Source organism: Podarcis bocagei (assembly GCF_964188305.1).
Source record: "Podarcis bocagei genome assembly, chromosome: 7".
NCBI lineage: Eukaryota > Metazoa > Chordata > Lepidosauria > Squamata > Lacertidae > Podarcis > Podarcis bocagei.
Window position 1 is genome coordinate 3,454,999 of NC_138132.1, and position 250,506 is coordinate 3,705,504.

At 48.9% G+C, this 250,506-nt stretch overlaps 9 protein-coding genes across 20 annotated transcripts; 4 read left to right on the forward strand and 5 right to left on the reverse strand.

Annotated features, from left to right (window-relative positions):
* The first annotated feature begins 21,307 nt into the window (after positions 1 to 21,307).
* SYCN (syncollin) lies at positions 21,308 to 23,635 on the forward strand. Its single transcript, XM_081202236.1, has one exon. It carries the CDS (start codon positions 21,849 to 21,851, stop codon positions 22,245 to 22,247), a length of 399 nt encoding a protein of 132 aa, XP_081058362.1. The 5' UTR covers positions 21,308 to 21,848; the 3' UTR covers positions 22,248 to 23,635.
* Positions 23,636 to 26,342: 2,707 nt separating this feature from the next.
* On the reverse strand, positions 26,343 to 42,068 carry NCCRP1 (NCCRP1, F-box associated domain containing). Its single transcript, XM_081200687.1, has 6 exons — positions 41,821 to 42,068; positions 34,910 to 34,981; positions 32,436 to 32,523; positions 31,460 to 31,555; positions 29,096 to 29,240; positions 26,343 to 27,047 (listed from the first exon to the last, which is right to left on the reverse strand). The coding sequence occupies exons 1-6, from the start codon at positions 41,948 to 41,950 to the stop codon at positions 26,907 to 26,909; spliced, it is 672 nt and encodes a 223-aa protein (XP_081056813.1). The 5' UTR covers positions 41,951 to 42,068; the 3' UTR covers positions 26,343 to 26,906.
* A 7,109-nt stretch (positions 42,069 to 49,177) lies between these two features.
* Positions 49,178 to 73,749, reverse strand: LOC308590517 (sushi domain-containing protein 4-like). Its single transcript, XM_081200636.1, has 5 exons — positions 73,554 to 73,749; positions 69,582 to 69,728; positions 56,717 to 56,932; positions 52,138 to 52,276; positions 49,178 to 50,012 (listed from the first exon to the last, which is right to left on the reverse strand). The coding sequence occupies exons 2-5, from the start codon at positions 69,682 to 69,684 to the stop codon at positions 49,673 to 49,675; spliced, it is 798 nt and encodes a 265-aa protein (XP_081056762.1). The 5' UTR covers positions 69,685 to 69,728; positions 73,554 to 73,749; the 3' UTR covers positions 49,178 to 49,672.
* A 6,796-nt stretch (positions 73,750 to 80,545) lies between these two features.
* Positions 80,546 to 159,417, reverse strand: PAK4 (p21 (RAC1) activated kinase 4). 6 transcript variants are annotated; one of them, XM_081200336.1, is made up of 10 exons: positions 154,486 to 154,678; positions 153,035 to 153,103; positions 106,091 to 106,314; positions 96,730 to 97,434; positions 94,473 to 94,970; positions 92,751 to 92,884; positions 90,492 to 90,618; positions 87,500 to 87,625; positions 86,923 to 87,057; positions 80,546 to 84,744 (listed from the first exon to the last, which is right to left on the reverse strand). In XM_081200336.1, exons 3-10 carry the CDS (start codon positions 106,292 to 106,294, stop codon positions 84,589 to 84,591), a joined length of 2,085 nt encoding a protein of 694 aa, XP_081056462.1. In that variant the 5' UTR covers positions 106,295 to 106,314; positions 153,035 to 153,103; positions 154,486 to 154,678; the 3' UTR covers positions 80,546 to 84,588. The 6 variants fall into 6 exon arrangements, with proteins under 6 accessions (XP_081056462.1, XP_081056460.1, XP_081056464.1 ...); XM_081200334.1 differs by lacking the exons at positions 153,035 to 153,103; positions 154,486 to 154,678 and adding an exon at positions 159,325 to 159,417; XM_081200338.1 differs by lacking the exons at positions 153,035 to 153,103; positions 154,486 to 154,678 and adding an exon at positions 158,393 to 158,414.
* Positions 159,418 to 165,153: 5,736 nt separating this feature from the next.
* On the reverse strand, positions 165,154 to 198,602 carry ACP7 (acid phosphatase 7, tartrate resistant (putative)). 2 transcript variants are annotated; one of them, XM_081200493.1, is made up of 14 exons: positions 198,482 to 198,602; positions 195,148 to 195,426; positions 190,988 to 191,188; positions 187,660 to 187,842; positions 186,574 to 186,599; positions 185,692 to 185,789; positions 183,009 to 183,071; positions 180,621 to 180,735; positions 180,385 to 180,498; positions 176,999 to 177,056; positions 175,104 to 175,171; positions 173,738 to 173,809; positions 169,784 to 169,921; positions 165,154 to 167,147 (listed from the first exon to the last, which is right to left on the reverse strand). In XM_081200493.1, exons 2-14 carry the CDS (start codon positions 195,254 to 195,256, stop codon positions 167,082 to 167,084), a joined length of 1,311 nt encoding a protein of 436 aa, XP_081056619.1. In that variant the 5' UTR covers positions 195,257 to 195,426; positions 198,482 to 198,602; the 3' UTR covers positions 165,154 to 167,081. The 2 variants fall into 2 exon arrangements, with proteins under 2 accessions (XP_081056619.1, XP_081056620.1); XM_081200494.1 differs by having other exon boundaries at positions 198,402 to 198,515.
* LOC308590500 (F-box only protein 17-like) lies at positions 196,878 to 216,470 on the forward strand. Of its 4 annotated transcripts, none has more exons than XM_081200603.1 (6): positions 196,878 to 196,922; positions 211,776 to 212,216; positions 213,771 to 213,882; positions 214,135 to 214,230; positions 214,713 to 214,848; positions 216,096 to 216,470. In XM_081200603.1, exons 2-6 carry the CDS (start codon positions 211,892 to 211,894, stop codon positions 216,330 to 216,332), a joined length of 906 nt encoding a protein of 301 aa, XP_081056729.1. In that variant the 5' UTR covers positions 196,878 to 196,922; positions 211,776 to 211,891; the 3' UTR covers positions 216,333 to 216,470. The 4 variants fall into 4 exon arrangements, with proteins under 4 accessions (XP_081056729.1, XP_081056728.1, XP_081056727.1 ...); XM_081200602.1 differs by lacking the exon at positions 196,878 to 196,922 and adding an exon at positions 196,959 to 196,999; XM_081200601.1 differs by lacking the exon at positions 196,878 to 196,922 and adding an exon at positions 211,458 to 211,620.
* A 12,055-nt stretch (positions 216,471 to 228,525) lies between these two features.
* On the forward strand, positions 228,526 to 234,077 carry LOC308590499 (F-box only protein 17-like). Of its 2 annotated transcripts, XM_081200599.1 has the most exons (6): positions 228,526 to 228,966; positions 229,121 to 229,558; positions 230,882 to 230,993; positions 231,259 to 231,354; positions 231,799 to 231,934; positions 233,508 to 234,077. In XM_081200599.1, exons 2-6 carry the CDS (start codon positions 229,234 to 229,236, stop codon positions 233,742 to 233,744), a joined length of 906 nt encoding a protein of 301 aa, XP_081056725.1. In that variant the 5' UTR covers positions 228,526 to 228,966; positions 229,121 to 229,233; the 3' UTR covers positions 233,745 to 234,077. The 2 variants fall into 2 exon arrangements, with proteins under 2 accessions (XP_081056725.1, XP_081056724.1); XM_081200598.1 differs by having other exon boundaries at positions 228,526 to 229,558.
* A 2,776-nt stretch (positions 234,078 to 236,853) lies between these two features.
* LOC308590821 (mitochondrial ornithine transporter 1-like) lies at positions 236,854 to 238,060 on the reverse strand. Its single transcript, XM_081201069.1, has one exon. The coding sequence runs from the start codon at positions 237,842 to 237,844 to the stop codon at positions 236,942 to 236,944; it is 903 nt and encodes a 300-aa protein (XP_081057195.1). The 5' UTR covers positions 237,845 to 238,060; the 3' UTR covers positions 236,854 to 236,941.
* Positions 238,061 to 239,618: 1,558 nt separating this feature from the next.
* On the forward strand, positions 239,619 to 246,721 carry LOC308590364 (kelch-like protein 6). Of its 2 annotated transcripts, XM_081200363.1 has the most exons (4): positions 239,619 to 239,845; positions 242,777 to 242,855; positions 244,739 to 244,966; positions 245,092 to 246,721. In XM_081200363.1, the coding sequence occupies exons 1-4, from the start codon at positions 239,758 to 239,760 to the stop codon at positions 246,629 to 246,631; spliced, it is 1,935 nt and encodes a 644-aa protein (XP_081056489.1). In that variant the 5' UTR covers positions 239,619 to 239,757; the 3' UTR covers positions 246,632 to 246,721. The 2 variants fall into 2 exon arrangements, with proteins under 2 accessions (XP_081056489.1, XP_081056490.1); XM_081200364.1 differs by lacking the exon at positions 242,777 to 242,855 and having other exon boundaries at positions 239,689 to 239,845.
* Positions 246,722 to 250,506: the final 3,785 nt, after the last annotated feature.

The window sequence follows — 250,506 nt, forward strand, 5'->3', positions numbered from 1 at the left end:
TCCCCGCCCCCTCCCGGGGAAAGGTGGGAGAAATGAATGAAAGGCGCGACAGCGGGTAAGAGGACAGCCAATCATTAAAGGACATGAGGAGGGGGCGGGGACTTGGGAGTATTCCTCCGCCCCATTGCGTCACAGATGTTGCTTTTTTTTCTGTTTAGGAAGGGATTAAAAAGGAAATATGCAATAATGTGGATTTCTTGCAACCGTTGCAATACTTTGCAAACAAGAGCGGATGCAGCGCTCGGCAGCGGAACAGAGGAAGGTCCTTGCACCGAGTTGGACCCATTGGTCCATTTAATTTAGTATTCCCTGCACTGACTGGCAACAGCTCCCCAGGTTCACAGGCATGGATCCAAGCCTACGTTGAGATGCTGCCAGGCTTTTTGCATGCAGCGGCAACACCGGAAAAAATAATAATAAGGGGGGCTTGGAAGTGGCAAGGGTTAAACCACAGAGCCTAGGACTTGCCGATCAGGAGGTCGGCGGTTCGAATCCACATGACGGGGTGAGCTCCCGTTGCTCGGTCCCTGCTCCTGCCAACCTAGCAGTTTGAAAGCACGTCAAAATGCGAGTAGATAAATAGGTACCACTCCGGCGGGAAGGTAAACGGCGTTTCCGTGCGCTGCTCTGGTTCACCAGAAGCGGCTTAGTCATGCTGGCCACATGACCTGGAAGCTGTACACCGGCTCCCTTGGCCAATAAAGTGAGATGAGCGCCGCAACCCCAGAGTCAACAATCCAACCCCTGTGTTGCAAAAGATGAGTCAGCAATATCAAAAGCAACACGATGGCCAGAAACAATAACAATGTGAAAAACTTTGTGGAATAATTCAAAACGTCAAAACCAACAAACTGAAGTCTCTGAAAGTCCTTAAGTGAATCACGGTGCAAGACTTTACCCAGCAGAGAGCAAGCTGTGAAGCTTTGTATAATCAGCAAATGTCCAGTTCTGATGTCCAACTCTAAACTCTGTTGAACAGTGTTTCCGGATAACCACTACTGTTTCATTGAATTCTCCATCAGCCAATTAATTCAACACTTGTAGGTAGAAAGATATGTAATTTCTTCATTAACTGAAAATAAAATATTCAAACGATGACCTGCACATGCATAACAACAACTTCAAATAGCATAGAAATTATATACTGTAATATAAAAAAGTTACATAGCCAATCTTTTTTTGAATAGATATAATGAAAAATACTCAGTTAATCAAGAAATTACATATCTTTCGACTTACAAGTGTTGAACTAATTTGCCGATTATACAAAGCTTCACAGCTTACTCTCTGCTGGGTAAAGTCTGGCACTGTGATTCATTTAAGGACTTTCAGAGACTTCAGTTTGTTATTTTTGACGTTTTGAATTATTCCATAAAGTTTTTCTCATTGTTATTGTTTCTGGACATCGTGTTGCTTTTGATATGCAACCCCAGAGTTATCCGCGACTGCACCTAACGGTCAGGGGTCCCTTTACCTGGAAGTGGCAAAGTATATTTCCAGTTGTGTCACTGTCCCCCAGAAAGAAAGAGAAATAACCGGATATTTGATGCTACAAATGCCATTCTAAACATCCCCCCCCCAAATAAATACGTCATATATTGATTAATTTAGATAATAATATTTTTCATATAGCATACATTGACCAAATCCAAATTGCAGAAAGAGAACAGGGCTTTCAAACAAGGCAGAGTTACTCCACAAGCATTTACAGTACTTAAATTTTACACTTGTAAGAAGTGCACAGTGGTGTACAGTTGGCTGAGAGATGGTGACTGGCGCCCAATGAGCTCCATGGCTGACTGGGGATTCGAACCCAGGTCTATCCCAGATCCTAGTCCTAAAACTCGTAACCATCACACCACACAAGGTTTCACCGACGTACAAATCACCTACCTCTACCTCTCTTTCAAATCAGAACCAGTGAACGCGGTGAAGGTCCTGTGTGAGTGTCTGGAGGCGGTTGGAAGATGGATGGCGGCTAATGGATTGAAGTTGAATCCTGACAAGACAGAAGTACTGCTTTTGGAGGACGGGGCAGGCAGGTGTGGAGGATTCCCTGGTCCTGAATGGGGCAACTGTGCCCCTGAAGGACCAGGTGCGCAGCCTGGGAGTCATTTTGGACTCATAGCGGTCCATGGAGGCGCAGGTCAATTCTGTGTCCAGGGCAGCTCCATCTGGTACGCAGGATGAGACCCTACCTGCCCGCAGACTGTCTGGCCAGAGTGGTGCATGCTCTAGTTATCTCCCACTTGGACTACTGCAATGCGCTCTACGTGGGGCTTCCTTAGAAGGTGACCCGGAAACTACAACTAATCCAGAATGCAGCAGCTAGACTGGTGACTGGGAGCGGCCACTGAGACCATATAACACTGGTCTTGAAAGACCTACATTGGCTCCCAGGACGTTTCCGAGCACAATTCAAAGTGTTGGTGCTGACCTTGAAAGCCCTAAACGGCCTCGGTCCTGTATACCTGAAGGAGCATCTCCACCCCCATCGTTCTGCCTGGACACTGAGGTCCAGCTCCGAGGGCCTTCTGGCGGTTCCCTCCCTGCGTGAAGCCAAGTTACAGGGAACCAGGCAGAGGGCCTTCTCGGTGGTGGCGCCCTCCCTGTGGAACGCCCTCCCACCAGATGTCAAAGAGAACAACAACTACCAAACTTTTAGAAGACATCTGAAGGCAGCCCTGTTTAGGGAAGCTTTTAATGTTTGATGTATTACAGTATTTTAATATTTTTTGGGAAGCCGCCCAGAGTGGCTGGGGAAGCCCAGCCAGATGGGCGGGGTATAAATAAATTATTATTATTATTATTATTATTATTATTATTATTATTATTATTATTATTAGACACACAACAGGCTCCCTGTATTCTTTTTGAACCAGTGCAGGCAGAACCAGGAATTCAGACTCCCGGCAAGAGCCAACTAAGACATCTGGATACACCTAAAGTTTTGCATCAGTTGTGGCTGATTAGATTGTCAATCACCGAGAGGCAATGGAAGAGGATGTAGATCCAGGGGGGAGAAGCTGAACACACCGATTCTCTTGCACTTCTGCAAAATGATTGACAACAGCTTCAAGGTCGAGGGCTTTTGATAATTTCTTTTCAATTGCCAATCCAACAGCAATGTTACTTAGTGATTCATCACCCATTCTGCTCCTCAAGTAGGTCTTAATTTGCCGCAGTCACGAAAACCGCACCCAGCCTTCCAAAGAGGTATTATTGTGGCGGCTGTGATCACTTAATGAACAAACAGTCATAAGCTTGCACTGCAGAGAGCTCAGACTTCCGCACGACGCTCCTCCAAGGTAGACTATCCAGGAAGAGTTGGCGGCTGCGTCACCCCGATGTGCCCTCGGATCTCCTTGGGCGAAGTCCAATGCCATCTAACCACTAGGCCACATTGCCCTTTTTTAATATGGGAACAAAAGTATTGCTCCATTTGCCAAAGATATTTTGAGAAGCTATTAACCAGCCCACCCAGAGAAATAGCTGCACTTAACATTTTGCACCAATATTTCGTGTATATGTTTCCGTTCGAGACACACGAGTGACCTCAACACTTTCAGTCAACATGTAATCAGAGTATTTTTTAAAAAGTTAATGTCTTTTGCTTATAGGTACAATTAGGCTATGTCTTCCTCCAGACCTGGGGGGGGGGGGTTTATGGGAGAAATTTCCTTGTTTGGGAGGGGCTTGCCTCTCTGCCCACCACTACCACCATAGCACCCCATTCCATGTCTCTGAGCTCTTATTTTTTTCCTCACTGGGCAAACATGTCCCCCCCCCAAAAAAAAATCTCGCTTTACTGGCCGAGGGAGCCGGCGTACAGCTTCCGGGTCATGTGGCCAGCAGGACTAAGCCGCTTCTGGCGAACCAGAGCAGCGCACGGAAATGCCGTTTACCTTCCCGCCGGAGCAGTACCTATTTATCTACTTGCACTTTGATGTGCTTTTGAACTGTTAGGTTGGCAGGAGCAGGGACCGAGCAACGGGAGCTCACCCCGTCGAACTGCTGACCTTCTGATTGGCAAGCCCTAGGCTCTGTGGTTTAACCCACAGCACCACCCGCGTCCCAACAAAGGCCAACATCGGCCTGAAATAAAAAAAATTAAGTATATATATATATATATATATATATATATATATATATATATAATAAATGTTCATAAATGTACCAACCAAGCGCATACATAGCTGTGTGGACCACATGTCTGGTGCAGCACAGAAGGACCGCCTTGAAACCATTTTGACTCCCCAACTGACCAAACGTTTTCTTTGCAAGGAGGGAGGAGGTGGGGGAGCCTCCCCAATGTCTTTTCCTTCACAAATCCTGTCTTAAGGATGTGTATGAATAGGGTGAGCCTGTGAACTAACTCAGGAACTAAGTATTTATCATTACAAAAGACTGCCCAGGCTCCCCAGGGTATCCAATCAAGTGAGCATTAACAGGTGACCTGCCAGACAGGAGATAAACAACACACTCAGATTTCTGCTGCAGACCGCCTATTCTGTGATGTAGGTATGATGTTTCTGGGAGTGGTCTTGGACTCCAAAGCGGGCAATTTATAATGTCTATATAAGGGTGGGCACACCTAAGTTCTGGGTTCCTCCTCCTTTCCTGCGTGTGGGGGGAGCAACAGATCAATAAAGATCAGGCTTACTAGATGCTTAGCTTCTCAATATTCTCCGGCTGGCCTCTGTTCTTTCCTCCGACCGATGGAGAGCCTACAAAGGACTCTATAAGGGCTCTTGTGTCCCCCATAAGGGAATAAGGGCAGATTTTCGTTTATTACACGCCTTAAGTATTGAGCTCAGGACTCAAAATTTACGTTTCTGCCCTACTGGGTTAATTTCTTGGCAGCCCCTTTGGCATGAGATGCAGAGCTACTGACACCCCCCCCCCTTTTTATAACCAGGATTGGGGAGCAATTTGTGGGCAGGAACAAAGACTTCATGTTGCAACCATTCTTCCTATAAACTGGCTTCAGGAGGGTAAGACTGTAATTTCGGCTGGTGCCTTCATTATACACCTGGAGGCACCAGGCGAAAACGTTCCTCTTTGACCAGGCCTTGGGCAGATCGGCATCCGATACCCTTTTAAATGTGTTTCTGGAAGGGGGGGTTATTGTTTTGTGCTTATTTGTTGTAATAATAATAGTAATAATAGTCAAAATAAAAAAAAAACTTTCTTCCAGTAGCACCTTAAAGACCAACTAAGTTAGTTCTTGGTATGAGCTTTCGTGTGCATGCACACTTCTTCAGATACACTGCTACATACACTTCTTCAGATACACACACAAAAGCTCATACCAAGAACTAACTTAGTTGGTCTATAAGGTGCTACTGGAAGAAAGTTTTTTATTTTTAGTAATAATAGTGATGATGATGATGATGGTGATGATCATAGAATCATAGAATCATAGAATCATAGAGTTGGAAGAGACCACAAGGGCCATCGAGTCCAACCCCCTGCCAAGCAGGAAACACCATCAGAGCACTCCTGACATATGGTTGTCAAGCCTCTGCTTAAAGACCTCCAAAGGAGGAGACTCCACCACACTCCTTGGCAGCAAATTCCACTGTCGAACAGCTCTTACTGTCAGGAAGTTCTTCCTAATGTTTAGGTGGAATCTTCTTTCTTGTAGTTTGGATCCATTGCTCCGTGTCCGCTTCTCTGGAGCAGCAGAAAACAACCTTTCTCCCTCCTCTATGTGACATCCTTTTATATATTTGAACATGGCTATCATATCACCCCTTAACCTCCTCTTCTCCAGGCTAAACATGCCCAGCTCCCTTAGCCGTTCCTCATAAGGCATCGTTTCCAGGCCTTTGACCATTTTGGTTGCCCTCCTCTGGACACGTTCCAGTTTGTCAGTGTCCTTCTTGAACTGTGGTGCCCAGAACTGGACACAGTACTCCAGGTGAGGTCTGACCAGAGCAGAATACAGTGGCACTATTACTTCCCTTGATCTAGATGCTATACTCCTATTGATGAGGCCCAGAATTGCATTGGCTTTTTTAGCTGCCGCGTCACACTGTTGGCTCATGTCAAGTTTGTGGTCAACCAAGACTCCTAGATCCTTTTCACATGTACTGCTCTCAAGCCAGGTGTCCCCCATCTTGTATTTGTGCCTCTCATTTTTTCCCCCCAAGTGCAATACTTTACATTTCTCCCTGTTAAAATTCATCTTGTTGGTTTTTGCCCAGTTCTCTAATTTGTCAAGGTCGTTTTGAAGTGTGATCCTGTCCTCTGGGGTGTTAGCCACCCCTCCCAGTTTGGTGTCATCTGCAAATTTGATCAGGATGCCCTTGAGTCCATCATCCAAGTCGTTGATAAAGATGTTGAATAAGACCGGGCCCAAGACAGAACCCTGTGGCACCCCACTAGTCACTCTTCTCCAGGATGAAGAGGAACCATTGATGAGCACCCTTTGGGTTCGGTCAGTCAGTATGATGATGATAATAATACTGTTACTGTTATAAGAATGCCAAGGTCTCAAATATAGAACAAATATTCATAAATGCACACATATCTAAATATATGACCCATGCTTCTGAAATACAAGAGAGCAATCCTAAAGCCATTTTGACACTCCCAATGACCTCAAATATTCCTCTGCAGTAAAGGGAGGCAAATGGGGAAAGCCTTCCCATTGTCTTTTTGCTTGCAAATCATGTCTTAAGGGCATATTTGTGTAGGAATAGGGTGAGCCTGTGACCTGCATTCAGGAACTAAAAGTATTTACCATCACAAAAGAATGGCCAGGCTGCCCAGGTAAAGCAATCAGTGACCATTATCAGGTATCCTGGCAAAGCAGGATTTCTGCTGTAGATCGCCTCCTTTTGTGATGTATGTATGATGTTTTTTTTTGGGGGGGGGGGGTCTTGGGCTACAGGGTGGGCAATTTCAAGAGCCTATATAAGGGCTTGCGCACCATGGTTCCAAGTTCTCCTCCCGCCTGCATGTGATGAGTGGGGACCCTGTTGCAACAGTTTAATAAAGATCAGGCTTACTAGCCGCTTTGCTTCTCAATATTCTCTGTTTGGCCTCTGTTATTTTCTCCTACCGATAGGTAACACACTTAAAGACTCCATACAGGCTCCAGAATACCCCATAAGGGAAAGGGAGAAGTTTTTCTTATAACAGTACTCTTGTTTCTATTAAGTATTTTGTGTTTTTATCTCATCATGCCTACGTTGTCAACTGCCCTGAGCATAGCTGTTAATTTACAGATTTGAAAATAAGGGACCAGCAGCCTTGAAAATAAGGAATCAGCAGCCAAAATAAGGGATTTTCCAAGGGGCACAGGTAGGTTCGACTTCTGAGCCCCTCCGAGCCAAAGGCAGAAAGCCCAGCCAGCAGCCAAACGAAGCCTCAAGCGGTGGTTCCCACAGCGCAGCAACCCGGCAAAGGGGATGCAGCAAGGAAAACCACTGTCACCTCTCCGCTGGGAAGCGCTGAGCAAAGGCGAGTCCCCAGGCAACGCAGCCGGTTTGATCGGCACAAGGCATGCAAGCTCCACCCCCCAGTTGTTCTTAGACTCCTTATTGGGTGAGCAACGCAGCCAAGCAACACAGTTGGAGCCTCCCTCCTCCCTGGCCGGCAGGGAGGGAGGGAGAGGAGCTGCTTCCTTTGAAACCTGGGAAATTTAAGGGACATCATCAATAAGGGACAGCAGCAGGACACAGCGCTGGGATAAGGGAGTTTCCCGCCAAATAAGGGACGGTTGACAGCTATGGCCCTGAGTGCTGCAGATGACGGGCGATATACGAATTTAATAAATAATAATAATTTGGGGAAGGGTGGTAGCTCAGGAGTAGAAGGACCCGGGCTCAATCTCTGGTTGCCTCTTCAGGTAGAACTGGAAATGTCCCCTGCCTGAAACCCCAGAGAGATGCTGCCAGTCCGTGCTTACAATACTGAACTAGAAGGACCAAGGAACCAATATAAGGCCACTTCTCCCGTTCCCATTTAAAATCAGTGTTGAAAGTCCGGAGGACTCGAATCCTTATTTTCAGGCTCACAGGTCAGCGGCAACCAGAGCATGTGACTCGCTCAGGGTGCTGGGTTCAAATCCCGAGCAAAACTTCTGCTGCAGAAAAGACTTCCTGCTCAAAACGCCAGAGAGCTGCGGCCGGTCAGTGTATTTTTTTCCCCAATTTTTTTTATTGGTTTTCACAATATTATAAACAAACAATCAAACAAACACACAAGACAAACAAACAAAACAAACATAAATCATAGCCTTATTAAAAATTACAGTTACTAACTTTGTTAAGTGACTTCCTCGCTTCCCCTTGGTTTAATTTCATTGCATGTCCTTTTAACGGTTTTCCAAATCCCAATTTTTATGAAATTTAACTTAAAACATTAACATCCTTAAATCTTCACCTTATAGGATTAAACATTATTACTTCATCACTTAACATAAATAAAATCCTAAGCCCATTAAGTATCTGCAAGCTATTTCCAGTTAGTTTAACTTAGCAAATTTAACTAAATAATCATTAAATTTTTCCCATTCTTCCTGATACTCCTCCTCCTTCTGGTTGCGGACTCTTCCGGTTAGGTCGGCTAGCTCCGAAAAATCCATCATCTTCACCTGCCATTCTTCTATTGTTGGTAATTCTTGGGTTTTCCACTTTTTAGCTAACAAAATATGAGCAGCAGTTGTGGCATACAAAAATAATTTAACATCTTCCTTGGGCAATTCCAAACCTGTTATTCCAAGAAGAAAGGCCTCTGGTTTCTTTATAAATGTATATTTCAACATTTTTTTCAATTCATTATAAATCTTTTCCCAGAAGTCTTTCACCCTGGGACAGGTCCACCACATATGATAAAAGGTTCCTTCCTTTTCTTTACATTTCCAACATATATTGTCGCAATTATGATATATCTTTGCAAATTTCACAGGAGTCAAATACCATCTATACATCATTTTCATTATATTTTCCTTTAGCAAAGTACATGCGGTGAACTTGACCCCTTTCTTCCACAATCTTTCCCAATCCTCAAACATTATTTTATATATTTTTTTATAAAAAATTTATTGGATTTTCACAATTTATATAAACACACACAATACACAGTACAAACATACAAACACAAAAACACAAAAATAAACATGTATAATTTCAAATCCTTTTTTTCTTAAAACTTATTTCACCGACCTCCTCATACCTCCCCTTTCTGCATTCCAATTTCAAAATTTATTTCAGCAAATCCTCCCCCTTAATTTTATCTAATTGTTTCCTTTTCTTTTCCTCTACTTAATCTTTACAGCTGTAATCCACTTACTTTCTATAACCACAACATTTTAGCACTCATTAATTTTACAATATTTCTTAAGATAAATTTTAAATTTCTTCCAATCTTCTTCCGCCGTCTCTTTCCCCTGGTCCCTCAAACATTATTTTATGTCCTACATCTCTTGCCCAATCTATCATCACAGAACTAACTTAGTTGGTCTTTAAGGTGCTACTGGAAGGAATTTTTTTAGATTTAACTTGTTCATCTTGCCGGTCAGTGTAGGCGACATGGAGAGAAATGAAGGCAGGCTCTGACTCTGAAGCTGCCTTGACCTCTCCACTCCCACCTTGCTCTCAAGATGAAAAGGCGGCTGGAATAAGAGCACCAGGACTTGGCAGCTCCAGCTCATCCATCAGGGTGACCTTGAGGGTGACGCAGGTGGGTGGGTGCTGAGACAAGGGAGGCGGGGTGCCCCCACCCAGGGGAAGCCTGCACCTGAGTCTTGGGAGAGGCAGCAGGTGGAGGGCGGAGGAAAACAAAAATAGAAATGTTCCAATGTGGAAAGATTAGATAGACAATAGTCTCTGCAGGTGTTCTTTCTGGGAAAGGTGGTGTTCCTGCTGTTTACCTGATGGAAGTTGGGGAGGGGGGAGAAAGGAAGGGGAAAGAAATGTCTCCACATTGTGGCCAAGTTAGGACCCCCATTTGGGTCAGTGTTATAACAACAACAACAACAACAACAACAACAACAACAACAACAACAACAACAACAACAACAATTTATTATTTATACCCCGCCCATCTGGCTGAGTTTCCCCAGCCACTTAAAAACAATACAGAAGTTATTAAAAACTTCCCTGAACAGGGCTGCCTTCAGATGTCTTTTGAAGATAGGATAGCTGCTTATTTCCTTCACATCTGAAGGGAGGGTGTTCCACAGGGTGGGTGCCACCACCGAGAAGGCCCTCTGCCTGGTTAGAGCTGGGAGGTACCCCCTTCACCAGGGTCCTCTAGTCCAGTGTTTCCCAACCACTGATCCGCGGCACACTAGTGTGCCGCGAGATGTTGCCTGGTGTGCCGCGAGATGTTGCCTGCAGGGAGGCGGGCGAGTCGGGCGGCGAGAGGCAGGGCGGCGGCGGCGAGGAGAGGCCGCCCAGCGTGGGGCTCTCTCCGTCTGCCTGGCTGGCTGCCTGCGAGCTCGGCGGGCAGCGCCTCCGTCCGCAGCGCCCGCCTCGCGGCTCTCATTCCCTGCCCCTGCCAAAGCTCACCCAGCCAAGCCGCGCTCTCCTTCCTGCCTCGCTTTGCTGCCTCCTCCCCCCCACCCCCAAAGCTTGGAGGTTCCCCGGCAAGGGGGAGGGGAAAAAATTGAAACTTACACTTTCGTGCCTCCCTCCCGGCGTGACGCTGCGCGCTGACGTCATGGGGCTGTAATGGTGGTGTGCCTCGAGATTTTTTTCATCAAACATGTGTGCCGTTGCCCAAAAAAAGTTGGGAAACACTGCTCTAGTCCAAGCTCACCCATTAAGGTAAAGGGACCCCTGACCATTAGGTCCAGTCGTGGCCGACTCTGGGGTTGCGGCACTCATCTCGCTTTACTGGCCGAGGGAGCCGCCGTACAGCTTCCGGGTCATGTGGCCAGCATGACTAAGCCACTTCTGGCGAACCAGAGCAGCGCACAGAAACACCGTTTACGTTCCCGCCAGAGCGGTACCTATTTATCTACTTGCACTTTGAGGTGCTTTGAAACTGCTAGGTTGGCAGGAGCAGGGACCGAGCAACGGGAGCTCAGCCCGTCGCGGGGATTCGAACCGCCAACTTTCTGATCGGCAAGTCCTAGGCTCTGTGGTTTAACCCACAGCGCCACCCGCGTCCCATTAGCCTCACGGCTTTACAACATCCTGCACTTCCGAAGTTTGGGGAGAAAACATTTGGATTGTATAAACGTGACTGTGCTGGAAATGTTGAACTTTTCGGAGGAAAATATCTCCCGCCTCTCCTGGTATGCCCCGCGGAGGACCTTAAGGTCCACAAATGACAACATTTTGGAGGTCCCAGGTCACAAGATGGTTAGATTGATCTCAACTAGGGCCAGGGCGTTTTCAGTACTGGCCCCGACTTGGTGGAATGCTCTGTCACAAGAGACCAGGGCCCTGTGGGACTTGACATCCTTCCGCAGGGCCTGCAAGACAGAGCTGTTCCACCAGGCCTTTGGCTTGGACTCAGTCTGACCCTTCTGTTTCCCTCCCCTTATGGTTTTGAGCTATGAGCTACTTTTAAAACGAGGCTGCATTTTAAATTGCATTTTAACCTGTATTTTAAATTGGGTTTTTTCTTTTCCTATTATGTTTTTACTGTAATTTTACTGGTGTTAGCCGCCCTGAGCCCAACTCTGGCCGGGAAGGGCAGGGTATAAGTAAAATTTATTATTATATTATTATTATTTTGAATTACATACCCACTGGATGAAATTTGACGACCTAAATGCATTTTCCATGCCTTTATCATGGCAAAAAGACTTGGTATTGATGCATTGGAAAAATGAACCTATTCCTCACTTTAGTCAATGAAGATTTGGCAAGACTCACAACTTATGAATGGATTGCGTACAGATGTGGACTTTGAATGGAGAAGCATAATGGTATTGGGAACCCATTTATGATGGAATGTAGTGGGTTATAAATAACCATATATGTATTTGGATAATAATAGCAACACTTATATACCTAGGCCCCATGAGGGTCTTTCTTGTGTGCCTCCGCCATGAGGGATCCAGGAGGTGGCAACACGAGAACGGGGCCTTTTCTGCGGTGGCTCCCTGCATGTGGAATGCTCTCCCCAGAGCGGCTCGCCTGATACCTTTCTTTATCACCACCAGGCCTTTGGCCCCTTAACTATCTGTGACCTCAATCTTTAGGTCCAGTGTATCATTGCTGAATTAACCAATTCATCTTTCGTTTCCCATTCCGATAACATTATATATATTTTTGGGATCAGTTTTATAATTTTTATTTATTTATTTATTTATTTATATATACATACATACATACATACATACCCCGCTCATCTGGCTGGGTTTCCCCAGCCACTCTGGGTGGCTCCCAATAGAATATTGAAAACATGATATAAAACATCTGTCAGAGCTGCTCGAAGATCCTAGCTCACAGAGGATCACGCTAGCCAGCGATCATTAAGTAAAAGTCTTTATTGAGTTACAGTTTCCATTTTCAAGCTGCTGCGTGCAACTCTACGTCTAGTAGCTAGATCGGCGAAGCTCCGTCTGAGTCTCCGCCCCTTGTGCACCAACTTAATATCCTAGCCCTGCTCCACCTTTTCCGCCTGACTGTTCTCCTCTGGGTCCCTCTGCCCCCCGGGGTTTCTTCCTTCCGGGATTCTTCTGACGCTGACCCGGACCCTCCTGCCTCCTTGCGCCGGGCTTTAGGACCTGGCTCCCTTTCCAGGCTGCTTACTGCGCCGCCTTCCTCTGCATTTGAACTTGGCGCGCGCGCCCAACCTTCCACTTTCCGCTTAACCGTTTCTTCGCTCCCCGATGGAGGTGTGGCCACTCCTGACTCATGCCCTCCCTCCTGTGGTGAGCTGCCAGCGCTTGCCCCCTGGCTCCCTTCCTCCTCCCTGCTCCCTAGCGGTGACGCTGGTCCCGATTTCCAACTGCTCTCCTCTGAGTCCCCTCTGGCTCGATCTTCCTGGGGTGCCCCCCTAAACTCCCCCCTTGCCCTGGCCACTGGTGCTCCTTTCTGTGAATCCTCTGATTCACTGGAAAGACTCGGAGATCTCGGGTCGTCGTCATCACTCATCTTTTCTTCTGCCTCCTCCCCTTCGCTCTCTGTTTCCTCCCTTGCCCTTGCCTCTGCTCCTAAACCCCTGACATCCATCCCCCCCTCGAAGCCCCCCATTCCCCCCTCCCCTCCTTCCGGTGCTGGAGCTGGGTGCTGCTGTTGCAAAGAGACGAATGTCGGATATCGTTCGCTTCCCGTGGCGGGCCTCCATCTGAAGGCTCCCGGGTCTTCCTCCCTGCTCCCGTCGACGACGGTCACCTCCGCTTCCATCTCTGTGCCGCCATGCTCGAAACCAGGGTCGTCCCCGAAAACGTCCATGTCCGTCTCTCCCTCACTTCCTCCTGGCTGCGTTGCTCGTCCTGGGCATTCCAGCCACCTTCTGCGGAACTGCTCCTCTGGTCGATCGTCCCACCAATACGAGGGTTCTGATGCAGATCCCGAGGGTGACCCCTCCGGGGAACGTACGTCTTGTGTCGGGTCCTCGTCCGAGTCGAACCCCCGGAAAGTGCTGGCCGAAAGCGTGGGCGTGAAAAGCCAGTCGTCGAAAAAGTCTGCTGGCATTGGTCTATGTGGGAAGAGGGCGTGAAACTCGTCTTTGAGTAGAGGTTCGTCCAAAGCGTAGCCCGGCACCCAGCTGTTCGCACTGGCCGGGGTGCCCTCCTTGGCGAGAAAGTATTCTACCCCCTCCTCCCCCCATCTGGAGTCCAAAATCTCCGTGACTTCGTTGATGCGCTCCTTCTGTGCCACTCCCGCGTGCCCTGTTCTGTCTCTGACCGGACTCGGCGCCGTTCCGGGTTCTTGGAACCTGTGCGGTGCCTTGTAGGGAGTGAGCACCGATCTGTGGAACACCGGATGCATTCTGGAACCCTCCGGAAGTGCCAGTCTGAAAGCTACCGGGTTGACCTGCTCTTCGACTTGGTAGGGCCCCAGTTGTTTATGCCCTAGTTTCTTCTTGGCCAACGACCTGGCCGGCACTGCGTGGGCTGCTAACCAGACCCAGTCTCCCACGTGGAGCTCTTCGCCAACCCTTCTGTGCTTGTCCGCTTGTACCTTGTATGCGTGTTTGGCCAGCTCCAGGTGGCGCCTCAGCTGATCGTGGACTTCCTGCAGCTCCGACGCGAACGCATCTGCTGTCTGCGGCTCCCCCTCCCCCATTCTTTCCAGTCCCGGGAAGGTTCTGGGGTGCCTCCCATTGTTGGCGAAGAACGGCGTGACCCCCGTGGACACGTGCTTCGTGTTGTTGTAGGCGAACTCGGCAAGCGGCAGGTAATCCACCCACGTCGCAGGCTGTTGATTTGCATAACATCTCAGGTACTGCTGCATGATGGCATTGACCCGCTCCGCTTGCCCGTTGGTCTGCGGGTGTCTCGCCGACGCCAGGTTGATCTTGACGTTCAGGAAGCCCATCAGCTTCTGCCAGAAATTCGAGATGAACTGCCGCCCCCGGTCGGACAGAATAGACCGTGGCAGACCGTGAACCTTGAACACGTGGTCTATGAACAGTTTGGCGGTTTGCTCCGCCGTGGCCACCTTCGCACACGGAATGAAATGTGCCATCTTGGAAAACAGGTCCACCACCACCAGCACTGCCGTCTTGCCTCTCGAGCTGGGCAGATCTGTGACAAAGTCCAGAGCCACCCTCTCCCAAGGTTCGACCGGAGTTTGCAGCGGTTCCAACAGTCCGGCCGGCGGTCTGTGCACTGGCTTGGCCCTCTGGCAGGTGTCGCACCTCGCCACGTAGTCTGCGACCTCCCCTCTCATTCCAGGCCACCAGAAATCCCTGGCTACTAATTCCACCGTCTTCTCCTTGCCAAAGTGCCCGGCCGTGGGCGCGTCGTGCAGCTGCTGCAGCACCTTGGCGCGAAGGTCGTCTCCCGGCACGTAGATGGCCCCTTTACGGATGAGCAATCCATCTCGTAGCTGGAAACCGTCAGCCGCAGCCTTGCCCCTTTGCACCTCTGCCATCTTTGTTTGCGCGAAGGAGTCATCCTGCAACGCTCGTCGCACCGCCTCCAGGTCCACGGTGGCCGCGGCGCACGCCCACACTGTTGGTGCGAAGATGTGCATGGCGGCCGCTGGCGTTGCGTCCTCCAGATACTGTGGCTTACGGGAGAGGGCGTCCGCCATGATGTTAGTGTCCCCCGGGACATACTCTATGCGGAAGTCGAAGTTCGCAAAGAACTCAGCCCAACGTATCTGCCTCTGGTTTAGGAACTGTGCCGTGCGCCAGTGCTCCAGATTCTTGTGGTCCGTGCAAACCTGCACCGTGTGCTTGGCGCCGATCAGGAAGTGCCTCCACGCTTTGAACGCTGCATGAATGGCCAGCAACTCCCTGTCCCAGATGGTGTAGTTCTGCTCGGACTTGCTGAGCTTCCTGGAGTAAAACGCTCCCGGTCGCCACACCCCCTGCTGGTCCTTCTGCAGCAGGACCGCCCCCACGGCTCTGTCCGAGGCGTCTGTCTCCACCCTCATCGGCCTGCTGGGGTTGACATGAAGCAGCTGCTCTTCCGACGCGAAGAGACGCTTGAGCGCCTGAAAGGACTGCTCCGCCTGCTCTGTCCAAACGAACTTCTTTTTCTTGGAGCTAAGCGTGTCAGTGATGGCCGCTGTCTGCATAGCGAAGCCTTTGATAAACTTGCGATAGAAGTTCGCGAAGCCGACAAACCGTTGGACCTCCTTCCGGTTGCGTGGACTCTTCCAATCCAACACCGCTCGAACCTTGGCGCTGTCCATGGCGAGCCCCTTGTCAGACAGCTTGTAGCCCAGAAAGTCCACCTCCGTCACGTCAAATTGGCACTTCTCCAGCTTGGCGTAGAGCCTATGTTGCTTTAGCCTGCTCAGCACTTCCTTGACGTGCCCGTCATGCTCCTGCTGCGATTCCGAAAAGATCAGGATGTCATCTAAGAAACAGACGCACGTCTTGTAGAGAAGTCCCGCCAACACGTGATGCATGAAAGCTTGAAAAACGTGGGAGCCATTTTGCAATCCAAAAGGCATAACTCTGTATTCGTAGGTCCCCAGTGGCGTGAACATGGCCGTCTTCCACTCATCTCCTTCCCGCATGCGAATGAGGTTGTACGCCCCTCGCAGGTCCAACTTGGTGAACACTTTTCCCTTCCGCACCTTCGCTAGGAGGTCGTCGATTCGGGGCATGGGGAAGTCCGATGGCTTGGTCCCACTGTTCAAAATGCGATAGTCCACGACCAGTCTTTTTTGGGGCGTGTCTCGCTTTTTAACAAAGAATACAGGACTGCCCCCCGCTGCCTTGGACTCTCGGATGAAACCGCGCTCCAAATTATGATCTATGAACTCCTTGAGTTCTTGCAGTTCGTCCTCTGACATGGAATACAGTTTCCCTTTAGGCAGCGCCGCCCCCGGCAGCAGGTCAATTTTGCAGTCATATGGTCTGTGAGGGGGTAGTCTGTCCGCCTCCTTTTCGCAGAAAACTTCCAAAAATTCTGCGTACTTGTGGGGAATCGCTTGCAGCGTGCCTAGCAGCAGCTGTGACTCCTCTTCCTCTCCTTCCTGCCGGGGCACGATGCAGTGTTCAGCACAAAAGGAAGAGCCGAAGATCAGCTGCCTCTGGTACCAAGCCAGCGTTGGGCTGTGCTTGTCCAGCCAACTCATTCCCAATACAATGGGCGTATCCGATAGTTGAGTGACATTGAAGCTGATGACTTCTCTGTGATTCCCAAGTCGCATCACCATCGGTGGCGTCTGCTTCACCACTTGCCCCCCTAGCAGCTCCCTGCCATCCACCGTGACAACCTGCAGGGGCAGTGTGGCCGGCAGCAACTGTATAGCGTGTTTGTTGACAAAGTCCTGCCCTATAAAGTCCGCGTTGCTGCCCGAGTCCACGGTGATTGGCACGTCCATGGTGATGCCATTGGGCAGCTGGAGAGATGCGGTGAGCCTCACTACTGGTTTGGGCGGGAGGGGGTTCACGGGCTGTAAAATCTCTGGGGACTGCGTCACTAACACGTCTGGCTGGGCCCCAGTGCCTCTTCCTCCAGCCAGACTGCGTCGTTTCCCTGCTGTGGTCCACCTTGCTGCGTCGCTGCAGTCACCATTGCTGAGGCTGCAGTGAGCTTGTGGGGCCTCTGGGGACACTCTTTCGCCATGTGCCCAGGCTCCTCACAGACGTAACACTTCCTGTTCCCTCTAGGAGGCTTCGCTTTCACTGTTGTCGGTGCTAGGGCTCTGGTTGCTGACTGAGCCCTTGCACCTCCAACCTCCATAGGTTCCGCTCCTCCTCCTGGTGGAGGCGTGGATTGCGCCCGCGCTGCGTCTCTGGGAAGGAAGGAGGGGCCCCTGGCTGGTTCGCGCCCTCCACGCCCTTCGTCCCTGCTCCACGGACGTTCTTCCAGCCGCACCCCCACTGCCAGTGCCCTCTGAACGACCTCCTGGGTGGTCCGGGGTCGCTCCCCCCTCGCGATCTCATCTTTAATCGAGCTGTGCAGCCCCTCCCAAAAGAGGTCTCTCACAGTGGCCGAATCTCTGTCCCATTCCAGGGCACTGACCAAAGCGAAAAAGCGGGCATGATATTGCCTTACGCTGGCCCTCCCTTGCCTTAGTCCATGCACCTCCTTCCGGGCAAGATCCACATCAATGCTTGATAAAAAACACCCATCCATCGCTTTAATAAAGGCATCCGCATCTTGGAGCGCCGGATCCTTATCTCTCCATAGATTGCGCAGCCATGCTTTAGCATCCCCATGCAAATGGGACATGATGAATCCCACCTTCTCTTGCTCATCTCTAAAGTCTTTATTCAGCAGTTGCAGTGCGCACAGTACATCTGCTCTAAAGTTGGGATACTGTTGCAGGTTCCCATCGAAGTGAGAGACCAGACCGCCTGTACGTCTCGCCAACCCAATTCCCTCCTGTCTGGGTGTCTGCTTTGTAAGCACGTCTAACCTGACTTGGAGATCCCTGCAGGCGGCAGCTGCCTCCTCCTCTCTCTTCCGGGATGCGAGAGCCTCTGCATTCAGTTGTGACACTGCTTTTCTGAGTTCCTCTATCTGCTGCTCAGCCGTCATGTCGGCTGCCGTTCGTGAGCTCGCTGGTAGGCACCTGCTTCTCTCCCCTCCTCGAGGCTGTAGATGCCCACACTTGTGAGACGGAGCTTACTGTCAGAGCTGCTCGAAGATCCTAGCTCACAGAGGATCACGCTAGCCAGCGATCATTAAGTAAAAGTCTTTATTGAATTACACTTTCCATTTTCAAGCTGCTGCGTGCAACTCTACGTCTAGTAGCTAGATCGGCGAAGCTCCGTCTGATTCTCCGCCCCTTGTGCACCAACTTAATATCCTAGCCCTGCTCCACCTTTTCCGCCTGACTGTTCTCCTCTGGGTCCCTCTGCCCCCCGGGGTTTCTTCCTTCCGGGATTCTTCTGACGCTGACCCGGACCCTCCTGCCTCCTTGCGCCGGGCTTTAGGACCTGGCTCCCTTTCCAGGCTGCTTACTGCGCCGCCTTCCTCTGCATTTGAACTTGGCGCGCGCGCCCAACCTTCCACTTTCCGCTTAACCGTTTCTTCGCTCCCCGATGGAGGTGTGGCCACTCCTGACTCATGCCCTCCCTCCTGTGGTGAGCTGCCAGCGCTTGCCCCCTGGCTCCCTTCCTCCTCTCTGCTCCCTAGCGGTGACGCTGGTCCCGATTTCCAACTGCTCTCCTCTGAGTCCCCTCTGGCTCGATCTTCCTGGGGTGCCCCCCTAAACTCCCCCCTTGCCCTGGCCACTGGTGCTCCTTTCTGTGAATCCTCTGATTCACTGGAAAGACTCGGAGATCTCGGGTCGTCGTCATCACTCATCTTTTCTTCTGCCTCCTCCCCTTCGCTCTCTGTTTCCTCCCTTGCCCTTGCCTCTGCTCCTAAACCCCTGACAACATCAAACATTAAAAACTTCCCTAAACAGGGCAGCCTTCAGTTTTACTTTACCATCTAGCGATTTACTTTCAAAATCAGACCCTTGTGGTGGAGTCTCCTTCTTTGGAGGTCTTTAAGCAGAGGCTTGACAACCATATGTCAGGAGTGCTCTGATGGTGTTTCCTGCTTGGCAGGGGGTTGGACTCGATGGCCCTTGTGGTCTCTTCCAACTCTAGGATTCTATGATTCTATGATCTCTGGGAGGAATCTGTCTGTTGTTGTCTCTCTCTCTCTCTCTCTCTCTCTCTCTCTCTCTCTCTCTCTCTCCCCTAACATCAATCTACAAATGGCTGGCATTGAATCTGCTCCCCCGAGGAATAGTCCCATTGATCCTCTGTGACCAGTTCCAGTCAGGCTGGCAGACCGAAGTCCTGAACACCCTTCAGAAACTGGGTTTTGCCCCTCAAGCCTTTCTAAGTCTGGGGTTGGGCCAGGCAAAAGCTACGGTCAGGCAAAGAATCATAGACACCGAGAGACAACAGGGCTGCTCAAGGTGCCCCGACTATAAAATTGGAGAAATCAAGAGATATATAGCTGCACCAGCAGCATATCTCTTCTTTCTCGTATCCAAAAATGCTAGAAGGTCGTTTACACTCGCCAGGAGCTTGGCTCTGCCCTCGCCGGTCCTGGATGGAGCCTTTTAAAAAGTCCCATATGCCCAGAGACTTTGCGCCTGTTCATTGGGGGATATAGGAAGCCCAGAGCACTTGTTCTTTAGATGTCCCTTTTATGAAGAGGCACGCAGTAAGACCACCTTGATCAAATTTGCAGATGACACCAAACTGGGAGGGGTGGCTAACACCCCAGAGGACAGGATCACACTTCAAAACAACCTTGACAGATTAGAGAACTGGGCCAAAACAAACAAGATGAATTTTAATAGGGAGAAATGTAAAGTATTGCACTTGGGCAAAAAAAATGAGAGGCACAAATACAAGATGGGGGACACCTGGCTTGAGAGCAGCACATGTGAAAAGGATCTAGGAGTCTTGGTTGACCACAAACTTGACATGAGCCAACAGTGTGACGCGGCAGCTAAAAAAGCCAATGCAATTCTGGGCTGCATCAATAGGAGTATAGCATCTAGATCAAGGGAAGTAATAGTGCCACTGTATTCTGCTCTGGTCAGACCTCACCTGGAGTACTGTGTCCAGTTCTGGGCACCACAGTTCAAGAAGGACACTGACAAACTGGAACGTGTCCAGAGGAGGGCAACCAAAATGGTCCAAGGCCTGGAAACGATGCCTTATGAGGAACGGCTAAGGGAGCTGGGCATGTTTAGCCTGGAGAAGAGGAGGTTAAGGGGTGATATGATAGCCATGTTCAAATATATAAAAGGATGTCACATAGAGGAGGGAGAAAGGTTGTTTTCTGCTGCTCCAGAGAAGCGGACACGGAGCAATGGATCCAAACTACAAGAAAGAAGATTCCACCTAAACATTAGGAAGAACTTCCTGACAGTAAGAGCTGTTTGACAGTGGAATTTGCTGCCAAGGAGTGTGGTGGAGTCTCCTCTTTTGGAGGTCTTTAAGCAGAGGCTTGACAACCATATGTCAGGAGTGCTCTGATGGTGTTTCCTGCTTGGCAGGGGGTTGGACTCGATGGCCCTTGTGGTCTCTTCCAACTCTAGGATTCTATGATTCTATGATTCTATTCTATGACCATTGATCCCCTGCTGGTGAGGCTCGCTGACCTCCTGGAAAAGCAAAAAGTTGACCTTTTCCTGTTAGGCAAAGATCAGAAGACGACCCGGATGGTCGCCAGATTCTGTGTACCGATCTGTAGGCGCAGACCATCCCTCGACTCAAACTAGTTCGTTATCCCCAAACTCGGTTCCATAGGTGACTCTGAATTAACTCCCTGTGGTAGTTTATTGTTGGACATTGTTTTTAAATTTATTGTTGTACATTGTTTTAATTGTTTGTTTTTCTTCTGTGACTGTATCCCCAAGTGTGTTTTATAAGCTGGTCTCTGACCGTAATAAATTATCTATCTATCTATCTATCTATCTATCTATCTATCTATCTATCTATCATTTACCTGACGATACTGGATCTCTTCTTGTTTACAGTGGTACCACGGGTTACATATGCTTCAGGTTACACACTCTGCGAACCCAGAAATAGTGCTTCAGGTTAAGAACTTTGCTTCAGGATAAGAACAGAAATTGGGCTCCGGCGGCACAGCGGCAGCGGGAGGCCCCATTAGCTAAAGTGGTGCTTCAGGTTAAGAACAGTTTCAGGTTAAGTACAGACCTCTGGAACGAATTAAGTACTTAACGCGAGGTACCACTGTATTAAGTTTACAAGCACTTTCAGAAAAGCTGAATACAGTGTTACCTCTAGATACGAACGGGATCCGTTCCAGTGCCCCGTTCGCATCTAGAGGTAAACGTAACTAGCGATGGCACGTCTGCGCATGCGCGCATCGCTTTTCACTGCTTCTGCGCATGCGTGTGATGTCATTTTGAGCGTCTGCGCATGTGCAAGCAGCGAAACCCGGAAGTAACGCGCTCTGTTGCTTCCAAATTGCCGCGGAGCGCAACTTGAACGCACTCAACTCGAAGCGTATTCAACCCGAGGTATGACTGTATATCGCTGTACGTTCCCCAGTTCCTCTTAATATTTATTTTCTTCTGTGCACACAACGGTGTTTTTCTGCCCAGAATGTCCACCCCAAAAAAACAGGCGGTTGTGGGTGGGCGCCTTGATTTGCCAACCACCTGGGTTGGCACAGGGCAGCCCAGCTTGCCACCTTCCCACCCATATCTCCCTCCTGCTATCTCTGTGCCCGCCTCGGCCCTGGGTGGCGCTCTATAAAAGCGAGCCTCTTCGCCGCAGGCTGCAACCTTCCTTCTCCCTCAACCGCTGCAACGATGAAGACCTCGCCAACCTTCCTCCTCTTCCCGCTGCTCTTCGCCATGGCCTGGGCCCAGTGCCCGGTGCCAGCCGATCTGAAGACTGCCAACGGCACCAAGATCTGCGCCCAGCTCTACACCAAGAACAGCCCCTACTACGACCAGTGCTGCGCTGGCAGCGTCCTGGTGGTGCCGCCGGATGAGGACCAGCCTTACATGCCATCTGCCTTCAACAACAAGGTGACCTCGCTGGTGGTGGGGCAGAGATGTGAGCTGACCGTCTGGTCCAGCAAGGGCAAAGGGGGCAAGACCCGCAAGTTCAAAGCCGGCGCCTTCCCGCGTCTCCAGGAAGTCCGGAAGGGCCTCTTCGGCGACTGGGCCAATGCCATCTCTGCCTACTATTGCAAGTGCAATTGAGGAGACCACGCCAGAGCCGTGCGAAATAGGACCCCGTGGCCACGAGCAGCTGTTGCCAGCCTGACCCCGCAGCACCCCAAGCGATGTTCCCACAGGTCTTGCACCGCAATGCGCCACTCTGTTGCCACTAAGGATTCTGGGATAGCTCCCTCCCAGAATCCCCTGCTCTTGCCATGGCAAACACTCTTGCCAACTGGAAGATCTTCTTCCCAGAATCCTCTGCGTTGCCCATGGCAAAATCTCTAGCCAACTGGGAGAAGTCTCTCCCAGAATCCTCTGCTCTCGTCACGTCTCCAAGGCAAATTCTCTGGTCAACTGGAAGATCTCTCTCCCAGAATCCTCTGCGCTGCCCATGGGAAAATCTCCAGCCAACTGGGAGAAGTCTCTCCCAGAATCCTCTGCTCTCGTCACATCTCCAGGGCAAATTCTCTGGTCAACTGGAAGATCCCCCTCCCAGAATCCTCTGCGCTGCCCATGAGAAAATCTCCAGCCAACTGGGAGATGTCTCTCCCAGAATCCTCCGCTCTCGTCACATCTCCAGGGCAAATTCTCTGGTCAACTGGAAGATCTCCCTCCCAGAATCCTCTGCGCTGCCCATGGGAAAATCTCCAGCCAACTGGGAGAAGTCTCTCCCAGAATCCTCTGCTCTCGTCACATCTCCAGGGCAAATTCTCTGGTCAGCTGGAAGATCTCCCTCCCAGAATCCTCTGCTCCGGCTACGGCAAAAGGTCTGCCCAGCTGGGGGATCTCTGCACCAAAATGAAATGCAAACCCGTGGGGAAAAAAAATCATCGTCTGATAGCAAGCAATTCACCTACAGGGAGCAAGAAAGACGTCACAAAAAAAGCAGAAACCGGCAAATGAATTTATTTTTCACAACTGCAGCAGAGAAGGGGTTTCCTCCCTGAGCTTTGACGATCTCCAAGCTGGACACCTCGCTCGAAATATATGTCGCTTCTGGTGCTTTTAAGATCTTTCCTACATTCCCCACTTTGTTCTGGGTGTAGTGTTTTGGGGTTTTTTGGCTTTTTAAGACAGGCGTTCCATCTTCAAAGCCATTGTGTCTCTCTCTTTCTCTCTCTCTCCCCCCCCCCCTCACAACTGCTTCCCCAGAGACCCGCTTTGCTCCTTCTGCCTCGTCTAGGCCACTATTCCTCTGCGTCGCCACGATAAACATAATTAAAAGCGAAAGAACACGGCTTTTGGAACACGTTCCGTCTCTCTCTCTTTTTTGTAGCTCAAGGTCAGCAAATGATGGGTAGCTTCTACTCTTTTCTCGCCTCTTGTAAACATTTAATTGGAAAGAGCTTTCAGGGAGCCGAGAGCAGAATACAATAATCCCCACCAAATTGTTTTCAATTTAACTCCCTTCCTTCGAGGCAGCTCCAAACTGGGCACCTCCAAAGGAGGGTGGGGTGCGAGAGATGGAGTTTGATCCAGGGCTTGCCACTTTGCCAATTTCAATGCTTGAAGTTTGGGCAGGGGGAGGGTGCCTCTGAGCACAAGCAGAGTGCCACAGAACCGTATAGCTGGAAGGAGTCCCCAAGGTCAACAAATCTAAGCACCGCGATGCAGGAATCGCAGGATTTCTGACCGATGAAATCCCCCTACTTAGATGGAATAGCTGAGACTCTGAATCTCAGGGTTGCAGGTTTGAGCGCGACAAAAGATTCCTGTATCACAGGGGGGTTGGGCTAGATGACCCTCAGGGTCCCTTCAAACTCTATGATCCTATGAAAATGTCACAGAATCAGGCCAAAAGCCGCCTTAGCCTTGATCCAGGGGTGGGGAGCAGAGACCACATCCTCCACTGGTCTTATTTCATGCCCTAAGTTTTTTGTCCCCGCCTGGAACCAAAGGATCATAGAATTCTAGCGAGGTGTGGGGGACCCCCAAAGGTCATCCAGACCAACCCCCTGCAATGCAGGAATCGCAGATAAAGGATCGCTGGCAGGTGGCCACCCAAGCTCTGCTTAAAAAGGTCCAAGGAAGGAGAACCCACCACTGTCCACTGTTGAACGGCCTTTACCTTCAGAAAGGTTTACCGAATTTTTCATCAGAATCTCCTTTTGTTGGTACTTGAAACCAGTGGTTCTGTTCCTGCCCTCCGTAGCAGCAAAAAATAAATAAATGCAGGCATCGTCTTCCAGGGAGAGGAGAGTCCTTCAGGTATATTGGAAGATGGCTATGCAATCACCTCTTCCCTACTAAATGCATTTAGCGCTGCAACCTCAACACCCAGTTTCCCATCTGTGCCATGGCAGTAAATGTAGATTTTCAATTTCTTTAACATCAGCAATTACATCTAGATCAAAGGAGCGTTTCAGCCTCGTTCTTGAGTTTGTTTAAAATCTAAAACATCTTATCTCGTATTTCCTTGTAATTTTTTAAAAACCTTTTCGTAAAGGCAATACTAGAGTTTTCACAGCCGAGTCCTCAACTCCTTATTGCTACTGCTTGGCTCTCTTTAAATAGGGCTATGTCTAAAACTTGCCACTGAGGTTTTCAAACCTTTTTTGTAAACTCAGGGGAGCGTTCCAGCCCTGTTCTTGAGTTTGTTTAAAATCATTTAAGGTTTATGATTTCTCTGTTTCCTTCTGAGGAAACTGAATAGTCCAGTGAAACGAGGTTTGTAGCCGGCATCCCGCCAAAGCTTTGTTCAATTCTAGGTTTTTCTAATTTTTAAGGCTTTGTTCAATTCTAGGTTTTTCTAATTTTTTCCCTTAAACATTTTGATTTTTGCTATTTAGTTTAATTCTATAAGATAATACCTCTTGTTTCAGGGATTTTCACGGTATTTCATTGGTTTTGTGTAATGGCACTATCCTGATTAAATATACGGAAATTTTCTATGTTTCTGACTTCAAGGAGATGCACAGCGGCACTCCAGACTCTGAATATATTGGAGCTGGCTGTGGTTCCGTCATATCTTCTCCAGGCTAAATATTCCCAACTCCCTTGACAGTGGAACAGTCTCCCTCGCGAGACGATGCCTTATGAGGAACGGCTAAGGGAGCTGGGCATGTTTAGCCTGGAGAAGAGGAGGTTAAGGGGTGATATGATAGCCATGTTCAAATATACAGTGTGGTGTAGTGGTTAAGAGCGGTAGTCTCGTAATCTGGGGAACCGGGTTCGCGTCTCCGCTCCTCCACATGCAGCTGCTGGGTGACCTTGGGCTAGTCACACTTCTTTGAAGTCTCTCAGCCCCACTCACCTCACAGAGTGTTTGTTGTGGGGGAGGAAGGGAAAGGAGAATGTTAGCCGCTTTGAGACTCCTGAAGGGGAGTGAAAGGCGGGATATCAAATCCAAACTCTTCTTCTTCTTCTTATATATAAAAGGATGTCACATAGAGGAGGGAGAAAGGTTGTTTTCTGCTGCTCCAGAGAAGCGGACACGGAGCAATGGATCCAAACTACAAGAAAGAAGATTCCACCTAAACCTTAGGAAGAACTTCCTGACAGTAAGAGCTGTTTGAGAGTGGAATTTGCTGCCAAGGAGTGTGGTGGAGTCTCCTACTTTGGAGGTCTTTAAGCAGAGGCTTGACAACCATATGTCAGGAGTGCTCTGATGGTGTTTCCTGCTTGGCAGGGGGTTGGACTCGATGGCCCTTGTGGTCTCTTCCAACTCTTCTACGATTCTATGAGGTGGTGGACTCTTCTTCCTTGGAGCCATTTAAGCAGAGGTTGGGTGGCCATCTGTCATGGATGCTTCAGCTGAGATTCCTGCCTTGCAGCGGGTTAGACTAGATGTCCTTTGGGTGTCCCATTCCTACAATTCTGTGATTCTCTTCTCGGTTTCCAGGCCCTCTCTCTTCTTCCCTCTCTGCTACGGATCCCCAGCCAGCTCCAATATATCTGGAGTCTGGAGTGCCGCTGTGCTTCTTCTTGAAGACGGAAACATAGAAAATTTCCTTATATTGAATCAGGATAGTGGTCCATCTAGATCAGTATTGGAGACACTGACTGGCAGCTGCTCTGCAGGTAGGGTGTCTCCCAGCCATACCTGAAGATGCTGCCAGTCAAAGTTGGGACCTAAGCTATGGAGCACTGAACCCCATCTTCTCTCCCCAAACAACCACCCCTGCAAGGTAGGCCAGTGTTACAATAATCTTTATTGTCATTGTCCCGTACAGAACAACAAAACTGAAAATCTACATTTACTGCCATGGCACAGATGGGAAACTGGGCATTGAGGTTGCAGCGCTAAATTGCATTTTGTAGGGAAGAAGCCTCGCTGACTTGCTTCCGAGTAAGCCTGCGCAGGACTGCGTTATGAGGAGTGCAAAGGGTAGGCTTCAACCTGCTAGGAAGCCCCCAGTTTAGCTGGGGGGGTGTCAGGTCTACAGGGAGGGGTTGATCTGAGAAAACGAGGAACCAGGGATTAGCCCCCAAACCTTTTCCCAGCAAGCCATATCCCTGACCTGGAAGAAAATGGCGCCAGGAAGAACAACAGTGCCTCTGAACATGGGCAGAGTGTCTTCCTCTATATACTACAAAGATGCCGTTTGTAGTTTCACATCTGCTTTTAATCAAGATGCAAGAAAACATCATTCGCGGGTGGGTCTTCCTACAGGATCTGGGCGGCTCAGGGAACCCCCTGAACCCCCCCTTTGATGCCCCACACAATGCCTGACCACCCCACCGCTCCCCCAAACGCCATCAGTCCCGCAGCTGGGCAGAGACGCTGCTGTCCGTCACTCTCGTCCGGAGGAATCCAGCCGGCGTCTCGACCTCTTTGGCCTTGTGGAGGAAGTGGACATAGCGCAGTCCTGCTCCGTAGCACTGGAATACGTGGGAGACCTTGAAAGAGATCGGGGGGGGGGAACGGTCTCAGTTCACAAGGCTAAAACCGCAGGGGGGCTGGGCTGGAGACCCCAAAGTTCCTCCAGCGTAACCCACACATATGTACCCATTTCCCAGACAGGCAAACTGAGTCCTTAGGGGGTTTTTATGACAGCAGGCAGTGCGGCTCAGCCAACCCAGTAAGACCCAGAACAGTCAGCGTTTCGGGCTTTTTAGTTTAGAGAAAAAGCGAGGAAGTGGCGACATGGTGGAACTTTATAAAATTGCACGTGTCGTGGGGGAAGTGGGTAGAAAAAAGCTTTCTTCCATTGCTTGTGCATGTCCACGAGAACTTGTGGACATCCAGGAGTTTGCAAAACAAGATTGAGGAACTCCCCTATGAAGAACGGTTACAGTGTTTGGCATTTTAAAGTTTTGAATCATAGAGTTACAGAGCTGGAAAAGACCCAGAGGTCATCCAGTCCAACCCCCTGCAATGTAGGAATATGCAGCTTTCCCGTGGGGGGATCGAACCTGCAACCTTGGCCTTATCAGCACAGCACTCTAGCCAACTGAGGAGACACAGTGCTTTATATTACGAATGGCACAAAGGAAGCAGATAGAGAAAAGATTTCGCCTCTCTCGTAAAATGAAGTCCTTCTTTAAACAGCGCACAGTTAAACTGTGGAACTCCCTGCCACATGGCCCCCAACTGGGATGGCTTTAAAGGAGGATTAGAAAAATTCATGGGGGAGGACAAGGTTATCGATGGCTATGCTCTGCGCTCCACAGTCAGAGGCAGCAAAGCTCCTGAACACCAGTTGCTGGAAAATGTGGGAGTGGAGATAGCTCCTGTGTTCGAATCCTGCTTGCAAGTTTCCCACAGGCATCTGGTTGGCCACCGTGAGAACAGGATGCTGGACGAAAGAGTTCAGCCCCCGCCAGGCAGGACTCCCTGGTCCTGAATGGGGCAACTGTGCCCCTGAAGGACCAGGTGCGCAGCCTGGGAGTTCATTTTGGACTCACGGCTGTCCATGGAGGCGCAGGTCAGTTCTGTGTCCAGGGCAGCTGTCTACCAGCTCCACCTGATACACAGGATGAGACCCTCCCTGCCCGCAGACTGTCTCGCCAGAGTGGTGCATGCTCTAGTTACCTCCCGCTTGGACTACTGCAATGCGCTCTATGTGGGGCTTCCTTTGAAGGTGACCCAGAAACTACAACTAATCCAGAATGCAGAAGCTGGAGTGGTGACTGGGAGCGGCCGCCGGGACCACATAACACGTCTTGAACGACCTACATTGGCTCCCAGTACGTTTCCAAGCACAATTCAAAGTGTTGGTGCTGACCTTTAAAGCCCTAAACGGCCTTGGTCCTGTATACCTGAAGGAGCGTCTCCACCCCCATCATTCAGCCCGGAGACTGAGGTCCAGCTCCGAGGGCCTTTTAGCAGTTCCCTCCCTGCGAGAAGCCAAGTTACAGGGAACAAGGCAGAGGGCCTTCTTGGTGGTGGCACCCGCCCTGTGGAACGCCCTCCCACCAGATGTCAAAGAGAACAACAACTACCAGACTTTTAGAAGACACCTGAAGTTAGCCCTGTTTAGGGAAGCTTTCAATGTTTAATTGACTATTGTATCTTAATATTCTGTTGGAAGCCGCCCAGAGTGGCTGGGGAAACCCAGCCAGATGGGCGGGGTATAAATAATTATTATATCTGCTTATAATTATTATTATAAGCAGATAGAGAAAAGATTTCCCCTCTTTCGTAACACTAGAAGTTATGGGCATCCAAGAAACTGAACGCTGGAGGATTCAGGAAAGGGAAAATGAAGTCCTTCTTTAAACAGCATGTGGTTAAACTTTGGAACTCCCTGCCACATGCCCCCCAACTGGGATGGCTTTAAAGGAGGATTAGAAAAAATAATGGGGCAGGACCAGGTTATCGATGGCTATGCTCTGCCCTCCACAGTCAGAGGCAGTAATGCTCCTGAACACCAGTTGCTGTAAACTGTGGGAGTGGAGTGTGTCTTGTGTTCGAATTCTGCTTGCCCACCAAACCCGGCTCTTACGTGACGCCAGTTCTTGTTTTCCTGCCCGTCCTGCTCGCCCTCATGTGCCACGTGGTGAAATTCACCCAACACCGTGGCCCTGTCTGCTCCCAGGAGCCGGACGTGGAGTTCATAGACAGAGTCGGCCAATTTGCTGTTTTCGTACCTGCAGGAAGAAAGCAGTCCTGTTAGAGCTTATGGTTTTGTCCCCCCAAAACTGGCTTTATCACTGCAGAACGGCTGCCCTCTGGTGGTACAAAATAAAGCATGTGTGAACACACTTTTGCACCTGATTTACTAGCTATACCGTATTTTTTGCTCTATAGGACTCACTTTTTGCATCCTAAAAAGTAAGGGGAAATGTGTGTGCGTCTTATGGAGCGAATGCAGGCTCTGCAGCTGTCCCAGAAGCCAGAACAGCAAGAGGGATTGCTGCTTTCACTGCGCAGCGATCCCTCCTGCTGTTCTTGCTTCTGAGATTCGGAATATTTTTTTCTTGTTTTCCTCCTCCAAAAACTAGGTGCGTCTTACATGCATTTAACCTCTGCAATTTCAAACTTATGTGGCTGAAAGCAAGCTGAATGAAATTGTGCGAGATGTGCCCCTCCCATTCATCACGCCCCCACCCAAAAAAAAAACACACATTGTAGTGATGTATGGAAGTGAGAGCTGGACCATAAAGAAGGCTGATTGCCAAAGAATGGATGCTTTTGAATTATGGTGCTGGAGGAGACTCTTGAGAGTCCCCTGGACTGCAAGAAGATCAAACATCTCCATTCTGAAGGAAATCAGCCCTGAGTGCTCACTGGAAGGACGGATCCTGAAGCTGAGGCTCCAAGACTTTGGCCACCTCATGAGAAGAGAAGACTCCCTGGAAAAGACCCTGATGTTGGGAAAGATGGAGGGCACAAGGAGAAGGGGACGACAGAGGACGAGATGGTGGGACAGTGTTCTTCAAGCTACTAGCATGAGTTTGACCAAACTGCGGGAGGCAGTGGAAGACAGGAGTGCCTGGCGTGCTCTGGTCCAGGGGGTCACGAAGAGGCGGACACGACTAAACAACAACAACAACAATTTGAACCAGGGCTCTCCAAGGCTTAGCCTGGAATTTTGCTATCAGAATATATCAGAGATGTCCAACTCCCAATAGACTGCCATCTACTCACAATGTAAAAAAACTGGCAGTGATTTTAGGAAGCCAAAGTTGTGGAGATTTGGTGGTTTTTTCCTTTTCTGCTTTTCTGTAAGGAAATAGCTGAGGGGCCGGAGATCAACCAGGATCTACTAGGAACACCCCGCAATCTACCAGTAGATCGCCATCTACCAGTTGGACATGCCTGGAATATATTATAAGCAAGGGATGAATGCATCTGAGCATGTACAAAGTTTATTTCCCTCACTCCTGTGGAACTGCCAGCCTTGGGGATCTTGCCCCTAAAAATAGGCTACTCATCAGTCAGGGAGAATCTTTGACAGAGAGCCAGGGGTAAGGGATCAGGTTAGAGACCAGGACAGGGGAGGTAAAAGATCACCATCATCGTCATCAAAATATTAAAAATACAATAAAACACCAGACATTAAAAATTCCCTAAACTATGGGACTTATGGGAAGGGTTCTGCCACAGACCGTCTGCACGGCCCTTGTGCAAATCACTTATTTCACGAAGCAGAGCCCAAGTTGTTTTGGAGTTGAAGGACAGGCTTCCAGTTCAAACAGCATAACTTTCTAGGTAGTATCAAGCCCCAGCACTTATTTTTAGAGAGCCAGTGACTCTCTCAGTGTGCTTCTTGCCCATTGTGCCAAACAAGGCCAGGAAAGAGCCAGCGTCGTAGAATCATAAAACTGTAGACTTGCAAGGGACCCTCAAGGTGTTAGAATTCCTGCTCCGTGATTGCAGTCATGGGATTGTTGTCTATCACATGGCGGTGGATGTTTTGACTCCACGGAGTGGGAAGTGACAGAGACAGGATGTTTGTGTTCCTGTGTTCCGTGAAGTGGGACCATTGTCCTTTGTCCTTTTTGTCTTTGCTGTCTGATGCTGGAGAGAGAGAGGGAGCCGTGTTGCAGTGCTCCGTGTGTGTTTATATGTAAATAAAGTAGATTAGCCAAAATGCTGAGTTGCTGAGGTCTGTTGCGCAAGCTGTGCAAACTCTGCGAATCCCTAAGTGTGCCGGTGTCTGTTGGCATCGGTCACTGTGATGTTCAGGCAGAAGGAAGCTTTTGAAGCTCCCGAATGATCGACCAGGAGGGAGAGAACATGCCAGTCGGACATGTGTCTCTGCCAGGGTCCTACTCGAGTGTAGGACAAGCTCCTGATATCCAGGGTCATCCAGTCCAACCCCCTGCAATGCAGAAATGCAGGGGGAACTAACACACACACTTACCAGTCCATGACGGTGATGTTTGGCTGGTACGAATCCAGTAGCTCCTCCCAAAATCCTTCAGCCACCAAGTCTATGTGTTGCTGCTTTACGCACCAGCTAGAAAGGGCAAAAGGGAGAGAAGGAAGCAGGTGAGCTGTCCCAATGAGACTCAAAGAGACAAGAGCAGCTCACAGGGACTCCAGTGCCGGATTTGTGTATAAGCTAAACAAGATATAGCTAAGGGCCCCGCTCTCTTGGGGGGGCCAAAAAAATTTAAAGCAAAAAAACCTGGATGCACATTTCCAAAATATAAGATAAACAACAAATAAAATAAAGCTTATATACAGCAACAGTGTTTTGTGTTGTGTAGGCTCCTGTGATGTAAGTCATGGGCCCCACCTGCTAGCCTGCTCCCTAAAATATCACTGGTTTGCTCCTTTCTATATATAGGGTAGGGACATGGGTGGCACTGTGGGTTAAACCACAGAGCCTAGGGCTTGCTAAACAGAAGGTCGGCGGTTCGAATCCCCGCGACGGGGTGAGCTCCCGTTGCTCGGTCCCTGCTCCTGCCAACCTAGCAGTTCGAAAGCACGTCAAGTGCAAGTAGATAAATAGGTACCGCTCCGGCGGGAAGGTAAACGGCATTTCCGTGCACTGCTCTGGTTCGCCAGAAGCGGCTTAGTCATGCTGGCCACATGACCCGGAAGCTGTATGCCGGCTCCCACGGCCAATAAAGCGAGATGAGCGCCGTAACCCCAGAGTCGACCATGACTGGACTTTACCTTTTATATATAGGGTGCCTACATTCTGCATGGACTGATTGCACGGCAACATGTGCAAATGGCTTGAGATACCCATTAGGTCCATAAATTACCATATAGCATATATTCATCACAAAAAACAGCGGCCATTTGTTGTTGACAAAGGACAGCTGGACATAGAAAGGGCCCCATTACCTTCAATAGTTTAGGGCCCTGCCAATGAGTCCCCCACTCACCTATAGCGTGGCAAGATGGACTTTGGGGCGACCTCTGCCTTGTCTGCCTCCAAGGGCTCGATGCTGATTTGCCAGCCTTTGAAAATACCTGTGGGGAGAGACGGAAAGGGGACCCCCAAGAGGAAAGGGAAATGGTTTTAGTAGATTGCCATTTTCCTGTGTCCCTGCATTCTGGAATCTCGAGCCAGGTGCTCCTGAGCATACACAGAACGCTTTCCCCCCTCTAGATGGAACATGTGGGTCTCCCCCCCAAAAATAAACACAACAGCATGGTGTCCCCGAGCTTGTGCAGCTTCCGAATAAAAATATATGTATTTATTTCATAAAATGTATACACTGCTTGGTTGCAAAAGAAAAGAAAGCCTCAAAGTGGCTTACAAAACAATAAAAAGATCTATTTAAAACATTCAAAAGGTAAAACAGCGATAAAAACAAAACTCACATCAGCTTTCTAAATATATTGGAAGCCTTGTCTGAACTTTTAGCCTTGTCTGCCTTTAACATGTACAGAAAAAAGTACAGTGAAGGCAAAAGTACAGTCAAGTGGCAGGGAGTTCCAAAGATCAAGTTATTACAAATGCGGAATTGTGATTTTGAGGCACCTGCAACAGGGGAAAAAAGGAACGAATTCCTATGCCCCACAAATAACCCAGAGATGCATTTTAAATAAAAGGACACATTCTACTCATGTAAAAACACGCTGATTCCCGGACCGTTCATGGGCCGGATTGAGAAGGCGGTTGGGCCGGATCCGGCCCATGGGCCTTAGGTTGCCTACCCCTGTACTAACAGCAACACCTTGAACTTGGCCTGGTAGCAAATTGGCAACCAGGGAAGATCTCTGAGCACAGGCGCTATATGCTGACAAGGTCTCTCCGCTGTCAGCAATCGTGCTGCAGCATTTTGCGCCGACTGCATCTTCTGGGTCAAGGGAACAAGGGAAGCCCCACTGAGGGAATGATACAGAATTCACAACCTGGTCCACTGTCTCAACTATTTTGCATCAATGCAAACACAAGCTATGTTATGTACTGAAGTTCTCACCCTGGACCAGCAGGGGGATACTGTAGATAGTTTTCACTCAGGTCCACATATGCAAATAAGGGATTGAAAGTGACGTTCAGTGATTGGATAGTTACAGAAAGTGTTTCAGTTGCGTTGTAGTGGAGCTCTATATAAGCAGGCTGGCTGAACCCTTCAGTTCTGTCCTGGCCTGTGAATAAACAAGAGCTGTTTGAAGAATCGCTGTGTCGTCTGACATGTTCACCCACAACTTAACAAGCTACACCGTAGGTTCTTAAAAAAAACAAGACCAACCCACTTCCTATCAAGGAAACTGCTTTTTACGCACGCTTCTGGGGCTAGGTTTCTCAAAAGGCCTGGTGTAAAAACTGGGGTCACTTTTGCACCAATCCCTTGCTCAAAGGACTCGCAATTCCGTGCAGGTCTGCTTGTCGGTCAGAGGAAAGAACTGCAGACTGTAACCAGGCGTAAGGAAAAGCAAAGTTGGGAAGCAAAGTTTCTCCCCTCAAGACAGCAAAAGGAAGAAGCAGCCTTGATCTGGGTTTAGGGCATGGGTAGGCAAACTAAGGCCCGGGGGCCGGATCCAGCCCAATCGCCTTCTAAATCTGGCCCACGGACGGTCCGGGAATCAGCGTTTTTTTACATGAGTAGAATGTGTGCTTTTATTTAAAATGTATCTCTGGGTTATTTGTGGGGCGTAGGAATTCGTTCATATTCCCCCCCCCCAAAAAAAAATATATATATATAGTCTGGACCCCCGCAAGGCCTGAGGGACAGTGGACCGGCCCCCTGATGAAAATGTTTGCTGACTCCTGGTTTACAGCATATTTTAAAAGTTCCATTTCCCCCATCACAGAAACACCTCCTTGGAAACGCAACATTTATGTGCAACACAGAAACATCCCAGATATCAGTCAGAAATCTGAACCTGTGACTTGACACCTGTCCCTCAAGTCATTCTGTAAGTCTTTGTCTCCCACCTTGGGCAACTCATTTCCATTTCCTTTTGACATTCTGATCCGTTTAGTCTGTCTTGAGTCATCTGATCGCTTGTTCAAACATTTCTCTATGGATGGCTCGATTTATGCTCTTCCTCCCATTGTGAAATTATAATCCGTCCCCTTTGACGGATCCCTGACAGGTCCTGCTAAGTTGTCGTCACGCTTAAAGGATTATGACCATCAGTGACCTGGGTCAGAGTACTGCTGTTCCAAAGCTTCCCAGAATATGATTTTGTGGTTTCTGGTTTGAGTTTTATTATCAATAAACTGATTTTTACGCTCGCTGTGTGTTTTTATTCCTAAGGAGTGAGTTTTCGGCTTCTATCGATAACTTCCACTCAGGAGGAAATTAACAAGTTGCACATGCCAGCCAGATCTGGGCTTGCAAGGAGAAGCCCACATCCAGTTGCCACAGCCCCAATCGCCTCCCGCTGTCACGCATTACGTCACCTTTGGGGTCCAGGGGATTCCAAGCTGCCCTGGGAAGCGTCAGGGGTGGCGCTGGCTCCGAAATATTCACACCTGTAAAATAAATGGGGGAAGAGGAAAATGCATTGAACCGTGATAAATAATAATAATAATAATAATAATAATAATAATAATAATAATAAATTTTTATTTATATCCCGCCCTCCCCAGCCGAAGCCGGGCTCAGAGTGGCTAACAACAGTAAAATAATACAGCATTCTAAAATCAATTCATTATAAAATCAGTTCAAATCAAATTGATGGCAACCGTTGGGCTAGAATTCTGTGAAGAATTATCAAAGGAGGGGGTCAGGCTGTGCCTTGGCCAAAGGCCTGGTGGAACAGCTCCGTCTTGCAGGCCCTGCGGAAAGATGTCAAGTCCTGCAGGGCCCTAGTCTCTTGTGACAGAGTGTTCCACCAAACTGGGGCCAGTACTGAAAAGGCCCTGGCTCTGGTCGAGGCCAGGCTAACCTCCCTGTGGCCCGGGAACTCCAAGATGTTTTTGTTTGAAGACCGTAAGTTCCTCCGTGGGACATACCAGGAGAGGCAGCCCCATAGGTATGAGGGTCCTAGGCCGTATAGGGCTATAAAACCAGCACCTTAAACCTGATCCTGTACTCCACCGGGAGCCAGTGCAGATGGTATTGCACTGGGTGAATGTGATCCCGCAGCGAGGACCCCATAAGGATTGCTTTTAGCACCAAGCCCAGCCAGTGGCATAGCATGGGGGTGGGGACCCCAGGACAACTGCAAAAAAAAATAATATTATAGGTGTACCTCTGCAGCTGCCACCTTAACAGGAGATCTGCACCCATGTCTTGCGGCTGCTCTGCAGATCTGTCTGGCAGCAGCTGCAGCGCCGCATGGAGGTGCCGGTTACAGGGCAGAATACTTTCCTTGCCCTGGGAGCCAGCAATCCTCGCTACGCCACTGTCCTGCCCTGAACCTCTCTCACATACATAGGCGATTCCTGCATTGCAAGTGGATGAGCGGTTCCCTTCTAAGGGTGACAAGATGGGTGACACCTGGCTTGAGAGCAGTACATGTGAAAAGGATCTAGGAGTCTTGGTTAACCACAAACTTGACATGAGCCAACAGTGTGGCGCGGCAGCTAAAAAAGCCAATGCAATTCTGGGCTGCATCAATAGGAGTATAGCATCTAGATCAAGGGAAGTAATAGTGCCACTGTATTCTGCTCTGGTCAGACCTCACCTGGAGTACTGTGTCCAGTTCTGGGCACCACAGTTCAAGAAGGACACTGACAAACTGGAACGTGTCCAGAGGAGGGCAACCAAAATGGTCAAAGGCCTGGAAACGATGCCTTATGAGGAACGGGTAAGGGAGCTGGGCATGTTTAGCCTGGAGAAGAGGAGGTTAAGGGGTGATATGATAGCCATGTTCAAATATATAAAAGGATGTCACATAGAGGAGGGAGAAAGGTTGTTTTCTGCTGCTCCAGAGAAGCGGACACGGAGCAATGGATCCAAACTACAAGAAAGAAGATTCCACCTAAACATTAGGAAGAACTTCCTGACAGTAAGAGCTGTTTGACAGTGGAATTTGCTGCCAAGGAGTGTGGTGGAGTCTCCTACTTTGGAGGTCTTTAAGCAGAGGCTTGACAACCATATGTCAGGAGTGCTCTGATGGTGTTTCCTGCTTGGCAGGGGGTTGGACTCGATGGCCCTTGTGGTCTCTTCCAACTCTAGGATTCTATGATTCTAACTAAACAGTTCTTTATAGGTATCTCGTTTGCCTCGTAAAATCAGGGTGCTGGACTACATGAGTCCCTTTGGGCTTTATCCAGCAGACACTTACTGCGTTCTTAAGAAAGGGCTGTGTTAATTGGGAGTGACGAGAGGAGGCCTGGAAGCTACAAGGCCTCCTTGCAAGTGCGCAAGGATTATGACTGCCAATTAATTACGGTAATTGCGGAGATCTTCCTGCACCCCCAGGCAAGCAGCACCAGCAAGGCCAAAGACAGGCTGTTTCAGAGCTCTGGGAGTTAATCTCCTGCACCAGCAAGTTTTAACATGTTTGGGCATCCGCCCTGCCTTGCGGAGGCCTGGAACGCTGAGTAGCCAGAACAGTAAAAACTCTTCTTGGCTCAACATCAGAAAAAGCCGTTTGCTATTTTCAGGAAGGGAAACAGGCAAAGGACCTTTCATTAAAGGCTGACACTGTCAGATCTCGCAAGCGACCTCCTTGCTACAGGGAACCAGGCAGAGGGCCTTTTCGGTAGTGGCGCCCGCCCTGTGAAACGCCCTCCCATCAGATGTCAAAATGATAAACAACTACCTGACATTCAGAAGACATCTTAAGGCAGCCCTGTTCAGGGAAGTTTTTAATGTATAATATTTTAGTGTTTTTTGGTTTCTATGGAAGCCGCCCAGAGTGGCTGGGGAAACCCAGCCAGATGGGCGGGGTACAAATAATAAATTATTATTATATTATTATTATTGCTCTTCCCCACCACGTTCATTTGCATGCTTGCGGTCCGTTGGCTGGAAGGATTCTAGAGGCGGCCCCAGGGAGAATATCAACCCATTCATAAATACTGTGCAAATCTGCCAACCTTGATCACCAACCTTCCTGGCTGGGATGCAACAGAATGACTACGCACATTCCAACTTCTCAGAGGCAAACGGTCAAGAAGCGGCATTTAAGCAGCTGGGATAGAGGTTGCCAATGTGGCGATAACAAGGCTCTGAGCTCACCCACCTGCCCCACAGCCCCTTGGGCCAGCAGGTGGTGAGGGCAGTCCCCTGCTCCTCTCTTGAAAAGGACCTTTGGCTAAAGGAGAACGTTGGAAGAGTGAAAGTATTTCCCTCCTCTCTCTATGTGCTCCCTGCTCCTGAATGGGGCAACTGTGAAGGACCAGGTGCGCAGCCTGGGAGTCATTTTGGACTCACAGCTGTCCATGGAGACGCAGGTCAGTTCTGTGTCCAGGGCAGCTGTTTATCAGCTCCATCTGGTACGCAGGATGAGACCCTCTCTGCCCGTGGACTTTCTCACCAGAGTGGTGCATGCTCTGGTTATCTCCCACTTGGACTACTGCAATGCGCTCTACGTGGGGCTACCTTTGAAGGTGACCTGGAAACTACAACTAATCCAGAATGCGGCAGCTAGACTGGTGACTGGGAGCGGCCACCGAGACCATATAATACCAGTCCTGAAAGACCTACATTGGCTCCCAGTATGTTTCCGAGCACAATTAAGTGTTGGGGCTGACATTTAAAGCCCTAAACAGCCTCGGTCCCGTATACCTGAAGGAGCGTCTCCACCCCCATTGTTCAGCCCGGACACTGAGGTCCAGCTCCGAGGGCCTTCTGGCAGTTCCCTCCCTGCGAGAAGCCAAGTTACAGGGAACCAGGCAGAGGGCCTTCTCCACCCGCCCTGTGGAACGCCCTCCCACCAGATGTCAAAGAGAAAAACAACTACCAGACTTTTAGAAGACATCTGAAGGCAGCCCTGTTTAAGGGAGCTTTTAATATTAGATGAATTATTGCATTTTAATATTTTGCTGGAAACCACCCAGAGTGGCTGGGGAAACCCAGCCAGATGGGTGGGTGTATATATAATAAATTATTATTATTTCAGTCTCAGATTGATTCTGCCGGATCCGACTTTTGCCCTGAGCCCTTGGAAATGTAAACTGGGGTGTGTGTACCTTTCCTTCATATGTGTGCATTGGGGCGCGGTGGGGTGTGCTGATCCGGAGAAGGATGAAAAGAAGAGAGTAGAAGGAAGAGAATATTCCAGGGTGTTCTGTGACATCACAGCAGTTGCTGCCAATGGTATCAGCTGAGCTACTTGCAGGTAAGCCTGTAAGGGACAGGCAGCTGATTCCTAAACTCAGCTAAGACTCTTAGAACAAGCTCAAGTATTTGTGGCCTTGGTAATGTGGCTACCAGTTGGTAATGTAACCTTGCAGTTCGAAAGCATGTCAAAGTGCAAGTAGATAAATAGGTACCGCTCCAGTGGGAAGGTAAACGGCGTTTCCGTGCGCTGCTCTGGTTCGCCAGAAGCGGCTTAGTCATGCTGGCCACATGACCCGGAAGCTGTACGCCGGCTCCCTCGGTCAGTAAAGCAAGATGAGCGCCGCAACCCCAGAGTCGGCCACGACTGGACCTAACGATCAGGGGTCCCTTTACCTTTAAGGTGGCTGAAGGCGGAGACTTCTCTGCCTGCAAGAGATGAGCCTCTTCTATGTTCCGGAAGATGCTCTAACTCAAATATGGAAGTTATCGTAGACTCGCAACCCCAGCAGAATGCTAAGTCCTCTCAGTTGCTCATCACTCAGCTCTTGCAATTTCTACCCAACCTTCAGTGCGACAAGCACAGCTAATTCCTGCAAACATCCCTCCTAAATCCTGCATTCCATATCCCCATTATTTTTCCCTCGGCCTCCACATCCAGATACGTTTTGAATCGTCTAAAGATTTTCTCCCTGTGCCACTATAAGTATATATACTGTATTTTTCGCTCTATAAGATGCACCAGACCATAAGACGCACCTAGTTTTTGGAGGAGGAAAACAAGAAAAAAAATATTCTGAATCCCAGAAGCCAGAACAGCAAGAGGGATTGCTGTGCAGTGAAAGCAGCGATCCCTCTTGCTGTTCTGGCTTCTGGGATAGCTGTGCAGCCTGCATTCGCTACATAAGACACACACACATTTCCCCTTACTTTTTAGGAGGGAAAAAGTGAGTCTTAGAGAGCAAAAAACACGGTATATATTTATAACGGCTCAAAGAGCAACTTACAAAATCAGTAAGAAGAGCCTGTTTGCCTCCAGGCTTACAAATGAGAGACATGGCACAAGAGGAAAAGGGGAGGGGAGGGAGGAGGAAAACAAGCTAGCTCAGATGCTAACTCCTAGTAGCAAAATGCAAAATTGAATCGATGCAAAACTGTACATGCCTGTCACCCGATAAGCCAGCTGCTTAATGCTGTAGCTCTGAGTGAGGAGCTGGCTGGCTGGCTGGCAAGTCAAGCCGTCTTCCTATCTCAGACTCCTGCAAGGGCAAGTCTAGCAAATAGCCATTGAACAGTGATCCCTGCTGGGAGAAAATCCACTTCAGTTAGAGGTATCTTTTAATGGGCAAACGTGTCCCTGCTTTCTAGTCTCTGATAAAGCACCGTCTGGCGGAGGAATGCCTTATTAGAATTCCTCTCGCGCCTTTCTTGCCAGCATTGTCATTCTTCAGAGTTCAGTTCTCTTCTCGGGGTCTCAGGAAGCTAAATCTACGAAGGGATGCATCTTAGCTCCAGAACACACTCCGTGTAAACACAGAGGCGCGCCAGAAAGACACCACACAGAGCGCGGTCTGGCTCCATCTCCTCTGCAGAGCTCTTAAGGTGTGTGTTTGTTTTGGATTGCTAGTTTCTCCAAGTCTGTCAGTTTAAGATTAAGAGGCAAACCTGGCTTGGCTCTTCAGGCGCAGCAAGGGATGCTATTGCAAAGGAAACAGAAGTGGAACAGAGCAGCCTTCGCCCACCTCTCTTCTTCCAGGTGTTGCCAGACCACAACTCAATAGCACCCCAAACTGAGGCTGATGGGAGTTGTAGTTCGACAACATCAGGAGAAAGCCGGGTGGACGAAGGGTGGAATATAGCTTCAGTAACATGTAGAGCATGGGGACGCGGGTGGCGCTGTGGGTTAAACCACAGAGCCTAGGGCTTGCCAATCAGAAGGTCGGCGGTTCGAATCCCCACGAAGGGGTGAGCTCCCATTGCTCGGTCCCTGCTCCTGCCAACCCAGCAGTTCGAAAGCACAAAGTTCAAGTAGATAAATAGGTACTGCTCCGGCAGGAAGGTAAAGGGCGTTTCTGTGCGCTGCTCTGGTTCGCCAGAAGCGGCTTAGTCATGCTGGCCACATGACCCGGAAGCTGTACGCTGGCTCCCTCGGCCAATAAAGTGAGATGAGCACCGCAACCCCAGAGTCAGTCACAACTGGACCTAATGGTCAGGGGTCCCTTTACCTTTTTAACATGTAGAGCAGGGGTCAGCAAACTTATCGCGCCTCGGGCTGGTGTCTCCAGCGCCGATCGTGCAGCGGGCCAGGGGGCGGGGGAGCGCATGCACACACGCTATTTCCGGCGCACTTCCAAGTCGGAGGAGCACCGGAAATCGCTTGTGCGCATGTGCACGGGCCTCCTCTGACCCGGATGTGCACCACAAATAATGCTTGCGCATGTGCAAATAACTATTGCGCATGCGCACAAGCTATTTCTGGGGGGGGGGGGTTTAAATCATTTTTACTGATTTTCCAATAAAGAACATCCAATTAAATATCCAATCATAATACTTCAATTAAAAAACCAAAATAAAAAAGATCAAATTATAGTCCAAATTGTATTTATTAATTTCTTGGGGCTCCCCATGGTCTGGATCTCTGGAGCATATCTCCACATCTTAGTCCTGCTTCCGCACAAGCTAAGTGGGCAGCCGCGCAGCACAGCGCCTGTAAGAGCGGGCAGCGGGGGTCGCCGTAGGCCGGATAAAGGAGTCCCTTGGGCCTTTTCCGGCCCCCGGGCCTTAGTTTGGGGACCCCTGATGTAGGGGGTTGGGAGATAGAAATATCCTTGATATTTCATTGATTCCTAGAACCACAGGATTATAAAGTTGTACGGGACACCCAAAGGTCATCCAGCCCAACCCCGTTCGAGGCAGCAATCGCCGCTAAGAAGTGCCAAAGGGGTCTTGCCAAAAACGCTTTGCTGCGGGGCTGGGGGACCACTTCTTGCAATGTTGACCCTTAGAAAGGCCGTTGGGGGTGGAGGTGGTCAACCCCCCTCTTTTGCAAAGCAGGCACCCCTCTCCTCCATCGACCCCCCCCCAGGTCCCTTCGCAGGGGCTGAAGGAGAAGCGGGCGCCACGGGGAGCCGCGTGGTACCTTCGGGGTTGGGGTTCCGCAGCAGGTTCCTCTCGAAGGGCTTCAGCGCGGGGTCGGGGGCGACGGAGACCCCCGGAGGCGGCTGTTTCGGGGCTCGCTTCCTCTGTAGCTGCTGCTCCTCCGAAGCCATCGGGACAACGGCAGGAGCTGAAGGGCAAAAGCCAAGCGGGCGTCGTCGGAGGGGAAGTTTTGCAAAGTGCCGGCGGGCGGCTTGCGCAAGGCTGTCCTACCTTGGAAGCTGGAGGGAGGGGAGAGGCGGGCCGGCGGCCACAGAAACTCCCGGAGGGAGGGCGGAAAGCGATGCAAAACGGCCTTCTGGAGCCGAGGAGACCCGCCCAGCAACCTGCCTCACCTCCACCCGTCTATTTCTATCCTGTTTGTTATATATTTGACTTTTGTCTCCAAGGAGCGCAAGGTGGCGCGCATGACGGGTCTCCTTCCCCTGTGAGGGAGGTCAGGCTGAGAGGCGGTGACTAGTAGTCCCCAAGGCTAGAGTCAGCGATCTTGATTATGGACCAGTGGGGGTGGGATTTGAACTCAGGTCCACGTCCGACACACTAAGCACCACACCACGGTGGCTCTCTCATTCCAAAATCAAATATTGGGGCGCCCTCCTCCCCAACTCTAGATGCACACGGCATGCCCTGGAGACGAAGGGCTGACTAAACTTGCAGGGAGGTAAAAGCACTCTGCACATGCACAGCAGGCGACTCCAGCTGTGGCACAAGATGGTTTGGGGTTTAGAAAAAGACAAAGAAAATTGGCAGCGTCTTCCCGTCGTCCCTGGATTTCATCGTCCCAACAAACCCAGAAGGTGGGTTTCCCCTTCCCATTTTATAGAGAGGGAAAACTGAGACTTAGGAGGAAAATAGTCAATGTTCTTGAGGAGAGGCGTGGATACTGCTTCTGTTTGTGTGTGTGTGTTTGTTTGTTTGTTTGTGTGTGTGTGTGTGTATGAATTATTTTGATGTTATACTACATTGAAGTGTTTCTTTGTCCTTGAATCTTCTTGCTGCAGTTGCCATTCTCTCCTTTGAGAACCACTGACTTAAAATACCCATTGCTGCAAACCAGTGTTGTCGTCTTCTTTGGCGATCCCTCCTAGCCAAGTAAGATTGTCTTCCATAAACATGGTTTTAACATTGAGTCAGTAAGTGACTGTGGAGGCCAATTCTGAATCCACACGTCCTTCCACAGTGGGGACATTGGTTTCCGGGTGGGAGTTGATCCCAGTGTGGATTTGCCAAGCGTGCCTTCCTCTTGGCACGTTTCTCCCTTGCGTCCTGAGTTCGAGTGTCTTCAAAGCCCAGGACACCTTTGGTCAAGGCTGTTCTCCAACTGAAGCGCTCGCAGGCCAGTGTTTCCCAGTTGTCAGTATTTATACTACATTTTTTTAGATTTGCCTTGAGAGAGTCTTTAAATTTCTTTTGTTGACCACCAGCATTACACTTTCCATTTTTAAGTTGGGAATAGAGTAGTTGCTTTGGAAGACGATCATCAGGCATCCGCATGACATGACCCGTCCAACAAAGTAGATGTTGAAGAATCATTGCTTTGACACTGGTGATCTTTGCTTCTTCCGGTACACTGGCATTAGTTTGCAAACCAGTGTACAGTCGTACCTTAGGTTACAGACGTTTCAGGTTACAGACTCCACTAAACCAGAAATAGTACCTCGGGTTAAGAACTTTGCTTCAGGATGAGAACAGAAATCGTGCTCCAGCGGTGCAGCAGCAGTGGGAGGCCCCATTAGCTAAAGTGGTGCTTCAGGTTACGAACAATTTCAGGTTAAGAATGGACCTCCAGAACGAATTAAGTACATAATAATAATAATAATAATAATAATAATAATAATAATAATAATAATTTATTATTTATACCCCACCCATCTGGCTGGGCCTCCCCAGCCACTCTGGGCGGCTTCCATAAAAACCAAAAAAACAGTAAAAGTACTTAACCCGAGGTACCACTGTACGCAACACTGAACTAGGTGGACCAGCCGTCCGATGACCCTGTGTGAAGCAGACTTGATAGAATTTGCACCTGCCAAAATGCCCCCACTCTGAAAGCCTAGATGTCCCGGACGGTTGGTTTGTAACAAGAACCACTTGCAAGATCTCTCTGCACCCTCCATGCCACCGTTGTTGTCTTTTGCATTCCAGGGTAAAGCTGCATGAAGGAGACCTGCCTACGAAACAGGTTCAGCAAGCGGTTAGCTCATCCCACCCAGCGCAAAAGGAAGTGGATCCATACAGGTGCATCTGTCTAGGGGCGCGCCCAGAGCAGTGTTTACCTTCCCTGATCAATGGGAGAGCTTAGACTGTCAAGTCTCCCGCAGCGAGCAAACCCCACCTTGCATTGCTTTAGAACAACAGTCTTGTCTTGCAGAGCTCAGCAGTGAGCCAGCAGAGATGTATCCTCATGTATGTCAAAGGCAGGGCTCGGTCCGGCAAGCGAGAGATCCGCAAAGGAGCACACGTCTCTGCCAGTGCTGGATTTACCGTATTTTTCGCTCTATAGGACGCACTTTTTCCCCTTCAAAAATGAAGGGGAAATGTGTGTGCGTCCTATGGAGCGAAGACGCCATAGCCCCGCGACCCTCTCCCGGCTGGGGAGGTGACACGCGGCTATGGCAGGAGCCTCTCCGCTGCGCCTTTCCGCTGCTCCCTGACCTGCTCTTTGGGGCTGGTGGTGGGCTTCCCCCCCCCCCGCCAGCCCCAAAGAGCAGGTCGAAAGGAACCTGAAGCCTGGAGAGCAAGAGGGGTCAGTGCACACCGAGGTAGCCGCCTGAACGCACCTTAAACGGCACCTTGTTTTAGAGCGGGAAAACAAGAGGGGGGAAGTTCTCCCCCTCTCTGTGCAGCGCCTCTTGCCGCTTCACTGAAGGGGCGCTGGGCAGAGAGGGGGAGATTTTTTTTTCTTGTTCTCCCCCCTCTAAAACAAAGTGTGTCCTATTGTCCAGTGCGTCCTATGGTGCGAAAAATACGGTACATATAAGCTAAACAAGCTATAGCTTAGGGCCCCACTCCCCCCCCCCCAAATTTATACTGAAAGAAAGAAATACCGTCTTTTACACTCACACTTAAAGGGACGCGCATGGCGCTGTGGGTTAAACCACAGAGCCTAGGGCTTGCCGTTCAGAAGGTCGGCAGTTTGAATCCCCCCGAAGGGGTGAGCTCCCGTTGCTCGGTTCCTGCTCCTGCCAGCCTAGCAGTTCAAAAGCATGTCAAAGTGCAAGTAGATAAATAGGTACCGCTTTGGCGGGTAGGTGAACGGCGTTTCCGTGCGCTGCTCTGGTTCGCCAGAAGCGGCTTGGTCATGCTGGCCACATGACCCGGAAGCTGTACGCCGGCTCCCTCGGCCAGTAAAGCGAGATGAGCACCGCAACCCCAGAGTCAGCCACGACTGGACTTAACGGTCAGGGGTCCCTTTACCTTTCCACTCACACTTAGTACAGGGTACAAAGGTCTGCTGTTCCAATGAACAGTGTGGACTACTATGGTGATACTGATATTACACAAAAAATGCATTGTATTAACTACAATTGCATTGTACAGGTTATAATACTTACTTTCGTATTAATAAAACTATTTATCATTATTAGTAGTTTGCATCAAATATTTACACCTATTATTATTATTTCATGTTATAGCAAGTTTCTAAAGACTAGATTATGAGTCCTTGTAAACTGTGTTTCTAAGGGAACTTTTGTATTGCCAAATGCCAATGTGTTTGCATTATTTTGTTATGAATAAAAAATCATTTTAAATCAGAGCTTAATAATTATTTCACTATTAATATACTTCTTCTTAATTGTATTTCACTATTGATATGCTTCTTCTTAATTATATTTCAGGTCAATAATTACTTTGATAAAATACGTCTTTTGTGATGTGCAAATGGCTTTAGATACCCAATAGGCCCATAAATTACCATATGACATATATTCAACACAAAAAACAGTGACAATTTTGTTGTTGACAAAGGACAGCTGGACATAGAAAGGGCCCCATTACCTTCAGGAGCTGAGGGCCTCATCAAACTTAAATCCGGTCCTGGTCTCCGCAGAATCATTGCGGGGGGCGATTCGAGGGCCCAAAAGCAGCTTAGTAGAGTCATACCTCAGGTCACAGACGCTTCGGGTTGCGCAATTTCTGGAACGGGTTACTTCTGGGTTTTGGCGCTTGCACATTCACAGAAGCGCTAAATCGTGACCTACGCGTGTCCAGACGTGGCACTACAGGTTGTGAACGCTGCGGGTTGTGAACATGCTTCCCACACGGATCACGTTCGCAACCCGAGTGTCCACTGTACTGTTGTTGTTTAGTCGTTGAATCATGTCTGACTCTTCGTGACCCCCTGGACCAGAGGACGCCAGGCACTCCTGTCTTCCATTGCCTCCCACAGTTTGGTCAAACTCATGCTGGTAGCTTCGAGAACACTGTCCCACCATCTCATCCTCTGTTGTCCCCTTCTCCTTGTGCCCTCCATCTTTCCCAACATCAGGGTCTTTTCCAGGGAGTCTTCTCTTCTCCTGAGGTGGCCAAAGTCTTGGAGCCTCAGCTTCAGGATCTGTCCTTCCAGTGAGCACTCAGGGCTGATTTCCTGAAGAATGGAGAGGTTTGATCTTCTTGCAGTCCATGGGACTCTCAAGAGTCTCCTCCAGCACCAGAATTCAAAAGCATCCATTCTTCGGCGATCAGCTTTCTTTATGGTCCAGCTCTCACTTCCATACATCACTGCTGGGAAAACCAGAGCTTGAACTATACGGACCTTTGTCGGCAAGGTGATGTCTCTGCTTTTTAAGATGCTGTCTAGGTTTGTCATTGCTTTTCTTTCCACTGTACTGGGGTCATGCCATCTTCCCCCGATCAAGATGCTCAGGGAGACCTCAAGACGAGGAATGAACTCAAGGGAGCATCTAAAAGGAGAAACATTGCATTAACAGATGACTTCCACTGGCTACAACTGTGTCCCAGTCATACCAAAGTGGTGCAATTTCTAGACACCCTAAAATGACTGTGCACTAGAACAGTTGGTGCTGGAACCAACGAAAGGGCAAGAGGCGACCCTAGACTTGATCCTGAGTTTTGTCCAGGACCTGGTGCGAAACGCAAACGTTGTATCAGAGGATCACCGAAGCACATGCCATCAGGACGCAACATCAACAAAGCTAGAAGTCAGGTCACTCATTATTCAGATCTAGAAACCCCCCCACCTTAGTTTCTAAAATGTTTTAAATGGTTCTAATTTTGGTTCCCCTGTTTTGCTTTCGTCAGGTTGGTGTTCGTTAAATGTTCAGTTGGCGTTGGCGATTATTTCAATTTGGGTATAGCTGTAAACTGTTGATTATTGTTAGTGTTGTTATTGGTTTCTATTGATTTGTTGGTTGGTTTGTTGCTCGTATAGGATATTTTGTTCTTTAAATGTTTGATGCTTTGTTGTGTTTTTATGTATGTTGTAAGCTGCCCAGAGTGGCTGGGGAAACCCAGCAAGATGGGTGGGATATAAATAAAAAAAAATCGTTGTATTATTATTATTGAGCCCAATTGGCTCATGTAATTGTGGAGTTGGAAGGGGCCCTATGGGATCATCTAGTCTGACCCCCTGGAATGCAGGAATTTCAGCTAAATCATCTCTAAATCACCCAACCTCTGCTTAAAGGTAAAGGGACCCCTGACCATTAGGTCCAGTCGTGGCCGAGTCTGGGGTTGCGGCGCTCATCTTGCTTTACTGGCCGAGGGAGCCGGCGTACAGCTTCCGGGTCATGTGGCCAGCAGGACTAAGCCGCTTCTGGCGAACCAGAGCAGTGCACGGAAATGCCGTTTACCTTCCCTCCAGAGTGGTACCTATTTATCTACTTGCACTTTGAGGTGCTTTCGAACTGCTAGGTTGGCAGAAGCAGGGACTGAGCAACGGGAGCTCACCCTGTCTCGGGGATTCGAACCACCGACCTTCTGATCGGCAAGTCCTAGGCTCTGTGATTTAACCCACAGCGCCACCTCTGCTTAGAAACCTCCAAATAAGGAGAGTCCACAAGGGAATCTATTCCGCTGTCAAACAGCTCTTACCATTAGAAAGTTTTTCCTGATGGTAATAATTTTATATATACCCCTCCCATGTGGCTGAGTTAGGGTTAGGGTGTTGAGCCTCCCCCAAGAACCAGTATTGGGGCCTGTCCTTTGAAACTTGTTCATGGACGATTTGGAGTGGAGCAGTGTGAGGTGACCAGCTTTGCTGGCGGCACTAAATTATCAGAACCGAACGAGATTGCAAAGAGCTCCAAAAGGAGCTCTCCAAACCGAGCCAACAGGCAGCAAAATGGCAAAGGCAATTCAACGTAAGCGAGGGCAAAGTGATGCCCGTTGGAGCAAAAATATAATAATGTTAATTTGACATATACCCTTACGGAGTCTGAACTGGAAGTGGGGGGCCGAGAATGAGACCTTGGGGTCACAGCGGAGAGCTCAGTGAAGTCGCTAACTCTGCGTGCGGCGACTGTGAAAAAGGCAAATTCCATCATTAGGAAAGGAAAATAAAACTAAAGAAGTTACTTTTCATTTGTGTGTGTTATGAGAGGGAGAAAAGCTTCTCTCCGCTTTCTCCTTGCAATACAGAATTTTATAAACATTGCCTCTTCCTCGCCTTTTCTCTAAACTAGAAAGCCCGCAACACTGCAAAATTTTCTTCACAGGAGAGTCACTCCAGCCCCTTGATTGTTTTGGCTGCCTTTTCCCAAAAACGTTTCCAACTCTGCGATATCCCTTTTGAGTTGAGGCAACACAGTATTCCAAATGAGGCTGTGCCCTAGATTTGTACAATGGCATTATGACACCAGCAGTTTTATTTTCACTTCCTTTCCTAACGATCCCTCACATGGAATTTGCCTTTTTCCCGGCTACTGCACACGGGGTCGACATCTAGATAACCGGCCGTTCAGAAACAATTTGTAATCAGTACATTAGGGGGGACTTTCTACACCCCCAAAACTCATCCCGGTCCAGACTTTAACACTTTGCAGATTTATTTATTTTTCTAAAAAGTCCACACACTCAAGGCAGATGCAAAAAATAGTCCACAAGTGTAGAATGAACAAAGTTTTAATTGTTTTTTAAAAAATAAATCCCTGAAAATGACAAACAGCATTCAAAAGTATATCGGAGAGCGTACACTCAGACAACATGGGGCGATTAACCCAGAGTTCTGGCAAATGTCAATACTGCTTTCGGGCTGGCCTCTTCAGCAAAGTCACAAGTCTGCTCTTGCAGAACCAAATTCAGCGGAGGGAGTCAGTTCCCCCGAGCCATTTGGGCCAAGACTTCCATCCGTTACTGGGGCAAGGGACCAGTAACCTCCAAGCTGCGTGATTTCTGAGCTCAGCAGGCAAGGAAGGCTTTGGAGAGAAGGAATTATGAGTTTCCCCCATATCCACACACTCACGTTTTGCTTTGGGAAATAAAATGAATTAAGAAAAAGGCTTTAAAATAAAATTAAAACGTAAATTAAGAAAAACAACAACCAAACAAACAGAGAATTCTCAGGACAGAATTCCTAGTTGCGTCCTGGCACAGAAAACCAACCAGCCCATTGAATCTGCAATATGGCTCCACTGCCACGGGGCCATTGGCCGGGGTATTAAGTCAGTCCCTCATTGGCGGATGCATCGCTCCGCCCACCACAGCCCTCCAATAGCAGCGTTTGATCAGGGAGGGGCAGGGCTTCCTTAGGGCACCCCCGTAATTCCCGCTGCCCTCCAAGATTGTACAGGGAGCCACTTGGAAAAGGGTGGAGGGGAAAAGAAGGAAGGAAATCGTGGCTCCAAGGCGGATCAACGAAAGCGCTGCAAGCTTGGCTAAGGACCATCCTTCTTTCCAACACCCGGGGGCAAGAGCGATGTGGGGAGCTGGGAGGGCGACTCTCTTCCTGGGGCAGGTCCCGATTCGGCAGAAGCTGCCACCAAGGAGTCCTCGTAGGAAGGGGGCTCCTCTCCGAGGCCGCAGAGATCTGGGGGGGCCCAGGCTTCCTGGGAAAGGACCAGAGGGGTTGGGCCCTGCGCCCCCGGAGGCGAGGGGCACCCCGTGTGACCGTAGACGGCCTCTTCGTACGAGGGGAGGGGCCCTCCGCTGCAGTCCACTCCGGGCACGTCAAGCTCTTCCACTTGCTCCAACGGGTCGTCCAGGGGCTCGTAGGAACTGGGGTGGGGGGGGGAGAGAGAGATGGCAGTGTGAGGGTATTTGAAACCAAAGTTCTGTACAAGCCCGAGCAAAGTGTGACCCCCGCAGCTTGCAAAAGGGAGGAAGGGTGTGTAAGAAGGACCAATCTATTCGTTTTAAAAAATATCTATATACAGCTATCCATTTAAAAAAAAAAGTCTTGAGTATAAGATTTTTAAGGTGTCAAATATAGAATAAATACAGTGGTACCTCACGTTCATAGCTGTCAACTTACAGATTTGAAAATAAGGGACCAGCAGCCAAAATAAGGGACCTGCAGCCTCACCTGTTCCAGGCACTCCAGTCTTCCTGTCCTCCTGCAGTCTGGTCAAACTCATGCTGGTAGCTTCGAGAACACTGTCCAACCCACTTTGTAACCAGAGGTTCAACTGAATGGAATCTGAATCACATGCACCACAAGGCCTATGCAGCCTCAACTTAAGATGGCTCCCCGGCCTGGCTTTGCACTGCAAAGTTTGCAGCAGCACATGCAACAAGATGGCGTCCAGCATTCAAAAACCTCCTCAGCTTGCATTAACTAGCCACACACAAGGCATGCAAGCTCCACCCCCCAGTCGTTCTTAGACTTCTTATTGGGTGAGCAACACAGCCAAGCAACACAGTTGGAGCCTCCCTCCTCCCTGGCCGGCAGGGAAGGAGGGAGAGGAGCTGCTTCCTTTGAAATTTAAGGGACATTTAAGGGACATCCATCAATAAGGGACAGCAGCGGGACACGGCACTGGAATAAGGGACTGTCCCTTCAAATAAGGGACACTTGACAGCTATGCTCAGGTTAAGAACGTAATTTGTTCCGGAGGTCCGTTCTTAACCTGAAACTGTTCTTAACCTGAGGTACCACTTTAGCTAATGGGGCCTCCTGCTGCTGCTGCTGCGCAATTTCTGTTCTCATCCTGAAGCAAAGTTCTTAACCCGAGGTAATATTTCTGGGTTAGTGGAGTTTGTAACCTGAAGTATATGTAACCTGAAGCGTATGTAACCTGAGGTACCACTGTATTCATAAATGCACACATATCTAAATATATGAGCCATGTGTGTGAAATCATAGGGAAGAGTAATCCTGAAGCCATTCTGACTCTCCCAATGACCTCAAATATTCCTTTGCAAGGAGGGAGGCAAATGGGGTAAGTCTTCCCATTGTCTTTTTGCTTGCAAATCCTGCCTTAAGGGCATATTTGTGTATGAAAAGGGTGAGCCTGTGACCTGGATTCAGGAACGAAAGTATTTACCCTCACAAAAGAATGGCCAGGGTGCCCAGGTAATGCAATCAGTGACCATTGTCAGGTATCCTGGCAGACAGGATTTCTGCTGTAGACCACGCCCTTCTGGGATGTATGTATGATGTTTTGGGTGGTGGTCTTGGGCTACAGGGTGGGCAATTTCAAGAGTCTATATAAGGGCTTGCACACCATTGTTCTGGGTTCTTCCTCCTGCGTGTGGTGGGGGGGGGACCCTGTTGCAACAGTTTAATAAAGATCAGACTTACTAGCTGCTTTGCTTCTCAATATTCTCCGGTTGGCCTCTGTTATTTTCTCCTACCAATAGGGAACCCACTTAAGGACTCTATATGGGCCTTGGATACCCCATAAGAGAAAGGGAGCAGTTGCTGTTTTTTCTTATAACACGTAATACAGCAAACATAAATGTAAAGGGACCCCTGACCGTTAGGTCCAGTCGTGGCCGACTCTGGGGTTGCGGTGCTCATCTCGCTTTATTGGCCGAGGGAGCCGGCGTACAGCTTCCAGGTCATGTGGCCAGCATGACTAAGCCGCTTCTGGCGAACCAGAGCAGCGCACGGAAACGCCGTTTACCTTCCTGCCAGAGCGGTACCTATTTATTTACTTGCACTTTCACGTGCTTTCGAACTGCTAGGTTGGCAGGAGCAGGGATCGAGCAACGGGAGCTCACCCCATCGCGGGGATTCAAACCGCCGACCTTCTGATCGGCAAGTCCTAGGCTCTGTGGTTTAACCCACCGCACCACCCGCATCCCTAATACAGTAAACATACTGTATAATAAATACACTTCAGCAGTGGAAGGTAGCAGACTACAAACAGGATCCACTCTTGGAGTTTGCCAGGCTCACCTGAGGCAGCGGCAGAAGTGGAGTCTCGTCTTCAGGAGGACGCAAGCCACAACCGTCACCAGGATGGCGGAAAAGATCACGGCGGCAGCCAGCACCATGGGGACGGAGGCCGCGGAGAGGAAGGCGTCGGGACGTGGAGCTGCAAGGGTTGGGTGGGGAGGCAGGAGAGATTTAATGGACACCCTTAGGAAGGTGGGAAATTGTTGGTTAAGGACTGCGGGTATCAGTGCCCAAAAGTAAACAGGGAGGGCAGACCTACACAGATGGAAGAATAAGGCAAGCTGCTTCTTGGTCGGTCAAGGTTAGGGCAAGAGGTGTCAAAAATGTCTGTGGTGGCAGGAATGACCCGAACTGGTCCGTCCAGGCCAGCTGCCCATCCTAACAGGGGTGGTGTGTTTGAGAAGCCTGCAAGCATTCTGCCCCCTGAACACTGAGATCATTTCGCTGCTGGAATATCATCAAACTTATTTTTTTTTTTATTTTTTTTTTATAATGATTTTTTATTGCGTTTCTTTTCATAGGTTAACAAATTTGTTTACATGGCAACATGCAAGAAACATTTTATATATATATATATATGAAGAAAAATAAAAAAAGAAGAAATATTAAGAAACTTTCCTTAACGTCCTTCAACAGTTCACTTTTGGACCTCCTCACATCCTCTCAGCATTGCATTCATTGTTCTAGCCAGTTCAGCAATTTGTTATCTTGTTTCCCATCTTATTATACCTTTAAATATATTATGTTACCAATTTCAAAAATTTGTAATTTAGTTTTAACACTCTTAATAAACATAATATTTTGTTTCAAATATGTCTCGTTTTTTTTCCATCAATGCTTACTTTATCATTTGCTTAAAATAAATTGCAGAAGCATAACGTTTCTTAATCGTGCGCTATCTTAACATTCAAACAACTTATAATGTTTTTGCAAATAGTCCTTAAATTTTTTCCAGTCCTCCTCCATTGTTTCTTCACTCAGATCTCGGATTCTGCCAGTCATTTCTGCCAACTCCATGTAGTCCATCAACTGCGTCTGCCAGTCCTCCAGTGTGGGTAAATCTGGTGTTTTCCAGAACCAGCCTGGAATATCATCAAACTTAGACCATGAGTAGGTAAACTAAGGTCCGGGGGTCGGATCCGGCCCAATTACCTTCTAAATCCGGCCCGCAGACGGTCCGGGAATCAGCATGTTTTTACATGAGTAGAATGTGTGCTTTTATCTAAAATGAATCTCTGGGTTATTTGTGGGGCATAGGAATTCATTTTTTTCTTTCTTTTCAAAATATAGTCCGCGTCCGCCCCAAGGTCTGAGGGACAGTGGACTGGCCCCCTGCTGAAAGTTTTCTGATCCCTGTCTTAGACCACCCTGAGTGCCCTGGCAGGATGATAACACACAAGGTCAGCAGCAACAATAAACAGCAACCATCGCTATAGCAGCACAACAGTCACCCACTGCTGTCAATAGGCCAAGATCTCTGTTGGACTCAAAAGCTTGCATACTTGAAAGTTGGCTCGCTAAGGGCCCCAACCCAATCCTAAGCAACTTTGCGTAGCCGACAAGCCTCTCAAATAAACTGGACCCAAATAATTGCAAATCTGAATGAGTCTGAATTCATATCCCTGGGATTAAAATTTGAACACTCGCTTTTCAGTGGCTGTAGGAAAAGCCAATCTGGTGCCCTGCAAACGTTGCTGGACTGCAAGTCGCCTCATCATCCCTGAGCCCAACTGTTATGTACTGGGTTGAAGAGGATCCAGAATGCAGCAATCTGATTGGTCCTAGAACAATTGGATTCAGAATGCAGCAGTCTGATTGGTCCGCAGGAGCCATCCAATCCAGCTCCAGGTGGAAGTGAATCCACAACCTGATTGGCCTACAGGAGAATCATGGAATTAGCCAATCAGGTGTGGCCCAATGTGTAAATAATGTATATAAAGCAGATATTGTGGGGGAACTTCAATTCCTCCTCCTCACCACTATGAACTGAATAAAGAGCATGAAATCAACTCTCAACTCCAAGTATATTTCACCAACAATCCTCTGCAAAGTCAGATTCTTCTTCTCCTTCGCAGCTAATGGCAGCCGCCTGCAAAACGGCGGGTGACAGAGTGAACTGCTGTTGCGGTTCTGTCCACAAGGTGGCAACCAAACCGGTGGAGAGGCTTGAATTCTGAGCCCAGGGAATCCGAAATTTGCATCTTGCATGAATGGCACTCGGGACTGGGCCACGACACTCTGAATGTGGGACACAAGGAGAGCCCCCCTTGCAACATCGGAGGGTGTGGGGTGTAATGCTAGGTGTGCGAAAGACACCATGGATTGCATGCCACTTGAAATATTGCATGAGAACAGCCTGCTGGATCCATAGCTGTCAACTTACAGATTTGAAAATAAGGGACCAGCAGCCAAAATAAGGGATTTTCCGAGGGGCACAGGTAGGTTCAACGTCTGAGCCCCTCCAAGCCAAAGGCAGAAAGCCCAGCCAGCAGCCAAACGAAGCCTCAAGTGGTGGTTCCCACAGCGCAGCAACCCGGCAAAGGGGATGCAGCAAGGAAAACCACCGTCACCTCTCCGCTGGGAAGCGCTGAGCAAAGGCAAGTCCCCAGGCAATGCAGTCGATTTGATGGGCACAAGGCATGCAAGCTCCACCCCCCAGTCGTTCTTAGACTCCTTATTGGGTGAGCAACGCAGCCAAGCAACACAGTTGGAGCCTCCCTCCTCCCTGGCCGGCAGGGAGGGAGGGAGAGGAGCTGCTTCCTTTGAAACCCGGGAAATTTAAGGGACATCATCAAAAAGGGACAGCAGCGGGACGCTGCGCTGGGATAAGGGACTGTCCCGCCAAATAAGGGACAGTTGACAGCTATGGCTGGATCAAGCCAGCAGCCCACCAAGTCCAGCATTCTATTCTTGAAGTGGCCAAGGAGATGCCCAATTGGGGTGGACATGTGAGAAAATGAAACAGTTATGGGAACAGATTTATAACGAATTGAAAAATATATTTAAATACACTTTCCCGAAAAAGCCGGAAGCTTTCTTGCTAGGTCTGATGGGAAAGGAAATAGAAAAAGCTGATCAAATGTTATTTACGTATGCTACGACTGCTGCCAGAGCTTTGTTAGCCCAAAATTGGAAAGTACCAGAATTACTAACAATAGAGGAGTAGAGGCAGACGAAGATGGTGGATTATGCAGAACTAGCAAAACTGACCTGCAGGATCCGAAATCAGGAGAAAAGAAAATTCCAAAAAGATTGGAGCAAATTTATGGAGTACATAAATAATAACAGTAGAAATTTGAAGACTCTGGCAGGACTGAAATAAATCTTACGATGTAGATAGGATTGGATACAATAAGAAACTGTGGAAAAGTAACTGACATAAGAAAACCTATTGAAGGGAGGGAAGGAAGTCAATGCTCAGGAGAGTGTGGGGAAATAATGTGGGTAAATGACTGTTGGATTTTACTGTATTTTGTTTGTTTGTATTAAATGAAACACCAATAAAAAGCATTAAAAATAATAATAGGAGATGCCCCAGTGGGAAACACGAGCAAGAGTCCAGCACGAGAGCCCTCTACTCTCCTGGAGTTTCCAGCAATTGGGATGCAGAAGAACAGCCATCCTGGCTAAAGGTAAAGGTACCCCTGCCGGTACGGGCCAGTCTTGACAGACTCTAGGGTTGTGCGCCCATCTCACTCTAGAGGCCGGGAGCCAGCGCTGTCCGCAGACACTTCCAGGTCACATGGCCAGCGTGACAAGTTGCATCTGGCGAGCCAGCACCAGCGCAGCACACGGAAACGCCGTTTACCTTCTCGCTATAAAGCGATACCTATTTATCTACTTGCACTTAGGGGTGCTTTCGAACTGCTAGGTGGGCAGGAGATGGGGCCGAAAGACGGGAGCTCACCCCGCCGTGGGGATTCGAACCGCCGACCATGCGATCGGCAAGTCCTAGGCGCTGAGGTTTTACCCACAGCGCCACCCGCGTCCCTGGCTAGGAGCCATCAATAGCCCTCTCCTCCTCCATAAATCCTGCATCAGTGAGTTCCACAGTTTAACTGTTTGTTTGACAAAGGAAGACTTGCTTTTGTCTGCCCCAAATTTTCCAACGATCGACTTCACTGGGTGCCCACAAATTCTACGGTTACATGACAGGGAGAAAAGTCCCTGCATCGTTTTATAAACTCCCATCCTGTCCCCTCTTCCTTGCCTTTTCTCTAAACCAGGGTTTCCCAAACCTTGGGTCCCCAGCTGCTCTTTTTGGACTACAACTCCCATCATTCCTAGCTAACAGAACCAGTGATCAAGGATGATGGGAACCATAGTCCAAAAACAGCTGGGGACCCAAGGTTTGGGAAACTCTGGACTAAACTTTTTTTAAAAAGCACAAGATGCCACAAACTTCCTTTGCAGGGGAGTCAGTTGAAGCCTCAAGGGGCTGTTCACGCAGTTGGGTCATCTCTGATTTGGCAAACCGGATACACAAATTATTCTTCTCTTTGCATTTTTATTCTGGGTATGGGGCAGAGAGAGAGAGAGAGAGAGAGAGAGAGAGAGAGAGAGAGGTCACAACACTTACTTCCTGGGGGCATGCAAGCGAGGTCTCTCAGCATATTCCACTGCCCTCCTCGGCAGAAGGCGAGGGCTGGCAGGCTGGTCGTGAAGTATCCAGGTAGGCAGTAGAATTCCACCACCGTTTCAGGTCCGAACAGGTCCGAGTCCAGAAGAGGCTCCTGGCACAGGGGGGCCTGGCATCGGTAGGCACTGTGAGCAGGCGGTTCTGGTGGTCTACACCCTGGGGCCAGAGGGAAAAGCAGAGGGGAGGGATGTAAAGGAGCGCAAAGGAAATGGGCAAACCCAAAATCCCCAAGCGTGTTTGGTGGCCCAGTTCCTGAGCCATCAGAAACAGAAACCTTGCAACAGGCTCTAAAAGGATATTAAAGTACGTTTCTGAGCACAATTCAAAGTGTTGGTGCTGACCTTTAAAGCCCTAAACGGCCTCAGTCCAGGATACCTGAAGGAGCGTCTCCACCCCCATCGCCCAACCCGAACACGGAGGTCCAGCGCTGAGGGCCTTCTGGCGGTTCCCTCCCTGTGAGAAGCCAAGTTACAGGGAACCAGGCAGAGGGCCTTCTTGGTGGTGGCACCCGCCCTGTGGAATGCCCTCCCACCAGATGTCAAAGAGAAGAACAACTACCAGACTATTAGAAGACATCTGAAGGCAGCCCTGTTTAGGAAAGCTTTTAATGTTTAATAGACTATTGCATTTTAATATTCTGTTGAAAGCTGCCCAGAGTGGCTGGGTAAACCCAGCCAGATGGGCGGGGTATAAATAATGAATTATTATTATTATTAAAAATAGCTTGCTTAAGGCATCTAAGAAGTCGAGAGAATCATCCAGACAAGCTGGGACAACTCAGTCGGTAGAGCATGAGGCTCTTAATCTCAGAGTTGTGGGTTCAAGTCCAACGCTGGGGGGGGGGATTCCTGCTTTGAAGGGGGTTGGGCTAGATGACCCTTGGGGTCCCCTTTCAATGCTATGATTCTATAACTTCTGTGACAATTTCAAAGTGCTGGCTATGACCTATAAAGCCCTCGTCCAGCTTTTCCCAAACTTTTGGGGGCCACTGCCCCCATAAACTCATCCCCATACCCCTCACACTAAATCTACAAAAAGCATTATTCAGACTAGCAGATAGCAGAACACACTAAGGAATATAATCACGCAATAAAAGTCAAAACAGTACCAATTAGTTGCCCATTTTATGCAAAAAGTCAATCAAAACGACTTTGTTTAACGAATTCAACAAAAGAGATGAATTTGATCCAATGATAGGAGCTTTTCAAAGCCTGGAAGTTGTGTACCCCTCCAGGATCCCACCCCCACACCTCTCAGTGTCTCTCTAAGTAATCCTCTTGCCCCCCACCCCACTTTGGGAGCCACTGCCCCATATAGATTAGGTACAGGCCACTGGGATGATCATGCTGTTGTTGTTTAGTTATTTAGTCATGTCCGCCTCTTTGTGACCCCCTGGACCAGAGCACGCCAGGCACTCCTGTCTTCCACTGCCTCCCGCAGTTGGGTCAGACTCATGCTGGTAGCTTCGAGAACACTGTCCCACCATCTCATCCTCTGTCGTCCGCTTCTCCTTGGGCCCTCCATCTTTCCGAACATGAGGGTCTTTCTCCAGGGAGTCTTCTCTTCTCATGAGGTGGCCAAAGTCTTGGAGCCTCAGCTTCAGGATCTGTCCTTCCAGTGAGCACTCAGGGCTGATTTCCTTCAGAATGGAGAGGACCTTTGTTGGCAAGGTGATGTCTCTGCTTTCTAAGATGCTGGGAAGATCATATCTCCCTATAATTCAGGCTGAGAGGCAGTCCAAGGTGAGCTTTGTGGCTGAGGAAGGATTCAAACCCTGGTCTCTCCCAGGTCCAAGTCCAAGACTCTAACCTTTTTGGCCATGGCCCTGGCCTGGTGGAACGCTTTCCCACAAGAGACCAGGGCCCTGTGGGAATTTACATCTTTCCACAGGGCCTGCAAGATGGAGCTGTTCCGCCAGGCCTTTGGGCAGGATGCAGTTCGACTTACAGTCATACCTCATGTTACCTCCGCTTCATGTTACGTTCTTTCAGGTTACGTCCCGCGGGGACCCAGAAGTACCAGAAAGGGATACTTCCGGGTTTCGCCGCTCGCGCATGCACAGACACGCAAAATGACATCATGCTCATGCGCAGAAGCAGCGAATCACAACCCGCGCGTGGGCAGATGCGCCGCAGCGGGTTGTGCTTTTTTCATGTTGCAAATGGGCCTCTGGAACCAATCCCGTTCGCAACCAGAGATACCACTGTACTTACTTTCCTTTGTATAAAACAAGCCCAAAGGAGGCCCCCAACCCGCTCACAGGCCCTTGTTTGCTCAGTGAAAGCAGTTGATCCTGGCAAGTATTAACCACTCTCAACTCCAACCTGATTAATTGCCACCTGCCCAGATTTTAACTCGTCTGAATTAATTTAAAGATGTATTTTAACTAATTGATGTCTGTTCTTATGCATATTGTGTTGTTTTTATGATGTTAGCCACTCTTGGCCAGGGAGGGCGGGATACAAATAAATTTATTATTATTATTATTATTATTATTATTATTATTATTATTATTATCCACTGTGGAATTGTAGAGTTGGAAGGGACACCGAGGGTCATCCAGTCCAACCCCCTGCAATGCAGAAATCTTTCATCCAACGTGGGGTTCAAACCCACAGCTCTGAGATAAATGATCTCACGCTCTGCCAACCGAGCCAAAATATATCAAACACTCATCATTGCAAAGATCACAATTGGCAGAGGGTTATATATTATCTTGGCAGCTCAAGAGATAGTAATTGCTACTCGGTGGAAAACAGCCCAAAATCTTGCACCAGATGCTTGGGTATCACTCACTCTGGAATGTAGCAACGCTGGAGAAAATTAGCCATCATTTGAGATTTCAACAGGGACTAGAACCTCCAGACGCTTTTTAAATGACTTGGCAGCCCCTCCTTACATCTACAACGAAATCATCATTTTCAAAACTTCCCTTGTCACACGCCTGGCAAATCTGGAAGTAGACTTGATAATCAGATAATGATGATATTATTTACATGGGGTTTTTGTGTGTGTTATTTTAAGCCATGCCATGTGCAAGTGCTCTACTCATTCTACGTGCCTCATTCTATAGTCTTGTTTCTCAACTTTCCATTTTCCTCTGCTCCTGTAATTGTTCCCTGTTTTGTAAACATTTAACAATGTGTATTAAACAAGTTCAACCCCTGCAATGTTTCCAGTATTGTATTCAGAGCCAGGGTGGTGTAATGGTTATAGTGATGGACTGACTATGACCTGGGAGGACGCGGGTGGCGCTGTGGGTTAAACCACAGAGCCTAGGACTTGCCGATCAGAAGGTCGGCGGTTCGAATCCCCGCGATGGGGTGAGCTCCCGTTGCTCGGTCCCTGCTCCTGCCAACCTAGCAGTTTGAAAACACGTCACAGTGCAAGTAGATAAATAGGTACCACTCCGGCGGGAAGGTAAACGGCATTTCCGTGCTCTGCTCTGATTCACCAGAAGTGGCTTAGTCATGCTGGCCACATGACCCGGAAGCTGTATGCCGGCTTCCTCGGCCAATAAAGCAAGATGAGCACCGCAACCCAAGAGTCGGCCACAACTGGACGTAATGGTCAGGGGTCCCTTTACCTTTACCAATGAAATAAAAAAAAACCCTTACTGGGAGGGGGGGAAGGGGAGAGAAAGACAATTGTTTTTTTTTTTTATAAAGATTTTTTATTGCGTTTCTTTTCATAGGTTAACAAATTTGTTTACATGGCAACATACAAGAAACATTTTTTTATATATGTATATGAAGAAAAATAAACAAAGAAAAAATATTAAGAAACTTTCTTTAACGTCCTTCAACAGTTCACTTTTGGACCTCCTCACATCCTCTCAGCATTGCATTCATTGTTCTAGCCAGTTCAGCAATTTGTTATCTTGTTTCCCATCTTATTATACCTTTAAATATATTATGTTACCAATTTCAAAAGTTTGTAATTTAATTTTATGACTCTTAATAAACATAATATTTTGTTTCAAATATGTCTCGTTTTTTTCCATCAATGCTTACTTTATCATTTACTTAAAATAAATTGCAGAAGCATAATGTTTCTTAATCGTGCGCTATCTTAACATTCAAACAACTTATAATGTTTTTGCAAATAGTCCTTAAATTTTTTCCAGTCCTCCTCCATTGTTTCTTCGCTCAGATCTCGGATTCTGCCAGTCATTTCTGCCAACTCCATGTAGTCCATCAACTGCGTCTGCCAGTCCTCCAGTGTGGGTAAATCTGGTGTTTTCCAGAACTTAGCGATGAGAATCCTAGCTGCTGTGGTTGCGTACATAAACAAGGTTCTGTCCTTCTTTGGCACCTTCCGGTCCACCATGCCCAGGAGAAAGGCCTCTGGTTTCTTAGAAAAGGTATATCTAAATACCTTTTTCAGCTCATTATGTATCATTTCCCAAAAGGCCTTTACTTTCGGGCAGGTCCACCAGAGGTGAAAGAATGTCCCTTCTGCCTCCTTGCATTTCCAACACTTATTATCAGAAAGATGATATATTTTAGCCAACTTGACTGGGGTCATGTACCACCGGTAAACCATTTTCATAATGTTCTCTTTCAAGGCACTACATGCCGTGAATTTCATACCGCTGTTCCATAACCTTTCCCAGTCCTCAGACATAATGTTGTGTCCTACATCCTGTGCCCATTTAATCATAGCAGATTTAACTGTCTCATCCTGTGTGTTCCATTTAAGCAGCAAGTCATACATCCTCGAAAGTACCTTAGTCCTTGGTTCTAGTAACTCCGTCTCCAGTTTCGATTTCTCCAACTGGAAACCCACTTTTTTATCCATTTTGAATACCTCTTGAATTTGAGCATAATGTAACCAATCTCGCACCTTACCTTTTAGTTTGTCCTGGCTTTGGAGCTTCCAATTGTCTCCAACTCTTTCAATCAATTCCCAATATTTTGGCCAATAGGCCTCCATATTGGGCCTTTTTTTAGAAATCTTAGCTTCCACAGGTGATAACCACCTCGGGGTCTTACTTTCTAATAAATCCTTATACTTCATCCAGACGGCAAAAATTGATTTTCTGACAATATGGTTTTTAAACAGTTTGTGAATCTTCGCCTTGTCATACCACAAATATGCATGCCAACCATACACATTGTCAAACCCTTCCAGATCTAGGACATCGGTGTTTTCCAACAGAAACCAATCCTTCAACCAGCAGAAGGCTGCAGCTTCGTAGTACAACCTTAAATCCGGCAGGGCAAACCCCCCTCTATCTTTTGAGTCGGTTAGTATTTTAAATTTTATTCGGGGCTTTTTGCCCTGCCAGACAAACTTAGAGATATCCTTCTGCCATTTTCCAAAGCATTCCATTCTGTCCACGACCTGAAGGGTTTGAAATAAGAATAACATTTTTGGCAAAACACACATCTTTATAGCTGCGATTCGGCCTGACAAGGTAAGTTTCAATCTTGACCATATATCCAAGTCTTTTTTGATTTCCAACCAACATTTTTCATAGTTATCTTTGAAAAGATTTAAATTTTTAGTGGACAAGGATACTCCCAGGTATTTCACTTTTTTAACCACACTTAACTCTGTCTCTTTCTGATACCCCTCTATCTCTGTAGGTGTCAGATTTTTAACCAAAACCTTAGTTTTTTGTTTGTTTAACTTAAATCCCGCCACCCGACCAAACTCCAGGATAAGTTCCAAAACTCTTTTTGTGCTAGATTCTGGCTCCTGTAATGTCAAGACTAAGTCATCTGCGAAAGCTTTCAGTTTATATTGTTTCGCTCCGACCACTATACCTTGCACCAACTGGTCCTCCCTAATCATATTCAGCAATACCTCCAGTACAGAAATAAATAGCAGAGGGGATAGAGGGCACCCCTGTCGTGTCCCTTTTTCAATTCGAAGTTCCTCCGATACCACATTGTTCACTATCAATTTAGCTTTTTGTTCTGCATAAATTGCTTCTAATCCATTTTCAAACCCCCGTCCCACTCCCATCCCTTTCAAGTTCTTCTTCATAAACATCCAAGAAATGTTGTCAAATGCTTTCTCCGCATCAATAAAGATTAAGGCAGCCCTTGTGTTTCTAATTCTCAACAGCTCCAATATATCAATAATGTTCCTGGTATTGTCCGACATATGTCTACCAGGGAGAAAGCCTGCTTGGTCCTTGTGAATTACTTCATTTAATACATTTTTAAGTCTACTTGCTAAAATGTCTGCAAAAATTTTGTAATCCACATTCAGGAGTGAGATGGGACGGTAGTTCTTAAGCTGAGTCTTTTCCCTTTCTGACTTAGGAATCAATGTGATAAATGCTTCTTTCCACGTTTCCGGTGCCTTCCTCCCCTCCATGATCTGGTTACAAACCTCCAACAACGGTTGTATCAAGAAATCCTTCAAGGTTTTATAATATTTGGAGGTGAGCCCGTCCGGGCCTGGAGATTTGCCCAGCTGCATGTTTTGGATGGCACCTTCAATTTCCTGTTGAGTTATTTTGCTGTTAAGAATTGATCTTTTATCTTGACTTATTTTAGGTAGTCCATTTGTTTCCAGAAATTGGTCCATTTCCGATTCTTTCTGAGGCCCCTGTGCGTAGAGCTCTTTGAAATATCTGTGGAAACACTTTCTTATTTCTTCTGGTTTCTGAACTATTTTTCCTTGAATCTCCAAATTTGTAACCGTGTTTAACTTTTGTCTTTTTTTCAATTGCCAAGCCAGCAACTTTCCACATTTATTTGCTGATTCAAACGATCTCTGCTTCATTTGTTTGATTTTCCACTCAATCTCTCGATTGATCAGTTTCGAATATTGTGCTTGATGAAATTTGATCTCTCTTAGCACCTCTTTTGACTTTGGTTTAATTCTCAGCTTTTTCTCTCCTTCACTTATTTTCTCTAAAATTTTTTCTTTTTTTCCATTCCAATATTTTCTTTTTATCGAATTCTGTTGAATCAGAAACCCTCTCATTACAGCTTTACTTGCGTCCCAGATTGTTCTTTTCTCCACCGTAGTGTTCAAATTTATTTCAAAGTAGTCCTTTAGTGTTTTTTGGGCCTTCTTCACAATCTCTTGATCTCTTAACAAGGTGTCATTCATTCTCCATCTGAAGGATCCAGTTGGAAAAAGTCTCAGTTCCATTTTTAAGGCATTATGGTCGGAGCAGGTTTTTGGGCAGATTTCCACTTTTCTCGTTTTCGGAGCCAGCCCTCTAGATATCCAAATTTGGTCGATTCGTGTCCATGACAAGTGGGCCTCAGAATAGAAGGTTCCTTCTTTACCCAAGGGGTTCCTTGTCCTCCAGATGTCAATCAAGTCCATATTGTCTGTCATTTCAAAAAAGGTTTTAGGGAGTCTGCCGTCTGTTGTTAAGTTTTGATTTTGGGATTTATCCATATTTGTAGACACCACCCCATTCATATCTCCCATCACAATGATATTAGCATAGTCCAAATAGTCCAACATTGTCTCATGCAGCTTCTTGTAGAATTCTGATTTTCCATCATTTGGCGCATAAACTCCTAGTATCAAAATCTTTTCCCCTTGTGTTTGGATTTCAATTGCGAGGATTCTTCCATGATCATCTTTGAATAAAAATTTTGGCGACAGGTTCTCCTTTGCATAAATTACAACACCTCTTTTTTTAACTTTGTCTGATGAGATAAATTCTTGGCCAAGTCTTTTATTGATTAATACTTTCCTGTGGAGCCTAGTCACATGTGTTTCTTGGAGACATATTACATCCAATTGTTCTTTTTTTAGGATATGAAATATCCTTCTCCTTTTTTCCGGAGAATTCCCGCCATTTATGTTCCAACTAAGTAGCTGCAGAGACATCCTGTTCTATTTAAAATGTTCTTAAGATGGGGTGTCTTCCTTTTTCTCAGATCCCGAGGGTGTAGGCGTTGGCCCACTTCCGGGCAGTATTGGTGCTGGTAAACCTGGAAGCCAATCCGCTCCTTTTTGGAGATCTTCTCCGTGGTCGTGAAGGAACTTTTGGTTATCTTCAGGTGTTCTTATTTTAACCTTCCTTTCTTTGTAGGTGAAGGATAATCCCTGTGGAAACTCCCACCTATAGGGAATTGCGTTGTGTCTCAGCAATTTTGCTAATTCTGTGTAGGTGGCTCTAAGGTCCAGCAGTTGCCTCGGGATATCTCTGTAAATTTCCACCCTTTTGTCTTGTATTTCAATTGCTTTTTTGAAATGAAGGCCTAGGATCTTGTCTCTCTCTTCCTTTGTTCTTAAAATTATCAAACAGTCTCTGGATCTGTCTTTCCTTACCAGTCTTCCCAGTCTATATGCCGAGACTATCCTGAAATCTGTATCTTCCTTTAAACCCCAGAACTTCGAGAATTCCTGTGTTAAGTATCCAATCAAGTCTCCTTGCTCGAGTTCCGGGATGCCTCTCAATTTGATGTTGCTCTCGCGGTTTTTCAGTTCCACCATTGACAGATAGACTTGTTGTTCACCCACCTGTTTGTGCAGGGACCTAACTTCTCCTTTTATTTCTTCAACCTCTTTTTGTAAAACTCCCACTTTCTGGATTGCTTCTCCAGCTAATTCCCGATTTTCCGCTGTTGCTCCTTGCAATTTCTCTATGGCTTGCGTGTGCTGGGAAACTTGGTCAGTCAATTTTTGAATTGAGGAAGTTGCTTTATCTATCTTCACAGACTGGTCGTCCACCTTCTGGTTTAGACTTGATAATTGCTCCAATATTTGTTTTAATAGTGTATCTGACCCACCTGCTGCCATATCTTCCTCAGTGGACTTCTCAGTTGTTTCCCCTTGTTCTCTATGGGTCACCAGTACAGCTGGAACCGACGAACGGCGTCCTTGGGTCGACGTTGTTTGTACGAATTGTCTTCTTTCCTTTTCTTTTTCCTTAGCCTCTTTAGCTTCCTTTGCTTTAGATGCTCTTGTTCTCCCTGCACCACTCATTACACATCTGTCAATGTTCAAGGTCAAATTGTCTATTGTTCCATGGGAAAGGCAAATTCAGAAGTAAACAACCAGTGAGATGGAATTCAAAACAAAAGTCAGTTCCCAGGATTTTATAATCCGAAAGCCCTGTAGGGGGAGTACCACCAGGTTTCAAAGACAAAGAAGGAAGTAATCCGCCATTAAAGTTCCAAATTGTTTCAAAACAGTAGATTCATTAGTCCAAAAGTCCCTTCATAAACTCAAAGTTTCCCAAAGCACCTTTTATAGATCAACAAAGTTTCATGAAAGGTGCTTGTAACAGTATCCCATTCAGTCTTTTCTGCTCAAATATAACAGTTACGTTTCAGCAAAGTTTTGCAACTGTTTCCGCAGTTTGACACAGTCCCTCTCTCTGGCAGCCCGACAATCTGGCTCTTTAAAAAAACAGCCCAAAGGAGAAAAAAGATAGGAGGAAAGTCACCATTTACTACTTCTTTCAGTCACCATTTACTACTTCTTTCAGTCAATGTCCATTTCCACCTTCAGCTCAGTAAAATAAGCAGATCTTATAGCACGAAAAAGTTTAAGCTTCCCACAGTCCCGATTCAAACGCTTCCGTTTTTAGAAGCTTTGCTTTGATCTTGTCAGCAATGTCGGAAGACGGACTTCCCTTTTCTCGTCTCCCGCTTTCAGCCAAATTTACCGAATTTCTTCTGCCAAATTTTAAACCCCTTTACTCACGGGTATGTTGCTTGCAGTTTAGCGTTGATTTTAGGAAGAAGGATCAGCGCTCATCTGTAACAGCCGCGCGGCTTCGCTTCCGCGGAAAGAGCGATGAACTCACAGCACCGCTACCCCTCCTTCACTCCGGGTCTCCTTACGGGGTCCCTTCTGTGTTTTCGGAGCAGCTTCTGGTGCCCGCCGAGTCCCACGGCCACGGGCTCCCTCTACCCGTGGGAGAGAAAGACAATTGGCAGAGAGAGTGGGCAATGCCCAGCAGGTCTCGGAAGCTGGAGCACAGAGGGACAACATAAAGAATTACGTAGCACAACGATACGTCAGAGCTTGCTGCTCTTCCTCATTCCGCGTAACGGCTCGATGTGGAAACACGCAGACAGACACATTGCAAAACAGGGAATCCACGAATTTGGGATAAAAAAAGGTGGCGCCGCCTTCGCCGAACCTCTTCCCGGTTTTGCACTTCAGCCTCAGCGCTGTTGCTCACAGGAAGTCTATGATCCAACTCCTGTGACCAAAGCAGTCTCCAGATTTAGCTTGCAACACACCTGTTTTTCAAGAAACTTGCAACAACCCCATTTTGCGGTTTCTGGCAGCTGAAGTGCTGGCATGAGGCAAGGCCATGTAGTCCTGGGAATGCAGATGACGAACAGCCTCAGTTGACGGCTTCCAACTCCGCTCTGGACTTGCCGCTTGAGGTTTTGCGCTCCAAGACGTGCAACGAGGAAAGACCTCAGTTTCCACCAGAGTCCCGTTCCCAAGAGGGGAGAGGGGGCCAGGGGTCTCCCCAGGGAAGCCATCTGCAACAATGTTATCTAGTTATCTCCCGCTTGGACTACTGCAATGCGCTCTACGTGGGGCTACCTTTGAAGGTGACCCGGAAACTACAACTAATCCAGAATGCGGCAGCTAGACTGGTGACTGGGAGCGGCCACCGAGACCACATAACACCAGTCTTGAAAGACCTACATTGGCTCCCAGTACGTTTCCGAGCACAATTCAAAGTGTTGGTGCTGACCTTTAAAGCCCTAAATGTCCTAACCCCTTTTAAAAACTAGATTGGTGTTCATCACTGCCTCCTGTGGGTGAGAGTTCCATAGTTTTACAATGTGAAGAAGTACCGTATTTTTCGCTCCATAAGACACTTTTTTCTTCCTAAAAAGTGAGGGGAAATGTCTGTGCGTCTTATGGAGTGAATGCGTGGTCCCTGGAGCCAAATTGCCGAGGGGTGAAAAGCAGATCATGCTTTTTTTCTTTTTGAAAGAGGGAAGTGGGTGTTGAAACAAAGCCGCTGATCATTTGCCGATTGGGGAGAGAGATAAGGGATGCTACAGATAAAGGAGGCTTCCTGGGAAGGGGGAGGTAAAGACAGCAAACTTGCAAGGAGAGGAGACAGGAAGACTAAAGCAATGAGGAGAGAAATTAGAAGAAAAGGAGGAACAAAAAACTGCTCCAGCTAAGGAAAAGACACTACACTAAGGCAAACAAGAGGGAAGGGAGTGTTGAAAGGAAACAGCTGATCAGTGGGATCGGGAGGGAGATAAGGGACGCTAGGGATAAAGGAGGCTGCCTGGGATGGGAGAGGTAAAAGCCCATGGATCCTCAGTATTTTTGCATTGGGTCACCCCAAATTCAGCATCAGATCACATAGCATGTCCATGGCTACAGCCTGCACCAAAAAAATCACGTATCCACTGTTGCGTGGGGCCGCAATGGTGCAAAAACGTGGTTACAAAGCACGGATCCCCATGGATCCTAAGGATTTTTGCATTGGGTCACCCCAAATTTACCATCAGATTACATGTCTGAGGCCACAGCATGAACCACAAAAATCATACATCCACTGTTTCGTTCAGAATATATTTTTTTCTTGTTTTCCTCCTCTAAAAACTAGGTGTGTCTTATGGAGTGAAAAATACGGCACTTTATCTGCCCTAAATCTTCCAACATTCATTGGATGCCTAGGTCGCCTCTCCGTCTTCTCCAGGCTGAAATAGACCGGCTCCCTCAACCATTCCTCATCAGACTCTGTTTCCTTGATCATCTCAGTCGCCCTCCTCTGCACACAGAATTGTCGAACTGTGGGGTCGGAAGGGACCCCGAGGGTCATCCAGTCTAACCCCCAAGCAATGCAGGAACCTCAGCTAAAGCATACATGGCAGGCGGCCATCCATGCTTAGGGGCACGGGATAGTCGCCGCAGCCAGCATGCCCAATGGCTAGCGACAATGAGCGTTGCTAACGTCTTTAAATATTTACATTGTTCCTTAATGTACTCTATGAACTTATACCATTCTTCTTTAAATTTACTATCATCTCGCTGTCTGATCTTCCCAGTCATTTTCTCCATTTCTGCGTAGTCCATCATTTTCACTCTCCACTCTTCCTCGGCTGGCTTTTCCTCTTCCTTCCATCTCTGGCCAAAAAGCATTCTTGCCATTGTCATTGCCTACATAAACAGTCTTTTGGTATTTCTTCTCCTGCAATGTCTATTAAAAAGGCTTCTCGGTTGGTTTGTTTTACAAAAGTTATCTTAAACATTTTTTTTCCAGTTCATTATATATCATTTCCCCGAATGCTCCAGCCTTTTTGCATGTCAACCACTAATATTGTAGCTAAAAACACAACATACAGCAGAGAAAATTGCATGAAAAAAATATATATTTGCACATTTTTTACAGACAAAAAAGTAAAAGTTAAGGAAATTCGTAGCATAACATATTTATGTATAACTGCCTACCAGAAATGCACCAATCTTCACCTACCACAGCAACCCTTGAATCAATGTGCAATTAATTGCTACTGCTTTGTATTTTACCGTGTTATCTGCTTCCTTAGTGGGTTACGCAAACCGCTATTCGGAATAATGCTTTTTTTATAGGTAGGTTTATGAGGGTGAGTTTACGGAATGGGGATGGGGGATCTGAAAAAATCTGGAATCCCAATGTTTCCCAAACCTTGGGTCTGTCTGTTTTGGGACTACAACTCCCATCATCCCTGACCACTGGGTAACTAGGGATGATGGGAGTTGTAGTCCAAAAACAGCTGGGGACCCAAGCTGGGGAAACATTGCTCAGTCTAGACAAAGATCCCATCACAGCCATTGATGCCAGAGGATTAAAAACACACAGGAACCGCCAAGGATGCTCACCCAGCGAATGGTGGGTGCCTACCTTTTCTCCGGAAGGAAAGCCGGGTGTCGCCCAGTGTCACGAGAGCCAGGCAGACGAATAAGCTTCTCATGGTCTTCTCGTGAGAGCAGGACATCTTGAGCATCAGCTCTGGCAAGCAGGGGAAAGGACAAAGGTCACCCAAGGACCCTGTGGCAGAGGAAGAGAAGGAACGGATCAATATTTGCACGCCCGAAAAACACCTGGACTCAGCATTCAAGGGCAGGGCTACTCCACCCTGCGCCAGCTAAGGGACCGTCCATCCAAAACAGGCAGAGGGCACCCCACTGAGGAAGGCCAATGAAAACAGCCAGTGTGGCATGGAGGGTTTTAAGAGTGTTGGACCTGAGAGAGCAGGGTTCAAATCCCCACTCCCTGGGTGACCTTGGGCCAGTCACCTCCCTCACAGGGTTGTTGGGAGGGTGAAATGAGGAGGAGGAAAACCATATATATCTTGAGATCCTTGGAAGATAATGGTGGTATATAAAGGCAAGAAAGAAAGGAAGGAAGGAAGGAAGGAAGGAAGGAAGGAAGGAAGGAAGGAAGGAAGGAAAAGTTGGGCCCTGGGAGATGGGTTTCTGGACAGGAGTACCGCATTGATCCAATTAATCATTAGAGCCAGTGCCGGATGTGCGTCTAAGCTAAACAAGCTCTAGCTTGGGTCTCCACTCTCTTGGGGGGGGGGGGGAATTAAAGGGGAAAAAACTGGGTGCACATTTCCAAAATATAAGGTAAAAAACAAATAAGCAATACTTTCTCCCCTTCAGTAGCCCAGGGGTGGCATTCTGCACCAGCTGGAGCCTCCAGACCAGGCCTAAGGACAGCTCTGAAAAGAGCACGTTGCAATAATAAAGGCTGCCAAGTGCATGGATCAGCGTGAACAGACCATCCTTGGCCCAGAATACCTGAAGGAGCGTCTCCACGCCCACTGTCCAGCCTGGACACCGAGGTCCAGCTCCGAGGGCCTTCTGGCGGTTCCCTCCCTGAGAGAAGTGAGATTACAGGGAACCAGGCAGAGGGCCTTCTCGGTAGTGGCGCCCTCCCTATGGAACATTTTCCAGTCAGATGTCAAGGAAATAAACAACTACTATCTGACTTTTAGAAAACACCTGAAGGCAGCCCTGTTTAGGGAAGTTTTTTAATGTTTGATGTTTTATTGCATTTTAAATATTTTGTTGGAAGCCGCCCAGAGTGGCTGGAGAAACCCAGCCAGATGGGTGGGGTATAAATTATTATTACTACTACTACTACTACTACTACTAATTATGGTGCTGGAGGAGACTCTTGAGAGTCCCATGGACTGCAAGAAGATCAGACCTCTCCATTCTGAAGGAAATCAGCCCTGAGTGCTCACTGGAAGGACAGATCCTGAAGCTGAGGCTCCAAGACTTTGGCCACCTCAGGAGAAGAGAAGACTCCCTGGAAAAGACCCTGATGTTGGGAAAGATGGAGGGCACAAAGAGAAGGGCACGCCAGAGGACGAGATGGTGGGACAGAGTTCTTGAAGCTACTAGTATGAGTTTGACCAAACTGCAGGAGGCAGTGGAAGACAGGAGGGCCTGGCGTGCTCTGGTCCAGGGGGTCACGAAGAGGCGGACACAACTAAACAACTAAACAACAACAACACTACTACTCCAGAGGCCAAGACGGATCCACCCCCGCCCCCCAACTCTGAACCTTTCCAGAGGGAGCTCAACCCCACCCTGAACAGGCAACCAGCCCATCTCCTCCAGTCCACCACAGCATCCTGAACACCAGTTTCTGAAAACCACAGGAGGAGAGAATCACTGAAGTGCAGGGTTGGAAGGGACCTCCAAAGGTCATCCAGTCCAACCCCATGAAATGCAGGAATCTCAGATAAAGCATCCCTCACAGATGGCCACCCAACCTCTGCTTAAATGGCTCCAAGGAAGAAGAGTCCACCACCTCACGAGGGAGGCTGCTCCACTGTCGAACAGCTCTTACAGTCAGAAAGTGAACCTGTGTTCGGATCCTGCTCTCAGGCAGCCCTTTGGGGCATCTGAGTGGCTGCTGTGAGAACAGGATACTGGCCTAGATGGGCCACTGGCCTGATCCACGCTCTTCTGCCTCCACAGAACAGTCCAGACGAGGCACAATTTCTCCTGACTCCTGCCATTTTCCAGTGAAGAAGTTCTTGAACTTATGAACTTGCCCTGCCTCTTGGGCAAGTTTTAGCCACAGAGGAGTTCCCCGTTTCCTCCAGTTCTCAGAAGTCAGCCCCACTGACTAACCGCGTGGAATGGAAACTCAAGCGTCAGCAAGAAGGCAACAGGGAGCAGCAACATCTTGGGCTCCGAAAAAGGGCCGCTCTTAAACCCATTTTCCAGCTGGCAATCAAGGTGCAAGTCTCACTGCGCCGCAAGAACCACAATGCACACACCCCCAAGCTAAGCCAATCAATGGCTCAAAGATGGAGGAGGAGAGAGATGGACTCTGACCAGGGAAGAGTCACGGATTCAAATCCCCCACTAAGCCGTGAAGCTCCCTGGGTGAACTTTGCTCTCTCCCTGGGCTCCAAATCAAACCTTGGGGAGTAAATTCACTGCTTACTACCCAGATGCCGGGGGGGGGGGGGATCTGAAGAAGCAGGAGGATGTTTCCTATTACTACTACTACTACTAGTATTAGTAATACTACTAATAGTACCAATAATAGTACAGTGGTACCTTGGGTTACAGACGCTTCAGGTTACAGACTCCGCTAACCCTGAAAGATTACCTCAGGTTAAGAACTTTGCTTCAGGATGAGAACAGAAATCATGTGGCCCCATTAGCTAAAGTGGTGCTTCAGGTTAAGAACAGTTTCAGGTTAAGTACAGACCTCCGGAACGAATTAAGTACTTAACGCGAGGTACCACTGTATTAAGTTTACAAGCACTTTCAGAAAAGCTGAATACAGTGTCACCTCTAGATACGAACGTAAAAAGGTAAAGGAACCCCTGACCATTAGGTCCAGTCGTAACCAAGTTTGGGGTTGTGGCACTCATCTCGTACTAATACAGTGGTACCTTGGGTTAAGAACTTAATTCGTTCTGGAGGTCCGTTCATAACCTGAAACTGTTCTTAACCTGAAGCACCACTTTAACTAATGGGGCCTCCTGCTGCCGCCGGAGCACGATATCTGTTCTCATCCTGAAGCAAAGTTCTTAACCTGAAGCACTATTTCTGGGTTAGCGGAGTCTGTAACCTGAAGCGGATGTAACCCGAGGTACACTGTACTAATACTACTAGCAGTAGCATATCTCCCTTCATCTGAGGATCCCAGCGCGCTTCACAAGAGAGAAATACAAAACGAGCAAACAAAATACGCCATAAAACCAAACCACTACTGTATCTCCCTTCCCACAAACACATTTCCAGAGCCATCAAAAGTTTATCAACCAAACACCCGGTTGAAGAGAAATGTTTCTTCCGGCACCTAAACATATGCAGTGAAGACACTGACATACACTTAATGTACGGTATATAAGGAGGTGCCCATTTGCCTTTACAATGGAACAGATTTAGTAAGCTTCAGCAAGAGGAGCACATTTGGGCAATGGGCACAAGGTCGAGAGGGGTCTTGCTGGGGTGTCCTGGCAAAGAACGGGATATCTTGGCGATGAAAGGCGGCAGAGTTTGGGGAGCCGACCCCCCAGGACCTCTGCGAAAGATGACTGGATGGATCTACGCTAACAATCGGAGATGATTTTAAGACATACATAAAGTTAAAACAAGAAGAGAGAGAGAGGGAGATACGAGGAAACCACTCCTTAAGCCCCGGGGCGCTTCAAAGATTGCGCGCTGCGCGCCGACCGCGAGGCGCCCGCGGCTTCTGCGCGCCCCTTCCCCAGTCTCCGCGTAAAGTGCGCGTAAAGCGGCTCTACGGCCTCCCCTGAAGTTGGGAGGTGGGGGGTATGGGGGGGGACAGGAGCTTTGGGGGCAGGGGAAGGGAAAGGCAACAAGACGAACCCACTTCCAGCACCGGCGCGCAGATCTGCTCGGAGAAGGTATCCAAAAGCCGCGTGGGAGAGGGAGGTGGATTTAAGTAGGGAGGGGATCCTCCCTGTGTGGGAGGGGCCGTAGCCAAGCCCCGCCCCTTCTTTGTTTCTCGCGCAGGTAATCCGGATTAGCAGAATCGTCGATTTGGAAGGGAGCAATTTGAGGATCCTCTAGTCCCGTGGTTCCCAACGTGGGGCACGGGGGGGGGGGTTATTTGATTTTTATGGGGGGGCAATTCGAGAATGAGTTATTAACGGTTAATGTGCTTTTTAGGCTTCCTCCAGGTGAATAGGAGCTCATTTATTGAATAATAAGAATTATATGTGGGGGGGGCATCAGGATTTTAGAGGTGCTGGGGGGGCATGGGGGAAAAAAAGGTTGGTAACCATTTATCTAGTCCAATCCCTACAGTGCAGGAATATGCAGCTGTCCCATACGGGGATCGAACCTGCTATCTTGGCCTCGCCAGCACCAGGTTCGCCCCGCAAGAGCCAGCAACCGCCTCCGGCTCCTCTTGACCTTGGGCGCGTCGTTGGGCAACGAACAGACTCCGTAGCTGTGCCCGAGTCATTTATTTCTTTGTTGCATTGAAATTTCCCACCATTTCCCCCAAGTGGTCAAGTGGTCCTGCTAGCTAAGGATGATGGGAGTTGTAGTCCATCAACACCTGGGGACCCGGGGCTGAGAAAGGCTGCTCTGGCGAGGGAGGAGCGTGGCCCAGCCCAGGTGGTGCCGCCCAGATGTGTTGGACCACAACTCCCATCAGCGCAACTCCCAAGGTGGCGCACATCGTTCGAATCTCCCTGCATCTCAACAACAACCCTGCGGGGTAGGTTAGGGCTGAGAGGGGCAGAGTGACGGCCACCCCCCAGGATAACACCCAGGGTGAGCTTTTTGCACCCTGGTCTCTCCCAGCTCCCATTCCGGCACTCTAACCCAGCCTTTCCCGGACTTTGGGTCGCCATGTGTTGTTGGACTACAACTCCCATCATCCCTGGCCAAGCGGTCCTGCTAGCTAAGGATTATGGGAGTTGTAGTCCATCAACACCTGGGGACCCGAGGCTGCTCTGGCGGGAGGAGGGCGCCCCAGCCCACGTGGTGCCGCCCAGATGTGTTGGACTGACTCCCATCAGCCCCCAGCCCTCCTGCACCTGGTGCGTGTTCCTCTCTTAAATAAGAGCGCACAGGAGCGCGCCTGGGGATTGTGCAACTCTGGAGCACGTTGCATGCTTCGCTGAGCTTCCGGCTGCTTTTCCTGGAATTTGCCTTGATCTCCCATTATTCTGTTTTTTGTTGGGGGCCGGGAGGGCAGATTCCACCACCCCACCCCACCCCGTCGTCCTGTGCGGACCAAACGGCTGCTAAGCCAAAGGAGCTCCTGGGAAGCTGGAAGGGTTCGAGACCAGCTCTCCCTGCCAACATGGGCATGCGAGGCCATGATAGCCATGTTCAAATATATAAAAGGATGCCACATAGAGGGGGGAGAAAGGTTGTTTTCTGCTGCTCCAGAGAAGCGGACATGGAGCAATGGATCCAAAGTACAAGAAAGAAGATTCCACCTAAACATTAGGAAGAACTTCCTGACAGTAAGAGCTGTTCGACAGTGGAATTTGCTGCCAAGGAGTGTGGTGGAGTCTCCTACTTTGGAGGTCTTTAAGCAGAGGCTTGACAACCATATGTCAGGAGTGCTCTGATGGTGTTTCCTGCTTGGCAGGGGGTTGGACTCGATGGCCCTTGTGGTCTCTTCCAACTCTAGGATTCTATGAGGCAGTAGGGTGCAGTGGTTAGAGCGTTGGACTAGGACCTCAAAGATCAAAAACCCCACTCAGTCGTGAAGCTCATCTGACTCCTTGGAGGCCTCTTAACCTACCTTGCAGGGTCATTGTAGGGTTTAACTGAGGGATGGGGTGAACCATGTAATTCTTGGAGAAATGGGTGGGATATAAAACAAAAAAAAATGCTTTTCTGCTGAGCTGCTTGAGGAAGTTGGGAGGGGCCAGTCGGATGGAGAGGTCAGTCGCCCACCCAGGTATTTCCACGTGGTCGCAATTGGACCTACGCCAGTCGCAAAACACACACGGAGCCTGGCCGATTTCTTGACACTGGTTGGGATTCTGGCGAAAGAAGCCTTACAGCCGCTCCCAGGTGTTGCTTAGGTAGATTGGGGTGGGAGAAAGCAGGAACCCGGCAATGATGCACAGAAGGACCTCGATACCTGGAATTCCTGAACTTACCTGTTGGGCAAGCAGAGCATCACAGCCACTGCAGCAGGACTGGAACGCTTGGAGGTGGCTGGGTGCAAAGGAGGGAGAAACACTCCCCTTTTATATGGCAGCAAATCCAGAAGAAAACCTCCCCACATATCTGGGCTCAAAGTTTTTTTTAGTCCTGAGGTATGGGGGCAACCCCAGGGACGCGGGGGGCGCTGTGGGTTACACCACAGAGCCTAGGGCTCGCCGATCAGGTGGTCGGCGGTTCGAATCCCCGTGACGGGGTGAGCTCCTGTTGCTCGGTCCCTGCTCCTGCCAACCTAGCAGTTTGAAAGCACACCAAAAAGTGCAAGTAGATAAATAGGTACCACTCCGGCGGGAAGGTAAACGGCGTTTCCGTGCGCTGCCCTGGTTCACCAGAAGCGGCTTAGTCATGCTGGCCACAAGACCCGGAAGCCGGCTCCCTCGGCCAATAAAGCGAGATGAGCGCCGCAACCCCCGAGTCGGCCACGACTGGACCTAATGGTCAGGGGTCCCTTTACCTTATGGGGGCAACCCACCCACCCACCCACCAGACAGCCAGTTCCTTAGAAGGCAGTGGGTTCAAATTTCTGTAGACTCCTGCAACCGCCTTAGCCTATGATGTTTATGTGTCTGAAAGTAGGTCGGTGTCTATGGATGTGGGTGGGCACAAAGGCCACAGAGGGAAATTTCTTTACAACATGAGCAAACTCTTAGAGGAATCTCTCCCACAAGCCCACACAGCAGCACGTCCTAGACCTTGATCTTGCTGGGCACCCAAAGCAGGCAGTGAACTGTGTGGTGGTCTGGTTGTTAAGAGGACTGGACTACTAGGACCTGGGAGACCAGGGTTCAAATCACTGCTCGGCCATGAAGCTCGTTTGGTGACCAGTCACCGTCTCTCAGCCTGACCTACCTCACAGGGCTGTTGCCAGGATAAAATGGGGAACGGGAGAACTGTTCCTTGGAGGAAGGTGGGGTATAAATGTGATAAAAATGGCAGTGACTGGAGGTCAGGTGATGTTCTGAAACATGTGCATATTTACTTTTTATAGGTCAGCGTGCGGCGAATTACTCAAACTGCTTTAAGTCTCATAGGTAAAGGTAAAGGGACCCCTGACCATTAGGTCCAGTCGTGGCCGACTCTGGGGTTGTAGTGCTCATCTCACTCTATAGGCCAAGGGAGCCGGCATTTGTCCACAGACAGTTTCCAGGTCATGTGGCCAGCATGACTAAGCCGCTTCTGGCGAACCAGAGCAGCGCACGGAAACGCCGTTTACCTTCCCGCCGGAGCAGTACCTATTTATCGCCTTGCACTTTGACGTGCTTTCGAACTGCTAGGTTGGCAGGAGCAGGGACCGAGCAACGGGAGCTCACCCTGTCGTGGGGATTCGAACCGCCGACCTTCTGATCGGCAAGTCCTAGGCTCTGTGGTTTAACCCACAGCGCCACCCGTGTCCCTAATACAGTAAACATACTGTATAATAAATGTCGCTGCATTTGTCTCATAGCAGTCGACTGGTTTGCTAGAAAGCTTTGTTCATTTAACCTAAAATATATGTTTTTCTCCCCCAATGATGCATGTTCAGAACAGCTCTCAGTATATAGCCTGCCTTTCTGAATGGACCCAGCAACCAGCATCCATTGTCATTATAGACAAGAACTTTGCAAGAATCATTGCAGGAGCCCTCAGGCAATGGACTATCTCTTTAAAAATAAAATAAAATTCACCACTGTGTATTCTTAGTATTAATAGTGCTTCTCTCCCCTTCACCTGCCCAGACACTTTAAACTAATTTAGAATCTTTTTGCTGCGCTTTGGGGTTTCTTGATGCAACGGCTGCAGGCTATTAAAAGCAGCTCGAGGGAAGCAGGGGAAATTCCAAGCGTTGCTAGAAAAAGGGCTTTATAGTCGTTTGGTGCAACTTGTTTTGTTTGTTTCAAAACCCAACTGGGAAGTGTGTGTGTGCTCTGAAGGCGAGTGCACTGCTAGCTCATTCGACTCATTAATTTATACCCCGGGGAGGAGAGATCTCTTCTTAGCCATACTGAAAGCAACCGCTCCCAGCGGGGAACTGATCCATATTTACAGCACCTGGTGCCCGCAAAAGTGATCTCATACGGAGGACAAAATGGTTGCCCTGAATCCATCGCTGGTGGCAAACGCCCACCAATACCAGGAACATTTTGTGGCTGCACAAGTAGGAGCGTCTCATGGTTGCATCAATTTGGGTGCAGAGGCCAGGGAAACGCATTGGGATGCTAAACCATGGAAACAGCTTTTCACATCGAAAGTAGCACATCATAGAGGCTGCCCTTGAGACTGACCCAGAAACTCCAGCGGGTGCAGAATGCCGCGGCGAGACTCTCCTTACGGGGTCTTCGCTGCGAGACCACATTCACCCGGTGCTATACCAGCTGCACTGGCTCCCGGTGGAGTACAGGATCAGGTTTAAGATGCTGGTTTTGACCTTTAAAGCCCTATACGGCTTAGGACCCTCGTACCTACGGGACCGCCTCTCCTGGTATGTCCCACAGAGAAACTTACAGTCTTCAAATAAAAACATCTTGAAGGTCCCAGGCCACAGAGAGGTTAGGCTGGCCTCAACTAGAGCCAGAGCTTTCTCGGCTGCGCCTCCAATCTGGTGGAACGCGCTGTCACAAGAGACTAGGGCCCTGCGGGACCTGACATCTTTCTGCAGGGCCTGCAAGACAGAGCTGTTCCACCAGGCCTTTGGTCAGGGCGCAGCCTGACTCCTTCCTCTGGCAATCTGCACAGAATTTTGCTTAATGGTTGCCATCAATTTGATTTTCATTAATTTTTATAATGAAATGTTTTTAGAATGTTGGATTATTTGATTGCTGTTAGCCGCCCTGAGCCCGGCTTCGGCTGGGGAGGGCGGGATATAAATAAAATTTATTATTATTATTATTATTATTTCAGACCAGCTTACTGCCCCACGTGAAGGCAACAAGAGGGTTCAAAATACGGTGTCTTTTACAAGGATGTAAGAGCCTGCCGGATCAAGCCAGCATCCTGTTCTCAGAGTGGCCAGCCAGATTCCCAAAAGGGGAGCCCACAAGGAGGACCAGGATCCCTCTCTCCTCCCAAGGCTTCCAGAAAATGGTATTCAGAGACATCCTGATTCTCACAGTGGAGGCAGAACACAGCCATCAAGGCTAGAAGTAGCCACTGATAGCAATATCCTCCACAAACTCATCTAATCCTCTTTCAAGCCTTCCAAGTTGGTGTCCACCACTGCCTCCTGTGGGAGGGAGTTCCGCAGGTTAACTGCGCTGTGTGGAAGAGGACTTTATCTGCCCTTCATCCTCCCAATATTCAGCTTCATTGGAGGCCCACGAGTTCCATTGTTAGGAGGAGGGAAAGGAAGCCAGTGTGGTGTAGCGGTTAAGAGCGGTAGATTCGTAGTCTGGTGAACCGGGTTCGATTCCCCGCTCCTCCACATGCAGCTGCTGGGTGACCTTGGGCCAGTCACACTTCTCTGAAGTCTCTCAGCCCCACTCACCTCACAGAGCGTTTGTTGTGGGGGAGGAAGGAAAAGGAGAATGTTAGCCGCTTTGAGACTCCTTAGGGTAGGGATAAAAGCGGGATATCAAATCCAAACTTTTCTCCTCTTCTCTACCTACTTTCTTCATACCATGCATCATTTTAGACAGCCATACCTCATGTTACGTCCGCTTCATGTTACGTTCTTCCAGGATACGTCCCGTGGCAACCCGGAAGTACCGGAAAGGGTTACATCTGGGTTTTGCCACTCGCGTATGCACAGATGCACAAAATGACGTCACGCGCATGCGCAGAAGCGGCAAATCGCAACCCACGTGCGCGCAGATGCGCCGCTGCAGGTTGCACTCTTTTCATATTGCGAACAGGCCTCCGGAACAGATCCCATTCGCAACCAGAGGTACCACTGTACACTCCTATCAGATCAGCTCTTACCTTTCCCCTAAACTAAAAATAACCCAGATGCTCGTAGGGGGGATTTCTCCACCCACTCGATCATTCTGGTTGCCTGTACTGGATCTTCTTGGCAACTGGCCATTTAATTTAATAAAACTATGGCCATTGTTGTCAAGCAGTTCAGTAACATCTCGCAGCAGATGGGTGCCGCACGACTCCAGGACCACCGTCTCTCTGGTCAGCTCCTTGTACTCGGGAACAGTCATTTAGGGTATCTAGAAATTTTACCACTTTATCATGGCTGGAAGATACATAGCCGGCCAGCCTGTAGCTGAAGTCATCAATTGCAACATTTCCTTTTTATAATGCTTCCTTCATTCTTCTTCATAAGGGTCTCCCCCCCCCCAGAGCATTTTGATCAGGAGGACGAGAGCACGTTTTCAGTACCAAGTCGCTTAGCTGGGATCCTTGCAGTGCAGGGGGCTGAATTAGCCGACCCTCGAGAAGGGGCTCCCTTCTGATTCTACAATTCTGTCCTCTTGCATCTGTAAGGAAGAGGTGGGTTTCGTGATCCAAATCGCCGGACGGCTTCGCTCTTAATGCGCACCCCCGCCAACCCAGAAGACAGAACCTCCCAAGAAAGACCCGAGAGAGTTAAAAACAAAGGAAGGAGCACACCTCTGTAATTGTAAAACTAGAATTTTGACTATTTAAAACTTTTCACCCAAAATTCAAACACCACATTTGAAAAGGGGGGAGGAAGGGAGGGGGGAAAACAACAACCAAACCAAAGAAACCCACAGCCAAATCTCATCACATGAAGAATCCAGGTTCTTTATACAATACAACTCATGGCGAGAACGTCTTACTAGAATTTGTCACAGCAGTCTGTCTGAAACAACAGATCCAAAGGGGATGGGGGGGGGGGAATCATCCCAACGCAAAATACTGTTGTGTGTTTTTTAAAAAATGCAATATAAATAACTTCTCTTTTTAAAAAAGTAACAAAAACCCACAGAAATGAATCAGTAGTCATTCTCACGGGGAGGGGAGCAAGACCCCCATTCCTAAACCTCCAGTCATATAAAAATCTTCAAGCTACAAGGAGGCAGGATACGGGGGGGGGGGGGAGGAACGCGGGACCAGTTCTGTGGGACAGGGCGAGGCTTCTCTGCCAGGGCCTGTGGTTAAAATTCCAGTCCTGCATCTCAGGAAACTGGGAGAAAGATATAGTGTTATGCGGGATTTGGGAAGGCTGAGAGTTTATCGCCCTCCGCCTTGAAAGGATGAGATTTGAAGTCTTTTCCCCTGCAGGGAAAGTGTAGTGTTTGTGCATCTGTGTGTTAGTGCCATAAAAAAATAGTTTCCTTTTCCCCCTGTGTGCATGGGGGAAACCAGTTCCTAGAGCGGAGGCAGCAGGCGGCTGTGAGAAGAGGGGAAATGAGCACCCGGGAGCCAGAGATTCTAGGGCTGCCACCTCCTTCCATTTGTCAGCAAGCTACCAGGAGATGAACAGTCCGTGGGGTGGCTCAGATTTAAAGCTGCAGTATATAGAGTTACAAAAAGAATTGTTCCCGGAGGTGGGACAACCCAGCTTCTCAGAAAGGGGTTGGAGTGGTGATGCCAAGTCACGAGGGCTGGGGAGTTGGGTCCTGGCTGCAGGAAGCAGCTGAAGTGATTGCGAGGCCCTCGAAGACTAGCCTGTACTGAGGCTCAAAGCCGAGAAAGCCTTCGAGGAAAGCCCCTGGGGCTTTATTGCAGAACAGAGCGTATCCACAAATGCAGCGCTGGGTGAAGCCTTTGCCTGCAGGCAAACGCCAGGTGCGCTAAGAAAAAAAGTCCAGGTGAGCTCGGTAGCAAGCAAGGGTTCCTCTAGAGATTGGAAGAGATGAAACACTGTCCAGTTTTGAGAAGAAAAGCACCAGAGGCAGGAAGCAAACAGGGGAGGAGGATGTCTTGCAGAGTATCTGCATTGCAGGCCAACAGCGTCGGCAGAGAGGGGCTCAGTCCTGGACCCTTGCAGGAATTCTGCCCTGTGTGGACCAAGGCTGGCTCTTTCTCACCTGCAAATCCCTCCTAAAATACGCCAGTTTGCACCTGGCTAATGCCAATGGAGATGAGGAGCGGAACCCACAGGATCTTAAAAACCAATCACCTGGGTTTTCCGCCCCTTAGAGTGGTTGCAACTGACAGCAAATTTGCCAGGAGAGCGGCAAAAGCAGCAACAGGCAGATCCTGGTTTCGTGGAGGGGCACGTGAGAAATACTTGCCCTTTGAGCCCTAGGAGGGGCATCAGAAAGCGGGGTGCTTCCTTCCCGCCCCCAAAAAGCATTTCCACTGCAAATGGGATGCATAACCTATACCCGTAAGAACCTAAAACCAGGACGCAAGAAAGCCTCCCAAACTCTTGAAGAAGAAAACCCCGCAAAACCCTTCCCCTGTAACCCTGCATGCAGAAAAGCCCATCCTGTATGTACAAGCATGCAAGGAGGGGGTGCCTTGTGTGGCAAAGAGGGGGTGGAGACCTCTGGAGGCCAGCTCTGTTCCTCAAGGCAGCTGCACCTACTTTGCAAAGGGGAGGGACCTCTGCCTGCTCCCCTCCCCTCACACCAGGGGACTCCCGGTGTCTCCTGGGCCCCCGAGCAAGCCTCCTTTCCAGAAAGCGCAGCGAATGACAGACCCTTCCCCACTCTCCTGCTACGGGGGGCTCAAGCCCTCTCCAACCCAGAGGGAAGGACGGACCTGAGCTTCCGATCCAACCCAGGGCTAGCAAACCCGGCGGCCTACATCTCTCAAGCCGCTGTCCTGCCACTGACATTCCTGCCTTGCCCATGCCACAAGACGGCACACAGGGACATGTCGGGAGCCAAGGGGGTGGTCTCTGGCTTTTGCTGCTGCTTCCCAACAACTGGCAAAGCGGACCCCCCCCCCCAAAAAAGCCAACAATGAAACAGCTATGGGAAGTGCCACTTTGCAAGCTCGCACGGCCTCTATTTTAAAGACTAGGAAGGTAGGAGCAGTGATCTCCCTATCTCCTCGCCCCCCCCCCCAGCCTAGCAATAAGCTGGGGTGGGGTGCAATGACAGGAGAGGCGCTGTTGCTGGTATCCCACTGCTTGTTCAGCCGGAGGGGAGCAAAGCGACAGAGCATCACAACCACGGACGGGTTCAGTCTCACGGAGAAACGCCCAGGAAGCTCATTTGCTCTTCCTGCTCCCTTTTCGTCCTGCCTAACACTGCTTCCTAGGCTATGCTCAAGGTTTGCAGGTTTCCAGGTCTGGTGAGCAACACCAAGAGGCGCGTGGCTGCTTGACCCCAGGAGCCCCACGTCACACTTGTGACATTGCGAGCGGCAGACAAAGTCACCCTCCAAGCTGAGCGTCACCAGCCACAAAGGAGAAGTCTCCCCGCTGCGAGACAGGACAAAAAATAAAACCAGAGCAAGGCCTGTTCTTGGCACACCCTAGGCCAAGAGCAGAACAAAGACCACAAGGGGGACTTCCAAAAATCCAGCCTGCCCTCCAGGCCGAAGAAACTTGCTAGTCGCAATTTTGCCTGGGGTGGGGAGTACAAAGTTCAAGAGCAAGCAGAGGGGCAACGGCTGCCACTATCGAAGGCAGGAAGCAAGCTCAGCGCGGCAACGTCAGGCGGGGAGAAAGAGCAAAGGGGAAAGAAAAGACAAGGAGGAGAGAGGGGCCAGGGCAGCTCCATCCTGGCCAAGCGGCGACAAGAGGCGCAGAGACCAGGGACGAAGAGGCAGGCTTGCGATTAAAAGCAGCCTTCCCGGGTCTGGATCCCCCGTGACGACTGCAGTTCCTGCCTGAGCAGCGGGAGACGTGGGTTGGGGAAGGAGCTCAGGAAGGGCACAACCCCTGTGAACAGGGACCGTTTTAAAAACGAGAGAACCGGGCCTGAAACTCTTTAACTGGCAGTTAAGAGCACGGAGGAAATTATGGAGGGAGGTTTTCCTTTTCTAAAAAAAAAAAAAAAGGACTGCATTGCAGAGCTGAGAGTCTCGTTTGCCTGAGATGGGAGCCCCTGAGAAAACCCACCTCGCTTCCTTCCCTTCCTCTCCAATACCAAGGGACGCAGTGTTTCTCCCCAGTTTGAAAATCCGAGGCAGGTTTGGCTCTTGGGGGGCAGGGAGAGGATTCTTCAGGGAGGGGGAGAGGCAACCTTGGCTCAGCTGAAGTCCCCAGAAATCTGACCGGACTGTGGGGAGAGGGGCTTCCCTGCCCCCCCTCTCTGGGACACTCCTTGCCAATGGCCCCCACCACCTCTGTCCTTTGCTATCTGGGAGGAAAGACGTGCTACCAAGAAGAACGAGAGAGGGGTCTCGGAAACCACGGACTGGAGAGGGGTTGCGTTTCGAGCTCTCCCCTACCCACCCAAATCGCCGCTGCCCCAGACTTGTGTGATATGAACGGCTAAACAGCAATCGGGAATTGTTACAGCCTTTTGTTAAAAAAAACAACCCCCCCCCTCCCTCCAGGGCGCTAAACCCTGCTCTGAGCTCAGTAGTACAGAAGTGTGGCGCAGAGAGGGCGTCCTCCTTGCCGGAGGTGGGAGTTGTTCGTGGGACTTGTGTCTCCAGCATCAGTGGCGGACGTAGAGGAGTCCCTCAAGGGAGGGTTGGCCTGAGGGTGGAACGAGGAGGTGACACGTCTCCCTGGCCACGCCGCCCAGAGGGAGGAAGAGAAGCCCCCTCTTTCAGCAGGGAGATGCCACGGGGTGCCCGTTGTCCCTGGAGGGGTTCCAGCTGCCGTTGGGGTGGGGGGTTCGCCAGGGACGACGGAGGTGTCTTTCTCTCTCTCTCTCTCTCTCTTTGGTAAGATGGTCCAGTTTCTCTCTCCTCTTTCATCTCATCCGGTTCTGCCTCATCAGGGGTACGATGCAGGATGGGGGGCCGGCTTTCCCCAGGAAGGGGTGCTTCAAGAGTTCGTTGGCGGTGGCTCGCTGGGCTGGGTCCCTGACCAGCAGGCGGTCAAGGAAGCCCTTCAGGGAGGGAGAGACCTGCGGAGAAAGGAGGGGAAAGGAGGGGCATGAGCCGCATTTGGGGCAGAAGGGTAAGAAGGGCAGAAACAGGAAGGGGGAGCACCTGCAGTCGGAATTGCAGTAGTACCTCAGGTTACATACGCTTCAGGTTACACGCACTTCAGGAAATAGTGCTTCAGGTTAAGAACTTTGCTTCAGGTCGAGAACAGAAATTGTGCTCCGGCGGCACGGCAGCAGCAGGAGGCCCCATTAGCTGCTTCAGGTTAAGAACAGTTTCAGGTTAAGTACGGACCTCCGGAACGAATTCAGTACTTAACCCGAGGTACGACTGTATATGCTTCAATGGAGGCATGCTTTTCCTCTAAGAATATGGCTTATTTTCTATGCACCTGTAAAGTTAAGCTGGGGGGGGATGCCTCTATACAAGCCAAATAATAATAATAATAATAATAATAATAATAATAATAATAATAATAATTATTATTATTATTATTATTATTATTATTATTATTATTATTATTATTATTATTATTATTTATTATTATTTATACCCCACCCATCTGGTTGGGTTTCCCTAGCCACTCTGGGCGGCTTCCAACATAACACTAAAATACATTAACCTATTAAACATTAAAAGTTTCCCGAAACAGGGCTGCCTTCAGATGTCTTCTAAAAGTCTGGGAGTTGTTGTTCTCTTTGACATCTGGTGGGAGGGCGTTCCACAAGGCGGGTGCCACCACCAAGAAGGCCCTCTGCCTGGTTCCCTGTAACTTGGCTTCTCACAGGGAGGGAGCTGCCAGAAGGCCCTCGGCGCTGGACCTCAGTGTCCAGGCAGAACGATGGAGGTGGAGACGCTCCTTCAGGTCCTTATTTAAACCCCGCAACAACCCTGTGAGTTAGGTTAGGCTGAATGAGGCAGTGACTGGCTGAAGGTCACCCAGTGGTGATTCAAACGCTGGTCTCTCCCAGGTCCTAGCCCAGCTCTCTAACCACTCCCATTCCTTGTGGGGTGCAATTAGTGCCAGCACCTTCGTCAAGAGTTTGGGTGTAATCTTTGCTGCCTCCCTTTCTATGGAGGCGCAGGTTACAGCTACAACAAAGATGGCATTTTTTCATCTCCACCGAGCGAAGAAGTTGGTGCCTTATCTCTCTCGCCCTGACCTGGCCACTGTGATCCACGCGACGGTCACCTCCAGGCTTGATTATTGTAACTACGTGGGGCTGCCCTTGAAATTGACCCAGAAACTCCAGCGGGTACAGAATTCTGCGGCGAGACTCCTCATGGGGTCCTTGCCACAGGAGCGCACTCATCCAGTGCTGTACCAGCTGCACTGGCTCCCGGTGGAGTACAGGATCAGGTTTAAGGTGCTGGTTCTAACCTTTAAAGCCCAAACAGCCTAGGACCCTCATACCTATGGGACCGCCTCTCCTGGTATGCCCCACGGAGGACCTTAAGGTCTGCAAATAATAACACCCTGAAGATCCCAGGCCCCAGGGAGATTAGACTGGCCTCGACCAGAGCCAGGGCCTTTTCGGCCGTGGCCCTGGCCTTGTGGAACGCTCTCTCACAAGAGATCAGAGCACTGCAGGATTTGACATCTTTCCGCAGGGCCTGCAAGACGAAGCTGTTCTGCCAGGTCTTTGGTCGGGGTTCAGTCTGATTCTTTTCTTTCTGTATAAGAACAAGCATTAAAGAGGCCTCCTAGTCTGCTCACAGGTCCTTTATAAGACCAGTGGTAACAGTTGGCCCTAGAGAATATTAACCACTCTCAATTTTACCCATGGACGGCCATCTGTCCAGATTTTAACTTCCTCTGAACTAATTTTAAGATATATTTTAAGTAATTGATTGCCTGTTTTTATGTTCTTTGTATGCTGTGTTAGTTTTATGATGTTAGCAGCCGTGAGCCCAGCTCCGGCCGGGGAGGGCGGGGTATAATCATCATCATCACCACCACCACCACCACCACACTGGCTCTATAACCCCATCATCATCATCATCATCATCATCATCACCACCACACTGGCTCTCTAACCCAAATGGCTCAGCACTGCTTCTCATCGTATGACCTGACCCAGACCCTGTGATCCTCATCCTTAGAGGCCCAACATCAAATTTCGGTCCTGAATCTGATCCTTCTAAGGTGGGGAAGTCAAGCGAGGAAAAGTAAGAGAGAAGGAAAAGGAGTCTCTTACCTTGTGCACGTTTTTGAGTTTGGGGGGCAGGTTGTCCCGGATCATCTTCATGGCCTTCAAGGGGGGCTCGTTGAAATAAGGGGGCTCCCCATCCACCATCTCTATCACCATCACGCCGAGGGACCAGATGTCCACCTGAAACAGAAGGAGGGGGGAGGGGGAGGGGGGAGAGGGGAATTGAGAAAGGGGAACAAGAGCAAAAGGTGCCCCCGCCTCCCCCCCGTTTTGTAACTGGTTTGCAAAATGGGGGCCCTACTGGACTAGCAAATCTGCCCAGCAGCAGGCTTTCTGTTCCATTTGGATTTTACAGCTTCCCTTTCCCTGAAAGCTCAGGATGGATGACGGAGGCAAAAGATATATATATATATATCTGCTGATTAGAGAAAATGACAACTTCATCAAAACCACGTAAATGACCACTTGACTGCTTTGATCAGTGGAATGTGGCGGCGCATACCCTCTGGAACTCCCTGCCTCTTGATATCAAGCAAGCGCCTTCACTGCATTCTTTCGGCATGTGCTGAAAACATTTCTGTTTAGGCAAAGCCGGAGGTTTAGGAAGTTGAAGCCCTCTTACCTCCGGCCCATAGGGCAACCGGGAGATGAGCTCCGGTGCCATCCAGTAAGGGGTGCCAACCAGGGACTTGCGCCGCGGAACCTCCTTGTTCACTTGCGCACAGAACCCGAAGTCGGAGAGTTTGACCTGGAAGGGAGAGCCAAGCGAAGGAAGCATGTCAGTGGCTGGAGCAGGCTCAGGGTGAGTTTGCTCACGAGGTCTGCTGCGGGAAGCATCTTTCCAGCCTTCGCAGTGCAGATCAGCAATATTCCGTTTTTTAAAAGACGTGACGAGAGGCGGACAAACTCCCACAAATATATGGCTTTGCCTTTTCGCAATGCATCACCCCTCTGGTCAGCCTAGCCCAGTTCTCTCTATTTTGACAAGCGCCAAGCGGCCAATCCTGGCTACCAGATGTCCTTTGAAGCTGGAGATGGCAACGAGTGAACCAAGGACTTTTATTCCGTGTGCCAAGTTTGCGTTCTGCCATTGAGCGATTCCCCTGATTCCCCCACCCCATTAATGTGGGGCTCAATTCCATACTTAGTCTAAACCTCAGTTCAAGGGCCTAACATGCCCCACTCCTAAGCCAGTGGTTCCCAAACTTTTTGGGTCCACAGCCCCCACCTTGCTTATAATAACGATTATTTATTGTTTATACCCTGCCCATCTGGTTGGGTTTCCCCAGCCATAAACTCAACCCAGGTTCCTCCTCCCTTACCCTATAAAAAGCATTATTCAGAAGAGAAGTTTGCACGACCCACTAAGGAAGATAGTAACACAGTAAAAATCGAAACAGTAATTGAGCATTTATTCAAAACCCAATTAAATCTATTTTGTTTGATTAATTCAACAAAATGGATGAGCTTGGTTGATCCTAGGATAGCAGCTTTTCAAAATCTGATAGTCATTTACATTTTCAACGTCCCCATGCTGACCTCTTGCCTCTTAGCACCCCACCAGGGAATCCCACTTCCCCACCCCGGAGGGTACCACCTGCTTTGGGAAACACTGATCTAGACCCAAGCATGCTGTCATCCTGAAACTGTTTTGGGGCACTTCATTGCTCGACCCTAGAAACACTCTGGTTCAGAGACGTGTGGAACCCGTGGGTTAAAGAGAATTGGATTTCTTCACAACAGTGCAGCAGCCCATGAAAATTTGCTGCGTGTACAGGTACAATAAAAGGTAAAGGTAAAGGGACCCCTGACCATTAGGTCCAGTCGCAGACAACTCTGGGGTTGCGGTGCTCATCTCGCTTTACTGGCCGAGGGAGCCGGCGTACAGCTTCCGGGTCATGTGGCCAGCATGACTAAGCCGCTTCTGGCAAACCAGAGCAGCGCACGGAAACGCCGTTTACCTTCCCGCCGGAGCGGTACCTATTTATCTACTTGCACTTTGACGTGCTTTCGAACTGCTAGGTTGGCAGGAGCAGGGACCGAGCAACGGGAGCTCACCCCGTTGCGGGGATTCGAACCACCGACCTTCTGATCGGCAAGTCCTAGGCTCTGTGGTTTAACCCACAGCGCCACCCACGTCCCGCAAGTACAATACAATTTTTAAAAAAAAATATTGGCAGAAATTTCAAACCATAATTGAACATAATTGCTTTGGGACTTCCAGGGGAGAGAAGACAGAGGAAGCAACTGAGAATCCAGAGGGTGCTATAAAAAATTCTGCCTTCTCACAAGTCTGAATACGGTGAGAAGTGAGGTTACAGGGAACCAGGCAGAGAGCCTTCTCGGTGGTGGCACCCGCCCTGTGGAACACCCTTCCGTCAGATGTCAAGGAAATAAGCAGCTATCTTATTTTTAAAAGACATCTGAAGGCAGCCCTGTTTAGGGAAGTTTTTAATATTTAATGCTGTATTGTTTTTAACACTTGATTGGGAGCTGCCCAGAGTGGCTGGGGAAACTCAACCGGATGGGCGGGGTATAAATATATTATTATTATTATTATTATTATTATTATTATTATTAGGGTTTCAACTAAACATTAGGAAGAACTTTTTGACAGTGAGAGCTGGCTGACAGTGGAACGGACTCCCTCAGAAAGTGGTGGACTCTCTTTCGTTGGAGGTTGCATATGATTTAATGGAGATTCATGCAGTGCATTGAGGTTGGGCTAGATGGCCCCTGGGGTCCCCTCCAACTCTATGACTCTATATTTTTAAGTTCTCCTCAGAAGTCTTGGGGCCGCCTGACACCACTGAAGAGTCACCTCCAGGTGGCACTGCAGGACCAGGCAATTTCAGCAAGAGGTGAACAGGGGCAGGGACATTATTTTACTCCAGGGGTCAGCAACCTTTTTGAGCTCTGGGCCGGTCCACCGTCCCTCAGACCTTGTGGGGGGGCCGGAGTATATTTTGAAAAAAATAATGAACAAATTCCTATGCCCCAGAAATAACCCAGAGATGCATTTTAAATAAAAGCACACATTCAACTCATTCAATGTAATGTAAAAACACGCCGATTCCTGGACTGTCCGCAGGCTGGATTGAGAAGGTTGGGCTGCATCCAGCCCCTTAGGTTGCTTACACCTGTTTTACTCTGTTTAGGGAAGCTTTCAATGTTTGATGTATTACAGTATTTTAATTTTTTTTGGAAGCTGCCCAGAGTGGCTGGGGAAGCCCAGGCAGATGGGCGGGGTATAAATAGTTGTTGTTGTTGTTGTTGTTGTTGTTGTTGTTGTTGTTGTTGTTGTTGTTGTTGTTGTTCCTTTGTTTCTACCCCCACACCTATCAGCCAATCACCATTCCCACCACCCTTCTGGGTAATACCCCTCCCCACCCTCTCACTATATATCAGGGTCTGGCGACTTCTGTTTCAGTGTATCTGAAGAAGTGTGCATGCACACGAACGCTCATTTCAATAACAAACTTAGTCGGTCTCTAAGGTGCTACTGGAAGGAATTTTTTTATTTTGCCAGAAGGTTCTGCCTGATGTTTAGTTGGCATCTCCTCCTACGTTTTCCTTGAGCTTAAAATCAGCACCTGGGACCACGTGCAACTCACCCGGCCGTCGTGTGTGAGCAGAATGGAGTCACTCTTGATATCTCGGTGGATGACACCCTGGGCATGGAGGACGGAGAGCGCCTTTAGGACAGACAGACAGACGGCTGCAATCTGCTCCTCGTTCATCCTGGAAAGGGAGTAAGAACACAGCACCTGTTAAAAGAGCAGCCTGGCTGGTTCAGACCTTGGTGGGTCCACCTTGCCCACAGCTTCTAGAGGTCAACCGGATCCCCTTCTGGGAAGCCCACAATCAGGGCATCAAGGCGACAACCTTTCGCCCATCCTTGTTTCCCCAAGCGGCAAAAATTCTGAGTCAGGCGCCTCCTGGACATAAGAGTGCGTCCCATTTAGCTAAGATGGCAAATAGTCAGTGACAACCTTCTCCCTCCTGCTCCTTCACGGATTTATGAAGCTGCCTTTTAAAGTCACCTAAGCCAGGGATGTGGGTGGCGCTGTGGGTTAAACCACAGAGCCTAGGGCTTGCCGATCAGAAGGTCGGCAGTTCGAATCCCTGTAACAGTGTAGGCTCCGATTGCTCGGTCCCTGCTCCTGCCAACCTAGCAGTTTGAAAGCACGTCAAAGTGCAAGTAGATAAATAGGTACCACTCCGGCGGGAAGGTAAAGGGCAATTCCGTGCGCTGCTCTGGTTCGCCAGAAGCGGTTTAATCCTGCTGGCCACATGACCCGGAAGCTGTATGCCAGCTCCCTCGGCCAGTAAAGCGAGATGAGCACCGCAGCCCCAGAGTCGGCCATGACTGGACCTAATGGTCAGGGGTCCCTTTACCTTTACCTTTAAGCCAGCAGCCCTCATCACATTCCGTGGCAGAAAATTCCATGAATCTATTCTGTGCTGTGTGAGGGACTCTCTGTGGCCTTCCCAAACCAAAGTTCTGGCATTTGGAGAGAGTGAGAAAAGCCTCCCATTGCTTTCCTTTTAAAGAGGAGTTGGTGATGTGGAAAAAAAACTTTGGTTCGTCTTCCTGTCTCTCCAAGACATCCCTTTCTGTGGGAAACCTGTAGGCAGGATTCGACCAACAAGAGCCCTCTCCCCTCCTGGGGTTTCCAGAAACTGGGGTTTGGATACACTGCTGCCTCCGACTGTGAAGGCAGAACAAAGCCATCTTGGCTGGCAGCCATCAAGAGCCATCTCCTCCATGAATCTGTCTTATTCTCTTTTAAAGTTGCACTTTCTCAAATATTCACTCATCTGGTTTCTACCTTTGTTTTCCTAAGGTTCATCTTTGGGCAAAATTTGGCCAACACCTGAATCTACATGCTGCTCTCGGCATAGCTGCTCTTTTCGATAATCTGCTTCAATTATACCTTTTGACATTTCATACCGAGATAATTTTTCCTTTAAAAACATAACCATTAGGGGGGGAAGTTATGTATTTTAACAGTCATTCTGTGCAGGCTGAAATTCTATACGCAGTTAACTAGGAGAAAGATGTGGGAGTGAGTTCCACAGTTTAACTAGGGGCTGGGTGAATGAGGACTTCCTTTTATGTGTCCTGAATCTTCCACTATTCAGCTCCACTGCGTGTCCACAAGTTCTGGACATCCGGCAGGAGCCAGCCCTGACGTCGGAGAGAGAACCATCTTCTGAACCTCTGCTCCCAGCTGGAGTAGAAAAGGGACTTTCAGCTGCGTCCCAGTTCCAACTCAGCCACACGGGACTGCCTTTCAAGCAAAGAGAGAGCAAGGTCAGGCCATTGAGGAGCACTTAAAAACAAATACTTCTTTCCCTGCCCACGCTGCAAAGCTTCTTTTCCCCAAAGGCCTTTACATCAACACATGCACACTCCTGGCTTCTTTTAGCTGGTCACAAAAGTCAGTGTACGCCCAGCCGGCCACTGTTGGGAGAACAAGGCTCTCTGTACAGCAGGGCTGGGCAATATCTGGTTTTCAAAATTGTGATATATAACCAGATAAACATCGCGATATACCGATATATCACAATGTCTGAATTAAGGATGGTGCTGTGTAGAGACATTGGCTGGCTTCATGGTTTTCCCCGCATTGTGATTTTTGCATAGCGCACACAAACACACACATACCGTGATTTGCAGAATACACTACCAGGTCAAAAATTATGAAACCAATATCATGATATGGACTTCAAACCGGTTTGGGACGATATATAGATATATCGCCCAGCCCTACTGTCCAGGTGGACTCAAGAAAACTCTGTAAGGAAAATGGGTAAAACAGCAGCAGAGTCCCGGAAGAGAAGGGGCTCAAGAGTTCCGCTCCCCATACCTTGTGTGTGTGACAATGTCCGTCAAAGCGCCTCCTTCCAGGAACTCCATGACGACCCATAGCTCATCGCCCACCAGGTAGCTGTTGTACATCTCCACCACATTCTCATGCTGATAGTCTCTCATGATCACGACCTGGAAGGGGAGAAATGGACAGTGGCAGCTGGGAGGGAGGAAGAGCCGCTGGATAAGGACCCAAAAAGTGCCTGCTGGATGAGGCCATCTAGCCCAGCATCCAGTTTTCGCAGTGGCCAATCAGGTGTCCCAAAGAGAAACCCGGAAGCAAGAGCAGCTCTCCCCTCCTACGCCTAAAGTAACAAGTCAAAATAACAGCAAACTAAGAACAGATTTAGGGACGCGGGTGGCGCTGTGGTCTAAACCACTGAGCCTCTTGGGCTTGCTGATCAGAAGGTTGCGGTTCAAATCCCCGCGACGGGGTGAGCTCCCGTTGCTCGGTCCCTACTCCTGCCAACCTAGCAGTTCAAAAGCACGTCAAAGTGCAAGTAGATAAATAGCGGGAAGGTAAACGGCGTCTCCGTGCGCTGCTCTGGTTCGCCAGAAGTGGCTTAGTCATGCTGGCCACATGACATGGAAGCTGTCTGCGGACAAACGCCGGCTCCCTCGGCCAGTAAAGCGAGATGAGCTCCACAATCCCAGAGTCGTCCACGACCAGACCTAATGGTCAGGGGTCCCTTTACCTTTACCTTTAAGAACAGATTAACACTCACATCAACTTTTGAAATGTCTGGGCAGGCTTGTCAAAGCAAAAATGTTATTAATACGTGCCCAAAAAAGTACAGTGAAGGCGTCTGTCCGATCGCAAGAGGCAGGGAGTTCCAAAGTGTAAGTGCTGCCATGTCAAAATATGGAACGGGTGTTACATGGCACCAGTGCTTTTTTTTCTGGGGGGACGCAGGGGTATGCATACCCCTAAACATTTTGTGAATCTAAGTTTGGCTTCATTGAGGGGCAGTATTTCAATATGAGTAGGAAAATGAGAGTACCCCCTAAACATTTTTTTAAGGAAAAAAAGCACTGCACGGCACCTGGAAGAGTGCCAGTTCCGCAGAGCAGTTGAAGGGGGTGAGGTGATCTCGCAGGTGAACTGGTCCCAAATTGTGAAGACTTGGGTGCCTGGCTGTTGCTGGACTACAACTCCCATCATCCCTGACTGCTGGTCCTGCTAGCTAGGGATGATGGGAGCTGCAGTGCAACAACAGCCGGAGACCCAAGTTTGAGACAGGCTGTGTTAAGGGCTTTCGGTGGCGCTGTGGGTTAAACCACAGAGCCTAGGACTTGCCGATCAGAAGGTCGGCGGTTCGAATCCCCGCAACGGGGTAAGCTCCCATAGTTCCTGCCCACCTAGCAGTTCGAAAGCACATCAAAGTGCAAGTAGATAAATAGGTACCACTCCGACGGGAAGGTAAACGGCGTTTCCGTGCGCTGCTCTGGCTCGCCAGAAGCGGCTTAGTCATGCTGGACACATGACCCGGAAGCTGTACGCCAGCTCCCTCGGCCAGTAAAGGGAGATGAGCGCCACATCCCCAGAGTCAGTCACGACTGGACCCAATGGTACCCTTTTTATACTAGCCGCCTCTGCTGCCAGGACACCCCACACTATACCCTTTGGGGAACAGCATTCTCAACACACACAGGGGAAGAAGAACAGGAAGCGATGCTACACAGTGGGGACCTTTCTCCACCCCACCTCCCGGCCCCTCACCTCGTTGAAGAGCAGCTCCCGCCGCTGCTGTTTGCGCAGGTCCATCTTCTTGACGGCCACCAGCTTCCCGGAGCTCTTGATGGTGGCGATGCAGACGATGCCAGTGGACCCCTCCCCGATCTTGATGAAGTTGTCCAGGTAGGTCCTGGGGTCGCCCGGGTCCACCACCATCTGCAAGGCAGCCCGGAACTGTTCGTGGGAGACCCGCTGGGGCTCTCGCTGCGGGGAGCGGGGCTGCTGCGGGGCCGGGGGAGGGGGGCCCGGGGGCTGCGGGGGCGGGTGCTGGGGAGGGGGCTGCTGAGAGTAGGGCGGCTGGTGGGCGGGCGGCGGGACGTGCGTCAAGTGGGGGTCCGAGGCGTGCTGGGAAAGTCCTGGGTGGGGCGGCTCTGGGTTCCGGGATCTCGTTGGGCCCGATGGTGGGGGCCTGGAGGAGCTGCTGTTGCCACTTATGGGGCCGTTGGAGGCTGTTTCTTGGGGTTTCCCGGGCCTGTGCTCTGCCTAAAAGAAGCAGGGGTGGGTGGGGTGAAATGGTTACATCAGTAACTGGGAAGGACGGAAAAGATCAGAGAACCATACAACTGTAGACTTATAAGAGACCAGGAGGGTCATCTAGTCCAACCCCCAGCAGTGTGTGTGGAAGGGCTGACGATCCCCTCAGGCTACTCACTACAAAGGGAAGGGGGCAGAGAAGGTCACACTCCAGCTGCCCGGTTGCCAAGGGACCCTCAACCGGAGCACTGAGTGCCAGAAACCAATACGGTGATGTTGGTGCCTTAGGACTTGAGATTCACCACCGCCAGTTCCGATAATATGTGAAGTATGGGTCTCGCCAAAACAGGTCATGTGTTCTGAAACCCCCACCCGCCCCAGAATGAGCAGCGCCCTCCAACCTTGGGTCCCCAGATGTTGCCGGACTACAACTCCCATCATCCCTGACCATTAAGCTAAACTGGGGGGGGTGATAGGTTTTGTAGTCCAACAATACCTGGGCACCCAACCGTTGAAGAGCACTGATGGAGAGAGATTTGTGGGTAGCTCTTGCGGACTAATATGGAGTAAGAGACTGCTGATCCGTTCAGCCCAGGGCCGTCTTCTCTGCCCAACAGCAGAATCGTAGAATTGGAAGGGACCCATAGAGTCATTTAGCCCAGCCCCCTGCAATTCAGCAACGCCTCAAGAGACCCAGACACACAGAGGTGTCTCCCAGCCCTTTTAACCTATGCCATAAGAAAGTAAAAGCAGCCTGCTTGATCAGACTAGAGTTACACCTAGCCCTGCATTTTCCTCCCCCCAGTGTCGAAACAGATGCCCTCTAGAAAGCCCACGAACCAGGTTCTCTTTTAACTGGAGATGGCAGAGCTCCATCTGTCCTCTGTAGCTCATCTCTCCTGTTGCCCGTGGCAGAGTTATGCCCAGAACACAAACACACACATATGCACACAGCAGGAAAGCGGCAGGACCCCCTGCTAGATTAGGACAAAGGACAGGAACCGAGGCGGAGGTGATAGTGGTTAGCTAGACGCAAAAGAAAGTTGAAGCTAAGGATGGCGGTGCCCTTGGAGGAAGAGGAAGAGGAGGAAGAAGAGCGGCAGAGGTGCAAGAAAAAAGGGTTCCAGACACCTGACAGTTCCACGGTAGATTCCCTCGCGATGGAGGCTTGCGGCACCCACAGCGCAGTATTGCTGCAGCGTTTCTACAGAGAGAGAGACAGAGTCACTGTGCAGGAGGCCGCGGGGCTGCGGAGGGTGGTTAGAGAAAGGCACGCGGAGGGAAAAGAGCAGAGAGAGGAGCGTTTCCTTCAGAAGGTGGACAGCACCAGAGTAGCTCAGGTTAGTGGGAGCAAGGGCTGTGACAGCAGAGGAGAGGAAAGGCAGTACGGACACCCAGACGTTGCAGGAAGACAGCAGGTTGCAAAGCGAGGGAGCGCTGCTCCGAGGAGGAAGGAAGGCCCGAGAAAGAGGAGACACAGCAACATGGCAGGGAGCAGAGCAAAGAGCCAGCCTCTGGAGGTCTCTACAGGGTGGGGCTTCTGCAGAAGAGCTTGGCTTCGCGGCTCAGAAGGTGCCCACTGCCCACCACACCATCAGCCACTCAGGGATGCTGGCAGTAAGACGCAAATCCCTTTTAAAAGCAGGAGGCATCTTCACTTGCTGATGAGCTTGTGCTCCAGGGAAAAGGCACTTGCGGAGGGTCAGTCTTGGCTGGCCAGGGCTAGAGAGCCACAACCTACAAGGCGGGGGGTATGGGGAAACATTACCTGAGCACCCCGGACGGGATCTGTGTCCGCTCGCGGGTACGTGTTAAAAGGCCGCCCGGTCTGCTGTGCCGTTTTCATGACCCCCTCAGAGATGGGGATATTTGGGGTCCGGATATTGGGTCCCGAAAGAGGCCTCTTTTCCCGGGGGGACTGCGGGCTGGTCTCCCCGGTGTAGGTCGATTTAGGTCTTTTGTCAGGGCCATCTGCACGCTCCCTTCTGACCACGCGCTCCGATGGCTCCTTCTCAGTGGCCGTCTCCCTCCTCCCGTCTCGCTCGTGCGGCCTGTGCCTGTGGTCCGAGAAGGGCTTGTGGTAGTCTGGAGGGGGCGGCCGGTGGTGAGGTTTGCCCGTGGGCTCCTGCCCCCGGGGGTGCTGTGCGGCTGTCCTGTCTTCCCGGCTCCTCTCCCGGTTCTGGTCCAGCTCGTTCCGGGAGCCATGGCGGTTCCGCTCCTTCAGCTCCTTGCCCCTGCTGCCCCCAGAGTCTTCCTCGGCGACGGCAGCATGGTAGTGGTGGTGGTGGTGGCGGGAGGGCCTGGCCAGGGCCTCGCTCAGGCCGTTCTCCTGGTAGAGCTGGTCATGCCGAGGCGGGAAGGGGGGGCTGTCCCTGCGCAGGGAGTTGGAGCGCGACACGGACATGTTCTCAAACTCATCCAGCAGCCAGGCCAGGGAGCCGTCCTTGGCCGCCTTGTTCCCCCGCACGATGGTCTTTATGCGCGGGGCATGGAAAACGGAAGCGGCAGGGAGGGGAGGGAGAAAAAAGACAAACACAAACACAAAAGAAAATAAGGTGAGCAACACAAAAACAAAACAAAAAAAGAAATTAAGGGGTCTGGTGGATGCCTCGCAGCAGGTCAGTTTTGGCACACACGCACACACAAAATGAAGCGCACAGAAGCATGCGGGCGTCGGGAGGGGGCGCTGTTGCTCACACACTGGAGAAGCAAGGCCTTTAAGGAAGCTGCTCTGAATTCTGAAGTAATTTCCCCACATACACCCATTCCATCCGTGCATTGAACCTTCCATGAAAACCACAAATGCAGGCGATAACAACGCTTGACTCAAAAAGAAATGGCTTGAAGGAAACGGTAAAGCCTCTAGATTTGTTATCCGAAGGCACAAACCAAGATGCTATCTACGTAAAATGCATTGCCGTCATTTATGCTGCATCAGTCTGCAAAGCTGATTTCAGAGCCTTCCAATCACAGCATGGCCACCGTCTCTTCCTCTTGCCAGAAAAAGGGGGGGGGGATTTGCAAGACTCCACACTCATGTGGCCTTCCACTGGTGGCCCAGGAAAAGGCTTACTCCTCCCTCACATATCATGTGCACATCCTCTGGGGTCAATGCAAGAACCTTTCCCTCCCTTCCCCTCTGCACCTGCCAAGCACTTCAAACGCAAAGCAACTTTCACATCCCACCTTTTCTACTGGCTTCCGAAGCAGAGATGTGTTGCTTTGCTTCCCCCTCCTTTCCTCAAGGCCTGATCCCATACTTTTGCTCCGGCTCTTATCACACTCTGCACAACACACAGATCAGTTGCATGCTGCAAGCAAGTGAGAGGACACAACAGCCAGGCCAGGCCAGGCATGCAGATTATTATTTTTTTCCCTTTCAAAACCAGACCCACACATCTGCTAGAATACTCTGAAGGACACCCTGCCAGACTGAAAACAGATTGCGGTGTCTGGAACTGAGACACCCAACCCCAACCACACCACAAGAAACTCCTGCAAGAGCACTGCAGTATTTGGGAGGCAAGGCCTGTGTGAGGCCTGCAGTATAGATATGTGGGTGTTAGCAGGAGAGCTTCCAAAGATCGCTCCTTTCACTCACAAGGGCCCTTTCTGCCATGCTGATTTATTTAGAGCATTTGTACCTGGCTCTTCGGGTACAAGAGCGGCTTACATCACATCAAAACAGAACAGTCCCTGCCCCACAGATTACAATCTCAAAGAAAAGACACTCAAGGGGAAGGGAACAAGGAGGGAAGAAGAAAAATCAAAACTCAGGCACCCATTTCTAAACAGCTGTTTCTACACTGACCAGCAGGCACAATTCAGGGGCAGGAAGTGCCTGATGGAGCTGGCCTTTCAGTAAAGCTGACCAAGTGGGAGCCCTGCTTCTTATCTCTCCTGCTGACGCAGTCTGGTGGAATGGCTGCCCCAAATGACAGTTGCAGGAGAGGAGGCCTGATGGAGCTACTTTTACACCGGAGGACTTTAAGGAAAAATTTCCAGCACCAACGTAACAGCCTTTGGTTCACACAGCATTTGAAATTTGCCAGGCGCATTTTGCACCTGGCTATCAGTCACTTGCAACCAAGGGAAGATACCCGGGCGCCAGGACGGTGCCTGACGTCTCCACCGTCTGGATGTGCATGCCTGGGGGTCCTGGGGTCTTGCCTGTTTTTCGCACACTAACAACACACCCTTTAGAATTCTATCAGTGATATTCTCTCTGCCAAATCAGAACAAATTTCAGGATCAAAAAGTCACATTGAAAAATACAACTTGCAAGTCGGCTGGCCCCCAAATGGCAAACTAGGCATTCCGTGTTGGCGACTGTAACCCTGGTTTAAGGAGTCGTTTGGCACCCAGCTTATATATCTGAGTTTCTAACACTGGTTTCAGATAGATGCAAATGGTGCAAGTCAACATTCAGTTATCTGTGACCTACTAGAACTAAGAACTTTCCTTTTATTTGCGGCCTGCATGCAACACTTTATTCCCAGAACAAGCAGTGCTAAGGCTCCAGGAGCCTGATAGGAAGTCTCACACTCTGCCTTCAGAACAGCTCCTAAGCTCAGAGAGGCTGGTTGGTGAAGGAGAGGAGGAGACTAGACGAGTGGGCACACAAACTTCTGTTATTCCGCCTCTGCCAAAACAGGACTCGTAAGCCAGACGCTTCGCTTGGTGACACCCGACTGCTGCCATGAATGTTCCTCCGGCCCAAATCCAAAGCAAGTGAGATGCTGCCATCTTCACTCTACCCTGGGAGGAAATGCGCAGATTCCTCAGACCAGGAGCTTAAAAAACACTCTCTGCCAACAGCCTCACATGTGGGCCAAAGCAGCAACACAAATAAGCACCCACACCCACAGAGAAAAGTACAGCTTTCGGGTAATTGGCTCGGTGACTGTACAGTTATACAGGGGATGATAGCGGCGAGGACGCATTTATAAATAAATATTCCAGAAAGGCACTCTCGCTCCTTGCTCCCTTGGAGATGAAAACCTGACCTCAGCGCTTGCAGCCCTCCCAAGGATCCCTGATCTTTCTGCAAAGAGCGATTCTGTCCCAGTTTACACAGTCAGCTGGCTTTTTTCGTGGACTGTAACACTTCAGGCTATGGTGGTGGGGGGTGGGGAGAGAGAGAGTTGAATGCTTCCCCCTGGAAATAATTGCCTCCACACAGGAAGTTGGGAATATGGACCCTGTATATTTGAAGGAGCGTCTCCACCCCCATCGTTCAGCCAGGACACTGAGGTCCAGCTCCGAGGGTCTTCTGGCGGTTCCTTCACTGCGAGAAGCAAAGTTACGGGGAACTAGGCAGAAGGCTTGGTTCAGTAGTGGCACCCACCTTGTGGAATGCCCTCCCATCAGATGTCAAGGAAATAAACAACTATTTGACTTTTAGAAGACATCTGAAGGCAGCCCCGTGTAGGGAAGTTTTTAATGGTTGGCGCTTTATTGTGCTTTTAATATTTTCTTGGGAGCCGCCCAGTGTGGCTGGGGCATATAAATAATAAAATTATGATTATTAGGAAGGCAGGGAGAAGAGCTTGCAGCCTAGCCTCCCCAACCTGCTACCCTTCTACAGTGGTACCTCGGGTTAAGAACTTAATTAGTTCTGGAAGTCCATTCTTAACCTGTAACTGTTCTTAACTTGAAGCACCACTTTAGCTAGTGGGGCCTCCTGCTGCCGCCACTGTGCGATTTCTGTTCTCATCCTGAAGCAAAGTTCTTAAGCCGAGGTACTATTTCTGGGTTAGCGGAATCTGTAACCTGAAGCGTCTGTAACCCAAGGTACCACTGTACAGTGGTGCCCCGCAAGACGAATGCCTCGCAAGACGGAAAACCCGCTAGACGAAAGAGTTTTCCGTTTTGGAGGTGCTTCGCAAAACGAATTTCCTATGGGCTTGCTTCGCAAGACGACAATGTCTTGCGAGTTCCTGCTGGTTCCCCCCCCTTTTTCTAAGCCACTAAGCCGCTTATCAGCTGATCCGATCAGCAGATAAGCCGCTAAAAGCGTTAATCCTTCAATGGGCTTGCTTCGCAAGACGAAAAAACCGCTAGACGAAGAGAACCACAGAACGGATTCTTTTCGTCTTGCGAGGCACCACTGTATATGTAACAATGTTGTCTATGTGCAAAACTTCAGTAGGCCCCTGCACCATTTTAGTCCATAATCCTGCAGACTGTATAAAAAGGGGCCGCGCAGCATCACTGGAGGTGAGGACCTAAGAAGACCCTAAGAGTGCCAAGGGGGGGCCACCTAGCCCAGAATCTTGTTCTCACAGTGGCCAAATGCAACGCCACTCTCCTCATTTGCAGTTGCCAGAATTTAAGGCGCATGCTGCCTCTGATTCTGGGGGCAGGACACAGAGCCAGCATGACTAGGAGCCATTCAGGGCCTTACCCCCCCCCCCCACAAAAGGGAAGTGGCTGACGGAGATGGGAAAGAGAGGAGGGCCACATCTATAGTGCACCAGCGCACAAAATCCATGCACGCGCCCTTCTCCCCCGCTGAAGCCCCTTCAGTTGACGTGGGCCGCCCTCAATGAATGTGTTTAGTATGCCAAGAGCGGCTGCCTTTTGCCCCCAGCCTACACAATGCATAGCTCCACACTGTGGAACCTCTTTCATTGGAGAGCTGTGCCAGCGCATAAAGATTTCCTTATCAGAGCGCGCACAGGCTCATCTAGCCAGCTGGAAACGTCAAGAGGCAAAGATTCCCAAGAGGCAGGCTTGCCGGAGGGCGTGGGGTGGGGGGAAGAGAGGGAATGTGCTCATGGAAGAGAGAGATCTGAGCCGCAGGATCAACACAGAATCACAGAGCTGCAGAGTCGAAAGGGAGCCCCAGGGGCCATCTAGTCCAACCCCCTGCAATGCAGGGGTCTCAACTGAATCAGACACAACAGGAGGCCACCCAACCTCTGCTTGAAAACCTCCAAGGAAGGAGTCTCCATCCTGAAGGTCCAGATTCCGGGCCAAGAACACTCCTAACCGCTATAACGTACCATTACACAAGCACACTTGGCACAAACTGGCTCTAGTCCAACGTGGTGCCCAAAGGGGCAGAAACAGAAGGTTTCTTCCGTGTGGGCATGTGGCAGCAGGAGGAGATCTATGAGGCAACAGGGAGTAGGGGAAGGCTGAGTGAAAGGGGGTCCCGGGGAAAGCGCAGGCTACAGACTAAGTGATGCAAGCTTCGCTCCCCGCGAGAGAAGCAGATGGTGCATGTGGCTGGACTTGCTCTGGAGTTTCGTCTGACAAAACCACACTGACATTCACACAAGCCGTGCAGGAGCTGTGCCTGGGGTCAGAGAAATGCCCAAGTGCAGTGCGCTAACTGCTCCCACGTGCATGGAAGCTGCTCTCTCTACAATGGCAGGTGTTTTGTTGGATAAAGGAAAAAGGGAGATTCTAGTATCTAAAATCACATGGAAGAGGGGAGCAAGCCTGTTTTCTGCTGCTCCGGAGGGGACGGCCCAAACCAATGTGGTCAAACGACACTAAGCATCAGGAAGAACTTCCTGGTGATAAGAGCTATTCGACAGTGGAACGGACTCTCCTTCGTTGGAGGTTTTTAAAGAGAAGCCGGGTGGCCATCTGCCAGAGATCCTTTAGCTGCAATTCTTGCATTGCAGGGGGTTGGACTAGATGACCCTTGGGGGTCTCTTCCAGCTCTACAGTTCTGCGTTTCTCAGAGCTGAACCTTCCACAGCAGGTTCTGTGCCTAAGAGGGAGAGGGATGGGCTTCTTAGCTCCAAATGCCGTTCCTGGACTCGCCAGGAAACAGCCTGAAGCAGCAATGCACAGCGTGTTGCCTTGAATGAGTTTCTGAAGTGTCCTCCTGGGTAAACAAGAGGCAATTTGCAGAGGCCTGCAGAAACGTTAAGATCCCACCCTGCAGCTGCAGGACACGGAATGGGAGCCCGGCTCGTCGGAGGCGGAAACAGGGGCCCCTCCCCACAGCAGCTCCCAGAGCACCCCTAGGACAAGGTGCCTCGCCCTCCCCAGAAATGCAGCGCTGCGCCTCCAAGGGAAACAAGCAATCCCTGCAAAACTGCTGTGGCGTTTATTGGGAAGGCAGGGAGGGGTTGTTTAGTTCCCTAAACAAGGCACGTCCCAAATTCTGGGGAAATTAGGGAGCTGGGGGCAGGATGACACCAGAAGCAGGGAAAGGTGTGGGTGAGTGGTCAAAGGGAAAGAACGGAAGAAGCTTGGAAGAACAGCCAAGAAAAGGAACAGCCAGCAAGATGGCTCTACTGGAATATTGCAGCTAGGGCATGGGGCAGGGGGAGATTTGAGCTGGCACTTCCTATATACAGTGGTACCTCGGGTTACATACGCTTCGGGTTACATACACTTCAGGTTACAGACTCCGCTAACCCAGAAATAGTGCTTCAGGTTATGAACTTTGCTTCAGGATGAGAACAGAAATCGGGCTCCGGCGGCACGGCAGCAGCAGGAGGCCCCATTAGCTGAAGTGGTGCTTCAGGTTAAGAACAGTTTCAGGTTAAGAACGGACCTCCGGAACAAATTAAGTACTTAACCCCAGGTACCACTGTATATATCTGTTTTTTAACATATCATTTCAACAGTAATTAAACATACTTTTACATCTTATTCAATTTTTTTTACTTCCATCAGTCCTGTCTGAAAATTTTCCAATCTAATCTCTTAGTATGAATTTCTTATTTTCCCTATGACATTTCAATCTCATAATCAATATCTCTATCTTTTTCTACTTTGTAACACTTCGTATATTTCTGCTTCTTGTAGTCCTACTAGCGTAATTTGTTGATTACAGTTGCTCTTCAAATAATTCATATACTTCTTCCAATCTTCTGTAAATCTCTGGTAAATCGCTGGCACTTCCAACAAGGTGGGGCTCTGGCTAAGAGGCAAATTCTCCTGCCAACAGCGCCTCCCGGACCCAAGCAGACCAGTCTCATCAAGCCCCACACCAGGCCGCGGCAGGACTGGAACAACAGGTCTTGGGCTTTTATTCAGACCCAAGCCTTTCCCTCGCTTCTCTCCAGGAAGGCAACACGGGCTGAGTCACCCTCTGCTGAAATTACACGGAGCAGCAGCCTCTGCCGTGCCCTGAAAGTCACAAGCCACTTCCTCTGTGGTCAGGGATGCGACAGGACTTCCGCCCCTACCTTGTACTTGGGGACAAGCAGGTGGCGCCTGGACGTGCCAGCCAGCCGGCTTATTTAAAAGGACAACATCCACTTTGGGCTTACAAAAATAAATGCAAAAAAACCCCACCACGCACACGCCATTTTAAAATGCAATATTGTTAGCAGAGCGACCAGGAGATAAACCGCATACAAAATACCTGGACACGCAAAAAGGCATTCCGATCGATTTTGGTATGAACGCTGAAGCCTCATGGCCAGGTTCAATGCCATGCAAGCATTCAGACCTAACCAAGCGTCATAGAATTGTAGAGTTGGAAGGAACCCCAGGGGTCATCTAGTCCAACCCCCAAGCACAGATGAAGAACCCCTGACAGGTGGCCCTCCAACCTCTGCTTAAAAACCTCCCGTGAAGGAGAGCCCACTACTTCCGCCTGCCCTCTACCTGGCAGTACAATGATTTAACTCTTTCCAATACACTTTGCTGTCCTTGAATCCTGCTAGCCCATAGAAAGCCAGGCACTGATATCCTAATGCCTAAATAGCCTTCTCCATCAGCTAACCCTGACAGGGTTGCCTGTCACTATCTGCTCCTGGCTTGAACTAAAAGCTGAAGCAGGGCTCCCCTTGCTGCCTCCTCGGCTAAGTAAATAGACAAACACAGGCATTCTCCTTACCGCTAAGGATGTTCACACTGGTAAGCTGTCGAGGGTGGGCTGGGTATCAGGATGAGCCCCAAACCAGCACCCCATAGTACAGGAAGTGCGATAAATCTCTTCCAGGAAAACCAGCCAGCAAACCCCTTCCCCCATCGGACACAAACCTTTAAAAGCCTGCCGGTTTCCAGATCTGGGTGAATCACTGTTGACTTGAGGACACAAACCACGTTGTTTTCAGGATCAAGTTCCTGGCTTGCTAACACGCAGCGCTGTAGCAACCCCCCTGCGCCCTCCAGCAGAAGGCATTTCGGCTCCTCCGCCTCAAGCCGAACCTCGTGATGCTTCTGAAAGAGCCCGGCGCTTCTGCCCCCAGAGGCCAACTCAGAGCTGCCTCACACACGCTGCATTTGACCCCTTGCCTGCTGCGCTGGGACTCCACTCCCACGTCCAGATTCTGGCTCTGGCGTTCAGGCCTGGGTGTCCCGCAGCTCCGAAATGTGTCAGGCGTGCGATCCGCTCTCTCTCCCACCCACCTCACCCTGGGGGGAAAATTAGCTGAGCTGCGAACTCATTACATGCAGGACACATACATCGCCCCATTCCACAAATGGAAGGGGTCGTTCCAGGATCTATGCCTGAACCAAGCAGTCGTTCAGAGACGACATCTCATTTTGCATGCTCGGCAAGGGGAGCCTCTTACGCTACACCCCAGAGATGGGGGTCCAAAACTCCAGTCACTCCTATATCCAAGCGCAGCACAAACGACAGACAGGAGACCCGGTGGGTGAGGGTAGCAAACTTCTGACATGGACAGAACTCGAGTCCTACAGAATCCGCTCATTACTTCGTCAGAAAAAAATTCAGGAAGCTGTTCTGATGTTACGTTTAGTCTTGTGAACGCACCCCCAAGCCTTCAAGGTTACACTGCAACCGGAATCCGTCCCCCGGCTCAACTCACATATCCAGGAGTTTTGCCAGATGGCAGCAAACTGCAGTCTTGGGAGAGACGCTGAGTTCTCAAAAACCACTCCAACCTTATGGCTGGTGACAAAGTGGTTGGGTGAAATGACCCCAAGGTTACTTTGAGAGTCTCCTCTAGCGGTTTGAAGCTCTAGGTTCAGGATGTGTCGTCCCCCCGCCCCCGCCCCCTTCTTACACAGCATCAAAAGGTCTACAGATAGCACCTGTCCACATCAGAGCAGGCTGCAGCTGCAGCTACCAGCTGGCCATTTTATGGCTTACTCGCTAAGCCACCGCTCAGAAGCACATTCCCCTTCCAAGAGCAATGTATGAAGTTCAGGTCCCACACGAGAGCAAAGCTAGTGCTATCTACCTTCTGAGAGCCAGACTGGACGGCCGTAATGCACACTGGATCCACCAACGGCTTCGGCCGCTTGGCCGACTCCTCGATGATGCCCTGCCATTGCCTCGGCAGCCCTATGAACTTCTGCTCCTGCTGGTCATAGCCGGTGTGGACCCGGTGCTCAAAGTTGGAGGGGGCGGAGATCTCAATGCGCTTCTTCTTCTTGCTGAACATGGTGATGTTGGCTAGCAGACCTGAAAGGAAACACAGAAGGCGGTTTAGAAGAAAAACAAAAAGCGAGAGGAAATCATAGGAAAAGAAGAAAACAGGCAAATAAGGGTCAGTATAAAGCTTTGGCTTGAAATCGAAAATGGGCATCAGCTTTGCAGAAACGTCCTACGTATGGGTCAGGCATTCACAGACATACAGCAAACTAAAAGGGAGCAGAACTCAAACGCTCTCCTAGGACCAGGCTTCAGAAATGTTGGACTACAACTCCCATCAGCCCCAGCCAGTACAGCGCCTGTAGCCCCAAACATCTGGAAGGTACCAGGCTGGGGAAAGGATGAGCCTCAAGAACCTTCAAGCAAATGAAGCTCTGGCTTGTTGCAGGAGCTGGAAAAACGCCCCAGTCATTCCCTTCCTTTGCTCAAGACTGATAGGTTGCTGGAAACCACAGGAGAGGAGGGGTGCTCTGGTGCCCAAATCCTGCTTGCTGGTTTCCGCACAGGCATTAATTAGGCCACTGCCGGAACAGGATGCTGGACTAGACAGGCCATTGGCGTGACCCAGGACACTCTTGTGTGCTCTCTCTTCTTTTGCAGTCGCTGCACAATGAAGAAACCGATTAAGGCGCTTGACAAATATTAAGAGAAAAGCAAGACAAGCCATTGGCATCCAATCGGCTGTTATCAGTTTGGCCTGTTTGTCCATCTAGCTCTGTACTTTCTCTAGCTGGCGATGGCTCTCCAGGGCCTTGCGCTCAGAGAGAGGGAGAGGTTTCCCCCGTTACCTGCTACTCAGGTCTTTTTAACTGGAGGCTCTGCCAGGGACTGAGCCTCAAACCTATTGCCTACAAAACATGTGCTCTGCACTGATTTATAGCCCCTCCACACGAGAAAGAATAGAGCCACAAGGTCAGTAAGATTCGGGGCAAGACACCTTGCAGGATCACTGCTTCCAATGCCAGCAGCGTAATCAGTGCAAACTTATTCCCAGTCACAACACTGGGAACCCTTGAAGTCTGGCTACAAAGGACTACAGAGCTGGCTGGCTGTAAACCTTTCTCCAGCGATGAAACCAAAAGCCTTACAAATACATTTGGAGAATCTACTCTTCTGGAGGTAGCAGAGACAACCAAAAAAAGTACACACAACTACATGAGAGCAAAGGAACAGCCCAGCACATGGCATGACAGAAGTATTTTTATTTATCTCATTTATTTAAAGCATTTGGTTGCCTTTGTTGACACAAAACATGATGGAAAAAAGCCTCCTCCAAGGGAAACCTTGGAGATCAATACAGCAGCACATCAAACATTCTCAGAGGGAACTCGAAGATACAAAAGCCACTTACGAGACGTACAAACAAAGTGTGTTTTGAAATGAGACTTTAGCCACGAGGATAAGGATCGGGTGGATACAAGTAAAGCTCTCTTTAATAGAGTCAGAGCAGGCAATGTGTACAGGTAGTGCTTTAAAAAACCCACAGGACTCCTGATGACATTCCCATGCTTCTTAAAATATCTCTTGGCCACCAGATGCTAGGAATAGGGAGGGGATGTGGCTCAAGGAGTTTTAAATGTTTGATGTTTTACTATGTTTTTATATGTGCTGTAAGCCGCCCAGAGTGGCGTATAATAATAGTAATAATAATGAGGATAATAATGATAATAATAGTAGTAATAATAATAATAGTTCTCCTAAGGAACTCTGAGAGCCGCCCCTTCCAAAGGCATCTGCCGGGCCACTGCCAGACTCCCCACAGCAAGCCAAATATATTCTGAAAGTGGGGCAGGATCTCTCTTCTTTGCTCCACATGCCAGCCCAGTCCTTTCCCAGCTTCTGTCCTGCTTTTGCCTGGACGCCTTTGCCTCAGCAAATCCTTGGGCAGAGCCTCCGCCTACTCAGAGAAACAGTTTTGTTTTGACTCATCTGTCCCACAGGTGCCCGAGCCCTTGATGACCCCGGAAAGCATTCCTAAAACTGACTGCAGTCAGAAGCGCTCAGCACTTTGTAGGATCAGATCTGTGTCAATCCCGGCTGGCGGCTTAATCGCAAACACACAGACACATCCGGTTCTTATTGCACAATGACAGTGGCCCTCTCTTGAACCAGGGCAAGGGAGGAGTTCCAAACCACTTCCAAGAGACTCTGATCAGCGATGATGAAGAGATCATCGCGTCACAGCCTTTCCTGCACAATACGATCGCACCTTATGCATGGGTTTGGTTCCAAATCCTTGGAGTTGCCCTGCAGCTAGCGGATGAGGGGCAGAGAGAAATCCCCACACTCCCAGAGACCATGCGCTGAGTGGGCCTTCTCAGCAAACATTGCAGAGAGCTTAAAAGAGCTGCTTGCACAGGTAACCCAAGAGGAATCTGTGTGAAAAGAGATTTTATGCTCTCTGACTTGCTTGGGGGGCAAGGCTTGCTCAGTGTGCCAGTTCAAGGAGGCTGTGGTCCTCATGTGAGATCGTACGGAAACACAATGACCTCACAGCAGCATTCCAGAGCCCCTGCGCTGAGTGTGTCTTGCTCCCCAAGCAAGGTGGAGGAGAGCTTAAAAGCTCCTTCTGCACCAGGTAACACCAAGCAGACCTGACACAAAAGAGCTTTTTTGCTTGGATCTAACTTACGCCGTTTCAACCAGCCTGCCTTCAATCGCGCCCGGCTGAAATCACACAAATGCACGCAGAGTGCGACAGTACTGCGCTAGACCCAAAAGCAGAGGGCGACACCGCAGAGAGACCTGAGGAAATCGGATTTTCCTGGGCTGCAAGGAAGCTTTGGCACCAAGGGAGATCTAAGCAGGTCTTCCCGAGCTGCTGTAAATAAGGAAAGGCCTGGCTTGTTTACATCCGTAGGACGGAGCATCCTTGAAAGACAAAGGCAGGACAAGAGAACAGGCAAACATTTTGCTCAAGGCAGACTGAAGAGCACTCGGGATCAGTACAAAGAAGATGGCTGAAGCGGTCAAAATGGTTACGTATTCCTGGTATCTCACCTGCTGATCATCCACTGCCTTCCCTTCAACCAGGCAGCCTCAACTTAATACAACTGACCAGAAGAAGCTATGGGAGCTATTACCGTATTTTTCGCTCTGTAAGACGCACCAGACCATAGGACGCACCTAGTTTTTGGAGGAGGAAAACAAGAAAAAAATATATATATTCTGAATCCCAGAAGCCAGAACAGGAAGAGGGATCTGGCTTCTGGGATAGCCTCTTGCTTTTCCTGGCTTATGGGATAGCTGCGCGCAGCCTCTCCCGGGCAGCGGGATGAAGGCTCCCCCTGCCCGGAAGAGGCTGCGCGCAGCCAAGGCAGAAGGCTTCCCCAAGAGCCACGCTCCCTTTAAAGAGCGCACGGAGCGCGTGTGCGACTCTTGGGGGCTTTTCCCCCAGGAGGGAGAAGGGCTGCCCTTCTCCCTCCTCGGGGAAAAGCCCCCAAGAGCCGCACACACGCTCCACACAGCTCTTTAAAAGGAGCGCTGAGCAGAGCCTCCCGCCTGCATTTACTCCATAAGACACACACACATTTCCCCTTACTTTTTAGGAGGGGGAAAGTGCGTCTTACAGAGCGAAAAATACGGTGAGTGCCTTCCTATTCTGGGTCACACTTCTTTTGATACTAAATCAAGCCACCTTGTGGGTTGACAGAACAAGGGAGAGCAGGGGCAGCAACATGTGGTTTTTTTTTCTCCATCCAGGGAAGAAGAAGAGGAGTTTGGATTTGATATCCCGCCTTTCACTCCCCTTCAGGAGTCTCAAAGCGGCTAACATTCTCCTTTCCCTTCCTCCCCCACAACAAACACTCTGTGAGGTGAGTGGGGCTGAGAGACTTCAGAGAAGTGTGACTGGCCCAAGGTCACCCAGCAGCTGCAGGTGGAGGAGCGGAGACGCGAACCCGGTTCACCAGATTACGAGACTACCGCTCTGAACCACTACACCACACTGGCTCTCTAAGTAAGTAAGAGGCATCACCAGAGTTCAGGTCTTAAGCGGCCAGGTTTCCGACAGGGCCCTGGATCATGCAGGATGCGGCGGCTAGGCTGCTGATGAGAGCTTCTGGTTGAGAACATGTGACTCCACTGTTAAAACAGTGGCTGCCTACCAACTACCGAGCCTCAGGCACCACCTGAACCCTTATATTTCAGCTCAATAGCCAAGATCATCACCAGCAGTGCCAGTGGTGAGGCTCGTTTGACAGCAAGAAACCAAGCCTTTAGTATCACCTGTGCAACTCTCTGCCACTAGACCAGCGGTTCTCAACCTGTGGGTCCTCAGATGTTGTTGGACTACAACTCCCATCATCCCTGAGCTCTGGCCTTGCTAGCTAGGGGTGATGGGAGTTGTAGTTCAACAACTTCTGGGGACCCACAGGTTGAGAAAGGCTGCACTAGACCAGTGTTTCCCAACCTTTTTTGGGCAACGGCACACCTGTTTGATGAAAAAAATCTCGCGGCACACCACCATTACAGCCCCGTGACGTCAGCGCGCAGTGTCACGCCGGGAGGGACGCACAAAAGTGAAAGTTTTTAATTTTTTCCCCTCCCCCTTGCCGGGGAACCTCCAAGCTTTGGGGGTGGGGGGGGAGGAGGCAGCAGAGCGAGGGACTGAGGGACGGCGGCAGCTGAGGCGGTGGCGGCTGTTGTGGTGGTGGCGGCGATAGCGGGCGGAGGAGGGGGCGGCGGCAGGAGTTGCTGCTGCTGTTGTTGCTGCTGCTGCCCGGACATGCCGGCCTCCTCCTCCTCCGCTGTCTCGCGCTCCTCCCTTTTGCATGCGCTGCCCCGCCGCTCGGCACCACCACCGCGGAGCCGCCCCCGGCTCGACGCGGATCCTCGCCGCTACCGCCTCTCACCGCCCGACTCGCCCGCCTCCCTCCCACGGCACACCAGCCGATGTCTCACGGCACAGTAGTGTGCCGCGGAACACCGGTTGGGAAACACTGCACTAGACAGTCATCAGGAGCCTTCTGTGCTGAAAACTTTTCTATTCTGCCAGGCCTATGCAGCAGCTAAGAATGTATCCTTCCACAATGGTTATTTGATGTCTGATCTTAACCTCTTTATGGTTCTTATTGTATGGTTTTATGTTTTGTTGCTGTAAATCACTTTGAGATAGATATATGTATTATGACACAGCATATATATATATATATATATATATATATATATTATATAAATAAACAAACAAAATAAATAAGAACAAAAGAAGAGCCTGCTGGGCCAAGGCCAGTGGCCCATTGAGTCTAGCATCCTGTTCTTACAGCAGCCAACTAGATGTCCCAATTCATCCAAGTCGGTAGCCATCACTGCCTCCTGGGGCAGTGAGTTCCATAGATTAACAATGTGCTTTGTGAAGAAGGACTTCCTTTTATCTCTCCTGAATAATTGCACATGCTGGCCAGAGTAACCTTATAGAAAACTGGTGTTCTAACCCTCCAAGCTCCGGAGGGATTTGCAGTGGGAACCCTGTTCCTTGAACAATCTCTCTACCCTGGACTGACCCATTATTAAGATGCACTGTAAATGTGAAACACGGCTGGTTTCTCTCTCCATCTATTAAACATGCACTCTGACTCTTAACATCACTTTGATTTCTGGTTTATGACGGCAATGAGGCAAGCCCCTTATCAGATTTCTCAGGCACCGGAGGTGTGTGTGTGTGTGTGTTTGTGTGAAATTCTGCAGGGCAGAAAGTGTTAACTCCTGACCTTCCCAGATCACTTTTTACAACACCGCTCGACCAAAATAAAAGCATGGAGCAGAACAAAAACCAAAGCATGAATGATCTGCCCTGGTTGACATTTTCGCTATCAAGTACAAAGCGAATGCACAGAAGCGGGTCAGATTTTCGTATCACAAAGGAGGGTGGGGAAGTAAGAGGAAGTCTGATCCTTTGGCAAAACTGAGCACAAAGGCATCTCAAGATTGCTGCGAAAGATTTCACTGAAGTTCTGCTAGTGTGCGAGTTGACTGTGAAGGGGTACAAGGCAGAAAATGGATTCAAATCTCTAATCCACAAAACACGGATCTGGAGTTCATGCCCCTTGCACATACAAAGATCCCTCCTCTCTCACCCCAACCGAGATTTTAAAGGCCAGAGGGCTTGGCCTGCAGGCACCTCTCTGTCAAAGTCGCCTCAAACCACGTGCTGTGGCAAAAACAGATAAAACTGCAGCCAAAATTCCAGGAAGAAAACTGGTGCCGTCTTGAAATAGAAGCAGCACGACCAGGCAATTTTAAGAATGAAAAGTGTTTTTAATTTCTGAGGCCAAAAGGCAGGATATAAATGATTTTTTTAAACCATTGGGACCTTACAACAAAATATTGCAGTATGGAATGCCTCTGTTCAGAGCTCCAGCCACTCCAGTCTATCCTCCATTATTTATTTAGGGAGGAACGCACTGGCGTCCAATTCAAGATATATTGCATTCTTTTAATTTCTCCAGTGAAGTCTATGGGAAGCTCCCTGGGGACGCTGAGAAACAGCTTCTCAGTGTGAACCAGGAAGTAACTTATGGCTCTTTCTATCCATACGAAACATATGCACCATCTATACCACTGCATTTTAGCCCCCAGCTGTCCACCATGCAGTTGTCCGGTCATTCCCTTATCAATCGCTCAACATCCTGTGCCACTTGAGTTATGAGGGTCGTTTTGAGTACCACTCCTATAAATTAATTTTTCTCTGTAGGCTTTTTGTACTTGTGTATACCTTGGGGTTAGGGACGCGGGTGGCGCTGTGGGTTGAACCACAGAGCCTAGGGCTTGCTGATCAGCAGTTCGAATCCCCGTGACGGGGTGAGCGCCCGCTGCTCAGTCCCTGCTCCTGCCAACCTCGCAGTTCGAAAGCACAAAGTGCAAGTAGATAAGTAGGTACCGCTCTGGCAGGAAGGTAAACGGCGTTTTTGTGCACTGCTCTGGTTCGCCAGAAGCGGCTTAGTCATGCTGGCCACATGACCCGGAAGCTGTATGCCAGCTCCCTCAACCAGTAAAGCGAGATGAGCGCCGCAACCCCAGAGTCGTCCGCAACTGGACCTAACGGTCAGGAGTCCCTTTACCTTTACCTTTATACCTTGGGTTACCCACAAGCCCGCAGGCACTTCTCTCACAATGTGGGCATTGTGGTTTTGGGTACATAAGCACAAGACTCCAGCCAGTATAACGCAGGATAAACACAACCTCTCCCCGCTTCCTTCCATTTTGTGTTGAGTGGCCTGAGACAGGAAAACCATCTTTCAAATTGAGAGACCGGGTTTGACACACTGAACAGGTCAAGGTGGGATCTTCTGCAGGGTCAGTGTGGAAATGCGGTTGAAACGAGCAGGGCAAGTTTGGCAGAGTGCCTGATCCCAAAGCTGGGAAGGATCAGGAGTGACCTGGCATTGCCACCTCTGTGACTCCGATGCCCAGGTTGCCAGTGGCAACACACTGGCATCTAGCCAGTGGGAACAGTTCTGAGCCAGCCACTTTGCGATTCACGTAGGAACCATCTGGCGGACCTGCTCTGGATCTGAACTGGTGACCTACAAAAAGTTTGCAGAAGCCTTTGATCCCCTTAGCGGATCCTTCAAGAGAAACCTCAGGCTTCCTTGGTGGGGCTGGAGATATGCCACGACCCCAGATGCACTGCTGGATCCAATTGGCTGCAGGGATGTCACCCCTTAAGCCAATTAAGGTACGTCGCAGCCGCCACGTAACATACCTGTGCCATACCTGCAAACCATGTTTCTCAGTCACAGCCTGGCAAATTAGAAATGAACTAATCACGGGTCCAGATGACGTCTACCTGAGAGCTCTTAAAAGAATTCACATGCAGAATTGCTGGGATAAAACTGCCAATAGCATGATGGCGTTCTACGAAATTTTGGTGCAACCACACGGAGTAATGTGTTTTTGTTCTGGTTGCCAGACCTCAAAAGGGAAGTTGTGGAGCTGGAAAAGATTCAGAAAAGGGCAACCAAAATGATCAAGGGGGCAAAGCAACTCCCATCTGAGGAAAGGTCACAACATTTGGAGCGGGGACATAATATTAAAACCCAACAGGGTCCTCCAATGAAGCTGAATACTGAAAGATTCAGGGCAGACAAAATACAGTGGTACCTCTGGATACAAATGGGATCCGTTCCGGAGCTCCGTTCGCATCCTGAAGTAAACGCAACCCACGTCTGCGCATCTGCGGGTCGCGATTCGCTGCTTCTGTGCATGCGCGTGATGACATTTCGACTGGCTGCGCATGCGCAAGCGGCGCAACCCAGAGGTAACGTGTTCCATTACTTGCCGTGGAGCGCGACCCGAAAGCGCTCAGCCTGAAGCAGCTTCAACCTGAGATATGACTGTAAAGCACTTCCTCACTTGGACAAGTTAAAAAGGGGATAAGACCAATTCATGGAGGACTGCTTCTCATGGTCCCTCTTTCCCTTTCAGTCATGAACAAGGGGAGGGCACCCAAAGGTTCTGATTTTAAGTCTGCAGCAGAACTTTCCCTCAAAGTTAGAAGCGGCTCATTTTCCTAAGGACAAACCATGTCTTGCCCTTGTGTCTGATTACAGATAGGTAGCCGTGTTGGTCTGCCATAGCCAAAAATAAAAAAATTCCTTCCAGTAGCACCTTAAAGACCAACTAAGTTAGTTCTTGGTATGAGCTTTCGTGTGCATGCACGAAATGTATCTGAAGAAGTGTGCATGCACACGAAAGCTCATACCAAGAACTAACTTAGTTGGTCTTTAAGGTGCTACTGGAAGGAATCCTTGTGTCTGATGTGAGCCTCTGGGTAGGTAGCCCTCTCTTTGACCCCATGTTACAAGTTAAATAGAGGGCATATGGCTAGCTGAACAGCAGAAGAGGTTGCTGGATCAGGCCAATGGCCTATCCAGTCCAGCATCCTGTTCTCACAGTGGCCAACCAGATGCCTGTGGGAAACTTGCAAGCAGGCTCTGAGCACAAAAGTAGTCCTCCTCTTCCTCCTCCTCCTCCTCCTCCTGTACCTTCTTGGAACTTGGGTAAAGGGAACAGGCCTGTGAATTCTTGCATTGGAGAATGAAGCATAAAGTGGTACCTCCAGTTGTGGACGGGATCCGTTCCAGAGCTCTGGTCGGATCCCAAGGTTTGCGCAACCCAAGATTCTGTGCACAGTGCGATAGAGCGCTTCTGTGTGCATGGCGAAACCCAGAAATATATTTCTGGGTTTGCCTCGTGCGTATCCCAAAGGATAAGTAACAAGAGGGGCACGTAAGTCGAGGTACCACTGTAATAGGAAGCAGCAGGAACTGCAGCAAGACCAAAAGGTTACCACGCTGGGCATCACGCTGATTTACAATCTCCTGATTATACAGGGCTGGGGTGAAGAACAGATCTTTATCAAAGTTCAAGGCGGCCGGCAAACTTTCCAACCCAAAGAGATGGTTCTTCCAACTTCCTGCACAGCTGAAGAAACACCCCTTGGAATCAACAGCTTGCAATGCTTTATTAGCTGGCCAGCTAAGATATAATTCCATGTACTTTTTGCCTCTTGCTCTGCAGAACCAACAACCTCACCTTGCTACCCGGAAGCAAGCATACCCGAATTGCCAATATCCTGTAATTGGCAGTCTTGAGGATATTGCTAATCAGAGCAAGAATACGAGCACTTAATCCATATTAACAAACAATAACAATTTCATTAGGAGGATGTTTGTTTGGGGCCTGCCCATAATCTGTCCAGGCTGCCAGACGGGCACCACCCATCCACAGGTCTGGAGGAGGCCCATGTCCCTAGCTCGCCCAAGCCTTTTGATGCGAGCACCAAAGGTGTCAGCAGTCTTGTACAGGAACAAATGCTAGACATTTGGGGCTGGTCCCTAGAAACGTCCTGAACATTCCAGACTGGCAACTGCTGATCCCAGAGCCAAATCCAGATCCTGGAATAGCACCAGTTGTTTCACACTCCCTGTTGCGAAGGGGTGGTGGTGGCAATAGGCCTAGAGGGCACCCTCCACTTTGAAAGGATGGTGAGGGAGACCCGGCTCACTATATCTCTCCCCCACCTCAAGCGGATCTCCTGCAAAATTAGATGCAGACGGGGGCGAACAAACACTCTGCCGGAGAATGAAAATTCAGAAATCTTCACCAACAGAACAGCCAGGTTATGCATCTCGAAGAAAAGGTGCAAATTAAGCCAATTAGCAAATTGAGTTAAACCGGCATAATTTCCTCGGCTTCTACTAGCCACTGGGGTGGGGAAGACCTATCCTAATCCTCAATTTCTTAACTGGAAAGTCTCACCTCTGGCTACTGAATCATCCCCAGACATATTAGTGACCCCTGAAATTTGCTGCCCTCCAACAAATATCAATGTATGCGCTAGAACAGCCAGCAGGATGGCAACCATATATTCTCACAGAGAAATATGAAAGAACAGGGGAGTGGATGAGTCTTGTTAAAAGATGCCTTTTTGTGCGCTATAGTCATTTTGCTTCCTGGGTTGCTAAATTAAAGAACGCATATGGGATAAAAGCCTTCCAAGTGGAGTCAGTAACCACTTCCTCCTCCTATTTCTGTGCAGCCGCCGTCCAGTTTCCAATGACACATTACAGCAGGAACAGCCACTAAACAGCAGAAGGCTTGCAAAAGCTGCTTTGAAGACAGCACCAACTCGATCTCCGAGGGCTGAGCTTGCACTTCTCAGGTCCCTTGTGCTTCTGCTGTGGCATTCTGCTTTTTCCACACCCTGAAAACCACCAGAATCATAAAGCGCTTCCCTGACAAAGAGCTCCCAAGCCATGTCTCTCCAACGCTCCTTCCATCCAGCGCAGCCCAAGAGCTAAGACAGCCCACTGTGCAGCTAACTCTCAGCCAAAGCCAACTCCCAGCTTCACTCCTGCTCTCCTCTTTAACTTGTGGCGTGAAGAATTTGATGCCTTAAATTGTCCCAGAAAACAAGAAACAGTGCTATCTCTGACCGCAACAGAGGAGTAGTGTCTCTTCAACAAACAGCACAATCTTCACCAGGTCTACTAAGAACTAAGTCCTACTGAATTCAATGGGGCTTACTCTCAGGTAAGCGGAGTTAGGACTGCAACCTTAGGCTCCAAGAAGTGCCAAAGCTGCCCAACTGTGGCCCGACAGCAAGACCACAAAGAGGAATACTATACCAGCTTTCGGCCGAACACAGATCTTCTCCAGGCAAAAAGAGGTGACAAACTCCAGACCACGCCGGTTGCAACCTTCTAAGAGAAAGAGCATCTGAGCCACCCGAGAAAGATGCACACCCTCCTTCCCTTCCCTGGTAATGATTACGGGAGCACAGCTCAAGAATTTCCAGACGGGTGGCCACGTTTAGTCACAGCTAAGGAAGAAGAAACTACAAAGAGGATTGCAGAGAAGTTTCGCTACCGAGAGATCTGGACAAACCCAGCAAAAAAAAGGCTCTCAGTGTTACTGGTGCTGAACAAAGCAGTGAAGATGCAGCCAGACTTACAATCCCATTCCTCCTCGTGAGACTTCATCTTGGTTTGCTCGGCGCTCCTCCACAGGCTGCAGCGTCAAAATGGGAGTAACCAAGACTAAGCTCCTGTTTATGACTTTTTGGCCCATCCTCTGTTCAATTAAATGGCTGGTGACCCCTCCCTTCTCCTCAGTCCATTGGCTGGGTGGAAGTTTCCTTACATCTGCTGCTTGGAAGCACAAACCCTGGCAGGCTGTCTCAAGGGCCACTCCCAGAGACCACCAAAGAGCTCAGAAGCCTCTTGCACACACCTTAAAGAAGTGTTTTCTGGGCCCAGAACTAACCTTCAACACCAAGGGGCTACGTGATCCGTTTTGTGCCTTGCAAAAATAATGCATCCCTAATAGCTGGTGGCGCTGTGGGTTAAACCACAGAGCCGATCAGAAGGTTGGAGGTTTGGCTCCCCGTGATGGGGTGAGCTCCCCTTGCTCAGTCCCTGCTCCTGCCAACCTAGCAGTTCCAAAGCACGTCAAAGTGCAAGTAGATAAATAGGTACCGCTCCGGCAGGAAGATAAACGGCATTTCCATGCGCTGCTCTGGTTCACCAGAAGCGGCTTAGTCATGCTGGCCACATGACCCGGAAGCTGTACGCTGGCTCCCTCAGCCAATAAAGCGAGATGAGTGCCAAAACCCCAGAGTCGGCCGCGACTGGACCTAACAGTCAGGGGTCCCTTTACCTTTTTACTAGCTTCCAGGCTCCGCTCAGCCCTGATGTGGCAAAAATGTGTTTGGGTTGAACACATGTCCGATTCTGTATCCCACCCTCAATTCAACAGAACACGACCACCTTTGCCCTTGTTCTTAAAATTACTAGCACTGGCATAGCACAGTGCCCTTGGGGGCAGTGAAATTATGGGGGGGTGGGATTGCTAAAAAGCGGGGGGGGGGGGTACTGAAGTAGATTATCAGACTTTGAAAAGTTGGCATCACTGGATCAACTGTGTTGAATTAATTAAACTAAGCAGTTTTAATTGGATTTTTAACAAATGTGCAATTAATTGTCTGCGTTTTGAATTTTTTTGTGTCATTATCTTTCTTAGTCGGTCATGCATAATATTTTTTTAATACAGTAGGGTAGTAACGGGCCCTGGGGAGGAGTTTATGGAACCAAGGAGGCGGGGCCCTGAAATGGGAACTGCTGGCACATAGGGAAAAGAGTACAGCGAAGGCACCTGCCTGTTGTCAACATACCGCATCAGCTCCTACCTCCTTTTAAAAACAGCCTTCCCCAACTTGGTGCCCTCCAGATGGTTTGGACTGCAGCTCCCACCTTCATCAGCCAGCTAGACCAATGAGAGTTGAGAGTGCAGAACATCAGGAGGACTCCAGGTTGGGGAAGACTTGCTGCAGAAGTTTCCTGCTGACAGTGACCATTGTCCTGCTGGCCAGAAGCATTCCCCCACCCCAACACACACACACTCAGAGAGAGAGAGAGAGAGAGAGAGTCCCTGTGCGGCTCCATAGCTGTGGAGCAGCCGCTCCCAGTATGGAGTGCAAAAAGGGAAGCCCAGAAGCGAACAGGGAACAATTACTGCAGGAGGATTAAGCAAAGCTTCTTCTTTGGTAGTGGTTACTGATTACTGCAGTGTAGAGCCCAATAAATGCAGTTACTCAAAGAGCAAGGAAGGTAACCTCGCAGTATTGCTGGATTTTACTTCTGTGCCCGTTTTAATCTTAGATCTAACATTACACGTTCTTGCATTTTACGGTTTTAACCTCTGTCCTGTGAGCTGCCCAGGGAGCTTTGGCTCTTGGGCAGAACAGAAACGGAAACATATGCCTACATTTGCAATGGGGACCTTACATGAAGCTGCTGTCCACAAATGCAAAGCACTAGGCCTGAACTGTCTGCTCTGAAGAGCAGCAGATCTCCATGATCCCAAATCGAGGGAGAACTTCCTAGTTCTGCTCACCAAGTACCTCTTGGTTGGAGCATGCTCTGGATTAGACGACAATGTCTTGCGAGTTCCTGCTGGTTTTTTCCCCTCCCCCCTTTTTCTAAGCTGCTAAGCCGCTTATCAGCTGATACGATCATCAGATAAGCCGCTAAAAGCCGCTAATAGCGCTAATCCGCTAATCCCTCAATGGGCTTGCTTCGCAAGACGAAAAAACCGCTAGACGAAGAGAATCACAGAACGGATTATTTGGATTATTTTCGCCTTGCGAGGCACCACTGTACTCTAAGCAGCCTAGAGTTGGGGAGGGGTGTGCGCAGAAGACAACTGCAGGTAACTTCACTTTCCCCCAGAGCTGGGCAACGGAGGGAATATTATTTATTGTGTCTGTCCGTCGCTTTAAGTAAACAGAAAGCCTCAAAGCACAGCAAAAGACCAAGTACACAAGCTGACCACAACAGCGAATCACCATTTCTAACGTTTTCTACCTGTCCTTCAAACTTAGCCAACACCTCTCTCAGCACCTTGCAATTAAAATAACCTGTTTACATGAATGAGACATGAGCACCCAGGATCAAAGAGAAATTAGCCAGTGTGGTGTAGCGGTTCATGTGTGGAACTGGGACATGGTTGTAAAGGTAAAGGTAAAGGGACCCCTGACCATTAGGTCCAGTCATGGCCGATTCTGGGGTTGCGGCGCTCATCTCACTTTACTGGCTGAGGGAGCCGGCGTACAGCTTCCAGGTCATGTGGCCAGCATGACTAACCATTTACCTTCCCGCCGTTTACCTTCCCACCGGAGCGGTACCTATTTATCTACTTGCACTTTGACGTGCTTTCGAACTGCTAGGTTGGCAGGAGCTGGGACCGCGCAACGGGAGCTCACCCTGTTGCGGGGATTCGAACCGCCGACCTTCTGATCGGCAAGTCCTAGGCTCTGTGGTTTAACCCACAGGGCCACTCGCATCCCTTGGGACATGGTTGACCAGGGTTCAAACCCCATCAGCCATGAAGCTCTCACCGGGTGATGCTGGGCCATTCACACTGCCTCTCAGCCTAACCTACCTCACAGGGTCGTGGGGATTAAAGGAGGAGGGCAAGAGCCATATGCGCCACTCTTGCGCTTTTGGGAGAAGGAAGCGGGATATAAATGCAATGAATAAATAAATAACGATTAGCCACAAACTAAAAATACTAGCTGTGTGCAACCCCCACAATGTTACTTGCCCAGGGGCTTCAGCGAGACCTACCTGGTGCTGCCCATGCCTGCAGCGCTCCTCTTGAACCCGTTCACACAAACACACCCAATATCTGGTCATGTGACCACCATTTGGGCCCAATGAAACTTGCTCTACTGGCCCCCTGTTGACCCAGACAAATGGCAAAGGGAAAACATCGCTTGGGGGCCCCTTTGTACTGTGGGAAAAGCCAGGAAGGAACCACACCACTACCCCTTAAGGAGTGTAGCAGCAATTTCACACCATTTGCATTTTGTTCCCCACATGTGCTGTCTAAACAAAGGCAGAATTGTATCTGGAAGTGAAAGGAAGCCTTCGGCCACTCCTGCCACAAGACCAACATATGAAGCATGAGGGGGAGAGACAAAGACAAGTCTATTATCTGTTTGCGTGCCCAGCCCACCTCTCTTATAACCCTTCCGCCGCCACATGCTCCCCGATGTTTCTGCACATCATTCTGGAGGGGTGACCTAATGTAACAAAGCAATCCAGGATCGGAAAGGGGTGTCCTCCCTTCTCCCGTCCCTCCGGCCCATCCCAGTCGATTGGCAGAGGATCCATGAAGGAATCTGGCCTGCTGGAGCTCCACAGAAAAGCTCTGGGTATGTTTGCCCTCAAGTCCCACCGCTGGCTGACCCCAGCAGATCACAAGACGTGCTTTGAAACATGCTTGTGTGGGTCTAACTAGCACTCAAGCCACACCCATGCTTCAGAAACATAGCATTTATTTGCTGCCTTTGTGGAAAGTGGGCTGGTTCCCGTTGCCCTGGCTTTTCCGCCTGCCTGTGCACTAGGAGCAGGGATGGATCTTGCTGGACTGCAATTCCCATAATCCCTGACCACTGGCCACGCTGGCTGGGGCCAATGGAAATCAGAGTTCAGCAACTTGTTAACAGCTGTGATTCCTGCACTGCAGGGGGTTGGACTAGATGGCCCTTGGGGTACCCTTCCAACCCTACAAATCTATCATTCTAGAGCTGATCTTGTTTACGGCACTATTGCAAAGGAGCTCTGTTTTCCTCTTCAGTCCACCTTGAGCAGGCATAGGCAATCTCAGCCCTCCAGATGTTTTGGGACTACAACTCCCATCATCCCTGTTAGCTAGGGATGATGGGAGTTGTAGTCCCAAAACATCTGGAGGGCCGAGTTTGCCTGATCTTGAGAATATTCTTCCCTTTGAAGTTGAGGCACCCAGTATCATGGTGATGTCAGGTGACTGGCAGGTGGACAGACCCACCCACCCGTCAAAAGTGGGTCAGGGTTAGGGGAAATCAGGATCCAACCTGTAGCCCAGGTTTCCCTATGTGATTTAAGATTAAAGCTCCAGGCAAAATCAGATCCCTCCACTCTCCACTTTCGGAGGAGCCCAGCCCTCATAGGAATTCCACAAAAGGAGCAGGAGAGAATCGTATCAGAAATGCCCGGAGGCTGATGAAAATGCAGATTGCCAGAGCCTGTGGGAAGAGGACAGTAACACACCCAGGCAACGGCCAGTGTGAAGGAAAATTCCTCCTGACTCCAGGTGCTGATGGGTCAGAAAATGCAATAAACCACATTATAAAATGGATTTTTTTTAAAAAAAAAAAAAGCTTAACTAAAAGAAATGCAATAATATTTTCGGTCTCCAGGTGATGCTGGAAATATCCCAATCACTGAATTCCTTTGACACATTCAGTGTGCTTTGCAATCCTGATGAGATTTACCCCTGCATTGACTCTGATGTTCCGTTCATTAAAAAGCGAGAAATTCTCCAAGTTTTCCACCAAAAGAAGGAGACACACAGTTTCTACTGCAGAAAAAGTAGGCTGGAATTTAAACCATTAATGGGGGTGATGGGAGACGGAGGAAAAGTCTAACCACCACTGAAAAAGTCGATTCTGAAAACTGGGGTGTAGTATATCCCATGCTCAGACCGACAAGATTGCCATGGGTAGAGCGTGGGCTAGAATACCATTTTCATTTTTGTCTATAGTCAAGCCATATATAAATTTTATGAAATACAGTGGTACCTCGGGTTAAGTACTTCATTCGTTCTGGAGGCCCGTTCTTAACCTGAAGCACCACTTTAGCTAATGGGGCCTACTGCTGCTGCCGCGCCGCCGGAGCACGATTTCTGTTCTCATCCTGAAGCAAAGTTCTTAACCCAAGGCACTATTTCTGGGTTAGCAGAGTCTGTAACCTGAAGCGTATGTAACCTGAAGTGTATGTAACCCGAGGTAGCACTGTAAATAAATGCTCAGTGAGGTCCTTCCTATTTTTGATTCAAATGAAGAAGCAAGTCTGGTCTGAAAAAGGTAGCCAGAAGATCCCCTATTGAAAAGGTAGCTGCTGTTGCATTTATATCCCACCTTTTTCTCCTTGGAGCTCAAGTACCGTATTTTTCGCTCTATAGGATGCACCCGACCATAGGACGCACCTCGTTTTAGATGGGGAGAACAAGGGGAAAAAATTATCCCCCTCTCTGCTCAGCGCCCCTTCAGCGAAGCGGCAGGAGAAACGGAGCCCCTTCCATTTCTCCTCCCGCTGGGCTGAAGGGGCGCTGCGCACAGAGGGGGAAATTTTTTTTCTTGTTCTCCCCCTCTAAAACAAGGTGCGTTCACCCAAAGCCTCCAGAGCACAGTGGGAGTTCCCGCTGCGCTTTGGAGGCTTCAGGCGGCTACCTTGGAAGCCTGGAGAGTGAGTGGGGTCGGTGCGCACTGACCCCTCTTGGTCTCCAGGCTTCAGTGAAGGCAACCTGAAGCCTCTGGAGCGCGGCGGGAGTTCCCGCTGGGCTCCGGAGGCTTCGGGTTCCTTTCGACCTGCTCATTGGAGCTGGCGGGGGGAAGCGCTGCTTCCCCTCACCGCCAGCCCGAAAGAGCAGGTCGGGGAACAGCGCAAAGGCTGCACAGCCTTGCCGCTGCCCCCCCCGAGCTTGTGGGGCTGGCGGTGGGGGGAAGCGCTGCTTTCCCCCACCGCCAGCCTCAAAGATCCCTGAAGCCTGCGGAGCGCAGCAGGAACTCGCGCTACGCTCCGAAGTCTTTAGGCGGCTATCGCTGAAGCCTGGAGAGCGAGAGGGGTCAGTGTGCACCAATGCCTCTTGCTCACCAGGCTTCAGCGAAAGCAACATGAAGCCTCCGGAGCGTGGAGGGAGCGCTCCCTCTGCGCTTCAGAGGCTTCGCGTTGCTATCGCTGAAGCCAAGGAGCCTGCATTCGCACCATAGGACGCACACACATTTCCCCGTAATTTTGGGAGCTATAGAGCGAAAAATACGGTACTTCTGCCATTACAGTGGTACCTTGGTTTACAAATTTAATCCACTTCGGAAGTCCATTCTTAAACCAAAACCGTTCTTAAACCAAGGCGTGCTTTCCCTAATGAGGCCTTCCGCTGCTGGTGCCCTTCCACCGTGCGGATTCCATTCTTAGACCGAGGTAAAGTTCGCAAACCGGGACACTGCTTCCAGTTTTGCGGAGTTCGTAAACCGAATCGTTCGTAAACAGGACTGTTCTTAAACCGAGCTACCACTGTACTTGGTGCCTGGTGAATATGGGTTAGCCGACAGCGATCCTCCCAGAACATAAGGTAAAAATAATCAATTTAGAATATTTTTACTCCGCCTCACTCATCTTACTTGTTGCATTTTATTATTCTATGACTTAAAGAGATATTTTTGACATACTGTAAAACAATTTTCTTGCTGTGCAATGAAAACATATTGTTGTTGTTGGCATCCGTCTGTCTTGAGAGACAACGGAGTGCGCCTCTGGGGGTGAAGTCAAACTGCTGCGTTAGCAGCACTGAAATGACTTCCCCAGGGTGCAAGCCTGGGCAGCGTGTCTGGAGGTCCTGGTCTGCCCAGATGACAAGACCCCCCCCCCAGCCTCGCTCGTGGGGTCCGAAGGAAAGCAGAGCAGTGTGTTTGGCACCAGTTTGGCTGCAGGAGTTGCCGGAAGGAGGAGTACAAGGCGCCATTCCAACTGTCTTTTGAGGAAATCCAGCAAAATATTAACACTACACAGCAGGGACAAAAAGACTTCATTAAATGGTCAACCAAAAATCTCCCCTTTCCAGGTTTTGCACCCTCTTGAAAAGGGCCAGCCTCACTGGGGAGGTCAATCTGCAGCCTCAGATCAATTACAGTGGTACCTCAGGTTAAGAACTGAGACGTTCTGGAGGTCCGTTCTTAACCTGAAGCTGTTCTTAACCTGAAGCACCACTTTAGCTAATGGGGCCTCCTGCTGCTGCTGTGCCGCCAGAGCACGATTTCTGTTCTCATCCTGAAGCAAAGTTCTTAAGCCGAGGTACTATTTCTGGGTTAGCGGAGTCTGTAACCTGAAGCGTCTGTAACCTGAGGTACCACTGTACAACCCCCGTTGCATGTAAAGCCATAAGTATCAGAAGCCATTCAATGCCCCCTTGCTACAGAGGAAGCCATGCAAACTGTACCAAAATGAAGAACTTTAACTCCCAGAATAACTTCAGCAGCAATCTTCATGGCTGAGCAGTTTTTAATGGGATGCACATAGCCGAATCCCAATACATTTAAGCAACTAAAGAGCGATTGCCACCCAGTTTCCAGAGATTGGGGGGAGGGGGGAGGTTAAGTTCAGAGCTAACACATTTTTCACTTTTGCCACCTCTGCAAAGGGACCTACATGTTTGCTGAAGGAGAGGAGAAGGTTAAATTACTCTCCAAGGGCATACCCCCCCCCTCACTAGCCACATCCACCAACCTTAACCTAGGTCAAATTCCCTTTATCTCCCTGCCTTGTTTAATTAGTCAGCCATAAACCAACACTTTTTCAGGGCCCTGGATAAGCAGAGGAGCAGAGCAAAAACGCCTACGTCCACTAGCACACACCAGCACACACCCAGCAGTTAAGATCTTGCCACTGGCTGAAAATATAACCACCACCTTAAAAAAAAAAAATCAGACAGAGAGAGGGAAACTGGAAGAGACTGACAAAACTAGTTTCTTCAGGATCAGATATAAACTGGTTCTGTGGTGCAGCTTTTTAAAAAGAAGTTGGAACACTGTGTATTTGTACGGCTGAGTTACAACAACAGCGTCAACACACAGGCATTGTGCGAAAAGGATTCTAGGACCATCTGCGGAGATAAATCCCTACTGGGCATGCAACCATGTTGCTTTAGAAACATTTGCGGGCCCCTGAAATTAACATGTTCTCAACACCTATGGGAACTGCTTTACAGCAAGGAGGAACACGGGCCCACCTGGGTCAGTGCTGCCTTGTCTACAAGAAGCAGAAGTGGCTTTCCAGGGATCAGGTGGGATCTTTCACAGTTCTATGGAGACTGATTATGGGACCTTCCACACACAAAGCATATAGCAGGGGTCAGCAAAGTTTTTCAGCAGGGGGCTGTTTGACTGTCCCTCAGACCTTGTGAGGGGCCAGACTATATTTGGGGGGGGGGGACAAAAAGTGAACGAATTCCTGTGCCCCACAAATAACCCAGAGATGCATTTTAAATAAAAGGACACATTCTACTCATGTAAAAACACGCTGATTCCTGGACCGTCCGTGGGCCGGATTTAGAAGGTGATTGGGCCAGATCCGGCCCCCGGGCCTTAGTTTGCCTACCCATGGCATATAGTCTACACCTAGAGATGCGAAAATCCTCTTCTGTAATGAGTGAAATGCTATTATTATTAGTAGCAGTAGTAGCATACTGTCCTATACCAGCATTTCTCAGGGCGGTTCACAAGATAAAATCACAATATAAAAACACAAAATACAAAATCAAGATAAAAACAAAAAAGGCACTGGATGTCAATCAGCCAAAGGCCTGGTTAAAGAGGAACATTTTTGCCTGGTAAACAAGGTTTTACTCATTGAAAAAAACATGTTGCCCAAAGACTTTATGCAAGAATCTACAGCATCAGCATGCAAATTCCTGTGTCTACTACGTAAACATAAATGAAATTCAAGATGCATTTCTACATCCAGAGATGCTGCCATCTTCACAAGGAAAAAATGCCACAATTGTTATATTAATAAATAGCCACAAGAAATGAATACAGTGCTTGCTTTTTAACCATTTACACTTTGAATTGATTCAGGCACGAGCATCTGAAAAGAACTGTAAAGGTAAAGGGACCCCTGACCATTAGGTCCAGTCATGGCTGACTCTGGGGTTGCGGCACTCATCTCGCTTTATTGGCCGAGGGAGCCGGCGTACAGCTTCCGGGTCATGTGGCCAGCAGGACTAAGCAGCTTCCGGCAAACCAGAGCAGCGCACGGAAACACCGTTTACCTTCCCGCCGGAGTGGTACCTATTTATCTACTTGCACTTTGATGTGCCTTCGAACTGCTAAGTTGGCAGGAGCTAGGACCGAGCAACGGGAGCTCATCCCATCGTGGGGATTCGAACCGCCGACCTTCTGATCGGCAAGCCCTAGGCTCTGTGGTTTAACCCACAGCACCACCCGCGTCCCGTTTGAAAAGAACTGTAGTAGATCTCAATTCACTTTTGACCCCCCTCCATCTGAAATGCCATGCCTGGTCTTGCACTGAATGTAGTATTGACACCCTAAGTTCAACTGATGGCATATGATGTTTACAACCCATGAAACTTGAGTTCTTTGAATGGTTTAGAGGTGGCACTGGAGGACAGAAGGGCTCAGTGCCTTTAACAGATATGTGGCAGGCAGAAATTAAACAGGGCAAGCCTTTTCTAGTATAGGGAAAGTGTTGCTGGCAGACATTCTGTCGAGTTGTGTGACTCCAGATTTATTTTGGGGCATTCCACCGCACCTGCAAATGAGGGTAACAAAATTGCACACGACATAAAGTCTTCTTTAGCAAGTACAGCAGAGGGCCCAATCCACATACAGTGCGTGGACACCACAAAAATCCTGTTGGCAGCCCAGTGAATGGGGAAGCTTCAGTTACTGGGTTGCTGTTGGTCAGGTTTCCACAGTAAAGCCTAAGGCAACAATGGGCTTTCCAAAAAAATCTGAAATAGAAAAATTGATGGAAAGATTTCTTGGGCAAATCTGCCTAGTGTAATTCTCCAGTGCCCTATAGCAATGGTTCCCAGTTGGTGGTCTGTGAACCCCAGAGGGTCTGTGCAACCCACGCAGGAAGGTCCATGGCACCATTCACATAACAAATACCACAACAGAGGTATCAACTTTTTCAAAAGTAGGGGGTCCATGGCTTGGCTTTTTAAAAACAGTCTGCAGTACTTAGCTAACTGGGAACCAGTGCCCGATAGTTATCTAATTCAGCATGCTTATTCTCCTTGTAATTCTTTAAAAAAAAAAAAAAAAGAGGCCACAAATTTAAAAACTGTTAAGCTTGCCATTTGGCATTCCATCATTGCTAATTATTTTATGAAATGGAAATTCTCCCACAGAAACCTTCCTGCCCCACATCCCTGGATGCAGGCACCAGACAACCCTCAGAGCGCATCTTGCGCCTGGCTTCCGCTTGCAGCCTGAGGAGTTCACTTAGCTGTTCCACTCCCAGCACAAGACTCTTCTTCCACAGTGAAGCAACTTTGTGCAGTTGTAATGCTATGCTACCTCAAAGTGGCAGCAGCGTACAAAATTCTCAGGGCAGTTCAACGCAGCGGACAAAATGGTACAAGGCAGAAGTTGCTCGGCTCTAGCTTCTGAGCACATTGCTGCTACCCAATCCCCACACCTATCTCCAGCTGAAGCACAGCAAATACAAGAACACTAGTCACTGTAGTCCATGCACAGGTAACCTTGAGGCTGGATTACGGCCATGTGCTCCATGTGGGGCTGCCCTAGGGTCTGGTTTGGAAACTCCAGCTGGTGTTCTCTGAGGCAAAACTGCTGATGGGGACACCAGGTCGAGAACATGTGGTCATTAAAGCATCTGCACTGTCTGCCCATCTACTACAAGGCCAGGTTGAAGGTTCTTGTATTAATCTGCAAAGCTATTAACAACTTAGGTCCTGGGTATCTCAGGGAGTGCCCGAACCCTTATATCCCAGCTCGATCACAAAGGTCATTTGCAGGAGCCACCAGCCATCTCCCCAGCCACTCTGGGGCAGCTTACAGCACATAAAAAAATGTAAAACATCAGACCTTAAAAATACAGGGCTGCCTTCAGATGTCTTCTAAAAGTCAGATAGTTGTTTACTGCCTTGACATCTGGTGGGAGGGCATTCCACAGGGCAGGCACCACCACCGAGAAGGCCCTCTGCCTGGTTCCCTGCAACCTCACTTCTCACAGGGAGGGAATTGCCAGAAGGCCTTCAGCGCTGGAGCTCAGTGTCCAGGTTGAAGATGAGGGTGGAGATGCCAACCTTCATGGATACTGGGCCAAGGCCGTTTAGGGCTTTAAAGGTCAGCACCAACACTTTGAATTGTGCTCGGAAATGTACTGGGTACGTAACAATGAACAGGTGCCAAACGCAAATACAGTATTAGGCAAGCTTGGATGTTTCAACATGTTTAGATTTGTTTAGTAAACACAAGTAAAACAAACATGCTAAATTAGATGACACATGGGCATCAGAAAAAAATTCCAATAAAAATTTCCCAGAAAACCCACAGCTACCAAGCATCAGCAGGCAACAGCCTACCGGAAAGGGCCTGCTTGCAACACTACCCTGCCATTAGCACCCTGCTCAGCCAGTCGCCTGCTTTTGGGCTCAATAGTGGAATTTTCATTCTTAGCAGAGGCCTATTCAAGAGCAGCAGCATGTATGCACCACACTGCTGCAGGCAAAGCATGGGGGGAAGGGAGAACGAAAGAGAACGCTCAGCCCTTGGTAGGCAGGGAACAAAAGCTGCAAATTGCATATAAATAGCTGCATGCAACAATTCTCATCTTGAGGTCTGCAAAGCCAGGACTGTGCTATGAGCCTTGGGAATGCCTCTCCTAGTGGGGAACCCAACAACCTGGAGCCAGGGATCCCCACTTCCTTAGGAACTCTCTCTGCCAAAGCTGAAGGGTGGGTTCTTGCTACTACAAACATGTGTGTACCTCCAAAGCCCTCTGGGGTCCCCAATTTCTCTCTCCTCCACCCCTCTTCTTGCTACATCCTCTCACCTAAGACATTCAGGAGTCCAGCCTCACCACTCCAGGTCACCTGAAGGTCTACTTTTCCTTTGGCTGCCCCTGATGCCACAAGCTCCCTCACAGAATACCTCCCCATTGCTTCCCCGATTCCTCCTCAAGACCCACCTTTTGCAAGAAGCTCTTGGCAGGACCCCTCCATCTCCACACCCCACAGTAACTAGACTTATCTACATAGAACTGAAATAAACATACACGCTCCCTTCTGGCCCCAACTCTATTTCCCTCCCCTTTCTCCGTTTAATTTTAAACTCCTTGGAGCAACCACACACTTGAGTTTTGCGATGCTGATAAATTGAGTCTGGTCCTGAGCAAGCTGGCCCAGGGGATAGGTTTATACCCAAAGACACTTTGAAGTTTGCATTATTATTCTAGGGCCCTTTAATCCCCACAGCCCTTTCCTAGGCCCACAGGCTTAGAGGTACAGTTCACCAACTCTTATCACGAAGCCTCACCCATTTATGGCCACTGCCACCCCGCCTCCCTAGTCTTACAGGCCTCCGTCAACTGGGCGGCGCAGACATCCAACTCAAGATTATTTGACCGTGAAGGTAGGCTACATTTTGACTGTCAACTGCCGCTCCTGCCCTGCCCTGCCCTCAACCTCTAGGCAACCATTTCAGAAATGGGTGGGCAACTCTGTTGTTAAACATGCAATAAGCCATTTCAGAGAGAGAGAGAGAGAGAGAGGGAGAGAGAGAGAGAGAGAGAGGAGTAAACCTGCAACACTAGATTTCCATTCTAAAAAGTTTTCTCCCGAAGCTTTTTTGCAAAAGAGAAAACTCTGCACAAAACTGAAATTAAATGCACAAAGCGCGAGCCCACCCTGAGAATAGAGCCTCTCCCTTTTCGCCGCTGTGTGTGAATTGAGCAGCTTCCACCAGAAGCCAATGCCCTGCTTGAACACACTGTTTTTTAGGGGGTGAGGGGAGAGCCTGGCGTCCCCCTTGCTCGCCCAGCATGAACAGGCATCCCACCCTTCCTGAAAGCGCCCCGTGGGGGAGGGGGAGCAACTGGCCAGCAAGTTCACTTACCTCCACCATCCCTGTACTTCCTGAAAAGTCAGCCGCAGGGTGCTGGAGAGGAATAAATCACACGGCAGAGGAGAGGGTGGGTGGACAGGGTGGGGGGGGAGAGAACAATTCTCCTCCGGAAGAGGAGATTGGGTTTTTCTTCTCTGCCCAGGAGAGGAGAGTCAGTTGGTTTCCCTGACTAGGAGACACTTGATCCGGGCAGGGACGTGCACACTCCTCCTTTGCTCGCTGGGCTGCTACACACAAGTTTCCTGACGTTGCAAGGCCAGAAGCTCCACCCCTCCCTTCCCAGCACTCTGAACTGGGTGAAAGGAGGGGAAAGGCGGCAGCACTGCCCTCACTGGAGGAGGGAGGCAGCGACACCCAAAGAGGAAGAGGAGGAAGATGTGAAAAGGCAAAGGAAACTTTGGGGCTGGCCTGGTGCCGTTTTGGACCTCTGGATGCATTCAAAGGGAAGGGGCCAAGATTATTTGTGGGGAAGGGTCCCCCTTAACAGCAGAATCATTTGTAAAATGAGCTCCGAAAGCCTCTTGGTTTTAAGGGCGTGGGGCGGCGACCCAGGAAGGGAAATATGAAGAGAAAACGCTCTGTACATGCTCAGAGGTAAACATAATAATAATAATAATAATAATAATAATAATAATAATAATAATAATACAGTGGTACCTCAGGTTATATATGCTTCAGGTTACAGACACTTCAGGTTACAGACTCTGCTAACCCAGAAATAGTACCTTGAGTTAAGAACTTTGCTTCAGGATGAGAACAGAAATCGTGTGACGGCGGCAGCGGGAGGCCCCATAGCTAAAGTGGTACCTCAGGTTAAGAACAGTTTCAGGTTAAGAACGGACCTCTGGAACAGATTAAGTACTTAACCCGAGGCACCACTGTAATAATAATTTATTATTTATACCCCGCCCATCTGGCTGGGCCTCCCCAGCCACTCTGGGTGGCCACCAACAAAGCAATAAAATACAGTGGTCTGTTAAACATTAAAAGCTTCCCTAAAGAGGGCTGCCTTCAGATGTCTTCTAAAAGTCTGGTATTTGTTTTTCTCTTTGACATCTGATGGAAGGGCGTTCCACAGGGCGGGCGCCACCACTGAAAAGGCCCTCTTCCTGGTTCCCTGTAACTTGGCTTCTCACAGGGAGGGAACCGCCAGAAGACCCTCGGAGCTGGACCTCAGTGTCTGGGCAGAACGATGGGGGTGGAGACGCTCCTTCAGGTATACTACAAGAACAAACTTTAAGACTGAGGGCGTAAAGTCGCTTTCAGTTCACCCTTCTGGGGGAAAAGAGACTAATGAATAAAAATGATGTGCCCAGAGCCCAACCCCAACATTTGGGTCTAGCGTGATGGAACACCAGTGAGGTTTGACTCAGATTAGGCTCCGTTGTAGTGGGAAAGGTGGGTGCCCTCACAACCCGGGCATTTGAATACTTCACAGCCTAGGACCCTCGTACCTATGGGACTGCCTCTCCTTGTATGCCCCATGGAGGACCTTAAGGTCCATAAATATCAACACCCTGGAGGTCCCGGGCCCTAAGGAAGTTAGATTAGCCTCAACCAGAGCCAGGGCCTTTTCAACACTGGCTCTGGCCTGGTGGAACGCTCTGTCTCATGACCCAGGGCCCTGCAGGATCTGATTTCTTTCCGCAGGGCCTGCAAGACAGAGTTGCTCCGCCTGACCTTCGGCTTGGAATCAGTTTGATTCCCTCCCCCTCTTTCTTTTTTCCTTTCTCCTCCTGTGAAGAGGCTTTTAATCTTTTTTATCTTTTATTTTAATCTTGTTTTTTACATTGTATTTTAATCAACTTGTTTTTATTATTGGTTGTTAGCCGCCCTGAGCCCGGTCTTGGCTAGGGAGGGTGGGGTATAAATAAAATCATCATCATCATCATCATCATCATCATCATCATCTGTGGGAGAGACTGGGATATGCAGATGTGCAAACAGGAAATGCAGATGTGCAAATGGCAGAGCCGTTCCCAAATGACACACTCGGGCTCAGTCTTTCTCCCCATCTCACCCCTTACTTGAAATGTCAAAATACCATTCACTGAGGACTGAGCAGACATTTCGCACTCAATGCCCATTACCAAACAAGGTGGGAAAGACACAGCTCTCTAGCAAATCACCTGCCCTCATCAATTGCCTCATCAATAGTCCCTAGATTACAGGGGCAGAACACCAAGGACCATGCCAACTATATAGTCACTTGATCTTTGTACATCTTTCTATGAACGTGGAGTTTCAATCAAGAGGCATTTCCTTTTTCCTCCTGCTGTTATCTCCAGGGGCGAGTTGGCACCTTTTCCCAGGACACAAAAGCACCTGCCTGTTTCTACTCTTTGCTCCCCACCATCTTAAAACATAATCTCCCTCCTCCTTTACTTATATTAATTCAAATGGACACAGATCTACAGCAACCTCCCACATCTTGGGAAGCTGGTAACCCTACTCTGCTCTGGGACACAGATCCAACAGAATGGGAACTTTGGACCCTTCCAGCCTCTCACAGTTTCACTTGGCTGGGTTACCAATACTAGGAATGAAAGTTATCAGAGGCAAGGAAAGGAGTGGCCTGAAGTCTGTTTGAAGAAACCAAAGCCAAGGAAAAATATGCCAGTCAGTGTACACACACACACACACACACAGAGAGAGAGAGAGAGAGAGAGAGAGAATCATAGAATCATAGAGTTGGAAGAGACCACAAGGGCCATCGAGTCCAACCCCCTGCCAAGCAGGAAACACCATCAGAGCACTCCTGACATATGGTTGTCAAGCCTCTGCTTAAAGACCTCCAAAGTAGGAGACTCCACCACACTCCTTGGCAGCAAATTCCACTGTCGAACAGCTCTTACTGTCAGGAAGTTCTTCCTAATGTTTAGGTGGAATCGTCTTTCTTGTAGTTTGGATCCATTGCTCCGTGTCCGCTTCTCTGGAGCAGCAGAAAACAACCTTTCTCCCTCCTCTATGTGACATCCTTTTCTAAATTTGAACATGGCTATCATATCACCCCTTAACCTCCTCTTCTCCAGGCTAAACATGCCCAGCTCCCTTAGCCGTTCCTCATAAGGCATCGTTTCCAGGCCTTTGACCATTTTGGTTGCCCTCCTCTGGACACGTTCCAGTTTGTCAGTGTCCTTCTTGAACTGTGGTGCCCAGAACTGGACACAGTACTCCAGGAGAGAGAGAGAGAGAGAGAGAGAGAGAGAGAGAGAGAGAGAGAGAATAGGAAATCCTACCTTTCAAGTTACAAGTTTCCAATTTTAAGCTTGTAACTGTTTTCACAGATACAATATTAAAGAACCCACCTCAACTTTTTGGCTTCCGGCCACTTAGGAAGCGATTAACACAAGCCACAGAAAATCAGAATGGGTTCTATCTGTAGCAAGGAGATGGGCATTATCACTGAGAGATATGAAACCTGAGATTCAGAAGCCAGGTAGAGTGAGTAAGTGAGCTTTTATTTTATTTTAAAATATGGAACCCCTGGGCTATGCACAATGTCCAGGGCAATGGGTTTAAAGTACAGTGGTACCTCAGGTTAATTACTTAATTCGTTCTGGAGGTCTGTTCTTAACCTGAAGCACCACTTTAGCTAATGGGGCCTCCCGCTGCCGCCGCGCCGCCAGAGCACGATTTCTGTTCTCATCCTGAAGCAAAGTTCTTAACTTGTACTATTTCTGGGTTAGCGGAGTCTGTAACCTGAAGCGTATGTAACCTGAAGCACCTGTAACCCGAGGTACCACTGTATGCAGAAACATAGCAAAGGAATCATTCTTTTTAGCACTACTTCGCCAGTGCCTTTAAAGAGTTTGAGATATATCCTGCGGAGGACATTAACATGGTCTCTAGGCTCAAAGGAACACGAAACGTGTACTGCGATCTGTTCACCATCCGGCTAATGGTTCTTTCCTGGGGGTGTCCTCTCTTATATACCTTACATACCCCTACTGGTATGTAGGGGACCCAGCATCAGAACTTTCTGCACATGTTGGAAATGCACAGGCACTTTTTAACCACCCAGAACAAATGAGGTTTTATGGTACAAACAACTTATCCAGATTTCCTAAGAGGCACAAATTCCCCTAAGCCCCAGCCTGTGCCTTGAGATGTATCAGGGTTTCAAAGGAGTTCCCTGCTCGGCTTCCTCCACCCCACCACCCCCGGTAATGACTCGAGGCTCTTATGATTTCCTTGTTATTGTTTCTCCTGGCAGCTCTTCCATCTGCCAGATTCTGGTTGTGTTCGAGCCTGTTGAAATGCCATGGTCTTGCAGAAGAGAAAGGGGTTAACAGAAAGAGGGAGGGGCGCCTGATGGAACTTGAGGAAGAAAAGAACACAGAGGTTTCCGCCCGCAGCCAATGAGGCGGCAGTGTTTGAAACAAGGACGGCCAATCAGGTGCCGTATCTGGTTGTTCAACATCAAAAGGGAAAGGGGGGGGTTCAGGGGAAAAGACAACATAGTGATAAATCCTGAGGTGCCCATCTAGGAACATCCTTGCACCACAGAGGAGTGCAATTCAAAAGAAGAAAGCACTCAAGAATGCCATTTATTCCTTGCAGAACCAAGGCCTCATCCCCTCCATGTGCAATTCAGGAGGCGAGTCCACAAGCTGCTTAGATAGCAACATAAGCTCAAAACACTGGTTTAGATCGCCAGATGGCAATAATAATAATAATAATAATAATAATAATAATAATAATAATAATAATAATAATAATAATAATTTATTTGTACTCCGCCCATCTGGCTGGGTTTCCCCAGCTACTCTGGGCGGCTTCCAACAAAGACCAAACATACACCAAAATGACACACATTAAAAACTTCCCTTATACTCCTATACTCCCCTTACTCCACACAAAGTGGCAGAAACTGTTTAGGGCTTTGAAGGTTAACAACATCACCTTGATTTGTTCACAGAATGCACAATGTCGATTTCATCATCAATAGCTCTCAGGGTGCTTCACAAGATAAATGCAATTTTTAAAAATTTCTCAGCAATCATTGCAACCACCCCATAAAGGGAGTCCACATCCCCTGCAGTGTGTGTCTGACCAGTATTCCAGCTCTGACCTGAATCAAGAGGTTGGGTACAACAGGTCTCTGTCTGGAAAGAGCAAGTCTGAGCCGAGGAATATCCAAGCGATTCCAGTTTTGCGCCATCGCACAGCAGAGGAAATGCACAACCTCAAAAGCATCTGCAAGGAGGAGGCATTCAGGTAAGTGGCCAATTAACAGCTGTTGGATTCCAGGCATGGGCAAGGAGTTCCCCCAGCTAATTTTTAATTGCCCCATAGAAAGTATACAGGCAAGGGAGACTTCAGGGACACACCCACCATCTTCATAACCGGATCTTCCTTGTCAAAGCTAAACACTACATCACACTGGCTCAAACCTATCCGGTCACTGGTATCCAAGCAACCAGCCTAATTTGGCTCAGTGGCTTCCGTCCCGTTCTTCAGGACAATTCTGAGTGGAGCAATTTACCTGTGGAGACTGACAAAGACCCTTTTCTTAGCCACTAACCCTGCTCCATTTCCACTGAATGGGCAGCCACAAGAGCTGGCTTACGAAGCAGGCTGAAATGGCCAACTCTGAACAGGTACGTTAACCTTTTGCACTCTAAAAACACAGGTGCTTTGTCAGCTGAAACTTTAGGGGGGTTGGGTCGGCATTCTGATCTTCCAACTCAGGCCTTCAAATTGCAAGCAACATGATGACTCAACTTCTAGTCATCAACACTGCGAGGGGCTGAAACCAGAAGGTTTCCTGGTCCTCCTCCTGACAGGTGCAAGTCTCAGGCAGCTCACCGGCCAACTCACCAAGGCTGAGTCAACTAGCTTCTGCATTGCACAGAGGTTTTCAACCTTTTTGAGTCCACGGCTCCCTTAACCAACTACCTACATTCTTTCTGCGGCACCCCAGGAGCCCAGTTACGTCACCCCTTACCTGCAGAGCTGGCAGTCTCTCACCCTTTTTCCAAAGCCCTCCCTTGTGGAGTGTTCCCTCAGCCTCCATTCCTCTCCCCTTGGGAGTCTCTGAGCTTGCGCCCCCCCCCCCCGCCTCAAAGAGAGGTGTCTCCCAGAGGCACCATTCGCTTGTGGAGCTTATAGCCAGCGCTGCTGCAATAAACAGCTGTGCAAGCCTTTGGGAGGCAGAGACGTGAGGGAGCCGATGGAAAGGGGGACAGATGCCAGTGTTGCCCGCAGCACCCCTGACCATCATTCAAGGCACCCCAGAGTGCCACGGCACACTGGTTGAAAACCACTGGCACAGCACTTCCTGATCCCTCCCTGAATCCTCTGATCCAAACTCTCCTGCAAACTCACTCAGCTCTACTCCTTCTCCAAAAGGACCAACAAAAAAAATGCCATTTGCACGACACACAATTCCAAATGAGGCGAAATCCAAATTTAACCTAATGTTAGGAGTTTGGGGGAACAGGCTGCATGCCAGACCACCTCTAATCCCTGGGTCCCTCAAGTGCTGAAAGCTAATCAAGCCTTCTAATTCCGAAAATAGCCAGGATGGCTTCCCGATGAGGTGATGGGGGGGGGTTAAGGGGCTCAATGTGAGACGGCAAATGGGCAGGGGCCCCTCCCTTAACCGACAAAGCCAGAGTCTGGAGTAGAGAGTTTTGAAGTGATATGACCTAGAAGTAAAGCAGCAAGCTAGACAGAGAGTCAGAGCAACGTTTGAGAGCAAGCTTTGATTTCTGCTTGAATCCAAGGCTGCAGGATGGGAGAAGCAAGGCTCCCCACACTTGGTGTGTTAATGCTCTGAACCCCTCCATCGCAGGTCCAGGTAAAGATACCACAGTCCCTGCTGTACCTCATCTCCAAAAGGAAACATGAACCCTGGGTAAGTGCCTGGGACCCCTGCTCTTTGCACTGCTTGGAGATTGGGATGGCGCACGATAATGAGCTTCGTCTTCTTGCCACGAATCAAGAAGCAACCGATTTGACCCCAAGGATTGCTCCAGCTCTCTTCCAAGCTGTGCAGTAACTAATTCCCTACTGCACAAGAATCACAGAAAAAGGCACAGGGGCCCTTAGTGATGGCAGAAAGGGCAAGGAGGAAGGATTTCGCTTTGGGCTCATTTGAGCTCACTGCACAGGCATTTGGAAGCTTACACAGTACCAAGGAAGGTCATTCCGGAAGGCCTCTTGTGTTTTAAAAGGGCTTCCACCCTTAGGTCTCTTTATACATTGGGCTTAATTAGAATGTTCTCACTGAAGACGGTTCTAATTAAACCCAAAACAATTAGGAGCTGTTAGCACCAGACAGAGAAGCAAGTAGCCGAAAGATGCGTCATGCCACACAAGTGTGTTCCTCCAGTCAAATGAGGGGCATGTATCACGAAGCGCCGGCATTAGCCATTCCTGAGAGCGTCACAGAGAAAGGACATCAAAACCAAAGCACTTTTTGCCAACAAGAAACTGGACTTTGCCTTTGAAGCAGGTTCTGTTCAAGGACAAGCCAAGGTCAGCTTCCAAGTTGTTGTTTTTTTTAGAAAAAAAAACAAAACACAGTGACAATTCACCTCCTGCAAGGTCATGCCAACCTGGACAAAACTCCCAACGGCAATGTAAGATTTTTCTAAGCGATAAAGCAATCACAAATGAAATCAAAGTCCCTTTTCATTTACGTATAATCAATCTTAGCCTCTCGATGGCTTCCAAGAGGAATTTGCTGTAATGATGATTTTAATGCAGTCTGGCAGCAGACCATACCGCTAAGCACTAATTGCGTTGGGGGCGCGCGCGAAATCTATCCTTTCACTGGACAACACGGAGGTTGTGGGTTCTTTCTCTCCCCCTCCCGACCTCCCGAGAAAGATTCTGTTCTCAGAGTGATACCAGGTCCCTAAGGGTCTCCACCAGCAGAAATGAGATTGAAACCAAGTCCTACCTTCCTCGTGGGATGGGCGTGAAATGGCGACCTTTGCATTTTTAGCGACTACTGCCTGCAATTGTGCTCATGTAGTGGGTATAGAAGCCCCTTTAACTGGTACAGGGCTGATGCTCAGAAGCCATTTCTGCATCTCTTTGAGATTGTATTAACTATCTCATGAGCCTGTTTCCCTTTGCCTTATTTGTACGCTATTGCGTCTTCGGCCTAGCGATAGTGATGTTTGCTCATTTTTAATGCTATTACGAGCCACTTTGAGCTCAACCTGGTATTTTAGAAAAGCTAAATACAAATGTTAAACCTAAACGAAACAGGAACAGTTAAAAACGAACAGCAGAAACCATTCAACCCTGTCGAGTTGGGTCATGCAGCGAAAGCATTTCAGGACACAGAAAGATCACTGGCAGGGATGGAGGGAAGAATGTTCAGAAAACAGACTTTTCCCCCTGCAGGTTGTTTGCAGGCCTCCTAAGCTTAATTTAGTCTCTCCAGCTGTTCCCCTACCAGCTTTGCTGTGCAAGAGCTCTCCATTTAGCTGGCCTCCTCTCGCTGCTTGAGCAGATAAACTGAAAGACCTGCCTGAAAGCAATTCAGGCAGACGCGGCAGCAGCCTGCCCAGGTGGGTCTTCACGGAGCCTGCTCGAACCCAAACCAGTGTTCGAAATTAGCCAGGCGCCGGGCGCATTTTGCACCTGGTTATCAGTCACTTGCGACCGAGTGAAGGTGCCTGGATGCCAGGATGGCGCCTGATATCTCCACCATCTGGAGGTGCCTGCCTGGAGATCCTTGGATCTTGACTGTTTTCACACACTAATACCACAGCATTATATACCGGTATCTGTTATATTTTATCTGCACAATCAGAATCAATTTCAGGAACCAAAAATTCATTCTCCGTGCAGCCTGAGCAGGAGCAGTGAACAACGCTATAGTTAATTGTTATCGCTTGCCTTGCCTTACCCCACCCCACTAGCCTGCTCACAGTTGTGAAGAATATTCTTGCGTTATGAATGGTCCATGTCACCATTAAGAAAAAGAAGTCAGAATAAGCCAATACAGTGATACCTTGGTTTACGAACTTAATCCGTTCCGGAAGTCCGTTCTTAAACCAAAACCGTTCTTAAACCGAGCCGCGCTTTCCCTAATGAGGCCTCCCACCGCCAGTGCTCTTCCACCATTCAGATTCCGTTCTTAGACTGAGGTAAAGTTCTCAAACCAAGACACTATTTCTGGTTTTGCCGAGTTTGTAAACCAAATCGTTCTTAAACCGGACTGTTCTTAAACCGAGGTACCACTGTCCCTGGATCAAGGGACTTTTCTTCTTTAAGTTCTCAAAGGCCTTAACCTAGCTCAAGGTTGTCATCTGAACTAGACAGATGTTTTACTGATAATTAATCAGTGTCATCCATCATTTGAAAAATAAGACTTGAGAGCCCTCTTGCCCCAAAATGGCAACTAGACATTCCATTTTGGCAACTATAACCTTGGTTTGACTAAACTGCAGGAGGCAGTGGAAGACAGAAGTGCCTGGCGTGCTCTGGTCCATGGGGTCACGAAGAGTCGGACACGACTAAACAACAACAAACCTTGGTTTACAGAGCCATTTAGGTCCAACTTATATATCTGAGTTTCTAACACTGAACCAAACTGGAAAACATCGTGGTGAAAAGGAACTATACCCAAACTACGGTAAATGTGTCTTTCATAAACATGGCAAACAGGCATCCGGCGCCGGATCAGGTAAGACTGGGAAAAGCAGCGCATTTCTAATAAAAATGAAAGAGATTTGAAATTAACCATTTAAAAATGGAAATGGAAAAGCGCCAGCCATCTGCAAGCCTGCTCCTTTGAAAAATCTCAGGATTTCCTATGAAATAAATCGACACAGACTTTAAAAATAAAGAAAGAAACCTTGCATAATGAATTCACACATAAAAGCCAAGATGTGTGAGAGAGAGGAAGCAGTGATTAGCTGCAGCCCAGATCTCAGGGCACATGAGGAGCTTTGCGGTGATGCTTCAAAACACACCCCTGGTTCGAGATGATCGGGGGGGGGGGGAGACGATAAGGGTGAAGGGGAAGCACCATATATGTGGCCTTCACACAGGTTCTCTGCAACGCAGCTTGTTTCGAGTCAACCATAGATGGTGAACCCAGAAATGAACTACGGCAGGATCAAAGTACAGAATTATTATTATTATTATTATTATTATTATTATGCACACGGGTGGCGGGTGGGACGCGGGTGGCGCTGTGGGTTAAACCACAGAGCCTAGGGCTTGCCGATCAGAAGGTCGGCGGTTCGAATCCCCGCAATGGAGTGAGCTCCCGTTGCTCGGTCCCTGCTCCTGCCAACCTAGCAGTTCAAAAGCACGTCAAAGTGCAAGTAGATAAATAGGTACCGCTCTGGCGGGAAGGTAAACGGCATTTCCGTGCGCTGCTCTGGTTCGCCAGAAGCGGCTTAGTCATGCTGGCCACATGACCTGGAAGCTGTACACCGGCTCCCTCGGCCAGTAAAGCGAGATGAGCGCCGCAACCCCAGAGTCGGCCACGACTGGACCTAACGGTCAGGGGTCCCTTTCCCTTTACCTATTAAGCACACAAGAGCTTCGTGTGAACCATTGTCTCTACCCCAAAACTCAAGACATATATCACCTTTTCTGAAAACCTGCCACCCATGTGACAGGGCTTGGCGGACTGCATCCAAGGCCTGAAGGAGGAATTACGACTCAACCTCTGAAGGCATCCAAGGGCTGCAGCCAACGCTGCTCCACAACTTTCCAAATACTTTGTCACTCCCCTAAAACCCCTTGGCAGAAGTCCTCTCACTGATTTTTTCACAGAATGGTATCATTACGCTTCTCCCAGGCGTCCACCACACATCGCACATCTGTTTTTAATCAGCCAAACAGAAATATTTGTGATGGGAAAGCCGGCACATCGTGCAGGGGGGAAGTCAGAGATAAAGGCTTCCCTGTGACATTAACGAGCAGAGGCTGAAGCTTCACAGGCCTGGGCTTCCTCACATTCCTCAAGCGACTTCCTACCCAATTCTACAAAGCTATACTTGACACCAAAGGATTCCAAAGTGCTCATTAATAAAGAACATCGCAACCCGTCAGAGCCACCCCCGGCAGGAAAGTAAAAATTAAAAGGGTTTAAAGGCATTATCTTGGCTCCCCTCACCCACACAACTGTTTGCATATGGCAGGAAGAGCGAAACCGTGGCTCTCCAGATATTGTTGGACTACCATTCTCATTATCCGGAGCCACTGGTTGTGGTGGATGGGGGCTACTGGGAGTCCAACACCACCTGGAGAGCCACCCCTGGTATTTGTCATTCTGTGTTATGGTGGGGGGGGGTGGAAGAGGGGGTCAAAAGCAAGTCCTGAACAGAGCTGCAATTTCTGCAACCGTGGGCCTTACGAACTTGGGCAACTAGCCTGCCTGCTCTTGAGGTGGGATAGCTGAAGATGCCAGTGAATCCACAATGCCTTGCTGGTCCACTTGCCCTTAGGTTTGTTTAAGTCATATTTGCAAGATGTAAAAAAGGGAGACCTCGTTACCAGTGATGTTAAATTCTCGAGAATAAACTTTTGGAGAATATTCTCAAGAATATTCTCGATTAATGAGAATATTAGAGAATTTTCATTTAAAATAGGAGGATATTCATTTTAAATATAATTTTAATGAACTGAAAATGGTATAATTAGTTAATATACATGTTTATTCATGGGTAAACTTGTTCAGATGGCAACCAAAAACTGTACAGATACTTCTATTCCATGGGGCAATGCAGTGAATTCACTTTTTTTTTTTTGCACCAAACTTGAAATTGAAAATGCAACGTGAATGTCTCATGTTAATCACTAAGCCTGCCACTAACCCGTATACTTACCATCAACTTTGAATTCTAATTATGTTGCCAACTGCCAATGGTGAATGACACAATGCCCAGTAATGTAACTGGATCAAAAAAAAAATCATTTTTCATTACTTACACTGGCAATATCACAGCTTGACTTATTATTTAATGTGGGTTGTAAAACTGGTTCTTACATTAGAATTTACAGTTTGTAGAGAATATTCTCTGGAGAATTTTCTAGCAGAGAATATTCTCACCTCGCCTCAATACTCATTCCCATCCTGCTTACAAGACCTTTCCTACCACCTCTCTAGACCAGTAGTCTTCAACCTTTTCAAACCCAGGGCTCGACCTTTGAATGGTGCTGGTGCTCCTGTTGCGACCCACCTGACCCAGTAGGGGGTCAAAACACACCAGCTGAAGATTGTTAAACTATGGAACTCGCTTGCACAGGAGACAGTGATGGGTGCCAACCTAGATAGCTCTAAAAGAAGAGGAGGAGTTTGGATTTGATATCCCGCTTTATCACTACCCGAAGGAGTCTCAAAGCAGCTAACAATCTCCTTTCCCGTCCTCTCCCACAACAAACACTCTGTGAGGTGAGTGGGGCTGAGAGACTTCAGAGAAGTGTGACTAGCCCAAGGTCACCCAGCAGCTGCATGTGGAGGAGCAGGGAATCGAACCCAGTTCACCAGATTATGAGTCCACTGCTCTTAACCACTACACCACACTGGCTCTCTTTGAGACGGAGACAAATGATGAGGAGGGCTATTGATAGCTATTTGCCATGATGACTATGCTCTGAGCATTTTGTCAGCCATTGTGAGAACAGGATAATGGACTAGATGGGACATTGGTGTGATCCAGCGGGCTCTTCTGATGTAAGATCAGAGCTCTAGAAGAAATTATTGCTTCCCACAGGCCAGAGCATGTCTGATATATCCTCAAATATAGTTCGAACTGAAATAGTGATTTGCACCCGGCTCCCTGTGAGGCTTCACGGTTCAGCAGGCTCTGCCCATTCAAGCCCACTGGCCTCAGAAGCATTCCCAGTGGGCCTCCTCTTTTACCAGCGGAAACTCATTCCCCTGTAACCAGATAAGAGTGTGAAAAGTGACCTATGAAATCCCTCACATCTGCTGCCAGGAGAGTGACTCTCTATTAGTCATATCTGAGAACTATCAGCCACTGCCAGAGTCTGGCTGCCAGCTTCACTCAAGAGGCACCGAAATATTCTGCCCCAGAGCTTTTGCCATCAGGACACCAGAGAGAGACCTCGGAAAAGCCAAGCTCAGAATGGGTCTGTGCCAAACTGGACTTCTGGACATTGCTGGTCCAGCTGAATGCACTCACTTCCCTCCCTCTCAAAGAGTCAGGCACCTTCTGATTTCATCCCTCTCTCTAGGGCAGGGGTCAGCAAACATTTTCAGCAGGGGGCCGGTCCACTGTCCCTCAGACCTTGTGGGGAGCCAGACTATATTTGGGGGGGTGAATGAATTCCTATGCCCCACAAATAACCCAGAGATGCATTTTAAATAAAAGGACACATTCTACTCATGTAAAAACACGCTGATTCCCGGACCGTCCGTGGGCCGGATTTAGAAGGCGATTGGGCCGGATCCGGGCCTTAGTTTGCCTACCCATGCTCTAGGGATTAGCATGTCCAGAAGGCAAATGGGTAGATGCAGGCATTAAACAAGGAGGGAGGGCAACAAGAGGTCTCTCATCTCTCAGCACACACACAAGCCTCTGCATGGACTGCAGCTCTGAGAGATGCAGGAGGCTCCGGCCAATTGCAGTCAGCGCCTGAGCAGCGTTCAAAGGAAAGAGGGGCATAGGAGGGAGGCAGGGGGACCAGCAGGCATGCCAGGAATGCAGAGAGATCTGACACAGGCCTCTCCAGCTATCCCACCTCAAGAGCAGGCCGGCTGCTGCACTCTGGGGACCAGCTCTTCAGCAGTCACATGGCCTTCAGGACCAGTCTACAGCATTTTATAATGATTAATTAATTAATTAATAACAAATTTATACCCCACCCATCTGGCTGGGTTTCCCCAGCCACTCTGGGAGGCTTCCCACAAAATATTAAAAGACAGTGGTACCTCAGGTTACATACGCTTCAGGTTACATGCGCTTCAGGTTACAGACTCCGCTAACCCAGAAATAGTACCTCGGGTTAAGAACTTTGCTTCAGGATGAGAACAGAAATCGTGCTCCGGCGGCACGGCAGCAGCAGGAGGCCCAATTAGCTAAAGTGGTGCTTCAGGTTAAGAACAGTTTCAGGTTAAGAACGGATCTCCAGAACGAATTAAGTACTTAACCCGAGGTACCCCTCTACCGAGAAGGCCCTCTGCCTGGTTCCCTGTAACTTGGCTTCGTGCAGCAAGGGAACTGCCAGAAGGCGGTTCTTTAGGCGGCTTGAGTGGAACAGAGCGCATCATTTAAAACACAGAATGCGATCCAGCTGTTTTGAGGCAGCATGGAAATGAAAACCCAACACTGTGCCCTTCGTCAAGTCCCTCTCCCTTACTCGGCCACCCAAAATTTACCACTGGAGGTGACCATCTCACCTTGCCTTGTGGCAGGGATGCCTCTGGTGGAGACACCAGCCTCAAAGCCTTCCCTGGGGGGGGCACAGGAACTGGGAGGCAAGGCTGAGCCATGGAAATGCTGTGCCAGCCCTCCACACACAAACAGCAGTGGTGCTGTCAGGTTAGACAAGCCAGGCAGGAAGTTGCATTGTACACAGTCAGGCCGCTGGTCCAGTTAAATCTGCATTGTCTACACACCGCCTGGCATCAGCAGTCCAGGGTTTCAGACAGGAGCCTGACCCAGCCCTCCTGGAAAATGTTGAGGGTGGAAGCCAGGATCTTCTGCCAGTGAGCAATGGCCCAGGGAGGAATATTTGAAGGCAAGGAAAATATGCAAGGAAAACTCACTCCTCCCCCCTTACAGGGGTTTACTGTTTTGCTTTGAATGGCCAAAGAGGTGGTCAGAAGGCGCCTTGTGGAGGCAAAGACAGTCTGAGTGGTGTCTGAATAGCAGACCTCCCTGTAGGAGACCCATATAGGCCACCCTGTGCACTCCCCAGAGGAAAGGGAAGACGTGGATGTTTAAGGAATCACAATCCTCAGCAAATTCCTCCCACCACCTCTAGAAATCCCAGTTGCGATGGGCCTTTTAAAAAGGGGGGATATCCTTTCCCCATTTTGCACAACGCCCTCAGGTGCAGAACCATAAATGTCACAGGGCTTGCGGCGGCAGCAGCGCTTCCGCAAGCTTTACTATTTGGTGGTAATTAAGCTGCTAGTTGATTGAGCAAGACCCTTAATTAGCTCTTTACATCGTTACCAAAATTACAGCATATTTTCCCTGCTAAAAACACACACGTGGGATGGGAGGGAAGGACAGTTTGGTGGAACTCACAGCAATTGCTACTAATCTTCATTAGCGGGAAGCATACCCATTACTTAAAAAATATCTAAGTGAGTCTAAGGGGAAGGTTCCGCTGCTAAACAACTCCTCCCTTTCCTCGCCTGTTGCTCATCTCAACCACGATGGCGCTGGGACAACCTCTCCACTAGAGAATGGCACCTCCCCACTACAGAAAATCTAGGAAGTCTCAGCTCTCCCCATTTCCCTCTGTAAAGCAGGTGTCAATATATAATTAAAAGATGCAGCCTAATACTTGAGCATCTTCTCTCTCCCCCATCCCACAAAGCTCTGCAAGTCTCAGCCAACTCCTGTAGAATGACTTAGAGGCAGATCTGTAGGGAAATGGATGAATCTAATTGATTTACCAAGCTTTCCCCCCCCCTCTCTCTCTCTCTGTGTGTGTGTGTGTTTTGTGCTAGTTTAACTAAGATTCGTTTTATTAATCACAACCTTTCTTTGCTGTGACACATCATTCCATCTTGCTTGCTTCAGAGCCAGGAACTACGATGCCAGCTATTTATAATGAGAATAATTTAAAACTAATTCCTACCCATTAAAGTAATTCCTGACAATTGCCTTGTCATTTTCACTCTAAATACTCCGAGTTCCCTCCTGCAAGGCTGGCTATGTCAGAAAGAGTCTGCCAGAGTTTGCTCAGTCAAACATGTCCCCAACATTCAAAACCCTCATTCCTTTTCAAAGCACAATGTAAACAAAGGAAGGGAAACACAGAAAGGAGGCAACAACTGAACCATCTCAAGCACAGGAAAATTCCTAGGAATTCTGTGCACTCCAGCAGCGGATTAGCATGAAGCTGAGAGCGAGGAAGTTTCTGGAATTTCCAGAGACTTCCTAGTTATCTGGATTAAGAGAAAAAGGTGCAAACAAGCAGCACTATTAGGACCACACACAATTCACAAGTTGATATTGTGTATATGTCCCAACCTTCTCCTCTGATGAGCTCACGGTGGGGGACACAACTCTGCCTCATCTCATTTAATCCCCACCCTGTGAGGTGGGTTAGGCTGAGGAGCAGTGACTGGCCTAAGGTCACACCCAATGAGTGTCATGGCCTAATGGGGGTGGATTTGAACCATGGTCTCCCAGATCCTAGTCCAACACTCTAACCACTGCACCACACCGGCCCTCTGGTTCGCTTGCATATGCAGCTCACTTCTGTATGAGGCACTTGCCCTGGGCCTAACCATGAAGCCACACACCTGGAAGAGGTACCTTGCTTCGGCGATTGGGCCTCTGCTCTTCTCTTTCTCCGCCGGACTTGAAAGTTCCATTTAACAGGCGGACAGATTACACACCTCTCCCTGTTGGACTCCCATCAGCAAGATGAGACAATTGTTGCATTCCATCCCGTGCCTGTATGCAGATAGCACCACATAGGAGAATAAAGTTTCCCAAACACTTGTCTTTGGTTCTCTGGGGCAAAGCCAAGGAGAAAAGGTCAAGGATGTAGCAATGCTGGCAAGTTCACCATGGGCACACAGACCTCTGTGGCAGGAATGTGAAAGGGGGGAGGGGAGGCAACTGGCACGGTACAATAAACTAGGAACATGAAGATATATGCAGCAGACTAATCACAGGAGAGGGACGCGGGTGGCGCTGTGGGTTAAACCACTGCGCCGCTTGGGTTTGCCGATCGAAAGGTCAGCTGTTCGAATCCCCGTGACAGGGTGAGCTCCCGTTGCTCGGTCCCTGCTCCTGTCAACCTAGCAGTTCGAAAGCACACAGTGCAAGTAGATAAATAGGTACCGCTCTGGCGGGAAGGTAAATGGCATTTCCGTGCGCTGCTCTGGTTTCACCAGAAGCGGCTTAGTCATGCTGGCCACATGACCCGGAAAAACTGTCTGTGAAAGCAGACAAACGCCGGCTCCCTCAGCCTGTAAAGCGAGATGAGCGCCGCAATCCCAGAGTCGTTCACGACTGGACTTAACTGTCAGGGGTCCCTTTACCTTTACAGTGGTACCTCGGGTTAAGTACTTAATTCATTCCGGAGGTCTGTTCTTAACCTGAAACTATTCTTAACCTGAAGCACCACTTTAGCTAATGGGGCCTCCTGCTGCTGCCGCGCCGCCGGAGCCCGATTTCCGTTCTCATCCTGAAGCAAAGTTCTTAACCTAAAGCACTATTTCTGGGTTAGCGGAGTCTGTAACCTGAAGCGTATGTAACCTGAAGCGTATGTAACCCAAGGTACCACTGTAGCTTTAATCACATGAGAGGGAGGTTTGAGCTTCCTTTTCCTCTGCAGTTCCTGGGCTTAAGTGTGCATCTCTCAGATGCAACTGGCTTGAAGGGAAGGAGTCCGCCCTCTGGAGCATTTTATTTCCAAGAGCAGCTTGCACAAGAGATGGTGCTTCAACCACTGGTGAAGTGGAGGAGGGGAAATGCAGAGAAGTGCAGCTCCTTCTGGGCTTTTATCTAGAGCAGGAGCAATGAACTCACCTGCACAAGCACTACAGTTACTGGGAAGCAAATAAAGGGATAATGAAACTTTCCAGTTTAATTGCAGGACAGATAGACAAATTAGCATAGAAGCAGCCTGAGAATGAAGGCAACAATCTCAAAGAGGTCGGATCCATTCCTTTTATCTGATGCAGCTCCTAACTTCACACCAGCATTTCAAACAGTAATAATTATTCAGAAGATGGTCTGCAATTCCAGTTAAAAGCTAGAGACTGAAATTCAGCGGGCTGAGTATCTTTTGTTAAAGCTCAAGGTGTTTTACAAGTTGACCCGATTCAGCCAGGAGTCAACACCTCTGAGATCAGTGGCGCTCCCTCCCAGGGAATCACGCTCAGGAATGCAGCTGTGCTGAGTCTAATAAACTGGGCCTTCTGCTCAGCGCTCCTTCTGCTCTGTGGGTGTCAGCAAAATAATAGATCAACACAGCTGTCTGTCTTTTTGGAATCTTCTTAAGGGAACGGAGGCTGCACTGCGCTTCACCAGTTACCAGAACACCACAGCTATTTCAAGGAGCTAACTCAAAGGGTTAAAGAACAACAAGGTGAGAAGTATGAGAAGGGTGGGATTATGGAAGGCCCTGAGAGCTGGGGGTTCCTGCCCCCCTAATATCCTCTCTGCAGCAGCCCTAGTTCTGAAATCTCCCATTAAAGTCACATAAAGGGAGAAGGTGCTAGCAAAAAGCAGAGGTTTTCTTCCTTGGAGGAAAGCAAAGCAGCACAAATATTTTTTTCCCCAATGCGGGTGCACAAATGCTGCTGCTGAGCTGAGTTTGGGACTTACGCAGCAGCCTGCCTCACTGGGCCCACACAAGAGAATTAGCTATCTGGGATTAGCCAAATCAGCAAAGCGCTCAGAAATTGCCTCTCTTTTCTTTCCTGAATGAGTGTGTTCCCATTAAGCCTGGAGAGAAAAGGGGGGGGTGGAGGAAGAAGAGCACAGTTAAAGCTTCCATCTTAACAATTATGGAAACCTTGGAGAAAAGCAAGGCCCAAATCCTGAGCAAAGCCTTGCGCAAGCTGGGAGAACTGCCGGGAGATATCGGCTGCACAAGGACGATGCATAGCGCTTGTTTTTCAAAAGCAGACTGCCTGACTCCACTGTGCACATTCCTCCGTGCCAGAGAAAATCTGCTTTTATTAAGAGACGCAGGTGCAGTTGAACTCGAGGGCAAGAGGCAAGGTTGGGTAGCCAGGAAATTTCTTGCACAACAGCAACAAAAAAGTCATTCACGGTAGAAATGGGCAAGCCATTAACATTCCAGTGCTGCCCACACCATTGCGGGACGGGTGGAGGAGAAAGAGAGAGTCAGCAATGAGACCTTGGATTTGGGGGATCCATTCACAAAACCGCCTGATCCCCAACTGGCTTCAAGACCTACAGCATCTAGAAGACGAGGCTAGGGGTATGTAATCTATACAGTTCATTTAGTTAACTCAATAATATTTTTCTACCGCTTACCATTAGAAGAGAATTCTCAAAATGCGTCCCAGCAGATCACAGAGCTCAAACCTGGCTGCCATGCTACTAGAGCCCGGCACTGACTCAGTGCCATAATGGATGCTCAGAACAGACCTTCGAAATTCCCTGGAAGAGGACCCCCAACAAACCAGGCTAGAGAAGATCAGAGACGCGCTAACAGGCAAAACTGGAGGCAGCAGACAAGTTCACTGAGCAGGGGGGCAGAGCCCCACCGCCACCCTGAACTTGCCCGTTCTCCTAGCCCCTGAAAGATAAATTACTCAAGAGTGTCAAAGGATTACTTGGCTCCCACCTGTAACACAGATCCGTTAGTTATGTGGAGGTGGGGCTTGGTCTGGCGATCAGAGCTTGCACAAGCACGTCCAGCCTCAAACTGCCTCAGACCTGTCTTGAGGTTTTACAAGCCATGTATGGACACTATCTGATTTTCAGAGGGAAGCTTCACTGGCTGCTTATTTGCTCCTGGATGTAATCTAATATGCAGGTTTTGAGCTTTGAAGTCTTAAATGGCAGGGGTCCTGAGTACCTTAGGAAGCACCTGCTCCCATACATCCCACCCCGTTCTCTCAGATTGACAAGAGAGACATTTGGGGAGGCTGGAAGGCACAGGGGCTCAACATATACAATCGTGGTGCCACTCCATCTGCAGAGACTGCTTCCCCAGGAAATCTTTCCTTGTTGTCCGTTCAACAGCTGGCAAAAACATTTCTTCTTTTTCAAGAATTCCTTCTGGCTGACTGTGCCCTGTTCTTAACTGCTGCTGCTGCTTCATATATCTGTCTTTGGCTTTTAGGATTATGTTGGTGTTTTGTGAATTTTTTATTACTGCTTTATTTCATTGCCCTGTTGCATGTCACTCCAAGTGCCGTTCTGGCAGAAAATGCGGCTTTAAATTGTTGGAAGTACAGGCATACCAACAGACAGTCTAATGGATTCTCAGAGTACTTCCATTTTTAATCAATTCGGAGTTCGCTGCCTTAAAATTGCAGCCAGGCTACGTTTTTCTCTTGCAGTGTTAAAGACAACAGGCTCCCCATCTGTCTTGTGTCTACTTCCCCTGCCCAATTATCACATTTCCACATGTCAGGCTATTTGCATCTGTAAGTCACCAAAGTAATGCCATTCATGTTCAACATCACTCTAAATATATATATATGTGAGCTAAAATTATTCCTAGACACCAGAAGTGGCTTTTTAAGGTGATAGAATTAAACTTAGGCACCTTGCAGCACAAGCCTTAACAAATAATAATTAAAGCTTCCAGGTATCAGATTTTGAGAGGCCTGGCTCTGTCCACACCACCACATTATCAATATGCATCCATGAAATTGTGAATAGCACAAAGGGCACAGGCAAGAGGCTTCCACCCTGTCCAGTCTATGAACGCATCAAACTGTACACTGAACAGATGGGAGACTCCCCCCCCCCCTCGAGCATAGATGTTCAAAGAGACAAGTCTTCCATATGTTCTTCAGGCACTCAAAATTAGAGCATAAGGCTCTGCAAAATAACGAGGCTTCCGACTCAGATGTAAAAATATCTCTTCTTCCTCCCCTCCCCTCCCCTCTTCCTTTCCACTCAAAACCATGAAATTTTTCATTTGAAAGAAGACAAAAATCAAGTAGCAAGGTTTCAACAGGAAGACTTTTAAAAAAGCAGACCTTTTTTTACATACAGGCTGCACTTGGTTACACCTACATTGGCTCCCAGTACATTTCCGAGCACAATTCAAAGTGTTGGTGCTGACCTTTAAAGCCCTAAACGGCCTCAAAGGCCCAGTATACCTGAAGGAGCGTCTCCACCCCCATCATTCTGCCCGGACGCTGAGGTCCAGCTCCGAGGGCCTTCTGGTGGTTCCCTCACTGCGAGAAGCGAAGTTACAGGGAACCAGGCAGAGGGCCTTCTCGGTGGTGGCACCCGCCCTGTGGAACGCCTGCCACCAGATGTCAAAGAAATAAACAACTATCTGACATTTAGAGGACATCTGAAGGATCATAGGGCGGTTTACAGTACAAAACCACAAAAAGACATAGTAACAAACCAAACAATATCCCCCTTGATAATCGCAGGTGCCAGGTAGGTGATGCCCGGGGGTCAAATTTTAGATCGTAAGCATCTCAGGGCAGGGACCTTTCTTCTTGGGCTCCCTACAACAATAAGCTATACATATAACAGTTGAAAATATTAAGTACAATTTCACACACGGAATTCATTAAGAGGGAAGCAAGTGCTTCTGATTTAGACGGCTTTTAAAAAATTAGATAAATTCATGGAGCAGAGGTCTCATCTACACCTAGTCGAGCATCATGTTACCCACAGTGGCTGACCCGATCCCTGTGATAAGTAGGGCCTGAGAGCAACCTCAGCTCTTCCCACTTGGGATTCCCATCAAATCCTCCTACTCCTGGTGGTGGAGGCAGAACACAGCCACTGCGGCTCACACCCGCCGATAGCCTTATCCTCCAGAAATTGGGCTAAACCCCTTTTAAAGCCATCCAACTTTCTGGCTGCCACCACACCTTGTGGCAGAAGATTCCATGTTTTTAACATTCAGCTTCTGTATCAGATGGTCCTGGATTCTGGTACTATGAGACAGATGAAAACTTCCTTTTCCCGCAGACCATGCATTATTTTATCATGTCCCCCTTTATCACTTTTCCTCCCCACAAACTAAAAGACCCCCAACATTGGCACCTTATTTCCTAGGGGAGGGGCTCCAGCCCCTGCGACAGCAAAGGAGAGCCTCCTCATGCAGAGGCAATATACCACATGCTTGTAAGTTTCTGCTAGGAGTTGGAAAGGTGGACTAGACCGAACCATACTCTGATCAAGAATAGGCAAGGGGTTTGGTTCTGAAGTTACTCACTCGTAAGAAGAAGCAGTGATGCTCAAGCAGAATTTTCATTCAAATCTTCATGGCCAATGCAAGCAGCATCTTTTAAAAAGAGGGCATTGGGAGATTTGGGGAAATGCAACAGTACAGCAGGGAGTCTAAATGACCAGAACTTTGGGGTAATACTAGACAGGACCACCTTGTGCCTAGCCAGGCCCCTCTCCTCCCACTGCCTACAAGCAGTCCGCTTCCTGAACTCAACAACGATGCTTCCGGAGTCTGATTTCCACAAGTCTTTTTATCCCCAGCCAGAGTTGTAAGAGGCAAAGAACAATATATTTATTCATCCAGCAGGTTTGTTCCGTTACCAGAAGTTGAGCATTTTCTTTAAAATGTTGCTGGGATTAGTTAATGTTTTCGCTGGCAAGAGAAAGCTGCTTCTTGGCTAGCTTTCAGGCCTTGTTTGGTGCTTCGTATTGAGAGCATTCTTTCGCGCTGCCAGAGTCAATCACATCTCTTCCCCCTCCAACCTTGCAGCTGGGGGTTTCCAGCAAACGGCAATTTGCAGATACCCAGTAAGAATCACAGCTCACCCCCAGGGCTCTTTTGCCCCAGGGTTCATTAGACCCCGAGAATTCTAGTTCTCATCTTGTTTAAAGCAGCAAGTTTCTAGCCCTCACCATTTGTAGAGAGGCAACTCCAACGGCAAACATTTCAAAGCCAAATAATTCTCCCTCCCCTCATGAAAAATTTGCAATTGTGCCACATGCCTGAGGGACTATTGCCAGGTTTACAAATGGTTTCATCTTCAGTTTCCCTGGGTTCTCCTTTGGTTGCTTCCTTGCTGAGAGATCCTCTCCTCCTTTGAAGTGGTTCCAAGCTAGTTATTATACACAACAGCGTCAGCTTGCCAGAAGGGGCCAAGAGCTACAGATCGGCTTTTTGCATCAGAGGGTTTGTCAATTCTGTGAAACATTTTGAGAGTGCTTTTGTATTTCTTCCATGATCAGTTATTATCATGGGGCACAACCCCCTGCAACAAACCTCTCTTTTGGTTTTCATGTCCAAGAGGTAAAAGAGGTTAAAATGAGCTGGAAGACAATCAACTCCTGGCAAGACTAGACTCGCTTTTACTACAGACCTAGACAAACACAATTTTGAGTCATCCATCTCATATATATCATGGGACAATCAGTATCAGCATCAGTTCTACTGGTGGATAGAAATCAGTTTCGTAGAGAAAGCCAGTGACCTTGTGAAAGAGCTACAATACACAGCACTCAGTCAAGCTACACGACTGGGACATCCTGGGAAGCCTTACTGGTGCAGGCAGGCAGTTGTTCCCCCAAATAACTGGAGATAGCATCTGATCCAAGCCTGCAGAAATGCATCTGATAAGGAGCTACCTGAACACACAGGCCACCTCTTTATTCTGAGCAAGGGTTTACTGGGAGCAGATTTCTTCCATCACTTGCTCAGCTCACCAGGTCCAAGAGATCCCGTGATAGATGGTAGCAGTTAGTGTAGTAGCTAGCACCGAGCTTGGATCAGGAAAACCCCAAATCAGACTCCTCTTAAGCTGCTAGACAGAGAGGGTGGTTCTGGGCAGGTGACACTCTCCTGGCTAATCTACGTCACACGGCTGTTGCGAGGTTAAAACACCCCTTCTGAGCTCTTCTGAAAAACAAGGATACAAATATTGATTGTCCACTGCTGACAAGTTACATTTCAGACACTTGGCCCATGGGGGAGATAAGGATTTGGCCCTTGGGCTGGATCCTATTTCCCCAAGTCTGTTTCTCATGTTACATTTCTGTAACCATAAGAGCTAGAATTAAAACAATATACAGTGGTACCTCGGGATGCGAACGGGGCTCCGGAACGGATCCTGAATGGAACGTAAGACGTGACGGCACGTCTGCGCATGTCGCGTTTTGCCGCTTCTGCGCTCCGTTACTTCTGGGTTGCCGCGGAGCACAACCCGAAAGCGCTCAACCTGAAGCACATTCAACCCGAGTTATGACTGTACTGCTGTATGGAGTATCCCTATTGAGGGCCCTAGCCAGCTACGCCCTGCTCCAGGATACTCCATTCCCTCGCCTCTAAGCAGTGAGCCAGCATCTCATGGCATTGAATACGCTCAGATCTTAGTGGCTGTTTTGCCTCCTCTCCCTGCCCTTCATGTATTCCAAAGCCTTCTGGTACCTCCTTCTTTTGCATGGATGGTGCCATTTTGGACACACAAGGACCAGCACTCAGAGATCTGAGTTTACTATTATTGCATTATGTTACAGTAATGGATTCTCCAGGTGCCTGTGAACCACAGACAAACACTTGAAGAAATGAATGTGGCTTGTGGGCTGCTGCAGGAAGTGCAAATCCTAAACAACCAAAAGGGGAATCTCTCCACTTCAAAGAAAAACAAAAAAAGCTTTTGCAGATGATACAGGAACACCCCCACCCCAAACCAAATTAGCTCTGTCGCAAGCCAAAAGATTAGATAAGGACCTCCTGGATTCGCTGCACTCCCAGCCTGGAAATTTTACAAGGGCTGCCCTGCAATTGTGGAACATCCCCAGGGCTGCACATTTGGCAAAGGGAAGCCTGCTTGCTGGTGCCTGTAACTAAAACAACACAACAACACACTCGCTCTGAGTGTTGCTGCAGAGCTTTGATCGTCACACCAGATGTATTAATTGCCCTTCCTAAGTGAATTACAAGCCAGCGCTCTGTCCATTTGGACGAGATGTATCAATCAGAAGAAGCAACTCTGCCAAGAGAAAAGCCTCCGGAAGCACGTCCACCGATCAATATGCTTTTAGAGAAAGGCGATACTTTTCAAGCACATCCACCAAAGGGGACTGGTCGGCACCCTCCTGCATAAACAGAAACGTCTCTGGGTGGGCAGAGGCCAAGGCTTGCTTCACTTTTAAATTTTCACTTGCATTTCACTTCCCAGCAATTAGAGGCATTTCCACTCTAGCTAATTGAAGGAGATTTAGAAATCGCCTGTTGGAGACATCTGCTCAATGGACGATAGGAAAAAGGGGTCAGTTCATGCAAGCTCCATCCCAAGAGATTACAGCCACTCTGGCAGAAATGCCCCCCTGGATTCCACCCCATCCAATGAAACGAGCGAAGAAGTGTTATGGGGAAGGTTCCGTTTCATCTCACAATAAGCTGTGTTGCAATGCCACAGCCCTAACTGCTGCTTTTTCAAGTGGCATTCCTTTGCCCGCCCCCCGCCCCCCCGACCAACCTTCAGGCTATGATGGGCTCTCCAAACACCACTCTGGCTAGTTCATGGGTAGGCAAGCTAAGGCCCAGGTGCAGGATCCGGCCCAATCAGCTTCTAAATCTGGCCCGTGGACGGTCCGAGAATCAGCATGTTTCTACATGAGTAGGATGTGTGCTTTTATTTAAAATGCATCTCTGGGTTATTTGTGGGGCCTGCCTGGTGTTTTTACATGAGTAGAATGTGCACTTTTATTTAAAACGCATCTCTGGGTTATTTGTGGGGCATAGGAATTCGTTGTTGTTTTTCTTCAAAATATAGTCTGGCCCCGCACAAAGTCTGAGGGACAGTGGACCGGCCCCCTGCTGAAAAAGTTGCTGACCCCTGGGCTAGTTGATACATTCACTCAATTTGAATACGCAGCTCATAATAACCACAGGCAGCTTTTTGGACAGTAGTTATTTGTCTCCGTTGACAAGGGTTTCTGTTGCAGGACAGCCTTTAAAACGGCAGAAGGCCAATCCTGCCAAGTAGCAGAAGGGTGTTTTACCATTTTCAGCGGCGGAAAACTGTTGGCACATTATTTCAGGCTCAATAAATACAGGCTGATCATTTCCGTGAGTACAAAACATATGCTGTTTATGGAATAAAGAATGAGGGAGAATCTGGAACGTGCCAAACTCTTATAAGCCACATACCACACTTCCTTGCACCTGCCCCCTTGACCCTTCATGCCCACACTACTTCATAAACAGCCACCTTTACCTGCTCCCATTATTTCTTCGGATGCATAACCTGTTCTGTCACAAAGGTCTAATGGCAAGAAGCTAGAGAAAGACAGTGTAGTCTAGTTGTCAAGAGTGCCGGTCTGGGACCTGGGAGGCCAGGGTTCCAATATCCCATTCAACCACGAAGCTCACTTGGTGATCTTGGAGGCCAGTCGCTGCCGCTCAGCCTAACCCACCTCACAGGGTTGTAGTGGGCGTTGAAGGGGGAGGGGGAGAACTATGTACACCACTTAGAGCCCCTTGGAGAAAAATCACCCCAAGTCAACCCCATAATAAGAGAGTTTCATAACTGAGGGGGGTGGGGGTGGGGAGACAGAAGACAGTCATTGTGACTTGTCCACCCTTAGGTCACCCCAAGCAGCACCCACTTCATCTCCCCACTAGCAGCTATTGCAGCCATCCCTACAATTTTCTGTGTTTGGGTTGGGGGGGCATTGTTTTGTCTGTCATTACGTTGTGTATTTTTGTGTTTTTTATATTGTAAACCACCCTGCGACCCCTCAGATGAAGGATGGTATTGAAAATAAAAAAATAGAGACCCCTTTCCCTATATGGAGCAGCTCACGTGTTAAGGTCCTCAGCCGAGATTGCCAGAGGTTGGGTCGGCATGGGGCAAGGACTTCTTAGCTGCAGCTCTGCGCCTAGACAACACCTCTCCACACTCGCAGGTGTGTGTGTGTGTGGCCCCTTCACTGCAGGCCTGTCATCAAGACAATGTCTTCTATTTTTTTAGGATGACCCCTGGGGCCTTGCCTCCTGGTTCTCCCAGGTGGTGGTGCCCCCCCCCGCACCCCCAATACATACTGATGATGAAATGGCTTCGCTGCAGTTCCTTCTTTCTCATTGCATTTTATCATTTTATGAACATGGGCTTAGCATTCAGCTTCAGCTGGAAAAGGCAGCTAACGAATGCCACAAACGAGTCAGTAGAACCCTCCCCTCGTCCCCATCCCCCCCATCGCACCCCTTTCTCCAAGGACAACCCCCCCAATTTCCAACCCAGCAATCTTCACCCAACACAGACATTCTGCTGCTTCTCACAAATCCCCCTACCACAAATCCCACCCCAGCCCCTTTGTACCCCTCAAATCCCGCTGCCCTTCCACGCCCCAGAAAGAACCAGTGCTGGTTTAGTGGTTAGAGCATCAGACCTGGGAGAGACCAGGGTTCAAATCCCGCCCCCCAGCCATGAAGCTCACCAAGGGGGGGTGACCTGGGAGGGGGGCGATCAGCTTACCCTCCTCCCATCCTACCTCGGAGGGTTATTGTGAGGATAAGATGGGGGGGGGGGGAAGCAACTTGAACTCCCTGGACCAGAGGGTGGGATGTGAATGGCTACCACTACAGTATTATGACTGCATTTCTCACCTGTCCTTTACTAACACCAGGTGCATGGCTCAGCTAAGACCTGGGAGACACCAGGGTTAAAATCCCCACCCAGCCATGAAGCTCCGGGGGGGGGGTGACCTTAGGGGGCCACAGCTTACCCTCCTCCCATTCTACCTTGGAGGATAAAATGGGGGGGGCAACTTGAGCTCCTTGGAGCAGAGGGTGCGATGCAAATGGCTGCTACTATTATGACTGCATTTCTTACCTGTCCTTTACCTGGTATCTGTCCTTTACCTGGTGCATGGCTCAGCTAAGACCTGGGAGAGACCAGGGTTCAAATCCCCACCCAGCCATGAAGCTCACCGGGGGGGGGGCAGTGTTTTTGACCTTGGGGGGCCACCGCTTACCTGTCCTTTACCTACACAGGGTGCATGGCGTAGCTAAAACCTGGGGGTGTGGGGGGAGAGACCAGGGTTCAAATCCTGCCCTGGGAGAGACTAGGGTTCAAATCCTGCCCCCCAGCCATGAAGCTCACCAAGGGGGGGTGACCTGGGAGGGGGACAATCAGCTTACCCTCCTCCCATCCTACCTCGGAGGGTTATTGCGAGGACAAAATAGGGGGGGGGCAACTTGAGCTCCTTGGGTGGGGATTTGAACCCTGGTCCCTCCCAGGTCTTAGGACTTCAGCCCGCCGAGTGGCGACCTTGGCGCCCCCTCCCTCCCTCACTGGCCTACCTCGCAGGGAGGGCTGTGGCGAGGTTAAAAACGGGGAGGAGGATTTGAACCCCGTCCCGGTGGGGGGGAAGGAGAGGGGGGGCCAAGGCGGGATATGAACAGAGGAAATATCGATAAATGAACCCCGCCAGCCCCTCCGCCCCTCGGGCTGCCCGCCAACAACAACCCCGCAAGGTGGGCCACCCCCGAGAACACTCTCCCCCCTCCCAATTCCGCGCCCCGTCCCCGCCGCCTGCCTTCTCGCTCGCTCGCTCGCTCTCGGGTCCGCGCCGCGGCCTTCCTTCGTCCCTTCCTCCTCCTCGCCGCCGCCTCCCGGTTCCTCTCAGGGCTCCCCTCGCCGCGCCGCCGCCGCCATCTTGGGAGCCGGCCCAGCCGAAACCAGGCAACATCCGGGCACAAGCCCGCTCTCCCGCCGTCGCCACGGCAACAGCCGCCACGCCCCGCACGGCCGGGGAGGCTTCCGATTGGCGGCGCTCCTCGGGGGGTGTGGTCCAGTAGCGCGGGGGGCGAGGGGAGGAGCCCGCGCACCTATTGGCTGCCTCAAGGATTGATTGACGGGGAGAGGAGACGGGAGAGGGGAGGGGGGAAATCACCCTAACTGTACATACATTGATATTATCATTACTGTTGTTGCTGTTGTTAGTGTTGTTGTTGTTGTTGTTGTTGTTGTTGTTGTTGTTGATAGTATTATTGTTGTTGTTGTTATTCACATTGATAATACTGATTTAAAAACCGGTAAAATGGAATAAGTGTGAATATATTAATATGACCCTTTTAATTAATCCAATCATTAATCTATGTAATGATTAGTATAAAATAATTATACTTGTGAATACATTAATGTAATTAACCTAATAACGCATATCGACAGTATTAACATTGATAACTGCAAGCATAAAATAATTATAACGAAATATATTAGTGCAAGAGCAACTAAATATATTAGTGCAACTAAATATATTAGTGTAATTAGGCTAAACATGCATATTGATAGTTTTAATTTTGATAATCGTAAGTATAAAATAATTATAACTGTAAATACATTACCATGAACTACTAATAGTAATGGCATTGATTTTATCAATACCATCGTGAAAATACATTAACATGATTAATCTGATTTTCAAGATTAATGGTATTAATTTTAATCACCATCATGACCGTTTTGTTTTGCTTTTGTAAATTCATAGTTTAGGGCAGGCAACCTTTCCTCTGGGGTGCTGCTTTGCTCCCTGGATTTATCATCACAGCAACCACCTTGCAGGGCAGGCTCAGGAGAGAGGTTACCCGCAGCAAGCGTCCTGGCTGCATGGAGCGTCTCCACCCCCATCCTTCTGCCCGGACACTGAGGTCCAGCTCCAAGGGCCTTCTGGCGGTTCCCTCATTGCGAGAGGCCAAGTTACAGAGAACCAGGCAGAGGGCGATAAACAACTACCTGACATTCAGAAGACATCTGAAGGCAGCCCTGTTCAGGGAAGTTTTTAATATGTGACATTTTAGTATGTTTTTCATCTTTGTTGGAAGCCGCCCAGAGTGGCTGGGGAAACCCAGCCAGATGGGCGGGGTACAAATAAATTATTATTATTATTATTATTATTATTATTATTATTATTATTATTATTGGGATTCGAACCCTTGTCTCTTCAGGGTTCTAGGCCAGGGCCTAGCCCAAACCTTTCTGCAAATAAGTCCTGTTTTGCAATTAAACGAACGCAGAGCTGTTTTTTGGGTGGGAGGATGAAATGAGCGTGGCATGTTAATTTGTAAGATAAACGTGGAAATTTAAAGTCCTGTTCAGTCCTCCTAAATTTGGGACTCGGTTGCAGAGCAAGGGTGCCCCCTCGTGGGCAGTGCAGCAAAAGCCAAATAGAGGAATGTAGGCAGCTGTTCCATCTAGTTCAGTATTGTCTACACTGACTGGCAGCGTCTCTCCAAACTTTCAGGGCACAGCTGTCAACTTACAGATTTGAAAATAAGGGGCCAGCAGCCTCGAAAATAAGGGATCAGCAGCCAAAATAAGGGATTTTGACTTCGCTTATACAGAAATCCGCCACTCACGGAGCCATGCTGCTTTTGCTGCCACTGACTGTGTTTTGCAGGGGGTTGGACTACATGATCCTACGGGTCTACAACTCCCACCAAAGAATGGCAGACAAAACTGATGAACGACGTCGAGATGGCAAAGCTTACAGGCAGAATTAGAAACCAGGAAGAGGACCTCTTTAATAAAGAATGGGGAAAGCTTATAGAATCATAGAATCATAGAATGATAGAGTTGGAAGAGACCACAAGGGGCATCTAGTCCAACCCCCTGCCAAGCAGGAAACACCATCAGAGCACTCCTGACATATGGTTGTCAAGCCTCTGCTTAAAGACCTCCAAAGTAGGAGACTCCACCACACTCCTTGGCAGCAAATTCCACGGTCAAACAGCTCTTACTGTCAGGAAGTTCTTCCTAATGTTTAGGTGGAATCTTCTTTCTTGTAGTTTGGATCCATTGCTCCGTGTCCGCTTCTCTGGAGCAGCAGAAAACAACCTTTCTCCCTCCTCTATGTGACATCCTTTTATATATTTGAACATGGCTATCATATCACCCCTTAAGCTCCTCTTCTCCAGGCTAAACATGCCCAGCTCCCTTAGCCGTTCCTCATAAGGCATCGTTTCCAGGCCTTGGACCATTTTGGTTGCCCTCCTCTGGACACGTTCCAGTTTGTCAGTGTCCATCTTGAACTGTGGTGCCCAGAACTGGACACAGTACTCCAGGTGAGGTCTGACCAGAGCAGAATACAGTGGCACTATTACTTCCCTTGATCTATAATTTAGTTGAAAAGCTATTGTCAAGAGTTACATACAGAAAACTTGTAGTAAAATAAAATGGATGGACAAATGATTTATAAAAATAGAGTTATGAAAGGGATGCAGAGGGGGAAATCACTACATTAAGATGCTGCACTGGTTGGAGGGGATGCTAAGCAGCACTTTGGGGCTGCTGTCGTCTTGGAGCAAGGAGTTCCATTGGCTCTTCCCCGCCCGAGAGAGAGGGAGGGAGACTCTCGCCCACGCCGCCCACGAGCCCAGCATGAGGCAGTTGCGGCACCATGGCAGCCCTGAAGCGCCAGCCTTCTGCGTCCCTCCCCATCCCCTCCTCTTCCTCCTCCCTCAGGCGCCTCCTCATCCGCCTCCGGCTTCCCCTGGCAGCGTGGCGGAAGTCTCACAAGAGAGAGGCTGCCTGCCTGCCCGCCGCCACCCATCTTTCATAACGCGCCCGAGGGGGGAAAGGGAGAGACGGAGACGTGGCAGCTTGTGTGCGCGCTCTCTCTCGCGGCGGAGGACCCCGAGCCGCTGCTTCCCTCCCAAGCTGGGCGAGCATGAAACCCGGGAAAATTTAAGGGACATCATCAATCCGGGACAGCAGCGGGAAACAGCACTGGGATAAGGGAGTTTCCTGCCAAATTAGGGACAGTTGACAGCTATGCTGAATTTCAGGGTTGGGGGCATTCCCTAGGCAGATTGAGACCAGGATACCTAAAACATTGCCTTATCCTGTACGTACCCAGCACACCCCCGCATCGCGCTGAAGAGGGTGTCCTGCAGATCCCATCTGCTCAGGTGCCTTCTGCATGAGGTCGGGTTCAGGGCCTTTAGTGTGGTGGCACCTTTGGAACTCCCTCCCACCGCATGTCAGACACACACCTTCTCTGTTGTCTTTTTAGAACCTGTGAAAGACATTCCTCTTCCAGCCTTCTAAAATCATCACCTCAGCTGGTATCTTGTTTTGAAACTGAATTGGTCATTACGTTTGTGCTATTGTTGTAAGATGGTTTTATATTTATAATTGGCTTTTTAATTGTTTTTATACGCACCATTGTTTTTATATATGTAACTGCTTTATAAAAGTTATTAGGTGGTATATCGCTTCGGAATGCCCCATAGCAAGCAGTTCATAAATGAATTAAATGATCATCCCTAGACTTGATCCTGGAACCTTCTGCATCCATAGTACGTAGATGTTCTACTGCTTACCTGTGTCCCTCAGGGCATTGTTCTGCCTCATCAATACCCCAATACCCTCTCGGGTGCTGAGATGGGCCGAGGGGGCCCTCTCAGTGGTTCCTCCACCCCCAGAAACGTAGGGTGTGGCCCATGGGGAGAGGGCTTTCTCCGTGGTGGCCCCTAAGCTGTGGCCCTCCCTCCCCACAAAGTGCCCATTGGGCCCTTCATTATACGGCTTCCAGCAAAGGCTGAAGACAAACCTCTTTGCCCTAGTTTTTGACACTTGAGGCGGATGCTTTCAGCACCCGCCTTACTTCTGCAAGATGTCTTAAACTGTTTTTAATCTTGGTATTTTAATGTTGCCCTCAGAGTGAAGGGAGCGCAATTGCCAATAGTAGCAGCAGCAACGAAAGCCAGGGGCCTGGCGGTGCAGCCAGCTGCATTTAAAATCTGAGCCACGTCTCTCCCTATTCCTCGGCCTGAATCCCAGCAGCTGGTATCTAAATATTAAGAAAAACTACAGATTCAAGGCTGCTGATGCCACTTGGAGGAAGCGTCAAACAGATGCTGTCACCTACACAGCTAAAAATACTCCAGCCCCCCAAGGCCATTGCTCCCCACCCCGTCCTCTTCGTCTCCCCTTCTCATGCCCCACTGGCTGCAGTAAATCCAGGGGGAGGCCATTTGAAGGCAGGAAGCCCCCCCCCAAAAAAAAATCTTTGCTTTTTACCAACACTGCAAATCTAGAATGCCTTCAAGACTGTATTGTGTGTGTGTCTTAGGGCTGATCCACACTTCCAGCAAAAAATCCGCTCATGATCAGAGCAAACAGCAGCTGGGCTTGTTCCGATTTAGAGCTAAGCTACAGGCTGGGGAAGGAGCAGCAAGGGGGAAACCGCCGAGACCCATGCTTTCTAAATCCAGATTTTCACTGCTACAATTTTGTGAAGGTCCTGTGTGAGTGCCTGGAGGCAGTTGGAGGATGGATAGCAGCTAACGGATTGAGGTTGAATCCTGACAAGACAAAAGTAGTCTTTTGGCGGGATGAGGTGGGCAGGTGTGGGGGATTCCCTGGTCCTGAATGGGGCAACTGTGCCTCTGAAGGAGCAGGTGTGCAGCCTGGGAGTCATTTTGGACTCACAGCTGTCCATGGAGGCGCAAGTCAATTCAGTGGCCAGGGCAGCTGTTTATCAGCTCCATCTGGTACACAGGATGAGACCCTCCCTGCCTGCAGACTGTCTCGCCAGAGTGGTGCATGCTCTGGTTATCTCCCGCTTGGACTACTGCAATGCGCTCTACATGGGGCTACCTTTGAAGGTGACTCGGAAACTGCAACTAATCCAGAATGCAGCAGCTAGACTGGTGACTGGGAGTGGCCGCCAAGACCACATAACACTGGTCTTGAAAGACCTACACTGGCTCCCAGTACATTTCTGAGCACAATTCAAAGTGTTGGTGCTGACCTTGAAAGACCTAAACGGCCTCGGTCCAGTATACCTGAAGGAGCGTCTCCACCCCCATTGTTCTGCCTGGACACTGAGGTCCAGCTCCAAGGGCCTTCTGGCAGTTCCCTCACTGCGAGAAGCCAAGTTACAGGGAACCAGGCAGAGGGCCTTCTTGGTAGTAGCACCCGCCCTGTGGAACGCCCTCCCACCAGATGTCAAAGAGATAAACAAATACCTGATGTTTAGAAGACATCTGAAGGCAGCCCTGTTTAGGGAAGTTTTTAATGACTGATGTTTTAATGTATTTTTAATCTTCTGTTGGAAGCCACCCAGAGTGGCTGGGGAAACGCAGCCAGATGGGTGGGGTACAAATAATAAATTATGACGATGATGTCAAAACTGTGGTAAAATGCACTGATACAGGCTAGTTTGTGCCTTCTTTGAACATCCTGTGTGTCATCTTTTTAGAGGTGACTGACCTGTCTTCTTAGGTTTCAGTATATCTTGGCTTGAGCAGGTAGTTATAGAATCAAAGAACTGTAGAGTTGAAGGGGACCCCAAGGGTCATCTATACAAGCAACTGTTTCTGGTTGCTGAATTTAAAAAAAGAACTGTCGTATTCTGGGCTTCCCTTTTTTCAAACTTCTATTCAAGTCATTTCTTTCTCGTGGGGGGAAAACGAGATTGTCTCTGTCCTGTGGTACAGGAAAACACAATTCACACCAGATTATTGCGTAGATGACAGCAATTCCCATGGCTCTTAAGTCTTTCAAAAAGCTTGCGGCTGCACATCATTCCCAACCTGCCATTTAATAATATTAATTTCACCTGCAAATCTGTGTTGTGACAAGACTTCCTTTCACTTTCCGCTCGGTCATGTTCTGAGTAGAGATGCGAATCAAACAGCTGCCTCAGGTCTTGTGCTTCCAGAGAGGAAGAGCGGTTGGCTGAGGAGCAAGCGAAGGAAAAGACTGCACCAAAGAAGGGAGGAAAAAAATCCCAGGTTGTGGTTGCTGAAGAGGAGAATGCAGAGAGGGCAGGAAAGACACCAAAGCAGGATCCTGCCCACAGTAGGGCGGATTGCATTTTGCAACTTCCAAAAATGAGGAGTGCTAAAAAGTTGTAACGAGGCTTTGTTAGGATTATGATGTTCCATTCCACCTAAACAGATGTGTGGAGCTGTTGTATGTCACATGTCTGTTTACATTCCAGCGCAGCTTGCTGGGAACAGACACGTTTTTCTTTTGTCCTGATGCTGAATAAACGCCTGTAAATATGCTTACATATGCCTCTGTCAGCCACTTCCATTGTGAAGAGTTATTGACTCTGCTGATTAGAGCGTACTCAATCTCTAAAGGTTTCCGAGGCTTGAGTCGCTGATTGATACTGTTCTGAGAACCGGAGTTCGCCCGGCTGCCGGCCGGTGGCTGGAGCCAGCTGGGGACCTGCGAAATGCCCCCGTCTCCCCGAACAGGCTTGGGAACTCCAAATGTATTTTGGTTTAATTAATACTATTTAGTGTTGCTTGGACTCCTGCCAACCTAGCAGTTCGAAAGCACGTCAAAGTGCAAGTAGATAAATAGGTACCACTCCGGCAGGAAGGTAAACGGCGTTTCCGTGCGCTGCTCTGGTTCGCCAGAAGCGGCTTAGTCATGCCGGCCACATGACCCGGAAGCTGTCTGTGGACAAACGCCGGCTCCCTCAGCCTATAGAGCGAGATGAGTGCACAACCCCAGAGTCGGTCACGACTGGACCTAATGGTCAGGGGCCCCTTTACCGTTTTTAGTGTTGCTTGGTAAGCAGATTGTGTGCAGAATTGCATAGCAATCATTAAAAATGATTTCCAAGTACTTGCAGTTACGTTATATATTAATTTTCTATTATTATTATTATTATTATTTTCAGAAGGTAAAATTTAAATTCTTTGCTTTTCCTAAAGCAGTTTATGAGCTTCTTCATCCAACGTAGACTAAACAGGCTGAACGTTGCCCAGTCACAAAAATCATAGCAGATTTGAATTCCTCACACCCCACAGCATAATTTTAAGACCCCGCGCTGGAGAGATTTGCAAAAATAAAGCTTCGCCCCTTATAATGGCCTGCCCTGCCACCCACGGCTGCCTTGGTGACCTTCCTGAGCTCAAATCCAAAAGAGAAAGTGCTATTTTTCATAACAGGAGAACCTAATGGGGTGAGCCAACGAAAATGAGGGCTATCGATGACGATGATGTCTGTGTTCCGCCTTCCCAGTTGGAGGCAGCAACTTTTCTGAATACTAGTTGCTGGGAGCCACAGGAAGGGAGACAGTGCTATTGTCCTTGGAGGGAATCTTGGAGGGAAGCTTGACCGCTGCAGGAAGAGGGTGCTGGAATAGATGGCCCGTTAGCCTGATCCCCTTGCCGTGATCATCTGGTGTTCTTACTGCTTCTGGGACTCATAGGGGAGATGGCTCTGGTGGCCTCCTCTTCTTCCTACATTGAAAGCTGGTTGTCACAAGGCCAAGGCCCCAGACGCCATCTAGACCAGGAAGGGAACAGGGAGGTCACCAAGGACCTGCTAGTGCCAGGCTTCTGGGCCGTGCAGTTCTTTGATCAGCCAAATCCCGTCCACAACTTTCCCACTCTGAAAAGCAAAAAGGGAGAGCGTGAGAGTGTGTGTCTTTGGGGTCAGGGTCCCTCCAGGAAAAGCTTCAGGTTACACACTCTCCGCTTCAGGTTACACACTCCGCTAACCCAGAAATAGTGCTTCAGGTTAAGAACTTTGCTTCAGGATGAGAACAGAAATCGTGCAGCAGCGGGAGGCCCCATTAGCTAAAGTGGTGCTTCAGGTTAAGAACAGTTTCAGGTTAAGTACAGACCTCCGGAACGAATTAAGTACTTAACCCAAGGTACCACTGTACAACTTGGCTGCAGTTTGCACACCTGGTTCAAATATAGGGCTTTGCAGAAAAATCATCATCATCATCATCATTATTATTATTATTAATTATTATTATTGCTGCTGCTGCTACGTTTATGTACAGTGGTGCCCCGCAAGACGAACGCCTCGGAAGACGAAAAACTCGCTAGATGAAGGAGTTTTTCGTTTTCTTAGCCGCTTCGCAAGACGCATTTCCCTATGGGCTTGCTTCGCAAAATGAAGCTTGCCCCGTAAGCTCCGGGGATAGCGGGGAAGCGCAGCACGTCTTCCCCGCTGTCCCCGGACCTCTTTTGAAGCAAGGGGCGGCGGGGAGAAGATCGCTTCTCCCCGTTGCCAGCCCCGCAATCTCCTCTCTCCCCGGACCCCTTTTGAACCAAGGGGCGGCAACGGGGAGAAGCGATTTTCCCCGCTGCCCCTTCCCTTGCTTTAAAACAGGTCCGGGGACAGAGGGGAAGGCGCGCGGCGCTTCCCCTCTGTCCCCGGACAGTCTCCATAGGAACGCATTGATTGATTTTCAATGCATTCCTATGGGAAACCGTGCTTCGCAAGACGAAAAACTCACAAGAAGAAAAAACTTGCGGAACGAATTAATTTCGTCTTGCGAGGCACCACTGTACCACCTTTTCTTCCAAGGAGCTCAAGGCAATGCGCGTGGTTCTCTTCCTCTCCATTTCAGCCTAGGTTAGGTTAAGAGACAGTGACTGGCTCAGGGTCACCTAATGAGCTTTGTGGCTGAGTGGGGATTTGAACCCCGGTCTCCCAGGTCATAAAGGTAAAGGGACCCCTGACCATTAGGTTCAGTCGTGTCCGACTCTGGGGTTGCGGCGCTCATCTCGCTTTATTGGCCGAGGGAGCCAGCGTACAGCTTCCGGGTCATGTGGCCAGCATGACTGAGCCGCTTCTGGCGAGCCAGAGCAGCGCACGGAAACGCCGTTTACCTTCCTGCTAGAGTGGTACTTATTTATCTGCTTGCACTTTGACGTGCTTTCGAACCGCTAGGTTGGCAGGAGCAGGGACCAAACAACGGGAGCTCACCCCATCGTGGGGATTCGAACCGCCGAATTCGACCTTCTGATCGGCAAGCCCTAGGCTCTGTGGTTTAACACACAGCGCAACCCGCGTCCTCCCAGATCATAGTCAATCCATCACTATAACCATTACGCCACCCTGGCTCTCAATATGATACTGGAAACAAGGCAGGGGTCGGACACATCTGGGGGTTCCAATTAGTAAATGTTAAACATTTCTTGAACAATTTTTTGTGTCTGGAGCAGGGGAATGGGATCGGGGCCCCAAGGCTGCTTCTCATCAGGGATCCAGTGGGTATGAATGGTTCCTTTGCTCCGACACAAGGCTGTGGCAGGCCTGCTGCAACCCTGGATGACATCAGAGCACAGCTGAGCTGCACCATTGGAAACCACTGCATTCGGTTGGAAGGTGGATGGCGGCTAATGGATTGAGGTTGAATCCTGACAAGACAGAAGAACTGTTTTTGGGGGACAGAGGGCAGGCGGGTGTGGAGGACTCCCTGGTCCTGAATGGGGCAACTGTGCCCCTGAAGGACCAGGTGTGCAGCCTGGGAGTCATTTTGGACTCGCAGCTGTCCATGGAGACGCAGGTCCATTCTGTGTCCAGGGCAGCTGTCTACCAGCTCCATCTGGTACGCAGGATGAGACCCTATCTACCCACAGACTGTCCCGCCAGAGTGGTGCATGCTCTAGTTATCTCCCACTTGGACTATTGCCATGTGCTCTACATGGGGCAACCTTTGAAGGTGACCCAGAAACTGCAATTAATCCAGAATGCGGCAGCTAGACTGGTGACGGGGAGTGGCCGCCGAGACCACATAACACCAGTCTTGAAAGACCTACATTGGCTCCCAGGACGTTTCCGAGCACAATTCAAAGGGTTGGTGTTGACCTTTAAAGCCCTAAACGGCCTCGGTCCTGTATACCTGAAGGAGCGTCTCCACCCCCATCGTTCTGCCCGGACACTGAGGTCCAGCGCCGAGGGCCTTCTGGCGGTTCCCTCGCTGTGAGGAATGAGGTTACAGGGAACCAGGCAGAGGGCCTTCTCGGTGGTGGCACCCACACTGTGGAACGCCCTCCAGCAGATGTCAACGAGAACAACAACTACCTGACATTTAGAAGACATCTGAAAGCAGCCCTGTTCCGGGAAGTTTTTAATGTGTGACATTTTAATGTACTTTTAATCTTTGTTGGAAGCCACCCAGAGTGGCTGGGGAAACCCATCCAGGTGGGTGGGGTACAAATAAATTATTATTATTATTATTAATATTACTCTGTGTTGCTCTTCCGCAGGACTTAAGCACTGCCTACCTGGTCGTCCGACACTTGTTCCAGCCAAACGTGAGTCCTGTTCATGATCTGCATGTGGGTGTAGCCATAATCCTCAATCCGCACGGCACTCCATTCTCGTGGGTCAGGGACAAAGGGGTCAAGTCGCTCTCTGCAGCCCTGGTGGGGTGAGGAAGGAAGAGGCTCAAAGGCCAGGCAGCTTGGAGGAGTTTTCCACAGCGCTCAGAAGCTTAAGGTCTTCTTCAGGCTTTGCCAACCTGGTGCCCTCCAGACGGGAGTTGCAGTCCTCAACATTTGAAGGGCACCCGGTTGGGGAGGGCTGGCCTAGCTGCAGAACAGAGAACCCAGGGGTTCTCAAACATTCTCGGGCCTCCCTGATTCCATAAACTCATCCCCCGTGCCTCCTACCCTATAAGTGCATTATTCAGAATAGCGGTTTGCATGCCCCACTAAGGAAGATAATAAATAACACAATGCAATCCAAATCAGGAATTATTATTTGCGCATTTATTCAAAATCCAATTAGAACCGAATGGCAGATGATGAAGATGATGGAGTTTATGGAGCTGGCTGACCTCACCGCGACCAGAAAGAAGAGGAATACCAAGGAGATCGGAAGAAATTTAAAGACTATTTGAATAAATATTGTAATATTAAAGATATGTAATCCCCTGAAAGAATCAATTAGGCCTAGGATTAAATTGGGATTAAATAAATAAATAAGAAAACATACGATAAGAAAAGTTAGGAAATATGATTATGGCTGTGATGTGGTTTTAGGAGATAATGATATTGGAAACTGCTATATATAATTACTAAGAAACTCAGATGGAAGAGATTTGAGGAAGTCAAGTAATGTGTTTATGAAGATGGATTTTGATTAATTAATTAAGTTTTAGCTTATGTGGTGATTTGATGTATTTTATGTTTTATGTTTTATGTAATATTTATAATAGTAAATATTATTATGTAAAAAAAATCCAATTAAAAATTTAGTTTAATTAACTGAAGAAATCTGATGACCTTGATCTAGTGAGACAATGTTTTCAAAGATTGGCAATCATTTACCCTTCCAGTACCCCCCGCCTCTCCCCACAGGGGATGCCCACTTTAGGAATTCCTGCCCTAACCCCTTCCAGTTGCCTAGGCTTTCTTTCTCCCTCCCCTCACTTTGTTTCTGGAAACTGCTCAGATAGGGGGAGAGAGCAAGGTGGCACTCTCTGACCTGGAGAGCCTGATTTGTGTTGTGATAGCGATCACAACCAGGGAACCATTCAGTACTTAGGAATGGGTCCGTGGGTCAAAGTTGGAGCCCATGGGCTGCATTCAGAAGGTCCCAGGCTCAGTTGGGTGGCATATCCGGTTGGAAGGCTACCAGATGGAAGCACAGCTGTCAACTTACAGATTTGAAAATAAGGGACCAGCAGCCTCGGAAATAAGGGACCAGCAGCCAAAATAAGGGATTTTCCAAGGGGCACAGGTATGTTCAACTTCTGAGCCCCTCCGAGCCAAAGGCTGAAAGCCCAGCCAGCAGCCAAACGAAGCCTCAAGCGGTGGTTCCCACAGCGCAGCAACCCGGCAAAGGGAATGCAGCAAGGAAAACCACCGTCACCTCTCCGCTGGGAAGCGCTGAGCAAAGGCGAGTCCCCAGGCAATGCGGCCGATTTGATCGGCACAAGGCATGCAAGCTCCACCCCCTGTTGTTCTTAGACTCCTTATTGGGTGAGCAACGCAGCCAAGCAACCCAGTTGGAGCCTCCCTGGCCGGCAGGGAGGGAGGGAGAGGAGCTGCTTCCTTTGAAACCCGGGAAATGTAAGGGACATCATCAATAAGGGACAGCAGCGGGACATGGCGCTGGGATAAGGGAGTGTCCCACCAAATAAGGGACGGTTGACAGCTATGGATGGAAGGTGATGACAAAGGCTGCTCTCTGCCCAAAATCCTGGAGACCAGGGACCGGCAGGAGGAAGCAACACTCTCCCTCATAACACTAAAACTCGTGGACATCCCATGAAGCCAAATGTTTCAGGACAAACAGATAATAATAATAAATAATAATTTATACCCCGCCCTCCCCAGCCAAGACGGGCTGCTAACACCAGGTATAAAAACAATTGATTGAAATACAACTTAAAAACAAGGTTAAAATACAACATTAAAATGCAGCCTCATTTCAGTAGAAACTCAAATCAAAAACTTTTGGGGGGATGAAAATGTCAAGTCTTCACCAAGGCCAACTATCCAGACTGGTCCCACGTGGGCCAGAAAAAAGCCAGGGAAGTCCCCAAATAGGAGTTCCATCACAGAAGGAGAAAGGAAAGAGGGGAAGGGGATCAAGTTGATTCCAAGCCAAAGGCCAGGCGAAAGAACTCTGTCTTACAGACAGATCCCGCAGGGCCCTGGTCTCAGGAGACAGAGCGTTCCACCAGGCTTGAAAAGGCCCTGGCTCTGGTTGAGGCTAATCTGACTTCCTTAGGGCCCGGGACCACTAGGGTGTTGCTATTTATGGACCTCAAGGAATTAAGGATAAATTATTTCTTCATGCAATGCATTGTTAAACTACGGAACTCCTTGCCACAGGAGGCAGCGATGGCCACCAACTGGGATGGCTTTAAAAGAGGATGAGACAAATTCAGAGGGCTATCGGTGGCTATTAGTCACAATGGCTACACTCTTGTCTCCACAGCCTGAGGCAGCAATGCTTCTGAATACCAGTGGCTGGGAACCACAGGAGGGGAGAGTGCTTCTGTACTTATGTTGTGCTCCCTGATTTCCCATTGATGCATCTCGTTGGTCCTGGGATGATGCCCAAGACGGACCAATGGCCTGATCATATTAGCAGACTCATATTATGTTTTGCCCTAGGTGTCAGGGACTGGGCAGAGGAGGAGTGGTGGAGAACCGCTTCTCCATCCTGACCCTTCCAGGGAGGAGGAAGAGGAAGACGGTACAGATTTACAACAGGGGTTTGCAGGAGGTCGCAGCTCAGAGGCAGATTAGGGGGGAAGCTGGGGAATTGTGGGAGAGCCAGAGCAACACCTGGCTGGCACTTTATCACCGGAAAGGATGCCAGACCCTCCATCTCCCAGAACCTGGCAAGCCTTAAAAGTAGGAGAAGAAAGAGATCAAAGACAAGGAGCACATAGCAGCACCTATAGAGGAGACGAAGAGAATGACAAATGGGGAAGAGATGGGGCAGAGTGGAGATTCCCTTGGGACAAAGCCATTATCCAAGAGGCTGGGTTCCACAGCCTCTCTGTAAAGACTGAAAAAGGAAGGACCATAAGAAACTCTTCCTTGTCTTATACTTTCCTGGGCAGCCAGCCGGGAGCCGCTGACAGCACCCTAACACTAGGCTAGAGGGGCAAAACAGTCTGATATGTGAGGAACTCTATATTCAGAGGGACGGTGTAATTCGCTCATAAGCCACCACTACCGTATTTTTCGCTCTATAGGACGCACTTTTCCCCCTCCAAAAATGAAGGGGAAATGTGTGTGCGTCCTATGGAGCGAACGCAGGCTCCTTGGCTTCAGCGATATCAACGCAAAGCCTCCGAAGCGCAGAGGGAGCGCTCCCTCCGCGCTCCAGAGGCTACGCGTTGCTTTCGCTGTAGCCTGGAGAGAGAGAGGGGTTGGTGCGCACTGACCCCCTCGCTCTCCAGGCTTCAGGGATAGCCGCCTGAAGCCTTTGGAGAGCAGTGAGACCTCACACTGCGCTCCAAAGGCTTCGGGTTCCTTTTGCTGAAGCCACGAGAGCAAGCCGGGAACTCGCGCTGCACTCGCTTTGCAACCTTGCCGCCACTCCCGGAACTGTTCTGGGGGCTGGGGTCGGGGGAAGCTTGGGCTTTTTTTAAAAAAGATTTTTTTTCTTGATTCCCCCCCCCCCTAAAAACTAGGTGCGCCTTATGGTCCGGTGCGCCTTATGGAGTGAAAAATACGGTAAGTCTGCCCATCCACCCAAAACCTCACACTTACAGCTGATCCAGTGATAATATGAACAGGGGCACAAGGGTTGGTGTAAGGGGCCTCGGTGCTGCCATTGCAAACCTGAAGGAGAAAGAGAGATGAGGAGGATTATTCATTTACTGTATTATTATTATTTATATACCGCCCTATACCCAGCGGTCTCACGGTGGTTCACAGAAAAGATCACAAGATACATAATCAGAATAAAAACAACAACCCAATAAAACACACATGCACACCCCCCCGGAAAAGAGCCACATTTTAAAAGGGTACAGGACAGGGGTCAGCAAACTTTTTCAGCAGGGGGCCGGTCCACTGTCCCTCAGACCTTGCGGGGGGTTGGACTATATGGGGGCGAATGAACGAATTCCTATGCCCCACAAATAACCCAGAGATGCATTTTAGATAAAAGGACACATTCTACTCATGTAAAAACATGCTAATTCCTGGACCATCCGCGGGCCGGATTGAGAAGCCGATTGGGCCGGATCCGGCCCCTGGGCCTTAGTTTGCCTATCCATGGTATAGGATCAGATCAAGCAAAGGCCTGGTTAAAAAGGAACGCTTTTGCCTGGCGCCTGAAGGTGTGTAATTAAGGTGCCAGGCAAACTTCCCTGGGGAGAGCATTCCAGTACTTTAAATCTGCTGTTTTTCCTATATATCCCACCTTTTCTCCCAGGAGCTCAAGGCGGTGGGCCCGGTCCTTCCCCCTTCCTCATTTAATCTCCACAATGACCCTGCAAGGTGGGTTAGGCTGAGAGGCCATGACTAGGCCAAGGTAACTCTGGTCTCCCAGGTCCTGCAGCCCGTATTCCTACACTGTCTCCCATCCAAGCACTAACCAGGCCTGACCCTGCTTAGCTTCCCAGATCAGATTGGGCTCGTTCAAGTAAGAAGAGCAGGACTCTTTAGCAGTGGTGAAATCCCTGCTGGCAAGTCTGTGGAATGCCAGCAGCCCCTTCAAGGCCAGTTGAGGATGGGCAGTTCCACGGAGCAGGGGACCCTTTTGAAAAGGAGATCATGTGGCTCGGGATTGGCTGGCAAAACTCTGAGACGGGCACCCCCAAACTCCAGATGCTTTGGGACTACAATTCCCATCATCCACGTTAGCTAGGGATGATGGGAGTTGTAGTCCCAAAACATCTGGAGGGCCGAGTTTGGGGGTGCTTGATCTGGGATGATGCTCGCTGCCCCCAGCCACTGAAGCAGGCGTGGCAGAGAGCCAGATTCGACAGATTCCAACCCAACAAGGTCTCCGAATCTCCCACCGCGGAGATTCTGCTGTGGGGTAAGGCCTCTCCCCCTTATCCCAGGTCTCAGGTGCCCTTCTCTGCTTCTGAAAAGGACGCTGCCCCTTTGCCAAGCCTGGAATCACCTTGTAGTCGTAGACCGGCCACAGCCTCTCGTAGGAGTGTTCGTGGGCCCACAGCTCCAGGTCAACCCCTGGAGGGAGGAAAAGAGGACACTTTGCCAAGGCAGAGAACTGCAGATGGTGCCAGACAGACAGAGAAGCCCATGCCCCAACCTCTGCTCCCCCAAAGTCGCCGGCTCCATTGTACAGTGGTGCCTCGCAAGACAAAAAGAATCCGTTCTGTGATTCTCTTCGTCTAGCGGTTTTTTCGTCTTGCAAAGCAAGCCCATTGACGGATTAGCGCTATTAGCGGCCTTTAGCGGCTTATCTGCTGATCGGATCAGCTGATAAGCGGCTTAGCGGCTTAAAAAAAGGGGGGAGGGGGAAAAACCAGCAGGAACTCACAAGACATTGTCGTCTTGCGAAGCAAGCTCATTGGAAATTTGTTTTGCAAAGCACCTCCAAAACGGAAAACTCTTTCGTCTAGCAAGTTTTCCGTCTTGCAAGGCATTCGTCTTGCGGGGCACCACTGTATTTATTTATTTACTATTAAATTCTTCAACATGCAACATCATATAGATTAATAATGAGGTAGAGGATATGTTTTATCATATGTGGTGGACTTGTAAACGGGGAAAAGAATATTGGGAAATGATATATAATGAATTGGGGGGAAATGTTTGAAAGTAAGGTAAAGGTAAAGGGACCCTTGACCGTTAGGTCCAGTCGTGACCGACTTTGGGGTTGCGGTGCTCATCTCGCTTTACTGGCTGAGGGAGCCGGTGTACAGCTTCCGGGTACTAAGCCACTTCTGGCGAACCAGAGCAGTGCATGGAAACGCCGTTTACCTTCCTGCCGGAGCGGTACCTATTTATCTACTTGTACTTTGAGGTGCTTTTGAACTGCTAGGTTGGCAGGAGCAGGGACTGAGCAATAGGAGCTCACCCCGTTGCGGGGATTCAAACCGCCAACCGTCTGACTGGCAAGTTCTAGGCTCTGTGGTTTAACTCACAGCGCCACCTGCGTCCCGCGTTTGAAAGTACCTTTCCAAAAAAGCCAGAGTCCTTTTTGTTGGGGATAATTTAGTCAGAAATTCCCAGGTGTCAAAAAAGATTATGTATGCAAATCATACATAATGATTATGCATGCTACTACCGCAGCTCGTGTTTTGCAAGCCCCAAAAAGAAAATGAGCGAGGTCCCAAACAAGGAAGAATGGCAACTTAAATTGGTGGTACCAATGGAATGGCTTAGTTCACGTAAAATATGCAGGGATGTAGAGTATGTAAAATGAATCATGGAAAGAGAAGAAAAGAAGCCATTGATTTAAGGTTGTCTCAATGATTATCTTGAAATGTAAATTAGAAAAACTTAATAAAAAAGATAATAAAATAATAATCATGAACTATACCACCCTAGACCAGGAGCTAGTCCTTAGGCAATACATGCAAAATAATGTTAATTCTAATCTGTGTAGAAGGCGATAAACAGTTTAAATTATAAAAACAGTTTTTATAATGTGAGTGGAGCCCTCTATTTTTGTACATAATAAAGCCGCATCATTCAGTTGCAAAAGAGTATGCTTCAGGGCTTGTGCCAATTTTATTTTACCGTTTAATCGTCTCAATTTTATTTTATTGTTTGGTTGTGCCCTTTGCCCTTCTTTGTTGCACCAGTTTGTCAGAGAAGTTCCCCTCCACGTTCTTCCAGGATCACGCTATCATGAGCCTGGCTGTTTGGAGAAGAGAACTTTAAGCTATAAAAGTTAATATTGTCTCCCGTGAGAAGACAGAGGTCTGTGTCACTGTTGGAGTTCTTCGGGGCTGATTTATGCTAGCTTTGGTTTAATGTATAATAATCTCAACAGATCTGATAGCTAGAATGGAGGTGCGGGCAGGGAAGGCGGAAGAGAATACCTACCGTATTTGTAGAACAGGTCCTCCAAGCCAAACTGCTGTGGGTCAAGGCCTCGGCGGATCTGGGAAGTTGAGGTGGGGGGAAAGGAGAGAGGGAGAGAGAGAACAGATTAATCCATGCCAGCCCACTACCCCCATCGTTCAGCCCGGACACTGAGATCCAGCGCCGAGGGCCTTCTGGTTCCCTCGCTGTGAGAAGTAAGGTTACAGGGAACCAGACACAGGGCCTTCTCGGTGGTGGCACCCACCCTGTGGAACACCCTCCCTTCAGATGTCAAGGAAATAAGTAGCTATCCTATCTTTAAAAGACATCTGAAGGCAGCCCTGTTCAGGGAAGTTTTTAATATTTAACGCTGTATTGTTTTTAATACTTGATTGGGAGCCGCCCAGAGTGGCTGGGGAAACTCAGCCAGATGGGCGGGGTATAAATAATAAATTATTATTATTATTATTATTATTATTATTATTATTATTATTATTATTATTATTATTATTATTATTATTATTATTATTTACTCAAGACTCCCCTGTGAAAGAAGGTTGCAATGTATGGGACTTTTTAGTTTAGAGAAAAGGCGAGTCAGAGGCGAAACAACAGAAATATTAAAAATTAAGCGGATAGAGAAAGTTTTGCCCCCCTCTCTCATAACACTAACGAAGCTGGATGTTGGGAGATTCATTGCAGATGAAAGAAAGCCCTTCTTCACGCAGCGCGTAGTTAAAACTGCTGTTATAAAAATTTTAACGTCTCAAATATAGAATAAATATTCATAAATGAACACCTATCTAAATATATGAACCACGTGTCTCAACTAGCACTGGAGAGCAATCCTGAAGCCATTTTGACTCTCCCAATGACATCAGATATTCCTCTGCAGTAAAGGGAGGCAAATGGGGAAAGTCTTCCCATTGTCTTTTTGCTTGCAAATCCTGTCTTAAGGGAGTATTTGTGTATGAATAGGGTGAGCCTGTGACCTGGATTCAGGAACTAAAGTATTTACCCTCACAAAAGAATGGCCAGACTGTCCATGTAATGCAATCAGTGACCATTATCAGGTAGAATGCCTTCTTCTGTGATGTACAGTGGTACCTCGGGTTAAGTATTTAATGCGTTCTGGAGGTCCATTCTTAACCTGAAACTGTTCTTAACCTGAAGCACCACTTTAGCTAATGTGGCCTCCCGCTGCTGCCGCGCCGCCGGAACACGATTTCTGTTCTCAACCTGAAGCAAAGTTCTTAACCTGAAGCACTATTTCTGGGTTAGCGGAGTCTGTAACCTGAAGTGTATGTAACCTGAAGCGTATGTAACCCGAGGTACCACTGTATGTATGTTCTTTGCGGGGGGGGGGGAGTGGGGACCCTGTTGCAACAGTTCCTTGAATAAAGACCAGGCTTACTAGCCGCTTTGCTTCTCAATCTTCTCTGGTTGGCCACTGTTATTTTCTCCTACCGATAGGTAACCCACTTAAGGACTCTATACGGGCCCTGGAATACCCCATAAGGGAGCAGTTTTTTTCCTATAACACTGTGGAACTCCCTGCCACAGGAGGCAGCAATGACCACCAACCTCGACAGCTTTAAAAGAGGGATAAGACAAATTCATGGAGGAGAACGCTTTCAGTGGCTCCTACCACAATGGCTATGGTCCGTCCTCCACAATCTGAGGCAGCAACGCTTGTGTTCACATTCTACTCGCTGGTTTCCCACAGGCATTCCCCTGTGGGAACTACATGGGCTACTGGCCTGATCCAGTAGGCTCTTCCCAGGTTCTTAGGGATTATTGTATAATGATTGCTTGATTATTGTAACTTGCTCTACACGGGGCTGCCCTTGAAGCTGGCCCCAAAACTCCAACGGGTGCAGAATGCCGCGGTGAGGCTCCTTATGGGGTCCTGGCCGCGGGATCACATTCACCCAGTGCTTTACCAGCTGCACTGGCTCCCAGTGGAGTACAGGGTCAGGTTTAAGGTGCTAGTTTTTACCTTTAAAGCTCTATGCGGCCTAGGACTCTCGTACCTACAGGACCACCTCTCCTGGTATGCCCCGCAAAGGACCTTAAGGTCCACAAATAACATTCTGGAGGTCCCAGATCGCAAGGTGGTTAGATTGGTCTCAACTAGGGCCAGGGCCTTTTCAGTACTGGCCCCGACTTGGTGGAAAGCTCTGTCCCAAGAGACCAGGGCCCTGCGGGACTTGACATCTTTCCGCAGGGCCTGCAAGACAGAGCTGTTCCGCCTGGCCTTTGGTTTGGACACAGTCTGACCCTTATGTTTCCCTCCCCTTATGGTCTTGATGGGCTACTTTTAAAATGAGGCTGCATTTTAAATTGCATTTTAACCTGTATTTTAAATTGGGTTTTTTTCCTTTTTCTTTCCCCTCTATTATGTTTTTACTGGGATTTTATTGGTGTTAGCCGCCCTGAGCCCAGCTCTGGCTGGGGAAGGCGGGGTATAAATAAAAATTATTATTATTATTATTATTATTATTATTATTATTATTATTATTATTACTATTACTAGTAGAATACATCCCCACCTCAGTTCTGCAGAAGACAGGATGTGGTACTGAGTGGAGAACCCATCTTCCAAAAAATCTGAGCTCTCATTTTAATAAGCCAAAAAACAAATTTCTAGCCCTCACGGTGGCAAAGATATGCTTGGCAGTGTGGGAACTAATGCCTAGTAAAATTTTAGGAGCGGAAGGGGCTTCCTTCATAGAATCATAGAATAGAATCATAGAATCATAGAGTTGGAAGAGACCCCAAGGGCCATCGAGTCCAACCCCCTGCCAAGCAGGAAACACCATCAGAGCACTCCTGACATATGGTTGTCAAGCCTCTGCTTAAAGACCTCCAAAGGAGGAGACTCCACCACACTCCTTGGCAGCAAATTCCACTGTCAAACAGCTCTTACTGTCAGGAAGTTCTTCCTAATGTTTAGGTGGAATCTTCTTTCTTGTAGTTTGGATCCATTGCTCCGTGTCCGCTTCTCTGGAGCAGCAGAAAACAACCTTTCTCCCTCCTCTATGTGACATCCTTTTCTATATTTGAACATGGCTATCATATCACCCCTTAACCTCCTCTTCTCCAGGCTAAACATGCCCAGCTCCCTTAGCCGTTCCTCATAAGGCATCGTTTCCAGGCCTTTGACCATTTTGGTTGCCCTCCTCTGGACAAGAAGATTCGCATTAAACTTTAGGAAGAAGTTCCTGGCGGTAAGAGCTGTTTGACAGTGGAAAGGAGTTCTTCAGAAGGTGGAAAGGACTCTCCTCGGTTGGACAGTGTTAGCAGAAGTTGCGTAGCCATCTGCCAGGGATTCCTGCCTTGCCTGGGGTTGGACTAGATGACCCCTGGTGTCCATTCTACACCTATGGTTCCTTCCTCTCACTTACAATGCTCTCGTACAGCGTACAGTCATCCTGGTCGTTGTTGGAGCAGTACATGGGCCTGTGCCCCATGGTAATGATCCAGGGGCGTTCCTTGCGCCGTTCAGGCTGGTTCGCCTCCTGCCGGAGAGGTAAAGGTAGCCGTCAGCAGTGAGTGGGGGAGGCCAAGCCTCCCAGAGGCAAGCTGCCACTTTCCCCCTTCCCACCTCACCCCTCCAAAAAAAACGAGGTCTGCTCCTCACCTGCAGGTCCTTCTCCAGCCACTGAAATTGCTCTGCCACGAGCTGCTGTCCATATTTCAAGAAGAAGTAGACCTCGGTGGAGAAGGAAATGATGTGGGCAGGTCCAATGTCCCAGCTGCAGGGAAAGATGAGCGGTCAGGGGACCCCAGGCGAAGAGCAACAAGCCTCACTCTGTAAGGAATGACTGGGAGCAGCCGCCGAGACCCCACAACACCGGTCCTGAAAGACCTACATTGGCTCCCAGGACGTTTCCGAGCACAATTCAAAGTGTTGGTGCTGACCTTTAAAGCCCTAAACGGCCTCAAAGGCCCAGTAGACCTGAAGGAGCGTCTCCACCCCCACTGTTCAGCCCGGACACTGAGGTCCAGCTCCGAGGGCCTTCTGGCGGTTTCCTCGCTGAGAGAAGCCAAGTTACAGGGAACCAGGCACAGGGCCTTCTCAGTGGTGGCGCCCGACCTGTGGAACGCCCTCTCCTCAGATGTCAAGGAAATAAACAACCTACAGTGGAACCTTGGGTTGCAGACGTAATCCGTGACGGAGGCACGTCCGCAACTCGCAGTGTTTGTAACCTGCAGCGCTGCGTCTGCGCACACACGTGACATGATTTGGCGCGTCTTCTGCGCAAACAGTGAAACCCAGAAGTAACCCTTTCCGGTACTTCTGGGTTTCCCGCGGTCCGCAACCTGAAAACACGTAACCCGAAGCGTCTGTAACCCGAGGTACCACTGTATCAGACGTTCAGAAGACATCTGAAGGCAGCCCTGCTTAGGGAAGTTTTTAATGTTTGATGTTTTATTGCGTTTTTAATATTCTGTTGGGAGCTGCCCAGAGTGGCTGGGGAAACCCAGCCAGATGGGCGGGGTATAAATAATAAACTATTATTATTATTATTATTATTATTATTATTATTATTATTATTATTATTATTATTATTATTGAGTGTCACACTTCACAATGGCAAGGCCCAGCCCTAGAATCATAGCTGTCAACTTACAGATTTGAAAATAAGGGACCAGCAGCCTCGAAAATAAGGGATCAGCGACCAAAATAAGGGATCAACAATTACTTTGATAAAATACATATTTTGTCGCGTGCAAATGGCTTTAGATACCTATTAGGTCCATAAATTACCATATAGCATATATTCAACACAACCTTTGTTACAGATAGGTAGCTTCTGAAGAAGTGTGCATGCACACGAAAGCTTATACCAAGAACTAACTTAGTTGGTCTTTAAGGTGCTACAGGAAGGAATTTTTTTTATTACAACCTTTGTTGTTGACAAAGGACAGCTGGACATAGAAAGGGCCCCATTACCTTCAGTAGGTTATTTAAGGGACATCATCAATAAGGGGCAGCAGCGGGACATGGCGCTGGGATAAGGGACTGTCCCGCCAAATAAGGGACGCATGACAGCTATGCCTAGAATGCACCAGGCTGGGCTGCGCACTGCCCCCTCTCCTCTACGCTCCTGTGCACACAGCTTGGCTTATGTTAAAACCAGCCAATTGCTCTGGGGAGACGCTCCAAATTATTCCAACTGATTTACCCAGCATCGAGTCATTGACCCGAAGCCCTGGATCCAAGTTACAAGAAGGGAGATTCCATCTGAACATCAGGAAGAACTTTCTGTGAGTAAGAGCAGTTTGAGAGGGGAACGGACTCCCTTGGAAGCTGCTATACTCTCCTTCCATGGAGGTTTTAAAGCAGAGGTTGGATGACCCTCTGTCATCGATGCTTGAGGCGAGATCCCTGCATTGCAGGGGGCTGGACTGGATGACCGCAGGGGTCCCTTCCTACAATTCTAGGATTGAGAAGCTGTGAGGTTCTCAAACTTTTTTAGATCCCTGCCTCTGCAGTTCCATAAACTCATTCCCAGTGCCCTCTACTCTATGAAAAGCACTGTTCAGAATAGCACTTTGCAAGACCCACTAAGGAAGATAGTGACACAATAAAATTCAAGCCAGGAACAATTAATTGCCCGTTTAATCAAAATCCAATTAAAACTATTTAGTTTAATTAATTCACCCAACGGGTGAACTTGGTCCCGTGATACCAGCTTTTCAGAGTCTGAGAGTCGTTTACACCTTCAGCAAACACCCCCCCTTAGGGACCCCCGGGGAATACCACCTCTTCTGCAGAGGGCGCTGCCACTCACTTTGTGAACCCCCGAGCTCTCCTGGGCATAGCCAGTGATGCCCTCAAGGTAACGGTGGTGGCTTCTGCAATAGGCCCTTTTTTTCAGGAAGCTTGCATTTTACGCAAATCAGCATAAAGGCACACATTATCCAGATGGCTCTAGTGACAGGCCACCTCTTCAGCATTTTGCAAGACGGCCACCAACGCGCAGGAAATCCGGCTGCTTGGCCTGGGCTAGACAACACCCACCTGTACCAGAGGCTCTCCGTGTCACCGGGCATGTTGAAGCGGAAGCGGTAGTTGGAGAAGTTGCTGAAAGAGGAAGCGAGGGAGAAAGTCACGGGGGGAGAGGGACGTCGCAGCCCCTGCCCTTCATTATGAAGTTTATATGTAACAGTAATAAATTTATTTATATCCCACCCATCTGTCAGCATGTAACTCCTGTGCTCAGGGAGCTGTACTACCCGGGACAGGATGGGGTTGTGCAGGGTTGTTAAGGCAGCAGAGAGCATTGTTGGCTGCCCACTCTCCACCTTAGAGCAGATTTATGCCACAAGGTGCCATAGGAAGGCACTGGACATAGTAAAAGATCCATCGCATCCTGGTCACTGTCTCTTCGAGCTCTTGCCGTCGGGACGGAGAGACAGGACGATGAAGACAAGAACGAGCCGTCTTAAGAACAGCTTCTTCTCCAGAGCGATCTCGGCCCTGAATGGGAAGCCCGGACTTTGAAAGTCATCTAATCTCCCTTGCTGTATTATACTGTATTGTTTAATTAGTGTTTTTATGGAGCAGTCAAGTAATTTCGTTGTCCCCGAAGGGGGCAATGACAATAAAGATATTATTATTATTATTATTATTATTATTATTATTATTATTATTATTATTATTATTATTATTATCTGTGCCGGTTGCCGATTTGATACCGGGCCAAGTTCAGGATGTTGCTATTTGTACATAAATGTAGGAGTGCACATATCCAGAGTGTGGGGTCAGGTGGGATTACTATGAGGAATTATAAAATATGCATCAAGCCATTGTGTCCGTGATGAAAGCATTGTGTTTATTCCAACTGGGTTTGATTCATTGACAATAATTTCTGACCAAATCCCACAACCCTCTGCATCTCTGGCCGTTTCCTCTACCGCCCATTTCTCTTGCTTGACAAGTCGCGTACACAGCCCAGTTGCTTTGCCAGGCATGCAACCAGGGCCATAAAGAGAGTGGGCAAGCTTCTTTGATGTAGCTTTTCTGATATGTTAATCTCAGGATGTAGATCTTCGGGCCTGGAAATAGTTTCACAGGAAGGTGATAAAGATGCCTATCTCCTTGCCATCCTTCCATCCTCTCCTGTTTACTCCCGAGTTTCTCTAGTGCTCTTTTATTTACTCTCAGATTATGTATGCATGCTCAGAGTAGTCTTTGTAGTTAAAAGAATTTATTTATCAGAAGAATCTGATTGGTTCTTACAAACACTCTGTAAAAGTTCTTTTGTGAATAAAACAACCTGGGCCGAGGGGTGGAGAGACGCAGAGATCATTATACGCAGCCTTCCCAGAGTCTTGCGGGTTCAAGCCTCTGTGTGTATTCTTATTAATCAGAGTTCAATCCTTCCTTTACTTTGGGAATGCCTCACATAAAACCCTGGACAACTTGGCACCATTTTACCTGTGAGGTCGCTTTGATCGGTGGAATTGGCACCATTACTGGTGCCACATAATAGTGGCATTTGTTTGTCTTGGAAGACAGTGGAGGAGTGCATCTTTGGGGGAGAGGTCAAGCTGTTGGGACAGTTGCAGCAGAGACCAATATGGGAGAGACATGTTTTGCTGCAGCCGGGGCAGATGAGGGCCTCTGGTTGTTGTGCTGCTGCTGCAGATGCAGCAGGGCGTTTCTTCTCTCTGCCCTCCTCCCAGCAGCCATTCCTCTTCTGGTCACTGCTGTTGGAGGCACAACCTGACCATCTGTCTCCAGGCACTGCGGTCATCTGCAAGGGATTCCCACACGGTGGGACTGACGTTGCCAGCCTTTGTGTCATGTTGGCAGACATGCTCATACCTACAGGACTGCCTCTCCCGGTATGCCCCACGGAGGACCTTAAGGTCCATAAACAGCAACACCCTAGAGGTCCCGGGCCCTAAGGAAGTCAGATTAGCCTCAACCAGAGCCAGGGCCTTTTCAGTGATGGCTCCGGCCTGGTGGAACGCTCTGTCTCATGAGACCAGGGCCCTGCGGGATCTGATTTCTTTCCGCAGGGCCTGTAAGACAGAGTTGTTCCACCTGGCCTTTGGCTTGGAATCAACTTGATCCCCTTCTCCTCTTTCCTTTCTCCTTCTGTGATGGAACCCCTATTTGGGGACTTCCCTGGCTTTTTTCTGGCCCATATAGGACCAGTCTGGATAGTTGGCCTTGGTGAAGATTTGACGTCTTCATCCCCAAAAAGGTTTCTACTGAAATGAGGCTGCATTTTAATGTCATACTTTAATCTAGTTTTTAAGTTGTATTTTAATCAATTGTTTTTATACCTGGTGTTAGCCGCCCTGAGCCCGGTCTTGGCTGGGGAGGGCGGGGTAGAAATAAAATTTATTATTATTATTATTATCTTTGTAGCTCAAAGTTGGTCTGATGCCGGAAGCCAACTCCCCAAAGAGCGCATCCTTGGGGCTCCTGCCATCTTCGATTCTGTGGACATGGCCAAGCCAGCGCAGACGTCACTGAGGCAGGAGTGCAGACATGCTTGGTGGGAATGTGGACTTGGGGGAGCACATCTTTGTTTGAGTCTCTGTCCTGCCATCTTCCTGATGCACCTGTTCCACACCTGTAAGAACTCAATCTTTGAAACGCCCTGCCTACTGACATCCAGGATGGGCCTTCAATGTACTCTTTTCAGCGCCTGCTAAAACCAGTTTATTCTCAGCCAGTTGCTACTCACTATTTTTCTTCGTGATTCCCAGGGCAGGTCATGTACGGCACCAAAGCAGCCACAGGCTCAATCTTCCTCATGAAGGCATCTCCAACATAGGCATTGTTCTACAAGACAGGGAAAAGCAAGCTTAGGGTGAGGGGAAGGGTCTGGCTCCCCAAAGCACAGATAGAGTTACCCGCAAGGGTTCTACACCAATGCTCCACACCCCTGTATTTTTCCACAAAGTTTCCAGCGTGTCACAACAGTCCAGTCTAGACAGAATTGAGGTCTGATGTTGACATGCCAACGTAAGCCTCATCATGCAAAACAGGGAAGCCAAACGCAAGCTGAAAGAACTTGTGCAAATCTGCTTCACGTGGAGTTGCCTTGGCAGAGGATTTTGACTTCTCATAAGCTCAGAGGAGCACACAGAGTTTGGCATCAGCCAGGCTGGTGTGGTTACGCCACAGGCGCCGGCATGAGGGCAGCTGAGGGCAGCCATTCCAGCAGTGAGAAGCAGAACTCGCTCTATCAGCTCTGTGGGGGCAGGCCAGCTCTGCCATTAGACAACAACTGCTTAAGAATCGATGGCTGGGTTTTGCTTTTTCCTCTTCCCTCCCCATCCCTTTCCCCTCGCATGTCATATTATTATTACTACTTTCTTTATTATTGTAAGCCTGTGGATAGGGACTGTCTTGCTTTGGTGCTATGTGAGCCACGCTGGGAGCCTTTTTGACCAGGATTCAACTGCTCTAAGCAAACAACACAAATAATATTTTTTAAACCACCCATTTCCAATCCCAAAGGTAGCAAGTCCTCTTTAGCTGTGATTCCTGAATTGCAAGGGAGGGGGGGTGAACTAGATGGCCCTTTGGATCCCTCCCAATTCTACAGTTAAGTAGTTCTTACCGTGTCCAAGTCGTAGGCGAAATCCCCTGTGGAAGGAAACCAGATCGGAGACAAACAGGGTAAGGGCTATTTGCAGGGGACAAAAGGGGACTTTTTATTTTTAAGAAGTACAAATGCTGGTCTTCTCCTCCAAATCAGGAAGGGGGTCATAGAGAGATAATAATAATATAATAATAATAATTTATTATTTATACCCCGTCCATCTGGCTGGGTTTCCCCAGCCACTCTGGGCGGCTTCCAAAAGAATATTAAAATACTGTGATACATCAAACATTAAAAGCTTCCCTAAACAGGGCTGCCTTCAGATGTCTTCTAAAAGTCTGGTAGTTGTTGTTCTCTTTGACATCTGGTGGGAGGGCGTTCCACAGGGAGGGCGCCACTACCAAGAAGTCCCTCTGCCTGGTTCCCTGTAACTTGGCTTCCTGCAGTGAGGGAACCGCCAGAAGGCCCTCGGCGCTGGACCTCAGTGTCCGGGAAGAACGATGGAGGTGGAGACACTCCTTCAGGTATACTGGACCGAGGCCGTTTAGGGCTTTGAAGGTCAGCACCAACACTTTGAATTGTGCTCGGAAACGTACTGGAAGCCAATGTAGGTCTTTCAAGACCGGTGTTATATGGTCCCGGTGGCCGCTCCCAGTCACCAGTCTGGCTGCTGCATTCTGGATTAGTTGTAGTTTCCAGGTCACCTTCAAAGGTAGCCCCACATAGAGCGCATTGCAGTAGTCCAAGCGGGAGATAACCAGAGCATGCACCACTCTGGCGAGGCAGTCCGCGGGCAGATACGGTCTCAGCCTACGTACCAGATGGAGCTGGTACACAGCTGCCCTGGACACGGATTTAACCTGTGCCTCCATGGACAGCTGTGAGTCCAAAATGACTCCCAGGCTGCGCACGTGGTCCTTCAGGGGCACAGTTACCCCATTCAGGACCAGGGAGTCCCCCACACCTGCCCGCCTCCTGTCCCCCAGAAACAGTACTTCTGTCTTGTCAATCTCAATCTCAATCTGTTTGCCGCCATCAGCTGGCTTCGCACCCCCCCCCCCCAAGATAAATCCTCAGACGGGACTAGTCCCTCTCTGATCGTACCTACGTGCAGCACCACATCAAACAAGCCCATCTCGGCCTCCTGCTGCAGTCGAGGCAAGGACTGGGGGTTCTCCAGCCCCATGTCCCCAAAGACGGCGAAGCGGGGGCTCCAGTCGGTGCCGTTCAGCAAGGCCCAGAAACCATAGGACCTGCTCCAGCCCTGCTCACTTCCACAGCGGTAGGCTGCAAAGGAGAACAGGAGAGATCAGCTCCCAGGATAATTTCCCAGGTGGGATATACAGGCTGCGCTTGAAAGCTCGTTCACTTCCTGCCCCCAAACGAAATGTGCCCATTGGTGATGTGGGAGACAGCAGGACTCCCTTCCCACCCCGCCTGCAAGCAACCCGAGTTGACCTTGGACACCCTTTGCCAACCTAGTGCCCTGGGTTGATGGGAGTCGTACTTCAGAACATCTGCACTGGGTTGACAAAGGCTGGCCCAATGATGGACTTTGGGAGCTAGCTGACCTGACCGGAAGAGACCGTGACCAGGAGGAGGAGGAGCACCAGGAGGAACGGAAGAAATTAAAAGACTATTTAGCTAAATACGTTAAGATAACTTAAATAGAAATATTTGTAACAGATTGGCCTAGGATTTAATTACAGTGGTGCCTCGCAAGACGAAATTAATCCGTTCCGCGAGTCTCTTCGTCTTGCGGTTTTTTCGTCTTGCGAAGCACGGCTATTAGCGGCTTAGCGGCTATTAGCGGCTTAGCAGCTTAGCGGCTATTAACGGCTTAGCGGCTGTTAACGGCTTAGCGGCTTTAAGAAAAAGGAAACAAACTCGCAAGAACTCCCAAGACGTTTTGTCTTGCGAAGCAAGCCCATAGGGAAATTCGTCTTGCAGAACGACTCAAAAAAATGGAAAACTCTTTCGTCTTGCGCGTTTTTCGTCTTGCGAGGCATTCGTCTTGCGAGGTACCACTGTATGTCAAATGCATAATATTATGGACAGAAGTCAAAATGAAAAGAAAGAAAGATGTTAATTGAACAAGTAAATCTTATATGAAAATTGTGTTGGAAAACTGCTACAATGAGCTATATGGAAACTCAGCTAGGGGGATTTGAGGAAGTCACCCAACAATGATAACAAAAGTGGGATTGTAACAGGATAAATGTTTGTTTGTCTGCTTGTTTTTTGATATTGTAATGTTTTTCTTGTTTGTTATAATTTTGGAAAATCAATAAAAAAAAATTGGGGGAAAAACAACAAAGGCTGGCCCAGGATATCTCTGTACACAGATGGCTCTCACCTTCTAAGCAGTTTCCAAATACAGTGGTGCCCCGCAAGACGAATGCCTCGCAAGACGGAAAACTCGCTAGACGAAAGAGTTTTTCGTTTTGGAGGTGCTTCGCAAAACGAATCTCCTATGGGCTTGCTTCGCAAGACGACAATGTCTTGCGAGTTCCTGCTGGTTTCCCCCCCCCCTTTTTCTAAGCCGCTAAGCCGCTTATCAGCTGTTCCGATCAGCAGATAAGCTGCTAAAAGCTGCTAAAAGCCGCTAATAGTGCTAATCCGCTAATCCTTCAATGGGCTTGCTTCGCAAGATGAAAAAAACCGCTAGACGAGAGAATCACAGAACGGATTCTTTTCGTCTTGCGAGGCACCACTGTACTTTTCAGGCCTCCACCCCCTCGGTTCCACAAACTCACCCCCAGCAACCCCTACCCTGTTGTTGTTGGCATTCATCTGTCTGGAGAGACAATAGAGTGCACTTCTTGGGGTGAAGTCAAACTGCTGCACTACCAGCACCGAAGTGACCTCCCCAAGACGCAAGCCTGGGCAGTGTGACTGGAGGCCCTGGGCTGCCCAGAAAACAAGACCCCGCTCTCAGCCTCACTGATGTGGTCCAAAGGAAAGCAGAACAAGAGATCCGGCAATAACGTGACTGCAGGAATTGCTGGAAGGAGGCGTACAAGGCACCATCCAACCGTCTTAGGGACTCCAATCCAGATTCATGTAAGGTTTGCTCCTTAAGGTAAAGGTAAAGGGACCCCTGACCATTAGGTCCAGTCGTGACCGACTCTGGGGTTGTGGCGCTCATCTCGCTTTATTGGCTGAGGGAGCCGGCGTACAGCTTCCGGGTCATGTGGCCAGGAGGGCTAAGCCGCTTCTGGCGAACCAGAGCAGCACACGGAAACACCGTTTACCTTCCCGCTGGAGTGGTACCTATTTATCTACTTGCACTTTGACGTGCTTTCGAACTGCTAGGTTGGCAGGAGCAGGGACCGAGCAACGGGAGCTCACCCTGTCGCAGGGATTCGAACCGCCGACCTTCTGATCGGCAAGTCCTAGGCTCTGTGGTTTAACCCACAGCGCTACCTGGTTTGCTCCTTAGCAGGGCTTTTTTCCAGCCAGAACTCACTAGAACTCAGTTCCGGCACATTTCAGGTGGATGCCATTGCTGTTCTAAGAGAACAGGGGAGGCATTTGTGGTGAGTTCCAGTACTGTTTTTTTTCTTGAAAAACAGCACTGCTCTTTAGCCTTTTCTTCTCCCGAAGATGTTCCGCAAGGCAGCAGAGACTTGGGGTCCTTCTCCTAGCCTTTAAATAGAGGACTGCCCTTCCCAAAGCAAGTCACACGGCCACCCAAAGCTGGAGAAGCTCCATGTCCACTTTTGCCTTATTCACAACCCCCCTGTGAGGCAGGTGAGGCATAAAGTCGCCCCTGGAGCTTTGTCACAAAAGCAGAGATTTGAACTCAGATCTCCTTTTCCTACTGCTCCACTGCACTGACCATCTCTCGCAATAACACCGAGAGCCTAATTTATTTACTCTCAGATTATGTATGCATGCTCAGAGTAGTCTTTGTAGTTAAAATAATTTCTTTCGATCTAACTTTGTCCCCACGTGGGGTTTGCTGAAATGCTCAGAAGAATCTGATTGGTTCTTACGAACACTCTGTTAAAGCTCTTTTGTGAATAAAACGACCTGGGCCGAGGGGTGGAGAGACGCAGAGATTATTATACGCACCCTTCCCAGAGTCTTGCGGGTTCAAGCCTCTGTGTGTATTCTTATTAATCAGAGTTCAATCCTTCCTTTACTTTGGGAACGCCTCACACAAAGCCCTGGACAACTTGGCACCATTTTACCTGTGAGGTCGCTTTGAACGGTGGAATTGGCACCATTACTGGTGCCGCATAATAGTGGCATTTGTCTGTCTTGGAAGACAGCGGAGGACACCACCGAGGCCTAATCCCTGCCTCCGCCGTGGCTCTTTCTGGGATCAGACTTGTCTGAGAGGTGGCTAGGGTCAAGGCTTGGCAGGTCTCTCTCTCTCTCTCTGGCAGCACTCGCCAAACAGCTCCAAAACGCTGGCATGCCTTACCATAGCGTTGTCCTGGCACGAGACCCCGGAGGGTGACCCTGTGGATGAACATGGTGTGCTTCAGCTTCCCGCCATCCACGAACCGCGTGGCGTCTCCTCTGGCCGAGCGAGTGAAGGCCTCTCCTGGATCGGGGCCAAACTCCACGATGGATTCTGCCGGGCCAAAGGTGGTCCAGGTGACCATCATGGTGGTGGGGTCCCCTGCGGGGAAGAGACAGGGCAGCTGTGTTAAGAAGATCAGAACTAGATGCCTTTTCCAAAGAAGGAAACAGGATCTGAGCACGAGAACCCGCTCCCACTCCCGGTGCTTCCAGCAACAGGATCACCACTGCCAGTGAAGGCACAGCGTAGCTATCATGACCAACAGCCATCGAAAACCATCTTCTCCATGATAAGCTACAGCACAGGAAGTTACAAAGGTTCCTGATGTAGACCCTTGTTAAGATATTGATGTTCCTGTTTCACCTAAACAGATATGTGGAGCTCTTGTATGTCACATGACTGTTTACATTCCAGCACAGCTTGCTGGGAACTTCCGTTTGTGCATAGCTTTTGCCTTATGTTGCTTCTTGCTCTTAGACATGAAGGAGAGCAGACATGTTTTCTTTGTCCTGATCTATGCTGGATAAACTGCTTGTAAATATGCTTTACATATGCCTCTCTCCGCCCTTCCGTCGCAAAGAGTTAATTACTCTGCTGATTATAGCGTGCTCCAGCTTCTGAAGAGTTCTGAAACTGCAGGTCGCTGATTTATGCTGTGCCAAGGACAGGGAGTTTGCCCGGTTGCCAGCCAGTGGGCTGGAGCCAGCTGGGGGCCTGCCTAATGCCCCCGTTCCCTTGGATGCATCCCATCAACCCCATCCACTCCAGCCCTGAATTACCTTATGTGTAAATATCCTTGAGATGGTGGTTGAGAAAGTGATTAATAAATCAATAGTTGCTATTATTATTATTATCATCTGAAGAAGTGTGCATGCACACTAAAGCTCATACCAATAACAAACTTAGTTGGTCTCTAAGGTGCAACTAGAAGGAATTTTTTTATTTTGTTTCTACTACGGCAGACCAACACGGCTATCTACCTGTAACTACTACTACTACTACTATTATTATTATTATTATTATTATTATTATTATTATTACTATAGTGGTACCTTGGATTAAGAACTTAATTCGTTCTGGAGGTCCGTTCTTAACCTGAAAGTGCTCTTAACCAGAGGTACCACTTTAGCTAATGGGGCCTCCCACTGCTGCCACGCCACCACAGTGCAATTTCTGTTCTCATCCTGAAGCAAAGTTCTTAATCCGAGGTACTATTTCTGGGTTAGCGGAGTCTGTAACCAGAAGCATCTGTAACCTGAAGCATCTGTAACCCGAGGTACAACTGTATTATTATTATTATTATTATTATTATTATTCTGCCTTTATCCAAAGACCCCAGGGCAGTGTACAACACTAAGAACATAATTTATGGAGCTTAATAACAAAAACGCAACACACAGCATAATAATAAAATAACCATAATAATTGTTAAGCCGCTGAGAGTCAGGAATGGCTGCTGGCACTGCAAACCACTGTCAGATCTGACTCACAGATGCAAATGTAGAGGGAGGTTCAGCCGCTGCCTTCATTATATACCTTTAACCGCCAGGTAAAGAAGTTCCTCTTCAACCAGGCCTTGGGCTGATTGACATCCTATAACCTGTTAAATGTGAATTGTGGGAGGGAGGTTATTGGTTTGTTTTCTTCTTGTTCTCGTTTTTATTATGCATTTTGTGTTTTTATCTTGTATTTTTAAGCTGTCAACTGTCCTGAGATCTATGGATGAAAGGCCATGTGAAGAAGATGATGATGATGAAGAAGAAGACCTAGCTTATTTTATTTACAGGTAAAGATATGGATGTCTCGTACACCCCAGGTAGTGGGGTTGCTGACCTTGAGCCAGACATCCTGGAGAGTGAAGTCAAATGGGCCTTAGGAAGCACTGCTAATAACAAGGCCAGTGGAAGTGATGGTATTCCAGCTGAAGTATTTAAAGTTTTAAAAGATGATGCTGTTAAGGTGCTACACTCAATATGCCAGCAAGTTTGGAAAACTCAGCAGTGGCCAGAGGATTGGAGAAGATCAGTCTACATCCCAATCCCAAAGAAGGGCAGTGCCAAAGAATGCTCCAACTACCGCACAATTGCACTCATTTCACACGCTAGCAAGGTTATGCTTAAAATTCTACAAGGAAGGCTCAAGCAGTATGTGGACCGAGAACTCCCAGAAGTGCAACCTGGATTTAGAAGAGGCAGAGGAACCAGAGACCAAATTGCAAACATGCGCTGGATTATGGAGAAAGCTAGAGAGTTCCAGAAAGACACCTACTTCTGCTTCATTGACTATGCAAAAGCCTTTGACTGTGTCGACCACAGCAAACTATGGCAAGTTCTTAAAGAAATGGGAGTGCCTGATCACCTCATCTGTCTGCTGAGAAATATCTATGTGGGACAAGAAGCTACAGTTAGAACTGGATATGGAACAACTGATCGGTTCAAAATTGGGAAAGGAGTACAGCAAGGCTGTATATTGTCTCCCTGCTTATTTAACTTACATGCAGAATTCATCATGCGAAAGGCTGGGCTGGATGAATCCCTAGCTGGAATTAAGATTGCCGGAAGAAATATCAACAACCTCAGATATGCAGATGACACAACCTTGATGGCAGAAAGTGAGGAGGAATTAAAGAACCTTTTATTGAGGATGAAAGAGGAGAGCGCAAAATATGGTCTGAAGCTCAACATCAAAAAAACGAAGATCATGGCCACTGGGCCCATCACCTCCTGGCAAATAGAAGGGGAAGAAATGGAGGCAGTGAGAGATTTTACTTTCTTGGGCTCCATGATCACTGCAGATGGTGACAGCAGCCACGAAATTAAGAGACGCCTGCTTCTTGGGAGGAAAGCAATGACCAACCTAGACAGCATCTTAAAAAGTAGAGACATCACCCTGCCAACAAAGGTCTGTATAGTAAAAGCTATGGTTTTCCCAGTAGTGATGTATGGAAGTGAGAGCTGGACCATAAAGAAGGCTGATCGCTGAAGAATTGATGCTTTTGAATTATGGTGCTGGAGGAGACTCTTGAGAGTCCCATGGACTGCAAGAAGATCAAACCTCTCCATTCTGAAGGAAATCAGCCCTGAGTGCTCACTGGAAGGACAGATCCTGAAGCTGAGGCTCCAAGACTTTGGCCACCTCATGAGAAGAGAAGACTCCCTGGAAAAGACCCTGATGTTGGGAAAGATGGAGGGCACAAGGAGAAGGGGACGAGATGGTGGGACAGTGTTCTCGAAGCTACCAGCATGAGTTTGACCAAGTTGTGGGAGGCAGTGGAAGACAGGAGTGCCTGGCGTGCTCTGGTCCATGGGGTCACGAAGAGTCGGACACGACTAAACGACTAAACAACAACAACAAAGCCGTGTTGGTCTGCCGTAGTCAAAACAAAACAAAAAATTCCTTCCAGTAGCACCTTAGAGACCAACTAAGTTTGTTCTTGGTATGACTGTTAACGACTGCAATTGGTCTTACAGGAAAAGCAAGGGGTGAGATGGCTAAAAATAGCTTTATCATGTATAATGAGATAAGAATCCAATGTCCCTATTCACACCAGGTCTCTCCATGGTTTTAAGTTTGGTAATAAGTTGCAATTCAGCAATTTCTCTTTCCAGTCTATTTCTGAAATTCTTTTGTAATAAGACAGCTACTTTGAGATCTTGTATAGAATGTCCTGGGAGATTGCAGTCGTCAACAGTCAACAAGTTTACCACAACTATCAGCCAATCATCTATTCCCACCACCCTTCTGAGTAATACCCCTCCCCACCCTCTCACCCTCAAGTCTGGTGACTTCTCTTTCAGTGTTATATGAAGAAGTGTGCATGCACACAAAAGCTCATACCAATAACAAACTTAGTCGGTCTCTAAGGTGCTACTGGAAGGATTTTTGTTTGCTTGTTTTAGCTTATTTTATGTTTGCAAGTTCTTTTAAATTGTTTATAATATTGTTTCCAATGCTGTGACCTGCCCTGGGACATTGGGTAATAAATATATTAATCCTCAATCATCATCAAACAGGTAGAGACTGAAGACACGCAAAAACCCCTTAGCCGTAAAACTCACCTGGATAGGACAGGTGCACCTGCTCAGGCTGCGTGTAGCTGAACCCTTCGCACTGCAGGAGAGGCAGCCACAGGGACAGGAAGCCAAACAGCCTCCCCAGTCGACTCATGCCGCACCCCCCCACCAAGATCTCCTCTCCGCTGAAATCCTTCAGAAGTGAACTCAGACCAGCTGCAAACCCTGGCAGGGTCGCTGCAAGCCGGTCTGCTAAGTCACAGGGCTATTATAATGTCCTCCGTTGCAAACTGCTGATGCGGCTTTGCACTCAGGAACCCGAGGCTGCGGAAGCAAGAAGTTCAGAGAGATTCCTGGGTTATTGCAGGGCAACCGAGGCCAATGAACAACAAGAGCCAGATGAGCCGCAAAGACAAAGCGCAGGTGCCCAGCAGTGGGTGCTGATCCTTAGAAGAAAGGGACACTTTATGGTAGCTCTACTGGCTGTGGAAGGGACACGGGTGGCGCTGTGGATTAAACCACAGAGCCTAGGACTTGCTGATCAGAAGGTCGGCGGTTCGAATCCCCGCGATGGGGTGAGCTCCCATTGCTCGGTCCCTGCTCCTGCCAACCTAGCAGTTCAAAAAGCACGCCAAAGTGCAAGTAGATCAATAGGTACCACTCTGGCGGGAAGGTAAACGGCGTTTCCGTGCGCTGCTCTGGTTCGCCAGAAGCGGCTTTGTCATGCTGGCCACATGACCCGGAAGCTGTACGCCGGCTCCCTCGGCCACTAAAGCAAGATGAGCGCCGCAACTCTAGAGTCGGCTGCAACTGGACCTAATGGTCAGGGGTCCCTTTACCTTTACTGTCTGTGGAATCTCATGACGCAACGAGTGCGCTGGCTGTTCACCAGAAGGCTGCTGGTTTGAACTCACCCAGGGACAGCTGCGGGCAGGATCCCTGCACTGCAGGGGGTTGGACTGGATGACCCTTGCGGGTCCCTTCCAACTCTAAGATTCTATGAAATCTGCCTGCCCAACCCAAACAGAAAACCATTTGAAGGCTCTCTGCCGTGGAATTAATTCTCCCGTGGCATCTCAGCAACAGGTATAATGTGAACCGCTGCTCCTGAGGCAGGAACGCAACCAAAATGCCCAGCTTGAGAGGAGGGTGCCCATTATGTCTCTGTATGTATCAGGGATCCGAGACGATTGGTCAGTGCACACCGAAACACTGACTCATAAAGATAGCACAGGGCGGGATTTTCGGTTATTAAGGGAGAGTCCAAATTTAAATCAGGGGGAAGTCCAACCCTTGGGAAAAGCCAATCTAGGCTGAGGGTGCCATTAAAGTGAATGCAGCGCCTGGAAAATGTTTACCAACCAGATAATGACTGGGAGGAGACCAGGTGACCCATTTCCTGTAAGTCAGATCATCACAGAATGCCTTCCTGGTTTCTCCTTGTTATCTCTCCAGTCGTGGGGTTTTTTAATTATTATTTAAGCTCTTTGGGGCAGGGACCTCTTCTAAGATTCACGTGTTCTCTGAAAGGCTATATTAATGTTGGTCCCTGGTTCCAGTTTGTGAACATTTATTTGTTTTATATAGAGAGAATTAAACGATAAAATTGTCAATAAAAACAGTTTAAAACAACTAGTAACTAGACCTTTTCAAATGAAATTAAAACCCACGAGAAACTAAAACCAGATTAGAACACATGCCCACATTTTACATATCTCGTCTGAACAAAAATGTTTTTAGCAAGTGGTAAATGCACACGGAGTTCCAAGTTCTGAGTTGCCGTCACAATGGAAGATGGATTTCTCACAAATGTGGAACAGGTCTGATGTGTCTAAACCCCAAATTAATTAATTAATCTTATCCCCTTATTGGATGCAGATTTGAAGGAACAGACCGAGTAAGGAATCCAAGTTTACTTATCCCTGCACCCCAAGATAGGAAACACACAAACAATTAGGAGACTGCAGTGGCGTAGCGTGGGGGGTGCAGGGGGGGCCGGCCGCACCGGGCGCAACATCTGGGGGTTAGGGGGCGCAAATCCACGGGTTAGGGTGCGCAAATTACTTGCCTTGCCCCGGGTGCTGACAACCCACGCTACGCCACTGGGAGACTGCCACATTCCAGGGACAGCTTTCTCTCTGGTCAAAAGCTCAAAAGGCAAGGTGCAATACACGAACTCAGGAATAAGGAACTCAGGATTTACACCCTCAAAAAGAGGATATGAACCACCCCAGATAATATCCCCAGACCCCAATAAGATGTCCTGGCATTGTTCTGGCCCCAGTTACACTTTGGGGCTCAAGACACTCTCAAGTGTGCTGCCTTCGTCCCACCACAAGGAAGAAACTGGGGTGTGTGCACCCCAAAATAGACTTGGGCCATTGTGTATCTTAAAGGTAAAGGGACCCCTGACCATTAGTCCAGTTGTGGCCGACTCTGGGGTTGCAGCGCTCATCTCGCTTTAATGTCCAAGGGAGCCAGGCGTACAGCTTCCGGGTCATGTGGCCAGCAGGACTAAGCCGCTTCTGGCGAACCAGAGCAGCGCACGGAAACGCCGTTTACCTTCCCGCTGGAGCGGTACCTATTTATCTACTTGCACTTTGACGTGCTTTCGAACTGCTAGGTTGGCAGGAGCAGGGACAAAGCAACGGGAGCTCACCTCTTGGGGGGATTCGAACCGCCGACCTTCTGATCAGCAAGTCCTAGGCTCTGTGGTTTAACCCACAGCGCCACCCGCGTCCCCTTTGTGTATCTTACATTAGCACAATTGGGGAACTAAGCTCGCCAACCGAACAAACACACACGCCATGAGATGCCAAAGCATCTTTGGGCAAAACGCCGGGTATACCAAATCAGCCCACTGGCCCTCAGGCGTGTCTACAGCGGCCTTCCCCAACCTGGTGCCCCCTGGACGTTTTAGCGCACAACTCCCATCCGCCCCAGACTGAGGAAGGCTGCTCTACACTGACTGGCAGCAGCACTCCAGCATCTCAGATAGAAGGCTTTTAGAAGACCTCTGAAGGCAGCCCTGTTTAGGGAAGCTTTTAATGTTTAATAGGTTACTGTAATTTGATATTCTGTTGGAAGCCGCCCAGAGTGGCAGGGGAAACCCAGCCAGATGGGCAGGGTATAAATAAATTATTATTATTATTATTATTATTATTATTAGGCGACCCCATACGAAAGCCCCGAAGCCCACAGTATCCGGGGTTAGCGAGCTAAATCTGGGAGCGTACGGAACAGAAGACATGGGATCTCCCCCAACCCCACCTTCCCCAGGCAGCCTTGAGCCCCGGCACCTCTCCTTTCTGGAAATCAAGCCGCAAATCCGGACGGGGTGGCGTTCCTGAGCGTGTGCAGAGCGCCTGCCAGCACTGACCTGTGCCCGACGCCCCTGCGCGCTGGAGGAGAGCAAAGGCGAGCAGCAGGTCCCTGCGATCGCAAGGAAGCCCGGGGCTGATCTCCTCCTGCTCTCTGGACTCTGGGAAAAGATCCTCCCACCCCGAAGGGAGCGCGTCGCTCTGCGCCTACCTCCGCGCACCGGATTTCCTGGTTCTTTTCGCAGCCTTTGGCGCTCTCCATTGAGGGGGAGCCGAGAGCCAGAGGCTCAGAGGAGTTGGAAGGGATCTCCTACGGTCATCTAGTCCAACCCCCCTGCGATGCAGAAGGAGGAGCACGGCTGGCCCGGCCCGCGAGTGGCTGCGATTGGGCAGCACCGGACCCCGTCTCCCTCCCCGCCCCCAGAATGGAAGGTGACAGCAGCTACGGCCGCTGGGTCTCGCTTTGCATCTTTTGGGGGGGGGCAGAGGAAAGGGTTTCTTCTTTGCGCAGCGCCCGGGAAATCCCGGACACGTCCTCTTTTTGGGGGGCTAGTGCCGGATTTACGTGCAAGCTAAGCAACCTCTAGCTTAGGTCTCCACTCTCTTGGGGGCCCCCCTCCAAGGGCAACAGAAGATAGAATCATAGAATCATAGAGTTGGACGACACCACAAGGGTCATCGAGTCCAACCCCCTGCCAAGCAGGAAACACCATCAGAGCACTCCTGACATATGGTTGTCAAGCCTCTGCTTAAAGACCTCCAAAGTAGGAGACTCCACCACACTCCTTGGCAGCAAATTCCACTGTCGAACAGCTCTTACTGTCAGGAAGTTCTTCCTAATGTTTAGGTGGAATCTTCTTTCTTGTAGTTTGGATCCATTGCTCCGTGTCCGCTTCTCTGGAGCAGCAGAAAACAACCTTTCTCCCTCCTCTATGTGACATCCTTTTATATATTTGAACATGGCTATCATATCACCCCTTAAGCTCCTCTTCTCCAGGCTAAACATGCCCAGCTCCCTTAGCCGTTCCTCATAAGGCATCGTTTCCAGGCCTTTGACCATTTTGGTTGCCCTCCTCTGGACACGTTCCAGTTTGTCAGTGTCCTTCTTGAACTGTGGTGCCCAGAACTGGACACAGTACTCCAGGTGAGGTCTGACCAGAGCAGAATACAGTGGCACGATTACTTCCCTTGATCTAGATGCTATACTCCTATTGATGCAGCCCAGAATTGCATTGGCTTTTTTAGCTGCCGCGTCACACTGTTGGCTCATGTCAAGTTTGTCATCATGTCAAGATGATCTTGGGGTCTGGGTATGGAGAGAAGCGGTCCTTGAGGAATTGCGGTTGTGAGTCCTTCAAGGCTTTATAAGTCAAAAACAGCATTTTGAATTGGGCCGGGAAACTAACTGGCTTGATTAAGACCATGGGTAGGCAAACTAAGGCCCGGGGGCCGGATCCAGCCCAATCGCCTTTTAAATCTGGCCCGCAGACAGTCCGGGAATTAGCGTGTGTTTACATGAGTAGAATGTGTCTTTTTATTTAAAATGCATCTCTGGGTTATTTGTGGGGCATGGGAATTCATTCATCCCCCCCCCAAAAAAAAAATATAGTCCGGCCCCCCAGAAGGTCTAAGGGACAGCTGCCTGCTGCAAACGTTTGCTGACTGAAGGAAGGTGAGGACAGGTGACCTCACCTAGGCCCGAAGTCACACCCCCCCCCCAAGCAGGCTCAAAGCTTCTCAAAGCTTTTCAAAATCATTTTCTCCGCAGCTAAGCATCAGAAACATTCCGCTTGCTGTAACTAAAAAGATTGCAACAAGGTAGAGAACGGAGCCCATTGTCTTCTCAGGCCTTTCTCAGAACCACATTGCAACTTGCTTTCTCTCCGGGAATGAAACAACGGGAACACACTGAAACCCCCTCACCCCCTTTCCTGCCAAGAGTCCACAATAGTCCCAAGACAGCTTTCTGTACATGCTCAGGAACCTCAACATGGGGCAGGACTCCTGAGGGAGGAGAAAGGGGGAGGGAACTGGAAAGGGGTATATATGCTTGTGCACATGACTGTGAACTTTGTGCATGCTTTTTGTGACTTATCACACTTGCTCCTTCTACCAGTTCATGGATGGTAGAAATAAAAGCCTTTTCTCCGAAACTATTCCTTGAGTGTCTGTTGACTCCCACTTCCCTTTCCCAGGCGCAATATTTTTCCCACCCGAGGGCAAAGCCTCATAAGGCTACATTTCTTGGTGCATTGGCCAGGAGGATAAGGGATGTGGGTCCAAGGCGTCCCTGTGGTGAACAGCTCGGATCGGCGTCAGCAGTTCCAGTGCACAGCCTGCCAAGTTCGTGGGAGGAATTGCCACCCGTTCCTGAGTGGACACACTGCAAGGACCGGAGAAAAAGCAACGGCCAAAGGAAGGTACCTCGAGGAAAAAGGTAGGCTCCACAGGGTATAGGTGGGAGCAAAAAGAGAGTTTGATCAGCTCCGCCAGCAGGGTAGAAGTGCCACTGGTTTTGGTTTTGCCCAGAAAAGCAGCAAAAAGGGTGCTGCTGGGCCCCGGTCGAAGTCAAAGCACTGCCGGTTGTGGTTGGTTGTTGGTTTTGCCCAGAAAAGCAGGAAAAAAAAGGTGCTCTTGGGCCCCGGTCAAAGTCGTGAAGCGCTGCCGGTTGGTTTTGGTAAAAAGGGGATTGAGGGAGGTGCATGGGTTTTTCTGAATGTGCGTGTGAGGACACTCCAGTGAATGTGAGACGTTTGGTCTGTGACTGAGTGAGAGAAATGATGTTAGGAGGATGGGGTGTCCCAGTGTTCCAGGGTCCCAGGGTCATGGAGTAAAAGCAGTAAACAACTCCCATGACCCCCCTGCGATGTTTCCTGAAGAAGAAAAAAAACTGGAAAGATGCCAGAAAGGGAGAAGATTGAGGATTTTAAAAAAACCTGATGAAAAATAGACACCAACACTTATGTGAAGTTCCTGACCGTCCCCCATGGCTTAGGAAAAGTAGAACTGTGATTACCCGTGCCGTGCCAAACTGTGCCCAGTATGGCAGCAAGTACAAGTTAGGGGGGGGGAAACAGCAGTCTTGCCAGACCCAGAAGAGGAAGGAGGAATAATTAGCCCCCCTCCTGGCCGCGGACGGTCCGGGAATCAGCGTGTTTTTACATGAGTAGAATGTGTCTTTTTATTTAAAGTGCATCTCTGGGTTATTTGTGGGGCATGGGAATTCATTCATCCCCCCCCCAAATATAGTCCAGCCCCCCCCCCAGAAGGTCTGAGGGACAGCTGCCTGCTGAAAACGTTTGCTGACCACTAATAAAGACTATGCTTTTCCTGTTTTAGGGTCCCAGTTTACACAGACACAAGCTGCCACCTGGATTATCCCTCAGTTACCAGGTCTTTCAGACAACATATGTATGGTGTATATATCCTGGAAGTCACCCTGCAAGGTAGACTGAACTGGGCCCTATCGCTGCGCAACTCAATACGCTTAACAGACCTTTTTCCTTTTTTGAAATAAAAAAGGGGGTCACGGACACGACTAAGCGACTAAACAACAACACTGCCTTGTTTTAATGCACGCCTTGGTTTGGAGCGAATGGTTATTTGAATGGTGCGGGTGGCTTCCAAAGTTTGCATTCTCGAGGCTCGGATATAAGATCACCAGGTTAATGTGCCAGCTTAATGGGATAAATGGACTGACAAACCCGGGACCTGGGGGAAGGGACGTTGGATGAAGACTTTTATTTTTTGTTATTAGGACTATTTTTGAAATATACTCAGAGTCGCAAAGTGATTTCATGCTCTTTATTCAGCTCATAGTGGTGAGGAGGAATGAATGAAAGTCCCCTCAAAGTATCTGCTTTATATACATTATTTACACAATGGGCTGCACATGATTGGTTAATTCTGGAATTCTACTGTAAGCCAATCAGACTGCTGCATTCTGAATCCTATTGTTCTAGGACCAATCAGACTGCTGCAGTTTGGATCCTATTCAACTCAGTACATAACACCCCTCCCCTCTAAGTTCCAGTCCTGCCCGGGAGGTCGCATTCATAGTCCTCAAGGTATGCCGGCGGCCTACGTGTGCGTTGCGGCCTATGGTGTTCCCTGGTCTGGGGTTCAGGTTCTGGCTCGTGTTCCAAGGATGCTGGCTGTGATGGGCCTGTTTGGTCTGGCGCAACCGGCTCACTCAGTCGTGGTTCTGGTTCCGGTGTCCTTTCGGCCTCGCGGGCCCTCTCTGTGTTTACTGATTCTGCCTCTCCTGCTGGCCCCTCCTGGTCTATGGGCCTCACTGCCCCTCTGTTCCCTTGGGACTCCTCTGACCTTTCTTCCTCCTGGTTTTCTCCTGGGAATCGTCGCCGTATCTGGTCGCAGTGGCGGCACCAGCATTGCCCCCCATCCGTTAGCACCTCGTACGACACGGGGCCAGTGACCCTGGTGACTGTGGCGGGTCCCCATGCTGGGCCTGCCCCAAAATTCTTTGCGTACACTGGGTCCTGGGCCTTGAAGGTCCGGTGGTTCCTGCCTTCCCCCACCACTACCTCATCCTGAGCTCTATCGGGGTGAAGGCGGTCCAATCTGATTGCAAGGCGCCGACCCATTAGTAGTTCAGCGGGGCTCCGGCCAGTCGTTGAGCTGGGGGTGCTGTGCTGTGCTAGGAGGAATGTGGCAAGGCGGTACTCCCAATCCCCTTGCGTCATGCGGCGAAGGGTGTCCTTGGTGGTCCGCACCATGCGTTCTGCTTGGCCATTGGTGGCAGGGTGGAACGGCGCCGAACGGATGTGGCAGATGGCGTTCTGCGTTGTGAAGGTTTGGAATTCTCCTGACGTAAATGCAGTCCCGTTGTCTGAGACGAGAGTGTCAGGGAGCCCATGGTTTGAAAACAGCCTGCGTAGTACCCGGATGGCTGCGGACGTGGAAGTGGACGGTACCAGTGCGACTTCCAGCCATTTGGTGTAGGAGTCCACCACTATGAAGAATGTTTTCCCCTGAAAGGGGCCAGCGAAGTCCACATGCAGGCGTGGCCATGGTGCTCGGGCGGACTCGCAGGACTGGACTAGGGCCCTTGGGGGATCTGGGCGGGATTCTTGGCAGGCCTGGCAGTGTTTGACCCAGGCCTCTATCTCTCCGTCGATCCCTGGCCACCACACATAACTCCTGGCAAGGGCCTTCATTCTTACTACCCCTGGGTGTGTCTCATGTAGGGCTGTGAGGACCCTTTCGCAGAGGGGCTGGGGAACGACCCTGCTTCCCCATAACAGGCACCCCTTGTGGGCCGACAGTTCATGTTTGCGGGTTGTGTAGCCAGCGAATTCTGGCCCAGGGCTGCTGCTGGGCCATCCCCTCCATACCCAGTCCAGGACCCGGGAGATAACCCTATCTTTCTTGGAATGGTGTGCAACTTCTTGTGCCTGAATGGGGCGGTCGGGAAGCAGCTCCAGGCTCATAACCTCTTGTGCAGGTGCTGGGTCGGGGCCTGTTTCTGGTAGTGGTAGCCTGCGGAGGGCGTCCGCATGGCCCATTGCCTTCCCCGGGCGGTGAATCAGTGCATACTGGTAGCTGGCAAGGAAAATTGACCACCTGAGGACGCGAGGAGACAGCACTTGGGGGGTCTGCTTTTCGGGGGCAAACAAGCCAAGCAACGGCTTGTGGTCAGTCACCACGGTGAAGGGCCGCCCGTACAAGAAATCATGGAATTTTTTTACTCCCTTCACGATTGCCAGACCCTCCTTGTCTATTTGCGAGTAGTTCCACTCGGTTGCGTTGAGTGTCTGGGAAAAGTATGCCACCGGTACCTCTCTTCCATCTGGGAGTTGGTGTCCCAGGACAGCGCCAATGCCATAGGGCGAGGCGTCGCATGCTAGCACCACCGGCAGCCTCTCGTCGAAGTGTGCCAAGACCGAGTTTGAGACAAGCAAGTCCTTGACTGCCTGGAATGCAGCCTCCTGGCGCTGGCCCCACACCCAAGGGGCCCGCTTGTCCAGGAGTCTGTGTAGGGGCTCTGCTACCGCCACCTTGTGGGGAAGGAAGGAATGGTAAAAGTTCAATAGTCCCAAGAAGGCCTGAAGTTCAGTCTTGCTCTTGGGTGCTGGGGCATCACAAATGGCCCGTACCTTGCCCACAGTCGGGTGGACCCCTTCTGCGTCCACCATAAATCCCAGAAAGTCCACCTGAGGCACTCCTAGTAGACATTTTTCCCGCTTCACCTTGAGACCCGCCGTCTGGAAACGGTGCAGAACGGTGCGGAGGCGGTCCTCAAACTCCTCTGGTGTGGGCCCGGCAATCAACACATCATCGAAGAAGGGGGTGACGCCAGGAATCCCTTTAAGGAGCGAGTCCATTAGATTCTGGAATATGCCTGGTGCCACGCTGACCCCGAATTGCAGCCGCTTTACCCTGAACGCTCCTCTGTGCGTCACAATCGTCTGTGCTTCTGCTGTGGCCTCATCTACTGGCAGCTGTTGATATGCTTGGGCCAAGTCCAGCTTGCCAAAAAATTTCGACCCGGCAAGGGTGGCAAGGACATGGCTGACCACTGGCACTGGGTATGCATGGGCCGTGAGGGCCTTGTTTATGGTACATTTGTAGTCTGCGCAGATGCGGACCGAACCATTAGGCTTGACGGGTGTGACGATTGGGGTTTCCCAGGGGGCATTAGGCACCGGCTCCAGCACTCCTTGCTCCACGAGCCGGTCCAATTCCTCGTCTATATGGGGTTTCAGGGCGAACGGGACCCGGCGGGCTTTGAGCCTGACCGGTCGTACTGCGGGGTCAAGCTGTAGAGCAATGGGGGGCCCTTATACTGTCCCAATTTCCCATCGAAAACCCCTGGAAATTCCTTGCAGATGGCGTCCACGTCCACTTGTAAGGTAGTGTGGTTCACCCCGGTGATGGCTAGCCCCAGTGGTCCAAACCATGCCAATCCGAGTAAGCTAATGTAGGGGCCCTTGACCACGAGCAAGTCCAGTTGCCGCGTCTGCCCTCGGTATTGCACCCTGAAGGTCCCCACCCCCATTGTGGGGACCTTACGTTTCTGGAAGTCCCGGAGGGTGAATGGGGCCGGCCTGAGTTTGGGACCCCCAGTAGGACACAGTTTCCTTAAGGTCCTTGCCGAGATTATGGATAGAGTTGAACCCGTGTCAAGCTCCATGCGGCATGGGGCCCCCTCTATCTGTACCTCTACATAAATTTTCTCTACGTTGGGGTGGGGCAACTGGTATACCTGGAAGTCCGTGAGCTCCGTAGAGTTGCCTTGGTGCGTTGGGCCCCGGGACCTGGGGCTCTTGGATTGGTCATCTGATGCCTGGCGTCGGGTGGGCCGAGCTCGACACACCCGGGCGATGTGTCCCAATTTTCTGCACTGCCTGCACTCTGCGTTGCGGAAACGGCAGGTCCTCTCGTGACTCTCCCCGCAGCTTGCACAGTTTCCTCCTCGTCGAGGCAGCTGTGGTCTGTGCGCTGCTTGAGTGAGCTGCTGTACTCGGTGCACCTCCTCCCTGTCGGACCCTGAGTCGTCGGTGAGGTCTTCGTGGTGGACCCTCGGTTGGGATGGCAGGCTCGGCCGTGCCTCTTGCGTCGACCTCTTGGCAGCTTCCGTTGCCAGGGCCTCCTCCAGAGCGACCTGGAACGTTAGGTCCTTCTTGGCGTAGAGGCGTCGTTGCAGCTTCTCATCCTTCAGGCCACCGACGAGGCGGTCACGAAGCATGTTCTCCAGCTCTGAGAAGTTGCAGAACCGGGCAGCTTGGCGGAGAGAGGTCACAAGCCCAGTTATGGTTTCCCCAGGGGCTTGCCGCTTTGCGTAGAAGGCATTTCGATGAGCGACCACTGAGGGCTGCGGCGAAAAGTGCCCCTTCAGCTGTTCCATTATAGTTTTGTATGGAACAGTAGCGACGTCTTCAGGTGCAAGGAGAGCCCGGGCGATTTCAAATGTCTCCTCTCCGCAGACGCTGAAGAATATCGCCCTCTTCTGTTAGTATCTTCGCTCACAGTCAGAGGTACCTGGCCTCCCCCGAGGCAATTGAGCGAGATACTGTGTCTACCTTCCGTCTGCGACCCCCGGCAGGCTAGGTAAACAAACCCGGCGATTCTTCTCATTAGACGTGAGATAGAACACACCCTCTGCTTCTCTGTCCCTCCCTGCATTCTCCCAGGGAGGAGAAATGAGACAGACAGGAATCCTTTTTACATGTTTATTCCTGTCACTCAGCAGTCCATAGAAAACGTGTCTGTACCCTCCTGACTCCAGCAGAAGAGACACAACTCCTCCCCTGTACTTCCAGCACAGGTCACATGACACTCTGAGCTAACATCCGGTGCTCAGTACAGAGAATAGGCTCCACCTGTTCCCCAACAGTACATCTGCAAAACACAACATCCTGTTTTGCATTCCAGCCATCTGGAGCTGGCTTTTGCCTTGGTGATTTTTCCTGACAACCTCCCCCAAAAGCATCAATAGGCAAAACATGATCCAGAGAAGAGAACAAACAGTTGTTATACATATAACAGTCCCCTGTTGTTTCAGTTCCACCCTTGGAACTCCCCACCACTGGTTTCACCAGTGTACCTCTCTGGTTGTCTGCTTCCAAGGAATGAGTGCTTTTGCATTACCTTGGCTAGCTCCTCTCTGTTGTGCCTTTGTCTCTGACTTAGACACTGCTTTAACCTGCTTTGAGTTGTTAACAATAGCAACACATGCAACAGCTAAGTTAGCAAACTCTTTTGAGTACCTCTTTGGTGGTACACCCTTTGTGACTCTCTCAGACCTGCGTATGAGGTTCTGATCCTCTGTGCTCACTGGTTCAACCTCTGGACTTTGTTGAGAACCAGTAGCAATGGCAAACTGTGGTTCTTCCTTCACCTGTGAAGGTCTATCCATTGTGTGAGATTTCCTCTCAATGACTGTTACAACTGAACTCTCTGAGCTATCAGTGTCATCATCAGTACCACTGTAATCTGTGACATCAGAAAAATCATCATCATCATCTGAATTGCCACCTGTGGGAAATGTTTGTTCTACAACCCGCTCTTGCTCTGGAGCACTGTCTAGGAACTTTGTGAGAATCACCTGACCAGATTCAGACAAAATTACTCTGTAGAGACCCTTTTCATATCCCACAAAAATGCCTCTGACATTCTTTACTCCACCTGGAGCTTCTGTTCTCACATGAGACCCGAAAACCTTGAAATAGGCAACAGAAGGTTTTCTATTGAACAGCTTCTCAAAAGGAGAACATCCCAACTCTGTTGAGACCTTTCTCAGCCACACATGAATATAGGACGCTAGAGATTCGGCCCAATATTCATGTGGCAAATGTGAACTCAGCAATTGCGCATTCATCCCCTTTTGCAATTCTTTGTTCACTCTAACACAGACCCCCCTGTTCCACGCTTCGGTCGAAACAGCAACTTTGTGGTCTATCCCTCTTCCATCCAGGAACTTCTGAAACTTCTGTAACAGAAAAATTTGCTTCTCATCTGTGAAAAGACAATCAATGTTAGCATCATGCATATTTTTAACCTTGTCACAAAACTCCTGAAACTTTTCTAAAGTTTCTTGTGGTTTCTCCATCATACAAACCCAAGAATAATTAGTGAAGCAATCCACACACAAAAGGTAATATTTTGCACCGCCCCTAGATGGTTCTAGAGGACCAATCACATCAGCATACACCCGCTGAAAAGCTCTGTCGACCTTCGGCACCTTCCGGGCGCTCTTGGTCACACCTGCAAGAGAGATTACGTTAGAATCAGAAGAATTACATTTCATGTAATCACTTTGATCAAAAGTCAACAAATACAGTCCATCTTTCTCTTTGGCAGTAAGAAACAGTTCTCCATCTTTGTAGATCTTGCAGCTTTTAGCATCATAGGACAGTTTCAGTCCTTTCTTTGCAATCTGCGACACACTCAGCAGATTAAATCTCAGTTCTGGAACCAGGTAAACATCACTTATAGTCAGGTTCAGACTCTCAAGATACAGAGTCCCAATTCCGATCGCTTCCAATTCCTGACCGTTGGCCTGTTTCACAGTGAAGCTTTGCTTCTTCAACGTCGAAAACAGTCCTCTGTGCGGGCATAAATGTTTTGTACATCCAGTGTCGATTATGAATGCGTTCCCAACATCTGGCGTGGTTCCTTTCGCCATCATAGCTTTTGCAGGTTTCACCTGGTACTTGGTACGGCTTTTGCCTGACGCCTCAGGCTTCGTAGAGCTGCTCTTTGCTCCTTTTGACTGGCGTGGCTTTCTACAGCTCCGCTGTAGATGCCCAGTCTGTCCACAATTGTAGCATTGGACAGCGCTCAATGCTACTCCATGCTCTCCAGTAGCACCACCAGTGGGGAGATTTGAACTCTGTTCTTCCCTCCCCCTGTCCTTCACTTCCAGCGCAGCAAGTCTGTCGTGTTCATTCAGGACCACAGCACACACCCTCTCCGCGGTTAGCTGCGTGGCCGGTAGGGAACCAAGCTGACTGGCAACAACCTTGTAGGTGCGGTTAAGGCTGTTTATCATCATGAAGCAAAACACTTCCTCCTGAAGACGGAAATTGCGTTCCACCATCTGTTGACGCAGAAACTTCATCTCTGTCAGGTGCGCTTGAACATCTCCATCAGGCGCAAGTCTCAGATTGGTCAACTTCTCAAAATACAGCAACGCTGAAGAACCAGCATCTCTCTGATGCGTTGTACGCAGCGTGTCCCAAACCTCTTTCGCATTTTGTAAATGCTGGATATGCACAAGCTGCTGATCTGAGACACACAGAATTATAGCAGTCCTGGCCCTCACGTTCCGTGACTCCCAACCTCCGGTTGGTGCTGCAGGGATAGGGTTTTCAATTACATCAAAAAGCCTCTGATTCTGCAGCAGGGCCTTCATCTTTACAGACCAAGATGAATAATTGTCATTGGTTAAGGGAGGTGGGTAAGGCAAACCTCCCCCTTTCTTGGCATCCATCTTGAAGCCAAGCCTCTGGCTCACACTTTCAAGCAAGCTGTAAAATCCAACAGTCGTTTTTTTTCTTTCTCAGGCAGGCAAACTGCAAGTTGTTTACGCTCTTTGGCACCTGGCAGCTAAACTCTGGCTGCTATGGAAAGTCCCTCCAAGAGCTCTTAAACGCGTAGCCAAAACATTCCGTGGCTTTGTTTTGCTTTTCTCAAGCTCACAGTCCAGCCCCTCTGCCAGTAACTTTCCACTATCGTTACTTAGCAAGAGTGAATTCAGGACTTCTTATCTTTAACCACAGGAATTTGTGGAATGCAGGCTTCAGCTTTGAGCTGCAGGCCTTTCCTTCCGGAGCTTTTGTTTTTCAAACGCAGAGCTCCCATGAACCAGGGAATTTATCAACCTGCGTTCACACTTTTAGCCCGAAATGCAGCATACCTTGATCTCCGTTGCTTGGAAACACTTTCCTCTGGGTCTGTTCAGCCTCTGGCTTCTGTCAGACGCTTGCCTTCTCCCTGGAGCAGAGGAGGACAATCCACCTGCCTCTCATGCAGATGTCCGATGAATCGCAACCATCCTCTGCTACCATATGTTAGTATCTTCGCTCACAGTGAGGTACCTGGCCTCCCCCAAGGCAATTGAGCGAGATACTGTGTCTACCTTCCGTCTGCGACCCCCGGCAGGCTAGGTAAACAAACCCGGCGATTCTTCTCATTAGACGTGAGATAGAACACACCCTCTGCTTCTCTCTCCCTCCCTGCATTCTCCCAGGGAGGAGAAATGAGACAGACAGGAGTCCTTTTTACATGTTTATTCCTGTCACTCAGCAGTCCATAGAAAACGTGTCTGTACCCTCCTGACTCTAGCAGAAGAGACACAACTCCTCCCCTGTACTTCCAGCACAGGTCACATGACACTCTGAGCTAACATCCGGTGCTCAGTACAGAGAATAGGCTCCACCTTTTCCCCAACAGTACATCTGCAAAACACAACATCCTGTTTTGCATTCCAGCCATCTGGAGCTGGCTTTTGCCTTGGTGCTTTTTCCTGACATCTTCTTGGCGTCTTCTTCATCGGTGACCCCTTTGGCTTCTAGAAGGAAGGTGAAACGGGAGGCGTACGCTTCCCAGTCTCCAGATGCTGGGTTGAACGGCGAGAAGCTGCTGTCGGTTGCCATTCTGAGTTCCTTGTGTCCCGGAGCTGAAGCCTGGATACACGGTGCGAGGCAGCGATGCGGCAGGTGGCAGTGCTGCGTGTGGCAGTCAGCTCAGCGGGATCCCAACTTCGTCGCCAGTGAAATATACTCACGAGTCGCAAAGTGATTTCATGCTCTTTATTCAGCTCATAGTGGTGAGGAGGAATGAATGAAAGTCCCCTCAAAGTATCTGCTTTATATACATTATTTACACAATGGGCTGCACATGATTGGTTAATTCTGGAATTCTACTGTAAGCCAATCAGACTGCTGCATTCTGAATCCTATTGTTCTAGGACCAATCAGACTGCTGCAATTTGGATCCTATTGTTCTAGGACCAATCAGACTGCTGCAGTTTGGATCCTATTCAACTCAGTACATAACAATTTTATATAATTGATGAATATTAGAAGGATGCATGAAATGAAATTGCTTGGCTCTGGTATAAAAGTTTAAGGGATTAGGAAAGAATATAACGGTTAAGAGAAGTTATCAAAAATAAGATTTAGGTTAAGGTTTTTTATAAGACAATGAGGAGAATAGAGTAAGGTAATGTAATGAAAGATTAGAATAGGGTAAAAACTTGATGGTAAGGATTTGCTAACAAATTGAACTGGAATACAAAAAAGGGAGGGATGAGGAGGTCTGGGGAAATAAGTGTATGAAGATATGTTATGAAAATTAATGTGTTTTTTAATTGTTTTTATTTTCTAGGTTTGTTTCTTTTTTATTTTTTCATTTGTTTTGTTATAATTTTGAAACTTTAATAAAATATCTTTTAAAAAAAACAAAGTTTGCATTCTCCCCGCCGCCGCTCTTTCCCCAGCGCGTGGCGCACGAGGAAGCTCCACCGGTTGAATTCCTGCCTGCCCGCTTGGCGTTCCAAGGCCCGCTGATTGGCTTATCCTGTCTACACGGGAACCAGGTCCGGCCGGCTTCGCTTCCTTTCCACTGCTCTTCCTCCAGGCGCGGTTTGTTTTTGCGGAAGGAGCGGTCCCTGGGCGCGCAAAGGGAGAGTGCTGCCTGCTCCTCTGGGTGCAAAGAGCCTGCGATGGAAAAGGTAGAGAAACCTGGTTTCTGCAAGAAAAGAAACAAGCAGGCATCACTTTGCTTCTGGGCGGGTGGGAGAACCAAGCTTGAATTTGTTTTCTGTACTCCAGTTCACTCTTAATTATCGCAGCAAGAAAGCAGCCTCAGGTTTTTTTCCCTTTCCAGGGTAACACCACTCCCGGGAGGATGGAGGAGAAGAACAGGCCTCCATCCCAGGGCATTTTAGTTTAAAACGTCTTCAACTTTTATTTCCGAAACTTGACCGCAGTGAGAGACCAGGCATGGGGCTTCTAAAAAGCAAGAGCGCTTCCACCGACGGAATGGAAATCCAGTGCCTGGTGGATTTGAACCCGTTGCCCGAGGAACTGCTGGAGCTGATCCTGAGCTGGGTTCCTGCGCGGACACTGGTGACCCGCTGCCGCCTGGTCTGCTGCAGGTGGAGGGACCTAATTGACAGGCCCACCGTCTGGAAACTTCAGTGGGAGAGGGACCCGGGCATGCACGACGCCATTGAAGCTGCCCAACGATGCCCCCGAATGGACTGCAGCCGAGTGGGGGTCCTGCGGCCCTTTGGGAGGAACCTGATCAAGAATCCCTGTGGGACAGGTGAGGGAGCTGATGGGTCAGGCAGGTGGGAGGCAGGTGGGTCCCAGGGAAGTCTAAAGCCCAGAACTTTTCCCTTCCAATGCTGGCACTCTAATCAGAGACACTGTTGGGATTGTGGGGTGAGGAGACGTACTCTGCGCATTCCCAGAGGCAGTTCTCAACGCTTTCCAAAGCAGGAGCTAAAAACAGCTATTAAGCCATGATGTCCTGTCCTCCCAAGCAGAAGCATTATGAGTCCTGGTAGTTCATTGTACTCATGGATGCTGGATTAGATGAGCTTTGGGCCTGATCCAGCGGCCAGGCTCTTAATAATACTAATAATACATTTTATTTATATCCCGCCCTCCCCAGCCAAAGCCGGGCTCACGGCGGCTAACAACAATCAAATAATACAACATTCTAAAAACATTTCATTATAAAAATTAATTAAAATCAAATTGATGGCAACCGTTAAGCAAAATTCTGTGCAGATTGCCAGAGGAAGGAGTCGGGCTGCGCCCTGACCAAAGGCCTGGTGGAACAGCTCTGTCTTGCAGGCCCTGCGGAAAGATGTCAGGTCCCGCGGGGCCCTAGTCTCTTGTGACAGAGCGTTCCACCAGATTGGAGCCACAGCCGAAAAAGCTCTGGCCCTAGTTGAGGCCAACCTAACCTCTCTGTGGCCTGGGACCTTCAGGATGTTTTTATTTGTAGACCGTAGGTTCCTCTGTCTGACATACCAGGAGAGGCGGTCCCGTAGGTACGAGGGTCCTAGGCCGTATAGGGCTTTAAAGGTTAAAACCAGCACCTTAAACCTGATCCTGTACCCCACTGGGAGCCAGTGCAGCTGGTATAGCACCGGGTGAATGTGAGCTCGCAGCGAAGACCCCGTAAGGAGTCTCACCGCGGCATTCTGCACCCGCTGGAGTTTCTGGGTCAGTCTCAAGGGTAGCCCCACGTAGAGCGAGTTACAATAATCCAGTCTGCATTCCTATGACACCCATTCCTACATTCCTATGCCAATTTGGGGCTCATTCCCATTTACTTTTTACTCCAAGCTTTCTAGGCACAATTCTGCGTTTCCCCGCTTTGTTTCCAAGCCGTTCTGTTTGTTGGTTTTGCGCTACTACCTTTCCCAGGAAGTTCCAGTTACAGATAGGTAGCCGTGTTGGTCTGCCATAGTCAAAATAAAAAAAAATCCTTCCAGTAGCACCTTAAAGACCAACTAAGTTAGTTCTTGGTATGAGCTTTCGTGTGCTGAAGAAGTGTGCATGCACACGAAAGCTCATACCAAGAACTAACTTAGTTGGTCTTTAAGGTGCTACTGGAAGGAATTTTTTTATTTTTCCCAGGAAGATCCGCTCTTTAATGCTGAATCGGAACAAACGGCGATTCAGGTCTTCCACGGATTGCCGAGAGTGTTTCTTTGTAGGGAGAGCAGCAGGGGGAGGAAACAAAAACAGGCAGCATCCAGGAAAGAATGGACCTAGAAAGTATGGAGGAAATTAGTGTGGATGAGCCCTCGCACTTTGCATCCGAAAACGACATCTCCACTGATACCCGTTATTGTGCCCACAGAACAGTTTCAACACTGGGTGGTGCTGAACGGAGAGAATGGGTGGAGAGTGGAAGAGAACAGACAGCATGTGGAAGGCGCAGAGGTCCAGACTTGCTTTGCCTCATCATACCCGTGAGTCAATGTGGGAGACGTCCCAATCCCATTGATTTTGGCAGCTCCATTTCCCTGTGGCCTGGGACATCCTTTTTAACTGCAGCTGGCGGCACAGCCAGTTTCTCCTCTCTGAGTTCCCTATTTCCTTACAGGTCACAAACTCTTAGCTGCTTTGTGTTTCTGTAATGATGCCATCTTTCTGGAAGATGCAAGGAGCCCAAAGCGCTGTAAACACAGCATTAATGTCTTTATTGTCCCCCACCCGCCCAGGTGGTGTGTAAAATCACAGCTGATTGATTTTCTGAAAGAAGGTTTTCCGGAGGAGCTCATGGATACCTGTCAACCTGATGTTATTATCTGTGACTGGTGAGCTCTACTCTTCTTTTGATCTCCCGAGAATTAGCCTACATAATAATAATAATAATAATAATAATAATAATAATAATAATAATAATAATAATAATTTATTACTTATACCCCACCCATCTGGCTGGGCTTCCCCAGCCACTCTGGGTGGCTTCCAACCAAATATTAAAATACAGTAAGACATCAAACATTAAAAGCTTCCCTAAACAGGGCTGCCTTCAAATGTCTTCTAAAAGTCTGGTAGTTGTTTTTCTCTTTGACATCTGGTGGGAGGGCATTCCACAGGATGGGTGCCACCACCGAGAAGGCCCTCTGCCTGGTTCCCTGTAACCTGGCTTCTCGCAGTGAGGGAACCGCCAGAAGGCCCTCGGTGCTGGACCTCAGTGTCTGGGTAGAATGATGGGGTGGAGACGCTCCTTCAGGTATGCTCCATTCCTTTCGCTGCCTTGGCTGTACCCCATCCTCTCCGCCATCCCTTTCAGGTGGGGTGCCCGGGAAGACTGCGGCTGCAGATACAAAATCCGTGTGGAGCTCCTGGCAGCGGATTGGTCAGTAATTGCCAAATTCAACGCTAATCCGAAACCCATTCTGCAGTGGAACAACGGCCAGTATCAAAAGGTGTTATTTGATATCCAAGGCCTGTTTTCCTTCCTTTTGGGATGAAAGATCGTAGGTGCCAAATGGCTGCATGGGAATATTACTGATCCAAATGCAGATGCAAAGCCAAAACCTGGGGGGTGGAGGCAGAGTTAATAGTGCACTAAAGTGGCATAGCAGCCAAAACAGCAAAAGTCTAAATACAAGTGTCAGGTAAGATTACTTTGGAGCTAGTTATAATAAAGTCAGAGCATTCAGTTAAAACTGGGTGATCCAACGATTGCTCCTTAAAACAGACTTATTCTGAATTCCGGCTCCATTCATTGCCAGGTTTACCACTCTCCCCGAAGTGTGGCTGCTTTATAGGGCACAGGGAACAAACCCATGATCTTGGTGTTATTATCTTGTTATTTTAAATGGGAGCATTGAAGGGGACAGAACGGGCAAATTCACATCCCTTTCAGGAACGGGAGCCTCCACCATTGATTGCTTTGCAGCCTCGCATAGCCTGTTAAACGCTATAACCATCTGCAAGGCGATAAAACGCCTTCAAGACTGTCCACGTACCCTTAGTTTTAACACTAAACCTTAGCACTCAGATCGCTCGTACAGAGTGTACATGGATGCTGAACAGAAGTAAAATGGACAAGTAAATTACTACAGTGGTACCTCAGGTTAAGTACTTAATTCGTTCCGGAGGTCTGTTCTTAACCTGAAGCACAACTTTAGCTAATGGGGCCTCCTGCTAGCGCCGCGCCGCCGGAGCACGATTTCTGTTCTCATCCTGAAGCAAAGTTCTTAACCTGAAGCACTATTTCTGGGTTAGCAGAGTCTGTAATCTGAAGCGTATGTAACCTGAAGCGTATGTAACCCGAGGTGCCACTGTACATCAAAACATAAGGGCGATCATGTACTCTAAGGTAGCCTTCTGTATCGCGAAGCACTCTTATCTGCAAAGACACCAACAATAGTTTTTACTATTTAATCCTGCTCTTGCAAAACTGTTTGAAATCCAAACTACCTGTTAAACCGTCCAGGCACTGGTGTGACCTTGCATGTATCGCCATGAAAAAAATCTCTTTAACAGAGGAAGACCGGCTGTACGGAGAGCAACATCGGCCAACCTTGCCTCGGGAGGAAGCGCTGCAAGGCTTTAATTAAAGCAAAAAAGATGCAGAACGCAAGAAACCCGTGGCAAGCTTTCTAAGGTGTTCTGCTTTCCAAGGGTGCTTCTCCTTGACTCTTTGCTCTTCTCTCTGCCTCTGTAGGTGTCCCACGTGTTCAGGAGTTACGGCCCCGGCGTTCGCTACATCCAGCTCTGGCACATAGCGATAGACACACGATTCTGGAAAAGGAATTACGGGGCTCGCATCACAAACTCTACGGTGCTGGTAAAACTCTCGCCGGAGCCCCTGCGGTCTCCCACCAGGGTGTTTTTCTCGCTGCCGCCAAAACATATTCCACCCAGATCACGTTCTTCCAGGTGGAGAAAAATCCTGAAGTGATGAGAGGACGTCGTTGATGGCTTGCAAGGAGGAGTTTTGAGACCTAGGAACCTAAACATTTTAAATATATATAGAGAGAATTAAAGAAACCCCTTGGGTCCCCTTTACTGTGAAATCAAATAATCCTTGTTTAACTAATGTTCTGGGGGTTTTTTGCACTCTGAAAATAACAAGTTCACAAGAGACCTTGAGAAAAGGCTGTTTTTTTAAATGTTTTTGTCAGGGGTTCAGGGACAGAGGCACAGCGGAGACAGGAGATGGAGAGCGAATGGGAAGAATCTGAGGACAGCGGGTGGGGGGGGAGAATGAAAGTGATCCGAGGGATTCCATGAGCCTCTCCAGCGAATCAGAGGATTCCCAGAAGGGGGCCCCGGTGGTCAGGACAAGGGGGGTCCCAGGGGGGACGCACCAGAAACAAGGGGCCAGCGGGGACTCCCAAAGCGGCAGCTGGAGACCTTGAGAAAAGGCTGTTTTTTAAAATGTTTTATATTCTATTTTTTTGGTTTCTATTCTTTTTTCAATTTACTATAATAATATCTCTCTCTCTCTCTCTCTCTCTCTCTCTCTCTCTCACTCAATAAATAAATATTAAAAAGATTTGGCTGGTTCTTTGAAACACTGTGAATATTCCGCTTGCTGCAACCGCTCTCTCTCTTAAGACAACCATGCTAGTCTTAAAATATTAAAATGTTTGTTCTTTGGGCACCCAGCCAAGCAGATCACTAATGGAAGAAAAATGGAAATTGCCCGTTGACCACAAACTTCTGTAGGAAGAGATGGCTGGAGGACACTGCGCATGGGATATCTCCTCCCCCACCAGACCAGATGGGCCTTTCAAAGTCTTCTGCCCCCACTTCTGGGGCAGGATCCATCCAAGATCTAACTAGGGACCATGCCTGAGACAAAAAAGGCCACGGTGACCGTACCCAATAACAAAAAAAATTTACAGTAAACCACAACAGACAACCAGGACAATTAAAATCCACGAATCCACACTCTGTAAGACTTGAGTGAATGCAAAGGGGAGGAAAGAAGTTGGCGAATGTCCTCGGCTAGGGGTTGCCATATTTCGAAGAGCAGAAAATTAGGACACATTTGCCGACTTCTAGTTTTAACTGTGGATCCCTATGATGAGACTGCTCATGAAAAAAAGGACATGCCTTGGAAACACAGGACAATATGGCAACCATAGAGCCTCCAGCCCACAGAAATTCCTTGTCAGGAGTGCATGCAGGAGCCAGGTCCTGTGGCCAGTAGGACTTTGCAGGACAGGGACCTTCCTAAGTTTGTTTTGGAGAGGCAAGACGAGGCCGCACAGGTGAGGCCGATTGATAACTTGCTGCACCTGGTGGCAAGAGCCGGGAAGGGATGTAAGGTCAGCATTTCCCTTTGGCTCTTTGCCACTGTAACACGTTCCCTGCCTTGCTGTGTTTGGCTCCTTCCTTCCTGATCCTCAGACCCTTGACTTCGTTGCTCCTTCCTTCCTGATCCTCGGACCCTTGACTTCGTGACTCCTTCCTTCTTGTTCCCAGACCCTTGACTTCGTGACTCCTTCCTTCCTGATCCTCGGACCCTTGACTTTGTGACTCCTTCCTTCCTGATCCTCGGACCCCTGACTTTGTGACTCCTTGCTTCCTGATCCTCGGACCCTTGACTTCGTGACTCCTTCCTTCCTGATCCTCGGACCGTTGACTTTGTGACTCCTTCCTTCCTGATCCTCGGACCCCTGACTTCGTGACTCCTTCCTTCCTGATCCTCGGACCCCTGACTTCGTGACTCCTTCCTTCCTGATCCTCGGACCGTTGACTTTGTGACTCCTTGCTTCCTGATCCTCGGACCCTTGACTTTGTGACTCCTTGCTTCCTGATCCTCGGACCCCTGACTTTGTGACTCCTTCCTTCCTGATCCTCGGACCCCTGACTTTGTGACTCCTTCCTTCCTGATCCTCGGACCCCTGACTTCGTGACTCCTTGCTTCCTGATCCTCGGACCCTTGACTTTGTGACTCCTTGCTTCCTGATCCTCAGACCCCTGACTTCGTGACTCCTTCCTTCCTGATCCTCGGACCCCTGACTTCGTGACTCCTTCCTTCCTGATCCTCGGACCCCTGACTTCGTGACTCCTTGCTTCCTGATCCTCGGACCCTTGACTTTGTGACTCCTTGCTTCCTGATCCTCGGACCCCTGACTTTGTGACTCCTTCCTTCCTGATCCTCGGACCCCTGACTTTGTGACTCCTTCCTTCCTGATCCTCGGACCCTTGACTTTGTGACTCCTTCCTTCCTGATCCTCGGACCCCTGACTTCGTGACTCCTTGCTTCCTGATCCTCGGACCCTTGACTTTGTGACTCCTTGCTTCCTGATCCTCAGACCCCTGACTTCGTGACTCCTTCCTTCCTGATCCTCGGACCCCTGACTTCGTGACTCCTTCCTTCCTGATCCTCGGACCGTTGACTTTGTGACTCCTTGCTTCCTGATCCTCGGACCCTTGACTTTGTGACTCCTTGCTTCCTGATCCTCGGACCCCTGACTTCGTGACTCCTTCCTTCCTGATCCTCGGACCCCTGACTTCGTGACTCCTTCCTTCCTGATCCTCGGACCCCTGACTTCGTGACTCCTTCCTTCCTGATCCTCGGACCCCTGACTTCGTGACTCCTTCCTTCCTGATCCTCGGACCGTTGACTTTGTGACTCCTTGCTTCCTGATCCTCGGACCCTTGACTTTGTGACTCCTTGCTTCCTGATCCTCGGACCCCTGACTTCGTGACTCCTTCCTTCCTGATCCTCGGACCCCTGACTTTGTGACTCCTTCCTTCCTGATCCTCGGACCCTTGACTTTGTGACTCCTTCCTTCCTGATCCTCGGACCCCTGACTTTGTGACTCCTTCCTTCCTGATCCTCGGACCCCTGACTTTGTGACTCCTTCCTTCCTGATCCTCGGACCCCTGACTTCGTGACTCCTTCCTTCCTGATCCTCGGACCCCTGACTTTGTGACTCCTTCCTTCCTGATCCTCAGACCCCTGACTTTGTGACTCCTTCCTTCCTGATCCTCAGACCCCTGACTTTGTGACTCCTTCCTTCCTGATCCTCGGACCCCTGACTTCGTGACTCCTTCCTTCCTGATCCTCGGACCCCTGACTTTGTGACTCCTTCCTTCCTGATCCTCGGACCCTTGACTTTGTGACTCCTTCCTTCCTGATCCTCGGACCCTTGACTTTGTGACTCCTTCCTTCCTGATCCTCGGACCCCTGACTTCGTGACTCCTTGCTTCCTGATCCTCGGACCCTTGACTTTGTGACTCCTTGCTTCCTGATCCTCAGACCCCTGACTTCGTGACTCCTTGCTTCCTGATCCTCGGACCCTTGACTTCGTGACTCCTTCCTTCCTGATCCTCGGACACTTGACTTCGTGACTCCTTCCTTCTTGTTCCCAGACCCTTGACTTCGTGACTCCTTGCTTCCTGACCCTTGGACTCTTGGCTTCCTGACTCCTGGCTTCTGGACCCCCGTTCCTGCTCCCACCCCGCCATTTTGCCCCCGGTCCCGACGTCCTCAGCCAAGACTTTGACTGCCCGTAAACCGGACCGTGACATTCCTCCTAATTTCTACTTTTGCCAGAGTGGACGTTCATTGAACAGGATGTGGCAGAGAGAAATATCCCCTAAGGATGGGGTGGGATTCCTCAGTTTCAAAAAAAATATTATGAACAACCCTAGGGGGCGAAATGGAGGAAGGAGATGGTTTAAATACATTGGATATAATATTCAGTTAGAATCCTGGAAGAGGTTGTGGAAGGAAGGTATTAATTTTGCTGCATGCAGTGCACTTAAAGAAAATGTTATGAAAATGATGCACAGATACTACCTAACACCAGCTAAACTTGCTAAAATGTGCAAGACAAGAACCAATGAGTGCTGGAAATGTAAAGAAAGGGAAGGTATCTTCTACCACATGTGCTGGACTTGCAAAGAGGTAAAGGCTTTCTGGGAAATGGTATATAATGAGTTCAAGAAAATGTTTAAAAAATACTTTCGTTAAAATACCAGAAGCCGTTTTACCGGGTATAGTGGGTGAAGAGACACCAAGGGAAGATAAAAGACTGTTTATGTATGCAACAACGGCAAGAACTCTTTTAGCTCAAAAATGGAAACAAGAAGAAGTACCAAGAAAAGAAGAGTGGCAGATGAAGATGTTGGACTTTGCAGAACTGGCGAAGCTGACGGGCGACATCTGAAACCAGCATGATCAAGTATTCCAAAAGGACTGGAGTAAATTGATACGATATCTGACAGATTATCGTAAGCAATAAACATCACTAGCAGGGTTGTCCGATGAATTGTAATGAGAAGTTTTCTTGACTTGTCATGAGAGGTTTTCTACCTTTCTGTATTTATTTAAATTTTGAGCTATTTTGTAATGAGTGCAATTGGAAAACGTACAAAATGCAATGATATAAAGGTTAATTTTGAAAGCCCTGAGGCGGGAGGGAAGGAAGTCGATAAGCTCTAAAGCTGTGTTTTAATACTTTGTTGGAAGCCGCCCAGAGTGGCTGGGGAAGCCCAGGCAGATGGGCAGGGTATAAATAATAAATTATTCTTAAATTATTATTATTACAGTATAAAGAGCCAGGGAGGTAAAGTGGATAATAATGATGTGAATGTATATTATTAAATGGAAAATAAATAAAATTATACACACACACACCCCCCCCCCCGTATTTTTCTGTGCATAAGACTAGGGGTTTTTTTTAACCAAAAAATAGGTTTAAAATTGGGGCTCGTCTTATACACGGGTAGTGCTGAGGGGTGTTTTCTTAATTTGGACTCCCACAAAATGGGGGGGTCATACATGGGGGGCATCTTATACACTGAAAAATACAGGTGTGTGTGTGTGTGTGTGTGTGTGTGTGTATGTATATATGTATGTATATGTACGTATGTATGAAAAAATGAAATAGAGGTGGGAGAACGTGTGTATGTATGTATATATATATATGTACAGTGGTGCCCCGCAAGACGAATGCCTCGCAAGACGGAAAACTCGCTAGACGAAAGAGTTTTCCGTTTTGGAGGTGCTTCGCAAAATGAATTTCCTATGGGCTTGCTTCGCAAGACGACAATGTCTTGTGAGTTCCTGTTGGTTTTTTTCCCTCCCCCCCTTTTTCTAAGCCGCTAAGCCGCTTATCAGCTGATCCGATCAGCAGATAAGCCGCTAAAAGCCGCTAATAGCGCTAATCCGCTAATCCTTCAATGGGCTTGCTTCGCAAGACAAAAAAACCGCAAGACAAAGAGACTCGCAGAACGGATTCTTTTCGTCTTGCGAGGCACCACTGTATATGTACGTATGTATGAAAAAATGAAATGGAGGAGGGAGAACCTTCTTGTGAAAAAATTCCTGAGGGATAGAGTGTTTATACATGTTATTTGGCTGCGATCTTCTAGAAATCGTTGCCTTGGAAAGGTTCCCCTCCAGGCCTTGAGGAGAGAGACGGAGGCAGCTCCATAAAGGGAACCATTTTGAGCTTGGCTCCAGCCGGCGGGAAAAAGGCGCCTCCGCTGGAGGGTCTCTGCCCCGTTAGCTCAAACCCCTGCCTGTTCTGAGGAGAAATGTCTAACCTCTCCACAAATAATAAAACGATTATCATTAGTAGAAGTCGCATTATATTCTCCACCCGATTACCTCACCCTTATTAGGTCTCTGAGGAAGGGAGGAACGGACACAGAAAATCCCAGCGTTTTTGAGGGAATCGCTTTGCAACGCCCTCCAAACAGAGAGATGTTCAGAAAAGAAAAATGCACAACTTGATGCACCCAGTGCAGAGAGTAAGGCTAAATTGGTTCATGCCCTCAGAGACATGTTCAGATACCTGGAGGTCCCAGAAGTGTTAAATATAGATTATATTCGTTATCCTTTTATTACAGCAAATACTGTTCACCTTAGGAAGGTGATGCACTTCAGAGGGGTTGAGATAATTGTGCAATATTGCTTTAATGGGGGGAAGAGAATCCTTCAAAAGAAGGGTGGATTGTCGTATTTTTCCATTATTGGAACAGGAATTGCACACCTATAGCCAAAGGTACTTTAATAAAAGCCGGGGAAGAGTTGGAAGGATTTTTAATAATGGCATTTCATTCACTCTAATGAAGTGGCTAAGGAGCAGGAGCTTTTTAAATTGACCCTGGGGGAAATGCAAATCCTTCTGTTCAAGTATTATATTCTTCTTCTTTGATTTGTGTTGTTTTATTTAAAACATCAGATACTTTAAAAAATAAAACCAGAATCTTTAAAACTTGATTTTTTTCTTTGTTCTTGCGGCAGCTCTCACGACCTGTAGAGGTTTCCAATGATTGTAAGTCGACAATAAAAAATATTAGATCTCAAACTGGTTCATCATCACTTTCCGACTATACTCATAGGCAAGGAACAAGGCACCGTTGGCTGGGAAAGCTCGGATCATCGTAGGCTTCAGTCCTGAGTACAAGGCAAAGAGACCGTATTTTTTGCTCTATAAGACTCACTTTTTCCCTCCTAAAAAGTAAGGGGAAATGTGTGTGCGTCTTATGGAGCGAATGCAGGCTGCGCAGCGATCCCTCTTGCTGTTCTGGCTTCTGAGATTCAGAATATTTTTTTTTCTTGTTTTCCTCCTCCAAAAACTCGGTGCGTCTTGTGGTCTGGTGCGTCTTATAGAGCGAAAAATACGGTACCTTCTTTCCGGAGAACGCTTGCAAACGTCACCATGAAGCCTGCCTGTTTCCCAGCGACGGAAAGGACCTGAATTCTAGTTTGGATGCAGTCAATGGGATAGACAGCGATCCAGAGACACACGCCGCCCAAACCGCCGCTGACCATCAGCGCCACAGGGCCTAATTCCTCTTTTGGCCTTCCAAATGCAAAACACGTCCGGCTCAGCTCATAGCCTCCAAAGAACAAAAAATAGCCTGGGATTTCGCGCAGCAAAGTGCTGGAGAAGCCGCGGTAGAGTCCAAGGGGACCGTCCTTTTTCAGGACACCTTTCACTACCGACCAAACTGTACTGCGCCCGCGCACCACCTCCCCGGATAACTGCATTTCGTGCATGGCCTTTAAGCTTTTCATGTTTAATAGGTTACTGTATTTGGATATTCTGCTGGAAGCCGCCCAGAGTGGCTGGGGAAACCCAGCCAGAGGGGCAGGGTATAAATATATTATTATTATTATTATTATTATTATTATTATTATTATTATTATTATTAGGCGACCCCATACGAAAGCCCGGAAGCCCACAGTATCCCGGGGTTAGCATGCTAAATCTGGGAGCGTACGGAGCAGAAGACATGGGATCTCCCCCGACCCCACCTTCCCCAGGCAGCCTTGAGCCCCGGCACCTCTCCTTTCTGGAAATCAAGCCGCAAATCCGGACGGGGTGGCAGTGGCGTAGCGTGGGGGGTGCAGGGGAGGGCGGCCGTACCGGGCGCAACACCTGGGGGTTAGGGTTAGGGGGCGCAAATCCACGGGTTAGGGGGCGCAAATCCACGGGTTAGGGGGCGCAAATTACTTGCCTTGCCCCGGGTGCTGACAACCCACGCTACGCCACTGCGGGGTGGCGTTCCTGAGCGTGTGCAGAGCGCCTGCCAGCACTGACCTGTGCCCGACGCCCCTGCGCCCTGGAGGAGAGCAAAGGCGAGCAGCAGGTCCCTCCGATCGCAAGGAAGCCCGGGGCTGATCTCCTCCTGCTCTCTGGACTCTGGGAAAAGATCCTCCCACCCCGAAGGGAGCGCGTCGCTCTGCGCCTCCCTCCGCGCACCGGATTTCCTGGTTCTTTTCGCAGCCTTTGGCGCTCTCCATTGAGGGGGAGCCGAGAGCCAGAGGCTCAGAGGAGTTGGAAGGGATCTCCTACGGTCATCTAGTCCAACCCCCCCTGCGATGCAGAAGGAGGAGCACGGCTGGCCCGGCCCGCGAGTGGCTGCGATTGGGCAGCACCGGACCCCGGCTCCCTCCCCGCCCCCAGAATGGAAGGTGACAGCAGCTGCGGCCGCTGGGTCTCGCTTTGCATCTTTTTTTGGGGGGGGGGCAGAGGAAAGGGTTTCTTCTTTGCGCAGCGCCCGGGAAATCCCGGACACGTCCTCTTTTGGGGCGGCTAGTGCCGGATTTACGTGCAAGCTAAGCAAGCTCTAGCTTAGGTCTCCACTCTCTTGGGCCCCCCCCCCAAAAAAAAATTAAAGAAAAAAACCTGGATGTACATTTCCAAAATATAAGATATAAAAATAAAAACTACATAAAGCAACAATGTTTTGTGTTGTGTGTGGGCCTATTACGTCCACAAATTGTGTTGTTGTTGTCGTTTAGTCATTTAGTCGTGTCCGACTCTTCGTGACCCCCTGGACCAGAGCACGCCAGGCCCTCCTGTCTTCCACTGCCTCCCGCAGTGTGGTCAAACTCATGCTGGTCGCTTCCAGAACACTGTCCCACCATCTCGTCCTCTGTCGTCCCCTTCTCCTTGTGCCCTCCATCTTTCCCAACATCAGGGTCTTTTCCAGGGAGTCTTCTCTTCTCATGAAGTGGCCAAAGTCTTGGAGCCTCAGCTTCAGGATCTGTCCTTCCAGTGAGCACTCAGGGCTAATTTCATTAAGAATGGATAGGTTTGATCTTCTTGCAGTCCATGGGACTCTCAAGAGTCTCCTCCAGCACCAGAATTCAAAAGCATCAATTCTTCGGCAATCAGCCTTCTTGATGGTCCAGCTCTCACTTCCGTACATCACTCCTGGGAAAACCAGAGCTTTAACGATACGGACCTTTGTTGGCAAGGTGATGTCTCCGCTTTTTAAAATGCTGTCTAGGTTTGTCACTGCTTTTCTCCCAAGAAACAGGCGTCTTTTAATTTCGTGAATGCTGTCACCATCTGCAGTGATCATGGAGCCCAAGAAAGTAAAATCTCTCACTGCCTCCATTTCTTCCCCTTCTATTTGCCAGGAGGTGATGGGACCAGTGGCCATGATCTTCGTTTTTTTTATATTGAGCTTCAGACCATAATTTGCGCTCTCCTCTTTCACCCTCAATAAAAGGTTCTTTAATTCCTCCTCACTTTCTGCCATCAAGGTTGTGTCATCTGCATATCTGAGGTTGTTGATATTTCTTCCGGCAATCTTAATTCCAGCTAGGGATTCATCCAGCCCAGCTTTTCGCATGATGAATTCTGCATATAAGTTAAATAAGCAGGGAGAGAATATACAGCCTTGCCGTACTCCTTTCCCAATTTTGAACCAATCAGTTGTTCCATATCCAGTTCTAACTGTAGCTCCTTGTTCCACATAGAGATTTCTCAGGAGACATGGCAGTAGAACCAAGCAATAGCGGAACAGAGAGGAAATGCCCAAAACTTACCTTATATTCCCCTTTTTAAAAAAAAGATATTGGGGAGAGGGCGCGGAGAGCCTTCTGATCCCTGCTAAAATCCTCCTTAGCAGAACTGTGGAAGGCGCGCAGGAGCCCTTTCGCCCTCTTTCCGCAGACCCATCAGATTGTAGAGTGGGAAGAAAGGGCTCCATGGGTCATCTAGTCCAACCCCTGCAAAACAGAAGTTCCTTCGTCCGGTCAAGGTGGTGGGGGTTGGATTGGAGCCCACATGCCTCCCGGCCAAAGACCAACAGGGGACGGGGCCATCTTCCTTCCTAGTCTTCTTACGACCCACTCTGACCCTGCGCCTCTTCCATCCTCCGGCCTCCCGGCTTTGGTTCAGCTCCGGGATGGCTTCTTCTCTGCCTGGGCTGGACTTTTTCTCCTTCGCTCCAAAGTAGAAGGGAGAATGTACCAATCTCTATTATTGTATTTTAGTGTTTTGTTGGAAGCCGCCCAGAGTGGTTGGGGAAACCCAGCCAGATGGGCGGGGTATAAATTATTATTATTATTATTATTATTATTATTATTATTATTATTATTCTGGGTCATCCAGTGCATCTGCTGGGTCCAGGAACAGGCACATTTAGCATTTCTCCCCAGGGCTAGGAATAGATGTGTGGAACTCCCTGCCACAAGATGTGGTCAGGCGAAGGTCACTGGCTTAGGTACACACACACACACACACACACACACACACACACACACATATATATATACACACACACGAGTATTTATATCCCACCCTCCTATTGTAAAAGCTATGTTCATCGTTGGGGGGATGTTATTATAACATTAAAAATAACTAAGAAGGGATACATTCAATTACAGTATTCTTTGCTTCACAGAATGCGTTGACAGTTGCTTTTGGGGGCTGAATTAATCAAATGGGCAAATAATACATTTATGGATGGTTCACACAGCAGGGGCCAGCCACCCAGCTAGGAAAGTCTCTTTCTGATGGGATTGCTCTGATCACACTAACAGGTGGGTTGAGCTAAACTCCCCACCCTTCTTTTTAAAGGACGTGTTATAATCTGTTCTCGAACCAAGCCATGTCTGGGTACAATTACCGCTTTTCAGCTTACAAGGAAAATAACATTCAAAGCGATAGCATCTCTTCATTTTCTTTTTATAGAGCCCAGAGGTGTAAATAGAAGCAGAAGAGAAAGTGATTCAGCCGTCAAGATGGAAAACACCCACGATATTCTGGAGAAGTACCTGACGGTCTCCTCCACATTTGGGCTCAATTGAACCATAAAATCATAGAATTGCAGAGTTGGAAAGTAACCCAGGGGTCATGTAGTCCACAGCCCTGCAATGCAGGAATCTCAGCTAAAGCATCCATGACTGCAACTATCTCCAGGGCCTGTGAAGGTATATTTGTTCTTTTAATTAACTAGAGCTGCCCTCGTTTCTGTACCAGTGGGAGGGGGCAACAGGCAGGATTTCAGCAGCCTTTCCCCATCCCTTCATATATTTGGGGAAGCTGCCCCTGTTGAATATCTGCCTGCATTGTGCTTTATGCACCCCTCCCCAAATTCGCTGCCCTATGAGGTGAGAGGGCAGTGCCTCAGATGCTCTCTCCCTTCAGGCACTTAGTTTTCAAAAACGAAGAGGCGACTTGCATAGGGGGGGGGAAATAGAATGGCAGAGTTGAAAGGGACACCGACGCTCATCTAGTCTGACCCCCTGCAGTGCAGGAAGCACAGCCAAGGCCTTCAATACTGGTCATGTGCTGGAAGAAGAGGGTGTGCAGGAGAGGAGTCGCAGGTTGTGGCTACTCTCTGTCAATCTGCACATGTTCAGAGACACTCATTTCTAAGCCAAGAGTTCTCCCAGTGCTTGCAATCTAGGAGAGGTTTCCAAAGGTCTGTATCAGGACACCTGCGTTGCATACAGAAGATGCCCAAGCCAAGTTAAAAGGATCTGGGAGCGAGTGAGCAGGGTATCTGCCTGGGCTCCAGAGGAGCTGCTGCTGGTCTGAGCAAGCTGCACTGGGCTAAGGAACAAACAGGCCGAGGCACTACAAAGCACCACACTATATGCAGCCCCAAGGCCTGGCTGAAGAGGCACGTTTTCATCTGGAGCCTAAAGGAGTGTAATGAAGGCGCCAGGCAAACCTCCCCAGGGAGACAGGGAGCCACCGCAGAGAAGGCCCTGTTCTTGTGTTGCCACCCTCCGAGGGCGACTGAAGATGACCTTGGGGTCTGGGTATGGAGAGAAGCGATCCTTGAGGAATTGTGAGTCCTTTAAGGCTTTATAAGTCAAAAACAGCATTTTGAATTGGGCCGGGAAACTAACTGGCTTGATTAAGACCATGGGTAGGCAAACTAAGGCCCGGGGGCCGGATCCAGCCCAATCGCCTTTTAAATCTGGCCTGCGGACAGTCCGGGAATTAGCGTGTGTTTACATGAGTAGAATGTGTCTTTTTATTTAAAATGCATCTCTGGGTTATTTGTGGGGCATAGGAATTCATTCATCCCCCCCCAAAAAAATATAGTCCGGCCCCCCCAGAAGGTCTGAGGAACAGCTGCCTGCTGAAAACGTTTGCTGACCACTGATAAAGACTATGCTCTTCCCGTTTTAGGGTCCCAGTTTACACAGACACAAGCTGCCACCTGGGTTATCCCTCAGTTACCAGGTCTTTCAGACAACATATGTATGGTGTATATATCCTGGAAGTCACCCTGTAAGGTAGACTGAACTGGGCCCTATCGCTGCGCAACTCAATACGCTTAACAGACCTTTTTCCTTTTTTGAAATAAAAAAAGGGGGTCATGGACACGACTAAGCGACTAAACAACAACACTGCCTTGTTTTAATGCTCTCCTTGGTTTGGAGCGAATGGTTATTTTAATGGTGCGGGCGGCTTCCAAAGTTTGCATTCTCCCCCGCCCGCCGCCGCCGCCGCTCTTTCCCCAGCGCGTGGCGCACGAGGAAGCTCCACCGGTTGAATTCCTGCCTGCCGCTTGGCATTCCAAGGCCCGTGATCGGAAATGACGGGCGCGGCGAATGCCAATCAACCTCCCTTTCGCCAATCCCCGCCAGCTTTGCTCTTGCGCGCGAAGCACCGCCCCTTTCTCTTCCCTGGCAGCTGATTGGCTTATCCTGTCTACACGGGAACCAGGTCCGGCCGGCTTCGCTTCCTTTCCACTGCTCTTCCTCCAGGCGCGGTTTGTTTTCGCGGAAGGAGCGGTCCCTGGGCGCGCAAAGGGAGAGTGCTGCCTGCTCCTCTGGGTGCAAAGAGCCTGCGATGGAAAAGGTAGAGAAACCTGGTTTCTGCAAGAAAAGAAACAAGCAGGCATCACTTTGCTTCTGGGCGGGTGGGAGAACCAGGCTTGAATTTGTTTTCTGTACTCCAGTTCACTCTTAATTATCGCAGCAAGAAAGCAGCCTCAGGTTTTTTCCCTTTCCAGGGTAACACCACTCCCGGGAGGATGGAGAAGAACAGGCCTCCATCCCAGGGCATTTTAGTTTAAAACGTCTTCAACTTTTATTTCCGAAACTTGACCGCAGTGAGAGACCAGACATGGGGCTTGTAAAAAGCAAGAGCGCTTCCACCGACGGAATGGAAATCCAGTGCCTGGTGGATTTGAACCCGTTGCCCGAGGAACTGCTGGAGCTGATTCTGAGCTGGGTTCCTGCGCGGACACTGGTGACCCGCTGCCGCCTGGTCTGCTGCAGGTGGAGGGACCTAATTGACAGGCCCACCGTCTGGAAACTTCAGTGGGAGAGGGACCCGGGCATGCACGACGCCATTGAAGCTGCCCAACGATGCCCCCGAATGGACTGCAGCCGAGTGGGGGTCCTGCGGCCCTTTGGGAGGAACCTGATCAAGAATCCCTGTGGGACAGGTGAGGGAGCTGATGGGTCAGGCAGGTGGGTCCCAGGGAAGTCTAAAGCCCAGAACTTGTCCCTTCCAATGCTGGCGCTCTAATCAGAGACACTGTTGGGATTGTGGGGTGAGGAGACGTACTCTGCGCATTCCCAGAGGCAGTTCTCAACGCTTTCCAAAGCAGGAGCTAAAAACAGCTATTAAGCCATGATGTCCTGTCCTCCCAAGCAGAAGCATTATGAGTCCTGGTAGTTCATTGTACTCATGGATGCTGGATTAGATGAGCTTTGGGCCTGATCCAGCGGCCAGGCTCTTAATAATACTAATAATAAATTTTATTTATATCCCGCCCTCCCCAGCCAAAGCCGGGCTCAGGGGGGCTAACAACAATCAAATAATACAACATTCTAAAAACATTTCATTATAAAAATTAATTAAAATCAAATTGATGGCAACCGTTAAGCAAAATTCTGTGCAGATTGCCAGAGGAGGGGGTCAGGCTGGGCCCGACCAAAGGCCTGGTGGAACAGATCTGTCTTGCAGGCCCTGCGGAAAGATGTCAGGTCCCGCAGGGCCCTAGTCTCTTGTGACAGAGCGTTCCACCAGATTGGAGCCACAGCCGAGAAAGCCCTGGCTCTAGTTGAGGCCAGCCTAACCTCTCTGTGGCCTGGGACCTTCAGAATGTTTTTATTTGCAGACTGTGGGACATACCAGGAGAGGCGGTCCCGTAGGTACGAGGGTCCTAGGCCGTATAGCGCTTTAAAGGTTAAAACCAGCACCTTAAACCTGATCCTGTACCCCACTGGGAGCCAGTGCAGCTGTTATAGCACCGGGTGAATGTGATCTCGCAGCGAGGACCCCGTAAGGAGTCTCGCCACGGCATTCTGCACCCGCTGGAGTTTCTGGGTCAGTCTCAAGGGCAGCCCCATGTAGAGCGAGTTACAATAATCCAGTCTGCATTCCTATGACCCCCATTCCTACATTCCTATGTCAACTTGGGGCTCATTCACATTTACTTTTTACCCCAAGCTTTCTAGGCACAATTCTGCGTTTTCCCGGTTTGTGTCCGAGCCTTTCTGTTTGTTGGTTTTGCACTACTACCTTCCCCAGGAAGATCTGCTCTTTAATGCTGAATCGGAACAAACGGCGATTCAGGTCTTCCACGGATTGCCGAGAGTGTTTCTTTGTGGGGAAAGCAGCAGGGGGAGGAAACAAAAACGGACAGCATCCAGGAAAGAATGGACCTGTGCCTATAAAGTGCGGAGGAAATTAGTGTGGATGAGCCCTCGCACTTTGCATCCGAAAACGACATCTCCACTGATACCCGTTATTGTGCCCACAGAACAGTTTCAACACTGGGAGATCGAGCATGGAGGGAATGGGTGGAGAGTGGAAGAGAACAGACAGCATGTGGAAGGCGCAGAGGCCCAGACTTGCTTTGCCTCATCATACGTGTGAGTCAATGTGGGAGACGTCACAATCCCGTTGATTTTGGCAGCTCCATTTCCCTGTGGCCTGGGACATCCTTTTTAACTGCAGCTGGCGGCACAGCCAGTTTCTCCTCTCTGAGTTGCCACTTTTCCTTCCCTATTTCCTTACAGGTCACAAACTCTTAGCTGCTTTGTGTTTCTGTAATGATGCCATCTTTCTGGAAGATGGAAGGAGCCCAAAGCGCTGTAAACATAGCATTAATGTCTTTATTGTCCCCCACCTGCCCAGGTGGTGTGTAAAATCACAGCTGATTGATTTGCTGAAAGAAGGTTTTCCGGAGGAGCTCATGGATACCTGTCAACCTGATGTTATTATCTGTGACTGGTGAGCTCTACTCTTCTTTTGATCTCCTGAGAATTAGCCTAAATAATAATAATAATAATAATAATAATAATAATAATAATAATTTATTATTTATACCCCACCCATCTGGCTGGGCTTCAACCAAATATTAAAATACAGTAATACATCAAACATTAAAAGCTTCCCTAAACAGGGCTGCCTTCAAATGTCTTCTAAAAGTTTGGTAGTTGTTGTTCTCTTTGACATCTGGTGGGAGGGCGTTCCACAGGGCGGGTGCCACTACCGAGAAGGCCCTCTGCCTGGTTCCCTGTAACTTGGCTTCTCTCAGTGAGGGAACCGCCAGAAGGCCCTCGGCGCTGGACCTCAGTGTCCAGGTAGAATGATGGGGTGGAGACGCTCCTTCAGGTATGCTCCATTCCTTTCGCTGCCTTGGCTGTACCCCATCCTCTCCGCCATCCCTTTCAGGTGGGGTGCCCGGGAAGACTGCGGCTGCAGATACAAAATCTGTGTGGAGCTCCTGGCAGCTGATCAGTCAGTAATTGCTGAATTCAACGCTAATCCGGAACCCATTCCGCAGTGGAACAACGCCCAGTATCAAAAGGTGTTATTTGATATCCAAGGCCTGTTTTCCTTCCTTTTGGGATGAAAGATCGTAGGTGCCAAAAGGCTGCATGGGAATATTACTGATCCAAATGCAGATGCAAAGCCAAAACCTGGGGGGTGGAGGCAGAGTTAATAGTGCACTAAAGTGGCATAGCAGCCAAAACAGCAAAGTGTCAGGTAAGATTACTTTGGAGCTAGTTATAATAAAGTCAGAGCATTCAGTTAAAACTGGGTGATCCAATGATTGCTCCTTAAAACAGACTTATTCTGAATTCTGGCTCCATTCATTGCCAGGTTTACCACTCTCCCCGAAGTGTGGCTGCTTTATAGGGCACAGGGAACAAACCCATGATCTTGGTGTTATTACAGTGGTGCCTCGCAAGACGAAAAGAATCCGTTCTGTGATTCTCTTCATCTAGCGGTTTTTTCGTCTTGCGAAGCAAGCCCATTGAAGGATTAGCGGATTAGCGCTATTAGCGGCTTTTAGACTCTTATCTGCTGATCGGATCAGCTGATAAGCGGCTTAGCGGCTTAGAAAAAGGGGGGGGAAGAAAAAAAAACCAGCAGGAACTCGCAAGACACTGTCGTCTTGCGAAGCAAGCCCATAGGAAATTCATTTTGCGAAGCGCCTCCAAAACGGAAAACTCTTCCGTCTAGCGAGTTTTCTGTCTTGCGAGGCATTCGTCTTGCGGGGCACCACTGTATCTTGTTATTTTAAATGGGAGCATTGAAGGGGACAGAACGGGCAAATTCACATCCCTTTCAGGAACGGGAGCCTCCACGATTGATTGCTTTGCAGCCTCGCATAGCCTGTTAAACGCTATAACCATCTGCAAGGCGATAAAACGCCTTCAAGAGTGTCCACGTACCCTTAGTTTTAACACTAAACCTTAGCACTCAGATCGCTCGTACAGAGTGTACATGGATGCTGAACAGAAGTAAAATGGACAAGTAAATTACTACAGTGGTACCTCAGGTTAAGTACTTAATTCATTCCGGAGGTCTGGTTCTTAACCTGAAGCACAACTTTAGCTAATGGGGCCTCCTGCTAGCGCCGCGCCGCCGGAGCACGATTTCTGTTCTCATCCTAAAGCAAAGTTCTTAACCTGAAGCACTATTTCTGGGTTAGCAGAGTCTGTAATCTGAAGCGTATGTAACCTGAAGCGTATGTAACCCAAGGTACCACTGTACATCAAAACATAAGGGCGATCGTGTACTCTAAGGTAGCCTTCTGTATCGCGAAGCACTCTTATCTGCAAAGACACCAACAATAGTTTTTACTATTTAATCCTGCTCTTGCAAAACTGTTTGAAATCCAAACTACCTGTTAAACCGTCCAGGCACTGGTGTGACCTTGCATGTATCGCCATGAAAAAAATCTCTTTAACAGAGGAAGACCGGCTGTATGGAGAGCAACATCGGCCAACCTTGCCCCGGGAGGAAGCGCTGCAAGGCTTTAATTAAAGCAAAAAAGATGCAGAACGCAAGAAACCCGTGGCAAGCTTTCTAAGGTGTTCTGCTTTCCAAGGGTGCTTCTCCTTGACTCTTTGCTCTTCTCTCTGCCTCTGTAGGTGTCCCACGTGTTCAGGAGTTACGGCCCCGGCGTTCGCTACATCCAGCTCTGGCACAAAGGGGTGGACACACAATTCTGGGAAGGGCATTACGGGGCTCGCATCACAAACTCTACGGTGCTGGTAAAACTCTCGCCGGAGCCCCTGCGGTCTCCCACCAGGGTGTTTTTCTCGCTGCCGCCAAAACATATTCCACCCAGATCACGTTCTTCCAGGTGGAGAAAAATCCTGAAGTGATGAGAGGACGTCGTTGATGGCTTGCAAGGAGGAGTTTTGAGACCTAGGAACCTAAACATTATATATATATATATATATATATATATATATATATATATATATATATAGAATTAAAGAAACCCCTTGGGTCCCCTTTACTGTGAAATCAAATAATCCTTGTTTAACTAATGTTCTAGGGGTTTTTTGCACTCTGAAAATAACTTAAGTTCACAAGAGACCTTGAGAAAAGGCTGTTTTTAAAAATGTTTTCTATTCTGTTTTTTTGTTTTCTATTCTTTTTTCAATTTACTATAATAATCTCTCTCTCTCACTCACTCACTCAATAAATAAATATTAAAAAGATTTGGCTGGTTCTTTGAAACACTGTGAATATTCCGCTTGCTGCAACCGCTCTCTCTCTTAAGACAACCATGCTAGTCTTAAAATATTAAAATGTTTGTTCTTTGGGCACCCAGCCAAGCAGATCACTAATGGAAGAAAAATGGAAATTGCCTGTTGACCACAAACTTCTGTAGGAAGAGATGGCTGGAGGACACTGCGCGTGGGATATCTTCTCCCCCACCAGACCAGATGGGCCTTTCAAAGTCTTCTGCCCCCACTTCTGGGGCAGGATCCATCCAAGATCTAACTAGGGACCATGCCTGAGACAAAAAAGGTCACGGTGACCGTACCCAATAACAAAAAAAAATTACAGTAAACCACAACAGACAACCAGGACAATTAAAATCCACGAATCCACACTCTGTAAGACTTGAGTGAATGCAAAGGGGAGGAAAGAAGTTGGCGAATGTCCTCGGCTAGGGGTTGCCATATTTCGAAGAGCAGAAAATTAGGACACATTTGCCGACTTCTAGTTTTAACTGTGGATCCCTATGATGAGACTGCTCATGAAAAAAAGGACATGCCTTGGAAAAACAGGACAATATGGCAACCATACAGCCTCCAGCCCACAGAAATTCCTTGTCAGGAGTGCATGCAGGAGCCAGGTCCTGTGGGCAGTAGGACTTTGCAGGAAAGGGACCTTCCTAAGTTTGTTTTGGAGAGGCAAAGCTGACGGGCGACATCTGAAACCAGCATGATCAAGTATTCCAAAAGGACTGGAGTAAATTTATACGATATCTGACAGATTATCGTAAGCAATAAACATCACTAGCAGGGTTGTCCGATGACTTGTAATGAGAAGTTTTCTTGACTTTGTAATGAGAAGTTTTCTACCTTTCTGTATTTATTTAAATTTTGAGCTATTTTGTAATGAGTGCAATTGGAAAACGTACAAAATGCAATGATATAAAGGTTAATTTTGAAAGCCCTGAGGCGGGAGGGAAGGAAGTCGATAAGCTCTAAAGCTGTGTTTTAATACTTTGTTGGAAGCCGCCCAGAGTGGCTGGGGAAGCCCAGGCAGATGGGCAGGGTATAAATAATAAATTATTCTTAAATTATTATTATTACAGTATAAAGAGCCAGGGAGGTAAAGTGGATAATAATGATGTGAATGTATATTATTAAATGGAAAATAAATAAAATTATACACACACACCCCCCCCCCGTATTTTTCTGTGCATAAGACTAGGGTTTTTTTTTAACCAAAAAATAGGTTTAAAATTGGGGCTCGTCTTATACACGGGTAGTGCTGAGGGGTGTTTTCTTAATTTGGACTCCCACAAAATGGGGGGGTCATACATGGGGGGCATCTTATACACTGAAAAATACAGGTGTGTGTGTGTGTGTGTGTGTGTGTATGTATATATGTATGTATATGTACGTATGTATGAAAAAATGAAATAGAGGTGGGAGAACGTGTGTATGTATGTATATATATATGTACAGTGGTGCCCCGCAAGACGAATGCCTCGCAAGACGGAAAACTCGCTAGACGAAAGAGTTTTCCGTTTTGGAGGTGCTTCGCAAAATGAATTTCCTATGGGCTTGCTTCGCAAGACGACAATGTCTTGCGAGTTCCTGCTGGTTTTTTTCCCTCCCACCCTTTTTTCTAAGCCGCTAAGCCGCTTATCAGCTGATCCGATCAGCAGATAAGCCGCTAAAAGCCGCTAATAGCGCTAATCCGCTAATCCGTCAATCGGCTTGCTTCGCAAGACAAAAAAACCGCAAGACAAAGAGACTCGCAGAACGGATTCTTTTCGTCTTGCGAGGCACCACTGTATATGTACGTATGTATGAAAAAATGAAATGGAGGAGGGAGAACCTTCTTGTGAAAAAATTCCTGAGGGAAAGAGTGTTTATACATGTTATTTGGCTGCGATCTTCTAGAAATCGTTGCCTTGGAAAGGTTCCCCTCCAGGCCTTGAGGAGAGAGACGGAGGCAGCTCTATAAAGGGAACCATTTTGAGCTTGGCTCCAGCCGGCGGGAAAAAGGCGCCTCCGCTGGAGGGTCTCTGCCCCGTTAGCTCAAACCCCTGCCTGTTCTGAGGAGAAATGTCTAACCTCTCCACAAATAATAAAACGATTATCATTAGTAGAAGTCGCATTATATTCTCCACCCGATTACCTCACCCTTATTAGGTCTCTGAGGAAGGGAGGAACGGACACAGAAAATCCCAGCGTTTTTGAGGGAATCGCTTTGCAACGCCCTCCAAACAGAGGGATGTTCAGAAAAGAAAAATGCACAACTTGATGCACCCAGTGCAGAGAGTAAGGCTAAATTTGTTCATGCCCTCAGAGACATGTTCAGATACCTGGAGGTCCCAGAAGTGTTAAATATAGATTATATTTGTTATCCTTTTATTACAGCAAATACTGTTCACCTTAGGAAGGTGATGCACTTCAGAGGGGTTGAGATAATTGTGCAATATTGCTTTAATGGGGGAGAGAGAATCCTTCAAAAGAAGGGTGGATTATCGTATTTTCCCATTATTGGAACAGGAATTGCACACCTACAGCCAAAGGTACTTTAATAAAAGCCGGGGAAGAGTTGGAAGGATTTTTAATAATGGCATTTCATTCACTCTAATGAAGTGGCTAAGGAGCAGGAACTTTTTAAATTGACCCTGGGGGAAATGCAAATCCTTCTGTTCAAGTATTATATTCTTCTTCTTTGATTTGTGTTGTTTTATTTAAAACATCAGATACTTTAAAAAATAAAACCACAATCTTTAAAACTTGATTTTTTTCTTTGTTCTTGCGGCAGCTCTCACGACCTGTAAAGGTTTCCAATGATTGTAAGTCTACAATAAAAAATATTAGATCTCAAACTGGTTCATCATCACTTTCCGACTATACTCGTAGGCAAGGAACAAGGCACCGTTGGCTGGGAAAGCTCGGATCATCGTAGGCTTCAGTCCTGAGTACAAGGCAAAGATACCTTCTTTCCGGAGAACGCTTGCAAACGTCACCATGAAGCCTGCCTGTTTCCCAGCGACGGAAAGGACCTGAATTCTAGTTTTGATGCAGTCAATGGGATAGACAGCGATCCAGAGACACACGCCGCCAAAACCGCCGCTGACCATCAGCGCCACAGGGCCTAATTCCTCTTTTGGCCTTCCAAATGCAAAACACGTCCGGCTCAGCTCATAGCCTCCAAAGAACAAAAAATAGCCTGGGATTTCGCGCAGCAAAGTGCTGGAGAAGCCGCGGTAGAGTCCAAGGGGACCGTCCTTTTTCAGGACACCTTTCACTACCGACCAAACTGTACTGCGCCCGCGCACGACCTCCCCGGATAACTGCATTTCGTGCATGGCCTGCAGGCGACACTTCACGAGTTCGGTGGGGCAGAGGACCAAAGTGGCAAAGGCCGAAGCAAAGGAGCCGGCGGCGGCGTTTTGAAGGTCGCTCAGCGTCGCTTTGCTGTCCAGCCCAACGATGCTCCTGACAACGCTTTGGCAGAAGCCGTAGCACATGAAGAGCACGGCGTTTTCGGCAATGTTGGCGACCAGAGCCGGGGTGGTGCCCTCATAGAAGCCCCGAAGCCCCACTTGCTTGTAAATCTTCGCGAAACAGTCCACAAACCCTCGGTACATGGCAGGGAATGTCTGCATTTTCACCTTGGCGGTATCAAATGGCTGGCCGGTAATCACACGGGCAGTGCCTCCTGCTGCCCCCGCCGTGAGGTCAATGGCAGCTTGGATGACCGGGTTGGTTTTCATGTTTCCCACTGGTTTTGTGGCGGCTCTAATTCACCAGGTTTGCTGCAGCCCACAAAGAGATGTGATGGATACCTCTCTCCAGCTCCAACTCGCCAGCGACTCGCCCGCATCGCCTGCCCTGGACCCCCTTCTTCTTATTTGTTATTATTATTATCTTCCTGTACCACAGTTACTATATTTCAGGCCTTCCTTTAGAGTACTTACAGCAGCTCACATAATAAACTATAAGCAATTGCAGTGAGTCGTCCCCCCCCCCCCAACAAATGCCCCATTGTGATGTTTGAGGCAGCTTTACCTGGTCAGAACAACTCCCGGCTGGTGGGGGAAAGTGGTGTCCACAGGCATATAAAGTACAAAGCCTTAGAGAGATGCAGGCAGCCCCCAGCTTACATTTTGTTTTGTTGTTTAGTTGTGTCCAACTCTTCGTGACCCCCTGGACCAGAGCACGCCAGGCACTCCTGTCTTCCACTGCCTCCCACAGTCTGGTCAAACTCATGTTGGTAGCTTTGAGAAGACTGTCCAGCCATCTCGTCCTCTGTCATCCCCTTCTCCTTGTGCCCTCCATCTTTCCCAACATCAGGGTCTATTCCAGGGAGTCTTCTCTTCTTATGAGGTGGCCAAAGTCTTGGAGCCTCAGGTTCAGGATCTGTCCTTCCAGTGAGCACTCAGGGCTGATTTCCCTAAGAATGGAGAGGTTTGATCTTCTTGCAGTCCATGGGACTCTCAAGAGTCTCCTCCAGCACCATAGTTCAAAAGCATCCATTCTTCTGCCATCAGCCTTCTTTATGGTCCAGCTCTCACTTCCATACATCACTACTGGGAAAACCAGAGCTTTAACTATACGGACTATACTATAGCTTACATTTACACATGTGTAAAAGTTGAGCCATTTTCTCAGAGGAAAAGCATGCCTGCATTATCAGAGCTGAATGCTTAATTCAGCAAGAAGGTCACGGCAAGGTGGTATCTGGTTTTTGAGATCTGTATCTGTAATATATCGCGATATATTACAAGCTAAACATTGTGATATATGGATATGTCACAATGTCTAAAGTCAGGATGGAGCTGTGTAGAGGCATTGGCTGTCTTCACATTTCCCCCCTCATTGTGGTTTTTTCATAGCACACATCATGATTCGCGATATATTGCCAGGTCAAAAATTATGAAATCGCTATGACGATATGGGCTTCAAACCATTGTTGGATGATATATCAATATATTGCCCAGCCCTAGACAGGATGCCTGTTCTCTCTCTAGCTAGCTCAAGGCTGAGTTTTCCTGCACAAACATTTAATAAATAAAATGATGATTCTTGGCCCATTCTTAAAATAAGCGGGTTCTCCTAGCGACCTCCGTTTGTCACAGTTTTCACATCTCTTATGCAAGCTGTCTTATCGAAGCACATACTGTACTACAATTACCCCTGCACAATCTGCAAGATGAAAAGAAAGCCAGCTTTCCGCACAAGAAAATGCACTAAGCGATCGAGTTGCGATCAGGAGCATGGCCAAAACGGAACGGGTGGCGAGGGTGGCGGAAACCGAGTTTTCGTCTGGCGAAGAGGGTGCCACATGGATCTGCTGCGAGGCAGGGAGCTCTCCCATGTGCTGCAGCGCTTCTTCCCACATTCAGGGAGCGGAACAAGGGCCCGCAGGGTTCCCAAAGGCGCCATCTTCACCCCTGGCAGCAAGTTGAGCCAGGGCAAGCCACTAAATTCCTAGGGCACCCTGAGGAGGCCCAAGGTGCCACGGCGACCATTGTGGTGGTGATGGCTGCCCCAGGGACACTGGTGCCTGAGCTGTAGGCTGCTTTTAAGAGAGGCTTTGAGGGGGCAAGTGGGAGGCAGGCCGGAGTCCCCCCTGGGCCGGTTCCCAGAGAGAGTGGCAGCCCCTCGGGACTCGGCGGCAGGAGGCATGGATCCAGCGGACATGGCAGAAGTCGGCAGAAAGGAGGAGGAGCATGAGCCGGAGACCTCTTCGCTGAAAGCTTGTTTCAGCCAGGGTGAGCCCGAGGCTGACCTCAAACTCGGACCACATTGGGCAAAATATCCCTGCATTGCAGGGGGTCAGACTAGATGACCCTGCTGGTCCCTTCCAGCTCTATGGGTCTATAGTAGCTGGCAGCCTCGTTGTCCTTGAGGCCAAAGCCTCTTCAGGGGGGTAGTAGGGGATGTGGAAAGTCCGCCAGTCCTGGAATAAATACTGGGAGCCCAGCCTTCTGATCTCCCTTTGCCACCTGAGCAAAGCCTTTTCTTCCTGGTCTTGAAACCCCGGCAGCAGCAAGTTATTGCAGCATTTTCTGCATGACAGGATAAGAGCAACGTATTATTCTGGCCGCTGCTATCATTAACAGTTTTTATATAGGCTGCCTAATAATATACTGCCACATGCCGCCCCAAACTCTGATCAGTGCAAGATTCCAGGGGTTCCAGGCGCTTACCATAGAATCATAGAATAGAATAGAATCATAGAGTTGGAAGAGACCACAAGGGCCATTGAGTCCAACCCCCTGCCAAGCAGGAAACACCATCAGAGCACTCCTGACATATGGTTGTCAAGCCTCTGCTTAAAGACCTCCAAAGGAGGAGACTCCACCACACTCCTTGGCAGCAAATTCCACTGTCAAACAGCTCTTACGGTCAGGAAGTTCTTCCTAATGTTTAGGTGGAATCTTCTTTCTTGTAGTTTGGATCCATTGCTCCGTGTCCGCTTCTCTGGAGCAGCAGAAAACAAACCGAGGGTTTGTGTTTCCTTTTGGAAATGAGACACAGCAGAGACTGTGGTGTCATCCAGATATAGGGTTTATTTACACACATACACAACCTGAGCCTGTGATAGAGGGCCTCACAGCATCAACCCCCCAAAAGGGTCTTGTTTCTCCCATAGCCACAGCCTTGGAGTCAAACAGAAGTCAGCCATGGCACACTCTTGCTCTCTGCCTTTTCCAGCCTGCAAGCTTTTCCCCTCTAGGTCACATCACAGCAAATTCTGCCCTCAATCTCCTGCTTTGTCCTACTAAGAGAGGAGGGGCACCCATTTGGCCTCTGGCACAGAGCCCCTATCCTTGGTTCTCTTAATGGCTCATCAGGAAGCTAGCCTGGCTTATGTTTTAACACTTTCTGGTACCAGGTGTTCAAAGGTCTGGCTAATAATAATAATAATAATAATAATAATAATAATAATAAATTTATTATTTGTACCCCGCCCACCTGGCTGGGCTTCCCCAGCCACTCTTCCAACAAAGATTTAAAATACATTAAAATGTCACACATTAAAAACTTCCCTGAACAGGGCTGCCTTCAGATGTCTTCTAAATGTCAGGCAGTTGTTTATCTCTTTCACATCTGATGGGAGGGTGTTCCACAGGGCAGGCGCCACTACCGAAAAGGCCCTCTGCCTGGTTCCCTGTAACTTGGCTTCTTGCAGGGAGGGAACCAACAGAAGGCCCTCGGAGCTGGACCTCAGTGTCCGGGCAGAACAATGGGGGTAGAGACGCTCCTTTGGGTATACTGGGCCTTTGAGGCCGTTTAGGGCTTTAAAGGTCAACACCAACACATTGAATTGTGCTCGGAAACGTACTGGGAGCCAATGTAGGTCTTTCAGGACCAGTGTTATGTGGTTTCGGCAGCTGCCCCCAGTCACCAGTCTAGTTGCCGCATTCTGGATTAGTTGTAGTTTCCGGGTCACCTTCAAAGGTAGCCCCACGTAGAGTGCATACATTCAATGTGTGGCTAACAAAAGATAAAAGAGTAAAACACAAATGGCTGGAGGGTTTTTTGGTGTTGGGGGGGGTTCTTTTTGGTGATCTGACCCACGTTATCCTGAGTGACATCTCTACCCTCCCAATGATTTAGCAGAGAGGACCATAGAGCACAATCCAATTGCACCAAACTTCATTCACCTTGAGCGGCAAGGGTCCTACTTGCTAAAAGCTGGAAAAAAAGAAACTGCGCCAACAAAAAAAGAATGGCAAGATAAACTGTTAGAGTATGTTGAACTGGCTAGATTAACAGAGGCAATTAGAGATCACACTAGGCAAGAGTTTCAAAAAGCATGGGGGAAATGCAGAGAATACTTCACAAAACAGTGCCCTAAAATACATACCTGGAACTTGTTTCGATTAATGTCTGCAGGAGACTTTGTGGATATTTAAGTTATAATTAGAAGAGTATTAATAATTACTCATAAAGGAAACAGTTTATAAGAAGTAAATAAGGAGATGAGATACAGGATAAAGGAAGTCTTTTATTTGGTTGTTCGTATTGTTGTATGTTATCATAGAATCATAGAATCCTAGAGTTGGAAGAGACCACAAGGGCCATCGAGTCCAACCCCCTGCCAAGCAGGAAACACCATCAGAGCACTCCTGACATATGGTTGTCAAGCCTCTGCTTAAAGACCTCCAAAGTAGGAGACTCCACCACACTCCTTGGCAGCAAATTCCACTGTCGAACAGCTCTTACTGTCAGGAAGTTCTTCCTAATGTTTAGGTGGAATCTTCTTTCTTGTAGTTTGGATCCATTGCTCCGTGTCCGCTTCTCTGGAGCAGCAGAAAACAACCTTTCTCCCTCCTCTATGTGACATCCTTTTATATATTTGAACATGGCTATCATATCACCCCTTAACCTCCTCTTCTCCAGGCTAAACATGCCCAGCTCCCTTAGCCGTTCCTTTATGATATGTTCACGTTTAATGAGGGTGGGTTTCTGTATGGGGGTGGGGTGTGTGTGTTATGTTGTAAATAAAATTCCATTAGAAATTAAATAAAAAAAATAAACTTTCATTCTCCTTGGACAGGGGCTTTTGAGCAATTGTTCTAGATTGTATATTATGGCCCATACATTAACCTCCCCTCTCTAGGGAGCTGCTCTTTCCCCTCAGGTGACCAGCTATAATGACCTAGAAGGCTTTCATTTCCCTCCCTCTCCCTCAGGTTTGAAGCAGCTGCATAAGACCCAGGAACTCTGCAATGCCACTTTGGTAGCTGGAGGGAAGCGGTTTCCGTGCAACAGGTGGGTCCCATGCCAGACAGGAGGGCCAGAAATGCCCTTATAGCAAATGGAGCCAAGCAGCCAGCTCCTTCTTAGAGTTCATCCACATTTCTGCTTCTCCTGCGATTCCCAGGCACAGATCCAATACAGTTTCCTTTTGTCCTTCCGCATTCCCTGCTGTTTGCTACTGAATCAGAACAATCTGTAGAAAAACCGATTGACGTTTATTCCAATTCAGCGGTAAACAGTGTGTTTTCCCAGAGAAAGTGGTGGGGGGGAATTAAAAACCTCTTACATCCATGCCAAGAAATCCCAGGAATTTGCAAGTTTGGAAGCCTCCCTAATATCCCACTGGGAATGTGTAGGCAGTGCTGTTGGATATGGGAATTTATTTATTCATTTCAAGTCTTATTTGCAGGGTGGCATGTGAAAGTCTGACTAAATACAATTTGAAAACCAACGGGAAACAGTAACAAAACAGAGGAAGACAAAATAAAAGCCTGAAAACCCCGCCAACAGAATAAAACACAATTTCCCAAAAAAACCATAGAGAGTTATTCTTGTATGCAACTGCAGCAGCTCGAATACTCATGGCCAAGGGATGGAAAGATCAGGAGTTTCCAAAAATAATAGATTGGCAAATCAAATTACAGGAATTTGTGGAGATGGCTCAATTGACTAGCAAACTCAGAGGAAACTCAAAGCAAAAAATTGTGGGAAAATGGGATGGTTATAGAAGATATGTTCAAAAATACAATAATAGTTTTGACTCCATGCTAGCATTCGAGTGACAAAGGAAGTAAAAGGAGGTGGATAACAATTAAGGATTTATTATGTTTTCTGAATGTATTGGAAAATTTATATAGAAAGGTTTATTGTTTTGTGTACATTCAATTCTAAGACAAAACATATGCGAAGGGACTTGACAGGAAGTCAAGATAAAAGATAAGATAAAAGGGGGAAAATATTTATTTTCATTATTATCACTATTATTTATTATTTTTTCTTTTTTTCTATGTGTGTGTGTGTATTGGGTATGGAATATTTGGGAGGAAATAAGAGGGTAAATAACAAATAACAAACAAAATACTGATGTATGTAATTTTTATTTCTCAATTATATTTTGTGGTGATATGGTTGTAATGTTTTTTGTAACATAAAATCATTCAATAAAAAATATTTTTAAAAAACAAAAGCAGAATAAAACACAATTTCCCAAACCATCTACAGTCTAAAACTCATGGACAAATAGGAAGCTCTTAACCAGGCGCTGAACAGCTCTTAATGTCAGCACTTGGCGTGACTCTTTAGAAGGGGCAGTTCAGAGTCAGAGCATAAAAACACAAGAAAACCCTGCCGGATTAGGGCAATGGCCCACCTAGTCCGGCCTCCTGTTCTCACATCGGCCAAGCAGAGGCCTGTGGGAAACCTGCAAGCAGGATTTGAGCACCAGAGGAACTCTCCCCTGCCGTGGTCTGAGCTAGTACTCAGAAGCACCACCACAGAAAAGACCCTCTCCTTTGCATAAGCACAGTGTGGTGTAGTGGTTAAGAGCGGTGGACTCGTATTCTGGTGAACCGGGTTCGATTCCCTGCTCCTCCACATGCAGCTGCTGGGTGACCTTGGGCCAGTCACACTTCTCTGAAGTCTCTCAGCCCCAGAGGGTTTGTTGTGGGGGAGGAAGGAAAAGGAGAATGTGAGCCGCTTTGAGACTCCTTAAAGGGAGTGAAAGGTGGGATATCAAATTCAAACTCCTCTTCTTCTTCTTCACAACATACCTCCAAGAGAAGAGATATGATTTATCCCATTTTTCAGGTGGGGCAACTGAGGGTAAAAGGATGGTTGGTACTTGAGGGTACCCAGCTGCTCCACGGCTAATCTGACGGTCTCCATTTCCCCCACAGGGCCCTGTTAGCCTCCGCCAGCCCTTACTTCCAGGCTGTGTTTACGAGCGACTTTAAGGAATCCAGAGACGGGGAGGTTTTGCTGAAAGACATGGATCCTTCCCTCCTCCAGAATCTGCTAGCCTACCTCTACTCGGGGGAACTGGCCCTCACTTCAGAGAACGCTGAAGATCTGTTCACAGCAGCCAGCCGGCTCCAGGTCACACCAGCCCTTGAACACATCAGCAGGTAGCGCAAGAGGTCTGGCTCCTCTTACATTTCTCCCCAACACCTGTTTCGAAAGCCAAAGGAATAAGCGGCTTCCACCCACAGGATTCCAAGTGACGTTCTTTCTCTCCATTGCTCCCTGGCAGATATCTATCAGAGAGGATCTCCAAGGAGAATTGCTTCCACTTGTACATGCTGGCCTACGATCACAACAACCCCACCTTGCTGCGAAGCACCACGCACTACCTGGGCCTCAACTTCGAAACCCTCTTGGAACACAAGGATTTCCCGAATCTCGACCTCGGCGCTTTGATCTGCCTCATCTCCTCAGGCCACTTGGTCATCACCTCCGAAATGTACGTCTTCTGGGCTGTGCAGCGGTGGGTGGGGGCCGCAGCCGCTGAGCGCCTTCCGGTACTCAAGACGCTCCTGCAACATGTCCGCTTCCCTCTCCTGACACCCAGGGAAATTGCACAAGTCCAGGAAGACGTAGCGACGCTCGACCAGCAAGTGGAATTGCAGTGGGGAGACCTAGATGGGGCAGGGAGGCTGCAGGCGAGTGGGGGTCTCCGGCAGGGCATGTACCAGGAACGGATCATCTGCATCAAAGTCCCTCGCTTGAGGGACATCCTCTCCGTCAACGAAGATATGGATTGCTACATGGAGTGCTTGGATCCAGCTACGGGGTCCAGGACCAAACTGCCACCTTTAGAGCTCGTGGCGCTCCCTGGATGCTCAGCCCTGGACCACAAGCTCTACATCTCAGGAGGCAAACACCCTGATGGATCCTACTCCCAGGCACTGCACGAGTACAACTCTGTAGCCAACCACTGGCTCCAGCTGCCCGACATGTCAACGCCCCGGTCCGTCCACATACTTTTGACTTGCAAGCACAAGCTCTTTGCCCTGAGTGGCTGGAATGACACAGGCCCCCTCGCCTCTGCGGAGAGTTTTGACGTGGTTAAGCAGACGTGGTCACCCATCGCCAGCCTGCCCGTCATCCTGCGCTTCTCCGCCTCGGCCTCGTACAAGAACAAGCTCTACCTGATCGGAGGAGATGCAGATTCCGACGAAGTGGTTTACCAGGGCATCCTTCTCTATGACATCCTCTTGGATACCTGGGTACAGGTGCCTCTGGAATTCTGTCTCCACGGTGCAGCTGCTGTCACCATGGAGACCGGGATCTGCGTCCTAGGGGGCTTCTTTGCCAAAAAAAACACCCAGACGTACCCAAACAGCAGGTTCAGCCAGCTTCTTCCATGTACCTCAAAATGCTTTTTCATGCGCGAGGATGGCGTCATAAGCAACGAGGTCACCATCCCTCCACTGCCACTGCCTCTTGCCTTTGCAGGCGCCGCTTACTTCCAGGGGAAAATTTATGTGATGGGAGGGGTATGCACCTCCAGGACTCACGATGCCATTTACCACTGGGAGCCTGGAGAAAGTTCCTGGACTCAGTACCCAGAGAGCCTGACGGGCCAAGGAACGGTGGTGCGGAGGGTGCTGAAATGCGTGACCCTGAAGGTGCTGAAGCCAAACTTGAAGGCGCTTGTCCAAGACGATTCTGCAAGCCGGGTGGCTATTGGGCTTGCAGACACCAAAGTCCCCTCTAAAGAGAGGAGGGAGGATAATGCCCCCAGTTGTCCTCCAGATCCCTTGACATCTTCGGAAGCTGACACACCGTAAGAGCTGAAGAAATTCCCCAAAGGGAAGAGATATTTTCATCTGGACTCCTCCAGTATTTAGCCCATTAAAAACCTAGGACATCTCTCTTTCTTTCTCTCTCAATCAGCTTCTTTCTCACTTTCCTGTATCAAGGCGGGCACTAAACATTCTGGGCCTTTTGCACAGGTTCAGGGCCCAACCTTCAGCAACCCCCCCTCCCCCCCAAGATATGGGAGAAGGAGTTTCCTGTGGAGCAAAAAGCACTGGAAACTTAGTGTCTCTGTAATAATCTTTTTGTTAACAAATGTACAGGTTGAGCAGGTATTGTGAGGACATGGAAGCAAACATGCAGGCCACCGGTTTCAGCTGGAAAGCAATCTCAGCCCTTGCGGATTAAAAAAATCCTAACAGCACAGTATATGTCAATAAAGCATGGTGGCTGGGGTGAGGTCACCTGCCAGCAGACACTGCGAGCAATATGTCTACAGGACAGGTGATAACTGTCTGGGGCAGTCTGGCTCCTCACCCAGCTTCAGTCTTTTGACTTAAGGCATTTGACAGAAGAATGAAGATTATAGTTTGCTGACTGAAGAAAGCATTGACTAAGCCTCTGTTGCGCCAGCCAAGAGCAGAGTTTTTAAGATGGAAGGGAAATGTCTTTAATCATTCATGGCTGTTAAATATTCATCCCCTTGGCCTCTGACACATGCGCAGAGAGAAGCATGACAGAATCATCCCTGGGCTCCCTCCTTGCATATCTGCCCTAACAGCAATCCATACTAACATACTGAAGTGTTAAGAGATCCTCACACTGGTTGAAAAACCCCACCCTTAACGAAATAAGATCCAGCATTCACAATGCCCTGCTTTGACCCGTGCTGGCCTTCGCATCAAGAAACGGAGGGCAGCCTTCCCCCGGGGCCCTCCAGATGTTTTGGCCAAACGCCCATCAGCCCCAGCTGAGTGAAGAGGCACCTAGCTGGCCAAGCTGGACCTGGAAGTAGGGTTGCCATATTTCAAAAAGTGGAAATCATGACACAAAAGTTGCTGAAATTTTGCGAAATCTCAAAGAAAGAAAGAAAGGTTTTGAGCTATTTTTAATGAAATTTGCCAAAATCTACACTACCAACATGGGCTGCCATACGTCGAGATTTTCCTGGACATTTCAGCGATTTCCACCTGGACGCTGTTTACGAGGGCTGAATACCGTCTATATCTGGGAAATTCAGGACATATGGCAATCCTACCTGGAAGTGGCCATTTAACATTTGAATTGGTTACAATTATATTCCTAGAAATGTATATTACAAGTTAAAGGATCCCAAAAAAACCCCCATATTGTGCAGAGGCTTAAGAGCAGGCTTTGAATCTTGATTGAAAGAATGCTCTGCTGTGTTTAAGGTCTAGTCCAGATTTCAGCTAGTTAGTTCCCTAACTGCAAACATCTTCGCTTCCTCCACTGGCAGGTCAGTGGAACAAGCCCAAACGGAATGGAGAAAGAGAAGGGAGGGTCTAAAACCAAGAACCTGATAAGTTGGGTGGGTGGAAACCACATTTGCGCAATCTGCAGCCCCTCCAATCTTGTGTCAACTAGCTTTATCAGAAAGACCACCTCCTTACCTACAGACCCACTTGGGTGCTGAGATTGGCAGAGGGGTCCCTCTCCATAGTTTCTCCTTCAGAGGCTTGGGGGTGGTGGCCTAGGAGGCCTTCTCTGTGGTGGCCTCTAAGCTGTGGACCTCTCTCCCCAAAGAGGTGTGCCTGGCACCTTCATTAGACAGCTTCTGGAGCAGAGGTGGTTTTAGGGCAGTGCGACCAATTCAGAAACTTGAGAGCTCAAAGTCTGCCACTGTCAGGATATAGCTGAAGTCACATCTCTGACACGTGAGGCACATGTTTTAAGGACCCACTTATTTTATGGTTTCAAGTTGTTTCAATTTTTTAAATATTATGTTTTAATGCTGGAACCTGCCCTGGGGCATTCGGGTAAAGGGCAGGTACTAAAAAAATAAACAATAGCTTGCTAATGTCTCTGCTTTTTAAAAAAAGACATCACCTTGCCAACAAAGGTATGTATAGTTAAAGCTATGGTTTTCCAAGTGGTGATGTATGGAAGTGAGAGCTGGACCATCAAGAAGGCTGATCGCCAAAGAATGGATGCTTTTGAATTCTGGTGCTGGAGGAGACTCTTGAGAGTCCCATGGACTGCAAGAAGATCAAACCTCTCCATTCTGAAGGAAATCAGCCCTGGTGCTCACTGGAAGGACAGATCCTGAAGCTGAGGCTCCAATACTTTGGCCACCTCATGAGAAGAGAAGACTCCCTGGAAAAGACCCTGATGTTGGGAAAGATGGAGGGCACAAGGAGAAGAGGATGACAGAGGACGAGATGGTGGGACAGTGTTCTTGAAGCTACCAGCATGAGTTTGAGCAAACTGCGGGAGGCAGTGGAAGACAGGAGGGCCTGGCGTGCTCTGGTCCAGGGGGTCACGAAGAGTTGGACACGACTAAACAACTAAACAACAGCTTGCTGGTGCCTTAGTTGGCCTTGATTGCTCCTGCTCCATGTTGCATCTTCCCTCTTTTCTCTCTCTCCAACACCCACTTTTATCTCCATGCCTTGGAGTTGACTCTTGCAGGTGAGCTCATGCAGAGCTCACATGCTCCTCTTTAACAGGGATCGAATTAAGAAGACCTGGAGGTTAGGAGAAAAGAGGACAAGGTAATATTCGGTGGAAGTGGGAGAGCAGGGCATGAGGGAGGAAAGGAAGGAAAGACTTTACGTTTTGTGTAAAAGGTCTATTGTTAGAAGGAAAATAATAATAATAACATAATAATAATTTATTATTTATACCCCGCCTATCTGGCTGGGCTTCCCCAGCCACTCTGGGCGGCTTCCAACAAAGTATTAAAATACAGTGGTCTGTTAAACATTAAGAGCTTTCCTAAACAGGGCTGCCTTCAGATGTCTTCTAAAAGAGGTGTGCATGAGAAAGAGTGAGAGAAGGCAAAGAGAGATTTATCTTTCATGGGTAAAGCGGACAGAAGGAGCCAATTTGTTTAAACTGAGTGGGCTGGAGTTATATTCCCTTCCTGTGCCACTAGATGTCACAAAAGACCCAAGAATATAAAGTGGGAAGGCTTGAATGAAGTACAGTACTTCTGTAAGCAAGGCATAATTAACTTATGGAATTCATTGCCACTGAAAGGTTGGGTTAGCAATTTGCTGAAGTGGCTTTCAAGGGATTAGATTGATTCATGGAGATGGAGAGCTCCAACCCATGCCCGTCCATCGTCAGCAATAGCTAGTTAGAAATAGAGTCCTCATGGTTAGAAGCAACAAAGAATCTCGTGGCACCTGGAAAACTAACAGATTTACTGGGGCATGAGGACATGGGTGACGCTGTGGGTTAAACCACAGAGCCTAGGACTTGCCGATCAGAAGTTCGGCGGTTCGAATCCCCACGACGGGGTGAGCTCCCGTTGCTCGGTCCCTGCTCCTGCCAGCCTAGCAGTTCGAAAGCACGTCAAAGTACAAGTAGATAAATAGGTACTGCTCCGGCGGGAAGGTAAACGGCGTTTCCGTGCACTGCTCTGCTTCGTCACGCTGGCCACATGACCCAGAAGCTGCACACCGGCTCCCTCGGCCAATAAAGCGAAATGAGCGCCACAACCCCAGAGTCGGTCACAACTGGACCTAATGGTCAGGGGTCCCTTTCCTTTACTAAGCTTTGGTGGGCTAGAGCTGTTTAAAGGGCACAACAGATCTTGCTAAAAACAAGCAGCAGCAACCAAGCAGTGTGGGAGAGAGTCACAAGTGTGTCCTCCAGCCATGTTTGGAGACAGCCTACCTGTGCCAATTTTATTGATAGGCCTGGTATTTCCTCCAAGATGCTC

Excerpts from the sequence above, each read along its gene's own strand:
- LOC308590364 (XM_081200363.1), top strand. The coding sequence starts at position 239,758 with ATGGATCCAGCGGACATGGCAGAAGTCGGCAGAAAGGAGGAGGAGCAT. Across the intron at positions 239,846-242,776 it reads GAAAGCTTGTTTCAGCCAGG|GTTTGAAGCAGCTGCATAAG; the intron begins GTGAGCCCGAGG and ends CCTCTCCCTCAG. Across the intron at positions 244,967-245,091 it reads GCCCTTGAACACATCAGCAG|ATATCTATCAGAGAGGATCT; the intron begins GTAGCGCAAGAG and ends GCTCCCTGGCAG.
- ACP7 (XM_081200493.1), bottom strand. The coding sequence starts at position 195,256 with ATGAGTCGACTGGGGAGGCTGTTTGGCTTCCTGTCCCTGTGGCTGCCT. Across the intron at positions 187,843-190,987 it reads CGTGCCAGGACAACGCTATG|CCTACCGCTGTGGAAGTGAG; the intron begins GTAAGGCATGCC and ends TCTCCTTTGCAG. Across the intron at positions 173,810-175,103 it reads GGCCGGTCTACGACTACAAG|GTTTGCAATGGCAGCACCGA; the intron begins GTGATTCCAGGC and ends TTTCTCCTTCAG.
- LOC308590517 (XM_081200636.1), bottom strand. The coding sequence starts at position 69,684 with ATGCTCAAGATGTCCTGCTCTCACGAGAAGACCATGAGAAGCTTATTC. Across the intron at positions 56,933-69,581 it reads GCTTTCCTTCCGGAGAAAAG|GGTGTAGACCACCAGAACCG; the intron begins GTAGGCACCCAC and ends CTCTGGCCCCAG. Across the intron at positions 50,013-52,137 it reads CACTTCTGCCGCTGCCTCAG|TTCCTACGAGCCCCTGGACG; the intron begins GTGAGCCTGGCA and ends CCCCCACCCCAG.
- SYCN (XM_081202236.1), top strand. The coding sequence starts at position 21,849 with ATGAAGACCTCGCCAACCTTCCTCCTCTTCCCGCTGCTCTTCGCCATG.
- LOC308590500 (XM_081200603.1), top strand. The coding sequence starts at position 211,892 with ATGGGGCTTCTAAAAAGCAAGAGCGCTTCCACCGACGGAATGGAAATC. Across the intron at positions 213,883-214,134 it reads TGCTTTGCCTCATCATACCC|GTGGTGTGTAAAATCACAGC; the intron begins GTGAGTCAATGT and ends CCACCCGCCCAG. Across the intron at positions 214,231-214,712 it reads GATGTTATTATCTGTGACTG|GTGGGGTGCCCGGGAAGACT; the intron begins GTGAGCTCTACT and ends CATCCCTTTCAG.
- NCCRP1 (XM_081200687.1), bottom strand. The coding sequence starts at position 41,950 with ATGGCTTCGGAGGAGCAGCAGCTACAGAGGAAGCGAGCCCCGAAACAG. Across the intron at positions 31,556-32,435 it reads TCCATCTTGCCACGCTATAG|CTGGTGCGTAAAGCAGCAAC; the intron begins GTGAGTGGGGGA and ends TGCCCTTTCTAG. Across the intron at positions 29,241-31,459 it reads AACATCACCGTCATGGACTG|GTACGAAAACAGCAAATTGG; the intron begins GTAAGTGTGTGT and ends TTCTTCCTGCAG.
- LOC308590499 (XM_081200598.1), top strand. The coding sequence starts at position 229,234 with ATGGGGCTTGTAAAAAGCAAGAGCGCTTCCACCGACGGAATGGAAATC. Across the intron at positions 229,559-230,881 it reads CAAGAATCCCTGTGGGACAG|AACAGTTTCAACACTGGGAG; the intron begins GTGAGGGAGCTG and ends TTGTGCCCACAG. Across the intron at positions 230,994-231,258 it reads TGCTTTGCCTCATCATACGT|GTGGTGTGTAAAATCACAGC; the intron begins GTGAGTCAATGT and ends CCACCTGCCCAG.
- LOC308590821 (XM_081201069.1), bottom strand. The coding sequence starts at position 237,844 with ATGAAAACCAACCCGGTCATCCAAGCTGCCATTGACCTCACGGCGGGG.
- PAK4 (XM_081200334.1), bottom strand. The coding sequence starts at position 106,294 with ATGTTCAGCAAGAAGAAGAAGCGCATTGAGATCTCCGCCCCCTCCAAC. Across the intron at positions 97,435-106,090 it reads TCCAGTCTGGCTCTCAGAAG|ACCATCGTGCGGGGGAACAA; the intron begins GTAGATAGCACT and ends CCGCGCATAAAG. Across the intron at positions 87,058-87,499 it reads GGTTGCCCTATGGGCCGGAG|GTGGACATCTGGTCCCTCGG; the intron begins GTAAGAGGGCTT and ends CTTCTGTTTCAG.